Source organism: Tamandua tetradactyla, chromosome 14 (genome assembly GCF_023851605.1).
Source record: "Tamandua tetradactyla isolate mTamTet1 chromosome 14, mTamTet1.pri, whole genome shotgun sequence".
Taxonomy (NCBI): Eukaryota; Metazoa; Chordata; class Mammalia; order Pilosa; family Myrmecophagidae; genus Tamandua; species Tamandua tetradactyla.
This window is the reverse complement of record NC_135340.1, coordinates 66,165,439-66,419,148: the sequence shown is the minus strand read 5'-3', so window position 1 is coordinate 66,419,148 and position 253,710 is coordinate 66,165,439. Positions and strand designations below refer to the sequence as shown.

Here is a 253,710-nt window from a genome sequence, read left to right as displayed (position 1 = left end):
TTGTTTAGCCAACTGTCTGTTGATGGACATTTTGGCTGTTTCCATCTCTTGGTAATTGTTAATAATGCTGCTACAAACAATGTTGTGTAAATGTCCATTTGTGTCCTTGGCCTCATGTCCTTTGAATAGAGACAGCATATAGATGGGTCCTGTTTTTTAATCCATTCTGCCAGACTATGTCTTTTGATTGGAGAGTTTAATCCATTAACATTCAGTGTTATTACTGCATGGGTAGTACTTTCTTCTACTGTTTTGCCTTCTGGATTTTATATGTCATATCTAATTTTCCTTCTTTTTACCTTTACTCAATAGTCTTCCTTTCTACACTCTTCTCCACACCTCTCTCTTCTGTCTTCGTATCTGTCTCTAGTGTTCCCTTTAGTATTTCTTTTTCTTACAGAGCTGGTCTCTTGGTCACAAATTCTCTCAGTGATTTTTTTGTCTGAAAATGTTTTAATTTCTCCTTCATTTTTGAAGGACAATTTTTGCTGGATATAGAATTCTTGGTTGGCAGTTTTTCTCTTTTAATAATTTAAATATATTATCCCACTGTCTTCTCGCCTCCATGGTTTCTGCTGAGAGATCTGTGCATAGTCTTATTGGGCTTCCCTTGTATGTGATGGATTGCTTTTCTCTTGCTGCTTTCAAGATCCTCTCTTTCTCTTTACCTCTGACATTCTGATTATTAAATGTCTTGGAGTATGTCTATTTGGATCTATTCTCTTTGGGGTACGCTGCACTTCTTGGATTTGTAATTTTAAGTCTTTCATAAGAGTTGGGAAATTTTCAGTGATAATTTCCTCCATTAGTTTTTCTCCTCCTTTTCCCTTCTCTTCTCCTTTTGGGACACCCACAACACATATATTCATGCACTTCATATTGTCTTTCAATTCCCTGAGTCCCTGCTCATATTTTTCCATTTTTTTCCCTATAGTTTCTGTTTCTTGTTGGATTTCAGATGTTCCATCCTCCAGTTCAGAAATCCTATGTCTGTCTCTCGAAATCTACCATTGTAGGTTTCCATTGTTTTTTTTTTCATCTCTTCTACTGTATCTTTCATTCCCATAAGTTCTGTGATTTGTTTTTTCAGACTTTCAGTTTCTTCTTTTTGTTCTTTCCTTGCCTTCTTTATATCCTCCCTCAATTCATTGATTTGGTTTTTGGTGAGGTTTTCCATGTTTGTTTGTACATTCTGAATTAATTGTTTCAGCTCCCGTATGTCATTTGAATTGTTGGTTTGTTCCTTTGACTGGGCCATATCTTTAATTTTCCTAGTGTGATTTGTTATTTTTTGCTGGCGTCTAGGCATTTAATTACCTTAATTAGTTTATTCTGGAGATTGCTTTCACTTCTTTTATCTAGGGTTTTCTTGCTGGATGAATTTGTTGTCTATCTGTTCTTTGACATTCCGTTCAGCTTTATCTGGACCTTTAGCTTAAGTTTTGTTTACCAGAGGAGAATTTTTCAGTTCTTGTTTTCTTGTTTCTTGCCCTGCTTGTGTGGTGCCTTTCCCCCACACACACTTAGGAGGGTCTACTTAGATATTATAGACCCCAGCCAGATTTTCCCAGACCAAACTGGCCTCCTATCAGGAGGAAAGAGTCACCTGCGTTGGTTTTCCCTGAGGGTGAGACCCAGCAGGTTGAAAGACTTTTCCTGTGAAGTCTCTGGACTCTATTTTTCTTATCCTGCCCAGTATGTGGCACTTGTCTGACTGCAGGTCCCACCAGCATAAGATGATGCAGCACCTTTAACTTTGGCAGCCTCTCCCTGCTGGGGGCGTGGTGGAGACAGAGGAGAGGTTGTAGGCTGGTTTTAATGGCTTCGAATTGCTAAACCCTGGTGTCTGAATTCCTTGATGGAGGGATTCCACCTGGGTGAGGCTTCACCCCTCCCCTGAGGAAGGTACTAGCTCCAGATAAGCCCCCAAAAGAGCTCACTTCTGCCTATGCCTGGGGCAGTTGCAGCCTGAAAATCCGGCCGCTGTATCCAGAGGCAGTCAAGCCTTTGTAGATACACAGCCACAAAAACCTCTGTCTCCTTCCTTTTTTCTCCCCCCTTTTTCTGTCAGTCTTGTCCCCTTGGTACCGGGGCAAAAATGAGCAACCTCCGCTTTGATCAGGTTCACCTAAGCTGGGGGCCTATTTTTAGTAGTCAGAATTTGTTAATTAGTTCCACAATTGGCATTTGATTGTGCCCAGTCCCTGCTGCTGGTAAAGTCCTTTCTTTTCCCCTCTGGGAAGCGGCCTGTGGGGGAGGGGCACTGGTCGCCACAGCTTTTGGAACTCACGGTTCTGGGGGGTGCTCGCAGCCAGTCCAGCTGGTCCAGACTGGGGTACTCTGTGTGTCCAGTCACTATTGTGGCTCCAGGAGCTGTTCTGTACTGTTTCTAGTTATTTAGTAGTTGTTCTGGAGGACGAACTAAAATGTGCACGTTGTTAAGCCGCCATCTTGACCTGTAAGTCTGTATTAATTTTTTAATCAGAAAAAAGTAAAAAAGAAATGTAGTCTATAGAAAGCAAAATAATCTATATAAAAAATCTTATATGCAACAGTGTTTCAGACAATAATGCCAAAAACTTAACTGCAGTTATTGGATGCAATATTCCATATATGTCCATTAGATTAAGTTTATTAATTCCATTGTTCAAATCTTTTATTTTCTTTCTGAAATTTTTTAGCCTGTATGAGCTAACAATTTCAAAAGAAATTTTGTTAAACAGTTAAAATAGCCTACTGTGGAGGTGAATTTATTTATTTTGTTTTGTAATTCCTTCAATTTTTGCTGTATATTATCTTTAGACTCCATCATGATGTGACCATGGCCATAAAAGTGGAATCATACAGTATCTCTCCTTTTATGTCTGGCTTATTTCACTCAGCATTATGTCCTCAAGGCTCATCCATCTTGTCATGTGCTTTAGGACATCATTCCATCTTACTGCTGCATAATATTCCATCATATGTATATATATATATATATATATATATATATATATATATATATATATATATATGCACATATACATACACACACACACACACACACACACCATACTTTGTTAATCCACTTGTCCATTGATGGGCATTTGGTTTGTTTCCATCTGTTGGTGATTGTGAATAATGCTGCTATGAATGCAGGTATCCAAGTATTTTCAAACAAGTAGTTATAGAACAGATTTTAAAGTCTGGTATGGGTTACCGTTCCATGATTTTTCATTTTTTCTTCTCATCGCTCCAAGACAGTGGAGACCAACAGAAATATCAATATCATGATTCAGTAGTCATATTCATTTGTTAAATCCTATCTTCTCTGTTATTCTTCTCCTTCTTTTTATATGCACAAAAGCAGGAGATTTCAAAGAACATCTCAAGAATTAGTTGTAAAACAGATTTCAGAGTTTGGTATGGGTTATAATTCCACAATTTTAGGTTTTTATTTCTGCCTAGATTGCTTTGAAGAGACTATTAGTAAAAATATGGATGCTAAAGGTACTTCTGATGAGGCGTTAGGCAGAATGTGTCATTGGAAACTGGAAGAAAGGTGATCCCTGTTTTAAAGTGGCAGAGAACTTGTCAGAACTGAGTTCTAATGTCAGATGGAGGGCAGAATTTGAGAGTAATGAGCTTGAATATATGGTTGAGGAGATTTCCAAGCTAAATGTGGAAAGTGCAGCCCTGGTTTCTCCTTGCAGCTTATAGTAAAATGTGAGAGAAAAGGGATAATTTGAGAACTGAACCAGGCACAAAGAAACCAGAAACTGATGGCTTGGAAAAGTCTGAACTTCTAGAAAGCAAATCCCAAGAAAATAGTTCTTCATAAGAGGATTTAACTGACCATGGAACCAGTTAGCCATTTCAATGCAGCTCAGAATTGGAGGTGCAGTTATCCAGGAAGAATCTGTGGAAAATTCTTTTGTCTGATTTGGATCCCTGTGTATTACATGCAAAATTGACAAGGTTTTCTGCAAGATATGTATGAGTAGAACCACAGCCAGCCTTGACTGAAAGAGACAAATGGAACAGATGAAAAGAAAAATCACTTCAAGGGCAGAATCATGGATGCTGAGGCCTGAACCAAAGACATCTTCTAGGGGCTTAGAAAGCAGGTCCACCCATTGAGTTGGCCCTGGAGCCTAGAGTAGGTGGGCCTTCCACCCTGTTGTTTAGGAAGAATGCTACCACCCAGTGTTCTCAGAGGGTGAAGCCTCATCCCGTTGTTCAGGGGGAGCAAGGCTGCTTCGGCAAGCACTTGGAATGGTTGGGCTGCCACCCCATCAAGGCCAGAGGACAAAATTCCTTCTATAGATGACTCTCAGACCTTGAAATCTAACGGAGTATGCCCTACAGGGTTTTGGAATTGTTTGGAACCTATGACCCCTGTTTTCCTTCCAATTTTTCCCTTCTGGAATGGGACTGTTTATCCTATGCCTGTCCTTGCTTTGCATATTGGAAGCAGACAACTTAGTCTCTAGGTTTCATAGGTTCACAGACTGAGGTAAATTGTGCCCCTGGACAGACCACACCCATAACCAATTTTGATGGACTTTGCACTAAACTTTAATTCTGAAATGACTTAAGGCTTCTAGAATGTTGTGATGGAATGAATGTATTTTGTATGTGGAAAGAAAATGTCTTTTGGGGGTTGAGAGGGTAGAGTGTGGTGGTTTGAAGCTGTATGTACCCCAGAAAAACATGTTCTTAAATCTAAACCATTTCTTTGGATGTAAATATATTGTAAATAAATTTTTTTATGAGACTACTAAGGTGTCACCCACCTCATTCAAGATGGGTCTTAAGCCTATTACCAGAGTTCTTTATAAACAGAATGGAGAGAGAGAGAGAAAGAGAGAGAGAGAGAGAGAAGCAAGAAGCTGAAAGCAACGCAACTTGGAAGAGAAAGGAAAGACAAGCAGACACTGCCATGTGACAGAGGAGCCAAGGATTACCAGCAGCCAGTCTTTGGGAAGAAAGCACCACTTTGATGATGACGTGATTCTTGATTTGGACATTTTCTTGGACTCCCCATTGTTTACACTAAACCATTTCATGGTCTTTTTTGGAGCAGCCTAGGGAACTAAAACAGTGCCCTACTCCAACTCTTCATCTTTCATTACTCTCCTTTATCTTTTATTACTCTTCTTCCTCTCCCTAATCTAGCCACCCTAGCTTCTTTAATGTTTCTCAAACACAGCCGGCTTGCTTCAACCTCAGGGCCTTTGCACTTGCTGCTCTCTCTTCCTGGAACACTCTCTCCCCCAGATTCAAGCCCTTATATCCATTACATCTTTGCTAAAAGGTCATGTTCTTCAGAAGGCCGACTCTCTCAGGTTGGGTTCCCTGGGAAAAAGACACTGAAATGGACATTAGCATGTAAGAATTTATTAGGGAGTATAGAAGGGAAGGAATGGAAAGGAAGTAGGATTCAGCAGAAGGAGAAGTTGAAGTACAATGCAGTCTCAATGGAAGATTTATCTAACCCTATGAAGAGTTCTAATGATGGGATGACCCCTCAGAGCTGTCCTGAGTTGAGGTAAGTGGGTATAATGTTTTGGAGCTGTATGTATCCCAGAAAAACATGTTTTAAAACTTAATCCATCCCTGTGGGTATGATCCCATTGTAGGGAAGACCTTCTGATGAGGTTATGTCAGTTACAGTGTGCCCCAACTCAATCCTATCACTGGAGTCACTTATAAGCAGAATGAAATTCAGATAGCTGGAAAGTCACAGAGGGAGGAGGAAGAAGCTGAAAGTCAGCAGAACCTGGAAGAGAAGGGAGAAGCTAGGACAGGCTGTCATGTGCATTGCCACGCGACAGAGGAGCCAAGGACCAAGGGTTGCCAGCAGTCCCAGCCCCAGAACACCAGTGTTCAGGAAAAATGCATTGCCTTGATGACGTCTTGATTTGGACTTCTCCTGGCCTCAAAACTATAAGCCAATAAATTCCCATTGTTGAAGCCAATATATTGCATGATATTTGCTTTAGCAACACCAAAACCAAAACAGAGGGTAAGAACATTATACTCCTTCAAGTTCAGTCATTGGATGTGGGCCTCCCTGGATGGAGTCATGGCCTTGGGTGAGGTGGTTCTTTTCAGTCTGCAGCACTACCAGTAATAGGGAAAATAAGTCCTTCCAGCCTGAAGGCTGATCTGAGCAATACAGCTCAACACATATACCATGACCCCCTTATTTAAAGTTGTAACGCCTTGTTTTAGTTTGTAAGCTGCTGGAATGCAGTATACAGAAACAGAATGGCTATTAAAAAGGGGAATTTATTTATTAAGTTGCAAGTTTACAGTCCTAAGTCTGTGAAAATGTCCTAATTAAAGCAGACAGAGAAAGATACCTTAATTCCCAAGAAAGGGCCAATGATGTTCAGGGTTTCTCTCTCAGCTAGGAGGGCACATGGCAAACTGCTATCTTTCTCTTCTCATTTCATGAGGCTTCCCCAGGGGCATTTTCCTTCATTTTCAAAGTTCTGTGTGTGTGGGGGGCTCTGTTGGTTCTAAAGCTTTTTCCAAAATGATTTCTTCTTAAAGGGCGCCAGTAGGCAACCCCCCTTGAATGGTTGAATTCAACCCCACTTGAATTTTTCATAATAAAGACTTTTAAAAAAAGGATTATTTTGAGTTTACTGGTCACAGTGGAGAGAGTAGTAAGAAATATTATTTTTCTTTTCTCTTGTTTCTCCCAAAGGTATTCTGAAAATACAATTAAACATCTTCCTCAGTGGAACAGGAAATCAATAGCTTTACTCTGGTGCTCCAAAGTCCATCCTCCAGCCTTTCCTGTGGGTGGGCTGCTGCCATGGACCCAAAATGAATTAACTGCTACTTCCCTGACGGGTTAGTGTGCAATTTCAATTTTCTCCTCACAGAATGCCAACATTTTCCAAATATTGGAGAATTAGACCAGCATTTCTTGCCAGACACTGCATAGATATAATTAGACAGGACTAATACATTTTGAGAAACTAAGAGTTTTCCCTCTTCCCTAAGTCATGTAACATACAGAATATATGAGAATGCTCCCCTTTTTTCCATAGTGGTGGATGGATTGACCCACAGGGGGAAGCATTTCCTTCTTCACTGCTGCCCACCCTACGAATCCCCAAGAAAGCCCCACATGATATGGCTCCTCTGACTTCATTTCCTACTGTTCCCCAATTCCTAAACTCCAGCCACACTGGCCTCTGCTGGTACTTAAATGGCCTGGCATTCCCTCATCTTGGAGCTTTTACAGTGCCCACCTCCTCTGCCTTGAATAGTCATTCCCTCACCTCCTCCAAGTTTTAGCTCAAATATCACTTTCTCAGTGATGGATTATTTAAAATTGGCCCTGCTTCTCCCATCCCTGTACTCCCAACTGCTTTACCATGCTTTACTTCTTTATTATTCATTGCCACTTGTCTATTTCAAACATACTGTACAATTTATTTATCTGTCTATCTAAAGTGCCTATAGTACCTGGCATATAGAAGATTCTCAGTAAATAGTTATTGGAAAAATTGAATGTATGAAGGGAGCTCTGAGACCTGTGTTTCTCAGACAGTGTCTGTACATTCAAGATTTTTTAAGTCAATCCCAATTTTAATTATCTGGCTGTCAATGTTTCTCTGTTTCCCTTTCTCTTGTGCCATGCCTTCATTCCATCAGCTCATACCTTAAAGCAACCAGAGATAAGGATAAAGCTCAGGTAACGCAACATGAGAAGGTATGGTACCCTGAGTCGAGTCCATCTGTGAGCCACTACCGCCACAGACCTGACCTGGCATGAGTGCTGTACAAGAGGGCCAGCTGACAGGGACTATGGCCTTTAGTAGAGGATGCAGCCAACAGGAGACAACCCAACAAGAAGGGAACCAGGGAAATAAATCTTCTCCCTTCCTCTCATTTCCCATAGTGCCCCATTGCTGAACTGAATCAGAAACCAGAGATCAAGGGAACCATTGACGTAGTCCTTAGAGTTCAGCTTTGCTGAGCACAGAGTAAGGTAGAGAGTGGATTAGGAGGGAAGGACCGTATAGAAGGCATTCATTCTTTCTCTTTTCTCCAGCCATTCCACTCCCATGGCCTTTCAGATCATTCCCAGAACATGACAAGCTTTTCACCAACTCAGGACTTTTGCAATTGCTCTTTCTTCTGCCTGGAAGGCTCCTTCACAAAACCAGTTTCTTCTCATCTGGGTGAATAAATTTGTTTCATTGTCCATCTCCTCCTCTAGACGATGCAAGCTCTCCATCTAATTTCTAGATTTGATATCATTCCATTATCTGGAATTCCTGCATTTTAAACCATGAACTCATAGTGGTCCTACAAACAGAATATGTCTGTGTGTGAAATATAAAATTGTATGTTCAAGTATTCCAACAATTAACAATAAAAAACAAATTTCAATCAACATGCTCGAGGAAATACCAATTATCTTTCTATTCTCTCTAAGGAATTGATACTGTAAAATCAATGTCATGTAAAAAAGTTTCCAAGCCTAAAAAAAAAAAAAAATAGCAAAGAAAAATAGTATAGAGTGTGTTAAGCAGTTAATTAATGAAAATGTTAGCTTATTGTTTTTGATATTGTGATATTTTTGGTACTTGTCAGCTTTTCAAAATCTTCATTTCTTTCTAAATAAATATCCGCTTTTGTATCTAATTTGGTATGATTATTCTCTTTTCTTAGAGAATTTTATAAGTTTCAGAATCTCTCAAATCAAGTTCCATCCCTGTTCATATGCCCACAGATGAAGTGTAAATAATAAATAAAACATCATATCATTTGAAACATGGAATTAAATGGCTTTCACAGTTTAATAGGCCATATCACTTTGAACACTGAGGTCAGTACAGTTTTTCTGAGAAGATGCTGAGGCTCCGACCTATCTCCTCTGAGAAAGATTTATTATACTGTTGGCTACTTATCAAATCTGATGAGCGAAAGCAGTGAACAGTTAACAATAATGTTGCAACATTCTTCCAGTGTTTTCATTCTAAGAATACCTACAGAAATTGAGTAGATTCAAGTAACCTTTCTCTCACTTGCCCAAAGTACCTCCATATTTTAAGTTTAATTAAAGCGTAACAATCTTGGAAGTCAGAAAACCTATCATTAAAGCACAGAACCTCTTCCTTTTTAAAAATGAAATTAACAAGGCAGACTGGCAGTAGGGATTAGGTGAGTGGACAGAACTGACACAACTCTGTCCCCTGAATTTCAGATTTCCCTGGTGATCTCTTAGTTTGAGAAACACTACTTTCTCCTCCTGAGAGCTCCAACCTAAGTGAACAGAAACCCCTGGGTATCTTGGTTAAGAGTTAGGAGCGCGGGCGCTGAAGTGAAATACAATTCCACCACTTGCTAACTGGGAGACCACAGGCAAATCCCTCTAAGTCCCTATGCCCTCATTCATTCAGTAGTCTAACAAAGATTATTTATATTTTCATTCATATTAATATTATATTTATGCATTTATACATTAAAATATCAAAATGTCCAGGTTTCAACAAAAGATCACAAAACAAAAGAAGCAAGAAGTTATGACCCAGGCACAGGAGAAGATCAAAGCCTTTGAAATCATCAATGAGAAGGAACAGACTGGGACAAAAACTAAAAAAAAAAAAAAATGGTCCTAATTATACTCAAGGAGCTAAAGGAAAACATGGACAAAGAGCTAAAGGAAATCAGGAAAATGACAGATGAACACAAGGAAAATATCAATAAAGAGATAGAAATAATGAAAAGAAACCAAATAAAGCTGAAAATATCAGTAACAGAAAAAATTCCCTAGAGGGATTCAACAGCAGATTGGAGCTGGCAGAAGAAAGAATCAGTGAACTTGAAGATAAGACAATTGAAAAGATTCAGGCTGTGGAGCAGAAAGAAAAAAGAATGAAGAAAAGTGAACAGAACCAAAGAGATTTGTGGGACACCATTAAGTATACCAAAACATGCATTGTGAGAGTGCTAGGAGAATGATAACAAAGGCAGAAATAATATTCAAAGAAATAATGGCTTAAAGCATCCAAAGTTTAGTTAAAGACATGTATACATATATCCAAGAAACTCAATAAATTCTCTACAGAAAAAAGCCAAATAAATTCACACTGAGGCATGCAACAAACTGTCAAATGTCCACAAGAAAGAATTCTGAAAGCCACAAGAGAGAAGCAATGTGTCATGTACAAGGTAGCTTCAGTAAGACTAAGTTCTGCTTTTTCACAGGAAATTATGGAGGCAAGATAATATATTTAAAGTGCTGAAAGCAAAAAAAAATTGCCAACCAAGATTTCTATAGCCAGTGACACTATCTTTCAAAAATGAAGGAGAGATTAAGACCTTCCCAGATAAACAAAAACTGAGGGAGTTTGTTACTACTTGATTGGCCCTAGAAAAATGCCAAGTAACTTCTTTAGGTTGAAAGGAAAGGACAAGACAACAGACTGAAGTTATGTGAAAAAATAAACTTCTCTGGGAAAGATAATAACATGGGTAAATATAAATGTCTATAATATTTACTTTTGGTTTGTAGCCCCATGTTTCACTTCCTAAAGGATCTAAAATTCAAATGCATAAAAAGTAATGATAAATCAATGGTTTTGATGTCATGTATAAATACATAATTTACAACTATATAAAGGTCTGGGGCTGAAGGGGCCATAGGAATGTAGTGTGTGTACATTATTGAAGTTAAGTTGGTTTAAAGCCAAATGAGATTGTTATAGATTTAAAATGTTAAATTTATATTCCACGGTAACCACAAAGAAAATATTGGAGAAATACACACAGATAGAAATGGGAAGAGTTCTTAAAGGGCTCACTACAAAAATGGACAATAGATTTGAATAGACATTTTTCCAAAGAGAATTACAGTGGGCCAATGAGCACAAGAAGATGTTCAATATCATTGGCGGTTGGGGAAATGTGGATCAAGTCATAATGAGATGTCATCCTGTACCCACTAGAATGGCATTTATTTTTAAAAAAGAGAAAGTATGGGTAATGTTGAAGATGCAGAGAAACAGGAACCTTAGGGCATTGCTGGTGAGAGAGTAAAACGGTGTAGCCACTGTGGAAGACGGTTTGGTGGGTTTTAGGATATTGGACACGGAGTTGTTATGTGACTCTGCGGTCCCACTTGTAATTGTATATCCCAAAGAATTGAAAGCAGGGACTTGGACAGATATTTGCACACTGATGTTCACAGTGGGACTGTTCATGGTGGCCAGATGGTGAAGGCAACCTAAGGGTCCGTTGGCAGATAAATAGATAAACAGAATGTGTTGTGTATGTTTCATGAAATACCGTTCTTTCCTAGAGAGGAATGGGGTTCTGATGTATGCAGCTACATGGATGCACCTTGAAGACATCATGTAGAGTGAAATAGATAAGATACTAAGTGACAGATGTGGTATGATTCCCATTTGTGTGAAGTATCTAGAGCGCGCCACTTCATAGAGACAACAAGTAGAGTACAGGTTGCCAGGGTGGGGGAGGAGGGGAAGTCAATTCCATGTGGATGGTATTTGAAGCCATGCGACTGAACGCAATCACCATAGGTGTGAGGGTAGATTGATAACAGAAGAAGCAATGACTGAGCATTGGGGTCCTCTAACATTTAGAAGTGAAATAAGGAAGAATCAGAAAAAGAGATTCAGAAGGAGCAGGTACAAAGACAAGAAGAAAACCAAGTAAGTGTGGTGTCCTGGAAACCAAGTGAAGACAGTATTCCAAAGAAGAGAGAGTGATCAATTAAGAGAAATATTGTGGATAGGCCAAATAAAACGAGGTCAGAGAAACTAACTTAGGATTTAACACATAGAGATCATTGGAGACTTTGAGAAGAACAGTTTCAGATTTTGAGAAGAACAGTTTCAGATTGAGTCTTGGGTGAAAACCTGCCCGCGTGGGTTCAAGAGAGAATGAGAGGAGAGAAATTAGAAACAGCAAGTAGAGACATATCTTTCAGTGTTTTGCTGTAAAGGGAAGGTGTAAAAAAAGCAATAGCTGGAGAGAGTTAGCATCTAGGGAACAAGGATCAAAAGGTTTCGTAAGATGAGAGAAATGTAGCATATTTATTTGTATATTTGATGGGAATAATCCAGTGGAAAGGAAAACAATTTTGATGTAGGACAGAGAAGAATTGCTGAAGCAGTGTTTTTGAATGGGCAAAGGAGTTAGGATCTAGGACACAAGCGGAAATGTTGGCCGTAACACGAACACTTCATCTGTGGTAAGAGGAGGAAGGTAAAATATTTGAGCGCAGGTGCTGGTAGAAGGGATGTCATCAAAGCACATTTGTATGTCTTTCTGTTGGGGATAAACCTATGAATGGAAATGTTGGGGTTTATAGGATATAAATGGAACTAGATAGAATTTTTAGGATTAATTTTTTTCTGATTTTTAAAAATAGAAATACAAAAATGCTTAAAGAAGAAAATAAGTATCAACTATAACAGCCTCGCCTAGAAATAAATGCTATTAACATTTTAGTGTTTTATTCCAATATATTAATTTTAAAATGATCAATGCAAGGAGGAAAGTAGAAGTCAGTTTTATGCTCAGTTTGATTACAACTATAAAAACATGCTCAGGGACAAAAAGACCAGAAGGCAATATGCTAAAATGGGAACAAGTTATATTAATTTAAATATATACGTGATTACTTTCCTTTATTTTTTAAAAGTTTATGCAACCTTATTTTATTTTTAATGAGAAAAATTAGCATTATAAGCTTAAAAGGCTTTAAAAAAAGAAGCTACTTGTTGAAGCAACCGTCAAAGAAAACCTCTAGAATTAACATTTAATTATATTGACCTAGAAAGTATCTGCCCAAACACTCCTACCTCTTTCCATTCATGTGACATTGGACGTCAGTTTACAGGATTGGGTTTCCATGGAAAGTACTCTTGAAATAATTGAAAGTACTTATTTTCTCCTGGATATTCTGTCAACAACGAGGAAATACTGCCACCTGGTGGACGGTAGGAATTTCGTTTTGGTCCTTGATTTGAATGTAGCATTCCTGGTGTCTCGTTTCTACACAGAAAGTCTGAAGAGACCAGACACAGGGTGTGTGTGTGCTTGTCCAGAGAGACTTTGGTGGCTCCAGAATTTTAGCTGAGACGTTGCCCATACATGTGGGAGCCAAGGAGAAAGATGAAATCCCCAGCTGGAAGGAGGCTGAATGGAAATCTTGCAGACACTGGATTGTGCATCCAGCATATAGAGTAGTAAGTGGATAACTAGCAAGCCAAAAAGAATATAAATTAATACATCTCTCAGGAACAAATCTCAAAGTCATGATTCCAATTTTAGATTCTGCCCTAAAGGATTAGTCAAGTATGTGCATAGATTTCACACTGATGTAAAGATTTGACATTGAGTCCTTTATATATTCAGGTATTAAACCCTTTAAGATATGTGGCTTGCAAACATTTCTCTCCCATTCTGTACGTTGTCTTTTGCATTTATGATGAAGTCCGTGGATGCACAACAATTTTAAATTTTGGTGAAATCCCACTTATTAATTTTTTCTTTTGTTGCTAGTGTTTTTAGAGTAAAATCTAAGAAACCATTGACTAATATAAGGTGCTGAGATGCTTCTCTATGTTTTCTTTCTAGGAAATTTTTAGTTTTGGTTCTTTTATTTAGGACTTTGATCCATTTTGAGTTAATTTTTGTATACAGTGTGAGCAGCAGTTCAACTTCATTTTTTGCAGATTGTTCTAGTTTGCTAGCTGCCAGAATGCCAGAAACGGAATGGCTTTTAAAAAGGGGAATTTAATGAATTGCTAGTTTACAGTTCTAAGGCTGAGAAAATGTCCCAACTGCAAGTCTATAGAAATGTCCAATCAAAGGCATCCAGGGAAAGATACCTTGGTTCAAGAAGGCCGATGAAGTTCAGGGTTTCTTTCTCATCTGGAAAGGCACGTGGTGAACACGGTCAGGGTTCCTCTCTCATCTGGAAGGGCACATGGCAAATACAGCATCATCTGCTAGTTTCTTCTCCTGGCTTCCTATTTCATGAAGCTCCCCGGGAGATGTTTTCCTTCTTCATTTCCAGAGGTCACTGGCTGGTGAACTCTGCTTCTCGTGGCTATGACATTCTCCTCTGCTCTCTCTGAATCTCTCATTCTCCAAAATATTTCCTCTTTTATAGGACTCCAATAAACCAATCAAGACCCACCCAAATGGGTGGAGACATGTCGTCCCCTAATCCAGTTTAACAACCATTCTTGACTAAATCACATCATCCAGGGAGATGATCTCATTACAGTTTCAAACATACAGTATTGAATAGAGATTATTCTACCTTTATGAAATGGGATTTATATTAAAACATGGCTTTTCTTTGGGGGTATGCTTCCTTTCAAACCAGCACACAGATGGATATCCAGTTTCCCCAGCACCATTTGTGGAAGAGATTATTCTTTTCCAATTAAGTGGACTCGGCACCCTGGTCAAAAATCAATTGGCCATAAATGTGAGGTTTTATTTATGAATTCTCAATTAAATTCCATTGGTCTACATGTTTGTCCTTTTGCCAGCAACATACTGTTTTTGTTACTGCACCTGTGTAATAAGTTTTAAAATAGGGAAGTTTACATTCTCCAACTTTGCTCTTTTTTTTTCAAGATGTTTTGGCCCTTCAGGACCCCTTACCCTTCCATATAAATTTGATTATTTGTCTTTTTTTCATTTCTGGAAAGACCATTGGAGTTTTGATTGGGGTTGGTTGAATTTGTAAATTTCTTTGAGTAGTTGACATCTTAACAATATTTAGTTTTCCAATCCATGAACACAGAATGTTTTTCCATTTATTTAGGGTTTTTTATTTCTTTCAGCAATATTTTGTAGTTTTCAATATACAATTCCACGTATTTCTTTTTAGTCCCTGTGTTAGTCAGGGTTCTTTAGAGAAACAGAACCAACAGGAGAGATCTGCAAATATGAGATTTATAAAGGTTTCTCATGCAACTCTGGGAATGGAAGACTCCAAAATCCATAGGGCAGGCAGCTCTGATGAAGGGTCTGGATGAACTCCATAGGAGAGGCTTGCTGGAACCAGTGAAAGAATCTCTCTCCTTCTTTACAAGCCTTCAACTGATTGAATTATCTCATTGTGAGAGACACACCTTAGTGAATTGCAGAGGTAATCAGCCACAGATGCAATCAACTGACTGATGATTTAATACACTAGCCTTCTGGTTTATCAACCAGCCATGAAATATCCTTGCAGCAATGCTCAGGCCAGTGCTTGCCGGACCAGACAACTGGGCATAATTACTTGGCCTACCTACATAATCACCAGGACCTAACCATCACAGTTCCTTCTGCAAGGAACAGTGACTTTGTGAAGCCCCGCAATGCTTATTTTGATTGCATCCCTGAAATCCAGGAGCCTTCAGGTGTTTTACAGATCCCTCATTTTCTGAAATCCAAAATGATAATAGAAGTCTCAAAACACAATGAGGGGGTTCAAGGCTAGCTTCTGCTGTAAGAATCCCTGATGTACAGTTGCTGCAACCACTGAGCCACAGAGAGGTAACACCTTATTATCTTCTGTGAATCTGGCATTGGGTTAGGTTCTCTACATAGGTGTGACATTTGTGTATAGCTTAGAAAATTGATGTCAATAAACTTACACCTTTAGTTGCTGTTGTAAATGGATTTTTTCTTGATTTCTCCTTCAGATTGTTAATTTCTAGTGCATACAGAAACACTACTGATTTTTTATCTTCTACCCCACCACTTTGTTGAATTTGTTTATTAACTCCAGTAGTTTTGTGGTGGATTTTTTAAGATTTTATATTTATAGGATCATGTCATCTGCAAATAGGGGAACATTTACTTCTTCCTTACCAACATGGATGTTTTTTATTCTTTTTCTTACCTAATTGCTTTGACTAGAACTTCCAGTACAATGTTTAATAACAGTGGTGATGGTGGGAATTATCCTTGTTCTTGACACTTCAGTCTTGTACCATTGAGCATAATGTTTGCTGTAGTTTTTTCATATTTGCCCTCTGTCATATTGAAAAAGATTCCTTCTATTCCTGGTTTTCTATGCATTTTCATCAAGAAGAAGTGCTAAGACTTCCGGAGAAGATGGCGGCTTAGTAAGACGCGCGGGTCTTAGTTCCTCCTCCAGAAAAGCAACTAAAGAAACAGAAACAATACGAAACAGCTCCCGGAGTCACGACAGAGACCAAAAAAGACAGCGTACCCCATTCTGGAACGGCTGAACGGGTAGGGAGAATCCACTGCTGTGAGATACCCGAGGGGTGCACGTTTTCCCGGCTGGGGTGGCTGGCGTCTGGGGTCCCCTCCACGCACGTGGCTCCCCGGTCTGACTGGGAACATTGGATAGCGGGGCCCTCCCGTCACGCTTGCCAGCTGGGCAATTTGGACCGGCACTCCCCCAAGCCACGGCCAGCGACCCCCGCCTCCACGCGCGGTTTCCCGGGCCGACTGCCCCGCAGACAAACGACCGCCACGAGCGCCACCTACTGGGCAGGAAAAGAAAAACAGAGCCCAGAGATTCCACAGAAAAACCTTTCAACCAGCTGGGCCCCACACCCAGGGAGATCTGATCAAATGCCCAGACACCAGCAGAAAATAATGGATGACGCTCGGAAAATTGAAGATATGGCCCAATCAAAGGAACAAACCAATAGTTCAAATGAGATACAGGAGCTGAGACAACTAATGCTGAATATACGAACAGAAATGGAAAAACTCTTCAAAAACCAAATCAATAAATTGAGGGAGGACATGAAGAAGATATGGGCTGAACAAAAAGAAGAAATAGAAAATCTGAAAAAACAAATCACAGAACTTGTGGGAGTGAAGGACAAAGAAGAAAAAATGGAAAAAACAATGGATACCTACAATGGTAGATCTAAAGAGACAGAAGCTACAATTAGTGAACTGGAGGATGGAACAACTGAATTCCAAAAAGAAACAGAAACTATCGGGAAAAGAATGGAAAAACTTGAGCAGGGAATCAGGGAACTGAATGACAATATGAAGCGCACAAATATACGTGTTGTGGGTGTCCCAGAAGGAGAAGAGAAGGGAAAAGGAGGAGAAAAACTAATGGAAGAAATTATCACTGAAAATTTCCCAACTCTTATGAAAGACCTAAATATACAGATCCAAGAAGTGCAGCGCACCCCAAAGAGAATAGACCCAAATAGGCGTTCTCCAAGACATTTACTAGTTAGAATGTCAGAGGTCAAAGAGAAAGAGAGGATCTTGAAAGCAGCAAGAGAAAAACAATCTGTCACATACAAGGGAAACCCAATAAGACTATGTGTAGATTTCTCAGCAGAAACCATGGAAGCTAGAAGACAGTGGGATGATATATTTAAATCACTAAAAGAGAAAAACTGCCAACCAAGACTCCTATATCCAGCAAAATTGTCCTTCAAAAATGAAGGAGAAATTAAAACATTTATAGACAAAAAGTCACTGAGAGAATTTGTGACCAAGAGACCAGCTCTGCAAGAAATACTAAAGGGAGCACTAGAGTCAGATACGAAAAGACAGAAGAGAGAGGTATGGAGTAAAGTGTAGAAAGAAGGAAAATCAGATATGATATATATAATACAAAAGCCAAAATGGTAGAGGAAAATATTATCCAAACAGTAATAACACTAAAAGTTAATGGACTGAATTTCCCAATCAAAAGACATAGAATGGCAGAATGGATTATGACCCAGCAATACCACTGCTAGGTATCTACTCAAAGGACTTAAGGGCAAAGACACAGACGGACATTTGCACACCAGTGTTTATAGCAGCATTTTCTACAATTTCAAAGAGATGGAAACAGCCAAAATGCCCATCAACAGACGAGTGGCTAAACAAACTGTGGCGTATACCTACGATGGAATATTATGCAGCTTTAAGACAGACTAAACTTATGAAGCATGTAATAACATAGATGGACCTAGAGAACATTATGCTGAGTGAGTCTAGCCAAAAACTAAAGGACAAATACTGTATGGTCCCACTGATGTGAACCGACACTCGAGAATCAGCTTGGACTATATCATTGGTAACAGAGACCAGCAGGAGTTAGAAACAGGGTAAGATAATGGGTAATTGGAGCTGAAGGGATACAGACTGTGCAACAGGACTAGATACAAAAACTCAAAAATGGACAGCACAATAATACCTAAGTGTAATGTAACTATGTTGGAACACTGACTGAAGCTGCACCTGAAATATGGTTTTTTGTTTGTTTGTTTGTGTGTTTGTATCTTTTGTTTTTGTTTTTTTCTTTTTCCTTTTTATATATATATATTATTAGTATTATTATTTTAATTCTCTTCTCTATATTAACATTCTATATCTTTTTCTGCTGTTTTGCTAGTTCTTTTCCTAAATCGATGCAAATGTACTAAGAAATGATGATCATACATCTATGTGATGATACTAAGAATTACTGAGTGCATGTGTAGAATGGAATGATTTCTAAATGTTGTGTTAATTTCTTTTCTTTTTTTTGATTAATAAAAAAATTTAAAAAAAAAAAAAAAAAAAGAAGAAGTGCTAAGTTTTGTCAAAGTCTTTTCTGCATCCATTGAGATGATCATATGTTTTTTCCCCTTCATTCTATTAATGTGGTATATGACATTAATTGACTTTCTTACATTGAATCACCCTTGCATACCTGGGATAAATCTAACTTGATCACAGTGTATAATTCTTTTAATATCTGTGGGATTTGGTTTGCTAGTATTTTGATGAGTATTTTTGCATCTACATTCATAAAGGGATATTGGTCTGTAATTTTTTTTCTTGTTGTATTTGTACCTAGTTTTAGTATTAGGGTGATGCTGGTCTCATAAAATGAATTAGGGTATATTGCCTCCCCTTTAGTTTTTTTTTGGAAGAGTTTTATCAGGACTTGTGTTACTTCTTCTTGGAACATTTGGTAAAATTCAACAGTGAAGGCATTTGGTCTTGGGATTTTCTTTCTTGAGAGGCTGTGATTACTAATTGAATATTTTTACTTGTTATTGGTATGCTGAGATCTTCTATTTCTTCTTTTATGTTTTTTTAGGTTGGTATTATAACATTTATTAGGTAATGCTATTGGTTAATAGAAACATCAAAGAATCATTCTATTTCTTCTTGAAACTGTGAAGATATTTGTGTGTTTCTAGGAATTTATTCACTTATTCTAGCTTATCAAACTTGTTGAAGTACAGTTATCATAATATCATTCTATAATCCTGGGGCTGGTAATAATGCCCCCCCCTTTCATTTCTGATTTTAGTTATTTGCATCTTCTCTCTTTTTTTTCTGTTGCCAATCTAGCTAAAGGTTTTTAATTGTGTTGATCTTTTCAAAGAACCAACAATAGAGAAAACTGATTTTCTTTATTGTTCTTTAATTCTCTGTTTCAGCTATCTGTGCTCTAATCTTTGTTTTTCCTTCTTCTGTTAACTTTGGGTTTAGGTTTCTTTTCTTTTTCTAGTTGTGAGGTTTCTGAGGTCTCTGGTTTGAGATCTTTCTTCTTTTTTAATGTAAGCATTTAGAGCTATAAATTTCCCTATCAGCATTATCTTTGTTGTGTCCCATAAGTTTTGGTTTGTTGTGTTTTTCTTTTCATTTGCCTCAAGATATTTCCTAATTCCCCTTGCGATTTCTTCTTCGACCCATTAGTTGTTTAACAGTGCGTTGTTTAATTTTCATATGTTCGTGAATTTCCAAGTTCTCCTTCTGTTAGTGATTTCTAGCTTCATCTCCATTGTAGTCAGAGAAGTACATTGTATGATTTCAATAGTTTTTAATTTATTGAGACTTGTGTTGTGACCTAACACATGTTCTGTACTGGAGAATGATCCACGTGTAATAGAAATGAATGCGTATTCCACTTCTATTGGGTGAAGTGCTCTAGATATTTCAGTTAGGTTTAGTAGGTTTATGGTATCATTCAAGTCTTCTGTTTCCTTACTGATATTCTATCTAGATGTTCTCCCCATTGTTGAAAGTGTTATATTGACATTTCCTACTATTAATGCAGAGCCATCTATTTCTCCCTCCTATCAATATTTATTTCATATATTTTGGGGCATTTCCATTAGGTGCACATATATTTGTAATTGCTATATCTTATGATTGGATTGACCCCTTTATTTGTATATAGAAGCCTTCTTTGTCCCTTGTAACAAATTTTGACTTAATGCATATTTTATCTAATATTAGTGTATCTACCCTAGTTTCTTTTTAAAAAATATTTTAAATGAGATATCATCACACACCATACAGTCCATCTAAAGTATATAATTGATGGCTTACAATATCATCACATAGTTGTATATTCATCATCATAATCATTTTTAGAATATTTACATCAATCCAGAAAAAGAAATAAGAAGACAAAAGAAAAAAACATATATCCCATACCTCTTACCCCTTCCTCTCGTTGACCACTAGTATTGCAATCTACCCAAATTTGTTTTTACCCCTTAACCCCCCCATTAGTATCTATTTTTTGTCCTTATTTTTTACTCATCTGTACATACTCTGCATAAAGGGAGCATCAGACACAGGGTTTTCATAATCACACCATCACATTGCAAAAGCTATATAGTTAAATAATTGTCTTCAAAAATCAAGGCTACTAGAAAACAGTTCAACAGTTCCAGATACTTCCTTCTAGACATTTCAACACACCATAAACTAAAATGGGATATCTGTATAATGCGTAAAAATAACCTCCAGGATAACCTTGACTCTGTTTGAAATCTCTCAGCCACTGAGACTTTATTTTGCCTCATTTCTCTCTTCCCCATTTTGGTAAAGAAGGCTTTCTCAATCCAGTGATGCTGGGTCCCAGCTCATCTCTGGGAGTCCTGTCCTATGGTGCCAGAGAAATTTACACCCCTGGGGGTCATATCCCATGTAGGGGAGAGGGCAGTGTGTTTACCTGCCAAGTTGACTTAGAGAGAGAGAGAGGCCACAGCTCAACAACAAAAGAGGGTCTCTGGAAGAGTCTTAGGCATAATCATAAGTAGGCTTAGCTTCTTCTTTGCAGGAATAAGTTTCACAGGGCAAGCCACAAGTTCAGCATACTGAGGGTTCAACATATTGAATTGGTTATCCCCACTGCTTGTGAAAATATCAGGAATTCCCCAGAGGGGGAAATTTAATATTTCCTCCTTATTCTCAGTCACCCAAATGGACTTTGCGAATACTTTTTTATTCTCTGCCCAAATTACCCTGGGATATATTGGGGCATCACACTGACCTGTACAAACCAACAAGAACTCACTTCCTATTCAAGATTTCATGTAATTATGGTGTTCAAATAAACTGACCATACATGTTAAATTAGATAATGTACAACCAAAAATTTTTTTTCAAAAAGTTTTTTTTGCACTAAGTATACATCCCTTTATTTTGTCTCACACAGAAATTGAAGTTTTTAAATAATTAATACCATACTTTACCCTGTATTCTGATTTACTTTAGTCCTACCCAGACCAGGTTCATTCATATTTCTAGTCAAAGTCTGATCACCTTTTCAACTTTTTTAGTAGTTGCTGTATGGGATAATGCTGACACTCATAGCTTCAGAGCTCTAACTCTGAGTCTCAGGTGTCACACAAATACCCAAAGTTCCAGGGAATGGCCATGTTATGCACAAATATCTCAGCATCTCAGAATTTAAAAATAACAGTTACAACTTCAGAACAGATTGACTGCTGTAAGAGCTTATAGTTTAGGAACCTTTATAATCCATGCTCTCGACTTCCATGCTCCCAGTTTGTATATTATAGTTAGTCTATATGAGTGAGGCATGACTCATTGTTTCTGACATTTCATTCAACGTACTATCATCAAGTTTCATTCACTTTGTTGCATGCCACACATACCCCAGGTTCTTTTGATGACTATTTGCAAGGTATTTTTCCATCCTTTCACTTTCAACCTCTGTGTATGGATGGGTGTCTTTGAATTTAAGGTTAGTCTCTTTAAACAGTTGGGTCATGCTTTTTATCCATTTTGCCAGTCTCTGCCTTTTGACTGGAGAGTTTAATCCATTTACCTTTAAAATAACTATTGATAATGTAGGACTTTCTTCTGCCATTTTGCTGTTTGGTTTTCGTAATTCTTATGCATTTTTTTGTCCCTCAATTCTCCCATTTATGCCTACTTTCTTATTTATTTGAGTTTCTCAAATAAACATACCATTTTGTGTCCCTTCCCATTTCTTCCGTGTGCATTTTTCAGACATTTTCTTTTTGGTTACCATGAGATTTAAATTCAGTATCCTAAATCTATAATAATCAAAATAATCATTTTCTACCAATTCAACTTCATTAGCATACACAAACACTGCTCCTAGACCCTCTGTCCTTTCACTTTTTTTGTTGTATATGTTACAACCATGTCTTTATACATATCTTTAAACATTGTATGTCCTAAAACATCGATTTATCATTATTCATTGTGCATTTGCATTTAGGACATGTAAGAAGTAAAAAGTGGAGTAACATACCCAAAAATACAATGCAGGGTGGGCCAAGGTGCCTCAGCAGGCAGAGTTTTTGCCTGCCATGCTGGAGCCTGGTTTTGTTCCCGGTGCCTGCCCATGTGAAAAAAAAAAAAAGAAAGAAAGAAAGAAAGGAAAGAAAGAAAGAGAGAAAGAGAGAAAGAGAGAGAGAGAGAGAGAGAGAAAGAAAGAAAGAAAGAAAGAAAGAAAGAAAGAAAGAAAGAAAGAAAGAAAGAAAGAAAGAAAGAAAGAAAGAAAAACAATGCAAAAGCACTGTCATTTATACTTAGCCATATGGTTAGCTTTACTGGAGATCTTTATTTCTCTGTGCTGCTTCCATCCGTTATCTTTCATTCTCAAGATCTCCCTTTAGCATTCCTTGTAGGTAAATCTAGTGGTGATAAACTCCCTCAGCTTTTGTTAATGTGGGAATGTCTTAATCTCTTTCTTATTTTTGAAAGACATATTTGCTGGATATGAAATTCTTGGTTGGCAATTGTTTTCTTTCAGCACTTTAAATAATTCCTCATACTACCTGTCCTGGTTTGAAACTGTTCTATACCCGAGAAAAGCCATGTCCCTTTTTCTAATCCAATCTTGTGGGTGACAGACCTATTGTGAGGGTGGAAACTTTGATTGGATTGTTTCCATGGAGACATGACACGCCCAATTGTGGGTGAGACCTTTGATGTGAAGATGTGACTCTGCCTATTTAAGGTGTGTCTTGATTAGTTTACTAAAGTCCTTTAAAAGGGGAAACATTTTGGAGGAAGCACAGAAGTGACAAAGACACAGACATTTGGAGATGCTAAGAATGCTGGAGGAGATGCTTGGAGTGCTAACAAAGAGAGCAGATGCCTAATCACAGATGTTTGGAAATGCAGAGCCCAGCAGGCATTGCCATGTGCTTTCCCATGAGATGCTAAGCAAGCCAGTAGGATCCACAGGGGCTGAGAGAGCCATTTGAAATCAGAAACCAGGAGAAGATGTAGATGTCCCATGTGGTAGACACTGGCCTTTCAATGGAGTCAAGGTATCTTTCTATGGATGCCTTACTTTGGCCTTAGAACTGTAAACTTGTAACTTAATAAGTCCTCTTATAAAAGCCATTCCATTTCTGGTATATTGCATTCTGGCAGCATTAGCAATCTAAAACACTGCCTTTTTACTGCCTTCTTCCCTCCCTTGTTTCTGTTGAGAAATTTGCACGTACTCTGATTGGGGCTCCCTTGGGAATAGTTCATTGCTTTTCTCTTGCAATTTTTAGAACTTTCTCCTTGTCCATGGCATCATTGATTACCATGTGTCTGGGCATAGTTCTCTTCAAGTTTATCCTGTTTTGGGTTCACTGGGCTTCTTGAATGTGTATAGTCACATCATTTATTAAACTGGGAAAGTACTCTGCCATTATTTCTTTTAATATTCCTTCTGCTGTTTTCTCTCCTTCTGGGACTCCCATAACACTTATAGTGAAACAATTAATGGTGTCCCACAGGTTTCTTAGACCCTGTTCACTCTTTTTTTGTTATTTTTTCTTTCTGCTCCTCAGCCTGGAATAATTTATTTGTCTTGTTTTGAGTTCTTTGATTCTTTCTTCTGCCAGCTCCAATATGCTATTGAAACTTTTTAAGGGATTTTTTTTTTTGGCATGGGCAGGCACCTGGAATTGAACTTGCGTCTCCGGCATCATGACAGGTGAGAACTCTGCCCGCTGAGCCACGGTTGCATAACCCTAAGGGAATTTTCATTTTGGTTTCAACTCCAGTAATTCCTGTTGCTTCCTTTTAAGAAGTTTTCTTTATTGAGAGTCTCATACTATCCATTTATTGTTTTTCTGATATCCTTTAGTGTTGTTGTTGTTTTTTTTTTTGGTTTGTTTTCCAAAAAACAAACTTTTGAGCATCTTTGAGCATCTAATTGAGGATCTAATTGAGGATCATTTTTCAGAAGTTTTTGATCTGAAGCCTGGTCTTCTTTCTTGATGGTTTCTGACTTTTTATCTTGTTTTTTTTTTTTTTTAGATTTGCCATCATTCCATCATTTCCTCTTTCTTTCTTTGTCTTGGACTCCTTTCTTTTGTTATGCACTGTATATTTTAATATATTAATGTGTTAACACTGGTATTTAGTCCTCAGATGTCTGTTCCTTACGTTTGTATACAGCTATTGGTATAACATAGATAGCCTTCATTTCCAGGAGCTAACAGAATCAAACAAACCAATGTAAAAACACCTTCCATAATATTTGTAAATTGGCTTTGCATTCACTGTAGCTGTTCTTCAGATTTTAGCCCTCCTAACAAGAAGATTAGCCTGAGGTGAAAGTGAACTTCAGGGTCTTCTCCATCTCTTTGGAGCCCACATCTCATCCTAGGCTTGTGCTCTCTCATGACCTTAGGAATTTATCTGTTTACAGGAATCCATATGTCCCTCTATTTCCTACGAAATAGACTTCTACCCCCTCCTGGGAGATCTATTGTATGTCTTAAAGCTGATAATCCTTTGTCCCAGGCCTCTTTAACTTAATTGTTTCTTATACTGCTTTAGCTGTTGGCAAGCTGCTTCTGCCTACAGGACAATCTCTAGAATGGCAAACCATGAGTGAGTCTCCTGGTTCAGTCTTTCAGGCTGCGATCTGACAGACTGGTGCTTATATCTAACACATGGGAGCATAGGTTGGCTTCACATCATGTCTGGGAGGTGGTGGGAGAGGATATAGCAAGAGCAGCACCAGCTTCTCCTACCCCTCCCCTACTTTTTTTCTTGCAATAAAACCTTCTCTTTTACTAAGTATCAGGAAAAACACAGGCAGATGATTTGGTGTAGCTTTTCTTAAGGGATCATAAAGAGGAGATCCTACCTTTTTTAATTTTTATTTATTAATTTTTTTACATGGGCAGGCACCAAGAATTGAACCCAGGTGTCTGGCTTGGCAGGCAAGAACTCTGCCACTGAACCACCATTGCCTGTCCCAATCCTACCTTTTTTAAAGCTGTATTTTCTTGATTTGACATTCACACAGTTACTGCAACCTTTTAACTGTTTTCAGAATTTTGACAAAGATTGCTCTGCCAGTTTTTTTGCTAGCTGTTCAAAGATTCTGTGGGGGAACAACAATTTGGAATGTCTTATGCTGCCAAATGACTGGTTATTCATTTCCTAGTTTTTAAATTAAACCTCTTCATGGTCTTAAAGGCTGTCCTTATTTATTTATTTTAATCATTAAAACAATTTTTTATTAATTATTGAATTTTTTAAAAAAGACAACAAAGAAACACAAATATTCTTAACATATGATCATTCCATTCTACATATATAATCAGTAATTCACAATATCATCACATAGTTGCATATTCATCATTGTGATCATTTTTTAGAACATTTGCATCAATTCAGAAAAAGAAATAAAAAGACAACAGAAAAAATTCATACATACTATACTCCTTACCCCTCCCTTTCCTTTTTAAATTTATTTATTTTTTATTTATGATACATAACCACATACAAACCCAAACATTCTTATCATATGATCATTCCGTTCTTGTTATATAATCAATAACTCACACTAACATCACATAGTTGTATATTCATCATCATGATCATTTCCTAGAACATCTGCATCAATTCAGAAAAAGCAATAAAAAGAAGGGCTGTCCTTTTTTAAAAAATTAAAAATCATTATATATTTTCTCAATATAAAATTAGTATATATTCATTATAGCAAATTGAAAATAAATGCACAAAAATATTTAAATTCGAATTCAAATCGTACATAATTCCACCAACTAGACATGAGAACTGTTCATATACCTTCCAGGTCTTTTTCTTTTGAAATACACACAAAATTTTTTATTCCACAAAAACTGCCTGATCCTTTCTTTATAACCTGTTTAAAAAAACTCAAAAACCTTACCGTGTTCTGGACACTTGTCCATGAACAATTTTTGTAATCTTGTCTCGTATACAAAAATGTTACTGGAAACAGGAATAAGCCTATACAGCTATGCTTGCAATATTTAGAATTAGATTATAAGGAGAGTCAAATGAGAATTTCAGTTTTCTTGTTAACACCTAATACATGTAGGCACACCCCCATACAGGCACATACACACCAGCACTTCCACCACCATCACTATCATCATCACAACCTACAACCAAATGCTGAGGCCAAACCCTCCTGAGCTTTCTTGTTTCTTCCCCAGAAATGAATTCTTTCATACATGAAGGGACGCTATTTATTTACTATGAGTAAGTGCTGATTCCCTTCCTTTCTCACTTCCCTTTATGGGCGTTGTGTTAGGAAAGGCAGTTCTCTGACCATCTTGGCCCATGCCTAAAAGTATTGTACAGAAAGAGAATGGTGACAGAGCCACGAGTCACCAGAGCCCACACAGCCAGAGACCTTTGGACATGAAGAAGGAAAAGGCACTCTGGGGTGCTTCATGAAACAAGAAGCCTGGAGAGAAAGCTAGCAGATGCCAGTATCTTTGTCATATGCCTTTACAGTTGGGAGAGAAACCCTGAATATCATCAGCCTTTCTTGACTGACAGTCCAGAGCCAGAGAAGAAATTTGCCTTAGAAAAGACCATGCCTATGACTGACTTTGGTAGCTTTGTACTCGTTTTTACCTTGTATTGTATATATATTGTTACTGAAATGGTTTAAGGCTTTCTGATGTTGTTATGGAATGAATGTATTTTGTATATAGGAAAAGCATCTTTTTTAGGGTCCAGAGGGTGGACTGTGCTGGTTTGAAAGGATTATGTACCCTAGAAAAGCCATGATTTAATCCTGATCCCATCATGTAGATGCAGCAGTCTCGTTTAATCCCTACTTAGCACTTTCAGTTGGAGGCTTTATTAGATTATCTCCATGGAAACGTGACATGCCCAATTATGGTTATTAACTTTTGATTAGATGGAAATGTGACTCCACCCATTCCAGGTGGGTCTTGATTAGTTTACTGGAATCCTTTAAAAGAGGAAGCATTTTGGAAAAAGCTTCAGAGAATGATGACAGAGCCATGAGTCACCAGAACCCATGTAGTTAGAGACCTTTGGAGATGAAGAAGGAAAACACATCCTGGGGAGCTTCATGAAATAAGAAGGTTGGAGAGAAAGCTAGCAGACATCGCCATGTTTGCCATAGGCCTTTCCAGTTGAGAGAGAAACCCTGAACTTCATCTGCCTTTCCTGAGCGGAGGTAACCTTTTTTTGGTGCCTTAATTTGGACATTTCTATAAATTTGCCTTAATTTGGACATTTTCACAGCCTAGAACATAAACTTGTAACTTTTAAAATTCTCCTTTCTAAAAGCCAAAAAAAAGAGTATTGTACAGAATGTGGAGTTATCATACCATGATGTCTGACTATTAACATGATTAACTTTCCTATCAGCAACCAGAAGAAAGTTCATTTTACTCTTTAAGTCCAGGACCAGATCCACTTGTTTCTCCCTCTCTGAAATTTTACTTGGCTTAAGCACTATACCCCTCCCCCCCGCCAAATTAATTTGTTTCTCCAGAGGTACACAATGGCTTGGTTACTACTCAGCAAGTCATGCCTGACTTTGGTAACCCAAACAGAGTAATTTTAACTACTGTTCCGTCCTTATCCTGAATTTCAGTGCTACTAGCCTTCCATTACTACCACCGTCATTTCCCCTTCAAGATGTTTTGTCAGCCTGTGGGCAGGTGTGTGAATTCTAAAATATTTGTGACATTTTTACTAAATCATTTTACATAAGGTACCCTCCAATACAGTTAACTTCAGGGCTTAGTCAACATTTTTTGAGCTCCTACTGTGTTCCAGGCACTGTGCCAGGCTGTGGCTAATTCTGTGATTCAGAATTAGGAATCAACTGTAACAGAGACACACACAAAAAAACCAGACACTTAAGAGAGAAGTTTATTTCTCTCATGTAAAAATGCAGATGTAGTAGTCAGGGGTGGAAATGGGGGATTCACAGTTATCAAGGACTCAGGCTGCTTCCAACTTTCCACTCTGTCATTCCTCACCTTCGTGGTTCAAGATGAATCTCTCGCCATCACATCTATGTCCTAGGGAAAAAGGATGGAAGAAGGAAGGATGAAGACATCTTTAAAGTGTATGATAGCTGTCTTTTTTTTTGGAGTGGGGGGGGGGAGCGGTGCATGGTCCAGGAATGATAAAAAATTTGGACATTTTTTTAAAGGAAAATTTCTAGGAGGCGCTGAACGACTTCCGCTTCAGTTAACATCCATCTTGTTGGTCGCAACATGGTCACATGACTAAACAGCAGCAAGGGAGGCTGGGAAACGTGGTCTTTGTTCCAGGCATCTATGTTGCCCACTGAATACTGGGTATTCTAATGGGGAGATAACAGATAATGGAGACTGCAACTGGTGATCATTATCATCAAGACGCCTGCCCTATAGACAGATAAATGAAGGACAAGTTAGGGGAGTACATAGTGAGGCCATCTAATTCATACTGGGCAAAGCTTTCAACAGATGTTGGCTTCTGAACTGAATTTTTAAGGAAGCATTGAAGGCAAAGGGTGTGGTGGTAGTTGGTAATGGTGGTGAGGGAGTATTTAGAATGAGGAAGCAGTGCGTCCAGAGGCTTGAAAGATCAGGGGAATTATTAGTACTTTAGTATGGTTGGGACATGTATTTCGTGATCAGTAATGTCAAAAGATGAGGTTGGAAAGTTAAGCAGTGTCAGTTTGTGTAAAGTCTGAACTAATCTACATAATAATTATTCAAATGACAAAAAAATTTTAAAAATTAATCTCCATTTAAGCTCTCATTTAAATGAGTTTATAAAATTACAAAATAGTGATCTTTAAGGAGATTAGTTATATGTGTAGAGCACCTTGCTTTTAATAATATATTAAAGAGGTGAAAGATGTGAACCATTCCTTTCTACCATTCCTCTAAGATGATAAGTCTTCTCAAATCGTAGCAACAGAAAAACTTAACTAGGTTAAAACTTACATATTGGCTTACTTATAATATCCATAGACTCATCCCTTTCCCAGAAAAGGGGGTTTAAAAATTACCCTGTGGTGGGGTGCAAGGGTAGTTCAGTGGTGGAACTGTCACCTGCCATGTGGAAGACCTGGGTTCGATTTCCAGTCTATGCACTTCCACCCAAACCAAACAAACAAACAAAACAAACAAAAATTCAACTAATGGTGCTGCAATAACAGAAAAATAATGAAATGTGATCCCGCCATACAGCATACAAAAAAAAAAATTACCTTGTGTCCAATGCATCCATATTAGAGATAAAAAGTGAAAGGTAAAGGCTTACATTAAATAGCTAAAAGTCTGAGGTGTCACCAAGAAGATGCTGCCTCTCGCAGGGAAAGACATCATAGTAATACCATTCTATCCGGGATATTCTTAACTAAATAAAACAATAGCAAGCTATAGAGCATAGAGCTGATGAGAGATCTGTGATAAAGATTGCTTACAAACACAGCTACAATAATTCCTCTTACACCCCCTTGCAGTGTGTCTTTACTGTTCCTCCCGTCAAAAGATCCAATTTATTTCTTTTGTCCTTGAGTCTATACTGGCTTTGCGACTTGCTTTAACCAGGGATTGTAGTCCACGTTATTTTATGTGAATCTCAAAACTAGACCTGAAACTGCCATGTAAAGGAGAGTAAGAGGCCACATCGAGGGGAACAGAGGTACCCCAGCCAATGGCTAGCACCAACTGCCAGACGTGAGTCTGTCTTAGACCTTCCAGTTCAGTGGACTTTCAGTTGCATGAGTAGCCCAGGTGAAGCTAGCAGAGGAACTTCCCAGCTAACTCCACAGAGCATGAAAATAATAAATCATTGTTTTAAGTCACTAAATTTCAGAGTGGCTTGTTATACAGCAATATAGATAACTTAAATAAGGTCATTCCCTTTATTTTTTTATTAAAATGCATTATGACTATAGTTTATGATGCAAAAACAATTAAGGGATTGCTTTAACAAAAATTTCAGGTTGAATTCAATAGACTTTGCCAAATGAACTGGTCATGGGGAGTCAGGGCTTCCACTGCTACCAAGTGAAGAAAATAGCTTAAAATGTTAGACATCTGTAAGAAAAATATAAATTCCCCATTAGTAGAAGAAATATTAAGAAACATGGGCAGTAGGCCCCCCAACAAACAAACAAACTTGGGAAATTCAGTATTAAAAAATTTATATTTTTACCAATACAGAATTAGTAGCAGATATATCAAAATCAACATCATTATGGCATTTTAGATTTATGAGTAGAAATTTCAGTTACCTGTGTAGGTAAAAATAAGAATGGTAGAAATGATACTCCTTGATTCTTGAAGATAAAAAGATCTTTGCATTCCATGGTGTGGTGGTCAGCCTCCAAGATGGCCCCAGTGATTCTCATCTCCTGGTACTCATTCCTTTGGGGAGTACTCTCCCACACTGAATCATGGCTCTCCTATGTATCTGATAAAATATGGTGGATGTGATGGTGTGTGCCTTCTGAGGCTAGGGTTATAAGACATTGCATTTTCTACTTTGGTCTCTCTCTTGGATCAGTTGCTCTTGGAAAAGCCAGCTGCTGTGTCTTTATAACACTCATGAAGCCCTATGGAGATGACCGCAGAGTGAGGAACTGAGGCCTCCTGTCAACCACCAGGATAAATTTGCCATCCATGAGAGTGTACCATCTTGGAAAGATTCTTTAGTCCCAGTCAAGCCTTCAAATGACTCTAGTCTTAGTTGAGAATTTTTAAAACAGCTTTATTGTGGTAATTTTACTTACTATAAAATTCACTCATTTTGAGTGTCCATTCAATGATCTCTAGTAAATTTACAGTTATTCAACCACGACCATAATTTAATTTTTGAATTCATCCATCATGACCAAAAGAAATCCTCTGCCATTTGCAGTCACTCCCGTCTCACCTCTGGACCCAGGCAACCACACTCTACTTTCTGTCTTTATAGATTAGCCCTTTCTGGAAATTTTACATAAATTAAATCACACGATAAATGGTCTTTCATGTCTAGCTTATTTTATTGAGATTCTAGCTGAGATTTTTGACTGCAACTTCATAAGAGGCTCCAAACCAGAACCTCTCAGCTAAGCCACTATGGAATTCTTTATCCACTGAAACTGCAATGTAATAAATGTTGTTGTTTTCAATCACTAAGTTTTAGGATATTTGTTACACAGTAAATAACTAATACACATGGGTATGTGATTATTGCTAGGAAACAAAGTCCCTCTGACATTCAATGTTCCATTAAATCCAACACCAACAGTATAATATTAATTATTAAAACTTGTGGACGTGAGAAATTATACTTTACAGTTGTTAACATGTTTAGCATGTTTTGTTAATGACATGAAATGGTCACTTTTTCTAATTTTTAAAGAAAGCTATTTCTAGATCAGAAGAAAGAGTCCTCCATTTATGTTTAGGTTCATGAAGAAATTGGATGAATAGGTAAGGAATGAAATTGTGCACAGCTAAAACATGGTCCATGTGTCTTCCTGGCGGATTACTAAAGAAACGTGCCATATTAGTCTGGGATGAGTTTTGTTATATAAAATTGGACAACAAAAGTTTTGGCTGTAATTTGAGGGGACTTAGCCAATCAGTTGCAACCTTGAGTTGTTGCTATCAAAAAGCCATTTAAAGGGGCAGTGCAATGGTGGCTCAGTGGCGCAATTCTCGCCTGCCATGCTGGAGACACGGGTTCGATTCTTGGAGCCTGCCCATGTCAAAAACAACAGCAACAACAAAAATCCATTTAAAGGAGTTACGAAGGAAGACAGGAACAGGTGGATGCAATCTTCAGATTTTGAGTTGAAACTGAAAGAAGGAACAGTTTTCATAATTTCACAAGTATGCAAATTTCATGGAATGTTGTAAAACCAGAGCTAATTATGAAATGGTTTAAATAATGTGGGATTAGTAATGCTCTCAGCAATTTGAGTCAGTTGCTAATGCAATGAAGGCTAAAGATTAAGAGATTCATCTAGAATCCGTAGTAGCAACAGATTTCAGGCTTTGAGAATGATATTTCTTTAAGTTTTGAGGGTGAAGGTGAAAATCTTGATGACACTTAAAAACAGTGTTTGCTTCCAGTTATGTGCTTAGTATTTGATGAGACACTAGCTTCTATAATAACATATTCAATTCTTTTCCTGTTATTTGATATATAATAGTATTTAATAAAATATTTGTCTTTATGTTCCGGGACATTGGAATTTCTTCAGATTTATTATTTTGCTGTATGTTTTGTTCTTGTTTTTACTGAAATGTTTGCACATATTAAAGCTTCTTATAAAGGAATTTATTTCAATGTATTATAATTAACTCTTTCCTTTATATAATTTTTTACTTATATTTGTTGTGTCTACATGAACTATCTAGGAATTATCTCAAATTTATTTGCGTGCTTTTTAGCTGCCAGTACCAAGATACAGTGCCACTATCTGCCTTCATGGTACCTTCATGCATAGAGTGGCTCTTCATTTATTGATCATTATTTTGTGCTTTGTTGGCTACTATATTTCAATGTTATCAAAATATTTCTTTTTAGTTATGTGGTTTAGCACTTTTATTCACAGTTAGTAGTATATAATTAAATATACAGAACCTGTGATTTCCTAGAACCCATTTATACCATATATGGTATACTGTACTTTCATGAGCATGTAATATGTCCCTCCACAGAACCTTTATAAAATTATTTGAACATTTTTACAATACAAAAAAATGAAAAGAACTTTCAAAATGTATATAATGAAAAGGACTTTTACCCCGATAAAAATTTTTTTTTGAAAAATGGGTGCTTTTATTCACATTCAAATTTTACATGTCAACACATAAGGTACTATGATTCAGGCACTGAGAAAACAGAAAAAATTGACACTAATCCTATTTCAAAATATCTAAGGCTCTAGTGGAAGAAACAGACATATAAACCATACTTACGTTGTGATGTGCTGTGCTTTAATGCAGTATGTTTTTCACAGAGGAGGAAGCCTCAAGGTATTTGGTGTACCAAGGAAGATTTCACTGAATAGGTAACTTTTAGACAATAGTGTTTGTCAGGTCAAGAAGGGGAGGAAGGGCATTCCAGACAGAGCAAAGAGCAAGAGCAAAGGCAAGGAAGCATAAAAGAACACAGAATGTGCCGGAAACAGCAAATAGCTCAGTGGGACTGGTGCCTAGTGGGTGTGAGGGAACAGCCTGAGATAAGAAGATCAGGCAGAAGACAGATTCAACGGGTTTGTCAGCCAAGCCAAGAAGTTTGGACTTTAACCAAACTTGGTTAGTGGGGAGCTATTTCAGGATTTTAAGCAAAGGAATTTTTCCATTAAAAAGGTCTCTGTGACTGTAGCACGGTGGATGGATTGAAGAGCAAAGGAGACCAAAGGCGATCAAACCACTTAGGAGGTTATTAAGGTATTAAATGAGAAATGATAAAGTTTAGAATGAAGGTAAATAGTGGCACTGAGGAGGGGTATGAATTAGGAATCTCAAAAAGGGACCTAAGAGAAAGAGAGAGAAAGGAGCCAAAAGTGTCTCTGAAGTTCCTAGGTGACTGTGATTTGGGGAACAGTTATGCCACTAAATGAAAAGAAAAATACTGTAGGTTTTGAGGAATTATCTTTGACTCCTCTTTTTCCCACTGAATAGTTTACCAACTTCTGCCAAATCCTTGCCTCCACCCTTCTAATTATCCTTCACAGTGTTACCAAAGTCATCTTCCTAAAGCAGCTTTCATTAAATACATTTTTTGCTCAGAAACATTTGATGATCCTCCACTGCATGCAGAATGAAATCTAAACTTTTTAGTAGGGCATTCTTGACTCTCCAAGTTCAGGTAGACCACAAGCTACCTCTTGCATATCTTTATCTGTTGGTAAGGTATTATTTCCTTTCCCCACCCTATATATCATCTGCCGCAAACATCAAGCTAATCGCTGTTTTTCTAACACATCCTGTCATTGCACACCTCTTTAAGACTTAGCACATGCTATTTTTCTATTTGAATACAGTAATTTCCTGTCAATCTCAGCCTGCCAATATTCTACTGAGCATTTATATGAGGGTCTCCATAACGCTTTACCTACCCTGTCAGTCAAAATTATACTTCCTTATCTGTGATTCGAAGACTTTAGTATCTCAATTTAACACTTTTGGCGTTCTGACTGATTTTATAGATACTTGTGTCCTGGTATCCCTTCTACTTCCTTTCCCTACGGGCTTAAACAAAGGATGGACTCAAAAATTGTGATGAATTGACCTGGAGCAGGGATCTGATCTCTGTATCAACCATTCAAAGTTTAGCAGTCTGGAAAAGCAGGCGATTCTGCGAATCCATGACATCGCCACAAAAAAAGGGAGTCTGGAGGAGTCGCCCGTCTCTAGGGGGCCCTTTCACTGTTCAGAACAATCATGACAAAAGGTGGGAGTAAAATAATTTATTGTCAGGGGAATACGGCTTCTCTATACGGTTGCAAGGTACCTTTACTGACTATGTCAAGTAAAATACCTTATGCATTGTACTTTCAAAAGATCTAAGGGATATAAGATTTCCCTTGACGGGAAGTCCTTCTCCTGAGGTCAACTGCACTGGCCATCACATAGTGTACTCTATTCGTTAATGAATTAAACACACAGCAGAACAGGTTGGCGTTGACAGCCCGACGTCGGGACTGCGGCGCGACCCGCCCCGCCCCGCCCGGCCCCGCCCCCTAGGGGCCTCAGCCCCCGAGGCTTCAAGTGATCCCGCAGGTCTGCGCGCGCAGTCCTGGGACACAGGGACCGCGCGGCGCGCACAATTGCCTTGGAAACCACTGCGCGCGCAGACACGGGGAGAGGGAGAACTGAGCTAAGAGTTGAGCAGGAGGAGTGGTTTTACCCTCCCACTCGGCCGTCGCTCTCCGGTGGGTGGGCGAGCGCGCGAGCGCCGACAGTCTCCCTCCGGCCGAGCGTCCCTTCCAGCACGCGCCCGGCTCGCGCGCTCCTCCGGCCGCCCTCCCCGCCTCACACGCACTCTTACTCTCCTCCCGCATTTGTGCGCCGGTGCAGCAGGCCGTCGGAGCATCCGGGCATTTCCTCAGCCAAGCGGCCATCCGGGCGGCGGCGGCGGTGGTCGAGGAGCTCCAATGGCAGGGACGAGGCGGGGGCGAGGCGACAGGAGGATGAGGCGTTAAACCCGAGCTGCCGAGGGAGGCTGAGGGGGAAGCGGCTCTCGCGACCGGAGGAGGACCGGACGCGGGGCTCGTGGTCCCTCTCGCGCATTCCCTTGGCCAAACCAGGCTCCAGAGATGCATCTGCATCAGGTCCTCACCGGGGCTGTCAACCCTGGAGACAACTGCTACTCCGTGGGCAGCGTTGGGGATGTCCCCTTCACGGTGAGCAGCGGCCGGGAGCCTCATGGGGAGAGACCGGGGTCCGGGCGTGGAGGCCGAGACCCATCCGCCCCCCAGGCCCACGCTTTCCTCCGAGGCTGCGAGGGCTTGGTGGGCCTGAACCGCGCCCCCTTTGCAGCCTCGGGTTGTAGTTTCCTCTTGGTGCGGCGGAACCGAGTGTCCTGCGGCTGGCGTGGGGAATAACTTGTCAGGTGGAAAGGCTTAGGGATCCACCGCGCTGCCCGTTCTTAGCAAACAGGTCCCGGGAGTAACTGGACTGGAAGGTTCCTCTTCTAGGGTAGCCCCCTGGTCTGTGGTGGTGGAAGGTGGTTACAGCCGCTGAAAACCCAAGAGTGTCGGTTTCGCACCTGCTCTTGGCATGGAGAAGATGAGACTTGGTCTAGGGCTCAGAGCGTGGAGGCGGTGCTGCGCCTGGCCGCACCTGCCGGTCGTGCCGGGGCAACGAGGAGCAGCTGGAGCCTGTGGCTTTAAACCTGACCCTTTGTATCTCCTGACGTGCGGGATCTTAATTCCAACAAAAAAACAGAAAAAAAATCGTTTTTTGCTTCCGAAATGTTTGGAATGGAAGGCTTAGAGTAACTGCGGCCTGGAGAGGTAACCTGTTTATAATGAGGTCGCAGTTTATTTGTTCTAGGTAGTATTTTAATCTGCTTGCAAGGTAGGCTCCCCCCCCCCCCCGTTTTTAAAGCCAAGACAGTGTGAACATTTTAAGAGTTTTTCTTGTCTGTGTGAATGAAGGGTATGTAAATAATGTTTTGAAACCTCTATAAAATGTAGATAAAGTAGATGTTTTTTTAATCATGTTGTTATCAGTGCTTTTTGAAATTAGGATGTTGTAAGTATGGGTAATTCAAGTCAAGGCCTAGAGCTCCTTTTACTCATAGATAGACACCTATGGGTTAAGACAAGTTCCGTTTTTGTATTAAATTTATCCAAGGTCTTCCTTGTAGACAATGAGACCTTGACTAAATATACTTTATTATTGGTAACCATTCAGCTTGATAAATTGGAAATAGCATAGTGATATGCTTTTTTGACAGGGGAAACTTTGATCTGAGGTCTGTTTTCCAACAGCATGTTTTTAAAACTGCAGCAATTTAAAAGTCCAGAAAAACTGCAGAATCATGTAGCACAATGCATTCTGGAACAGAATTTATCATCTTTAGTGTTTTGTGTTACATTAAAAATACTCCCACAAGGTTGCTTTATGGACATTTTAATCTTTGAAATGTAATCAATTTGGCTTTGTTCCAGCTTAGAATGAACCCTTTAGAAATATGATTTGTGACTTACATTGTTAAACCTATCACTATCAATAATGTCATCTGTGTTTTGTGTACATGTCACTTCACAGATCCATACAGAATTAAGCTTGGATGCCAAGAATGTGGGGAATGTTTGGGAGATAGGGAGGATAACTTTCCCTCTCCCCTGATTGTGTATGTGGGGAGGAAATTCCCTAGATTTAGAAGAACGGGCTTCCTCCATCAAGAAACAAATTGTAACCAACCTTGGATTATGGGGCATTTTCCCACAGTCATGGTGGTGGTAGTTTACTGCTTCCATTTAAAGTGGAGCAGTTTCTCACTACGGGTCTGGTACAGAGTCCTCACAGATTGAGGTGCAGTTGGGAAAAGAATGTGCAAGAACCGTTTGATCCTTGGACTCATTTTCAGATCTTTTTCCGCTTCCTTAATACAACTTGTCACCAAGTCTAGTCAGTTCTCTGCAGTGTCTGTCAGATTTGCCCCTTTTCATGTCCTTAGTCACCACCTTATTGCTGAACTTTATTCATATTAAATATAAAAGTTTCCAAACTGGTTTGCCTGGTACTCATCTTTGATCACTTCAGTTCATCCTCCACACGGTTGCTATGATAATTTTATTCAAATGCCATTTTCACCATATCATGCCTAGTTTATGAATATGTAGTTGTTTCTAATAATTGTTTTATGAAATTTAAACTTGTCAAAAGTTCTCCTGCCATCTTTGCATGTATATTTGATTATATGTACTCCTCACCCTGATCCCTCTGCTGTAGACAAATAGCTCTTCTTACAATAGCCTACATTTTTACTTCGCAGTAAGAGAATCCTTGCTTTTCATCTTGCCATATATGACTCAAAATTTACCTGGTTTAGGATGCTTCCCCCTGACACTGATTGTTATTTTGGCCCTTTGGCATTTATAAACCCATTTGCATGTTATCTCATTTTAATATCTTAGTGCTGAATGCACTGTTCCACAGTTATAATTTTTCCATGAAATAGAAGTTATCTTTGGGCTATATGAAAAACAGATTAGCTTTAAAAAATGAGAACAAGCTGTTTCAGGCCTTCTAGAATCAACTAACAAGTATTGAATCCCTATATTTGTATAGGGCTTTACAGTAAGGAAAGCTCCATAGAGCATGCCATTTTAGCAGTCAGATGAAAGCACTGAACTTCTGGGTCAGATGACTAGAAAAGAGACCAGCCAGGATTGGAATTAGGTCTTGTGACTTTTCTGGTGGACTTTTCTCTTCAGTGTGTTTACTTTCCTGTCAGAGTATGTCTGGATGACCTAGACTTGGCCATTGTAGAAGGAGAGACTGTCTTGTAACTAGACAGTGCTTCTTAGCTGATGGTATGTTTTATAAGAGTCTGAGGACCTTTTCAAAATAAGATTAATCACATATTTTAGGGTATAGCAAACAAAAAATCTTAAAGTGAAATTGGTCTAAAATAGTTTTGACGTGTTTGTGATCATGACATAATTATTGAGAAACTGTGTGCTATATATTGCTAGGTGTGTCATGTGATCAGCTGTATTATGAATGGTGATGTTACAGTGGCCTAATTGTGTGATATTGACACGGTGGTGCAGTTTGTAGTGGATAATTGCAATGATGTTGTATAGTTCTAGTGGTGACAAATGAGCTGGGATGCTTTTCACTTGCTTGTGCTTTGGCAGCTAACACTCAATTGTGATTTTGCAAATATGATTGTGTATCACAATTTCAAAACATCCTTTTAATTTTAATTAGGGAAGCTGTAGGTTTACAGAACAATCATGCAGGAAGTACAGAGTTCCCATATTACCCGCCACTCCCACCCCCCACAGTTTTCCCTACTGTTAACACTTTGAATTAGGGTGGAAACATCACTTTTTGTCATTCTGTTTTTCGATATAAAATCAGAACTCATTTTTTGAGTGTTTTTAAATAGTTATGATTTTGTAAACATAGTTGAGTATATCACATTTTAAAGCATCACTTTCTCATCATTCTGTTCTTTTTTATATAAGATGGAAGCTCTGGAAATATTGTTACTCTCCAACAACTCAGACTCTAGCCAGTCCAAGGAGATTATCTTCTACTATATACATGCTTTGTTGTACTTTATTTTGCCTTGATAACATTTCCATCTGTGCTCTTAGAGATATGTTATTATTTTGAGGCTTTATGCAACAGACATGGTAAATTTCTCATTATTTATGTTACTTATTAATTTCCTGAGAAATGGTCTTTAGTTTTTTTTTTTGTATTTCCGGTAAACATTAAAATATTAATTAAAATAGTGAAGGTACATGATTGCTAATGTAATTTAATTTTTTCACCATTTGGCCTTAAGGGGTACAGACTTTATTTTTAGGTGTATAGGGGCAGTTGCTCCTGTTCCAGTCTGACATATATTCAATACATTGATCAAAGTTTACAAAAATTACTAAGTCATGTCCACTCTTAGGGAGCTTATAATATACTCGCAGAGGTTTAAAAGGCATATAAATAATTATAACATAAAGCACCTGGAAGAAATCACTTGTGATTGGTAAGATGTGAAAAGGTTTCATGGAAGGTTGGCATTTGGAAAGATACCACTGTGTGGTATTGTAAATGAGGCACTAATAAATTCCTGTGGGGAATTTATGAGGAGTAAGAGATCACTTTTGGCCAGGGGAAATCAGGGAGTTGGACAGAAAAGTGCTTGTGCACTGGCCAGTTATCAGTAGGTATAACTGCTTATACATCTGTTAATAACCTTTGCTGAAAGTAAAGAGAAAGAAAAGTCAAGGATTTAGAGAAGAATAGTTGTCCAAGAAAACTTCAAAATAAATGATAATAATGGGTTATATATCCTATATATCCTGTACATGTATATATCCTTTGGTGGTGGTAGTGGTTGTGGTGATTTTGCCAAGTGGTATATTTAAAAGACTTCATTTTTCAATTGTTCATGGCTAATATGTAGAAATATTATTGATTTTTGCATGTTGATTTTATATCCTGTGACCTTATCAGTTCTAGTAGTTTTGGTTTTTTTCTGGTAGATGCCTTAGGATTTTCCATGCAAAAAATCAAGTTATCTGTGAATTAAACAGTTTAATTTCTTCTTTTCCAATCTGAATAGAATCTGTTTCCTTTCTTTGGGTTATTACACTGGCTAGGACTTCTGGTGGTTGAGGACTTTCCCTTCTGTTCCATTTAGTTTGCTGGGAATTTTAATCCGAAAGGATCTTGAGTATCTTTGAATGATGTGTGTTTTTTCTTTTTTAGAGTATTGATATGGTGGATTGCATTGATTGATTTTTTGAGTGTTGAACCAGCCTTATATTACTAGTAAAACCTCACCTGGATTCTGTTTGCTAATATTTTATTGAGCTTTTTTGCATCTGTGTTCATTGGGAATATTGGTGTATAGTTTTATCCTTTTTGTCTTGTTTGGGTATCACTGTAATGCTTATTTAATAAAAGGAAGCATCCCTTTTTGTATTTTCTGTCAGGGATCATATGGAATTGGTATTATTTCTTCTTTAATTGTTGATAGAATTTGCCAGTGAAAGCATCTGGGTCTGGAGTTTCCTTTTTTGGAAGTTTATTAAGCTATATATTCAACCTCTTTATTAGTTATAGGGCTATTCAGATTATATATTTCATGCTGTGTGTTTTTATGGTTTCTGGTTTTAGAAGGATTAGTCTGTTTCATCCATTTCATTGTCACATTTATGTGTGTATAGGTATTTTGTAGTATTTCATTATTATTCTTTTAATGCTTGAAGAGCTCATGATATTCCCTTTTCTATTCTTATTATTTTTTTATTATTTTTTTATTTTACATGGGCAGGCACGGGGAATCAAACCCGGGTCCTCGGGCATGGCAGGCAAGCATTCTTACCTGCTGAGCCACCGTGGCCCGCCCCCCTTTTCTATTCTTGATTTTGGTAATTTATGTTTTCTTTCTTTTTCTTTGTCTTATTAGAGGTGTTTACATTTTATTTATATTTTCAAAGAATCGGATTTTTGTATATCATTGATTTTCTCTGCTGTTTTTCTGTTTTCAAAGTTTCATTGATTTCTTCTCATATTTTTATTTTTTCCTAACTTTTGCCTGCTTTGGGGTTATTTTGCTTTTCTTTTTCTAATTGATTAAGATGAAAGCTTAGATTTGAGAATGTTTGCCTATACTTTTTAGAGCATTTTTTCTACCAGTCATTTTTATCTCATAATTTCAATAACTGTCTGTTGATTGTCTTTTCCCATGCATTGAGATTTTCTTAGTTCTTTCTATTCTGAGTCTTTTTGAATTAAACCTTGGCCGTTTTTTTTTTTTAATGTTTTTATTGACAAAACAACATACAAACAGAAACATTCTTAACATGCAAACATTCCATACATGGTGTACAATCAGTGGCTCACGATATCATCACATAGTTGTATATTCATCACCATGATTATTTTTTAGAACATTTGCCTCACTCCAGAAAAAGAAATAAAAAGAAAAAATTCTTATATAACATACGCCTTACCCCTCCCTCTTATTGACCACTAGTATTTCCATCTTCCCAATTTACTTGAACATTTATTCCCCCTATTATTTATTTTTTTAATCCATATTTTTTACTCATCTGCCCATATGCGCGATGAACATCAGACACAGGGTTTGCACAGTCACATTGTAAATGTTCTATCTTTATATAATCATCTTCAAGAACAAGGCTACTGGAGCACAATTCTACAGTTTCAGGTACTTCCCTTTAGCCACTCAAATACACCATAAACTGAAAAGGGATATCTTTATAATACATGAGAATAACCTCCAGCTCTGTTTGAAATCTCTGAGCTACTGACATTTTATTTTTTATCATTTCTCTCTTCCCCCTTTTGGTCAAGAAGATTTTCTCAAATCCTTGACGCCGGGCCCCAGTTCATCCTGGGAGTTCTGTCCCACGTTGTTAGGGAGATCACACCCCTTAGAGTCATGCCCCATATAGACGGGGAGGGCAGAGGGCTCCCCTGCCGTGTTGGCTTAGAGAGAGAGACCACATCTGAACAACAAAAGAGGTTGTCTGGAGGTGACTCTTAGGCCTGGTTTTAAGTAGGCTTAGCCTATCCTTTGCAGGAATGTTTCATAGGGGCAAATCCCAAGATCAGGGGCTCAGCCTTTTGATTTGGTTGTCCCCACTGCTTGTAAGATTCTCAGAAATTCTCTAAATGGGCAAGTTGAGTATTTCTTCCTTTCTCACCATTCCTCTAAGGGGACCCTGCAAATATTTCTTTTACTGTCCAAATCACTCTGGGATTTATTGGGACATTGCACTAACCTGGGTAAACCAATAATATTTCAGGACTTATATATATATATATATATATATATATATATATATATATATATATGTATATTATATTATGAGACTCTGGAGCATGTGTAAATTCTGTAGGGCATTTTGATATTTTTGTTTTAGCAGGTAATTGACCTGGTTGGATTCAGGCCGCACATTCTGACTAGCCTGTGGGATGTAGTTTCCATTATTAGTTCCATTTTGAAAGCCTTTGCAAGTGCTATTTGGATGTGTCCTTTGTGTTTGCCACCTGATGGCCAATATGGGACCGGGACCGTGTTCTGTACTGTAGTTCAGTTCTCAGGGTCTTTGCTATACTATTTTGGGTGTGATCCATGCATATGAAGCCTGAGGATGAGCCAGGAGTTAATAAACAAGTTTATCAGGTCGAATTTTGAGCTCTTTCCTTTCTATGATTCCCTTGCTGATTACCTGGGGCTCCCCCCCCCCACCCGCCCTGCCCTTTTGGTTCTGTGGCCAAAATGCTGAGACTTTAGTACCCTGTTCTTTTTACTTCCTATGACTGTACCTTTGTTCGGTGCCAAGTGATATTATGAGCATAGAGAAAGAAAAAGAAGCATCAGGTATTTACCCTATTTTTTTGGGTCAGAACTTTTCAGATTGGAGTTGTGGGATTGCTTGGGGACTGGGACATGAAAGAATGGAGAAAGGAAAAGTAAAAAAGAAAGAAAACAGGATTTTTTCCCCCTCTCTCTCTTTGAACATTAGGAGTCTCTTTTCCCACTCTTTAAGTAAAAACAGAGGTCTTCTCCTGGAGCTTTTTGGTCCTAATATGGGTCCATGTTGGTAGAGAGAGGAGGAAAATGGGAAACTCTCCACTGGTACAGTGGAATGTGAATTTTGTTATTTTCTAGTCTGTCTGCCACCATTTGCTTTTCAGAGTCTTCAAATACTTTTCTATGCATTCTGTCCAGGTTTTATGGCTGCATTCAGTGGGATGGACATCTTTGATTGGGCTTATAACATCTTACTCATAAAGCAATTCATCATACCGTCATAAAATATCAAGGTCCTAGGAAAAAATCTGATAATGCATGTGCAAGACCTATATGGGGAAAATTAATAAAACTTATTGAAAGACTTGAATAAAAGAAAATAAATACTATGTTTATGATTTACTACTGTAAAGATACCAGTTCTTCCCAAACTGGTTTGTAGATTTGATGCATTTCAATCTAAATCTTAAGAGGATTTTGACAAAGTGATGCTAAAGTTCACATGAAAATAGAGCTCAGAATAAATATGTGATCTTAAAGAACAATAAAGTGAGAGAACTTTTTCTACTAAATAAAGAGGTATAGAGTTTTAACTATTAAGATGGCATGATGTTGACCGAAGGACAAATAGACAAATAATAGAGCACCACACACAGTCCCATCATTTAGTATACTTGATTTATATAACAGATGACATGGTAGAGTAGTGCAGAGTATTTGTTCTGTGTAATCAAAAGTTCCGAGACATCTTGTTATCCATAGAGGGAAAGAAAGAAAACTTGATCCCTGTCTCACATGATACACAAAAATTAACTATAGGTAAATTATAGATCAAGATACGGAAAACAAAAAAATTAAGGTTTTAGAAGACCATATAGAAAAGTTTATTCATGATCTTGAGGTTGCAAAAGACTTTTTTAAGCAAAACACCAAATATACAACAATTGCAGATAAATAATATATTTTGGATAGTGTGAGCCAGGTTTCTCACTGTTGAAGAAAGAAGTTACAAATATTGAAAATGGGGAGGTTTCCGTGATATCACTTCTGTGATATTCCTACCAAAACCACATAACTTGAATCTAATCATGAGGAAACATCAGGCAAACCCACATTTGAGACATTCTACAAAATAATTGGCCTGTACTCTTCAAAAATTTTTATGTCATGAAAGACAAAGGAAGAATGAGGAACTGTTCCAGATTAAAGGAGTCTAAAGAGACTTAACTAAACATATGATCTGGGATTTTCTTTTTCTGTAAGGAACACTATTGCGACAGAGAAATTTGAAAAAGGCCTGTAGATTAGATAATAGTATTGTATGTTAATTTCCTGATTTTGGTATTTGTACTGTAGTTATATAAAGGAATGTTTCTGCTTTTAGAAATGCCTACTAAAGTACTAAGGGATAAAAGGGAATCATGCCTGCAACTAACTCTCACATATTTCAGAAAAATTATGTGTGTATTATGTATGTGTAGAGAAAGTGATAAGAAAAATGTAAGATATTAATATTTAGGGAGTTTGGATAAAGGATTGTTCTAGTTTGCTAGCTGATGAAATGCAGTAAACCAGAAATGGAATGGCTTTTAAAAAGGGGAATTTAATAAGTTGCTAGTTTACAGTTCTAAGGCCAAGAAAATGTTCCAGTTAAAACAAGTCCATAGAAATGTTCACTCTAAGGCATCCAGGGAAAGATACCTTGATTTAAGAAGGCTGATGAGGTTCAGGGTTTCCTTCTCAAGTGAGAAGGCACTTGGTGAACATGTTCAGGGTTTCTCTCTAATCTGGAAAGGCATGTGGTGGACACGGCATCATCTGCTAGCTTTCTCTCCTGACTTCCTGTTTCCTGAAGCTCCCTGGGAAATGTTTTCCTTCTTCATCTCCAAAGGTCGCTGGCTGGTAGACTGCTTCTCATGGCTATGCCATTCTGCAGCACTCTGTCATCCTTCTCTGCACTCTCCAAATCTCTCACTTTCTCCAAAATGTTTCCACTTTTATAGGATCCCAGTAAAGTAATCAAGACCCACGTATTGATCAGGTTTAACAGCCATACTGATTGAGTCACATCTCCACGGAGATAAGATAATAAAAGTTTCCAACATACAGTACTGAATAGGGATTAGAAGAAACGGCTGTCTTTACAAAACAGGGTTACAATTAAAACATGGCTTTTCTTGGGTACATACATCCTTTCAAACTGGCAGAAGGATATACGGGAAATCTTTGTAGTTGTTTTTGCAATTTGTAGCCCTGAAATTATGTCAAAGTAAAAAATTAAAGTACCTCACCATAAAAGAAAAAATCGATAAATTGAACCTACTTAGAAATTAGGAACTTCTGTTCATTAAGTATGGTATTACAAGTAAGAATGCAAGTGTATGGAGTTAGAAGCGATATTTGCAACACATAAATATGACCAGAGTCCAATATCCAGAATATAAAAATGTCTACAAATCAATAAGAAAATGACTGATAACTTAGTAAAACAATGTATGAAAGATTTGAACAGGCACTTCACATAAAAGAGAAAATCCAAGTGACCAATCAAGTGGAAACGTGTTCTGTCTTGTTAGTAGTCAATGGAATGCAAATTGAAATCAGGAGATACCATTATATAAAACTACCAAAGTTTCAAAAAAATTAATGTTTAGCTATGCCAATGATGGTAGGTATATACAGTAATGGGAGTTCTTATACACTGCTAGTGAAAGTATACGTTGGTACAAGTACTTTAGAAAACAAGTTAGTATTATACACCCAAAATATGCATACCTCAATGGTTTATCGCTCCTCTTGTAGGTACATACTATAGAGAAATGCATACACATATGCAGTTACCTCTCTGTATAGTTAATAATTACTTTTTTTGGTATGCTGTATAGTGAGGGTCACAGTTCACTTTTTCCACGTGAGTCTCACCTTTTTGTAGTACCATTTGTTGAATTTTTGTTTGTTTGGGCTTTTGTTTGTTTGTTTGCTTGTTTGTTTGGAAAGTGCATGGGCTGGAATCGAACCCGGGTCTCTCACAAGGCGAGAATTCTACCACTTAACTACCCTTGCACCCTCCAGTAATTTTTTTTTTCTTCAAGGCATTTACACCAGAAAGCTTAGTCTATCCTGCTTAATATTCTTTGGTATAGGTTTGAATCATTAGAACCTTGGCAAGACCTTAATATTTCAAAAGTATTAACAAATGCCTCTAGGGGCAAATTCATATTATTGAATTATGAGAAATTTACTGTCATGAAGGAAAACAATTGTAGCCTACTGTGCTGGTTTGAAAGGGTCTGTGGACCCTAGAAAAGCCATGTTTTAATCAAAATCCCATTTCGTAAAGGCAGAATAATCCCTATTCAATACTGTATGTTTGAAGCTGTAATCAGATCATCTCCCTGGAGATGTGATTTACTCAAGAGTGGTTGGTAAGCTGAATTAGGTGACGATATGTCTTCACCCATTTGAGTGGGTCTTGACAAGTTTCTGGAGTCCTATAAAAAAGGAAACATTTTGGAGAATGAAGAAGATTCAGAGAAAACAGAGAATAATGATGTAGCCACAGGAAGCAGAGAGCCCACGGGCCAATGGCCTTTGGAGATGAAGGAAAACACCTCCCGGGGAGCTTCATGAGGCAGAAGACCAGGGGAGGAAACTAGCAGATGACGCTTTGCTCACCATATGCCCTTCCAGCTGAGAGAGAAACTGTGCCTGTGTCTGCCATGTGCGTTCTCACTTGAGAGACAGGCCCTGAGCTTCATAGGCCTTCTTGAGCCGAGGTATCTCTCCCTGGATGCCTTTGGTTGGACATTTCTATAGACTTGTGATTAGAACATTTTCTTGGACTTAGAACTGTAAACTGGGAATTTATTAGATTTCCCTTTTTGGAAGCCACTCCGTTTCTGGTATATGCATTCCAGCAGCTAGCAAATTAGAACACCAACCATCTTAAAAAATGCCCTACCCACTGCTTTTTAATATAGAAAAGACTAAAACTACTTATTGTTCATCATAAGCAAATCCCATCTCTGTTCCCTGAAATTCCCCTAATTTCGTTCATGGGAAGGGGATTAAAAAAAAAAGACTTAAAGAGCACTTTACAGCAGTATTCAGCTTTCCTATGAAATACACAGCATCTTAAATATTATATACACTTCTCTTTTTCTTTTAGTAAGCTAGATACTGGCTTCAGATTTTCTTAGGCTGGGGGGAAAAATAACCCATTCAAAACCATTCTAGAAATTATATCCAAGTTAAAAATAGGAGGGTCACTTTCTTGTCTTATATATATATATATATATTATTGTTTTCCTTCTATATAAATCCCAGTCACCACTCCTGAGTGGAGGCTCTGGCCTCTACTTCTTCCATTTCTCAGCAGCTATTTTCTTATTGCTGCAGCAAGGCTTGAATAGGTGTGTGTCAGTGAGGACTTCCCCAAAACGGACTTTACAGATAATCCCACAACGTATTTTCTGTCTTTTCCAGTATGTGACGTCTAAAAAGGAAAAAACTGGTGTTCTGTTAGAGCCAGAAGCCATCTCGGTATCTAAGCCATCATCTGACTGGTTGAGTCTGGGCTGGGAAGGCACTTGGGGTGGTACTGTGAACCTCAGAATTGTGACATTTTAATTCTTTCTGCAGTTTACTGATTGGGTTGCTTTTTATAGAGTTTTCATTTTCTTTGGTTTCAGTGTCCTTAGGCCGGGTCCTGCCCTTGCATCTACCACATGATTTCAGGTTTTTTTTGATCCTGCTGGCAGCTTCTTCCATCTTTTCACAAGCAGGACACAGGCATTGCAGATACCTCCTGAATGAGTCTCATGCAACTCAGAAAAGCTCTGGAAGTCCTGTTCGTAGCATTTATAGGCAGTGAATCAAGAACTAGAGGATTTAGCCCTGCAAGTACAGCAACCCTCTGTACTTCGGTTTATCTTTGGCTTGTGAAAACCAAACATCTTTTCTTCTGGGCAGTTGCTTCCAAAAGCAGCGTTCCATGTGCAGTAACATTCCCGAGTTGTGGAGTGCACGCCAGACTGGCCCCCGCTCTGGTCTCTCTCTCCTCCTCAACTACCTGGAAACAAGCCTTTCTTGATTCATCATCTTGCTATGCATTATGCTCATCTTTAACTGAAATAGAATAATATAAGTCTAGAAAGAACTGCAAATTTTTTGGGGGGTGGCACATTATTTTCCAGTGATAGGCTTCTAAACAAGATATTTACACCAAAAATTCTGAACGATTTTAACTGTTCTTGGTGTTTGAGTTTTTTTTTATGATACTGTGACTTCCCTGATCAGCATTTATACTGTTTTTCAAATACCTGATCAAATACCATCGTCTCGTATGGGATAATTCTCAATTGGCAAATGTTTTCATTTTTTCTGATATATCGTTTAATTTGCTTTTTTTTTTTTGAAAAATAGCATATACAAAAAAGCAATAAATTTCAGAGCACACTGCAACAATTAGTTATAGAACAGATTTCAGAATTTGGTGTGGGTTGCACTTCCACAATTTAGCTACTCCAAGATACTAGAGACTAAAACAAATATCAATATAATGATTCAGGAGTCATATTCATTTGTTAAATCCTATCTTCTCTTTATAACTCCACCTTCTCCTTTGATCTTTAGGAGTTTTTGAACTATGCCCATTCTAACTTTTTCATATTGGAAAGGTCTGTCAATAATATGGTGTCCGCGACTTCTCGCTCAGCGTCAAGCCCCCGGCCGGCGAAGGGGACAGAGGAGAGAGAGACAGACGCAGACAAATCCGCGCTGGTGAGAAACACAGATCCAAGACACGTAGCAGTTGTGAGCACAGACCTTTACTGGAGTTAAGCTTGCATTCTCTGTTACAGGTTCCGCGCGGGACAGGATACCCCGCGGGGGAGCAACCTCTATGCGGCCGTCAGGCACGGCTCCCTGTGGGTCGTCTCCACCCACCCCGTCCGGGTAACCTCTTATATACTGTGCCCAAACCCAATAGGTTAATGCCACGTATACAGAGGTGATTAGAAGATAGGGTTGGTGGGCGTGTGCGTCATTTGCGGAAGCAGGATGTGAGCGCCATCTTGGCTCACTCGATGGGCGGGGGGAACTCTAGAGCAGGCTGCAGCGTGTCCACTAGGCCAAACCCGGAAAGCGGCTCTCTACATCTCCCCCTTTTTGTTTTTATAAGAGGCATGGTCCGTAGACCGTATTCTTGTACCCAGTGTCTCTATTGATGATGGTGCTCCCGTGGGCCTGAGTGGCTCACAACATAGTTTGGTGCTTTGGGGAGTCTGGACTAGGCTCGCGTCATCACACGACGGAGCCTCTGGCACCGACCAGAATGCTCACCTCATATAGAGACCGGAGAGTCCGTGAACTGGATACCACGTGACTCCTCCCTGCAGTGCTTCGCCTCGCAACTGGGTCAAGCGGGGATTATGAGAGCGACAGCCAGGGCATAGGAAACGCTGCGGAGGCCTCGGTGCAATGGCTAGAGCCAAGCCCAGTCTGGCCAGGACTGCGGCCGCAGCTCCACCGTCGAGGCGGCTAGGCGCGCAAAATTAACAGCCTCTGGTGCCTAGCTAAACACGGGTAGTGGCCAGGGAGCCTGCAACAAACCTTGCTGACAAGAGCTTTGCCCCAGGTGATTCAGACGGGCTATCTATCGAGGAGGGACGCACACCCACATTTGACTGGGAAGACATAGCTAACATGGTAGAAACACATAGTTGCTGCTGTGTCTGGAACAAGCGTTCTAACAAACATTTAACAGTGACTAAGCCCACTAATAGTCCCACTGCCACGAGAATCCAAGTAGTCAAATTGGGCCAAGAGAACCATGAGGTGACTCGGTTCCACAGACTTTGTACAGTCTCGCCCAGTTTGGAAAGGTCGAAGGCAACGGGGGTTATTAAAACTGGTCCCCCTTCTAAACAATCGAAGGGTGACCGGCGCTTTCGTTGCTATCTCGTCAGTCGCCGCCATCATCAGCAGAGTTGGAGGCCTGATCTGATGGTTCAGGTTGAAAGCTTGCTGACTTGTCGGGCAGCAGTTTCTCGGCGCCCCCGGGCGGTGTCACGGTTCTCACCAGTCTCTCCGGAACCCACACTGGTTGACGTCCTGGTTCCTGGGGAAAAACACAAACAGAGCCTCTGGCCCAGCTGAGCACTGGGTCAGGGCCTTGCCATTGTCCTGACAGGACATCCTTCCAACGGACTAGACCTCTATGTGGAGGACTTGGAGTAGTGTGCTGAAGGGCAAGTGTCATTCCCTGTGCATTTTCATTCAAAAAATTATACGTAAACAAGGCTATGGACAGTTGAGCCTTTTGGGACAGGCCGTGGCCTATCCCCCTTTTTTGTTTTCTAAGCAAATCTTTGAGTGACCTGTGTGCTCTCTCAATGATCCCTTGCCCCTGAGGGTTATAAGGGATGCCATGCTTTAATTGGACTTCCATATTATCACAAAATTTTTGGAAGGTTCTACTGGTGTAAGCAGGTCCATTATCTGTCTTTAATATTTTTGGCTTACCCCACGCTGCCCAAGCGGCAAGGCAGTGTGCAATGACTTGGTGGACTTTTTCTCCTGTCTCAGCAGAGGCAAATAATATCTGAGACCATGTGTCTACTGACACATGCAGGTATTTAATTTTACCATAGACTCCATGCAATTATTAATGGCTCTTAAATCATGTAACAATCTCCATCTGCCTGATTTTTTCTTTATGACAAAAATAGGGGTGTTCCAAGGTGATGTAGAGGGAATGATGTGGCCCTTTTTTAACTGATCTGACACTAGAGTGTGTAATGCTGAGAGTTTTTCCTGTGATAATGGCCACTGAGGCACCCACACCGGGGTACTGGTCTTCCATTTTAGTTTTATAGGTGTGGGTGGGAATCTCTCCTCAGTGGCCCCTAGGAAAAACCCAGGCCTCGTCTGTCAGAATTGGAGACAGCTTGTATAGGCCTTGCGCGCCCGTGCAATGAGGCTCCTAAGCCTTTGCCGGGGACATATCCCATTCCTTTTAACAAGCGCTTAGAAGTTGGAGAGCAGCCACTGTAATTACCTGATTCGGCCACCAGAGGGAGCCCGTGGTGAGGGTTTTTGGCGAGATCACCCAAACCATTCACCGGAAGCCGCCGCGTCCCTGCAGCAGGCGCTGGCGGGGCGGAAGGCTGTGTGGGTGAGACAGGGGGCCTCCCCCAATCGATCAGCGGAGGCGCGTCTGCACCCTCGGTCTCATCACCATCTGACTCTGAGTTAGAGGTGTCTGAACTAGCGCCAGACTCTGGCAGCTTGCCTTTACGGGAGCCGTCCGCAGACGAAACTGACTGAGTTTCTTGGAGCGCGTGCCGTGCCTGCAGCAGGGCGGAAGACGGACTTAGGCCTGCAGCATTCTCCGCCTCAGGGCAAGCACGGACGGTTTCCCAGATAGGGACCAGGATCGGGTCCATACAAAGGCCCGTCCAGCGCGCCCGTTCTATGTCATTACCAAGTTTTAACCAAGAAGGCAGACTAAGGCTCCCGGAGTGGGCGAACCAAGGTGCAAAAGCAGCAACATCGTCTAAGAACCGCAGGAGGGAACTCTTCCTAACCGAGATACCCCACTGCTTCAAAAGGGTTTTTAAAGGAGCTAACAAAGGTGAACTTCCTGACTGCCCCATGCTTGCAGTCGGCACTGTACTTTAATCAATCGGGGAGCTCTCCCGATTCACTGGGGCTACCTGAACGCCCACAGCCCTTAACTCTCACGTAATAAGAAGTACTCACCTTCTCGCGGTGATCAAGCGCGGGAAGTCCGCTGCGAACTCAGGATGCGCGTCCTCACCAGCTCGGGGAAAGGCAGCAGAAGGGTTCCCCGTACGGGCCACCACTTGTCCGCGACTTCTCGCTCAGCGTCAAGCCCCCGGCCGGCGAAGGGGACAGAGGAGAGAGAGACAGACGCAGACAAATCCGCGCTGGTGAGAAACACAGATCCAAGACACGTAGCAGTTGTGAGCACAGACCTTTACTGGAGTTAAGCTTGCATTCTCTGTTACAGGTTCCGCGCGGGACAGGATACCCCGCGGGGGAGCAACCTCTATGCGGCCGTCAGGCACGGCTCCCTGTGGGTCGTCTCCACCCACCCCGTCCGGGTAACCTCTTATATACTGTGCCCAAACCCAATAGGTTAATGCCACGTATACAGAGGTGATTAGAAGATAGGGTTGGTGGGCGTGTGCGTCATTTGCGGAAGCAGGATGTGAGCGCCATCTTGGCTCACTCGATGGGCGGGGGGAACTCTAGAGCAGGCTGCAGCGTGTCCACTAGGCCAAACCCGGAAAGCGGCTCTCTACAATATGGGATGGGGTTTGGAACTAGTTGGTGTTCTGGAGAGGCTGGCCCCTCTGGGTTTCAGGAGTTATCTGGTCTAGGAGCCATCTGGAGGTTGTAGGTTTCTGGGAAGTAATCATAGTGCATGGAACCTTTGTGGATCTCAGAGTTCTAGGTGTTCTTTAGGGTTGGCAGGAATGTTTTGGTTGGGGTTTGGCAGACCATGATAAATAGTAATATCTAGCTGAAACTTGCCTAAGAGTAGCCTCCAGAAGAGCCTCTTGACTCTATTTGAACTCGCTCAGCCACTGATACATTATTTGTTACAGTTCTTTTCCCCCTTTTGGTCAGGAAGGCATTGTCGATCCCAAGGTGCCAGGGTCAGGCTCCGGCTCATCCCTGGGAGTCATAGCCCACGTTGCCAGGGAGACTTTCACCCTGGATGTCATGTCTCATGAAGAGAGGAGGGTAATGATTTTATTTACAGAAGTTGGGGCCCAGCTTACTTTTCAGAGACTGGCTGCCTCAAAGGTTGCTGGCCAGCGTATAGCTTTTGGTATTAAATTCTTGGTCTTTGGAATCAAGTACTAATCTCTGATCTAAGCAGTTGTGTGCAGTAGGTAATAGTCATGTAGTTTGCCAGGGTCGCCCTTTCAGAAGAATTGTGGGTGGGGCCAGTTTTGCATAGATGAGCCTGTGGGTAAGATGGGTAATGCACTTGACATGATAAAGCATAATTTTCCCATTATAGGATGTTTAAGCTGTTTTCATTTTTATTTTTGTTACTTTAAATAATGCTGCAGTAGACATCTTAGTACTGATTGTAATGTTTGTTTGCATGTCTGGATGTTTTCTTACAATACAGTAGAAATAGATTGAATGAATCAAAGTACAAAAATATCTTTTTGTAGTTTCTTAAGTTGTAAGAAAAGTTGTAAGATATTATGTTCAACAGTGTATGAGAATGACAGGTGAACCATACTCTTGCTCATTTGTTTTTGCTCTACTATTTAAATCTGAAAAAAGTACTTTGGCTATCCAGTCCTCCAGAGCCTTGCTCTCTCTGGGCACATATTATGGACCCCAAGGAATCACAGATGATTGTTTTAGTATCTGTATTACCATTAAACATCCTGTTTTGCTAGCTTTCCATCCTAGCATTCTCCTTCCCCTCCTACTCTGTTTGTGGCCAATTGCACATTTTCTTTGAAGGCCTGTTCTTTATAACCCCAATCCTTGTACCAGTTTTAGTTCTAGGCAGGGCAAGAGACAGATGTGTTGTATTAAAACCAGGGTTTATTTTATAATGCACTGTGAATCATCAAGGAAAGGCAGTTGGAACAGAGGAGTATTAGAACTGGAAAGCCTCTAGAATCAAGGAATTGTATATACTTGTTTCTCATGTTATTTTTCCTTGTCTTTGGGGCTCTAATTAATTTACTTCTCAAATTAGTGGTTTCAAGTTCAGATTGCACATGGTTCATAATGGCTGCCTTAGCCCTCAATATATGTGACTTCAGTTAAAATCTTCCTGCTAACAATAGGTCTTTTGGCTTACTTTTATTTTTCGCATGTACAGGCACCAGGAATTGAACTTGGGTCTCCCTCATGGCAGGCGAGAACTCTGCCTACTGAGCCACCATGGCCCACCCGGTCTTTTGGTTTAAATTCTCCAAAGTGGAGTTTGATTGATTCAGCTCATCTCTTCCAGCTAGCTGTTAGCCAGGGGTCATTATTCTGGACCATCCTTGTATCCAGTCAGCTGTGAGTAGGGGAAAGAGTCACAAGATAACAAAATTGTACCCACTTGGTTGGAGCTGTATGTAAGATAGTGCACACCAGATTATTTAATCTTTTTATTAATATTTTTTAAAAATTTGAAATAATTTCAAATTTACAGGGCAGTTGCAAAATTAATAAAACTCCATACAGAGAACTCCGTCATACCCAGATCCACCAGTATTAACATTTTTCTACCTTTGCCATATCATACTTCTTGTCTGTCTGTCTATCTGTCCGTCTGTCTTCTGAACATTTGAGAGCTGGTCGCACCCATCATACTCCTTGAACACATAATGCTTCCATATACTTTTACCAAGAACAAGGATCTTCACTTAAGTAATCACCTTAAGTTAGTTAACAAGTTCAAGAAATTTAATATTCATGTAATGCTTACATTCTATTTTCTACTTTTTCTTATAGCCCGAGCCTTTCCTCCTCCATTCTTAGAGCCATCCAGGTATAATATATTACATTTAAATGTCATCTCTTTAGTTCCTCTTTATTTATTTTTTTAATTGTGGAGACATACACACATTAATCTTCCATCCTAGAAGACCTCTCCCAGGCATACATTTCGGTGGGATTAATCATTCACAGATTTTCAGAACCTTCACCATCATCCATTCCTAGAACTTTTTCTTCACCCAAGAACCCTACATTCATTTTGATTTAATTCTTCTTTGCCCCTGTCCCCAACCCCTTGCAACCTGTACTCTACTTTCTGACTCTTTGAGCTTTCATATTCTCTGATATATTCCTTGTGGTTACCATGGGCCTAAATTTTATATCCTAAATCTATTGCTTTATACCAACTTAACTTCAATAGCATTTATAAACTATGTTTTTTCCATACCCATCTGTTCCCCCACCTTTATACAGTTCTTGTCACAAATCACGTATATATACCATATGAGTCCAGACCTACTGATTTATCATTACATTTTATGCATTTGTGTTTTAAATCCAGTAGGAAGTAAAAAATGGAATTACAAACCAAAAATACAATAGTACTGCTAATCGTATTTACTCGTCATCATCTCTATCAGAAATCTTTATGTGGCTTCAGTTGTCTGGTGTCTTTTCCTTTGAACCTGCAGAACTCGCTTTAGCGTCTTTTTTAGTGCTGTTCTAGTAGTGACAAATTCCCTCAGCTTTTTTCTGGGACTGTTTTAATCCTTCCCTTATTTTTGAAAGGCAGATTTGCTTATGTAGAATTCGTGGTTGTCAGTTTTTGCTTTCAGCAGTTTAAATATCTCATTCCACTGCCTTCTTGCCTCAGAGGTTTCTGATAAGAAATCAGCACTTAATCTTATTGAGGCTCCCTTATATATGACATGTTACTTCTCTCCTGTGGATTTCAGAATTCTCTCTTTCGACAGTTTGATTATAATATGGTGTGGTTTGAGACTGGGTATATTCACTTTGGAGTTCATTAAGCATCTTGGATGTATATATTCATGTCTTTTGTTAAATTTGGAAAACTTATAGCCATTATTTCTCTGAATATTTTCTCTGCCCCTTTTTCCTCTTTCTGGGACTCCTACAATGTGTATATTGGTATGCTTTGATGGTATCCCACCACCAGGTTCCTCAGGCTCTGTTCATTTTTCTTCATTCTTCTTTCTGTTCCTCAGACTGGATGATTTCAGTGGTCTTATTTTGAAGTTGTATGATTCTTTCTTTGGCTAGCTCCAATCTACTGTTGAATCCTTCTAGGGAATTTTTCATTTCTGATACTGTGGAAATTTTCAAAATTTCGATCTCTCTAATGATATTCTCTTTGTGCTCATCTTTCATTTCCTTGATAGCCTTTAATTTTTTGTCCATATTTTCCCTTGGCTCTTTGGGCATATTTAGGACCAGCTTTTTAAAAAGTCATTGTCTGGTATGAGCCCAGGTTTGTTCCTTGTTATTGATGATTTATAGTGCTTTAATCTTTTCCTTTACCTGTGCTATCATTTTCTGTTTCTTTGTTTGTTTTGTAATCTTTTGTTGAAACTTGGGCATTTTGATATTTTGATGTATTTTCTTTGGAATTTAGACTCTGAGATGTCTGTTTCTTAAGGTTGTATCCAGTTAGTTTATGGGTTTGGCTTGAATGTCAGGAGTAACAAAGAAGGAAAAGAAAAAAAAAAAGAAACCATCTTTTCCTTTTGTTACAGATTGACATGTGAGTGCACCCCTTTGGAGTTTATCCATACAGTGAATTTAGGGGCCTCCCTGGTCCATTCTGTGCATGGTATTTTTTCACACATGGCACTTTTTCACATGCATGTTACCTTGGTCATGTGTATTTAGCCTGGGAATTCACCTATTTATACAGAAATGAATGTCCTGGGACCTCTTCCCTTGGAAACAGTTTCGTCAGGGTCTCAGGCACTGCGTGGTATGTCCTACAACTAGTAATCCCTTGCCCCAGGCAACCACTTGACTGCTCTCCCAAAGCATTCTCTAGCAGATCTTTGTTCACTGCCTTCTACATATGAGGTGAGTCTCTGAGGCTACTATCAGACAGACTGGGCCAGACATAACATCCTCCCAGAATGTGCAGGAGAGTTACTCACCTCTCTGGAACTGGACCAGAGAACTGCACTGAGTTTTGGGCCAGCTCTATGCTGAGCCTGTGAGGGCATTGGGAAGGGGCCAGCAAGGGCATCTAGGAGAGCCTACTGCTTTAGGTGGCCTTTTTCTTGATTCAGCACTCACCCTGTTGCTGTAATCCTTTAAGGTTTTTGGGAGCTTTTTAAAAGATGTTTCTCAGTTCCGGAAAAGATGGCGGCTTAGTAAGACACACGGGTCTTAGTTCCTCCTCCAGAACAGCTACTAAAGAAATAGAAACGGTACAGAACAGCTCCCGGAGCCACGACAGAGACCAAAAAGACAGCGTACCCCATTCTGGAACGGCTGAACCGGCAGTGAGAATCCACTGTGGTGAGGTCACCAAGGGGCGTGCGCTTCCCCGGGCTGGGGTGGCTGGCGGCCGGAGTCCCTCCCTCCCTCCTTCCTGGGCCGGCTGGGAGAATTGGACAGGCGGTCTCCTCAAACCGTGGCGGCTGGTGCTGGCCCCCCGGACTGACTGGGAGAATTTGATCGAAGGTCCCCTAAGCCGCGGAGACCGGCGACCGGGGTCCCTTCCACACACGTGGCTTCCCGGTCCGGCTGGGAACGTTGGATAGGCACTCCCCCAAGCCGCGGTGGCCGGTGCCCCCCTGCCTTGCTTGGCGTCCCGGGCTGGCTGGGAGATTTGGACTGGCACTCCCCCAAGCCGCGGAGGCCGGTGACCCTCCCCACGCGCGGATTCCCGGGCTGGCTGGGAGATTCGGATCGGCACTCCCCCAAGCCGCTTCGGCTGGCGACCCTCCCCCACAGCGAGAGTTTTCCAAAGTTAAAGGAGCCACAGCATCTTTTACTGGTGGGACCTGCAGACAGATGAGTGCCACAAGCGCCGCCTACTGGGCAGGATAAGAAAAACAGAGCCCAGATATTTCACAGAAAAATATTTCAACCGGCTGGGTCCCACACCCAGGGTAATCTGATTAAATGCCCAGACGCCAGCAGAAAATAACGGATCACGCTCGGAAAATTGAAGATATGGCCCAGTCAAAGGAACAAACCAATAGTTCAAATGAGATACAGGAGCTGAGACAACTAATGCTGAATATACAAACAAAAATGGAAAACCTCTTCAAAAACCAAATCAATAAATTGAGGGAGGACATGAAGAAGACATGGGCTGAACAAAAAGAAGAAATAGAAAATCTGAAAAAACAAATCACAGAATTTATGGGAGTGAAGGGCAAAGTAGAAAAGATGGAAAAAGCAATGGATACCTACAATGGTAGATTTAAAGAGACAGAAGCTAGAATTAGTGAACTGGAGGGTGGAACATCTGAATTCCAAAAAGAAACAGAAACTATAGGGAAAAGAATGGAAAAACTTGAGCAGGGGATCAGGGAACTGAATGACAATATGAAGCGCACAAATATACGTGTTGTGGGTGTCCCAGAAGGAGAAGAGAAGGGAAAAGGAGGAGAAAAACTAATGGAAGAAATTATCACTGAAAATTTCCCAACTCTTATGAAAGACCTAAAATTACAGATCCAAGAAGTGCAGTGCACCCCAAAGAGAATAGACCCAAATAGGCGTTCTCCAAGACACTTACTAGTTAGAATGTCATAGGTCAAAGAGAAAGAGAGGATCTTGAAAGCAGCAAGAGAAAAACAATCCATCACATACAAGGGAAACCCAATAAGACTATGTGTAGATTTCTCAGCAGAAACCATGGAAGCTAGAAGATAGTGGGATGTTATATTTAAATTACTAAAAGAGAAAAACTGCCAACCAAGACTTCTATATCCAGCAAAATTGTCCTTCAAAAATGAGGGAGAAATAAAAACATTTTCAGACAAAAAGTCACTGAGAGAATTTGTGACCAAGAGACCAGCTCTGCAAGAAATACTGAAGGGAGCACTAGAGTCAGATACGAAAAGACAGAAGAGAGAGGTATGGAGAAGAGTGTAGAAAGAGGGAAATCAGATATGATATATATAATTCAAAAGGCAAAATGGTAGAGGAAAATATTATCCAAACAGTAATAACACTAAATGTTAATGGACTGAATTCCCCAATCAAAAGACATAGATTGGCAGAGTGGATTAAAAAACAGGATCCTTCTATATGCTCTCTACAGGAAACACATCTTAGACCCAAAGATAAACATAGGTTGAAAGTGAAAGGTTGGGAAAAGATATTTCATGCAAATAACAACCAGAAAAGAGCAGGAGTAGCTATACTAATATCCAACAAATTAGACTTCAAATGTAAAACAGTTAAAAGAGACAAAGAAGGACACTATCTACTAATAAAAGGAACAATTAAACAAGAATGCATAACAATCATAAATATTTATGCACTGTACCAGAATGCCCCAAAATACGTGAGGAATACACTGCAAACACTGAAAAGGGAAATAGACACATTTACCATAATAGTTGGAGACTTCAATTCGCCACTCTCATCAGTGGACAGAACATCTAGACAGAGGATCAATAAAGAAGCAGAGAATTTGAATATTACAATAAATGAGCTAGACTTAACAGACATTTATAGGGCATTACATCCCACAACAGGAGGATACACCTTTTTCTCAAGTGCTCATGGATCATTCTCAAAGATAGACCATATGCTGGGTCACAAAGCAAGTCTCAACAAATTTAAAAAGATTGAAATGATACACAACACTTTCTTGGATCATAAAGGAATGAAGTTGGAAATCAATAGTAGGCGGAGTGCCAGAAAATTCACAAATACGTGGAGGCTCAACAACACACTCTTAAACAACGAGTGGGTCAAGGAAGAAATTGCAAGAGAAATTAGTAAATATCTCGAGGCGAATGAAAATGAAAACACAACATATCAAAACCTATGGGACGCAGCAAAGGCAATGCTAAGAGGGAAATTTATTGCCCTAAATGCCTATATCAGAAAAGAAGAAAAGACAAAAATTTAGGAATTAACTGTCCACTTGGAAGAACTGGAGAAAGAACAGCAAACTAATCCCAAAGCAAGCAAAAGGAAAGAAATAACAAAGATTAGAGCAGAAATAAATGAAATTGAAAACATGAAAACAATAGAGAAAATCAATAAGACCAGAAGTTGGTTCTGTGAGAAAATCAATAAGATTGATGGGCCCTTAGCAAGATTGACAAAAAGAAGAAGAGAGAGGATGCAAATAAATAAGATCAGAAATGGAAGAGGAGACATAACCACTGACCTCACAGAAATAAAGGAGGTAATAACAGGATACTATGAACAACTTTACGCTAATAAATACAACAATTTAGATGAAATGGATGGGTTCCTGGAAAGGCATGAACAACCAACTTTGACTCAAGAAGAAATAGACGACCTCAACAAACCAATCACAAGTAAAGAAATTGAATCAGTCATTCAAAAGCTTCCTAAAAAGAAAAGTCCAGGACCCGGCTTCACATGTGAATTCTACCAAACATTCCAGAAAGAATTAGTAGCAACTCTCCTCAAACTCTTCAAAAAAATCAAAGTGGAGGGAAAGCTACCTAATTCATTCTATGAAGCCAACATCACCCTCATACCAAAACCAGGCAAAGATATTACAAAAAAAGAAAACTACAGACCAATCTCTCTAATGAATATAGATGCAAAAATCCTCAACAAAATTCTAGCAAATCGAATCCAACAACACATTAAAAGAATTATACATCATGACCAAGTAGGGTTCATCCCAGGTATGCAAGGATGGTTCAACATAAGAAAATCAATTAATGTAATACACCATATCAACAAATCAAAGCAGAAAAATCACATGATCATCTCAATTGATGCAGAGAAGGCATTTGACAAGATTCAACATCCTTTCCTGTTGAAAACACTTCAAAAGATAGGAATACAAGGGAACTTCCTTAAAATGATAGAGGGAATATATGAAAAACCCACAGCTAATATCATCCTCAATGGGGAAAAATTGAAAACTTTCCCCCTAAGATCAGGAACAAGACAAGGATGTCCATTATCACCACTATTATTCAACATCATGTTGGAGGTTCTAGCCAGAGCAATTAGACAAGAAAAAGAAATACAAGGCATCAGAATTGGAAAGGAAGAAGTAAAAACATCACTGTTTGCAGACGATACGATACTATACGTCGAAAACTTGGAAAAATCCACAACAAAACTACTAGAGCTAATAAATGAGTCCAGCAAAGTAGCAGGTTACAAGATCAACATTCAAAAATCTGTAACATTTCTATACACTAGCAATGAACAAGCTGAGGGGGAAATCAAGAAACGAATTCCATTTACAATTGCAACTAAAAGAATAAAATACCTAGGAATAAATTTAACTAAAGAGACAAAAGAGCTATATAAAGAAAACTACAAAAACTGTTAAAAGAAATCACAGAAGACCTAAATAGATGGAAGGGCATACCATGTTCATGGATTGGAAGACTAAATATAGTTAAGATGTCAATCCTACCTAAATTGATTTACAGATTCAATGCAATACCAATCAAAATCCCAACAACTTGTTTTTCAGAAATAGAAAAACCAATAAGCAAATTTATCTGGAAGGGCAGGGTGCCCCGAATTGCTAAAAGTATCTTGAGAAAAAAAAACAAAGCTGGAGGTCTCACACTGCCGGACTTTAAGGCATATTATGAAGCCACAGTGGTCAAAACAGCATGGTATTGGCATAAAGATAGATATATCGACCAATGGAATCGAATAGAGTGCTCAGATATAGACCGTCTCATCTATGGTCATTTGATCTTTGATAAGGCAGTCAAGCCAACTCACCTGGGACAGAACAGTCTCTTCAATAAATGGTGCCTAGAGAACTGGATATCCATATGCAAAAGAATGAAAGAGGACCCATATCTCACACCCTATACAAAAGTTAACTCAAAATGGATCAAAGATCTAAACATTAGGTCTAAAACCATAAAACAGTTAAAGGAAAATGTAGGGAGATATCTTATAAAACTTACAATTGGAGGCGGTTTTATGGACCTTAAACCTACAGCAAGAGCACTGAAGAAAGAAATAAATAAATGGGAGCTCCTCAAAATTAAACACTTTTGTGCATCAAAGAACTTCATCAAGAAAGTAGAAAGACAGCCTATACAATGGGAGACAATATTTGGAAACGACATATCAGATAAAGGTCTAGTATCCAGAATTTATAAAGAGATTGTTCAACTCAACAACAAAAAGACAGCCAACCCAATTACAAAATGGGAAAAAGACTTGAACAGACACCTACCAGAAGAGGAAATACAAATGGCCAAAAGGCACATGAAGAGATGTTCAATGTCCCTGGCCATTAGAGAAATGCAAATCAAAACCACAATGAGATATCATCTCACACCCACCAGAATGGCCATTATCAACAAAACAGAAAATGACAAGTGCTGGAGAGGATGCGGAGAAAGAGGCACACTTATCCACTGTTGGTGGGAATGTCAAATGGTGCAGCCACTGTGGAAGGCAGTTTGGCGGTTCCTCAAAAAACTGAATATAGAATTGCCATACAACCCAGCAATACCATTGCTAGGTATCTACTCAAAGGACTTAAGGGCAAAGACACAAACGGACATTTGCGCACCAATGTTTATAGCAGCATTATTTACAACTGCAAAGAGATGGAAACAGCCAAAATGTCCATCAACAGACGAGTGGCTAAACAAACTGTGGTATATACATACGATGGAATATTATGCAGCTTTAAGACAGAATAAACTTATGAAGCATGTAATAACATGGATGGACCTAGAGAACATTATGCTGAATGAGTCTAGCCAAAAACTAAAGGACAAATACTGTATGGTCCCACTGATGTGAACCGACATTAGAGAATAAACTTGGAATATGTCATTGGTAACAGAGACCAGCAGGAGTTAGAAATAGGGTAAGAAAATGGGTAATTGGAGCTGAAGGGATACAGACTGTGCAACAGGACTAGATACAAAAACTCAAAAATGGACAGCACAATAATACCTAATTGTAATGTAATTATGTTAAAACACTGAATCAAGCTCTGTCTGAGCTATATATTTTTTTTGTTTCTTTGTGTCTTTTGTTTTTTTTTCTTTTTCCTTTTTATATATATATATTTTTTATTTTTTACTATTATTTTTATTTTTTTCTGTATATTAACATTCTATATCTCTTTCTGTTGTTTTGCTAGTTCTTTTCCTAAATTGATGCAAATGTACTAAGAAATGATGATCATACATCTATGTGATGATATTAAGAATTACTAATGCATATGTAGAATGGAATGATTTCTAAATGTTGTGTTAATTTCTGCCAGTTCTTCCTGGTTGTTCAAAGTTTGTTTTAGGGGTCTGCTTTACTTTTTACCATTTTAATTGGGTGACTACATCTGTTTATTATTTTTATTTGGGTTTATTGAAGAAAATTTGTGCACACATAAAATTATTACTTGGAAGTTGAAAAGAGTTTAAGTGATATAGTCAAAATCTTTCATTTAATTGATGAAGGTAATAGAGAGGTTGTCATTTACCCATTATTAGTCAGCGTTAGCACCTTTAGATTCTTAGGAAAAGTATTCTTTCTATCATATTGAAGTTATTGGAAATTTAACTAATTACAATTCAGTAGTTTTAATCATATTATCTGAGAAATAGTTTTCGAACACTGTATTAGTTTACAAATCGCTGGAATGCGATGTACCAGAACTGGAACAGCGTTTTTTTTTTTTTTTTTTTTTTTTTAGGTACCAATAAACACCAAACAAACGCAAACATTCCCAACCCTTGATCGTTCTGTTCTACATATACAATCAGCAACCCACAACATCATCACACAGCTGCACATTCATCATCATGATCACTCCTCGGAACACCTGCATCCATTCAGAAAATGAAACAAAAAGACAACAGAAAAAAATTCATACATACCATACTCCTTACCCCTCCCCTTCATTGACCACTAGCACTCTGATCTAAATTTATTGTAACGTTTGTTCCCCCCATTATTTATCCTTATTCCATATGTTCTACTCGTCCACTGATAAGGCAGATAAGAGGAGCATCAGACACAAGGCCTTTGCAATCACACAGTCACATTGTGAAAGCTATATCATTATATAGTCATCTTCGAGAAACATGGCTACTGGCACACAGCTAGAACTGGAACAGTTTTTAAAAAGGGGAATTTAATAACTTACAAGTTTATAGCTCTAAGGAAGTGAAAGTATACAAATTAAGGCACCAATAAGAGCTTACCTTCACTCAAGAAAGGCCAATGAGTCAGGAACACCTCTGTCAGCTGGGTAGTCACGTGGCTGGCATTTGCTGTTCTCTTGCTCTTGGGCTCCATTACTTTCAGCCTCTGTTCCTGTGGGGGTTCCTTACTTTGCTTCTCCATAGCTAGCTTTCATCTCTTGGCTTCCCTTGGCTCTCTCCAGGTTCTGGCCTGCTTAACATCTCTTGGTGACATCTCCTGGGCTCCAGGCATCTCCGAACACCTGTGTCTCTGTACTCCAAGTTTCAGCATCTGTGTTAGCTCTGCTCTGAAGTCTCTGTCTGCTCTGTTGCTTCTGCCTCTCTCCAAAATGTTTTTTCTTTTAAAGGATTACAATAAACTAATTAAGACCCACCTGGAATGGGTGGAGTCACATCTCCATCTAATCAAAGGATCACACCCACAATTGGGTGTGTCACATCTCCATGGAGATAATCTAATCGCAAGTTTCCAACCTACAGTATTGAATCAGGATTAAAAGAAATGGCTGCTCCCACATGATTGGATCAGGATTAAAACATGGCTTTTCTAGGGTACATAATATTTTCAAACTGGCACAAACACTGTTAGAACCATCTCCCTCAAAATATCACCATTTAGTTAAAATGGTTTTCTGAAAATTTCCAGTAGTTACAAAGTAAAGTTGTTAGAAACATTACCTATTAATATTGCTAGGTATGATGTAATATACTACGAACTTTAAAACTCTTTCAGATGTAAAATGTGTTAAGAAGAAATTAAGAAAAAAATATTGGATCACTTAAAGTAGTTTCTCTATTTATGATAATTTCCAAAGAATGTTTGTTTTATTTTCTTAAAAGTAGTCATTTTAAAAAGTAGTATTTTAGTTCATTATACCTTATGAGGCAAATTGTTACATAACCAAGCTTTATAGAACAAATCTGAGGCAGAATGGTGACTCTTGGTCTTCATAACTGTTGACCAGTCCATGGGGCTGATTTTTACCAGTATTACTGTGATTTCCTTATTAAACTTTTGATAACTAACACTTTGAATAGTCTCTTCTTAGCACTAATGTTAAATAGTTATTCATGAGATGATTCTAAAGAGAGTGTAGGCAAACTGGAGATAGATTTGATTTTGTAATGATTAATTAGAACAAATTAATTATTGCTTGTTTTTCTTCACAAGGTCTCCTTTCAGATGTTATTAGCATCAGTAATGAAAAAACATGTTTTTGTACTTTGTTCAGAGGAATATAAATAGGCTTTAGTTTAGACTGCTGGTATCTGTTCTCTTTAGCTTAGTATTTAGAAGTTTGTTATAGTTCCATATATTTTGTTTATAAATTATCAAAACTGGCTAGCTTTTGACTAATATTAAAAATAGTACGTATCATAATGCTGTTGACTTGTTGGTAAACTAATTTTCTTCTGCTTTCCCTCAGATCAGCTACTTCTTTGGGGTTGTTAGGAAGAAATTAAAATAAAGTAATTTGTCTCATACACCTAATCACAAACTCCCATAGAATATTTTGCATTTTTTTCTGGCTATGGATTTTTGGTTTTACCTATTTGTATTTAAGTTTTGTCTTATGTTTCACTCAGCATATAATTTGCAGCTTTGCTTTATTTTACTGCCACCTATAAATATTCTTTTAATTTTGCATTTCCTGATGTGACTTGTTTCTGAAAGAACAGACTCTTAGGGTTACCACACACATAGTCGTTATTAGATTATTTCTGACATTCTTAGGTTAATTTTTTTACCCTAAAATTTGGCATACTATTTACTATCTGTCTCATTTATTTATTTTAATTATGCAGCACTCTTGAGTGGTCTTTTATCTTGTTAGAATGACTGAATCATATCAGTCTGTTCTCAGTCATCTGGAAAGATGAATTTCTTATTCAAATGCAACCCTTTCCCCCTTACTCTAAATAGTCTACTCTGAATTTATCTGAGTGTCTTAACAACAGGAGTGTTTTGTTTGTGTGTTTGTTTGTTTTGGTAATAGTTGATAAAGGTAAGGGTTTGACTTTAGGTCTACAAAGTTTTAGAAATACAGATAAGGCTAATTAAGTTGGTTAACTCATTTCCATTTATTGCTGGCAAATAGCACCCTTATTTTGTAGACTTAAGTTTCATTTTGAGAATCTCATTAAGTCAAATATGTATAATTAGTATAAATCTACAAAGAGTTTGTGATCATCCATAAATTGGGCCTGTAAAGTATTCCATGGCCCATTGTGATCTATTTAAAAAAGTACTGTCTCAACTCTGTAAAATAATGATATGTTCTTTCCCTAATGTATTTGGGCCTTTAATATATCTTCAGACATTTTGCTGAAAAAAAAAAAAGAACTCATTAAATATACACATGACAAAAGAGGAGTTTCTTTAATGTATAAATCATTTAGACAAGCAAGAGTAAAGACCGCCTGTGCTCAATATTCTCTTTCAGTTTAGTCCCCCTGCATACATATAAGAATGATTCCACCTATGAGAGATTTTCTCCATATATCCCTAGCTTCAAATGCTGTCTTTGCTTTTCTTTTAGTGGACTTTTTGGTATTTGCAAATACATGAGTTGACGATGATTTATAGTAGTTACAACAGGATTTTGATAACATTGGAGGTTTTAGTAAGTGATAGAAATAATGTTTTTTCTTCCTGTCTGGTCTTTATCTTTGATTCCCACTTTTATTAGTAGTTATTTATGGACCTGTCCAGAGCATAGCTCGCCTTCTTAGATGTCATCACATCAGTTTGGTTGTTGAATTTCTGTATTTTGTAGTACATGGTCACATTGCTCATGGATGTGGAAATAGTGGGGAAAAAAAATACCACCTTATAAATTTTATATTAATATTATTTTTAATGGGGTTTTTTAGATAAAAAATTAGGTGTTAGATTGTTTTGAACATTTAATTATAAGAAGAGTTTGGAAAAGAAAGAAAATGTCCCCACCCTGTACTCCTCATGTTGTCATAAAATCCACAAAGTTACAAAACAGGAATAGACATACACAAGAAATGTGGCAATGGGAAGAAATATGTGGTTTTCTCATTTCAGTTATGTTGAGCAAGGGAATTTTCCAGGAATTTAATTGCTTTATAGTTTGTTTACCAGACCACATAGTTATTATATTTGTCCAATATTTAGATAATTTTTATATAAATAAGTTTTTTATTTTATTTTATATTACCTTTTTTTGAAATCTCATCCTTCACTTTGGGTTGTTTCCTTTCTCCTTCCTGCCTGGAGGTGTTGAGGGGTGAGTAGTTGTACCAAGAATTCACTCAGGCAGTTGATGAGTTTAAGTTTAGTACCTTGCCTTAGTGCATGTAATTGTGACTTGGGTGTTCATGTCTATTTAATTACCTCTTTAAGCATTGCGGGAGTGTGTTGGAAAATGCATGTCTGATTTTTTCGTAGTTTTTCCCAAGTTTGGCTTGAACCCTGGGAACACAGTTGCAACTTTCAATGCCTTATTAATTTTGGATGAAGGTTTTATTCTTTATGGTTTACTGAGATGAGCTTTGGAGAGAAACTTGAGACAGAATGATTTATGACCTATGAGGACAGAAACTGCAGTGTTTAAGAATTGGGGAAACCCTTTTCCTGTTAGTAGCAGTTGTTGAATGAAATATATAGTGGGGGAGGGGTCATCAGTTTATTTTTTCATGTAACTTTTAATGTTCTTATTTGGAAATTGATGTACTCATTAACTATTGTGTAAAATGTGTCTAAGTGTATTTACGATGGAAACAAAATTAAATGTATTATATAATAATGGTAATTTAAAATTGCAAATCATATATTGTAAAACTTTTATTTTAGGCATATGGATCAGGCTGTGATATTGTTATTCTGGCAACTGACTTTGAATGTGTGCAGATCATCCCTGGTGCTAAGCATGGAAACATCCAAGTCAGCTGTGTGGAGTGTTCTCACCAACATGGAAGAGTAAGGGGTTTAATTACTTTATTAAATGTCATCTTTTAATGTGTTTTAATAATCTCAGAATATTCTTATCCTTTAATAAAAGGCTTGTGTACGATTTCTTATTATTGTACTTTGCTTAGATGGTTATTGTTAGGAGCTGTAAAGTGATCGGTTATATACAAATTGTACAGTGTCATTAAGCTGATAATGTGATAATTAATTGTTTTTCAGCTATATACTATCTTGAAAGATCTGTAGACCCCACAATCCCTGCGTGTACTGAAGTTCTGCCATTTGATAATTCTGTCAGCCATTAAACTAGGTTCAAGGAAGTAAAATTTTGTCTTCTCCCTACCTAGTATTCCTTATCTTCTCCAAATTATAATAGTATAATATTTTTATCAAGAAATTTTAAGAAGTTGTTAGTGTCTTATGATATAGTGCTTATCATATGGTAGATGTTTTGTAAAGCCTCTGTTAATTTAATGAAAGTTTAACTGTTGAATGAAGACACTTAGTTCATTCATTGAGACTTTAAAACAAGGTTTATTTTGAAGTAGTTAAAATGTCATGTACCTTTCTCCCAAGTTTTCAGACATAATATACATAAAATTTTGTTTACATGTACAGTATAGCATGCTATATATATGCTGTATACTCTAGCAATTCAGTAAGACCGATATTGTGTAGCAGAGTTCAATGTCTTTATAAGCATATAAAAGTGAGATTTTTACCAGTAATAATTATAATAATTTAAAGAATCTTAGTGTTCTAGAAATTATTCTTTTCTGGGTAACAAATTTTATCAAGGATGTGTTAATTCAGAATATCGTGGTGGTAAATAGTAATCACATAAATTTATGCTGAATAATAAATTATGATTACTTCTTATACCACTTCTACTACCCCACTCTGCTACTTAGTATTTATGTAAATATACCACTATTCAACAAAGTTCAGTGATTTAGCTAAACTAGTATTGAAATGGTGAATTTTCTGATACACGTTTTTTTGCTTTTCACGTGTTTTGCTTTTCTGTTTTTTACCCCTAAACATAGCTTATGCTTATTTTGGAAAAACCTAGTGTCAGATTTCTCTCATTATTTTTCATTGCTCTTTTCCCAAGACCAATTTAGACAAATTGTATGTATTATAGTTGTCAGAGATGAATTTTAATTAATTAGTTATGTACTGGTGATCTCGATGAATAAATTCTCTAGGAGTAAAATTTTTAACATGATTATAGAGCTTATAACTATCAAAAATAGACTAACCTTTGTTTCTCCTTTTCCTTACCACACCATAGTTGAGGCAAAGATGTTAATTTGTGAAATCTTTGGTTTATTGTCTTTATTATCATCTCCTCTTAGTCCCTCTATCCCCAATCCTTTGATGATAACTTTCACATTTGTGACTGTGTTAGTCAGTTATAAGCATTCATTCATTTAACATCATATTGATTTTTTTTTTAACCAAAGTGTTGCTCAGCCAGGCATTTTAAATAACTTCCTCCATACCATTGTGGATTAAAAAGTGTTTTCTTGGAAAAATTATTAGATATTAAGCAACAGTTAAAAATCACTTTTTGGCATGAGCATGCCCTAAAATCACAGCAGACTTTTTTGGCAGGTTTTAAAAGAATGCATGCCTAATTTAGATTTATAGGTTAACTTGTACAGAGATGTCAGAAGGAATGGTTCTTGATCCGTTCCCTTCAGTTGATTTCTTCTTGTTAAGAGCAGAATGAACTGGAAACTAGCCTTCAAGAAATTGGTGGAAAACAGGTTCTCATAGCTACTAGGAACAAAAGGATTTATGTCTCTTCTTATCAGGTATGCAACTTGGAACAAAATCCTCCTGGCCCCCAAAGCCTTATCTTAAGTCCCATGGACACATGTATATCAACTTTTTCTCCAAAGGAGTCTTGGATTTCTCCCTAGTTTTTCCTTATCCCGTTTTCTCTGATCTTTCTTCTAGGTGGTTTTCACAATGGGTATTTTCTCTCCTCTGGTGTAATTATGCCAGAATAGAGAATTTGATGCATATTTTAAGACCTGCCACTTTTTGATATCCTTCTCTAGTTTTTTATGGCTTTCATATTTTTTCACTGGGTTTTACAATTTCTGTCAAAAAGACGTACCACTGAAATGTATCTTTGTAATAAAGTTACGTCTATATTAAAAAATAAAAGGCAAATATTTCTTATGGGAAGTGATGGTTTCTTTGAATTGACCAACCTTTATATTTGATATGATTCAGCTGAATTTTTGGTAACAGAGAAGAGATTCTTAAATCTCATATTCTTCATGTGTGTGTGTATATATATATATATATATATATATATATATGGAAGGAAATAAGCCATTTAGCCACAACTTCATTAAAATGAAATTCTATTGGGTTGTATTATATATAATTTGTTTATATATATTATTGTGTAAATGAGATTATCTTTATTGTATCTTTTCCTAAATATTAATGTTTATTCTTTTTTAGATTGCAGCATCATATGGTAATGCTGTTTGCATTTTTGAGCCCTTGGGCATAAATTCTCATAAGAGAAATTGTGTAAGTATTAAATGATAGTAGAAATTTTTAGAATGTAATTCATTTTAGAATCCAGTTGATGGTAAGAGTTTCTTAGCAGCTGGTGCTGAAGGTAGTCTGCAATGTCAGTGTGAAATTGGTTTGTGCTGTGTGATAAAATCCTTGACGTTCACTGGGAATATATCCCTAGAACTCTTAGAATCTCAAGTTTCTAGAATATTGTTAACTGAGATTTATCCTAATCTGAATTGCTGTTATTTCTTGCCTAGATTACAGTATTTGTCTTTTATCTACTATCTTCACTCTCAACCCCCATAGCTCCTCCCTGCCTCAATTTCTACTCTTAACAGAGCAGATCATGACATTCTCTGCTTGAAACCCTGTAATGATTCTATAGTTCTCTCAGATTAAAAGCTCTAAATCCTACAAATAGCCTTCAGCCCCTCCTTACTCCCACACCTACCCTCAACATCACTCTTAGTATCTCTTAGAGTTCATCTCTTGCTATTCTTATCCTTTGGATTCCACTCCAGCCACACTGGAATTTTTTCTATTCCTTAAACATGCCAGTTACTCTCCCATGTTAGGGCCTCTGCCTTGGTTGTTCCTTTTGTATGGAATGTGCTCACTCTAGATAGTGCCAGGGCTTGGCTTCCGTAGGTCCTTTAAGTCTTTGTTCACTAATACCTCTCAATGAGATCTACCCTGCTCATACTTAAAAGCTGCAACTCACTTCTACCACCTTACCCAATTCCCTTTATCCTTTTATTGATTTATCTATTATTATTTACTTTTAAAATTTTAATCTTTTTTTTGGAAATACTTTCAAATCTTTAGAACAGTTACAAAAATAATAAAATTGCCTACAGAGGATTCTAGTGTACCCCTGCCCCTTTCCCAGATAACCCAAATCCACCAATTTTAATGCTTTGCTACATTTGCCATATCATTCTGTCTCTCAGTCCATTTTCCAAATACATGAGTGTAGGTTGTATATATCATCTTCTTCAATACTTAATACCACTAATAACATTTTCTGAAAGGATATTCAATTATACATCCACCTTAAGTGCAGTTATCAAGATAGTTCAAGAAATTTAACATTGATATACAGCTTACAATCTATATTCCAATTTTTTTCACATGTCCCAGTATGTCCCTTTGAACCTTGTATTGTTCCTTGCTGTATACCTTCTAAGATCATGTGTTGCCTTTAACTGCCATTCTCTTGTTAGTTGCTCTTTCTTCTATTTTTTTCTAATTATGAATACGTATATACAACATAAAGTTTCCCATCTCAACCGTTCTCAAGCATCATATTCACAATATTGTGGTACCCTCACCACCTATCACTGCTGAAACTTTCCCATTTCCCCAAAGAGAAACCCTTTACCCATTATGCATTAATTCCCCATTTTCCCTTACTCTACCCCTGGTAACCTGTACTCTAATTTCTGTCCCTGTGAGTTTGCATATTGTCTGATATTTTCCTTGTGATTACCACAAAGCTTAAATTTAACATCCTAAATCTATAGGACGTTAAATCTTGTTGGCTTTGATACCAATTTAACTTCAGTAATATACACAAACTATGTTCCTGCAACCCTTCATCCCCCCCACCTTTATGTAGTTCTTGTCATATATTACATATTTGTTCATTACTACCCTCACACCCCCCACCCTTTTATTTTTAGCTTTTTTTCCATGACACTTACCTTTCCTAACACATTATCTAATTTATTTACTATTTAGAAAGTAAACTCAGTAATGGTAGTGAGTTGTGATCCTTTTGAACACTGGTGGATCCTAAGTATATGGATCCTAAGTACTTCCAGCCTAAGTATATGGAACATTGGAGGTACTCCTAAATACTTGTTGATTGAAGGAGTTAGGAGCTTAGCTAAGGTCCAAGGTCACTTAACAGCTAAGTGGCCTAGCAGTACCATATAGGAAACCGTTCCAATTTATATTGGGTGCTGTATTATATGTTATCTCACTTATTCAGAAAAATCTTATATTGTTAGTATTATTAACCCCTTTAAAAATTACTATATGCATTAGAAAGCCAACATCACTAAAAAATAATCAAAACTGTAAATGTTGGGCCACGGTGGATCAGTGGCAGAGTTCTCACCTGCCATGTTGGAGACCTGGGTTCGATTCCCAGTGCCTGCCCATGTAAAAAACAAATAAACGAAAACTGTAAATATTAAACTGAATGCCAAGGGTATTTATTTACTACATAATTTTTGAAAACGTGTATTCTTGAATGAAATGCATTAAAACAAGTGGTTTTGATATTTTTTATTAAATGTTTGCATTTGAATATTTCTTTTTACATCTTTAACAAAATAATATAAATTAAAATATTGGTCTTTTCCCTATGATAGTGTTATGAAATGGTCTCACATTTTTAAGTAATTTTAAAGTACTCCATCCCCCAAATTTCTGTTATGCAGTTGGTCCTCAAGTTATACTCTGTTAAACACTGCAGAAAGAATATTAGGGATGTGTATAATTTTTGTAATGATTTAATTCTTACTATGAAATATATTTAGTGAGCAATATGTAAAATATTGTTCTGGCTGTTCTTTGATCAACAGTGATATTGTTTTAAAAATAACATTTTTTCACTGATTATATGATATAGGATTATCTTTAGATAATGAAATACAGATTTTGCAATTTTGTTTCTAAACTCTGCCTCTATGTAGTCATGAAACCAAGAGTAAATTATTTAATTGTTAAATATTTGAAATATAGTCTAACAAGGAAGGGAATTACCATTTATTAAATTAACATTATTTGCTGAGCAATTAATGTTTAACTTGCCTAAGGTTTTACAGCTTTCTATTGCACTAGATTTTCACAGAAAGTATCTAAACTTTTGTTTACTTAGATACTGAATTTAATGACAAAAGCCTTTGACTTTTTAAGTTTTAGATCCTTTTATCAATTTTTAGTAGGAAAATTTTGAGAAAAAAACATGGAAATCTTTCAAATAAAAATAATATATTTAGGTTTGTGGATTATTATTCCATTGCCTTTTTGGGAGATTTATCTGGTTTTGTTTTAGATATTGAATCTGCAGGATTCTGCTAATTTGCATTTCTCTCTAAAAATGCATTTATTTTGCTTTTATAAACATTTATTGCACATTCTCTATACTAGTCATTACAGAAGCTAAAGAGCAAAGATTATTATGACATAGTTACCCTTCAAGAATTGTATTTTAAGAAGAGAGGCAGACATGTCAACAAATAATAAATCACTGTGTTCGGTGTTAAAATGTTAGGATGTCAAGTGGTGCTGTCAGATGTGGGCGTTGTCAGGATGCCAAAGAAGACTCCACAAAGGACTGTCACAGTTCAGCTAGCTCTTGTTAGAAGTATAAGAGTTTGTAGATGGAGGAGAAAGGGAAAGACCATACTAAGTATAAGAATATAATTATAAGTAGTAGGAAAAAAGCTTTTTTATTCTACTATATTAAGCTTTTATATTCTACTGTATTAAGCTGATCGCTATACCCCAAAAAAGAGCATGCTTTTTTGGGGTATAGCGAGCAGCTTAATATAGTAGAAAAAATAGTAAGTGAAACCATTGGAAGTTATTTAAAAAACAATATCTTGAAAATAATAGTGAAATAGTTGTATCTTTGTTTCACCTTATAATGTCTGAAGTTGAAGAAAATGATAGAATAATAGTGATCATGGATATTATTTAGAAAACCTATCTTTTTATTTTTTCTTTTTCTCTACATGTTTCAGCAACTAAAGTGTCAGTGGCTTAAAACTGGACAGTTTTTTTTGAGTTCTGTGACATACAACTTAGCATGGGACCCTCAAGGTATTTGGCAATTATATTTAGACTTTATGAAAATTAGATATTTGCTTTAAATGTATGCTTACAATGTGATAGACTTCCATAATAAGAAAATGATCAGTAGTCCTTTTCTTTTTGGTAATGAATGAGTAATTTCTTTCTTGGTATATACTTTGTACAGTTCTTAATTTACGATTTTTAGTCCTGTCTTATTTGTTCTCTAGAATGTTTTATTCCAGGAAAACAGTGATGATTTGCTTCCTTAGTTAGCATGTGTACACTTTAGTCTTATTGTATTTACTAAGCAACAAAATCAGAAATAAGGCTAGATGAAAAACATCCACCTCATTTTGTAATCATTTATATTTCAGGAAATTACTTTTTTTATTTCAAAGATTAGAAGCCTATATTGATATTGGCTGTTGTCAGTTCACAATTAATAAGGCTAACTTTTATACTCCATGCAGAAATGCAAATTTTATTAATCTGTCAGTATGTTGTATCCTGAGGACATTCTGTATTTCATGTATCTGATTTTGAGGGTGTTTGTTATTCTGCTTTTACAATTATTTTTTTAAGATTTACGTGATACACAGCAACTCTTTGCAAGTAAGCTTTTCTCTTTTAGTCTCAATTCTCCCCCAAGAATTACTCTTTCTCATCTAGAGAATTCTTAGAACTTTAAAATAAATGTATGGCAGGTGGTTTTCATAGATAGTATTGCTTATTTTTCACAGAACAGTTAACAGACTTAAGTAAAAACTCACTCATTTCTTTCCTAGATGATCCTTTTTATTCATCAAAGCATTCTTTAATTTTCAGATAACAGATTGTTGACAGCAACTGATTCTATACAGTTATGGGCTCCTCCAGGAGGTGACATTCTTGAAGAGGACGAAGAAATTGATAATAAAATTCCTCCCATTTTAAATGATTGGAAGTGCATCTGGCAGTGCAAGTTAGTGTCTAACTCCATTGTTACATTCATGAATTAAAACGAAAATTACTAAAATAGGTTCCCTTTCACTATCATTTTTATTTTGTGATGGTATGATTGCATTTAGAAGCTTAGAAGGTAGACTTTTCCTAACTGAAAGTCATTATTAGGTCATCATTAAATCTGTGCTACAATTGATTGTTTAAAAAAGGACAAACACATGTTGTTAGTAATAGCCCCAGGATTTGGGTTGACAGGGTTGATACGTAGGAATTATTTAGTAATGGGTGAGATGTGGGTCGGTTTGGGGAAGAGGAAAATGTGGTGAAGCTTAATAGCCACTCTTTCAAGTTGAAGAATGACTTTACCATTAACAGTATGAGCTATGTAAAGGGGACCAGTTGGCTAGGAAAGGTGATGAGCTCAGCTTTTAACATGTTCTATTTAGGATCTTAGTGGGAGGACATACAGGTGAGAATATCCTGTATGCACGTTCCTTGTATTCTTCTTTAGACTCCCAGAGTGAATTTTGAATTACTGATTTAATTAATTTAAATTTATATTCAGGGAGGTGAAAATACTCTTGTTCTGAAGACTATTACTTTGATGTTATAAAAATCTTATTTTGACCGTTTATATGTACAATGTCCCAGAGTTTAAAAATAGTAACTGTTTAACTGATTTTACTTTTTCTTAGAACCTCAGTATCTGTACATTTGATGGAATGGTCCCCTGATGGTGAATATTTTGCTTCTGCTGGAAAGGTAAAGCACCAAACAACTAACAAACAAAAGAAACAAATGAAACAATTAGAAATGTTTTTTATGCATTCTGATTTTCAGTTTTCTCATCTGTGAAGTTAGGATATGCCTACTCTGCAAAGCTGGCCTGAGAAATAGTGATAGTGTCTGTAAAAGACCTGGTATGTCCCTCACAGGTTGAGGTAAACTGAATGTGAGCCTTGCATGTCTGAAATTCTTTTTTTTTCTGTTCTTATAATTGATTCAAATTTGACTGGGTGTACGTAGAATTGAGTTGAAAATAATTTTCCCTCAGAACTTTAAATCATGATTCTATTGTTTCTAGCTTCCTATGTTATTATTGAGAAGTGCAGTGTCAGTGTGACCCCCAGTTTCCCCTGATTCCGTGATGTAGGCACTCAGGAAATAATGGCTATTATTAACCATATATCTCTTTTATAATTGATTTTTATGTTTAAAAATAGCATGTGTATATAATTTAAAAAGTTAAATAGTATTACCGCATTAACAGTGAAAAGAAACATTCCCCGCCGCATCCTTCCCCACTCCGTTCCAGTATGCTGGAGGCAGTTATTTGTCAAGTTGTGTAATTTGTTATGTACCTCCGTTTTTAAAATAACTTGCTTATACTTCTATTGCATGATTTCGTTTCTATTTTACATGTCTTCATTGCCCTCCTGCTGTGGAAGCTGAGACTTTAGCACTCTAACTGACATCCTCAGCATATCTCCATTTCTTTTATACATGTATTCACTTTCATTCCTTCTGTCTTTCTGATATCTGTACATTGGTTAAATTAGTTTTCATGGTCACATTGAGATTGTGTAAATATTTTTCACAGTTAATAGTTACTTCAGTGTTACAAGTTACCTTTTTTTTTTTTTTTTTTTTTTTACTGTTTCCTTAGTTTTCTATATAACTAATTCATCCCCCAAAACCTCTGACAGAGCCTGAATCCTGTCAGTACAGCCCCACATGGCAACATATGTTCTCTTTGCTCCAATCTGGCTTTGTTGCTCTGAGTTTGAAATAGCAGAGTTATCATCTTGGAATTTTATTTTACCAACTTTTGGAAATTCTTCTTGCATTTCTTATCTATTAAATTCTCTTTCCTAACGTCATTTATCTTCCTCTTTCTTTGTTTTGATGGAGTTCATCATTTAGTTTCTTGAGAAAAGCTGAATGTGAGCCTTGCATGTCTGAAATTCTTTTTGTTTCTGTTCTTATAATTGATTGAAATTTGGCTAGGTGTACATAGAATTGAGTTGAAAATAATTTTCCCTCAGAACTTTAAATCATGATTCTATTGTTTCTAGCTTCCTATGTTATTATTGAGAAGTGAAGTGTCAGTGTGACCCCCAGTTTCCCCTGATTCCGTGATGTAGAGGTTTTATGGATTTTCTCCTTATCCTTCCCTATTGTTCTGAAATTTCAAGATGATGGCTATGGTATGGATTAGTTGTCTGCAAATAGTTTAGTCTGTGTCTCTAAAGGATAAAATAATTTTTTGTGCAGACTGTTTGGTGGATCTGTTCAATCTGGAAACTCGTGTTTTGTTAGATTATTTTGTATTATTTCTTTTGTGTCATTTCTTTCCCTTTTCTATTATCTTTTCTCTCTTTCTGGATCTCCTGTTACTTGGATGTGGGTTTTTCTATTTTTGTCCTCTAATTTGCTTTCCCCTCCCACTTTCTGTTTCTTCCTCATTTTGTGCAATTTTTGAGGAACTTTTAAATTATTTTTTCCTGCTATTATATATATATTTTTTTATTAATTAAAAAAATTAACTAACAAAACATTTAGAAATCATTCCATTCTACATATACAATCAGTAATTCTTAATATCATCACATAGTTGCATATTCATCATTTTTTCCTGCTATTATATTTTTGATTTCCAAGCATTTTTCATTACTTTCTGGATGTTCATTTTTAAATTATGAAATGTTACGTAAGTGTAAAAGAATATATATAATGTATAATAAAAATTAAACAAGTACGCATGTACCTCCTACCCAATTTAAGATAAGGGACATAAAACCAAAATGTCTCATCATTCTGCTTGTTTTTTTCACCTTCCCCTCATACGCTTAGACATTAAGAATTTTTAAATTTTATGTTTGTTATTTCATTGTTTTTTAAAAAATATTTTCACATGTATAAATTCCCAAATAACATGGTGTTTAGTCTTGCAGAATTTTGAACATAGAAAAATGATATCATATATAGCTTGTGTTCTTTTGTGAATTACTTTTTATAAAATTCATTGATGTTAATTCTGTGCCTCCCTCATTCTCACTGGTGTATAATATTCTACCATATGAATATACCTCAATTTATTTATCCATTTTATTGATGATGGACATTTTTTTAAAAAGGATTTTTCCTGCAGTGAACATTTGTGTATCTTTGTGCACCTACTCACAGTTGGTCTGGGTATATGTATATTTTTAAGTGCAGTTTTATTGAGATATATACAGATACCATATAATTATCCAAAGTATGCAATCAGTGGCTCACAGTATCATCATATAGTTGTGCAGTCATCAACCACAGTAAATTTTAGAACATTTTCATTACTCAAAAAAAAAGTAAAAAGGAAGATCAAAATATCCCATACCCCTTATCCTGCCTATTATTTATTTATTTTTGTATTTATTTTCTTATCTGCCCATACATTCAATAAAGGGAGTGTCAGTCACAAGGTTTTCACAATCACACGGTCATACCATAAATGCTATGTAGTTACGCAATCATCTTCAAGAGTCAAGACTACTGGAATTCAGTTCAACAGTTATTTCCTTCTAGTTATTCTAATACACTAGAAACTAAAAAGAAATATTTATATAATGCATAAAAATAAACACCAGAATAACTTCTTGACTCTCTTTGAAATCTCTTAGCCACTGAAACTTAGTCTTTCTCAGTCCCAAGATGCCAGGGTCAGGCTCATCCCTGGGAGTCATATCCCATGTTGCCAGAGAGATTTACACCCCTGAGAGTCATGTCCCACACGGGGTAGTGTAGTGTGTTTATTTTCAGAGTTGGCTTAGAGAGAGAGGCCAACTTTTGTTGTTCACATCTGAACAACAAAAGTGGTTCTCTGGGGGTGACTCTTAGGCATAATTGTAAGTAGGCTTAGCTTCTCCTTTGCAGAAATAAGTTTCATAAAGGCAAGCCCTGGGCTTATTAAATTAGTGGTCCCTAATACTTGCACAAATATCAGGAACTCTCCAGGTGGGGAAGTTCAATATTTCTATATTTTCCCCCAGTTCCTCAAGGGGACTTTGTAAATACCTTTTTATATTCTGCTGAAATTACTCTGGGATTTATCATGGTATTACATTAATCTGTATGAAATAATGAGATCTCATTCCCTATTCAGGGTTCCATGTAATTATGTTGTTTGAATAAACTTACCATGCAGGTTAAAGTAGATAGTGTGCTGCAGAAAATATAAATTTTGTACCAAATAAACATCTCTTGCTTTGGTCTTATACAGAAGTTGAAATTTTAAAATGCAGTCAGCATCATTTTTTACCCTGTATTATGATTTACCTTACTCCTAACCAGATTATCTTCATTCATATCTCTAATTGAAGTCTGATCTCTTTTTTAGCTTCTTGAACTGTTGCTGTATGGGATAATGCTGACTTTCAGAGTTTCAGAACTCTAAGTCTCAGGTGTCACACCTGAGAGTTACAGAAAGCCAGGTTATACACAAAAAGCTTAGCATCACTTTAACTGTTAGAAATAACAGGTGAAACACAGGAATAGATGCAACTGCTGTAGGAGTTTACAATCTAGGAATCTTTACAATAAGCCTTATTGAACCTTCTGTACTCCTTAATCATCAGTTGCCCAATCTCTGCCCATGTTCTATCCCCTGATAACCTATTATGTTGAATTCAATTCTCAGAGTTTGCACATTATAGTTAGTCCATATTAGTGAGGCATTATAATGTTTGTCTTTTAGTTTCTGGCTTATTTCACTGAACATAATGTCCTCAGGGTTCATTCACCTATTTGCATACCTCATAACTTCATTCCTTCTTGCAGCTGCTCAGTGTTCCATTGTATGTATATACCACAGTTCACCTTCTATTCATCAGTCAGTTTATCCCTAGGTGACCTCCATCAGTTGCAAATCGTGGATACTGCCGCCCTAAGTACCAGTGTGCAAATGTCTATTCGAGTCCCTGCTTTCAGTTCTTCCAAGTATGTACCTAATAATGGGGCTGCAGGACCATATGGCAACGCTGTTCTTAGCCTGCTGTGGAACCACCACACTGCCCTCCAGAGGGACTGCACCATCCTACTTTCCTACCAACAATGAATAGATACATCACTCTCTCTCCACATTTTCTCCAGCACTTGTATCTTTCTATTTATCTTTTAAACAGTTCTATTCACACACCATACAGTCTATCCTAAGTAAACAATGAGTGGTTCCCGGTATAATCAGTTATGCATTTACCACCACAATCTATATGAGGAAATTTCCATTTGTTCCTTAAAGAAAGAAGAAGAGGGGAAAAATGAATAAAAAAAAAAACCAAGAACAACATCAAGAATCCCATACTCCTCCATTGTATTCCTTTCTTATTGACATTTAGCTTTCATATATTGCTTTTGTTACAATTAGTGGAAGCATATTACAATATTAGTGTTAACTATAGACCCTAATTTGCACTGATTGTTTTTTCCATATACCATACCATTTACAACACCTAGCAATGTTGACATTAATTTGTTCTCTCTCATTTGAAAATGTTATTGTATTTGTATATTTAATCACTGTCATTGTCCACTCTAGATATCACTAAGTTATACAGTCCCAGTTTTTGTCCTTTATCATTCTTTCTGGTGTCAAACATGCCCCTAGTCTTCATCTTTCAGCCATATTCATATTCATCTTTGTTCATTATACTTACAGTATTGTGCTACCATCAAATAGTATTGTGCTGTCCGTTTCTGGATCTTTCCAATTAGTCTTTTGAACATTCTGTTCTTCAGCATCAAATGCCCAATGTCTACTCTCTTTATATCTCCTGATAACCTGTGTTCTCAGCTTTAACTCTCAAAGTTTGCTCGTTATTGTTAGTTAATATTAGTGAGACAATACAGAATTTGTCTTTTTGTTTTTGGCTAATTTTACTCCACATAATGTCCTTAAGGTTCATCCATGTTGTTGCATGTGTCATGACTTTATTCTGTCTTACCGCAGCAAATATTCCATCATATGTATATACCACAGTTTGTTAATCCATTCATCTGTTGATGGACATTTGGGCTGTTTCTATTTCCTGGCAATTGTGAATAATGCTGCTATAAACATTGGTGTGCAAGTGTCCATTCATATTGCTGCCTTCAGTTCCTCCAAATATACATATATTGCTGGATCATATAGCAGGTATTAGGGTGATGTTGGCTTCATAGAATGAGTTAAGTAGCTTTCTCTCCTAAGTGTTTTTGAAGAGTTTTAGTAGGATTGGTAATAATTCTTTCTTGAATGCTTGGTAAAATTCACATGTGAAGCAATCTGATCATGGGCTTTTCTTTTTGAGGAGGTTTTAATGATGGATTCAGTCTCTTCTGATTTTTTTTATGTTCTCTGTTGCATTAATTTCCTTCTGTTTGTTTGCTGTTCTTTCTTTACTTCCTCCAGGTAAACAGTTAATTCCTTGATTTTTGCTCTTTCTTCTTTTTTAATAAAGGCATTTAGGGCAGTAAATTTCCCTCTTAGAATTGCCACTGCTGCATCCCATAAGTTGTATTATGTAAATGATATGTTGTATTATCATTTTCATTTGCCTCAAGACATTTACCAATTTCACTTGTAAATTCTTCCTTGACCCACTGGTTGTTTAATAGTGTGTAGTTTAGCCTCCATATATTTGAATTTTTCTGCCTTCTGTCTGTTATTGATTTTCAGCTTTATTCCATTATTATCCAAGAAAGTGTTTTTGTATAATTTTAGTCTTTTAAAATTTATTGAGATTTTTTTGTGACCCAACATGTGGTCTACCGTGGAGAATGATCCATAAGCACTTGAGAAAAATTTGTATCCTGCTGTTGTGGGGTGTATTTTGTCAATGTCAAATCTACTTTACATATCGTACTATTGAAAAATTTGTTTCCTTATTCATCCTCTGTCTGGATGTTTTATCCATTGATGAGAGCAGTGTATTAAAGTCTCAAACTGTTATTGTAGAGGTATGTACTTTTCCCTTCCGTGTTGTCAGTGTGTGCCTTATGCATTTTGGGGCACTCAGACTCAGTGTATAAATATTTATGATTTTTATGTCTTCTTGATGAATTGTCCCTTTTATTAGTACATAGTGTCCTTCTTTGTCTTTTTTAATTGTTTTACATTTGAAATTAATTTGTCTGATATTAGTATAGCTACCCTTGCTCTTTTCTGGTAGTTGTTTGTGTGTCCCCACTCTTTTCTGTTTGTTGTTTATGTGAAATATCTTTTTCCAGTTTTTCACTTTCAACCTATTTTTGTCCTTGGGTCTAAAGTGAGTCTCTTGTAGACAGTTTATAGATAGGTCCTGTTTTTCAATCCATTCTGCCAATCTGTGTCTTTTGATTGGGGAGTTTAATCCATTAACATTTAATGTTATTACTGCGAAGGGAGTGCTTCTTCTACCATTTTGTCTTTTTGATTTTATATGTCATATCTTATTTTTTCCTGTATTTTTTACCCTTACTGATCATCTCCATTACTCTACTCTTTTTTCACACCTCTCTCTTGTCTTTTCCTATCTACCTGTAGTGCTTCCTTTAATATATCTTGTAGAGTATGTCTCTTGTTCACAGACTCACACAGTGTCTGCTTGTCTGAAAATATTTTGAACTCTCTCTCATTTTGAAGCACAGTTTTCCCAGATATAAAATTCTTGATTGGCAATTTTTCTCTTTCAATATCTTAAATATATCATATCACTGCCTTCTCCCCTCCATGTTTTCTGCTGAGAAATCGACATATAATCTTATTGAACTTCCATTGTATCTGATGGGCTGTTTTTCTCTTGCGACTTGCAGAATTCTGTCTTTGACATTTGTCATTAGTAAGTATCTCAGAAAGGGTCTGTTCAGATCTGTTCTTTTTCGGGTATGCGGTACTTCTTGGACCTATAATTTTATGTCTTTCTTAAGAAATTTTCAGTGATTGTTTTCTCCATTTTTCTTTCTACCCCTTTTCCCTTCTTTTCTCCTTTTGGGACACCCATAATATGTATATTCATGTGCTTCATGTTGTCATTCAATTTCCTGCTCATATTTTTCCATTCTTTTCCCTATTTGTTCTTTTCTTTGTAGGATTTCAGATGTTCTGCCCTCAGGTCCACTAATTCTTTCTTCTGCCTCTTCAGATTTGCTGTTGTAAGTCTCCATTGTGTGTGTGGTTTTTTTTTTTTTTTTTGCATGCTGTATGGTGGGGTTCACATTTCATTCTTTTTCCGTGTGAGTATCCTGTTATTGCAGCACTATGTGTTGAATTTTTGTTTATTTTCTTTCTTTTGTTTGCTTGTTTGTTTTTGTGAAGTACAGGGGCAGAGAATTGAACCTGGGTCTCCTGCATGCAGGCAAGAATTCTACCACTGAATTACCCTTGCACTCCCTTCATTTTGTTTTTCATCTCTTCTCTTGTTCCTTTCAGTCACACAAGTTCTGCCATTTGTTTTTTCACGCTTTCAAGTTCTTCTTTATGGTTGTCCAATGTCTTATTTATATCCATCATCTCTTTTGCTCTTCTTTCAACTCGTTGATTTGATTTAGAAGGGTTTGAAATCTTTAGTTGTTTCACCTCCTGTATCTTGTTTGAACTGGGCTATATCTTTGTGCTTCCTAATATGACTTGTGATTTTTTTGCTGATCTTGACATCTGATTTCCTTGATTAGTTTATTCTGGAGGTACTTTTCCCCTCTTACATAGGGTTTTCTTGTTGGTCGTCTTTGTTTTTTGTGTATTCTTTGATGTTTACTTCAACTTATTCTAGACTTCTAGCATACCTTTTTTTTTTTTACATTAACTTAGTGTATGCTATGTTTAGAATTGGTTTAATATGAAAAACTTATGTCTGTTTAAAATTGGTTTGATGTGAAAGATTTACGCATGTGGACAAAGACTGACAAGAAAAATGGGGAAAAAATGAGAACTGAGTGGTAGGCATACAGCTGAATTTTCCCTATATTTTCATAACATTGTTTAGCATATAAAATGTTTACTGTGGACACAGAAAATGGCAAAGCCACTGCAAAGGTGGAGCGAGAACAGTGGCAGTTACAACTTGGCTCTCACCAAAAATCCTGAGCTCAGATGTGAAGGCATCATGGGTGGGGCCACATGATTCTGGGTGGGCTCAGTGCCACCTCCTTCTTTAGAAACCAGAACCCTCCAGAGTTGTTTCAATGTTTTCCAGTAGGCTGCAAAAGCTCAGATACCTGCCCTCTGGAAGTTGTTGCACAGTCATTTCCGGGGTGGTCTGAGTATGATGAGGATTCTGAATGGGCCACAGCATAGCTGCTCCCCATGGAGGATACATCCAAAAAGCAATTTGGAGGGCCTGGGGCTGGGTTGGAGGTGTGTTCCTTTTTTTTTTTTTTTGTCTAACAGGGCAGCGGAGAGGCAGGCCCTTTTCTCTTGAGGAGGAAAAAAGTGGTGGGTGAATGGCAGAATGCAGACTTGGCTCCTAGACTTTCCAGCCTGGGTCTCTGGTTTGAGGGTGGTTTATTTTTTTCCCTCTGACATGGGATTTCATCGACTTTTTGCCAGCTTCATGCAATAAGTTTTATTATAGTGGTGGCCGGGAGATTTAGAATCAAACCATATGTCCTTCATTTAATTTCTGGGTTTCCATAGACAAGGCATCCAGTCTTAGAGTCTGAATTCCTATTATTAGACATTGGGGTGAAATATTAACTACCTTAAAAAATTGATGTGAGAATTAATGTAACATTCCATGGCCCTCTTTATGTGATATTTCCTGGCTCTTTAGATGCTCAATAAATGTAGTTTCATTCGCATATTGGAAGGAAAACCTATATTTAGACTTTCTAGCATAGTTTATGTTTAATGGATTGGGATTTTTCAGCTCTTGTTTTTCTGGTTCTTGCCCTGCCTATATGGAATGTTTTTTTTTGAGGAGGGTCTCTCCAGATGTGGTAGACCCCACTCAGATTTTCCAGACAAGACAGGCCCAGTTCTGAGGAGGAGTGGGTAATCAGTATCAAGTTACCCCAAGCGTGCTACCCAGCAGGTTGTCTGACTTTCCTTTGGAGCCTCTAGACTTTGCAGCCTGCAGCTCTCCACCAGCATACAGTGGTGTGGTGCCTTTAATTTTCAGCAGACCCTTTCCTTGCCAGGAGTAGTTGAGACCTAGGCTGAGGCTGAATATGGGTTTAAACTGTTTCTGTTTTCCAGCCCCTTGTGTCTGAATTCTCTGAGTGAGTGCCTTCACTTGTGGGCCTTGTGTGTGTGTGCGCGCGTGCGCGTGCGTGGTGGGGGGGGGTCCAGTCCCACCCCACCCCACCCGCAGCTCTTTAGGGAATTATCTCCTTCACCTGAGTAGTCACTTTGTCTCTTAGACATACGTTTAACTCCATACTCCCCTGGGTCAGTGCTGGCAGTTGAAAATGCCTGAGGCTTTCTTAAATGTGCTGCTATGAATACTTAAAAAAAAAAAAGTATCTTTTCAGAGCCAGTCCCCAGCCCTCTGGGTTTGCCAGACAAGAACTGTAGTTGTTACCTGGCATTATGTACCTCTTTTTTGGGGACACAGACTTTTTCCAGTATTCTGAGCCTAGCTGACTCCAAAAGCCTCTTTTTTTTTTTTTTTTTCCTATTGTGGTGCCATCTCTGCTGGAGTAGATCTCAGGATTCCTTTTGTGTTTGCTCTTTGTTTATCTGTGCTTGGAGCTTGTATTAAGGAGTCTGAATTTGATAATTAAAACCACAATTGAAGCTTGGTTGAGCTACCTTCCCTTGCTCCTAGTAGTCTGCTACTTTTTCCCATGGGGAAGTGTCTCCGAAACTTGACTTATAGTTCTGTGCTATGAACTTGGCCTTTCCACCCATTCCAGACTGGTGCATGATGTGTGTCTGGTCACAGATGTCCCCCAAACGTTTGTTCCAGATGGTTCTGGCTATTTACTAGCTGCCCTAGAGGACGAACTAAACTGTATACCTCCCTTTGCTGCTATCTTGCTCCCTGGTTATATGTTGAAAATGAGTTTTGCATATTCAGCTTTTCTAAATAATTCAAAATTGATTTCCATAGTGTTTATACTTTTATCAGCAGTATATGAGTATATGAGTATCATGAGTGAGATGATTGCATTGTATTCTTGCAACACTGTATTCTCACATTGGTGTAGCCAAACAATTTTTTTCTGATTTGGTGGGTATAAAATGATATATCAGTATGGTTTTAATTGCATTTTCCTCATTACTAAGTGCTATTGTAAAAAGGGAATTTTATAAAGCTTAACAGTAGCTAATTTTTCCTGCTTAGGCAAAAACTCTCAAATTCTTACACTATGAGTGTCTTTTCCTTTATTTATGGACCCTTCCTGTCTTCTTTTAGTTTCTTTTTTCATTTGGGACAGTTCTTTTTATGTTATTACTTTTTTTTTTTTTTTTTTTTTGTCATGGGCAGGCACTGGGAATCGAACCTGGGTCTCTGGCATGGCAGGTAAGAACTCTGCCTGCTAAGCCTCCATGGCCTGCCCTATATGTTATTACTTTTGAATTAATCATTCATTAACAAGAAATTGTATTTAAATTTTTTATATGGAATTAACATTTCTATATTTTGCTTTGTAAAGCAAGGATAGGCTTTTCCCAAGAACACCAGAATTTACCAAGGCTTTTCAGGTTAATCCCTAGGTGAAAGAACACTCAACTTCACAGTTTGGTAGTTAAAGAATTCCTTGATGCAGCGTTAGTTGCTCAACAATTCCATGAATTTTATAGATAGGAAGACTGGAATCATGTGCACTTTAGGTAGTGGGTCTAATAATTATTATAATTTTAAAGTAGTAATGAGAACAAAAAATGAGGTATGTACCACAACTGTCATATAATATGAAGACATCTGTGATTTCTACTGGAGACATAGTCATAGGTATTAAAATATTACTGTATTGTGTTCCTTATTTTCATAATTGGAATTTATCATTTCCTTGACATAGCGGTCATGAAAATAGAGATTTAATTGTTTTTCTTTGTTCAATTATCTGTGGGTCTCAGTTTGTGTTTCTCTAGAAGCAGACCCTGAGACAAGGATTTGAGTAGTTTACATGAGGATGATCACAAGACATAGACTAAATTTGCAGAGGAAAGTGAAGGCACTTAATAAAGGTTTATTGTCATGCAGTTAATTAAAACATTAAATCTCTGGGTGACTGTGGGAGCCAGTGTAGAACATGTTCCTCACACATATCAGTTATTGGTTAAAGGGTGGTGAGGAGAAGGCATCAATTCTTGGCATTGCCAACCAACCCCCAGAAAACCTCAGGTAGAGAGGCAGATGATGCATTTGGAACTAGTGCACTAAAATGATAAGGCATGAGAAATACAGATGGGGTATCAAAAGCATCTGCTGTACCCTGAATTCTCTCTATAGGCTGTTGGGCAGTGATCAGAGGCTCTCAGGTTAAGTACCCCTGGTCTAGAGTATGGACATTTTATTTTTTTTCTTTCACATTTAGGTCTAAAATCCATATGGAATAATTTTTAGGTAAGGTTTAAGGAAGAGATCCTGTTTCATTTTTTCCACTTGGATATCTGGTTATCCAGATCAGTTTATTGAAAAACTGCTTTTTGTCCACTGCTCTGCATTACTATTTTTGTCATAAAATCAAATGTCCGTATTTGTGTTGGTCTCTTTCTGGGCTCATTTCTCAAATCCATTGGTCTTTCCTTTATCAGTGCCAACTGTCTTAATTACTCTAGCTTTATAATGTAATTTTGAGGTCTGCTTGAACAGCTCTTCCCATCTTGTTTTTCTTTTAAGGTAATCTTAATCTTTTAAGGTAATTCTTGGTCCTTTGCATTTCTATATGAATTTCAGAATGAGCTTGATAAGTTTTTCAAAACAAACAAAGAAACCTCTTGTGATTTTGATATATGTTTAGGGAGAATTTATATCATTATGATACTGAGTCTTCCCTTCTATGGAAATGGTATAGACCTTCATTTATTTTAGACCTTTTCTTTCTCTCATTAACATTTTGTGATTTTCTGAGTAGAGGTTGTATTAGATTCACTCCTAAGAATATAATATTTTTCATGCAGTTATAATGACATCATATAAATTTCATTTTCTAATTGAAATGCAATTAGTTTTTGTATGTAAGCTTTATATCTACAACCTTACTAAACTCATTAATTTAAAAAATTCCTCTGTAGCTCCTTTTGGGTTTTCTTTGGATCATCTGTGAGTAATGAGAATTTTATTTTATCTTTTCTACCTCTCGTGTATTTTATTTCCTTTTCTTATTTTTAAGAAGCACTGGGATGAAGACTCCAACATCTCCAAGCATTGGTGTGATGACCATGTTCACCAGTCTACCCTCATCAAGCATTGGGGTGGCAGATAGACTCTAGGCCCCATCCTCCTCAAACATTGGGGTGACAGCTGGACTCTCTGCCATGTCTGGGTCACAGGTTCAATCCTGTCAGAACAGTGGGGCTGTGGCCAGACTCTCCCCTGGGGATTGTGCTCTACCATGTCTGAAGACTGGCATGACAGCACTCTTCTGAACAGTAGGCTGGAAGGTCTTCCTTGGGGCAAGCTCCTGTACCTCTGGGGGTCCACTCTCCTGGCCTGTGATATTTTGGTTCCAGACCTCAGTTTCCATGGATCTGCCTTTGAAGTCATTTTCCCTTCAGTCTGTCCCTTTTGTCCCTTTTAGTCTGGGCTGGCAGTGATTCAGTTCATACAAATCTTGCAAAAAAACCGAGTGCTTTTGCATGCAGTACCCAGAAGCCCCAATGTCACACAATAAGACTTTCCAGAAATCCTTCCTGCATAACTACATTTCTGATCATGACTTACACTGAAATGGCTTAGTGGATTCATGCTCAGTTAAATCCCCATATGGAGCACTATTCTCTGGCAACTTGCTTTCCAAAGTTCACAGTTTTCCGCTCCATCAATTTTTGGTTTCTTTAACCTCGGAGTTCACTTCTCCGTGTATCCCTTTCCTCTTGCATTTTGCTATAAGCTGTGAGGAGAAGTAGGTTACACTTTCCACAATTTAATTAGGAAATCTCTTCAGCTAAGTATCCAAACTTGACACTTTCAAATTCTGCCTTCTATCCTACATCAGGACTCAATTTTGCCAAATTCTCTGCCACTTTAAAACAAGGATTGCCTTTTTTTCCAGTTTGCAATGACATATTCATCATTTCTTTCTAAGGTCTCATTTAGCATACATATTTCTACCAAGAGTCTCTTCAAAGCAATCTAGGCCTTTCCTATTAAGCATCTTACAGTTCTTGCTTTTGTCCATTTATAAAATGATTCCAGCATTTTCTGTATTTGCAAATCACAGCACCCCACTCTGAGTACCAAAATCTTTTGGTTTGCTTAAAAATGATGAAATGCAATATTCCAGAAATGAACTGGCTTTTAACAATGAAGATTTGTTAGATTTATTACAAATTTACAGTTCTAAGGCTGTGAAAATGCCCCAGTTAAGGCATCAACATGATGATACCTTCTTTGAAGACCAGGTACTGGTGAGCTTAGCCTCCTCTCTGAGATAGCAAGGCACATGGCAGGTCTGCTGGTCCTTTTCTCCTGGGTTTGGTTGCTTTCAGCTTCTGACTTCAGTGGCTTCCTCTCAGCTTTTCTGGGGCTTTTTTGTGAGTGTCTCAATTTCTTCTGTTACTTTCTGTTTGTGTTTTATCCTATTAAAGACTCTAGTAAGAGGATTAAGATATCCTGGGGCCAGCCTCAACTGAAATAACCTGTAATAGGTCTGCACCCACAGGAATGGATTAAAAGAACATGATCTTTTCTGGGGTACATAGAACCTCCATACCTCCGCAGTGTCCTTTGTCTCTTCTAACAGTCTTACACTTAAAGACTTTTTTCCTGGTATTATAGCTGCCACAGCTCTATTTTGGTTACTGTTTGTCTAGAATATTTTTTCCCAGCCTTTCATTTTCAACCTATCTATGTCTTGAGGTCTAAGGTGAGCCCCTTGTAGACAGCATATAGTTGGATTATACTTTTTTTTCAATCCATTCTGCCAATCTATTTCTTTTGACAGGGAGAGTAATCCATTAACATTCAATGTTATTACTGTAAAGGCAGTTTTTACTTCAACCATTTTATCCTTTGGTTTTTACGTACCATTTCTTATTTTTGTCTTTGTTTTTTACTTTTTTCATTATCCTTACTGATAACCTTCATTTCTACACTGTACTCCAAGCCTCTGTCTCTTGTGTTTTTCTTTTAGTTTGCAGAACTCCCTTTAGTATTTCATGTAGGGCAGATCTCTTGTTGATGAACTCTCAATTTCTGTTTATTTGTGAATATTTTAAACTCACCCTTATTTTTTTTAATTTATTAAAAATTTTTTTTTTAATTTTTAAATTTTTGGCATGGACAGACTCTGGGAATTGAACCTGGGTCTCTGGCATGGCAGTTGAGAATTCTGCCATTGAACCACTGTTGCACCGCCCACTCACTCTCATTTCTGAAGCACAGTTTTTCATTTTGGCATATAGTTTTTCTCTTTTACTACTTTACGTATTTCATACCACTGCCTTTTTGCCCCTATGGTTTCTAATGAGAAATCATATCTTAGTCTTATTGTGGTTCCCTTGCATGTGACAAATCACTTTTCTCTTGCTGCTTTCAGGCTTCACTTTTTGTCTTTGGCATTTGACTTGATTAGTATGTGACTTGGAAAAGGTCTATAAGAATTTATTCTGTTTGTGGTAAGTTGTACTTCTTGGACATGTATTTTTATGTCTTTCATAAGAGCTTGGAAATTTTGGCCATTATTTCCTCAGATATTCCTTCTTTCCCTTTCCCTTCTCTTCTTTTTGGATACCCATGATTTGTATGTTTGTGTGTTTCATGCTGTCATTCAAGTTCCTGGGACCAAAACTTTTTTATTTATTTATTTTTATGGTTGGTATTATAACATTTATTAAAATAATGCTATGGGTTAATAGAAACAGCAAAGAACAAAGAATTAAAATGCAAGCTATGTAAAATCCCCCCAACTAAAACCTGAAGTGTCTAATGCATTTACTCATTAGTTAACTTAAAGGTCCAAGAGAGACAAGACACCCAATATAATAAAATACTGCAGATCAATTGTCAATTTTCAGTTATCAAAAGTGTGGATTTTGCATTTTGTATCCTTTCCTCAATCAAGAAAAAAATTATTCTTGAATGTTATACAACATATATATAAAACAAGATAGAAAAATGCATTATAAATTTGTAACAGTGGCTGTAAACACATTATCTTACAGGTTTCTCATAGGCAGTAGGTTGGTTATGGTACATATATAGCATGGGACTACTAAGATAATAAAGAATAGACAAAAATACATGTCAGCTGTATGGTAATACATAAGCCACTTTTCCATCTGCATTCTTTAAAGAAAGCTACATAAAACTGTCAGAAAAATATTCTTAAAAGCTACATATTTTGATAAAAAATAAATTCAGTAAAAATGATGATACTGAGAACTAAGGCATTCAGAGATTTCAAAATTCATGCTTTTTTTTCAGTCGATCCAAAATTTCATCAGCTAAGTTTTCAGAAGTTTGTTCAGAGCCAACATTACCCATAAATGTCATGTGTTTATTTCATATATTTACTTTCTTCTCAGCAGAAGACCTTTGATAAATACCTAAAATGGGCTGGTATAACATAGGTGAGATGAAACTAGGTCAAATACCGTTACTGTTTTCAATTAGCCATCTAATTATCTTGATGAGTTTACTCTTAAGGTCAGTTTCTCCTTGCCTAGGGCTTTTTTTTTTTTTTTTACACTTTTTAAAAATTGTGAAATATAAAATATATACAAAAATAATTTCACCTCACATGTTTGAAGGTTGAATTTATTCAACCAACCAACCAAAATCAAAATCAAAATTGCACGGTGTGTATTGTAAATAAATCAGAACAACTCTGTGTGTAACAAAAAGACAAAGCAGTGGCACATTAAACCAAAGCTAGCGGAATACAAAACAATGAATGTCTATTATATAGTAAATAAACTACGGTCTTGTTTTTTTCCATTCTTTTTTCTGTCTATTCTTTTGTCTGTAAGATTTTGATTGTCCTGTCATCCAGTTCACTGATACTTTCTTCCACCTGTTCTAATTGGCTACTGTATGCCTCTAGTGTACTTTTTTTTGCATGGGTAGGCACTGGGAATCTAATCCGGGTCACTGGCATGGCAGACGAGAATTCTGCCACTGAGCCGCTGTTGCACCACCCTCTAGTGTACTTTTAATCTCTCCTATTGTCTTTCATTTCCATAATTTATGTTTCTTTTTCATATTTTCAAATTATTCTCTATACTCACTCAGTGTCTTCTTAATATCGTTTACCTCTTTATCCGTATTTTCCTTCATCTCCTTGAATTGATTTAGGCAATTTGAACATTCTTGATTTGTTGTTCCAAATTCTCTGTCTCATCTGAAGTTTTAATTTGTTCTTTGACTGAACTGTATCTTCCTGTTTCTTAGTATGGCTTGTAAATTTTTGTTGTTGCCTAGCCATCTAATTATCTTGATGAGTTTACTCTTAAGGTCAGTTTCTCCTTGCCTAGGGCTTTTTTTTTTTTTTTACACTTTTTAAAAATTGTGAAATATAAAATATATACAAAAAAGCAATAAATTTCCAAGTACATTTTAACAAGTTGTTATAGAACAGATTTTAAATATGGTTTGGGTTACAGTTCCATGATTTTTCATTTTTTTCTTCTAGCTGATCCAAGGCACTGGAGGCCAACAGAAGTATCAATGTAGTGATTCAACACTCATACTCATTTGTTAAATCTTGTCTTCTCTGTTATACTCTTCCTTCTCTTTAAATAACATTTATACATAAAAGGAATACATTTCAAAGTACATTGCCACAATTAGTTGTAGAACAGATTTCAGGGTTTGGTATGGGTTACAATTCCACAATTTTAGGTTTTTATTTCTAGTTGCTCTAAGGTACTGGAGACCAAAAGAAATACCAGTATAATGATTCTGCACTCATACTCATTTGTTAAAGCCTATATCATCACCTTTGATCTTTCTCCCACTCTTTAGGGGTATTTGAGCTATGCCTATTCTAACTTTTTCATGTTGAAAGGGGCTGTCCATAATATGGGATGGGGGTGGTGGAACTAGTTGATGTTCTGGAGAGGCTGGCCCTTCTCCATTTCAGAACTTGTCTAGTCCAAGGATCCATCTGGAGGTTGTAGGTTTCTGGAAAGTTACCCTAATGCATGGAACCTTTGTAGATCGAGTCTTATATAATGTCCTAGGTGTTCTTTAAGATTGGCAGGAATGGTTTTGGTTGGGATTTGGCAAGTTATGATAGGTAGCAATGTCTAACTGAAGCATGCCTGTTGCCTAGGGTTCTATTGTTGACTGGCTTTGTAGGAAGGTTCTTCTGTGATGCTTGTTCAACTTATTCTAGACCTGTAGAATTACCTGTTCTTAACTGTTCGGATTTTTTTCAGCTCTTCTTCATCTGATTCTTGCTCTGGATGTGTGGTAAATTTTTGGGATAGCACTGTTTGTTCAATTGTTTTACCCCTGGTAGAAAGCTTCCTTTCCTCTATTCCTTCTCTAGGAATCTTGATATCTTGTTTGTTTTTGTTTTGCCTCTATAGTATTTTTTTTTTTTACGTTCCTTTCATTATTTCTAGCTACTTTTGCCTATAGGGCAAATTCTGGGAAAACGTTCACCCTGGAGAATATGTTCCCAAGGGGTATTTCCCCGTGAGAATAGGGCCAGGGACCAATGGAGGGGGCCCAGGTCAGCTCCAAAGAGCCCCGGAGAGAGGGTCAGGAAAGATGCTAGATAAGCCTTTTTTTATGGCTCTCTGAAGCTGTGTTTTCCTGGCCTGTCCAACAAATGACATCCTTCAGCAAACATTTCCCATAGCCATAAGGAGGCATTAGTCTTTAAACCTTCACCTCCTCTGCCCCTGTTGGGGACAAGGTTGAAATAATTGCTGTATCTGCCTTTTTCTGGTGCAGGTTGAAACAGTAGCTTAGAGATGGGACCCAGAAATCTAAATTCGGTACTCAAAAGCCATGATCAGTGGTCAGCTGTCCCTCCTCCAGTCCCACCCCATTCTTGGGGAAGAGGATCTTTATGTCCCTTTCTGTCTACAGCAGTTAGCCAGGGGCTAGACCTCAGGGCTGCTTGCCATGAGAGTTGGGGTTGGGTTGCTTGGAATGAGCTACTCACAGTTCTTTATTGCAGTTTTTCAGTGTCTTCCTGCCACTCTTCCCTGCATGCTGTTCAGTGTTTTGGTGTCCAGAGCCCCAGGATAGTTGTTTCAAACAATTACTGTCTTTACTAGCTGCTTTGCTGAAAGGACTGAGTCCTGGAATTCCTTTCTCCTCCATCTTCCTTGGAAGTCATTCTTCCATCTTCCCTGGATGTCATCCCCCATAAGTTTTTATTTATTTATTTTGTTTTTTTCCCCCCATAAGTTTTTAAAATTATTATTCTAAACATAATTTTTAAAAAATTTTCATTGTCATTCATTGTTTGACCCATGAGTTATCCAGAGAATGTATTAGAGTCGAGTTAAATTATTTTGGGGTATGTGTGTGGATGGGGCTAGAATACTTTTTTGGTTACCACCAATACATTTTTATTTTTTATTATTAAGTAAAACTTTGTAAGTAATTTTCCATTAAAATAATAACTTTGATACAGTTTTAACAACAATTACTAATTTTTAAAAGCTTTATACCAGGCATTATCCTTTCACAAAGCCTATGAGATAGGCATTATTCTCCCTGCTTTACCATAAAGGAAACTGCAGCTCTCAAGAACTTTCCCAAGAATACAGAGCTAACAAAAAGATAGAGCTGGGATTTTAACCTAAAAGTATTAGATATCAAAGCACCATTATCAGCAAGTCTTGTATTTCAGTAAGGTAATCTTTAAGTATATTTGCAGTGATTCTTTGAGGTCTAGATTGAGGTTGCATTCTTCCAGAAAAGGTTTCTGTAGTTTCAGGCACCCAGGGGCACGTACGCCTCACTCAGATTAAAAGCTTAGAGGTTGTGTTACCTAGATAGTGTGAATTTGTGCCTCATGAGAGGTGTTTTTCCTTATAAATTCTCAGGAACTGGGGTAAGGATGGACACTTTTCCTTGCCATCTCCCACTTCAATATGGTTTTTTGCCCCAGGCTCACCCTTTTATTTAGGGAAAGGGGACAATCCTTATGAAATTTCTTGGCTTTATGTAGTTGCCTCATATCTAATATCTACTTTCTTACCTTGTACTCCCTTAAGCTTTTCTCCTATGTGGCTATTTAAAGCTGACTCTCTTTGCCACTGGGTATTGTTAGATTGCCTTATATCTGTCCAGTTTCCAGCTTCAGCTTTTGTTTTCTATGGATTCTTGCCTAAGAGAATAGATACAATCAATATTCCCTTAAGCTTTTCTCCTGTGTGGCTGTTTAAGGCTGAATCTCTTTGCCAATGGGTATTGTTAGATTGCCTTATGGCTGTCCAGTCTCCACCTTCAGCTTTTTTTTTTTTTTTTTTTTTTACATGGGCAGGCACCGGGAAACCCGGGTCCTCGGGCATGGCAGGCAAGCACTCTTACCTGCTGAGCCACCGTGGCCCGCCCACCACCTTCAGCTTTTGTTTTCTATGGATTCTTGCCTAAGAACATAGAAACAGTCAAAAGAGAGCTTTGGTAAGTTTCACCCGTTACCTAAGTCAATTCACTTTCCTGTATTGGTCCTTAACATTTTTCTGCCTTCCTTCATCTGCCTTTTTATGAAAGGCCACTTCCTTGCGTATTAGATCCCATTCATCGTACTTAGTCAGAAGGTACCATTCCAGTTGTCTCTTCTCGCTCCTCAGTTTTCCCTTCTTCACTGGGTCATTCCATTAGCATCCAAATATGCTATAGTCTTACCCACTGTAAAACAAACACAGTGCAATTGCAGAAACCCTCTCTTGGCTTTTCCTCTCAGCTTCTGCCTGTTTCCATTATAGCACCTTGAATGGATCACCTTTAGTTGCTGTCTCCCACATTCTCTCCTCATTTTCTATTAAGTCCACTTACCACCACTCCTCTGAAACTTATCAGTGATTTCCTGTTAACAAATCTTGTGGTTAGTTCTTACTTAACCTGTCCACATGCTTTAACACAATTGGGTACTTCCTTATCTGAAAACCTTAATTTGCTTGGCTTCCAGGACCTAGCACATGCTCTTGATTCTGTTAACTCTCAAGTTACCTTTTTAAGTTTACTGCTATCACCTTATCTCTCCTACATTTTTTAAAACGTTTATTATTGTGAAATATACCATTTACAAAAAAGCAATAAATATCGAAATACATTGTAACAAGTAGTTATAGAACAGATTTCAAAGTTAGGTATGGGCTATAGTCCCACAGTTTCAGAATTTTCCTTCTAGCTATTCCAAGACAGTGGAGACTAAAAGACATATCACTGTAATGATTCGGCAATCATACTCATTTTTAAAATCTTATTTTCTCTGTTATAATTCATTCTTCTTGATCCTTCTCCAAATCTTTAGGGGTATTTGGGCTCTGCTCATTCTAGCTTTTTCATGTTGGAGAGGGGTGTGGACAGCATAGGATGGGATGGAACTAGCTGATGTTCTTGAAGAGGCTGGCCCCCTCTCAAATTCAGGACTAATATGGCCTCAGAACCGTCTGGAGGTTGTAGGTTTCTGGAAAGTAATCTTAGTGTGTGAGACTTTTGTAGAATCTCAGATAGAACCCTAGGTGTTCTTTGTAATTAACAAGAATGGTATTGGTTGGGGTTTGGCAAACTGTGGGGTGATTAGCAATATCTAACCGAAACTCGTATAAGTGTAACCTCCAAAATAGCCTCTTGACTCTATATGAACCCTCTTAACCACTGGTACCTTATTTTTGTTAGGCACGGAGTCAGTAAGAAATCCATGCAGGACTGCAAGTTAAAGTTTAACAGGTTTATTGAAGCGAAAGAAAGCAGAGAGAAAGCAGGGAAAGTGAGGAGGAGAACAAAGGCAGGAGCCAGCAAAACCTCCTAGCTAAAGGAAAGGAAAAATGGCTCCTGCTCTTTGTTCTGGGAGCTGTGTTTTAAAGGGAAAGTGACACTGGGAGGGAAGGGTGCCTTTCTGCTTCCTTCTTCACTGTGTCTGTTCTGACCTGTTTGCTCCTTATTTTTTGCCTTGAGGAATGTTTGGCAAGGGGAGTCACGAGTTGGCTGCAAGGGAGAAGGGGGAGGGGGAAAGGGTCACTAGTTTTGGCCGTTGCAGTAAGGGGAGGAGGGGGAGGGGGTGGGTTACAAGTTTCATCCCTGTGACTTGTCAATTTTGTTGTAATTCTTTTCCCCTTTTCGTCAGGAAGATATTGTTGATCCCATGGTGCCAGAGCAAGGCACATCCCTGGAAGTTATGTCCCATGTTGCCAGGAAGACTTTCACCCCTGGATGTCATGTCCCACATAGGGGTGAGGATAATGGTTTTCTTTGCAGAATTAAGCTTAGAGAGAGGCCACATCCGAACAACAGAAGAGTTTTTCTCGAGATAATTTTTAGGCAGAACTATAGGTAGGCTATAATGAGGTTATATTATGAGAAGTAAGTTTCAGGCCAGGAAGTCTCAGGATCAGGGGCTTGACCTATTGGCTTGGGAGTCCCTAGAGTTTGAGATAGGATCAGGGGTTTTCCTGGTTGGAAAGTTTAATATTTCCGTGTTTTTTTCCAGCCCCTTGAGGGACATTGCCAGTACTTTTCAATTATGTGCCCAGCATACTCTGGAATGTATCCAGCTTTTACATTAAGCTATACAGAATTACAAGCTCATTTCCATTCTGGGCTCCTTGTGTTTGAGTTGTTTAAATGAGCTATCTAGACACACTGAGTTAGATTATATGCTAAAGAAAATTTAAGTTTGTGAATAAATAAATCTCTCTTCCTTTGGTCTCATATGGTAGGTGAAGTTCTAAAATACAGACAGTATTATCCTTTACTCTGTATTTTGGTTACCTAAGTCCCGGCCAGATCAGCTTTGTTCCTTTCTCTAATTGAAGCCTGGTCTCTTTTTCAATTTCTTTAACTGTTGTTGTATTTAGCAATGCTGACTTTCAGAGCTGCAGAACTCCAGCTCTTGAGTTGTAGGTGTCACACAGGTACCCAAAGTTCCAGGGAAATACCAGGTTATACATATATAGCATAGCATCTCTAAATCTAGAAATAACATTTACAGCCCCGGACTAAATGTGACTGCTATAACAGCTAACAATCTAGGCCCCAATTTTCTTATAAGTGTTTTCTAAAAGAAACCGTACAATATTTGTTCTTTTTTTTTCTGGCTTATTTTGCACCACATAATGTCCCCAAGGTTCATTTGTCTCGTATGCTTCACGACTTCATTACTCTCTGTAGTTGCACAATATTCCATCACATGTATATACCACAGTTCACCATTCTGCTTCTCAGTCAGTGTATCCTTCAGTTGCCTCCTTACATTGGACATTATCTATGATAATGTCCAGTGTAAACAACCCATGTCTCACATTATCCTTACTTAGTTGTGCAATCATCAACCACTCTCAATTTTTGACAATTTTTATTGCCCCAAAGAGAAAAATAACAGATACACACATCCTCACCAAATAGAAAATTCCAAGCCTACCCTTAACTCTTGTCCCTCCCTCCAATTATTTATTCCTGGTCTTGCTGTGGTACTGTTGATGTCTTCCTGTTAAATATAGGCCATAGATGCAATAGTCGCTTCCCCCCTATACCCTTCTATTATTGGCTTTGTGCACAAGATTCATACCTTTGAAGTAGTTCATGTAAGAAACTTATTTATAATTGTAGTGTTAATTGGTGGGATACATGGCTCTATACAACCCCTTTCAATCATATTCACCTTCAATCCGGCAATATTATGTATAAACCCACTAATGCACTGCCTTCACTTCTATCCATTCCCTTACATTTAAGTTCAACCTCATTAGCTAACCATTCACCCATTTCTAGCTTCCGTGTATCTTTGCATCCCCTATATTCTACATCCTAAGTCTCTGCTTTTACCTTTACCAAGGTCAAATAGTGAAATCATTTTTGTCTGACTTATTTCATTCAGCATTATGTCCTCAAGTTTCATCCATGTTGTTATATGCTTTGTGACTTCATTTCATCTTATTGCTGTATTATATCCCATTGCATGTATATACCACATTTTGTTTATCCATTCATCTCTTGATGGGCACTTGGATTGTTTTCATCTTTTGGCAATTGTGAACAGTACCTCTGTGAACATTGATGTGTAAATGTCTGTTTGTGTCACTGCTTTCATCTCTTCTGGTTATATATTGAGTACTGGAATTGCAAGGTTGTAGGGCAACTTGATATTTAGTTTTCAGAGGAATGACACGCTGTCTTCCACAGTGGCTATACCATTATAAATTCTCACCAACACAGAATAAGTGTTCCAATTTCTCCATATCCTCTCCAACATTTATAGTTTTCTGTTTGTTTAGTAGCAGCCATTCTATAGGTGTGAGGTGATTTCTCATTGTAGTCTTGATTTGCATTTCCGTTATAGGTAATGAAGATGAGCATCTCTTCATGTGCTTTCTAGCCATCTGTCTTTGCTCTTTGGAAAAGTGTCTATTCACATATTTAGCCCATTTTATAATTGGGCTGTAGGTTTATCAGATGTGTGGTTTCCAAATATTTTCTCCCATTGAGTTGGCTGCCTTTACCTTTTTGGCAAAGTCCTTTGAGGCACAGAAGCATTTGATTTTGAGGAGTTCCCATTTATTTATTCTTTGTTTTGTTGCTTGTGCTTTAGGTATAAAGTTCAGGAAGCTGCCTCCTGTTACTAGGAGTTTTATGGTACTGGCTCTTACATTTAAGTTTTTGATCCACTTTGAGTAAATTTTTATATAGGGTGTAAGGTGAGGGTCCTCTTTCATTCTTTTGGCTATTGATACCCAATTCTCCCATGCCCATTTATTGAAAAAACTATTCTATCCCAGTTCAGTGTATTTGGGAGTCTTGTTGAAGATCAATTGACCATAGATCTGGTGTTCTCTCTCCATATTCTTAATTGGATTCCATTGGTCAGTATTTCTATCTTTATGCCAGTTTTGACCACTGTGGCTTTGTAATAAGCTTTAAAACCAAGAAGCGTTAATCTTCCCACTTCATTCTTTTTTAGGATATTTTTAGCTATTCGAGGTCTCTTTCCCTTCCAGATAAATTTGATAAATAAACTTTTCTAAGTCTTCAAAGTAGGTTATTGGAATTTTAATTGTTACTGTGTTGATCTGTAGATCAGTTTGGGTAGAATTGACATCTTAACTAATTTAACCTTCCTATCCATGAGCAGGTACTGTCTTTTCTATTTAGAGCTTCGATTTCTTTTAGCAGTGTTTTATAGTTTTCTGTGTACGGGTCCTTTGCATCCCTATTAAGTTTATTCCTAGATATTTGATTATTTTAATTGCTATTTTGAATGAAGTTTTTTCCTTAATTGTCTCCTCAGGCCATTGTTTGTGTATTGTGATATTACTATTTTTTGCCATTAATCTTATATCCTGCTCCTTTGCTGAATTTGTTTGCTCAAGAAGCTTTGTTGTAGATTTTTCAATATTTTCCAAGTATAGTATTGTGTCATCTACAAATAATAAACGTTTTACTTCCTTTTAGATTTGGGTGCCTTTTATTTCTTTTTTTACCTGATTACTCTAGTTTGATCTTCTAGTACATTGTTGGATAATAATGGTGACAGAAGGTATACTTGTCCAGCTCTAGCTAAAACTTCTAGTACAATGTTGAATAATAGTGGTGACGGAGGACATCCTTGTCTCATTCCTTCCCCTTTAGGGGAAAGGCTTTCAGTCTTTCACTGTTGAATACAATGCTGGCTGTGTTTTTTTTCAAATATGCCCCTCATCATACTGAGGAAGCCTAACTTCTGAATTTTTTTTATCAGAAAAGAATGATGAATTTTGTTGAATGCTTTTTCAGCATTGAGATGATCATGTTATTTTTCTCTTTTGACTTATTAATGTGTCCTGTATTGATAATTTTTTAATGTGTAATTAATAATTCTTTTATTGGATTCAGTTTGCTAATATTTTGTTGAGAACTTGTACATTTATATTCATTAGGGAGATTGGCCTGTAGTTTTCCTTTCTTGTAGCATCTTTATCCTGTTTTGGTATTAGATTGATTTTAGCATCATAAAATGAATTAGGTAGTATTCCTTTTTCCTCAGTATTTTGGAAGAGTTTGAGTAGGATTGGTGTTGGTTCTTTTTGGGATGTTTGGTAAAATTCCCTTGTAAAGCCATTTGGCCCTGGGCTTTTTTTTTTTAGGAAAATTTTTGATGACTGATTGAATCTCTGTACTTGTGATTGGTTTGTTGAGATCTTCTATTTCTTCTCGAGTTAGAGTAATTTGTTTATGTGTTTCTAGAAATTTGTCCCTTTCATCTAAATTGTTTAGTTTGTTGGTTTATAGTTGTTCATAGTATCCTCTTAAGGTTTTTTTAAAAATTTCTTCAGGGTCTGTGGTATTTGCCCTTGTATGTGGAATCAGTTGGAGTTCTTTTTTAAAAATATAAGTTTGATCATGTCACTCTTTTGTTCACAATTTTCAAAAAGTTTCCCATTTTATTCAATAATAGCTGAAGTCTTTATGATGCGTTACCAGGCCCCATACAGTAGGGTCCCCTATTATTTCTTTAGCCTCTCCTGCTATTGTTCCCCTTGCACAGTTGTCTCATTCTTGTTCCAAAGCATGTTTCCACCTCAGAGCTCTCCTACTCATTGTTCCCTCTGTCAGGAACACTCTTCCCCCAGAGACTTGCATGGGTTTTTCCATTAACTTCTCAAATGTCACATTCTCAGAATGACCCTCCCTAAGCATTCCTTTAAAAATTATGCCCCACCTGCAAGTATACTCTGTATTACCTTTTTTTTACCTTAATTTTATTCATAATACTTGTCACTGGGAGACTGTATTAATTTTTTGTTGTTGCATAACAAATTAACACACATTTAGAAACTTAAAATGACACAATTTATTTTTTCTCACAGTTTCTGTTGGTCAGAAGTCTTGGTGTAGTTTAGTACGGTCCTCTGCTTAGGGACTCTAAAGGCTGCATTAGAGGTGTCATCTGAGATGAATTTTCTTATGGAGACTTGTATATGGAAGAATCTACTTCCATACTCATTTATGTTTCGGCAGAATTTATTTATTTACAGCAGAATGACAGAGCTTGGCTTTTTGCTGTCTTTTGGAGGCCTTCCTCAGGTACTGCAGGTGAGCTTTAGGTCCTTGCCATGTGGGCTCCTTTTAAATGACTACTTACTCTTTGAGCCAGCAAGGACAATCTCTTTCTGTTTCTCTAGTGCTGTCCTAACAAGATAGAGCCTTATATATTTAATATAACCTAATCACGGTGACATCCCATCACGTTTGCCATAGTCTGTTGGTTAGAAGTATACTTAAGGGAGGCAGATATCATAGGGACCATTTAGAATGCTGAAGGGTCAGAATATGTATGTGTTTATTTATTTGATTATTTTCTGTTTTTTTTTTCCACTGGAGTTAAAGTATCTTGAGGGCAGAGACTTTTTCCTGTTTCATTCACTTCTGTGAATTCTGCCTGACACATATAAAGTACTCAGTAAATATTGAGTTAATGAATGATTGAATGAACTCTGTGGAAATGGAAAAAAACAATATCTAGGGCTGGATGAAGTCTAGATCATAGAAACAGTATAGATAAATATTTAAAAAAAAATGGAACAAAACATATCAGAAATTTAAAATGCTGTGAGAACAATAAACTGAGGAAAATGTTTTATTTAACTGGGCTGTGTCAATAAAAAAAGAAATGTCACAAATAATAGAATTGCTGAAACAATTTGGCAAGGTAGAAAGTAGGGAACCAAAAGAAAGTGGGAGAAAATAAATAACAAAGCTAAAATAAATAAATTGTAAAGAAAATAAAAACTTATTTATTTGTTTATTCCTAGTTTAAATAAAAATAAACTAGATTTTTAAAATAACATACTGTAAATTTTAATGTCAGTTTAGTCACCTATAAATAAATAAAATTCAATCTGTTCCCTATAAGAGATCCACCATTTTATCTTATTAATTTTATTTGTCAGATCTATATATTCTTTTCCCTCTTTTTCTTTTTATCCTTTAAGTTACCCTTATTGGTACTCTTCAGTTCTGGGCCCTCCTCCATACCTCCCTCTCTTGTCTTTTTTTTTTTCAACTGACAGAACTCCCTTTAGTATTTCTTGTAGGGCTGGTGTCTTGTTGACATATTCTTCCAGAATTTGTTTGTCTGTGAAAATTTTAATCTCTCCCTCAGTTTTGAAGGACAATTTGGCTGGGTACGTAATTCTTGGCTGGAAGTGTTTCTCTTTCAGGATGTTAAATGTATCCTACCACTGCCTTTTTGCCTCCAGGGTGCTAGTTGAGTAGTCTGAACTCGTTTGTGGTTTCCCTTGTATGTAGTAGATTGTTTTTCTCTTGCTGCTTTCAGAACTTTCTGCTTCATTTCAACATTTGACTGACTGATTAGTATGCGTCTTGGAGAAGACTTACTTAGATTTATTCTATTTGGAATTTGTTGGGCTTCTTTGATTGGTATATTTGTATCCTTTATAAGGGTTGGAAAATTTTCCCCCATTATATTCTCAACTACTCTTCCTAGCCCTTTACTCCTGTCTTCTCCTTCTGGGACACCAATAAGTCTTATATTTGCGCACTTTGTTTTGTCTATCATTTCCCTGAGATCCAATTCACATTTTTACATCTTACTTGCCATTTGCTGTTTTGAGTGTTTGAAATCCGTTGTCCTATCCTCTGTATCACCTATTCTTTCTTCTGTCTCTTCAAATCTGCTGTTGTATGTCTCTAGTATGTTTTTATTTGGTCAACAGCGTCTTTAATCTCTGTGATATCTGCTATTTTTCTGTTTATTCTTTCAGATTTCTCTTTATGCTCTTCTACTGTCTGCTTGATTTCCCTCATGTCATTATCCATCCCACTTATTTTATTAAGTAGAGTTATATGAACATCTTTGATTAGTTGTTCCAACATTATGATTAGGCTGAGCTATAACTGTCTGCATTGTGATATGCTTAGTGATCTTCTGTTGTTTTCGTCACATGTAAATGTCTTGATTGATGTACTTTGGGAGTTGGTTTCCTTCAGTAGGATGCAAGGTATGGGGTAGCACACAACAGTACAGTGATGCATTGCCATGCAGGTATCTGCACAGGTTGGGGATGTTACACTGGTGCTTGTGAACGAGGGAACCCAGCGGCCAGGGAGGATATAGCTGTGGGGGTGCACAGGTCTAGAGGGCACACTCTGGTGTGCACTGGTCTAGGGCGTGGGGCTCTTTGTGCGCGTGCACAGAGCTATGACAGTGGGTCAGCATTATGTCTTCATGGGCTGGGGGTGGGGATGCATGCTGGGGTTGGTGGGGCAGGGGCACTTGGAGCGTGGGCAGTAGGGGACTGGTGATGGGGTTCAGGTGTATGGGGTGTGGGGTGAGTTGTGGGTCATGGGGCTGGTGAGAGTAGCACCTTCAAGGAAAGCGGCTTGGCTTACTTCCTAATCCCTGTCTCCCTGTCTGTGCAGTCCTGTGGGCTCTGCACTTCCACATTAGGCTCCAGTCTTCAGTTTCTCAGTTCCTCAGCTTCTAGAACCAGGACCACCCTATGTAGTGCAGAGGGCTCTCTCAGATCAGTTGCACTCTTGAATTGCTATCTCAGTTGCCCTTCCATCCCTTCTCTAACTTTTCCTTGGAGCCGGACTGAAGTCGATCTACCCTATTTGCCATCTTCCCAGAACTCCCTTTATTCTTAAAAGTTGACCATAAAAACACCTGTCATACCTACAGATATATTCTTTTTGTTACTCATATTTCTTAAGATTACCATATATTTATGAATGATTAGTAAAGTTAGTCACTCTTCTGACTTAATGAGTCCACAGTAGATGAAATCATGCATAATTAAATATAAGACCAATTCACTGTGATAAAAAGCTACTCTAGTTTCATACTAGAATGCAGCTTTATGATATTCCCAGTTAGTCATTGCTCTGGTATCAGACTGGATGTTGTTTTTCTACTACCCTCCCTGAAATTTTCATTAATGGCACTGTTATTATGGGCATGTGTTGTATATACTTAAGTTTTCCTTAAAACATGTATGTTGACATATGTTCTTGTCTAATGTGCTTTTTATCAAAGAATTGTCACAAAATTAATTTGAAATTGTAGCAATCTATACTTGTAATCCATGTGAAACTCTATCATAGTCATATTTACATCATGATAGGTCTTTAGGGTTGAAGTTCACTTCTCTGCATTTCTACTGCCACTAGCCAGGTTAATATTTTCTTGGCTCTGGACCTCTGTTGCAGTCCTTTAACTGGGCTTAGTACAATCATTTTATAATTCAGCATTCTCACAGCAGCCAGAGTCATCTGAACATACCTTTTTCCTGCTCATAATCCCTTAATAGTTCCCACTGTTCATAAGATGAAGACTATAATCCTTAACATTGTCATTTGAGGTTCTGCTATATGATCTAGCCCCTGCATACCTCTCCAGCTTCATTCACACCTTAACTTCTTAGTACACTGATGGCCTTTCAGGGTTTTGAATATTCCAGGCTCTTATCTGCTTTCAGGCCTTTTTATGTGCTGTTGTCTCTGTCTAGGGAATGCTCATCCTTCCCTCTTCTTTGCCTGGCTATCTTGTTTGTATCTTTCAATTTTCAGTTCTTAAATATCAGTCCTCAGAGAAACCTATGAACTTCAGACAAGGTCAAGTCTTACAATTACATACTTTCCTAATACTCATTTTTAGTATTTAACACAATTATAATTAATTCAATAATTTGTATTTTTATTTATTTAATGTCTTTCCTTATAGAGTATAAGCTATGTGAAATCAGGAAATATATTTTATTGTCTCTGGCTCTTCCTCACCTATATTATACCCCTGTACTTCACAGTGCCTGCATTCAATAAATATTTGTCGTTGAACAAATCATCTACTTAATATTCCATGGTTGCACAGGTAGTTAATAGTTAATAGTACATCATTATCTATTTGTATGTTGTAGACTGATATTGTTTTTTTATGTTATGACTATTTTTTAAATTTGTTTATTAATTTAAAAAATTAAGAACTAACAAAAACATTAACATATAATTCTGTTCTACATATATATTCAGTAATTCTCCATATCATTGATATTGGTTTTAAGTCTGAAATGTTCTGAAAGCCATTGAATTTACTCATAGTGGATTTTGGTTCTTTAATAAATCTGTATCTGGAAATATAAAAATATAATATAATGATTGGTTATTTTGAAAATTATGGAATGACATGTAATTGTATTGAATTAAGAATGCACATGGGGCACTGTGCTGAAGATGGCGGCTTAGCAAGGTGTGGGATTTAGTTCGTCCTCCAGAGCAGCTAATAAATAGCCAGGAACAGTACAGAACAACTGCTAGGGCCACATCAGTGCTCGGACACACAGCGTACCCCATTCTCTACCAGCTGGATCGGCTGCAAGCCCACCCAGAACTGTGAGTTCCCCAAGCCATGGTGGCTGGCGCCCCTTCCCCATAGGCTGCTTCCCAGAGGGGAAAGGAAAGAGACTTTACCAGCAACAGGGTGGTAAACAGGGGCTGAGCACAACCAAACTCCAATTGTGGAATTAATTAATAAATTCTGACTGCTAAAAATAGGCCCCCAGAACAAATGTTAAAAATAAATTTAGTTTGAAGGGCTAGTGGTAAATGAAAGCGAGGGGTAAAGGGTATGGCATGTATAATGTTTTTTTTTCCTGTTATCATTTTATTTCTTTCTCTGTTGTCTTTTTTATTTTTTTCTAAATCGATGCAAATGTTCTAGAAATGATGAATATGCAACTATGTGATGATATAAAGAATTACTGATTGTATATGTAGAATGGAATGATATCTTAATGTTTTGTTTGTTAATTTTTTTTAATTAATAAAAAAATTAAAAAAAAAAATAGGCCCCCAGCTCAGCTGAACCTTGAGTAAAAGCACAGGTCACTGGTTTTTGCCCTGGCACAGAGGGGCAGGGCTGACGGAAAAAGAAAAAAGAAAGAAAAAAACCACAGAGGATTTTTTGGATCTGAAAATGTCTGGGCCCTGAAGAAAAGGAGGGGTCACATAGGACCTGGAGATACACAGAGCAATCTACCAAGTTAAGCTCTTGATTGGCAAACCCAAGGAATGAGGGTCCTGCTCTGAAAAGGATTTTTCTTTTTTGTTTTGATGGCTATGTTTCTATGGCTTGACTGCTCTTTGGATACAGCTGCAGGGCTTCTTGGGCTCCACTGCCCTGGGCATAGGCAGAATTAAGCTTGTTTAAGTGTTTGTCTGGAGCCTGTGCCTTCCCCAGAAGAGGGGTGGGGCCCAGCTCAGTGGAATCCCTCCCTCAAGGAGTTCAGACCCCAGGGTCTGGAAAAGTGAGGCAATTAAAACCAGACTACAACCTCTGTTTCCACCACGCCCCCTGTAGGGAGAGTCGGCTGAAGTTAAAGGTACCATATCACCTTATGCTGGTGGGACCTGAGGGCAGACAAGCACCACATACTGGGCAGGATAGGAAGAACGGAGAGCCCAGAGGCTTCATAGGAAAGCCTTTCAACCTTCTGGGTCTCACCTTCAGGGAAAACTGACACAAGTGACTCTTTCCTCCTTATAGGAGGCTACTTTGGACTGGGAAAATCTGGCTGGGGTCTATAATACCTACGTAGACCCTCCTAAGGGGGCAAAAAAAAAAAAAAAAGGCACCATATAGGCAGGGCAAGAAACAAGAACTGAAAAATTCTGATCTGTTAAAGAAAACCTAAGCTAGAGGTCCAGAAAAAGCTGAACTGAATGTCAGAGAACAGACAGACAACAAAGTCATCCAGCCAGAAAATCCTAGGTAAAAAAAGTGAAATGATCTCCAGAATAAACTAATTAAGGTATTTAAATGCCTAGCTGCCAGCAAAAAAACAAATCATACTAGGAAAATTGAAAATATGGCCCAGTCAAAGGAACAAACCAACAATTCAAATGAGATACAGGAGTTGAAACAATTAATTCAGAATGTTCAAAAAGACATGGAAAACCTCATAAAAAAATCAAATCAGTGAATTGAGGGAGGATATAAAGAACACAAGGAATGAACAAAAAGAAGAAATCGAAAGTCTGAAAAAACAAATCACAGAACTTATGGGAATGAAAGGCACAGTAGAAGAGATGAAAAAAAACAATGAAAACCTACGATGTCAGATTTCAAGAGGCAGAAGATAGGATTAATGAACTGGAGAAGGGGACATCTGAAATCTGATAAACAAAAGAAAATATGGGGAAAAGAATGGAAAAATATGAGCAGGGACTCAGGGAATTGAATGACAACATGAAACACATGAATATACGTGTTGTGGGTGTCCCAGAAGGAGAAGAGACAGGAAAATGAGGAGAAAAACTAATGGAGGATTGAAAATTTCCCAACTCTTATAAAAGACTTAAAATTGCAGATCCAAGAAGTGCAGCATACCTCAAACAGAATTGATCCAAATAGATGTACTCCAAGACACTTACTAATCAGAATGTCAGATGTCAAAGAGAAAGAGAGAATCTTGAAAGCAGCAAGAGAAAAGCAACCCATCACATACAAGGGAAGCCCAATAAGACTATGTGTAGATTTCTCAGCAAAAACCATGGAAGCGAGAAGACAGTGGGATGATATTTAAATTACTAAAAGAGAAAAACTGCCAACCAAGAATTCTATATCCAGCAAAATTGTCCTCAAAAATGAGGGAGAAATTAAAAGATATTCAGACAAAAAAATCACTGAGAGAATTTGTGACCAAGAGACTGGCTCTGGAAGAAATACTAAAGGGAGTGCTAGAGACAGATACAAAAAGAACAGGAGAGAGAGGTGTGGAGAAGAGTGTAGAAATGAAGCCTATCAGTAAAGGTAAAAAGAAGAAAAATTAGATATGACATATAAAATCCAAAAGGCAAAACGGTAGGAGAAGCTGCTGCCCATACAGTAATAATACCAAGTGTTAATGGATTAAACTCCCCAATCAAAATACATAGACTGGCAGAATAGATTAAAAAACAGGACCTATCTATATGCTGTCTATAGGAAAGAATGGCACATGAATACAAATGCCAGACCCTCCTTAAGAAACAAATTAACTGTTAAAAACCCATGAGAAGTATTGTTTATTTTCTAGATTTTTCCCTTTCTGTAGTTGATTCCCGTCATACAGTCTTTGTGTTGCTCTTTATCTCCCTTTGCCTACCCAGTGTGTGATGTTTGCCTCAGCTGTGCTACAATTGCCTAAGCTCTAGGAATATTTTAGGGTGTGTGGTGTTTTGACAGAGTCAGTTATGTACTTAAAAAGCTATTAATGACCCATGTAAAGTGATCAGTATTCACTGTCTGAACATTTTCTGAATTTTAAAACTCTTAGGCCTAGAGAATCTGAAAGATGCCTTTATACTTCAAACAAATTAGTAATACTGAATGTGCACATTCCTCTTAAATGGGGCCAGCTAAATTTTAAGCTCCTCAAAAGCAGTGGTCTTCTGTTTGTGTACTCCATAATACCTAATATTTTCTTTCTTTGAATTTTTATATTGCACACAGCTTTAGTAGTTGATTATGTACTATATTTTGTGTTTTTTTTATTAGTCGTTCTTAAGCTTTTCGTCCTCAATTCTTGTAAAAGCTAAGTGTTTCATAATTCTTAAGGAAATATAAGAGTGCTTTACTGGTAAGGATCCTTTAAGGGTTAAGCAAATGTGTCATAGATTTAGACGGCTTATTCCCTCATGTTTTTGAGAAGATGCCACAGCTAATTAAGAGCCCCTTGATAAAAAGAAAAGAAACTAACTTTGGAATGTTGGGCAGAATTTTTCCTCCACAATCTGTTCTGCTTCTGTTAATAAAGCCAAGTTGGTCTGATTTGATAAGACAGATGGTAGCTGTGTGATCTATCACTAGAAAATATTTTCCACCGCCTCTGCTACACATGACAGGATTCTAGTTCAGGTGATGTGGGACTTGAATTCAGTGATCTTTAGGATTTTGAATGTTACAGTTTATTGAGCACACTTGCTGGTAGAATCTTTTTTTTTTTTTTATATGGGGAGTAAAGTAGATTTTTCTTGGGTTAAGAGTATTTTAATTTTTTTATCTGGGCTCACAGTCAAATCTTACTTATTATGGATACCTTTCTTCCCCTTCCCCCAACCCACACATATGTACAGAAGACATGCTTTAGTTTCTTGATTTGCCTACTAGGCATTTATTTAAATTCTATTTGTTCATGTTCATAAAGTTTATATCTAGTCACTTTTTATAGCTGCTGGTTCTTTTGTGAAATTTTCAAGTGATTCAGATATTCTATCTTCAAAAACATTTTTTAATAGAGGAATTATCCCTTTGAGTAACAGACAGGGCTTACCAAGGGTAGAAGATTTCTTGAGGAGGTTGATTTTGACAGGAAGGGAAGGGAAGGGCTACAGAATGTTCCCAGAAGCTTTTCTTCCTTATGAGAGTTCTTCTTTCTTCCTAGATTCAATGTTTGAGTTATTTGAGGATTGATTTATCAACCTTCTCTCCACCCCAACCCCCAAAATGGAAATATCTTTACTGTTTCTAACACATCATTTATTTATTATAAAATCATGCAGAGAATATGAACCCTCCCTACGCAAATAAGACCTCTATTTCCTATTTAATTTATATCCTTTCAGATTTTTTATGCTTTTGTAAACCACACAGATGTGTGCATGTACATACACACACGCTTGAATGGAATCACACTTTTTAAACCTGATTTCTTCTTTTAATGTATCATGGATAGATTGCCATGTCAATAAACCTGTATCTGTATTCTTTTTTAAAGGCTACAGATTTTACATTATATGGATAAATTACCAAATTTATTTAACTAGGCAACTATATTAATGGATCTTAGGTAGTGTTCTAGTTTGCTAGTTGCCAGAATGCAATATACGGAATGGCTTTTAAAAAGGGGGAATTTAATAAGTTGCTAATTTACAATTCTAAGGCTGTGAAATTGTCCAAATTAAAACAGGTCTATAGAAATGTTCAATCTAAGGCACCCAGGGAAAGATACCTAGGTTCAAGAAGGCCGATGGTGTTCAGGGTTACTCTTTCAGCTGGAAGGGCCATGGAGAAGTCTGCTAGCTTTCTCTTCCAGCTTCTTGTTTCATGAAGCTCCCCAGGAGGTGTTTTCCTTCTTCATCTCCAAAAGTCACTGGCTGGTGGACTGTCTGCCTCATGGTTCTGTCATCCTTCTCTGCTCTCCGAGAATCTCCAAATGTTGCTGGCTGGTGAACTCTGGTTCTCTCAGTTTCGTAGCTCTGCTCGGCTCTGCTGTGGCTTTGTCATCGTTCTCAAAAGGCATTCTCACCAAAAAATGTCTCCTTTTATAGAATCCCAGTAAACAAATCAAGAACCACCTGGAATGGGTGGAGATACCTAATCAAGTTTAATACCCACACTTGATTGAGTCACATCTCCATGGACATAATATAATTAAAGTTTCCAACATACAGTACTGAATAAGGATTAGAAGAAATGGCTGTTTTTACAAAATGAGATTAGGATTAAAACATGGCTTTTCTAGGGCACATAAATCCTTTCAAACCAACATAGGTGGTGTCATATTTTTTCTGCATAAATATTTATATATATATTTTTGTATTCTTTTTAAACGCTATATAATTTAACATTATGTGAATAAATGCACCATAATTTAACTTAGACAACTATGAAGATTAAGCAGTTCTAATTTTTATACTATTCCTATTAAAAATGAACACCCTTGTACATAAATCTTGTTCTGTTTTTCTTTAAAAATTAACTTGGTTAAGGTATAATTTACATAAAATGCTTCTATAGTGTATAGTTTAATGACTTTTAACAAATGTGTAGGCCCATGTAATCAGCATCACCATAAATTATAGGATATTTCCTTCATCTCTGAAGTTTCCCTCCTACTACTTCCCAGTTAACTCTCATTCCCACCTCTGGTCCCAAGTAATAGCTATGCTTTCTATCATTATTGATTAGATTTATCTTTCTTAAGTAGTATGCTAGTATGTTTATTCATTCACCTGTTGATGGACATTTGGCTTGTTTGTAGTTTTGGGCTAATAAAGATATCATGACCTTTCATTTGCTAGTCTTTGTGTAGACATTTGCTTTCATTTCTCTTGGATAAAAAATACCTAGGAAAGAAATTGGTGGATCGTATGTTACTTTACAAAAATGTACCAAATTTTTTCAAAGTTGTGCCATCTTGCATGCTGAAGGCCACGTACTTTCAGTTGTTCTGCTGTCTCCCTAACCTATAGTGTTGTTAGGAATTGTTACCCTATTTTTTTTGTCTGCTGTATGGCGGGTATCACATTTCATTCTTTTTCCATGTGACTTGTTATTGCAGCATCATTTGTTGAATTTTTTTGGTGGTTGTGGGGGGAATCGAACCCCAGTCTCCTGCATGGCCGGCAAGAATTCTGCCACTGAATTACCATTGCACCCCATTAACCTTTGTAATATTAGCTATTCCAATAATTGTATAGTGGTGTCTTATTGTGATTTTAATTTGCATTTCCCTGACTTCTAATAGTGTTGAGCATGTGCTTACTGGCCATTCATGTATTTTCTTTTGTAAAATGTTCATTAAAATCTTTTGCAAATTGAATAAAAAATTGGGTTGTTGTTCTTATTATTGAGTTGTAAGAGTAATTTGTATATTCTAGATACAATTGGAACGTAAATGCATTGCAGGTATTTTCTTTTACAATTAGGTCTCTGAAATATTTTGAGGTTTTTTTTTTTTTTGTAGTTGACTTGAGGTTAATATTTCTTCAAATGGATGTCAAGATATCCCAGCATAATTTTTAAAAATAACATGCTATCTTGATTATTGTAGCTTTATAGTAAGTCTTGAAGGAAATCAGGTAGTATAAATTTTCCAACTTCGTTCTTTTCTTTCAAAATTTTTGATGATTGTGGGTCCCCGAATTTCAATGTAAATTTTAGAATAAGCTTGTCACTTTGTACAAAAAAGCTTGCTGATATTTTTGTTGCATTTGCATTGAATCTCTGTAGATCAGTTTGTAAAGATTGATATCTTCATAATATTGGGTCTTTGGTTCCATTAATGTGGTCTCTCTATATAATTTCTTTTAGCAGTGTTTTGTAGTTTTCATTGTACATGTCTTGCATGTAATTTGTTTCCCTAATGTAAATGATATTTTAAAAATTTACATTTCCAATGGCTGCTAATAAGAAATATTATTGATTTTTGTATTTTGATCTTATGTCTTGTGATCTTTCTTGTTCGTTCAACTAGCAGCTTTTTTGTAGATGCCTTAAGATTTTTTACATGCAATTATGTGAATAAAGACAAGTGTACTTTTTTCTTTCAAATCTGTATGTCTTTTATGATTTTTTCCCTTTCTTACTGCAAGTACTAGTCCCTCAACTACTGTGTTGAGCTGAATTGAATAAAGCAGACATCCTTGTAATGCTCCCAATTTTATGAGGAAAATTGGGTCTTCAATTCTCACCAGTCTTCTTTCACCATTAAATATGATGTCAGTTGTAGGTTTATTGTGGATATACTTGATCAGGCTGAGGACACTTCCTCTTTTCCTGGTTTGCTGGGAATTAAAGAATGTTTTTAAGTTTATTTTTAAAGAAATGCTTTCTCTGCATATATTAAGATGATCAAATGGATTTTCTCTTTTATTATGTTAATATGATGTGTTACATTGGTTCGTTTTCCAAATGTCAAGCCCACATGACGCTGCTGGGATAAACTCCATTTGATCATGATTTGTTTTTCCAATATATTGTTGGACTAGGTTTGTTAATAATTTATTAAGGACTTTCAAATTTATGTTCATGAAAGATATTCATGTGTGATTTTCTAATAATGTCTTTAGTTTTGGTATTTGGGTAATAATGCTGGTCTTAAAAGATGAGTTGGTAAGTGCTTCCTTTTCCTCAATTTTCTGAAAAAATTTGTGAAGAATTGATGATGTTTCTCCCTTAAGTGTTTGGTAAAATGTACCAGTGAAGCTACCTAGGCTTTGCGTTTTAGTTTTTGTTGTGAGAAGATTTCAAATTATGAATTCAGCATCTTTAATAGATGTGTGTATCTTCAGGTTTTCTTTTTCTTTTTTTTTTGTCAGTTTTGAAAATTGTGTCTTTCAAGGATTTTATTCATTTTGTCTAAATCGCAGAATTTACTAGCATAAAATTGTTCATAATATTTCTTCATTTTTCTTTTAATTTCTATAAGATTTGTAATAATGTCCCTTCTTTCATTCTTGAGATTAGTAATTTGTGTTTTCTCTTTAAATAATTTTGATCACTCTAGCTAGAGGATTATCAATTTTAATAATAAAATAGCTTTTGAATTAATTAATTTCTCTATATTGTTTGTCTGTTGTTTCATTGATTTCTACTCTTCCGTATATCTGCTTACTTTGGGTTCACAAAAGTAGTTCTTTTGTCAATGCCTAAGGTGGACACTTAGGTCGTTGATTTGAGACTTTTCTTCTTTTCTCATATAAGCATTTAAAGCTATAAAATTTCCTTCTAAGCAATGCTGTAGCTGCATCCACAAATTTTGATATGTTGTGCTTTCATTTTCATTCAGTTAAAAATATTTTAAAATTCCCCTTGTAATTTACATGTGTGTTGTTAGTTTCCAGATAGTTGGGGATTTTCTAGATATCTTTCTGTTACTGATTTGTAATTTAATTCTGTGTAGTTTTAGATTTTTAGGCAGTAACAGATGGAAGTGGAGCTGCTTCATTTGAGGGCATGGGGAGAAGGGATCAGAGTGCTACCTGCTTGAGGGAGTTCTCTGCTTTCATGATTCTTGAAGAAGTCTGAGGTACCTCTACAGTTTTTGTGGTGCAGAGTCTTTAAACCACTACTATAGATTTTGTTATGAATTTGATTAGGTGAAAATAATAGTAAGATGAAGAAAGTATTTGGAGGAAAACAACTAATGAAGTGTTAATTGTTTATCTCAGACTAAGCACTTTTTAAAAAGATTTTCTGTAATTAAATTACCCAAACAAGTGAGATATTAATGGAAACATGCATTTCATTATATATGTAAAGTATACTTTTATTTGCAGTATAAATTGAGAGTGAATACCAAAATGAAAAAATAAAGAGGTGTTTTGTCTAGGCCAGATGAAAATATTTGTACCCATACACACTTTTCAGGAATGCATAATTTCATTGTTTCTTACATTTGAGATTTTTGCATAAATGATAGCATTTCATTATTTTCTTTTATATGCTTTTCACCATTGAGGATAAAGGACAATAAAGTACATAGTCTCTAAGATATAATTATTTAGGACTTTAATAAAATTGGCAGAACTAAAAGTAAAATGATAATGTCAGTGACTATTGCTATACCTGTAAATGTTTTAAGTGGGCTCAGAGGTGGTACCTGATAGCTGCCTAATGGCTTTCTTATTACTTAGGGCAGGGTTCAGAAAACCATGGCCCGAAAGCTGAGTGGTCTTTACATTTTTAAAGGGTATAAGAAAAAAAACAAAGAATGTGTGTTAGAGACTTGTGTGGCCCACAAAGAAAAAGTTTGCTGAGTTCCTGACTAAGAAACAAGAAATAATTCATATTTAAAAAGGGTTTCACCTTTTAGTCCCCTTCAGAATGAAATGGTTGGTAATAGTGACTGATAATGTGGCACCTTTCTCATCCTTATCACTGGCACAAGGCATCTATCTGGTTTCAAAATCTTTTCTCTACAGTGATGAACATATATTTAAATGGGGAAACTTGACACCAGTCTCTGTTTGAAAAATATCTGTTAAATAGAGAAGATTGATAGTAAACTCTCCATTTGTTTTTCAAGAGTAGTATTTTTTAGAGTAGTAAATATTTTAGATTTGATTTTGTACTGTATGTAGATCATGTTAGTTTTTAGATATAGCTTAATTTTTAAAACTTCTTCAAACTACTTGGATTTTGAATTGTTTATACACATATTAATTTGATATTGACTTATATATTTTTGCAGGATGATTGTCTTTTGAAAGTATGGTATCCTATGACTGGTTGGAAGTCTTCAATTATACCCCAGGATCATCACGAAGTGAAAAGGAGGCAGGCGTGTACTCAATTTTCCTTTGTTTATTTGGCACATCCCCGAGCTGTGACAGGTTTTTCATGGCGTAAAACTAGCAAGTATATGCCCAGGTTAGACAAATGTATCATATAACTTTAGCTTGTCTGCTTGTATATTTATAAAAGTAATGAAAACAAATGCCCTTTTACTGTATTGACATGGTGGTGATTAAGACTATAGGCTCAAGAGTCAAAACTGCTTGAATTTAAAGCTTGATGTCACTAAGTGTGTCAGCTTTTAACTAGTTTTCTTAAGCTTTCTGTGCTTAAAGAAAGCACAGAGTTTTTCTCTCTGTAGGATGAAGGTGGTATAGTATTTACCTCTGAGAGTTGTGCAGCTAAAATGTGCTAATGTGTTTGTAGTGCTTTGTACCTAGTATGCACCCAGGTTATTCCTAGAAGTAGCTGTAGCAGTCAAAGATTCTCGGAAGGAAATGTTTGCAAGTCACAGGAAAGCATGCATTGAGGAAGAACAAAGCATGGTAATAAACTGCCAATATGTGGTGGTTAATCATTTTATGTACCGTGAATAAAGTGGCCACACTCTGCTTTTCTTACTTAGGAGTGTTGGCAGAACCTTCTCAGGATTTATTATTGTAAAGTTTATTTCCCTTGTAATAAAATATAGCTCATTCAGATGACTCTTATATTATATATGTAGCTGTAAGAAAGCTGTTGGGCATTCAGAAGGTTGCTTAGAAATCTACTTTATTTACTGAATATATTTGGAATCTGTTTACACCTGACAGGAATACAATACACATTATAGAGGTGTTCAATAAATGAGAACATGGGAATTGTAAAAATTTTTGGAATCTAAATAAAATGTTTATTCTGCTTAAGTTATTTGTATCTGTTGAAAACATTTGCAAAGTACTTTGAGTCAGATTCAATGCTTTTTCTAAAGGGAGAATGATGATTTTGTTCTTCATAACAAGCTGATGCATCGCTTCAGTTGTTTGGTGCTGTGATGGTTTTCCTTATTTTAATTTATTGAAAATTAACTCACAGTTTGAATTGATATTCTTCTTAGAGTTTTATTATGAAAATGCTAATTTGTTTACCTATTTGTAACTATTGCCATTGTAAAAATGATGTAGAATGTTGTAACTGCTGCTGTAAGACAGAGTTTAATTATGCTTAATGATCTCTTATTATCGTCATTCTGTAATTTGTAATGATTAGGTTTTCTTTTGCTGTTTAATTTATTCATTTTGTTTAGAAGATAGTAACATCTCTGCAGATCCTACTTCTCAAGCAGCACATGTGTAATCTGGCATTCATTTCTATTTCCTTTGTCAAGACCATTTCTTGTTCTAAATGATATTCACAGTGATACCAAATATGATTTCAAGGTCTTTGACTACTTTTTCTCCATGCAGTATAATTCCTAAAGCAGTTGGAAGCGTTCTGCATTGTTAAATGACTTTAGCTGTTCAAAGCATAGTTTTAGTGAAGTAAGATGAGTGTTAGGGACAGTGGGGTTGCTTCTCCTTTATAGCAACTGATTGCAGCTCTCTATCCAACCTGCCTTGCAGGTGTGAGCAGGTAGTAAATGGGGTTTTGGTGAGTGTATGAAATAATTAGTGAAAATTCATTATCATTATTGGAAAAATACACAAAGATCATATTGCTAGCTTTGAACTGATGTCACCTTTTTACATGAAGAGCCAAATATTAATAGCCTTTAAAAGATTAATTGATGTTATTGAAATTTATAACTCCTGTTGATTTTCTTTGTCTTTAGGGGTTCTGTCTGTAATGTCTTATTAACTTCCTGCCATGATGGTGTCTGCCGACTCTGGGCAGAAACCTTATTACCAGAAGACTGTCTTCTGGGTGAGCAAATTTGTGAGACTACCACTTCCACTATTGCCAGCAACCTTTCTCATACTGGGAGACACAAAGACAGAATACAACATGCTCTTGAGGTACTATATTATTTAAGATGGTAAATGAATTTTGAAGATATGTGAGTCTGTTGGAAATTCATAAGCTAAAAAGGTGCAGTTGGTGCATCGTGGTACATATAGTGATGAAATTAATAACAATATACTTTCACTTATTTTGTGACTTGTAAGGCATTTTTATCTAGTAAGAAGCCAGATACAGATAGTAATGATCTCAGACATATAGTATACATAAATAATAATTTTAATTCTTTCATTTTGCATGTCAGGAAGAAAAAACCTAGAAGAATAACAAAATGTAAATATTCTTGAAATCAGTTGTAATTAAAAATATTTTGCTTTTGTTTCATGAGGAATAAATTTTATTTTTATTGTTCTAATTTAACTATTTTGATCCTTAAGCATAGATGTTTATTAAGATATGAGATGCAAGTGAACTCATAATTACTTTATAATTTCCATGGTTAATGTTTTGAAAGTGAAGTCCTTTTTTAGTTTTATTATATGGTATATATGAAATAAAAGAACTTTTTAAGAAAGTAGATTGATTGTAGCGTAGTATAAAGTTATTGTGTCCATTATGATTAGGAAATAAAATGAGATAGACATTATTCAAAAAATTACCAGAAATGTATTATAGTAAACATAGATTACTAGTTTTCTTAATTTTTCTTGTGATTATTTTTATTACACAAGGAATATATGTTTATTCTAAATTTAGATTAAAGAAAGAAAAAATGTGGAATTTGTAATTGATAAATCCATATTCCAGTCATGCGTATATGTGTATTTTTCTATTTTTTAAAGATTGGGATCATATTATACATAATGTTTTATAACTTGCTTTTTATACTTAGTATGGTATAAACATTGCTCTGTATTACTAATTATGCTTTTACATTGTACCTTTACATCAATAATTTAATGGTTGCATAGCCAAAGCAGATTTGCTATTTTTATGAAGCAGAAATATTTTATGAGTATGATCAGCTAAGGATGTGGTCTTTAAAAGTTTTATGTAAAGTTGGCCTGCTCTGAGTCTGTCTGTGGTTGGGCACTGTTAATATATTTTTTCAGCATTCAAAGTATAAATGAAATGAAAAGCAAAAGTAAAAGCAAAGTTGTTATATGCATTTTTTATATTGATTAAAATTTCATGGGAGAAAGTACTCATTTTTAAACTAGATGTTTATAATCATTTATATATATTTATATAAAGTATTTTATCTTCATATTACGGAGATGGAGGGCTTTTTGACCTCTTTGTATCCTCCATGGTACCTAATATATTGCTTTTCAAGTGTTTATTAAATTGAGTTACCAATTGCTACATAAAATACAAGAAAAAATGTTAAGTAAATACGTGTAATGTAATCAGTGGTTTGGCAAATTTGTTTTCTACTTTTCTAATACTGTTGCTAATTATTAATTTTAAAATAGTTTTAATAGAAAAAGCCTATTTATCTGACTTATGGGCTATTTTGCTTTCTGACATCCTTTTCTAGGAAACTCCTAACTGTTAAGTCCATGTAATTGTATATATACTTAAATTGTAAATTTTGTTTCTAGGAAAAAATAAACAGCTAGTGCTAGACCAGCCTTGCCAATCTAATTATTAATAATAATAAATGTGGAAATATCTAGCACAAACAGATCAGATAAAACATTTGGGGCCAGAAAGTCTCTTGATATCCTTCTTAGTCCTGTTATCAGAGAAATAAGCAACTCTATAGCAGGAAGATCAAATGCAAGGGACACACCATAGAATTGATACTTTTATGTCCAAAAAAAGATTAGAGCTCCGGAAATTGAAAGGAAGGACGAGGTATGTAACTTTAGAAGAAAGATTTGATAGGATTGAATCTTGATAGTGGATTGAATCTATTTATTTCTCATAGTGCTTAGCATAATGCCAGGCACTATGTTATTTTTTAATTGAATGTGGGGAACAAGGAAAAGAATGAAACATTATTACAAAGATGGGAATAGAGGTGGGCTAGAATACACAATAAGGAAATACTGTGAGGCAGGGTTATGATGTGTAGAAAGGATCATGGCAAGGATAACATGGTCCGTGTCCAGAATAGTCTAGGTGATTGCATTTACTAGTGGAGAGTCTTCATCATCCAGACATGTCTCAATTTAAACAAATCCTATAGGACAACACTTTTCTGAGGCCTTTCCTTTCTACTGTTATCTAAGTAGGTCCCCCTTGTTATTCTGTATTTTTATACTGTTTTTTTCTTTATTATAGAAATCATATCTTTGACTATTAGCTGATTGTTAAGTTCCAAGTGAGAATTTTGGGAAATTTTCTTCCTGGTAGGAAGATACAGGACTTTTTTTTTTACTCTTAGGCCAGTAAATCAGATGTCCTGAGAAAAAAAAACTAAGACTTTGGACTGCCTAATCTTAACAGGGCTTTTTGTCGATAACATTAATAAGTATTTTTTAGTAACTACTTTTTGCCTTCAAATTTTACAATTATACAAGAATTTACAAGAATTATATAGAATACATGAAGCATTGTTCTACCATAAAGAAAGTTTCCTTTCAACTAGTCAGGATTTGCAAAGAAAGAAATATTAAAATCTTAATAATCAAAAGTACTTGGTTGGGGACAGTGTGATGGTGGCTCAGTGGCAGAGTTCTTGCCTGCCATGTCAGAGACTGGGGTTCGATTCCCAGTGCTTGCCCAAGCAAAAACAAAACAAAACAAAAGACATTAAAAAAAAAAAAAAAAAAAAACGGACTTTGGTTGGAATTTAATAGACCTTCCAGAGTTGATTCAGGAGTTATTTTTCTATTTTAGACAATACACCATTTGAAAAATTTAAGAAAAGGACAAAGAAGATCTTCTGTTCTTGTAACTCACACTGAATTAATGTCTGACCAGATGGGAACACATGAAGTTCAAAGACACATTTCTCACCATGCTAATGCACTGTGTCATTTTCACATTGCAGCAAGCATCAACCCTGCTACAGGTAAAGGATAGTGAAGTTTTTTTTAATAAATAAACTGACATTAGGTAAATAGAAAAGTAAGGTGTACATTACAACTGTTTTTAAGTTTTTTGTATTATTGCATGTTGCCTTTTAAATGATTCCTAGTTGGAATAGGACCTTAAATCAGGATCATGTGATTCTCAGGGAATAACTTAAGTATTTTTGAGCACCTTTTTGGTCTAGAATATACCAAATGTTCCAAGTGAATTAGAATTGGTTTAGCTTGGAAATGTATGTGGTGGCCTACACCGGTTTAGTTGATACAATTTCCCTCCCTTTGTGTTTGTACTATTCTTTTTTCTTCTCAAATCTTCTTTATAGCTTTATCTAAATGTATTCTTGCACAGTTTTCCTTCTATCTCACGATATTTTGTTCTCCACCCCTGGAGACTTTCTTGACCTAGACTAAGGAAAATATATTTGAGAGCTTCAATTTAAGGGCATAATGTTTTCTTTCTGCATGAAAAACAAATGGGAAGAACTACAGATCCTTTCATGGTAGGACGATATATAAAGTTATAGTTGTAATTTATTGATATGAGGTTTTTTGCTTGATGTACAGGAAATTTTATTTCTAAATGTTTGTTTATATAAAGGTGATATTCAGTAAATATGATTATAAAGGGGAGATCTTGCTTTTCCTGCTTCCACTACTGTAGCAGTGGCTCTAGGAATGTGCTGTCTAGTGTGGTACTCATTAGCCACTACACACTGGGTTTCTAAGACTTAGTTTAATAAAATAATATAAAATCTCATTAATAATCTTATTTTATATTGATTAAATTTTAAAAAGTCTAAAATTACCTATGTGACTTGTATTTATGGTTCATTTTATATTTCTGTTGATAGTGCTGTGCTAGCTGAATAAATGTTATTTTGCTTATATTATTTTTTCTGATATAACAGCCTGTTTTCTAAGATTGTCTTTATAATATTATTTTTTCCAAATGTTGGTGGCTTTAGATTTTTGTAACTTTTGAACCATTTTTAAATTAATCTTTTTTTGAGTTAGTGGCTATGGAAAATATATGATTTAAAAACCAAATGCAGTTAGTAATGGTATGCAGTAAATTTGACCCATATTAGAAGGCATGGCTTTTTAAATGCATACACTAACCTAATCAGGCAGAATAGATTGTTCTCTTGGATAGATGTCTCATCAGTTGAAACTAAGGACTGGCTATGGCACTGTAGTCATTGGGCCTTGTCTTTCTGCATTTTATTAACCTTCACCTTTTAACCAGTTTTATCCATACATATCCCAGCTTACCTACATATTGCTTTTTAAATTTTGTCCTTTTGTTAAAAGTGTTTAACATCATGCATTAATGGGTACAACATATAAATACATGGCAAAATTTTTGAATTGTAGCACTCTTCTTTGTCTTCCCTTTTTTTCCCCCCTCTTTTTAAAAATTTTTTGAACCCACATTAAGCTAAAAGAATAGTAAAGAAAACTAAAATGCCCTTTTTCTAGATTCACTCCTCAAGTATACCCTACCCCCTGCCTGTCTTCGCTCCCTCCTCATTTATTATTGAGCCATTTGAAAGTAAAGTTGTTGATATTATAAATATTTGAGTGTATCTCCTAAGAAAAGGGGGATTTGCTTACATAACCATGTACCATTATCATATGCAGTGGACTTAACATGGATGCAGTCGTATCATCTAGCATATCATTCATATTCAGATACAGATTTTTTTTTTTTATCCAGTTAAGGATCAGCCATTGCATTTGCTTGTCATTTCTTTTTCAGTCTCCTCTGATCTAGATCAGGCCCTCTGGCTTTTTTCTTGGTCAGTTATCTTTTAGAATGTCTTGCAGTCTGAATATTTGTGTACAATTCGGGTTAAACATTTTTAGCAAGAATACTACCTGGTGATGTAATGTTGGACTGTTAATTTATAAATCTTATTTTATACTATTTGTTTCATTTTTGTCTCAAAATCTGGACTGTCATCCAGAATTTGGAAAGAAACAGTTGAGAGCTTTATTTAATATTGATATAAGTTAAATAGCACTACTAGAATATCATGTGCATTTTATTTTCAGGCTGCCACTTCTTTTTACAGAGAGCAATATTTTTTTCTTTCTTTACTTGGAATGAATTATTTATGAAACGGGATATAATGAGGTGACTTTTTTGAATTACACTCTTTTACATGAACTAATCTACATCATCAATTTCAGTTACTCCAAATGGAAAAATTCAGCTATATTTATAAGTATACTACCAGCCTGCCTGCTTTCATTCTTGGTATTATTTTCCCCCAATCTTTTTATTTAAGAAAGTTTCGAATACTTCGAAAAGTTGGAAGAATACTACGGTTTATACTCTTATAGATTCCACTTAGATTCAACAGTCTATCTATATACATATATATTTTCTTAATCTTTTCAAAGTCAGTGGCAGATATATATACTTCATACTTCCATAACTATTTGTAAGAATAAGGAAATTCTCTGCCATAATCACAATATCATCATCATATCTTAGACAACTAGAAGTGATTCCATAATATATAATAGTCAGTCTATATTTAAATTTCTCCAATTATCTCAAAAATGCCTTCTGTAATTGTTTTTCTTCTTTATTTTTCTGTCTTTCCATCTTCTTCTCCCCCCAAATTAGGCTTCAGTAAAGAATTATGCACCACATAAGTGTATGTTGTTTTTGAATTAGTAATTTAATTTCATCTAAGTCTTAACTTATTGTTTAATATATTTACCATTAAGTTCAATTAAAGTTTTTACAGATCTTGCTAGAATTATGTTGACTTGTATAGCACTTTTTCTATGTCAGTATAAAATTAGTCATTATAAGTAAATAAAATATTTTTAAGGAAATTAAGATTCATATTCACTCCTCTTTTTTGTTTCCACAGATATTCCAAATGTGTTAGCTGGCACTGCATTTAATGTTGATGATGGAAATGGAGGTTTTGTAGTTCATTGGTTAAACAACAAGGAATTTCATTTTACATCATCTACTGAAATATTTATGCATCAATTACGAAAACTTTCTGAAAAGCAGGTAGATCATGAAGGTGATGATGCAGACAAGGAGGATGAGGAACATTCACAGGAGGAAAGAGAGAGGGGTTTACATATGAAACTAGATCATGGTTAGCATCCCATGTTCAGATTTTTCTTTCTTTAAAGTTAACGTTTTAAAAAAGTTTTTATTGTGTAATATAATATATATACAAAGCAAAGAAAAAAACGATAATTTTCAAAGATAATTTTCAAAATATATACACACACACTGTTTCTGGCCCATTCTGCACAGCCCATTGTCTCCAAGGTTTATTCAGTTCGTCGTGTGCCCTTTGACATCCAAAAGTTAACTTTTTAAAAAAAATTTATTAATTAATTAAAAAATTAAGAACAAATAAAAACATTAAACATTAACATATAATTCTGTTCTACATATATATTCAGTAATTCTCAATATCATCACATAGTTGCATATTTCTCATTTCTTAGGACATTTGTATCAGTTCAGAAAAAGAAATAAAAAGACAACAGAAAAAGAAATAAAACAATAACAGAAAAAAAAAAGATTATACATACCATATCCCTTACCCCTCACTTTCATTTATCACTAGCATTTCAAACTAAATTTATTTTAACATTTGTTCCCCCTATTATTTATTTTTATTCCATATGTTTACTCGTTTCTTGACAAGGTAGATAAAAGGAGCATCAGAGACAAGGTTTTCACGTTCACACAGTCACATTGTAACAGCTATATCATTATTCAGTCATCCTCCAGAAACATGGCTACTGAAACACAGCTCTACATTTCAGAAGTTAACTTTTTGTGGTACCAGTTTTAGTGTGGAATCCTTCCTTCCCACTCTCCCTCCTTTTTACTCTTTAGTTCATTCCATAAATATTTATTGACCATTTGCTATGGACCAGGCCCTGAGGTAGGTCCTGGAAATATCATCTAACTTGCTTTGTTATAACTTAGTGCTTTTGGATAAAGTACCCCATTGGAAATCATATCCTTTCTAGAAGAGCAGGTTTTGCTAATGGTAATAACAATAATAGTGTGAATGAAATTTTCATTTACCTATAAGTAAAAAATATAATAAATTTCAACTCAGAAAACAGTTTCCTCCCTTGTTTTTTCCCTGACCATAAATTGGAAAAAACATTTATTATTTCTAGTAATATGCTGTGTATTTATAGTTTAGTATGTAAATTAATTTTGTAGTACTATTTTTAATGTTTATACTGATAAATTTACTTTCTGGTTCAGAATTATCCCTGGATAGAGAATCTGAGGCAGGCACAGGATCATCTGAACATGAAGATGGAGAAAGAGAGGGAAGTCCTAGAATCTACTCTGGCCCTAGTATACCAATGCCACTGCCTACAGTCCTGCTTGATCGGAAGATTGAAATGCTTCTAACTGAATGGAATAAGAATCCTGACATGCTTTTTACAATACACCCTGTAGATGGTACCTTTCTAGTGTGGCACATTAAGTATTTGGATGAATATAATCCTGGAATATTTAGACAAGTGCAGGTATATTTTACTGATGAAGCAATTATTATATTTCTTTTTTTTTTTTTTTAAAAAGAAAGAGATGTTAATATGTAGATTTGGTAGGTTTACAGAATTACTGAAATAATTTGTTTTTTATAAACAACTGATGAAAAATACTTATTCTCACTGACAAAGGAGGTCATTGACTATATTTTACTAATGGTTAATTCAAAGTAAATGAATTTGACAATTTTGAGTATTTGGATTTGTGGATGTGGATTTTTTTGTGAGAATTCATTTTTTTTAATTAAGAAGCTACCCTAAAAATTGTGGCTCAAGATGACCTCCACCTTCCCTTGATATTATCACCTAGCTTAAGCTGCCTTCATCTGTTATCCTTCTCAATTTTTATTTCTGTCTGAGTTCATGGTTGTGGTCATTTTGATATCCAAAAAGGTACTTAAAACCTTTTTTTCTCTAGTCTACTATTAGTCCATGATTAGAGATATGATATTACATAAAGGAAAGGAATAGAAAATCATTTTTTCTAGGAGGCTTAAATTTGGCATTTTAAAATAGAAAAGTTTTAAAAGAGTTTTTGAGAGGAGGCAAGCAATTTATACTGAATCATATGATTATCTGTTTTTCAGGTTTCTTTTTCATCTCGGATTCCTGTTGCATTTCCCTCTGGTGATGCAAGCTCTCTTAGTAAAAATATCATGATGTATGCCTGTATAAATGCTACGAAAGATTGTCACCACTCTCCATTACACCAAGAGATGATGGCTGTAGGCAGTCCTTATGGATCACAGCCATACTCTGGATTACATAGTACCAATATGAACATTTTAGCTCCTACAGTAATGATGGTCTCTAAACATGTAGACGGTTCTTTAAATCAGTGGGCGGTAACTTTTGCTGATAAATCTGCCTTTACCACTGTTCTAACTGTATCTCACAAGTTTAGATATTGTGGTCATCGATTTCACCTCAATGATTTGGCATGTCATTCAGTTTTACCTCTGTTATTGACATCATCTCATCATAATGCTCTGTTGACTCCTGAATCAGATTGTCAGTGGGACTCAGACAATAAATTAAGTAGATTAATGGATCCTGTAAAGTATATAAAAGGTTCCTCAAAACAGTCTCTTAGAAATGCAGCAACTCGTACCTTTCATGACCCAAATGCAATCTACAGTGAACTTATTCTGTGGCGTGTAGATCCAATAGGACCTTTGTCATACACTGGAGGAGTATCAGAATTGGCTCGAATTAACTCTTTACATACCTCAGCTTTCTCTAATGTGGCTTGGCTTCCAACTCTTATTCCCAGCTATTGTCTTGGTAAGTGTTCACTTTAATTGTGAAATTAATGGAAAATTTAAAACTAATATGTATTATATGTAAAATGGTTAATATTTGTCAGTAAGAGCATTTTTAATAAGTATTCAGAATGTAGAAATGACTTATTTTTAGAAGCTTGTTTTTAATTATTTCCCTCTTGTAATAAGGCTGAATTTTTTGTTAATAATTTTATATACGTTAATCATATGTTTTAATTATGATTCTGAACCATGGTTATGCCTAAAAAGAAAAGTGTGAATATTTGTTTCTCATACTTCACCCAATAATAAAAATAAGCTACAGATTATAATGCAAACCTTTATTTTATTTTCTCAGGCACCTATTGCAATTCTGCAAGTGCTTGCTTTGTTGCTGCTGATGGCAAAAATCTGAGACTCTATCAAGCTGTGGTAGATGCAAGAAAATTATTGGATGAACTGTCAGATCCAGAATCTTCAGTAAGTATTTATTAATCTTTATTAACATATCCAAACTTTTAGAATTTTCCTTTACATTGCCTAGGACTTTTATTTATCAGTTGATGTTTAGGGAATGATCATGCGTTCTGGCCTCTGTACGACACACACATGACAAATTTACTTTTTCTTTATCTGCCTTCCAAGGTATGCAAATAAAAAATGCAGTCTATGTACACATCACACGTTAATACCTTTTACATATAAAGGAATTAATATTTTGTTTTTTCCCAAAATATCATGATTCTTGAAATTTTTCACTTTCTTGTTTGCTTCTCTTGATCTTTGTTCAAAATGATGTTAAGGCAGCTTTACCATGCAATGTTTAGGTTGGAAAATTTGAACTATTCAGAGCTTGATTCACTATTTTAAAAAGAGCTGTAATTAGAATATGCCGTTAGTGAGTAACAGCATCTCATTCTGGCAGTTTTCTATGTGAACTGAAAGTCTGTAAATTAGTTAGTATCCAGGTTTGAACAGTGAATTTTCCATTTGCCTATTAAAAATATTAGTCTCTATAAAACAACTGTTTGTATAAAAAAATTTCCAACATGGAAAACCAAAGAATATTTTTGAGTGCCTACTATGTGTCCTTAGATAATGAAATAGGGGATACAAAGTATAAGTTTCAATTTCTGCCTTTAAGGAGCTTTAAACATAGTTGAGGAGAAAAATTGTTAATAAAATACTAAATAACAGTTTAAGATAGAAGAGCTGTCTGAGGAAGGTATGTAATTAATTGCCAAAAAAAAAAAATGGCACAAGAAGTGTGTAATATTTCAGAGGAGAGAATGAGATTAGATTAAGGTAGGCATAGACATATTTATTTAAGAGGGTATTTGCATTGGTTCTTGTTGGATGAATATGATTGAGAAAGACACAAAGGTCAGCTTTGCCTGAGTGAGAGAATGGCCTGAAAGAAAGTGGAAATACAGGAAAGGACATGTATAAGACTTGTTCCAGAGACAGTGATACAACCAGTTGGAACAGAGAAAGTCAGGAAAAGCAGCATCATAGAATTATAGAATTGGAAGTTACTTTAAAGGTCACCTCATCTAACCAGCCATCTGATGCTTTATTCCCTTCTACTGCATTCCTGCCATTTTGCCATCTGGCCTCTAGTGAGGAAACTCAACTCTAAATGTTCTCATTCTGTCTTTGAATTACCTTGACTATTATTTTCAAATTATATTTGTATTCTGTAAATTCTACTTGTTAGTCGTAGTTCTCTTTAGAACTAGTCTAGTATTTCTTGCTTATGAGAATACCTCATATATTCAAAGATAGCTGACTTGTAAACCCCAAACAATTCTTCCTCGGGCCAAATCTGCTCCCTCTCCCCCTTTACTGTGGGTCTGGAAAGACCTCCAGTCTCCCCATGTGGTTTCCACTGACAATGTTACTGGCCAGTGAGCAGGAAACTACCAGCATTCTTGACCTTCTTTCACACCACCCCAGTTAGAATGTCAGTGTAACTCCTGACAGCCTCATGAGAGAGGTCTAGGCTTCTCAACTTGGCCTTTCTTTTGGGAAGTGATGTTGCAGTTTTTTTCTGTGCTCTTTAGCTGTACTAAAATGGTTTCTGTCTAAGGTTGTCTGCATTGCTACATTGCTCCTCTCCTGGGCTTTTGCCTAGTGAGAGCATAGTAAGACCACTGTGTTGTTCTTTGAGTTTCAAGGTCTCTAGCTGGTCTGTCCTCTCTCTACCTTTCATATTTTTCCAAAATGTCCAGGATTTTTAGTTGTACTTAGTGGGAGGAATAGGGAGAAGTACATCTACTCCATCTTCTTGGAAATGGAAGTCTCAGTCATTTTTTTTTTTTTTTTTTTATTAACGGAAAGAAAAAAAAGAAATTAACACAACATTTAGAAATCATACCATTCTACATATGCACTCAGTAATTCTTAACATCATCACATAGATGCATGATCATTGTTTCTTAGTACATTTGCATCAGTTTAGAGGAACTAGCAACACAACAGAAAAAGATATAAAATGTCAATATAAAGAAAAGAAATAAAAGTAGTAGTAATAGTAAAAAACAACAACAACAAACAAACCAACAAGCAAACAAAAACAAAAAAAAACCCTATAGCTCAGATGCAGCTTCATTCAGTATTTTAACATGATTACTTTACAATTAGGTATTATTGTGCTGTCCATTTTTGAGTTTTTGTATCTAGTCCTATTGCACAATCTGTATCCCTTCAGCTTCAATTACCCATTGTCTTACCCTGTTTCTAACTCCTGCTGAACTCTGTTACCAATGACATATTTCAAGTTTATTCTCGAATGTCCGTTCACAACAGTGGGACCATACAGTATTTGTCCTTTAGTTTTTGGCTGGATTCACTCAGCATAATATTCTCTAGGTCCATCCATGTTATTACATGGTTCACAAGTTTATCTTGTCTTAAAGCTGCATAATATTCCATCGTATGTATATACCACAGTTTGTTTAGCCACTCTTCTGTTGATGGAGATTTTGGCTGTTTCCATCTCTTTGCAATTGTAAATAACGCTGCTATAAACATTGGTGTGCAAATGTCCGTTTGTGTCTTTGCCCTTAAGTCCTTTGAGTAGATACCTAGCAATGGTATTGCTGGGTCGTATGGCAATTCTATATTCAGCTTTTTGAGGAACCGCCAAACTGCCTTCCACAGTGGTTGCACCCTTTGACATTCCCACCAACAGTGAATAAGTGTGCCTCTTTCTCCGCATCCTCTCCAGCACTTGTCATTTTCTGTTTTGTTGATAATGGCCATTCTGGTGGGTGTGAGATGATATCTCATTGTGGTTTTGATTCGCATTTCTCTAATGGCCAGGGACATTGAGCATCTCTTCATGTGCCTCTTGGCCATCCGTATTTCTTCTTCTGGTAGGTGTCTGTTTAAGTCTTTTTCCCATTTTGTAATTGGGTTGGCTGTCTTTTTGTTGTTGAGTTGAATAATCTCTTTATAAATTCTGGATACTAGACCCTTATCTGATATGTCATTTCCAAATATTGTCTCCCATTGTGTAGGCTGTCTTTCTACTTTCTTGATGAAGTTCTCTGATGCACAAAAGTGTTTAATTTTGAGAAGCTCCCATTTATTTATTTCCTTCTTCAGTGTTCTTGCTTTAGGTTTAAGGTCCATAAAACCACCTCCAGTTGTAAGATCCATAAGATATCTCCCAACATTTTCCTCTAACTGTTTTATGGTCTTAGACCTAATGTTTAGATCTTTGATCCATTTTGAGTTAACTTTTGTATAGGGTGTGAGAGATGGGTCTTCTTTCATTCTTTTGCATATGGATATCCAGTTCTCTAGGCACCATTTATTGAAGAGACTGTTCTGTCCCAGGTGAGTTGGCTTGACTGCCTTATCAAAGATCAAATGTCCATAGATGAGAGGGTCTATATCTGAGCACTCTATTCGATTCCATTGGTCGATATATCTATCTTTATGCCAATACCATGCTGTTTTGACCACTGTGGCTTCATAATATGCCTTAAAGTCAGGCATCGCGAGACCTCCAGCTTCGTTTTTTTTCCTCAAGATGTTTTTAGCAATTCGGGGTACCCTGCCCTTCCAGATAAATTTGCTTATTGGTTTTTCTATTTCTGAAAAATATGTTGTTGGGATTTTGATTGGTATTGCATTGAATCTGTAAATCAATTTAGGTAGGATTGACATCTTAACTATATTTAGTCTTCCAATCCATGAACACGGTACGCCCTTCCATCTATTTAGGTCTTCTGTGATTTCTTTTAACAGTTTTTTGTAGTTTTCTTTATATAGGTTTTTTGTCTCTTTGGTTAAATTTATTCCTAGGTATTTTATTCTTTTAGTTGCGATTGTAAATGGGATTCGTTTCTTGATTTCTACCTCAGCTTGTTCATTACTAGTGTATAGAAAAGCTACAGATTTTTGAATGTTGATCTTGTAGCCTGCTACTTTGCTGTACTCATTTATTAGCTCTAGTAATTTTGTTGTGGATTTTTCTGGGTTTTCTACATATAGTATCATATCGTCTGCAAACAGTGATAGTTTTACTTTTTCCTTTCCAATTTTGATGCCTTGTATTTCTTTTTCTTGACTAATTGCTCTGGCTAGAACTTCCAACACAATGTTGAATAATAGTGGTGATAGTGGACATCCTTGTCTTGTTCCTGATCTTAGGGGGAAAGTTTTCAATTTTTCCCCATTGAGGATGATATTAGCTGTGGGTTTTTCATATATTCCCTCTATCATTTTAAGGAAGTTCCCTTGTATTCCTATCTTTTGAAGTGTTTTCAGCAGGAAAGGATGTTGAATCTTGTCAAATGCCTTCTCTGCATCAATTGAGATGATCATGTGATTTTTCTGCTTTGATTTGTTGATATGGTGTATTACATTAATTGATTTTCTTATGTTGAACCATCCTTGCATACCTGGGATGAATCCTACTTGGTCATGATGTATAATTCTTTTAATGTGTTGCTGGATACGATTTGCTAGAATTTTATTGAGGATTTTTGCATCTGTATTCATTAGAGAGATTGGTCTGTAGTTTTCTTTTTTTGTAATATCTTTGCCTGGTTTTGGTATGAGGGTGATGTTGGCTTCATAGAATGAATTAGGTAGTTTTCCCTCCACTTCGATTATGTTGAAGAGTTTGAGGAGAGTAGGTACTAATTCTTTCTGGAATGTTTGATAGAATTCACATGTGAAGCCGTCTGGTCCTGGACTTTTCTTTTTAGGGAGGTTTTGAATAACTAATTCAATCTCTTTACTTGTGATTGGTTTGTTGAGGTCGTCTATTTCTTCTTGAGTCAAAGTTGGTTGTTCATGTCTTTCCAGGAACCTGTCCATTTCTTCTAAATTGTTGTATTTATTAGCGTAAAGTTGTTCATAGTATCCTGTTATTACCTCCTTTATTTCTGTGAGGTCAGTAGTTATGTCTCCTCTTTCATTTCTAATCTTATTTATTTGCATCCTCTCTCTTCTTCTTTTTGTCAATCTTGCTAAGGGCCCATCAATCTTGTTGATTTTCTCATAGAACCAACTTCTGGTCTTATTGATTTTCTCTATTGTTTTCATGTTTTCAATTTCATTTATTTCTGCTCTAATCTTTGTTATTTCTTTCCTTTTGCTTGCTTTGGGATTAGTTTGCTGTTCTTTCTCCAGTTCTTCCAAGTGGACAGTTAATTCCTGCATTTTTGCCTTTTCTTCTTTTCTGATAAAGGCATTTAGGGCAATAAATTTCCCTCTTAGCACTGCCTTTGCTGCATCCCATAAGTTTTGATATGTTGTGTCTTCATTTTCATTTGCCTCTAGGTATTTACTAATTTCTCTTGCAATTTCTTCTTTGACCCACTTGTTGTTTAAGAGTGTGTTGTTGAGCCTCCATGTATTTATGAATTTTCTGGCACTCCGCCTATTATTGATTTCCAACTTCATTCCTTTATGATCCGAGAAAGTGTTGTGTATGATTTCAATCTTTTTAAATTTGTTAAGACTTGCTTTGTGACCCAGCATATGGTCTATCTTTGAGAATGATCCATGAGCACTTGAAAAAAAGGTGTATCCTGCTGTTGTGGGATGTAATGTCCTATAAATGTCTGTTAAGTCAAGTTCATTTATAGTAATATTCAGGTTCTCTATTTCTTTATTGATCCTCTGTGTAGATGTTCTGTCCATTGATGAGAGTGGTGAATTGAAGTCTCCAACTATTATGGTATATGTGTCTATTTCCCTTTTCAGTGTTTGTAGTGTATTCCTCACGTATTTTGGGGCATTCTGGTTCGGTGCGTAAATATTTATGATTGTTATGTCTTCTTGTTTAATTGTTCCTTTTATTAGTATATAGTGTCCTTCTTTGTCTCTTTTAACTGTTTTACATTTGAAGTCTAATTTGTTGGATATTAGTATAGCCACTCCTGCTCTTTTCTGGTTGTTGTTTGCATGAAATATCTTTTCCCAACCTTTCACTTTCAACCTATATTTATCTTTGGGTCTAAGATGTGTTTCCTGTAGACAGCATATAGAAGGATCCTGTTTTTTAATCCATTCTGCCAGTCTATGTCTTTTAATTGGGGAATTCAGTCCATTGACATTTAGAGTTATTACTGTTTGGATAATATTTTCCTCTACCATTTTGCCTTTTGTATTATATATATCATATCTGTCTTTCCTTCTTTCTACACTTTTCTCCATGTCTCTCTCTTCTGTCTTTTTGTATCTGACTCTAGTGCTTCCTTTAGTATTTCTTGCAAAGCTGGTCTCTTGGTCACAAATTCTCTCAGTGACTTTTTGTCTGAGAATGTTTTAAATTCTCCCTCATTTTTGAAGGACAATTTTGCTGGATATAGGAGTCTTGGCTGGCAGTTTTTCTCTTTTAGTAACTTAAATATATCATCCCACTGTCTTCTAGCTTCCATGGTTTCTGCTGAGAAATCTACACATAGTCTTATTGGGTTTCCCTTGTATGTGACGGATTGTTTTTCTCTTGCTGCCTTCAAGATCCTCTCTTTCTCTTTGACCTCTGACATTCTAACTAGTAAGTGTCTTGGGGAACGCCTATTTGTGTCTAATCTCTTTGGGGTGCGCTGCACTTCTTGGATCTGTAATTTTAGGTCTTTCATAAGAGTTGGGAAATTTTCAGTGATAATTTCTTCCATTAGTTTTTCTCCTCCTTTTCCCTTCTCTTCTCCTTCTGGGATACCCACTACACGTATATTTGTACGGTTCACATTGTCCTTGAGTTCCCTGATACCTTGTTCAAATTTTTCCATTCTTTTCCGGATAGTTTCTGTTTCTTTTTGGAGTTCAGATGTTTCATCCTCCAAATCACTAATTCTATCTTCTGTTTCTTTAAATCTGTCATTGTAGGTATCCATTGTTTTTTCCATCTTTTCTACTTTATCTTTCACTTCCATAAGTTCTGTGATTTGTTTTTTCAGTTTTTCTATTTCTTCTTTATGTTCAGCCCATGTCTTTTTCATGTCCTCCCTCAATTTATCGATTTCGTTTTTGAAGAGGTTTTCCATTTCTGTTCGTATATTCAGCATTAGTTGTTTCAGCTCCTGTATCTCATTTGAACTATTGGTTTCTTCGTTTGACTGGGCCATATGTTCAATTTTCTGAGCGTGATCCGTTATCTTCTGCTGGCGTCTGGGCATTTAGTCAGATTTCCCCGGGTGTTCGACCCCACAGGTTGAAAGATTTTTCTGCGCAGTCTCTGGGTTCTGTTCTTCCTATCCTGCCCAGTAGGTGGCACACGTGGCACACGCCTGTCTGTGGGTTCCACCAGCGAAAGTTGCTGTGGGTCCCTCAACTCTGGAAAACTCTCGCCGTAGGGGAGGCCCGGCAACCGAAGCGTCCCGGAAGAATGCCAGCCGGCCCGGGGTTCCAAACGCGGGGAGGGTCGCCGGCTGTTGCAGCACAGGAGAGCGTCCGGCCAAACTAGCTAGTCGGCCCGGGGCACCAAGCGTGGCGGGAGGGCGCCAGCTGTCGCAGCCCGGGAGAGTGCACTGCTCCCAGCCGACGGGGGAGTCACGTGTTTGGAAGGGATCCCCCGGTCACTGTTCTCCGCAGTCTGGGGATTTCCGACCCAACTATCTCAGTTGTTCCGGGGGGCCTCGTGTGGTGGGGGCACCAGCCACCGCGGCCTAAGGGGACCGCCTGTCCAATTCTACCAGCTGGCCTGGGAAGGTGGAAGGGAGGGACTCTGGTCGCTTGCTGTCCCACCCAGGAAAGCCCGTGCCCCTTGGTGATCTCACCGGAGCTGGTTCTCCCAGATAGTCAGCCGTTCCAGGATGGGGTACGCTGTCCCTTTGATTTCCCTCGTGGCTCCGGGAGCTGCTCTGTATTATCTCCACTCCCCCAGTAGTTGTTCTGGAGGAGGAAAGGTGAGGGCGGCAAGGCTGTCGAGGCTGGTGGCGGAGGAGCACGGTGAAGGCGGGGGAAGAGGGCACCGTGTTGGTTGGAGAGCAGCCGGAGCAGGAGGGGGAGGAGGGGGGGTAGGGAGGTCGGGCGGCTCGGCTGCTGCGGGGCGCGTGCGCCGCGCGGCGGTCCGGCGGGGAGAGAGAGGGGGTAGGGAGGTCGGGCGGCTCGGCTGCTGCGGGGCGCGTGCGCCGCGCGGCGGTCCGGCGGGGAGAGAGAGGGGGTAGGGAGGTCGGGCGGCTCGGCTGCTGCGGGGCGCGTGCGCCGCGCGGCCTCAGTCATTTTTAAGAAGTTAAAAGAAAGAACACATTCTTTTATATTTACCCATATTCTTATCATTTTTCATAGTTCATCATTGCACTGTGTAGAATTTAAGTTTCCCTAAAGAACATTTCGTAACACTTCTTCAGTGCAGATATGGTAGTGATTAATTCTCCCAACTTACTTCTCTGAAAAAGTATTTTGTATGCAAATTTTGAACGATTTTTATTGGATATAGAATTCTAGGTGGACAAGTTTTGTTTTGTTTTGTTTTCATTATTTTAAAGAGGTTATTTCATTGTGTCCTGGCTGATAATTGTTGCTGAGGAGAAATCTGGATCATTTTCATGATTGTTCCCCCTTTTTCCTTAGGATATTTAAAATTTTTATGGTATTACTAATTTTCAGGAATTTGGTTGTCATGATAATGCTTTGGCGTGATTTTGTTTGTGTTCATCCTTCTTGGAGTTCATGGATATGTGGACTTACAGTATTCATCAAATTTGGGAAACATTGGCTATTATTTTATAGATACTTTTATACCCTTACCCCTTCCAGGATGCCAATTACACATATATTATACAATTTGATATTGTCTTCAAGTTTGCTGATATTTTCTTTGGCATTTTGTAACCCACTGTCAAGTACATTCAGTGAGTTTTCCATTTCACATATATTGTCTTTAATATCTAGAAGTTCTATTTGATCCTTTTTGATTTCTTACATTTTTCATTATTTTTTTTATTTTCAAATGTTTAAGATATTTAAAGTTGTTTTAAAGTCCTTATCTGTGTATTCCGTCATTTCTGTCATTACTGAATCTGTTTCAGTTAAAATATTTATCATTTTATAGCTCACATTTTCTTTCCTTTTTTTTTTTGCATATCAGGTGAACTTTTTATTGGCTGTCCAAAATCATGAATTTTATTCTGTGGAGTGTGTTGTTTTGTCTTCCTAAAATAATGTGGAGGTTTCTTTTATCAGTCAGTTAAATTGCTTTACAGATCAGTGTGATCCTTTTTTTTTTATGAGCATTTTTTTTATTAATTAAAGAAAAAAAGAAATTAACACATTTAGAAATCATTCCATTCTACATATGCAATCAGTAATTCTTAACATCATCACATAGATGTATGATCATCATTTCTTAGTACATTTGCATCGATTTAGGAAAAGAACTAGCAAAACAACAGAAAAAGATATAGAATGTTAATATAGAGAAAAAAGTAAAAATAATAATAATAGTAAAAAAAAAAAAGACACAGACAAACAAAAAAAAAACCTATAGGTCAGATGCAGCTTCATTCAGTGTTTTAACATGATTACTTTACAATTAGGTATTATTGTGCTGTCCATTTTTGAGTTTTTGTATCTAGTCCTGTTGCACAGTCTGTATCCCTTCAGCTCCAATTACCCATTATCTTACCCTGTTTCTAATTCCTGCTGGTCTCTGTTACCAATGACATATTCCAAGTTTATTCTCGAATGTCGGTTCACATCAGTGGGACCATACAGTATTTGTCCTTTAGTTTTTGGCTAGACTCACTCAGCATAATGTTCTCTAGGTCCATCCATGTTATTACATGCTTCATAAGTTTATTCTGTCTTAAAGCTGCATAATATTCCATCGTATGTATATACCACAGTTTGTTTAGCCACTCGTCTGTTGATGGACATTTTGGCTGTTTCCATCTCTTTGCAATTGAAAATAACGCTGCTGTAAACATTGGTGTGCAAATGTCCGTTTGTGTCTTTGCCCTTAAGTCCTTTGAGTAGATACCCAGCAATGGTTTTACTCATCTGTTGATAAGGTAGATAAAAGGAGGATCAGACTCAAGGTTTTCACAATCACACAGTCACATTGCGAAAGCCATATCGTTACACAAATATCTTCAAGAAACGTGGCTACTGGAACACAGCTGTATTAGTTAGGGTTCTCTACAGAAACAGAATCAACAGGAAATATTTGTAAATATAAAATTTATAAAAGTATCTCACATAACCATGGGAACGTAGAGTCCAAAATCTGTAGGGCAGACTGTGAAGCTGACGATTCCGATGGAGGGTCTGGATGAAATCCCCGGGAGAGGCTTGCCGACCAAAGCAGAAAGAGAACCTTTCTCTTCTGAATCCTCCTTAAAAGGCTTCCAGTGATTAGATTAAGTATCACTCATTAAAGAAGACACTCCCTGTTCTAGTTTGCTAGCTGCTGGAATGCAATATATGAGAAATGGAATGACTTTTAATAAGGGGAATTTAATGAGTTGCTGGTTTACAGTTCTAAGGCTGAGAAAATGTCCCAATTATAACAAGTCCATAGAAATGTCCAGTCACAGGCATCCAGGGAAAGATACCTTGATTCAAGAAGGCTGTTGAAGTTCAGGGTCTCTCTCTCAAGTGAGAAGGCATGTGGTGAACGCAGTCAGGGCTTCTCTCCCAGCTGGAAGGGCACATGGGGAACATGGCATCGTCATCTGCTAGTTTTCTCTCCTGGGTTCTGGTTTCATGAAGCTCCCCGGAGGGCATTTTCCTTTCATCTCCAAAGGTCACTGGCTGGTGGACTCTGCTTCATGGTGCTGCTGTCTCTGAATCTCTCATTCTCCAAAATACTTCCTCTTTTATAGGACTTCAGAAACTAATCAAGACCCACCCAAATGGGTGGAGACATGTCATCCCTTAATCCAGTTTAACAACCTTTCTTGACTAAATCACATCAACCAGGGAGATGATCCAATCACAGTTTCAAACATACAGTATTGAATAGAGATTATTCTAACTGTATGAAATGGGATTTATATTAAAACATGGCTTTTCTTAGGGGGCATACTTCCTTTCAAACCAGCAGACTCCCCTTGGCTGATTATAAATGAAATCAGCTGTGGATGTAGCCAACGTGATCATGACTTAATTCTATGAAATGTCCTCATAGCAAAAGACAGGCTAGCACTTGCCCAATCAAACAGGTTCCACCACTTGGCCAAGTTGACACATGAACCTGACCATGACAGTCCACCCCTTGTCAACTTGGCAGCTATACTCATCACCTTAAACCATACCTAATTTCTAAATAGAAAACAATAAGACATTTTTTTTTCTCCCAACAATACTCAGCTGTCCTGCATATAACCAGAAACACATTCAATCTCTCCAGAACAGGGTACAAGTCCTTGGGTAATATTCATTCTTAAACTTGATATCTTACAACTTAAATAGTATAACATGAGCAAAACAGCATTGCAGTCCTCGTTTCTGTAACTGATCACGTGGTCATAGTTCATGTTTATCACTACCTTCTTCCACTACCCGTTCCATGTTCCCTTTACCCTCAGCAAGCACTTTAGCTGGCCGTGGTTCTTTGCCTGGTGGGTTGATCCAGACCTTCATTCCTGAAATTTCAGAGCCATCGGTAGTCCTTTCTGGATTGGGTTGTTTCAGTTTTCCATTGATTTTAATCATAGGACATGGTAGTATTAAAAGATGCCCTAGGGGAGCCCCTATATTCCAAGAAAACTCCTCTTTACCTCCATTGTGTAGTTGCAGTCCTATTTCCCCCTGACAGTCAGGATTAATCACCCCAACCAGTAAGGGAATCCCCTTCTTGACTTGTTCATCCAGAGGTATGAGCAGCCCAAAGTGACCAGGTGGCAGTTTTAGATTCCAGTTCAGTGGAATCATTGTTGTTTCTCCTGGTAGAAGCACTTCCCCTTTTGGAATTAAAATCTGTAGACCAGCAGAGCTCAGGGTCGCAGGAACAGGAAGCAAAAATTTTCCCAGTGGATCACTCGGAGTAATAGTGAGTGGTGCCACTCCCATTTCCACCCCTTGGTTCCTGGACCCATGGATCCTGGCTATGGGAGAAACAGCACCATACAGTGGACACTGAGTCAGAGTTTACACAGCTTCCTGGAGAGCATTACCCCAGCCCTTCAAGTTATTGCCACCTAGTTGGCACCATAATTGAGTTTTCAAAAGGCCATTCCACCATCTGTCAATCCAGCTGCTTCTGGATGATGGGGAACATGGTAAGACCAGAGAATTCCATGAGCATGTGCCCATTCCCACACTTCATTTGCTGTGAAGTGTGTTCCCTGATCAGAAGCAATGCTGTGTGGAATACCATGACAATGGATAAGGCATTCTGTAAGCCCACGGATGGTAGTTTTGGCAGAAGCATTGCATGCAGGGAAAGCAAACCCATATCCAGAGTATGTGTCTATTCCAGTTAGAACAAATTGCTGCTCCTTCCGTGAAGGGAGTGGTCCAATGTAATCAGTCTGCCACCATGCCACCAGCTGGTCACCTCAGGGAATGGTACCATATCTGGGACTGAGTGTGGGTCTCTGCTGCTGGTAGATTGGGCACTCAGCAGTGGCTGTAGGCAGGTCAGCCTTGGTGAGTGGAAGTCCATATTGCTGAGCCCATGCATAACTTCCATTCCTACCACCATGACTACTTTCTTCATGACTCCATTGGGCAATGACAGAAGTTGCTGGGGAAAGAGGCTGACTGGTATCCACAGAACGGATCATCTTATCCACTTGATTATTGAAACCTTCCTCTGCTGAAGTCACCCTCTGGTGCTCATTCACATGGAACACAAATACGTTCATGTTTTTATCCACTCAGAAAGGTCTATCCACATACCTCTTCCCCAGACCTCTTTGTCACCAATTTTCCAATTGTGGTCCTCCCAAGTACCTGACCATCCAGCCAAACCATTAGCAACAACCCTTGAGTCTGTATACACATGCACCTCTGGCCAATTCTCCTTCCAAGCAAAATGAACAACCAGCTACACTGCTTGAAGTTCCTCTCAGTGGGAGGATTTCCCCTCACCACTGTCCTTCAAGGACACCCCAGAAGGGGTTTTAGTGCTACAGCTGTCCACTTTCAGGTGGTACCTGCTATTGTGCTGAACCATCTGTAAACCAGGCCCGAGTTTTTTATTCCTCAGTCAGTTCACTGTAAAGAACGCCTCAAGAGGCCATAGCTCTGGTCTGGGAAAGAGAAGGTAATGTGGCAGGAGTGGAGACCATGGGTATTTGGACCACTTCCTTATATAACTTACTTGTGCCTTCAGGACCTGCTCTGGCCCTATCTCATATGTACCATTTCCATTTTATGATGGAATGCTGCTGTGCATGCCCAACTTTATGGCTTGGTGGGTCAGACAACACCCAGCTCATGTTAGGCAACTCATGTCTCATGGTAACTTGGTGGCCCATCATTAAGTGTTCAGTCTCTACTAAGGCCCAGTAGCGGGCCAAAAGCTGCTTCTTAAAAGGAGAGTAGTTATCTACAGCAGATGGTAAGGCTTTGCTCCAAAATCCTAAGGGTCTGAATTGTGGTTCTCCTATAGGGGCCTGTCAGAGGCTCCAAACAGCATCTCTATTTGCCACTGACACTTCCAGCACCATTGTATCTGCTGGATTATATGGCCCAAGTGGAATAGCAGCAGCCTGGACCTGTCATAGAGCCTCCTCTTGTTTAGGTCCCCACTCAAAATTAGCAGCTTTTCTGGTCACTCAATAAATGGGCTGGAGTAGCACACCCAAGTGAGGAACTCGTTGTTGCCAAAATCCAAAGATACCAATTAGGCTTGTGCCTCTTTTTTGGTTATAGGAGGGGCCAGATGTAGTAACTTATCCTTCACCTTAGAAGGGATATCTCAATATGCCCTATACCACTGGACACCTGGAAATTTCACTGAGGTGGTAGGCCCCTGTATTTTTGTTAGATTTATCTCCTATCCTCTGACATGCAAATGCCTTACCAGTAAGTCTAGAGTAGTTGCTACTTCTTGCTCACTAGGTCCAATCAACATGATATCATCAATATAATGGACCAGTGTGATGTCTTTTGGGAGGGAGAAATGATCAAGGTCCCTGCAGACAAGATTATGACATAGGGCTGGAGAGTTTATATACTCCTGAGGTAGGACAGTGAAAGTATATTGCTGACCTTGCCAGCTGAAAGAAAACTGTTTCTGGTGGTCCTTACTAACAGCTATTGAGAAAAAAGCATTTGCCAGATCAATAGCTATATACCAGGTACCAGGGGATGTATTCATTTGCTCAAGCAATGATACCACATCTGGAACAGTGTGGTATCACACTACAAGTGTGCAGTAGCTACAATTGGAGTTACCACCTGGTTGAGCTTACAGTAATCCACTGTCATCCTCTAAGACCCATCTGTTTTCTGCACAGGTCAATTAGGAGAGTTGAATGGCGATGTGGTGGGACTCACCCACCCCCCCCCTCGCATCCTTCAAGTCCTTAAGAGTGGCAGTAATCTCTGCAATCCCTCCAGCAATCTGGTATTGCTTCTGCTTTACTATTTTGCTAGGTAGGGGCAGTTCTAGTGGCTTCTACTTGGCTTTTTCCCACCATAATAGCCCTCACTGCGTGAGTTAAAGAGCCAATGTGCAGATTCTGCCAGTTGCTCAGTATGTTTATTCCAATTATGCATTCTGGAACTGGGGAAATAACTATAGAACAGGCCCGGGGCCTCACTGGACCCACTGTGAGATTGATCTGAGCTAAAACTCTGTCGATCACCTGACCTCCATAACCCCCACTCTGACTGGTGGACCAGAGTGATGTTTTGGGTCCCCTGGAATTAAAGTCACTTCCGAGCCAGTGTCTAACAATCCCCGAAATATCTGATCATTTCCTTTTCCCCAGTGCACAGTGACCCTGTTAAAAGGCCTTAGGTCTCCTTGGGGAAGACTTGGAGGAAAATTAACAATATAGATTTGTGGCAGTTTAACAGGGTTCTCCCCCAAAGGGACAGGACCTCCCCTTCATTCAAGGGGCTCTGGGTTTGTAAACTGTCTCAAGTCTGGAAATTGATTAAGGGGCCGTGACTCTTGTCTTTTTGTAATTCAAGTTAGACTTCTGTTCACTTTACCTAAAACTCTTTTGTTTATACATCTCAAGCAAGAATTTAGTAGACTTCCCATCTATTGTATTTCTAGGTACCCCATGATTTACTAGCCAGTGCCACAAATCTCTACAAGTCAGATTATTTTGACTCCTGCTTTGAGTTTGCTGTCTAATATAATAGCCACATCCATCCTGTCTTTGGCAGTTAAGTACTGCCACCTGACTTCTGCCAACTTGAGATCTGGTCATACGCATTGTGTTTAAGGATCCCAGCTCAGTGACAGCAATTCCCACAGTAATATCTGACCTACAGAGAAATGCAGCTACAGAGCTCTTCGGGGATGATGACGCTAGTCTCACAAATTTATTACTCGCTGTTCTGGTAAAAGGTGCATCCTCCGGACATTCCTAGAGTGTAAGAGCAGGCTTTGCACGATAAATCCACTCTAGCATTCCAATCTCTCTAAGCCTCTGGATCCCCTCATCTATGTTATACCAGGACAGTTCTGGCATTTCAACCTCAGGTAATGTCAGCCACCTTTTGATCCATGTTTCAACCAACCATCCAAACAAACTTTAATGCCTTTTCTAACCCCTCAAGCTATTACATTGAATGCAGAATCTCTGCTTAGTGGGCCCATATCAATAAATTCAGCCTGATCCAGCCTTATATTCCTCCCACCATTATCCCACACCCTTAAAATCCATTGCTACACATATTCCCCTGATTTCTGTCTATATAAATTGGAAAACTCACACAGTTCTTTTGAAGTATAATGTACCTCCTCATGTGTAATACTTTGTACCTCACCTTTAGGGGCCTGTTGGGACTTTAGTTATAGGTCTGAAAGAAATGAGGGGTGGTAAAGGTGGGTCATGAAAAGAATTAAAAGTCTCTTCCAAGCCGTTTGCTTCAGGGCCTTCATTTGAAGCTTCATCTGGTGAAACAGGATTAATCACTCTAGGGCTAATCCCTTCAGGTGGAGTTGGCATGGCCAACTCCTCAAGGCAGGCTGGAGGTGGAGCAGCTATGTCCTCAGGGCAGACTATTACATGGTTAGCTAGAGAAGACTCACCATGACCTAGGGCTTCAACTTCGCCACCGACATCATTTTCCATCCATATGCTGCTGTCCCATTTTTCAGGGTCCCATTCCTTTCCAATCAGTGCCCTCACTTTAATGGGAGACACCATTGCAAGATTGAGATTTCAATTTACGTTGTAAAGTTGCTACTATAATAATAACATTCTGAGTCAGATTTTCATAGATCGCAAGTCTACATCTACAGGAGATAAGATTTTTCTTCAGGACACTCGCAGAAATGTCTACATCTGTCAGATGGTGCTTAAGGTTCTCATTTGAAGACTTAAGGGCTTCCTTTTCACTCATTAATGTATACAGTGTATCTAACAAGAACAAGCCAACATCTCTATACTTCTTATTTCCACAAAACTGCATAAAGGTGTCAAAAACATTATCCCCTAGAGTCTGGCTTCGTACAAATGAAGCATTCTAAGAATCAAATCGTGGTATTTTGACTATCTCTTTTTCCAACTCACTACATGGATTGGCAATGGCATCCTGATTATGGGAATCAGAGTCCTTAGTACCTTTGAGTCCAGTCAAAGTAGAAAATCATTCATAATCATTCTGCGAGTTACGGTTTATGAAAGAATAACCTCTGGGTGATGTGGTCCAGAGGTCAGCTTCTTGGGGCACAGGCAAGACAGAAGAGGGTTCAGAACGGATCAAGTGTTAGGATACGATAAAGAATAACTAGAAAATTCTATTCTTTTTGCCCTTTTGTGTCTATTCCTTTTCTTTATTTAAGAAAAGAAAAGAAAAAAACTTTTCTCTCCACCGCAGGGAAACACAGATTCCATTATCATTGCATTATTATCATTGTATGGTGATATCAATTCAATCACAGTTCCACTTGAAACCTAAAGTGTAGTTGTTGCTCCTATCAGTTCTCAACAGAGCAGGGAATGTAGGAAAAAGGAAACAGTTTACATAAAGGAAAGCTGTTACAGCACCTGCTTCTATAGCTGGTCACAAAGTACAAGTTGGATAATCATGATTTCCTTCTTTTACCACCAGATTCTGTTCTCTTATACTTTTTTCTTTCCTCTTTTTAAATTTATTTTATTTATTTCTTCTTATATTGTTTTTTAAATTTGTTTTTTATTGTGATACTATAAAATTTGGAATTTTAACCATTTTTTAACAGTACAATACAGGGCATTAATTATATTTACAATTTTGTGCTATCATCACTACAATCCATTGCCAAAACTTTTTTAGTCATCAGAAACAGAAGCTGTACTCATTAAGCAATAACTCCCATTCCCACATCCCCAGGTGCTGGTAACTTCAGGTCTACTTTCTGTCTCTATGAATTTTGTTTTTTCTAGATATTCATAGAAGTGGAATCATATAATATTTGTCCTTTGGTGTCTGGCTAATTTCACTCAGCATAATGTTTTCAAGGTTGTCCATGTTGTTGCAAGTATCAGAACTTCATCTCCTTTTTATGGCTGAATAACATTCAATTGTATGTGTGTACCACATTTTGTTTATCCATTCGTCTGGACACTTGGGTTGTTTCTACCTTTTGGCTATTGTGAATAATGCTACTATGAACATTACAAGAATCTGTTTGAATCCCTGCTTTCACTTTGGGGTGTATACCTAGGAGAGGAATTGTCAGGTCATATGATAATTCTGTTTAACTTTTCGAGGAACTGCCAAACCTTTTTCATGGCCCCTTACACTTTTGCCAGCACCTTGGTTGTTAGATTTTTTTTTCACCTGATTGAATGGCCCAAACATTCATTCCCACAGGATCCAAGTCCTCTGAGATACTGACATAACCTTCCTGGTCCTCCTTATGCAGTAATAAACCAGAATCAACCACACCCTGACCAATTGTTCTCACCTGCATATTGGTTAAATATCCAGGAGTTCAAAATGGTCAAATGCCTGTCTCAGCTTCTAGTTTAATGGAACCTTGACTGTGTTACCTGATGGAAGTATTTCTTTCTTGAGCACTATACCCTACAAACATATGGGGTCTTAGATTTTGGGGATAGAAATGAAAAATTTAAGAAGGTGGGTTATTAGGTGTAAAGTGAGAGAGCTTACTCCTACCTCCACCCTTTAATTCACAGAGCTGTGTTTTTTGGCTATGGAGAAACGGCATTTTATACTGGCTATTAGTTTAACATGTATACTGGTGTTGTAACTTCAGAAAGCATTCTACTGTTTTATTAAGCCAGCTGCTTCCCAGTGAAGAGCCGCTTGGTAAGTCCAGTAAATTTTTTGAGAGAAGACCCATTACCATACTTCTTCTGCATGGGCAGAAGAGTGAGGCACTCAACCTGGGTGCAAATTTTAAGGGAGCACCAAAAAACCTGGTAATGAAGGTAAATAGTATTTTAATGCAATATTTTAAACAATAAAAATTAATGCAAAAAATCCGATGTGAAAGAAACTGCCAAAATTTTAAATAAAGACAAGATCCAACAGTGCCGTACTGAACCATGCTGGAGTCTGAGGCAAAATGAATAAAGGGCATTCATATATACTTATGGTTACGTATATTTTAATGGTTAATTTTATCTAGAACCTGAAAGTAGTTAAAAAATTGAAAAATTAGAACATATTAAAATGCAACATTATTTTGGGTTTAAATATTTTAAAATATTTTAAAATATTTATTGGCTTTATAGGAAGTAAACCCATCAATAGTATCAAAATCTGTTTCTTTGCTTATCTTATTTTCATTTGAGAGTTGAGAGTTACAGTAAATGAGAGAAAGTAATTTTGAAAGTATGTTTGATTTAATATAAAACTTTTATAAGAGATATGAATATACTTCCAAAATATGAAAATAAGTGAAGAGAAAAGAAAAGGAATTGGAAATGTATAACTCACCAGGTAAGGTACCAATTATTATGGAAAAAGTGCATCTCAAATATAAAAAATTAAGGAGATTGTAGTTGTGGTGTTTTGAAACTATCTGTACCCCTGGAAAACATATTCTTAAAATTAATCCATTCCTGTGGGTGTGAACTCAATTTAAGTAGGACGTTTCAATGAGGTTACTTTAGTTAAGGTCTACCCACCTCAATCAGATGGGTCTTAATCTATTATTAAAGTCCTTTATAAGATAATAAGATTCAGACAAAGAGAGAGAAAACCACAGGAAGCAAGATGCTGAAACAGAACCAGAAGAGATTAGGAGATGCTGCCATGTGCCTTGCATGTGACAGAAGAATCCAGGATTGCTGGCAGCTGGTCTTCAGGAAGAAAGCATCCTCTAGGTAAAGCCTTGATTTGGACATTTTCACAGTTTTGAAGCTTTAAGCTTTTAAGCTAGTAAATTACCATTGTCAAAAGTCAGCCTGTTTCATGGTATATTGCTTTCAGCACCTGGCAAATTAAAACAGCCATCGAAACTCTTTTTTGTTTTATTATTTTTTTAACACTAGGAAACTAAAACAATTGGCATCTGTATGAGTTTCCTACTGTTGCTGTATCAATGTACCACAAACAAAAACTGACAAATTTCCACATCAGAAATGTATTACCTTACAATTCTGTAGGTCAGAGTCCTAAAACAAAGATATTGGTAGAGCTGCATTTCTTCTGGACAGTCTAGGGGACCATCTGTTTCCTTGACTTTTCCATCTTTTAGAGGCTGCCTGCATTCCTAAACTTATGGCCCTTTCTTCCAACTTCAAAGCCAACAACATAGCATTTTCAAATCTCTCTCTTCCTCCCTCTCTGATATCTGCTTCTGTTGTCACATCTCTTTTTCTGAATCAGATCCTCCTGCTTCTCTTCTAAAAACATCTATTTGATTATATTGGGCCCACCTGCATAATCCCAGATAATTTTCCCCTCTCAGTATCCTTAATTTAATCACATCTACAAAATCCTTTTTGCCATGTAAAGGGACATTCACAGATTCTTGGAATTAAGATGTGGACACCTTGGCGGGGGGCAGTCTGTCTGTTATAGTGAAATAATTTCACGTTTGAAATGAAGATATGAAAAATTAACTGGGGTCTTTAGATTTTAAATTTTTAGTTGGAGAAAAGTTATGTTTTAGTGGAGAAATCTGCTTTACAGAAAGCAGCCACTGACTTTAATCTTAAATATTCTGACATTTTAAGTCCAGTAGAAATGTCATCTGAAAGAGTTTTAAACATTGTGCACAGTCAGTAATTTGTAATATGAAATCAACATTATGTTTAGATCTTTTAAAACTGATTCACGAATTTTACTTTGTATAATCATAGCCAAATTGAGGATTTTTAAAAAACAATACCAGTTACAGGGTCATTCTACAGAAGAAATTTCAGTAAGCTGAAATTAATTAAAAATTATTTGTCATTGTCAAAAGAAATCGTCAAATAAGGTGTTTTCCCTGCATGGTAAACAAGATATTGAAAAAGTAGATTTTGAAAATATAATTGCTGAATTTACTTCCATTATAGCCAGGAAAGTAAAACTATAATTCGTTCTGTATGGGATAGAAATAAAATATTTAAACTTAGTGTTATGTTTTAATATGCTTAATTTTTAATTTTTCAATACTTATTCAAGTATTTAGTGTTCTAAAAAAATTGATCATTAAAAATACATAAAGACGCATGTGTACATTTTTTCTTTTACCTTAGCCTCTATTATGACTCATCAATGCACTATCTGCTCTGTCTTTATTTAATATATTGATATTTTATTCATTATGGGTTTCATTGCATTAATTTTGATTTTCTTAAATATTGCATGAAAATACTATTTATCTTGATTATTGAATTTTTTCGGTGTTCCCTTAAATTTTTTTTTACCAAAGTGAGAGCTTCGCTGTTCTTCCCTTAATTCTGGCCATGTGTTCCAATGTAAAATGAGCTTAATTGGAGACAAAGTTGAGTGGATGACTATAGTGTTGAATCAGGCATTTCATAAATCCCAGTTGTTTTAGTTTGTTAAAGCTGCCGGAATGTAATATACCAGGTATGGAGTGGCTTTTTAAGAGGGAATGTATTAAATTGCAAGTTTTCAATTCTCAGGCTATGAAAATGTCCAAATTAAAGCATCCAGAGAAAGATACCTTAACCCCAAAGAAAGGGCCGATGAAGTTAGGGGTTTCTCTCTCAAATGGAAGGGCACATGGCAAAATTTACTAGTTTTCCCTTCTTATTTCATAAGGCTTCCCCTTCTGCATCTCCAGAGGTCTCAGACTTGGTGGGCTCTGTTGGTTGGCTCTGAGCTTTTTCCAAAATGGTTCCCTCTTAAACGGCTCCAGTAAGCAGCCCCACTGTGAATGGGTAGAGACATCTCCTTGGGAACCGTCTAAAGTTACCACCCACAATTAGGTGGGTCGCATCTTCATGAAAACAACTGGAAAGATCCTTCCAAGCAATAATAAAAAACATGACTTTTCTGGGATACAGGACCATTTCAAATTGGTATACCAGTTTTAGTTCTAAGAGTTGTGGACAAGGATCCCTAGCTGGAATATGTGTCTATCATTGCCAGGGGATCTCAATTTTGGCTGCATTTTGAAAGCATCTGAGGAGTTTGTAAAACTCCTGATGAACAGATTGCATCCCAGAGCAATCAATCTCTAGGAATTACATCCATGCATCAGTGATTTGTTTAAAGTTCTACAGGAGATTCAGTGTGCAGCCGTAGTTGAGAACCATTGAGTAGAGTAGTACTTCTTAAACTTGAATATGCACACAAGTCATCTGGGGATTTTGTTAAAATGCAGGTGCATTAGCTTCAGTCAGAGCCTGATACCCCTAGTCCCTTGACCACACTTTAAGTAACAAAGCTTTTAGATATGCTATGGAAATTCCTGTAGTTTGACCTCACCAACTGGATGTAGACCACATTTTTTTTTGAATTTCAAACCAACAAACCTGGCAGACTATTAACACCATTTAGAAGTGCCTGAGGTAACACTTTAAATCCTGAATTTTGGGTGCATGTCCCCATAATAAACTCATCCCTACTATTTATTTTGTCCCCCTTGATCTAATAACCCTAGAATCCACTTTTATGCATGCTTTTAGGAATCCTGCTGATAATAGATTAGAAAGATCCTACACCTCCAGTGTATATGCTCTTTTTCCCAGAGCTGACTTTATAATTCTACCTCTAGGCTAAGGTGGAATTTAACCCCTCTTATTGGTCTGGAGGCAGTGGAGGTGGGTGCAGTGAATAGGCATCTCTTGTGAGGCAGTTTTTCTAGGTAAAGTTACTGAAACGTTTTTATGCAAGAGAAGGCTGGTTGGAGGACAGAAGAAAGAAGATTGCTTTTTCCAGTAGAAAGGTTTTGGGGGGTTAGGGGATTCAGAATTAGGCTTCACCTGTTAACTCAGATATCCTCATCCCAAAACACCCAGTCCCATTTCTTCTCAGCCGTTCCTCTTACCTTAGTATAAGAAATCTGTAGGGATTATATTTATAAATCTATAAAAAAACACAATCTTTGTAATCATTGATATTGCGATAATGACTAATGCCATAAGTACTTGCCCTCTCAAGGCCTTGCCATTTACCATCATGTTATTAGTATAATTAAGTATTCATGTTGGTATTCCATAAAATGGTCTATCAGTGTCTTATTTCCTCCGCTCAAGAAGGGTATTTTTCTACTCTCTCTCTCTATATATAAGCAACCTAATCCCAGAATCCCATTTTTAATGGATTTTTTGAACAATACTGTTTCTTAATACCATAGCTGGTACCAATTTCTTATAGGTAGTTAGATTCTAGCAGAAATCGATGGCATCAAAAGGGTTTATTTAGCTGAAGAATTGAATGAAGAATCTGCTTTAGAAGTATGAACAGGAGTAAGGAAAACAACCTTCTCTAGCAATAACAGTAAGTCATTATTACCCATAGGCCTGAAGGGTCAAGGGAAACCATGTTAACAGAGCTACGGAAGAGGGACTGTCTGAGTGAGATTGTGTCTACAGAGGAACACAATGATACTTAGAACTGTGGTGAGAAGGGTAGGGATCAGGGGGATTAAATAACCTGACTCCTCTCTTTCCTCCTGCTTGTGCTCGCCATTCCCTGTATCCAGCCATAATCCAGAGGACAGTCGGGTCTGCATTGTATCATTCATGGGAATTTAGCTTCCTGAGGCTTAAAGCAGGACAGAGAAAGGGCGAAGAGATCTGTAGATAGATGGTAGTAGCAAATGAATAATAGGACATTTCTATATAGCAGTGATTTTCAAACATTCTGGACCATAACTTACAGTGAGGAATATGTTTTACAGTTATGCATGAGTATGTATATACAAGTGAAACAAAAATTTTATGAAATATTTTCTAATATTAGAATATATATAGAACATTTTATAAATATGTCATAATTCCTTCTCTCTTACATTTCATTCCATTGAAAACGGTGATTGTGATCCATAAAACTGACTTAATGGTTTGTAACCTACAATTTGAAAAATACTGCCACGGTTATTCTCCTCCTTTTTGAACAAAAAGCCCTTACCTAGACTCATACTTTGATTTACTAATGCCTTGCTGGGCAAAATGAATGAGACAATCCGTTGAATCATTTACTATCTAATAAGTTTGAAAGAAGGGCTATGATTGTGATCACAAAGAAAGGAACAGTACACTGTGTATGGAAATCAAGGATGTTTAAAGAATTAGTGATTGAATGGGGGTGTATAAGAGGGAAGGTGCTTATTCAAAGTTTATGGTTCTTTTTCTGGGTTGCTATTTCTTGTCACTGATGAGGAGCAAGTAAGGAAGCAAATATTAATAAACACTACCATGCCAGGTACTTTCTCATAAGTTATTTCATTCCATCTTTTTGGTGATAGTATTATCCCTATTTCCAGCTGAGGAAATAAATTCAGGAAGTCAGGTAATATACTCAGAGTTTTGTAGCAAGTATATGACAATTTTCAAAGCCCGTGGAAAGACCTTAAAGGTTTGCTTACTGGAAAAAGTAGAAATGTAGCAATTTCATTGTTTGCTTCAATGCTGCAATGGTTGTTTATCATTCTTATTATGAAATCTGTGAAAATAAAGAAAACACATAAAAAGAACTAGACACTTTGATGTTATATGCTATTTATACTCACTAAAGATTGTTTTCTAACTGCTTAGTTAATTTTAAAAAATGAGACTGAGAATGAGTATGGAAAGTTGAAATATTTCTTGGAATATCTTAATTACCATTTTCAATCAGTGAATATTTAAATGTTCAATATGTGCTGTATCATATTGAGAGTAGATTCAGAAATTGTTGCTCATTACCCTTTTGTATGTTTTTTTTTTTACAGAAACTTATTGGAGAGGTGTTTAATATTGTGAGTCAACAGTCTACTGCTCGACCTGGCTGCATTATTGAACTGGATGCAATAACCGACCAAGTAAAAATTCATGCTTGTGAATTGGTGATATTAATATGCTTTGTCCCAGAGTGTTTTATATGTATATGATATATTTCATTCTCAGAATAATTCTCTTGTCTGAGAATTATATACAGCCAACTTCTGTTGATTCCCATAGTGAAAATCGAATGATTTAGGAATTATTCTTCTCCATTTGAATTGTATCTATAGCCTTATTTCCTGTTTAAGGGAAATTTGATACCGTCAGGGACGACAATGACCCTGATGTTGAAATGCTGAGGAAAAATACAATACAGCTGCGTACAGCTCTGGTTGTACTCATCTCGACTCTCAGCTTTAGAGTGTTTGCTTCCTTATGCCATGCTAGGTATTTTTATGAGGTCTGTTACAGTGCAGATGAAATTAGGATCAAAGTTTACATTAACTTACTAATCACAGATCTTTTGTTTAGTCAGTTTCCCTCCTTAGCTACTTATACCTAAGAAAGGAGAAACTTACTCTCTACAGGGAGCTTATAAAACCCATCCTGGACCTCAGGATTTATGTTTCTTCAGGATCATGTTTATGGAATACAAGATTGAACTAACACATTCACTCAAACATAAAAAATGTTAGTTTGGGACTTCCGGAGAAGATGGCAGCTTAGTAAGGTGCCCGCGTCTTAGTTCCTCCTCCAGAACAACTACTAAAGAACTAGAAACAATACAGAACAGCTCCTGGAGCCACAATAGAGACCAGACACACAGTGTACCCCATTCTGGACCGGCTGGACCGGCTAAGAGACTCCGCTGCAGTGAGGTCCCCGAGAGGCACACGCGTCCCTGGGCCGCGGTGGCTGCCGGCCGGAGCCCCTCCCTCCCTCCTTCCCGGGCCGGCTGGGAGCTTCAGATCGGCAGTTCCCCAAGCCGCGGCGTCCGGCGCCCCTCCCCCACGCGCGGCTTCCCGGGTCAGCTGGGGGCCTCGGATCGGCAGTTCCCCAAGCTGCGGCGGCCGGCAACCGGAGCCCCTCCCACACACGCAGCTTCCAGGGCCGGCCAGGAGCCTCGGATCAGCGATTTCCCAAGCCGCGGTGGCCGGTGACCAGAGCCCCTTCCACACACGCGGCTTCCTGGGCTGGCTGGGAGCCTTGGATCGGCGGTTCCCCAAGCCGTGGCGGCCCTCCCACACACGGCTTCCCGGGCCGGCTGGAAGCCTCGGATTGGCAGTTCTTCAAGCTGCGGCGGCCGGCGACCAGAGGAGCCCCTTCCACACACGCAGCTTCCCAGGCCAGCTGGGAGCCTCGGATTGGCAGTTCGCCAAGCCGCGGCGGCCGGCTACCGCAGCCCCTCCCACACACGTGGCTTCCTGGGCCAGCTGGGAGCCTCGGAACAGCAGTTCGCCAAGCCGCAGCATCTGGCGACCACAGCCCCTTCCACACACGCGGCTTCCCAGGCCGGCTGGGAGCCTCGGATCAGCGGTCCCCCAAGCTGTGGTGGCCGGCACCCCTCACCCACAGGCGACTTCCCGGAGGGAAAGGAAAGAATCTCCAACAGTAGTAGAGACTGAGCCCAACCTAACATCAATAGTGGCATTAATGAACAACTTCTGACTACTAAAAATAGGCCCTCAGCTCAGGTGAAATTGATCAAAGTGGAAGTTGCCAATTGGACTAACTGAAAAAGAGGAAAGGGGGCGAAACAGAGCCTTCTGCGGCTGTTTCTACGGAGGCTTCGTTGCCTCTGGGCTCAGCACTGGGATTACACAGGTTGCAACTGCCCCGAATGCAGAAACAGGCTGCTTTCAGGGCTCTCTACCACCTGAACCTTCCCCGCGGGAGGGATGAAATGCAACTCAGGTGGAATCCCTCTCTCAAGGAATTCAGATCCCAGGACTTTACAATTTGAAGCCATTAAAACCAACCTACAACCTTTCCTCTGTCTCCACCACACACCCAGCAGTGAGAGTCTTCCAAAGTTAAAGGAGCCACAACATCTTTTGCTGATTGGACCCGCAGACAAACAAGCTCCACATACTGGGCAGGATAAGAAAAACAGAGCCCAGAGACTTCACAGGAAAGTCTTTCAACCTGCTGGATCCCACACTCAGGGAAATCTGATTAAATGCCCAGACGCCAGCAAAAAATAACAAATCACACCAAAAAAATTGAAGATATGGCCCAGTCAAAGAAACAAACCAATAGCTCAAATGAGATACAGGAGCTGAGAAAACTAATTCTGAATATACGAACAGAAATGGAAAACCTCTTCAAAAACCAAATCAATAAATTGAGGGAGGACATGAAGAAGGCATGGGATGAACAAAAAGAAGAAATGGAAAGTCTGAAAAAACAAATCACAGAACTTATGGGAATGAAAGATACAGTAGAAGAGATAAAAAAAAACAGTGGAAACGTACAATGGTAGATTTCAAGAGACAGAAGCTAGAATTAGTGAACTGGAGGATGGAACATCTGAAATCCAAAAAGAAACAGAAACTATAGGGAAAAGAATGGAAAAATTTGAGCAGGGGCTCAGGGAATTGAATGATAATATGAAGCGCACAAATATACGTGTTGTGGGTGTCCCAGAAGGAGAAGAGAAGGGAAAAGGAGGAGAAAAACTAATGGAAGAAATTATCACTGAAAATTTCCCAACTCTTATGAAAGACCTAAAATTACAGATCCAAGAACTGCAGCGCACCCCAAAGAGAATAGACCCAAATAGGCATTCTTCAAGACACTTGCTAGTTAGAATGTCAGAGGTCAAAGAAAAAGAGAGGATCTTGAAAGCAGCAAGAGGAAAAACAATCCATCACATACAAGGGAAACCCAATAAGACTATGTGTAGATTTCTCAGCAGAAACCAGGGAAGCTAGAAGACAGTGGGATGATATATTTAAATTACTAAAAGAGAAAAACTGCCAACCAAGACTTCTATATCCAGCAAAATTGTCCTTCAAAAATGAGGGAGAAATTAAAACATTTTCAGACAAAAAGTCACTGAGAGAATTTGTGACCAAGGGACCAACTCTGCAAGAAATACTAAAGGGAGCACTAGAGTCAGATACGAAAAGACAGAAGAGAGAGGTATGGAGAACAGTGTAGAAAGAAGGAAAATCAGATATGATATATATAATACAAAAGGCAAAATGGTAGAGGAAAATATTATCCAAACAGTAATAACACTAAAAGTTAATGGACTGAATTCCCCAATCAAAAGACATAGACTGGCAGAATGGATTAAAAAACAGGATCCTTCTATATGCTGTCTACAGGAAACACATCTTAGACCCAAAGATAAACACAGGTTGAAAGTGAAAGCTTGAGAAAAGATATTTCATGCAAATAACAACCAGAAAAGAGCAGGAGTAGCTATACTAATATCCAACAAATTAGACTTCAAATGTAAAACAGTTAAAAGAGACAAAGAAGGACACTATCTACTAATAAAAGGAACAATTAAACAAGAAGATATAACAATCATAAATATTTGCGCACTGAATCAGAATGCCCCAAAATACGTGAGGAATACACTGCAATCACTGAAAAGGGAAATAGACACATATACCATAATAGTTGGAGACTTCAATTCGCCACTCTCATCAATGGACAGAACATCTAGACAGAGGATCAATAAAGAAATACAGAATTTGAATATTACTATAAATCAGCTAGACTTAACAGACATTTGTAGGACATTACACCCCAGAACAGCAGGATACACCTTTTTCTCAAGTGCTCATGGATCATTCTCAAAGATAGACCATATGCTGGGTCACAAAGCAAGTCTCAACAAATTTAAAAAGGTTGAAATCATACACAACACTTTCTCGGATCATAAAGGAATGAAGTTGGAAATCAATAATAGGCGGAGTGCCAGAAAATTCACAAATACGTGGAGGCTCAACAACACACTCTTAAACAACGAGTGGGTCAAGGAAGAAATTACAAGAGAAATTAGTAAATATCTCGAGGCGAATGAAAACGAAAACACAACATATCAAAACCTATGGGACGCAGCAAAGGCAGTACTAAGAGGGAAATTTATTGCCCTAAATGCCTATATCAGAAAAGAAGAAAAGGCAAAAATTCAGGAAATAACTGTCCACTTGGAAGAACTGGAGAAAGAACAGCAAACTAACCCCAAAGCAAGCAAAAGGAAAGAAATAACAAAGATTAGAGCAGAAATAAATGAAATTGAAAACATGAAAACAGTAGAGAAAATCAATAAGACCAGAAGTTGGTTCTGTGAGAAAATCAATAAGATTGATGGGCCCTTAGCAAGATTGACAAAAAGAAGAAGAGAGAGGATGCAAATAAATAAGATCAGAAATGGAAGAGGAGACATAACCACTGACCTCACAGAAATAAAGGAGGTAATAACAGGATACTATGAACAACTTTATGCTAATAAATACAACAATGTAGATGACATGGACAAGTTCCTAGAAAGGCATGAACAACCAACTTTGACTCAAGAAGAAATAGATGACCTCAACAAACCAATCACAAGTAAAGAAATTGAATCAGTCATTCAAAAGCTTCCAAGTATAAGTTTCATAAGATATCTCCCTACATTTTCCTCTACCTGTTTTATGGTCTTAGACCTAATGTTTAGATCATTGATCCATTTTGAGTTAACTTTTGTATAGGGTGTGAGATATGGGTCCTCTTTCATTCTTTTGCATATGGATATCCAGTTCTCTAGGCACCATTTATTGAAGAGACTGTTCTGTCCCAGGTGGGTTGGCTTGACTGCCTTATCAAAGATCAAATGACCATAGATGAGATGGTCTATATCTGAGCACTCTATTCGATTCCATTGGTCGATATATCTATCTTTATGCCAATACCATGCTGTTTTGACCACTGTGGCTTCATAATATGCCTTAAAGTCTGGCAGCGTGAGACCTCCAGCTTCGTTTTTTTCCCTCAAGATACTTTTAGCAATTCGGGGCACCCTACCCTTCCAGATAAATTTGCTTATTGTTTTTTCTATTTCTGAAAAATAAGTTGTTGGGATTTTGATTGGTATTGCATTGAATCTGTAAATCAATTTAGGTAGGATTGACATCTTAACTATATTTAGTCTTCCAATCCATGAACACGGTATGCCTTTCCATCTATTTAGATCTTCTGTGATTTCTTTTAACAGTTTTTTGTAGTTTTCTTCGTATAGGTTTTTTGTCTCTTTAGTTAAATTTATTCCTAGCTATTTTATTCTTTTAGTTGCAATTGTAAATGGAATTCGTTTCTTGATTTCCCCCTCAGCTTGTTCATTGCTAGTGTATAGAAATGCTACAGATTTTTGAATGTTAATCTTGTAACCTGCTACTTTGCTGTACTCATTTATTAGCTCTAGTAGTTTTCTTGTGGATTTTTCTGGGTTTTCGACGTATAATATCATATTGTCTGCAAACAGTGATGGTTTTACTTCTTCCTTTCCAATTTTGATGCCTTGTATTTCTTTTTCTTGTCTAATTGCTCTGGCTAGAACCTCCAACATGATGTTGAATAATAGTGGTGATAATGGACATCCTTGTCTTGTTCCTGATCTTAGGGGGGAAAGTTTTCAATTTTTCCCCATTGAGGATGATATTAGCTGTGGGTTTTTCATATATTCCCTCTATCATTTTAAGGAAGTTCCCTTGTATTCCTATCTTTTGAAGTGTTTTCAACAGGAAAGGATGTTGAATCTTGTCAAATACCTTCTCTGCATCAATTGAGATGATCATGTGATTTTTCTGCTTTGATTTGTTGATATGGTGTATTACATTAATTGATTTTCTTATGTTGAACCATCCTTGCATACCTGGGATGAATCCTACTTGGTCATGATGTATAATTCTTTTAATGTGTTGTTGGATTCGATTTGCTAGAATTTTGTTGAGGATTTTTGCATCTACATTTATTAGAGAGATTGGTCTGTAGTTTTCTTTTTTTGTAATATCTTTGCCTGGTTTTGGTATGAGGGTGATGTTGGCTTCATAGAATGAATTAGGTAGCTTTCCCTCCAGTTCGATTTTTTTGAAGAGTTTGAGGAGAGTTGGTACTAATTCTTTCTGGAATGTTTGATAGAATTCACATGTGAAGCCGTCTGGTCCTGGACTTTTCTTTTCAGGAAGCTTTTGAATGACTGATTCAATTTCTTTACTTGTGATTGGTTTGTTGAGGTCATCTATTTCTTCTTGAGTCAAAGTTGGTTGTTCATGTCTTTCCAGCAACCCGTCCATTTCATCTAAATTGTTGTATTTATTAGCGTAAGTTGTTCATAGTATCCAGTTATTACCTCCTTTATTTCTGTGAGGTCAGTGGTTATGTCTCCTCTTCCATTTCTGATCTTATTTATTTGCATCCTCTCTCTTCTTCTTTTTGTCAATCTTGCTAAGGGCCCATCAATCTTATTGATTTTCTCACAGAACCGACTTCTGGTCTTATTGATTTTCTCTACTGTTTTCAATTTCATTTATTTCTGCTCTGATCTTTGTTATTTCTTTCCTTTTGCTTGCTTTGGGGTTAGTTTGCTGTTCTTTCTCCAGTTCTTCCAAGTGGACAGTTATTTCCTGAATTTTTGCCTTTTCTTCTTTTCTGATATAGACATTAGGGCAATAAATTTCCCTCTTAGCACTGCCTTTGCTGCGTCCCATAGGTTTTGATATGTTGTGTTTTCGTTTTCATTCGCCTTGAGATAATTACTCACTTCTCTTGCAATTTCTTCCTTGACCCACTCGTTGTTTAAGAGTGTGTTGTTGAGCCTCCACGTATTTGTGAATTTTCTGGCACTCCGCCTATTATTGATTTCCAACTTCATTCCTTTATGATCCGAGAAAGTGTTGTGTATGATTTCAATCTTTTTAAATTTGTTGAGATTTGCTTTGTGACCCAGCATATGGTCTATCTTTGAGAATGATCCATGAGCACTTGAAAAAAAGGTGTATCCTGCTGTTGTGGGATGTAATGTCCTATAAATGTCTGTTAAGTCTAGCTCATTTATAGTAATATTCAAATTCTGTATTTCTTTATTGATCCTCTGTGTAGATGTTCTGTCCATTGATGAGAGTGGTGAATTGAAGTCTCCAACTATTATGGTATATGAGTCTATTTCCCTTTTCAGTGTTTGCAGTGTATTCCTCACGTATTTTGGGGCATTCTGGTTCGGTGCATAAATATTTATGATTGTTATGTCTTCTTGTTTAATTGTTCCCTTTATTAGTAGATAGTGTCCTTCTTTGTCTCTTTTAACTGTTTTGCATTTGAAGTCTAATTTGTTGGACATTAGAATAGCTACTCCTGCTCTTTTTTGGTTGTTATTTGCATGAAATATCTTTTCTCAAGCTTTCACTTTCAACCTGTGTTTATCTTTGGGTCTAAGATGTGTTTCCTGTAGACAGCATATAGAAGGATCCTGTTTTTTAATCCATTCTGCCAGTCTATGCGTTTTGATTGGGGAATTCAGTCCATTAACATTTAGTGTTATTACTGTTTGGATAATATTTTCCTCTACCATTTTGCCTTTTGTATTATATATATCATATCTGATTTTCCTTCTTTCTACACTGTTCTCCATACCTCTCTCTTCTGTCTTTTCGTATCTGACTCTAGTGCTCCCTTTAGTATTTCTTGCAGAGTTGGTCCCTTGGTCACAAATTCTCTTAGTGACTTTTTGTCTGAAAATGTTTTAATTTCTCCCTCATTTTTGAAGGACAATTTTGCTGGATATAGAAGTCTTGGTTGGCAGTTTTTCTCTTTTAGTAATTTAAATATATTATCCCACTGTCTTCTAGCTTCCATGGTTTTTGCTGAGAAATCTACACATAGTCTTATTGGGTTTCCCTTGTATATGATGGATTGTTTTTCTCTTGCTGCTTTCAAGATCCTCTCTTTTTCTTTGACCTCTGACATTGTACCTAGTAAGTGTCTTGGAGAACGCCTATGGGTCTATTCTCTTTCAGGTGCGCTGCAGTTCTTGGATCTGTAATTTTAGGTCTTTCATAAGAGTTGGGAAATTTTCAGTGATAATTTCTTCCATTAGTTTTTCTCCTCCTTTTCCCTTCTCTTCTCCTTCTGGGACACCCACAACATGTATATTTGTGAGCTTCATATTGTCATTCAGTTCCCTGATCCCCTGCTCAAATTTTTCCATTCTTTTCCCTATGGTTTCTATTTCTTTTTGGAATTCAGATGTTCCATCCCCCAATTCACTAATTCTAGCTTCTGTCTCTTTAAGTCTACCATTGTAGGTATCCTTTGTTTTTTCCAGCTTTTCTACTTTGTCCTTCACTCCCATAAATTCTGTGATTTGTTTTTTCTGTTTTTCCATTTCTTCTTTTTGTTCAGCCCATATCTTCTTCATGTCCTCCCTCAATTTATCGATTTGGTTTTTGAAGAGGTTTTCCATTTCTGTTCGTATATTCATATTAGTTGTCTCAGCTCCTGTATCTCATTTGAACTATTGGTTTGTTCCTTTGACTGGGCCATATCTTCAATTTTCCGAGCATGATCCGTTATTTTCTGTTGGCGTCTGGGCATTTAATCAGATTTCCCTGGGTGTAGGACCCAGCAGGTTGAAAGATTTTTCTGTGAAATCTCTGGGCTCTGTTTTTCTTATCCTGGCCAGTAGGTGGCGCTCGTGGCGCTCGTCTTTCTGCGGGTCCCACCAGTAAAAGATGCTGTGGCTCCTTTAACTTTGGAAAACTCTCGCTGTGGGGGATGGTTGTCAGCCGAAGCGGCTTGGGGGAGTGCCAATCCGAATCTCCCAGCCGGCCTGGGAATCCGCACGTGGGTAGGGTCGCCGGCCTCCGTGGCTTGGGGGAGCGCCTCTCCTAATTTCCCAGCTGGCCCGGGGTGCCAAGCGTGGTGGTGGGGCGCCGGCCTCCGCGGCTTGGGGGAGCGCCTGTCTAAATTTCCCAGCCGGCCCGGGGCACCAAGTGTGGCGGGGGAGCGCCGGTTGCCGCGGCTTGGGGGAGTGCGTATCCACCGTTCCCAGCCGGACCGGGAAGCCACATGTTTGTAAGGGACCCTGGTTGCCGGTCTCCGCGGCTTGGGGGATCTCCGATCCAATTCTCCCAGCTGGTCTGGGGGGCCGCACGTGGGGGCGGCACCAGTCGCTGCTGCTTGAGGGGATCGCCTGTCCAATTCTCCCAGCCAGCCTGGGAAGGAGGGAGGGAGGGACTCCGGCCGCCTGCCGCCCCGGCCCAGTGAAGCGTGCACCCCTCAGTGATCTCACCGCAGCGGGTTCTCCCAGCCAGTCAGTCTTTCCAGAATGCAGTACGCTGTCTTGTTGGTCTCTGTCGTGGCTCCGGGAGCTGTTCTGTACCGTTTCTACTTCCCTAGTAGGTGTTCTGGGGAAGGAACTAAGACCCGCGCATCTTACTAAGCCGCCATCCTCTCCGGAAGTCCCCCAGTCAGAGGTCCTGGGGCTTGGATCTGGAAATGGTTTCTCTCTTTGAGGCTTCCTTAAAGAGCCAAAAGTCTCTAGAATGCTGGCTGAGCAGAGAAATTCCAATGTCCACAAAAGGGGCAGTTATCTTGGTCACCTGCTTTGCTGGGGTTCCAGATATTCAGGTGTTCATTCCATCTGTGTCACCAAATTTTTACCAGACAAAGGCTGTCAGTTTTTCTGCCCAACATACACAATTACCAATTCCTGAGACACCGGGGTTTCCAAGAGAGTAAGAGTTTATTACTACATGTGTTGCAGGAGAATAGACTGCCTCTGTTTATTTTTTTTCCCTTGGGAAGATAACTTGCTACAGTATAAATGTATAGAGATATTTTATATTTCTGCCTTGAGAGATTTAAAAATATCGTATTTTCAAAAAGATTTCTTGAGACAAGGTAACATTACAGTTCTTTTATTTCCATTGTAATTTCCCTTTATTCCGTATATTATAGCTGACTTATTTGTGGTGTCTAGATAATCTAGCTGCTTCTCTTTCTAAAATCTCTGGGGTAGCCATCTAATTGTTTTTATATACTTCCATAGTAAGCTTTTGTTTGGATCTAACTTTTCTTTGAATTTCATTTCAACCCATGGTTCTAAGTAGCCATTTGTAGTTGTGTTTACTCTTCTTTATGTGGTCCAAAAGTGTGATCATAGTAGATATATGATCTTCTTGTTTTTTGTTCTCCTTTCTTCTCTCCCTCCATTCCTTCCTTGCTTTTGGAATTGGAAAAACTGAAGGGGTCCTGCACAAGTGTGCTTTACGTAGTTAACTCTTTTGGCATAGCTCTCCTGAGCCACAGTGCTTGCTGCTTTTGGGCTCACAGTGGTACAGGTCTCTTAACTATGTTTTTTTGTTACTTTGTTTTGTAGGCATTTTGTTTTGAGAAATAATACTGTTGGTTTGTTTTTACTAGATCTCCTCAATGTTGCTATTGGCTATTGGATCTTTGAGAGTAATTTTTCTTTCCCCTGGATAATTTTAGCTTTTTTTTTAAATTCCTTTTTCCTCTTGAATTAGTCAAAGATAACTAATAGAAATTGCTAGAGAAAGATTTATTTCTCCTACATTAGTGTTCTGGAGAAGTGGTTGGCAGAAATCGGGAATTTCAAAAGTAAAAATTCTTTTTTTTTTTTTTTTAATATTTGTAGTGTGGCTCAAGTACACAGTTGCTTCATGTGTTTCAAGAAGATTTCATTATAGGATATAAACCACATAAGAAAGATATGGAGAAACAGGAAAAAGAAGTATTTTTTCAGCCATCACAAGGTACTTTTAAACAATAGTGTGAGTTTGCTTGCCCTAGTCCTTAAAAAGATAGTTAAACTTTCATTGAATATGAATCTTTTTATCATGTCATCACTTTAATAATTTATAGCAAATACACTAATTATTTCTGTCAAAATTGCTTGTTTGTAGAAAAAGAAGGCATTTGGGTGAAAATTTCATCTGAAAGATAGTTTCACTGGTAACATAGCAGCATATACTTTTGGCAAGAAATGTTATACATGAAACCTAGTTTAATTGTTTTAAAAAGTAAGTTTAATTATTCATCTCTTATAACTAAATTGTTTTGGTAGTAAATTTCCTGTGGTATCTCAAGGGAGCCAAGTGATTTTAGCATAGGTTTTAAAAAGTTTCCAGTAAATTGCTATAGACTGTTGATGAATAGAGGGCCTAAGATATGTTCTTCTGTTGTGTGGTACACTAGCAACCTCAGATATGCTGTAAATTAGAGGTCATGTTACACTGTTTTCCCCTCTGAAGTGTAATCTTTCTTTTTCCTTTCTGTGAAAGAAAGCAATTATTTTCATAAGACTTCAAACTAAATCATATGATATTTAAGCTATACATTTAAAAGGTATAACTTGGTAATTTAAAAACCTATCATGGACAGTACAAGGGTAGTTCAGTGGTAGAATTCTTGCCTACTATCCAGGAGACCCAGGTTTGATTCTCGGACCATTCACCTCCCCATACAAACAAACAGAATCTATCATTTTCTATTTAAATGAAAAATTATGTCCTATCTTGAGAATTAATTTTGTTTGCTAACCACTTTTTAGTATACAAAGGGTTGCCAGATACTGCTTCTCATTTGTTTGTAGGTTGTGTGTATCTAGATGGACATAGGCTAATACATGTAGCTTTCTTATTATGGTTATTTATAATAGACATAGGTAAAGACATTTAGTGAAACAATTTCTACTGAATTAGTACAAATAATTCCTCTTGCTTTAGTGGAAAATCAGAATGAGGTCCCATTTTTTATGAGGCTAGCAACTTTTTTTTTTTTTTTTTTTTTTGCATGGGCAGGCACTGGGAATTGAACCTAGGTCTCTGGCATGGCAGGCAAGAATTCTGCCTGCTGAGACTCCGTGGCCCACCCACAAGCATCTTTTCATTCCTCAGAGTAGTTATTTTTTCCTTTTTTATATTTTTCTTGAAGCATCAGAACTTTTCTTCTTTACAAGTCTAGTTGTCATATTCAGTTTTGTGGCACTATCACTAAGGCATAATAATATTGCTTTATAGATTTAAATTTTACTTATCCATGACATTTCACCCTTATCTGGGTTAAACTTTTAAAAATACTTTCTCACAAGGCTACCATTTATTTACACTATTTCTAACGGAAATACATGCCAATCTACTAGAAAACAATGCTTTTATACACTATTTCTAATGGAAATACATGCCAATCTACTAGAAAACAATGCTTTTACAAAGTTGATATTTTCTTTATAATATTTTAAATTAAAATATTAATTTTATAATTTTATATTATTAATATTAAAACATTTAAATTGATTTAAAAATAATTTATTTCCCTCCTTTAATATTTCTGTGTATCACTGCTAAATCTGGCCAAAAGCTTTTTTAAATGTCTTTCTTGGTTTTCCTTTAGTTTTTGTGTGAAATTTCTATGTGATACTCTTCCTATTTTTATACTTATTTTCTTAAAGGGCCTAATAGGTATGTTTATTTTCTTACCTGTCCCTGCCTTATTTTGTACTTTCTATTTTAAATAAAACTTAATATTTTATTAAGAAAAATGTCAAATATAAATATGAGTGAATAATTAGATGTATCCCCATATGCCTATAACTTAGATTAAAGATTTAGTCACCACTGTTTTACCTACCCTATTTTCTTTTTTCTTTTCTTTATTAGAGATGTTGTAGGTTTACAAAATAATCATGCATTAAACACAGGATTCCTATATACCATATCACCATATTAGTAGCACCCTGCATTGGTATGTGGAATATTTGTTACAGTTGATGACAGTACATTTTTATAATTGTGATATTAACCCAGTTCTGTGACTTAACTTAGGGTTTACTGCTTGTGTAAAGTACTTCCTTAGATTTCTAAACAAGTGTTTATTCTGTTACCATATATGCAATCTAACCTTTCCCTCTCTAATCACATTCAGATACATATTTTGTTGTTGTTAATCAGGTTCAAAGAGCTGTGCCACCATTGCCACCATACATCCTCAAAGCACTTCCATCATTCTGAATAGGAACCCTGTACTTTTCAAGCCTCAACTTCTCTTTCCCTATCCCCACCCCCATCCCCTGGTAACCCATATTCTAAATTCTGACTCTATGAGTTTGCTTATTCTAATTATTTCATATCAGTGAGAACATAAAATATTTGTCCTTTTGTGTCTGGCACATTTCACTCAACAAAGTGTGTTCAAGATTCATCCATGTTGTCACCTGTGTCAGAACTTCATTCCTTTATTGTATGTATGTATTGTATGTATATACCACATTTTATTGATCCATTCTTCAATTGTGGACACTTGGGTTGCTTCCATCTTTTTGCAATTGTGAATGATTCTGCTATGAATGTTAGTGTCCATTTTCTTTTCTTTTTTTCCTGAAATATGTTAAGGCATATCCAGCCATCGTATTTCATTGCTGAATACATCTATTCACATGAGTAAAAATGATATTTTCTTGCATGAATGCTTATTATCATATTGATAAAATAACAAAAATTCTTCAGACTCATGAAGTTATTGGTCCCTATTTATTTTACTCAGTTTTCTCAAAAAATGTCTGTTATTTTGTTTGTTTTTCTTTGTTTGAATCCATATCCAAAGAAAGTCTACACGTTTTCTTTTCTATTAAGAGTCTTTTAATCTGAAGAGGTCTCCCTATACACCCTCACTGTCCCCCTGACTTGTTTTATTCCATAGGAATTTCTCTGACTACTTAATTGTGATGTTATTTAAACTTTTTCTTGTCCACCATTTTTCTATTAAATGGAAGGTAACTCTAAAGACTTGATTATATTTACGTTCAACTTCCTAGGTGATGCTATATGCTTCATATGTACCCTGGAAAAAAACATACGTTAGGGCGTTTCAGAAGTAGAATGCTCGCCTTCCATGCAGGAGACCTGGGTTTGATTCCTGGACCATGCACTTAGGAAAAAAAAAAAAAGGAAAGGGAAAAAACCCATAATATTAGGATGTAAATGTTCTCATTTACTTATTAGCTGGAATACATCTGTAAAACAGAAGTTTACCATTATCACCTAGGGCTATCTGGTTACTCTGAAATGCAGTTATTTTAGGAAAGGCAGGATAAGTGCTTAATTCTTTCCTTTTAATTGTCAAATTCAGAGCAAGGAATTTGTGCCCTTAATTGCATTTAGTAGTTACCTGATGAATTTGTTGTTGTGCTTGGCATTCGCTTTCTTTTCTTCTTTTTTTTTTTTTTGGCATGGGCAGGCACTGGGAAATGAACCTTGCTTTCTTTTAAATATCATTTATGATTTTGTTTGTTTTAAAAACCCTTTATTAAAGAATAATACACATACATGCTCATATAATATGGATTTTTATGCGCTTGGTATGTTGCGATTATTATTCCTTTTTATGCTCACATTATCCTATATTAGTAAAGACCTTTACAAATTGGTCTTGAGTCCTTTTAACATAACTGCATTATTCTTTACTTGCTTTCAGACACATCAAGATATTCCAGGCTCTTGTATATTTCATTGCAAAAATGGAGCCACCTCTCCGAGCCATTTAAGCTATGAGTTTTCATTATAGATTTCATTTTTGGGGAGGTTTTTAATGTCCTCTGTTGATCTTATTCTGTATATGAAAAATATAATTGTCAACAGGAAAAATTATGCCCACAAATAATATAATTTCATTTAAAAAGTATGAAATTTAGGGGAGTACAAGGGTAGTTCAGTGGTAGAATTCTCACCTGCCATGTTGGAGACCTGGGTTTGATTCCTGGCCTGTGCACTTCCCCCTCCCCCCTAAAAATTGAACAAAGGGTACTGCAATAATAGGATAGTCACATAGAAAAAGAATGAAATGTAACCCCCACTGTACAGCATACAAAAAAAGTATGAAATTTATAAAAGAGTCTCTTTTGTACCACCACCATTGTCAGTTTCCCCCCAAAGTTGCATTTTTAAAAAAGGCCATTTTCATTCAAGAAAAGCTGGATAAATATTTATTTCATGCTTTCCTTTTTTAAAAAAATTTCAAATTGCCAATTTTAAAATGAGGAATTAGTGCGCCAGTTACTTCTAGGACCATTGAGACTGTCTCTCTTTTTTGTCTTTTCTCCTCTCCTTTCATTCCTTCCTTCTGTTCCTTTCTTTCCTTTCTTTCTTGTGTGCCCTTTCTTTCTCTTTTGTATTTTATGAACTCAGGATGCTTTAAATGTCAATGTGCTAATAAGTTGTATACACCTTTATTCTTTGATGTTCATATTGTCCAATCTTTCACCAATAGGTATCCCTTCATGTTGACTTTTGAGTCTTTTTGACATAGCCTCATAGTCTTTGATATTTACCTAACAAAAATTCTAGAAAACTGCTCCTAAAGGTTTATTCTTCCCTTCTTATTCCAAACTTATATGCATATTAATTAGTATTTATAACTTTTAAAGAGTGTTTTTTTCCTTTGAACAATAGGATATCGCCCACCACCTTTTTCAGAAAAGTTCTTCCTAGTAGTAATTGAAAAGAACAGTGATAATTACTCTATTCTCCATATGTGGCACCTTCATCTTAAATCTGTACAAGCGTGTTTAGGTAAGTAATTTTATTTCCATTTCTTACATATATGATGTCAAATTCATTTTATTGAATATACTTTAGGTTGAATAATTCTTTAAAATAAAGACCCAGTGAACTATAAATTGAGTTGCTGAATTGAAATTCATATGCCACATTTTTAATTAGAAGTTCAGAAAGTCATTAATGAAACAGGCTAATCCTAAAAACAAACCAGTCTATAGGCATATTAAACATTTTGAAAAAAAATTTTAGTAATTTTTTTCTATTAATATTTATTGAATTCATTTTATGGCTCTGTTTTAGGTGCTGGATTTATAAATCAGTTTTGTCCATGGAATTAATAATGTAATGTTATGTTAATTAATATATACTGCCATTTGATACACTATACATTGGCTTTAGCATCACCAAGAAAAACTAAATTTTCTATTTAGTGGATTTTGATTGAACATCTGACACTTATAAATGCACTGTTTTTTAACAGAACCTTAAAAAATGCAAAGTAATAAAGATCTCAATCATGCTTTTGCTATACATATTCACATTCATCTCTTAGTAAATTAGATAATCTGTGGTATGAAGAAAGAAATTGATAATGGATATTTTTAAAAACAAACTTTTACTTTCTGGGAGATAGTTGTAAAAATGAACTGCATAGGGTGGGCAACGGTGGCTCAGTGGTAGAGCTCTCACCTGCCATGCTGGAGACCTGGGTTCGATTCCCGGTGCCTGTCCGTGTTAAAAAAAAAAAAAAAAGAAAAAAGAACTGCATAGATAGCCAGATCAAACTAAATCTACTTTAAACTAGTTAGTTCATAAAATATTTAGGAGACTTGTAAAAAGAGTTTATTATTTCTGATAATTGCACAATTTAACCATCTTTAATATTGTGAACTAGTTATATGTATTTTTACTGTTCCCTTTGTATTTTCACATCTCACATAACTGATTAGGTAGCAGAAGTTTTAACTGGTCTGTGAAATGGCATTGGAAAAGCTAAATGATATGGTATTTGTCTTGCTGAGTGGAGCCTGATCTTGAGGCAGCGGGAGTCCAAAAATTCTTTTAAAGCCTTTAGAATTAATTCTTGGCGTCATACTGTTTAACAGAGGTGTAAGAGCAAAAGGATCTAAAAGCAACTTTTCAGGAAAAGAATTATTACCCCATCAGAGATTAGTGATTTCTAGAGTTAGACAAGAGCCATTCATAGAGGCACTACAGTTTTTTGTGGGAGGACAGATTAAGAGTCATGTGATACCTCTGTCCCTACTGATTATGAGAATTGTGACCCATTGCTGTTCTCCGAAACCCAGAGCTAGTCTAGAACTGTTTGCTTACCCTGTTTGCAATAGTAGTAGATTACAAACAGTAAGATGACAGTAGGGGTAGATAAATAATAGGTTCTCTTCAACTATGACAGGAACATCTGTCTTTGGTTCTGACAGTTACAGCAGATTTAACATAGTGTATATTGCCAGAGAGAGCTAAGAACACTTGAATTTATTAGTGGCAGAGGATGAAGTGATAGGCTTAACTTGAGATGGAGAAGGAAACTTAATATGTGTTAAGTACATTTTAGGTGCCAGACACTGAAATTGGTGCTCTATATATGTAAGATAGATATTATCCTTGGTTTACTAGGAAAATAAGGCTAAGTGACCTAACCAAATCCTACATTTAGTTTGTCGCAGAACCAAGGTTCAAAATCAGGGTTTTTAAAAATTTTTTTTATCAGGGTTTTCTGGCTTGAAAATCTTTGTTTTTCTGCTCTTATTTTCTTCCTTAGGATGAGCTATATACTAGAAAATTTCCTGGTTTACAGAAAGAGAAATTATATAGTTCAATTTTATTTTGTAGATGAGAAATAGTCAGAGATGGTAAAGAACTTAGCTTAAACAAATGCGTATAGTTAGTGATAGAGCTGGATTTTTTAGGAATTCTGTCTTATGATTACTGTTTCAAGTTTGTAGTGTGATTTCATAGTACAGAAAATGTTTTCACATTTATTATTTGGTGGCTTGCTATTATAAGATACATTGACATGTTTAGCATTTACCAGAAGGAAAAAAGGATTAATTACTATCTCTAAGCATTCTGATGCTCGTCGAGATGTATAAAATAATAAGGCATCATTCCTGCCCTTGATGAATTCATAATATAATGAATAAATATACTGCAGTATATCTCTCAGGTGTAATGGGAGCAGAGATAACTGAGTCTGCTCAGAGATTTATATTCTACCCTAATGTGAAAGCTGTTAACTCTTTTTAAGAAGATCAGGGTCAGTATACCCTACAAAGCCAGTCAACTAATAGTCTCTTAAATTTATTTGGAACTTTTACTTTTTGTATCTGTTCGTAAAATCATTGTCTCGTTTGAGCATTTGATAGTGAAGAGGCTGGTGTTCTAGGGTCTTCTTTGCCACTGATTAATTTATATGACCTCAGGAAAATCATTAAATTCTCCAATTTTATATATCTTTGTCTGTTAAGTGAGGCAGTAAATGGTAATTTTTCAAAGTTTGATTCATGAGCCATCTGTTTCAGAATCACCTGGGCTACTTATTAAGAATACAGACTTCTCCCAGAGTGATTTGAACAGCTAATAAAAAAAGTATTTGCAAAGTCTCCTTCAGGGAATGGTGAGAAAGGGGGAAAATTCAGCTTCCCCAAGTTGAATTCTTGATATTCTCACAGGCAGTGCAGACAACCAAAGCTATAGACTGAGCCCCCAATCTGGGGTTTGTTCATATGAAACTTAACCCTACAAAGAATAGGTCAAGCTTACTTAAAATTAGGCCTAAAAGTCACCCCCATGAGAGCCTCTTTTGTTGCTCAGATGTGGCCTCTCTCTTCAGCCAACACAACAAGCATACTCACCACCCTCCCTCTGTCTACGTGGGACATGACTTCCAGGGGTGTGGACCTTCCTGGTAGTGTGGGATGGAAATCCTGGAATGAGCTGAGACTCAGCATCAAGGGATTGAGAAAAACCCTAGAATGAGCTGAGACTCAGCATCAAGGGATTGAGAAAACCTTCTCGACCAAAAGGGGGAAGAGTGAAATGAGACAAAATAATGTGTCAATGGCTGAGAGATTCCAAAAAGAGTCGAGAGGTTATCCTGGAGGTTATTCTTACGCATTAAATAGATATCACCTTGTTAGTCAAGATGCAATGGAGAGGCTGGAGGGAACTGCCTGAAAATGTAGAGCTGTGTTCCAGCAGTCATGTTTCTTGAAGATGATTGTATAATGATACAGCTTTCACAATGTGACTGTGTGATTGTGAAAACCTTGTGTCCGATGCTCCTTTTATCTATCTTATCAACAGATGAGTAAAACATGTGGAATAAAAATGAATAATGGGGGGACAAATTTTAAAATAAATTTAGATTGAAATGCTAGTGATCAATGAAAGAGAGGGGTAAGGGGTATGGTATGTATGAATTTTTTTCTGTTTTCTTTTTATTTCTTTTTCTGTATAGATGCAAATGTTCCAAGAAATGATCATGATGATGAATATGCAACTATGTGATGATATTGTGAATTACTGATTATATATGTAGAATGGAATGATCAAAAGTTAAGAATGTTTGCTTTTGTTTGGTGTTTTTTGGTATTAAAAAAATGTTTAATTAATTAATTAAAAAAAAAGATTTCTGGAATCTCCTTCAAATGTACTGAATCTCTGTGGTTAAGCTCAGGAAACTGCATGTTAACAAGTACCCCAAGATTTGGATATTCTTTAAAGGTTTAGAACACTGGACTAGATAATCTTAAGTTTTTTTCCTAGATCTTACATGTTGTGGCTCTCCCCTGACTGTATTCCTGTGATGGAGAGGATGATGCTAAAATAAAGTAAAACAGTAAAAATAAAAATAAAAGTGTATCAGTATGTGCCAGTTTGAATCTGTTGTGTGCCCCAGGAAAGCCTTGTTCAGTGTTACTAGGTGGCATCTTTTTGACTGTTTCCCTTGAGATGTGATCCATCCAATTCTGGGTGGTAACTTTTGATTAGATGGTTTCCATGGAGATGTCTCTGCCCGGTCAAAGTGGGATTGCTTACTGGAGCCCTTTAAGAGGGAACCATTTTAGAAAAAGCTCAGAGCCAACAGAGCCCACCCAGCCTGAGACCTTTGGAAATGGAAAAGGAAAACACTCCGGGGAAAGTCGTATGAGGAGAGAAAGCTAGCAGACGTTACCATGTGCCCTCCCATTAGAAAGAGAGAGACCCCAAACTTCAATCGGCCCTTTCTTTGGAGTTAAGGTATCTTTCTCTGGATACCTTAATTTGAACATTTTCACAACTTTAGAACTGTAAACTTGCAACTTATTAATTCTCTTTTTAAAAGCCATCCCATTTCTAGTATATTGCATTCCGGCAGCTTACAGACTAAAACACAGGGTAACTAAGCAAGTCTCAAAGTTGACCTTGTCTCCAAAATATTTCAAATATTTTGAACAAAGTAATATATCTAGGTCTTGTATATAATGATGATAGTAATACATTTCATAATTTATTTTCAAAGCTAAGGCTACAGATGGTGTTTCATCAGAGAGTCTGCTTTCAGTCCTTGGACAGAAGAATGTAGACTCTTCTCCAGAAACCTCTCCTAGTGTGAGCCCCATGCCACACTCTTTATCAATTGCCAACCTTCAAACTGCTAGTAAACTTATTCTGAGTTCTAGACTGGTATATAGTCAAACCCTCGATCTTCCAGAAGGAGTTGAAGTAATAAGAGCAACACCTTCAGCAGGTAAAGTAGCTGAATTGTAGCTGAGTGATCTTTAGTGGATTGAATTGATGAGTTCTTTTGAACTATCTACTATGTTGACATTGAAATAAAGATTTATTTTCTAGTAATAGTACATCTGTTTAGAAACATGTTTTTGTAGAAATAATTGCTTGTGATAAATGTAATCAACTTGACTACACTGATGTAAATATTTATGTAAATATTTTGATGTGACATTTCTTGCCTTTGATTTTCTGTAAATAAGAATACCATGATAGTGAACTTGTAAAGAATAAATATGTTTGTGAATTAGTGAAGCTTTTTTTTTAAAGTTAGGGCTTTTTGTCCACATTGTGTTAATCTTCTTTCACTGTAAGTATGTTTGCCCAGGGATTGGCAGATGCTTTGGGGAAAAGATGTAGGTAAAAAGATTATAATTTGGCCTGGAATGATCACTGACTAATAAGATGAATAAGTTTGTTTAAGGGCAGAACTGGCAGCTATATTTAAAATGATCTGTCACTTATTGCGTTCTTATTGGGGCTTCCCAGAATAGTGTTTTTGGGGAACCAAAATTGGAATTTTAAGACAGGTTTGAATTCAGAGTTGGAAAGGTTATACTGAGAAGAGTTTACTCTGGGCTTTTGTGGCACATGCAAATCTAGACCAGTTTTCGAATCTTTGAAAATTTGGACGGTATGGGATAAACTCAAGTTTAGGATCTGATAATGATAAATTACATTTTGTATTAGATTTTATAAAATGGTTTCAAATGTCTGGTTTGACAATTATAATCCAAGGAAAGTGTCATGATCCCTATATTTAGATGGAACAGGTTTAGCTGTTTAAGTGACCTTCCCACTACTATGAGGTTATTAATGGACTGGAACTTGAATCCAGGTCTTTCTGACCCCAAATCTTATTTTCTCTTACTTCTCATTTTATAGTTTGACAGTAAATGGTTGGTGTTAAGTCTTTGGCAGGTAGGAAAAAATATGAGAGTTCTGGTTCAGTGCTAAGGGAGAATGAATTAAATCTGGTAAAATGGGCAAGATCTAAGGGTCTGTTCAGCTGTCTGAAAACATTTTCATGGTAGAGGTAGATCTAAGGTTTGGATTTTTTGAGGACAGGATAGGTGCATTTGAGTAGTAAATTGAAAGAACTAAGGATCTATGACAAAAAATGATAAAAGGTAAAGATTGAAAATCCAGTGAGGCAGATTATGATGAAGGCATATATAAATTATGACAAATAATGGATTTAGTGATTGAGGGCTGATTTTTCTTTGCTTTTGAGTTTTATTTTAATTAAATGTCTCAAGTACTAAAAATAAATTGTGATTATTATTATTACATATTTTTATTTCACCGATGGGCTATTCCAGACTTCTGTAGGTAGCCTGGCAAAGACCATTTAGTGCAGGAAAGTTTAGCAGTATACTAGGCGGGGATGGGGTGAGGTGGGGGGACTATAGGGTAATCCTGAAGCTCATAGTGGCTTTGAATTATCACATTGTAGAATTTGATTATTAGTATATTATATTGTGGTTACATAATTATTACTGTCTGCTTTATCTTTTTAAAGGCCATCTGAGTTCCTCTTCAATTTATCCAGTGTGCCTTGCTCCGTATTTAGTGGTTACAACTTGTTCTGACAATAAAGTACGCTTTTGGAAATGTAGTATGGAAACCAACCCACAATGTAAAAGTGATGGGGAAGAAACCTATCATTGGAGGAAATGGCCCTTGATGAATGATGAAGGAGAAGATAATAGCAGTACAGTGAGCATTGTGGGAAGACCAGTTGCTGTTAGCTGTTCATACACAGGTCGCCTTGCTGTGGCGTACAAGCAACCTATCCATCACAATGGTTTTGTTTCTAAAGAATTTTCCATGCATGTTTGTATATTTGAATGTGAATCTACAGGAGGGTCAGAATGGGTTTTAGAACAAACCATCCATCTTGATGATTTGGTTAAGGTTGGGAGTGTACTTGATTCAAGGGTCAGTGTTGACAGTAACCTGTTTGTATACAGCAAATCGGATGCACTTTTGAGCAAGGATAGATACCTTATTCCGAATATCAAGCATTTAGTACATTTGGACTGGGTGTCAAAAGAAGATGGCTCCCACATTCTCACGGTGGGAGTTGGTGCTAATATCTTCATGTATGGGCGGCTTTCAGGAATTGTGACTGAGCAAACGAATAGTAAGGATGGAATAGCTGTCATTACTTTACCACTAGGTGGTAGTATCAAGCAAGGAGTGAGGTCAAGATGGGTTCTTCTTAGAGCTATAGACTTGGTGTCTTCTGTTGATGGAACACCTTCACTGCCCGTTTCCCTCTCTTGGGTAAGAGATGGAATACTGGTGGTGGGAATGGACTGTGAAATGCATGTATATGCACAGTGGAAACATGCTGTCAAATTTGGAGACATTGAGGCTGATAGTTCTGATGCAGAAGAGACAGCAATACAAGATCATTCTGCCTTTAAATCTAGTATGCTGGCAAGAAAAAGTATTGTTGAAGGAACAGCTGTTGCTGATGATATTTTTTGTTCACCAACTGTAGTTCAAGATGGTGGCTTGTTTGAGGCTGCACATGTGCTTTCCCCCACTCTCCCACAATATCATCCAACTCAACTGTTAGAATTAATGGATTTAGGGAAAGTTAGACGGGCTAAAGCCATTCTCTCTCATTTAGTAAAATGCATTGCAGGTGAAGTTGCGATAGTTAGAGATGCTGATGCTGGAGAAGGAACTAAGCGACATCTTTCTCGAACCATTAGTGTAAGTGGCAGTACAGCAAAGGATACGGTCACCATAGGAAAAGATGGTACTCGAGATTATACTGAGATAGATTCTATTCCTCCACTACCACTATATGCCTTGCTTGCTGCAGATCAAGATACAACCTACAGAACTTCAGAAGAAAGTACAAAAATACCACAGAGCTATGGCGATCCTACTAAAAGTCAATCAGAAGATCAGTATTCAGAGCTGTTCCAAATTCAGGATATAACAACAGATGATATTGATTTAGAACCAGAAAAGAGAGAAAGCAAATCAAAAGTAATAAATCTTTCTCAATATGGACCAGCTTATTTTGGTCAAGAACATGCTAGGGTACTCTCAAGTCATCTTATGCACTCAAGTCTACCAGGCCTTACCCGTTTGGAGCAGATGTTCCTTGTAGCTTTGGCTGATACAGTGGCTACCACCAGTACCGAACTTGATGAAAACAGAGAGAAGTGTTACTCAGGTAAATAGTCTCACTAAAAATTTATAAAATTATCATTAATAGAAATATTTGTATTATCCATATAAAGATGTAAGTAATGAATTGAAGTTTTTCTCTCAAACCTTAGGGGGAAAGATCTTCCTAATAGACAGCGACTATTGTATAATATTTTTCATTGCAAAAGAAAAGACCTTTGGGGTAGCTATGATGTGTGATTTGATTTCATGGGATTTGTGATATCCACGTGCATTTTCACTTGAGTTTTTATGCTGAAACCTTAGTGTGATTTTGGACGCATGGTCTCATGGTTTTTCAAACAAATTGATTCCTATGTGTTTGGTATTTTTTACTTCTAGTAATAATGATGGCTGGTTTGTTAATTTTAGTATAGAAACATATATAGCTTATAGGGACCTCATAGACTCAATTTTTATATCTCCCCATTTCCAGGTATAAATAATTTTTCACCAATGCCTAATTATCTCCAAAAAGTCTCTTGAGAAAGATGTTTTCACACATTCTGTATCTTGCCTAATTCATTCTGCCTCCTGTAACTAAATTCCATTCTCTTTTATGTATATAGTTGAAGGTTATGATGTCAATTTTAAAGAATGGAATTAGGAAAGGAAACCAAAAATTATTGCTCATTCATTCATTCAGTTAATGTTGTGTAAGAATGAATAATTGCTCTGTGCCAAGAACTTTATGCACTTTATCATGTTTAATTATCACAGTAATCTTATAGTAGGTAGGTATTATTATATCTAATTTTCTAGATAAAGACACTGAATGTTAGGGAGATTAAGTGGCTCATGTAAAATCACATATTTATAAAGTGGAGAACTGGTATTCATTTGTGTAAAAATCTCTTGCCTCCAAATCTGTACTCTTTTACTTTTACATAGGCTTTCCAGATTTGGGGGAAAAAGATTGTTCCTCAGAGCCACATAGAATATATATATCTGCATATAGGTATATTCCCTTTTAATATATTTCCAAAACTTTTTCTTCTGTACCTTAAAATAATTAGAGATATTAGAGGGTTTTGCTTATGACCTATTTTCTAACCATGTTAATTTAAAAAACTACTTAATCTTTTTGAGGTTATTTGCATTAGAGCAGTATTCTCCCCCAGGATAGCCTTAAACCTATATTGTATACTTTATCAAAGTCTGTCAATCTCAGACCATCTGTCTGTCTATAGACTATCTATAGACAGTCTGTCTATTTATATGTTAGGTAGGTATTCCAAAATCCATGAAAAATAGTTAGATTTTCTGATACAAAATCATATAATTGACATGGCATTATAAAAATAGCTTATCCTGGTCACAGTGGACATTCATAAAGTAGATTCATTCCTGCCTTATCTACTTTAAGAATGTCTGCTGTGACCAGGATAAGCTATTTTTAGCAGGAATGAATGTCTCCATTTCACAGGTGGGAAATTTAAGCTCAGAGATTAAATGAGTTGCACATCACAGTACATGAATTCTCAGTAAATGGTTTCTTCACACATTCAGGTAAGACAACTTGGAGGCGTTCTTGACTTTGCCTTCTCTTGTATTCCATATCCAGGCCATTGGCACATCCTATCAGTTCTGCTATATCCAGACTCCAGTCATTTTTCATCACCTCTACTGTTACTGCTCATCCAAGTCACTGTTACCTCCCACCTAGTGTATTACCACAGTCCCCAAACTGCTTCTATTCTTGTTACCTCAGTCTGTTCTTCTCATAGTAGCCAATGATTCTTTTGGAACAAAATCACATCATCTCTCTGCTGCTCAGCATACACTGGTGACTTCCCATCTCATTATAATAAAAGCCAAAATCCTTAGAAGGCCCTACATGATCTGCATTCGCTTCCACACTACTACACTAGCCTCCATATATTGCCCCACAAATGCCTAATCACGCTTCTATGTCTCAGGGTCTTCCATTAGCTCCATTTTGTGAGTTTTTCTCATCCAGCTCAGTGTTTCTCAGACTTTACTTTGTGCTTACTGTTTACTCTGTACAGAATGCTTTGCTTCTAGATTTATGCATGGCTCATTACCTTCCCACCTCAGATTTCTGCTGAAATGTAACCTTATCAGGGAATTCTTCCCTGGCCACCCTATATAAAATATAAAATAGAACCTTCTAACACCAGGACTCTCCATCTCCCAATGCTGCTTTATTTCTCTCCATAGTCTATTTCTCTCCATAGCCAAAAGGACTTTTGTATTCCATTTTCTTTAAACATACATTAATTAATTTCCACTAGACATGTTATATGTTTATTCTTGTTTATTGTTTGTCTCCACCTCCTAAAACATAAGCTCTAGAAGAATAGGGACTTTGCCTTTTTTACTGCCATATCCCCAGTACCTAAAGCATGCCTCACATGTAGTAGGTGCTTAATTGGTTGAATGGATGAACAGATATAGCTGACAAAAAGCAGATTAGAACTTGAACTTTGCAATTAAAAACTTATTATTTTCTTTTAGAAAATATTATTCGATTCAACACTCTGAGTACTTCCTATGTGGCAGTTACTGAGCTAGGTGCCATTAATGATTTTGCATTGTTTTTATCTAGCAGTACCTATAGTTTTTATTATACTTACCGTGCTTTCATACCTCTGTTCAGCCTTTGACTAAAGGTAAATTTGTAGAGTTAAATTTAAAATTCAGCCTTAATCTACAAGGCGGGGGAAATCAAATATCAAATTTTTATTTCATTTGAGCTAACCAGCCTAGAAAATGTTACCTATTCAATTGTTTAACAAATAATTTAACTTTATTTACATAATTCCTGTCTTTCAATCTCATGTGAATTCATATAGAAAGCATTTTTTTTAATGTACCTAACTTACTTTCATTTATTTTTTATTAGCACTTAAGCTTGCTTTTCTTTTCATTTATTCTGAGTGAATAAATAAGTGTTATTGCTATCTATAATGACAATTCATTATATTTTGCCCAATCATTTTTCATTTAGGAGTTTGGTAATTCACATTTTTTTTTTTTTTTTTTTTTTTAAAGGAAAGACAGAGAGAAGGAAGGAAGGAAGGAAGAAAGGGAAACATCTTTTAAACATTTTCTTGTTTTATTGTATTCTGTTTCTCCGTTTTTGTTACATGGGCTGGGGCCGGGAATCGAACCGAGGTCCTCCGGCATAGCAGGCAAGCACTTTGCCCGCTGAGCCACCGCGGCCCGCCCGTAATTCACATTTTTTGTAAAGATATTAAAGTGCTCATGAAGGAATATACTAAAACATATTTTATATATTTTATGATAAAGTACTATTACTAAATTTAATATTTATTTTCTAACTTTGTGTTGGTTTGTGGCCTTTTGTATTCCTTTTTCCTTAAATATACATTCTGCTTTAAATCACAGGAAGGGACACATTAGATGAATGTGGTTTGAGATATTTGTTAGCTATGCGCTTGCACACCTGCCTTTTGACATCACTACCTCCTTTATACCGAGTACAGTTGCTTCATCAAGGTATTGCACTCCTTGTTTGAACCTTTGCATGACTTTTATTTGGTTTGGAAGTGGTGGGTGTATTCATATTTGTGTCTAAGCACTGTATAAATCATTACATGCATACCTCTTACTGGCCTAAGATCTTCCTTCCTAGGCACATAGTACCCTCTTCCCATTTTTCTGTGAGTCCTTTAACTCTATTTTGTGAATTTTGCTCATCTACCTCAGGGTTTCTCAGATTTTACCCCCTGAAGGTAGTATATAGTAAGCCTAGGGAGTAAATGTGATATGTCTGTAGTGAGAAAAGAGGCTCACTTTATTTTTTTGATAACATGTCTTTAAAACTTATATAAATTTTGTACTGATTGTTATTGTGTCTTTTAACATATAAGCATTTTGTCCTAAATTATTTGCCAGCAAGTAAAACATATATTTTGGAAAGACCTGTTGTATTAATCCGGTGGATTTGCATACTTCCAGCACACTGCTGTATACCTTGATTTGAGACAAAAGGATTTATAGCAATTTTCTTATTTGTAGGTTAAAAAAAAAAGAAATTGTAACTTTAAAGTGAACTGTACAGAATATAGGGCTATTTATTAGTATGGTTGGAATTAGAATCCCAATCCAATCCTATTTTCATTAGACTTACGTTTCTTTTGAATCCAGCATCCTTGACTCAGCCCCATAAAATATGCATGAACATGATAGGATCAGGCTTGATGGACTGTCATTATTGTCCTGGCACTTACTCTTCCCCTTACTAAATATTCTTTAAAAACGTAATTTAAACAGTTCCCCTAATATTCTGTCATGTGCCTAAACTCTGTTTCATCTACCCAGTCCTTTATTCCTGAAACATTTTTAGGATTTGCTGTTGTTTTCTTATTTGAATTATCCCTGTAATGAATTACCCTGTAACCTGCCTGTATAAATATTTGTCTATAAATCTGGTTATTTCCTCCTGTTAATTATATAGCAGTGGAATTACTAAGTCAAAGGACATGAAGATCCTTAGTTCTTAGTAAATATTGCTAAAGTACTGTTCAGAAAGGCTGTACTCATTTACGTTCCTAGATGCAATGTTTGATGATGCCAAACTAAACACATTGTTGAAATTTGATATTACCATTTTAAACAATATATGCCATTTAGATAGGTTTAAGAAATGGTAACTAAATGTTTTTTTACATTTTAGTTATAAATTATAGTAAAATGATGCCCAGTCATTTAATGACAACCCTTTCCATTGCCTGGAGAGATCTAAACCACCTCAATTTTCTAAAGCTTTGTTAAATCCCCTTTTCCCTTTGACTATTAGTTAGACATTGGAGATGAAGAATGACTGGTGTTGTAGGTAATGGTTCTAGAAGCGGTTTTCAGGGGAAAAGTTAAGTAGGCAGTATATAGATAGAAAGCTAAGAAGAGTAGAGATATACTACAAAGAATAGCCTGCCATTGACAGGCAAATAAAAATAAATGCTTATTGGTGCACCTATTTTTTTCTTCCCAGTATCTTTTTTTCATCTCTTATAGTAAAGTCTCCACATACATTCACTGCTCTCTTAATCTTACTTTCTGAACTTAGTTCCTCTGACATGTCTCTGTACGTTTTGGTTTTCCTCTTACTCATAATCACCAAAACTTCTAATTAAATTTCATTTAAAGTTATTGACTGTCGAATATTTTATCTTATTATTTCTTATGATAAATTTTCTATCAGTGAAAGTATGTATTTTGCCTTGACATATAACAGCAACTTCTAAAGCACAGTGTCTGTTATTTGATGCAGTAATTATTTCTTAAGTCAGACCAAAATTTAACCTGTGAGAAAATTGTTTTTTTAATTTCTGAAAAAATCACAAATTGACATTATTAATTTTTTTCTATCTTTTCCTAAATTTGTATTGGAAATCAAGGCTCATTGCGTTTTAATTTTGTGTATGATATCAAACACTGTTATATTCCAATGGGAAATTTAACAAATTTAAGATTATTATTGAAAATGGTCATAATCATTTTTTCCTTTTATACTTTCTAAAGGAATTGTGAAGCAGTAACTATTAGAAAAGCTTAAGCTCATGTGAAATCTCTGTAGTACTTGTTAATGTAAAAAACTTAGGTGTAGGATTATGGATGGTCTTGTAGCTTTGAGAGGCCTGAATCGTAATATGACTAAAATTGACCTCAGGCATTTCTTTCTTTCTAAGATGGGTTCTTACAGATTGCTACTTGATTTAGTCTGGTTTCTTTTATGGCTTCTCTAGGTTCTTCCCAGCATTCTCATTATGTATCACCACTCTGTGCAGGCCACTTCCTTCATGTTTTCTCTTTACCTACTTTAAGTGGAGTAGAATGTTACCAACAGTTAAATGATTAATAAACACACTTGTATTCTCATGTCTGGTGGTGTCACTAAGCCCATTTTGTTAGTCATCTATCAATAGCAATATATATATATACACACACACACACACAAATTGTATTGGATAGTTTTCAGTATTCAGTAGTAAAGGACTTGGTCCTCAAGTAAGCGGTACTATGAAACAGCACCCAGACATGCTAGCCAAGTGCTTTGGACTTGACCACGACTCTCACTTTTGATAAGGTGAGCTTGTCCACACGTGAAGGTATTAACAGTGGTTCAGTATTCAAATATCTTCCTTTTCAGTAATTACATTTTAGTGTCTATATTTTTGTATGAAAAAATTCAAATGTATTTGGTCAAAAGATAGAATTTTTAGTATTATGTATTTTGTCACTGATCTTGTATTCACAAGCTTATGGTATAAAATCCTGAATGATGACAGAATTCCTTTCATTCTTCCTTTCTACTTGAAAATATTTCTAGAATGAATAAATACCTGACTACATACAAAACTGCTTTTGTTCCTTTTAAAATATATTCTGAAGGATGTTATTTTATATTTCCAATCTAGGTGTGTCTACGTGCCATTTTGCCTGGGCTTTTCATTCTGAGGCTGAAGAAGAACTGATTAATATGATTCCGGCAATTCAGAGAGGGGACCCTCAGTGGTCTGAGTTAAGAGCTATGGGAATAGGTTGGTGGGTTAGGAATATTAACACTCTTCGAAGATGCATTGAAAAGGTAACTTGACTTCATGGGATTCTAAAGGTAAAAAGAAAAAAAATTATCTTCCAGAAAAGCAGAAGACTTGTAGCAAGGAATTAATTTGTGCATTTTGAGGTCTTGAGAATTTTTTAGATAAGATTTTTTTGGGAAAGTCCAAAAACTTGACCTTTACAAAATATGTATGCTTTTTGATATCAGTTGTGATTTCACTATTATGTAGTGAGTTTATAATACGTTTGTGAATGGCAGTATTTTCTGCTATCAGTTTAGTTGTATCTAGTATAAAAGAAAAAAAAATCTCAATTTACAAAAAAACATAAGTTCTTGTCATTTATTTACATTACATAAAAAATTTCTTTTTATATAAAAGATTCTCTGCATAGCTAGTTTAATAAATTACAAACTTGCTCTGCAAGTTCAAAATACCATTCAGTAAAAACAGTTTTGATTTATGTGTACTTCAAGAACATCTGTAGCAGCAAGTGAAACATGCTATACATTTTTCTAAGATAGTTTTTCAGAATCATTTTCTAGTGGTTTTTATTTGATGATACTCCTTTTAGAAAAAAATTTCAGTTTTATTTGTTAGTGGAAGCTGAACAATCAGTGTTGTGGAAATGAACATTTATATTTAGAGCTGGTTGCTTTCCATAAATTATTTCATATAATCTCATAAACACCATGCTACCATCTCCATTTTACAGATGATGGACATAAGACTCAAAAACAAGTTAAATAACCAACCCAAGCTCCCACTGTTTATAAGTGTTAGTTTTAGTCTAAGCCCCATCCAGTCTGCCAGGCTTAGGAAAGTGAAATTTCTCATTCATATTTTACTTTTAAGAGTCCACTGCAATTGAAGTATAATCAGTGGTATGTATTTGTAAACTAGAATTTATTTCTCCCAGAGAAGCAGAGACCCTCCCTATTTCCTTCCTCTAGAATAGTAGTTCTCAAATATTATTGACAGAAGAACCACCTGGAAAACTTACTTAAAATGCATATTCCCCAGGACCCTTCCCGCATGATAGGTCTGGGATAGGGTTATGGCTTCTTCATATTAAATTAGCATCCTTCAGTGCGTGGTACAGAGTCCTCAGATCACAGTTGGAAGTGTGAATATAATTTTCATTCTGTTCTACATGCCAGGTGGCCAACTAAGTATTAACATTTCTGTTCTTAAAATAAGCACAGTTATAAGAAGGAATTTGTTCTCATGCCAACCAAGAAATGTAAATTCTGGTATGCATGGAAAGTTTTTTTTTTTTTTGAAAGTTGATTTTTATAGCATATAAATACTGTATAGAATAATACAGTATTCTACGTTAAAATATTTTTTGTGCTCTAAAACAGTGGGAAAAAGAACACCATATTTTATCTGAAATGTTTTGATGTTTCCTATAGAGATCTTCTAAATTTCTAGTCAAAGATGTGTTGTGCTGTTATAATTGAGTATTTCTTGTATGTAAATATCATTTGTTTAAACAGGTAGTTTATTTATTAAAAAGTAAACTAAAGGGATGTCTGAATTTTGCCTTGAAAGATCTTTATAAATCTTTAGCTGAATATGAATAAAACTTCTTTTAAAAATGATTGAATAAATTGAAGCACTAATCTAGGTGATGGAGCTCAGAGAAAATACTAAATGAAGGGGAAGGAAAATTAAAAAGTATCGAAAACAACTAGTCAAAAAAGGGCAAATTTTGTTTTTATCATGCAATTTTAGATGGCCTGCCCCACTCTCTCATGCCTCTGTAGCTTCCTGCTTTACCATTAGTCAACATAGGCTAATAAAACATCTATTGACTTTATTAGTATGCTTCTCAACTTAGTGATTTGCATAGGCTATCTTAACATCTTTGAGACATAAGATATGGTCCATATGGTATTATGTCCAAAACAATACAATTCTAAACATTAATGTTACTGGCTTAATAATGTTTAAACTTTCACTGTTGAATTGGTTCTGTGTAAATTCAGCAACTTTGGTTATATGGGTCAAAGGATGTTACCTATTATAATACATGGAGAATAATGTGCTAATTAAAATTTTTTCTAGTGGAATTGCTAAGAATTGAAATTTGTAAGTCTTTTAAAATAAAGGAGATTCAGCCCTCTGTATTTCAATTATGTGCTAGGAAGAATGTCATTCCTTCAGAATTGTCAAAATTTGATTGAAAGTGCCAGAAAAGTTCTGGTTTTTTTTAAAGTCTTTTAAAATATATATATATATATATAGGCATGAGTGTGTATGTGTGTATAATTGAAATTTATTTTCTGATATCTTATCTGTCAATATTAGTTGAATAGCCTTAAATTGTGAAATCACATATATCATAGTAGTTAATGCTTAACTTTTAAAAAATAAAAAGTATTAAATTTTCATGGAAATGGTCACATCTACTGAATTGACTGTCTTCTTTATGTAAAACAGTCTTAATACTACCTGAGTTCTAATCCCTTTTCCACCCTGTACTGGATGACCTTATGTAGTTCACTCAACTTCTCTGTTCGTCAGTATCCTTTCCTGTAAAATGGGGATGACAGTAGTACCTCATGGGTTGCAGTAATTCAGTAAAATATATGAAAGGTGTACTTAGACTGGTGCCTGGTACATGTAAGTACTCAATAAAGTTTTAGATGCTGTTATTTTTAAATTACAATTAATAGGATACAGATAGCCCTTCCTGAGAGAATATATCATAAAGTACTGGAGATTGTGGAATAGAGCCAATTTCTTCCAACCTGAATACTTTCTTTTAGCCTTGGAAGTGGCAGGAAAGCATTGATTATTGATTGATCCTAATTTTTTATCAAATAGTTAATATAATATTTTATTTACTACTTAGGTTGCCAAAGCTTCTTTTCAAAGGAACAATGATGCATTGGATGCTGCATTGTTCTACCTTTCAATGAAGAAGAAAGCAGTCGTGTGGGGTTTGTTTAGGTAAGTTGCATTAACACTATAAGTAATTTAATGGAATGAAGATTATCCTGAGAATCGGAAACCTAATGCTTTTGAAAATAACTTGCTGTATGAGTTTGGTCACCTTTATGCCTGGATTCTTTTATGCCAAAATTGAGTAATTTATCTTTCTAACTTAGTCTAAAGAGTAGGATTTTATAAAAAGAAAGAAAGAAAGAAAAGAAAAGATAGATGAAACCACTCTGGAAAGTAGAAATGTATTTGTTTCCTATTTGGTATATGTAAGGCATTGTCATATCACATATCTATCATTGTAATATTGTTCTCCTTTTAGATGGCTGTTTGAGTTCTTTTATTATTTTCACGCTTATTTAAAAGAGTCACAATACTTTAAATTTGGTTTAACCACTGGTATTTGTGCTCTGGTTCCCAGATCGCAGCATGATGAAAAAATGACGACATTTTTCAGCCACAATTTTAATGAAGATAGGTGGCGTAAAGCAGCTCTGAAAAATGCTTTTTCTTTACTTGGAAAACAACGTTTTGAACAATCTGCTGCTTTTTTCTTGTTAGCTGGTTCATTGAAAGATGCCATAGAGGTATAAATAAGAAAGCATGCTATGAAATACTTGTAAGAGATTGAAAACCTGAAAAAATCATAGAGGAGATTTTCATTTTTTTGGTCATAAGTTTGTAATAACTGAAAAAAATTGTAGAGGTTGCTGAATTTAAGAAATGACATTGTAGTGAATGAACTTATACATAAATTAAAGAAAGGTATAGAAATAAAAAATTTTGTTTAAATCATGATGCATTTCAAGATAATCTGTAAAATGTATGAAATAATGGCAGAAAATGGTTTATGACTATCTTCTTGGCTGTCTGATGATCCTGAACTTTTTGCCCAGAGGTTACAACCTCCTAATCCTCCACAGAAAGGAAAATGCTTTAAATACTTTTTCTTCTAAATGATGAAAAATCTTAGATAAAGAACTGAAATAGCAGTTTTATTGTTTTTACATCTGTATTTTGTGTAATAAATATTGAGAAATGATGTGAGGAGGCAAAACATTGCATTTTTTGATGTATAATCCTGGCAGCTAATTATCATAGTAACTGAAAATGTTTTGGTTTGTTTGTGATGTTTTTCTTTTAGTATACATATATTTATTATGAACAGTCTGTACAGGGGAAGGAAAAACAGAATTAGCAGTAATACATGTTTGAAAGAAATGGGAAATGTCCAACAAAGTGAAAGTGCTTTCAATTTAGAATTAGTCAAGTTTTTAAAATTATCTCAGATATATGATTTTTTAAAACAACAAATCTTTTTAATTTTGTAATGGAAAGTAGTCTAGAAAATACCCAAGTGAAGAAGAGAAATGCCGATTGACTGAGAGTCCTTCATATTGCCTGAATTACCTCACATTCTCAAGATCACTAGTTATATTAGAAAATAAACTCCCAGAGAGTAGAGACTAGAATAGGTAGCTTTATTTCATAAGACATATATCTATTTGCTATGTAAGTGGAAATTCATTTTAAAATAGTTATATGGATTTGGAAATTAGGGGGAACTGATTTATAAATTCAAACGTCATTAAGTGGTATTTAATGTAAAAACTTATTACTGGGCAGGCCGTGGTGGCTCAGCAGGCAGACTTCTTGCCTGCCATGCCGGAGACCTGGTTCATTTCCCAAAACATTACTTTAAAGTGACCTAAATCTTATGTTTATTTTTAAAGTGGTCTTCCTGACTGGAAGCTACTCAGAATCTCTTATTCTGAGACTTGCTGTTCCTTAATCTCTGTTCAATTATTTAACTATTCTTTATTGTCTCAAACCAGGTCCCCTCCCCCAACGATCAGGCTAGAAAATGGTAGATAATTGCAGGATATCTGTGTGATATTTTCTCTCTCTAAATAATTATCGTTAAATAAGTATTTCTTAATATTTAAATTTATAGGTTTGTCTTGAAAAAATGGAAGATATTCAGCTAGCCATGGTTATTGCCCGTTTATATGAATCTGAATTTGAGACCTCATCCACTTACATATCCATCCTAAATCAGAAGATTTTGGGTTGCCGAAAGGATGGTTCAGGATTCAATTGCAAAAGATTACATCCTGATCCTTTCCTGCGTAGTCTTGCTTATTGGGTGATGAAAGATTACACCCGGGCTTTGGACACATTACTGGAACAAACGCCAAAAGAGGAAGATGAACTTCAAGGTAGGAAATTTTGTTAGGTTTCTCTTTTTTTTTTAATTGGTGTGGGCAGGCTCTGGGAATCGAACCCAGGTCTTAGGCGTGGCAGGTAAGAATTCTGCCACTGAGCCACCGTTGCACCGCCTGCTCTGTTTCTTTTTTTAAGAAAAACAGTTTCAAACTGATGTTAATTTAGATAAAAAACATAAATTGGTTAATAACAGATTTAATTTTCAACGTAGAGAAATTTTAATAAAAATTTCTTGTGTGGCTAAAGGATTAGTCATTCACTTAACAACTTGTAATTAAACCTACCATTTTGTTGTCATAATTTAAGTAGAATTAAGAGGTCTTTGCAAACATTTTTACTCTCACAGTTGTATACCAAGATATATAGGATAAGATTATCATTGTTTTAATTTCATATAAAGCTGAAGCATACAGATTATTGGCCATGTTATACATCTCTTCTCACAGGATCACATAGCCAGTTCTTAAAAGTAGGAATTTTGACTGTTGCACATACTGGGTTGTACAACAACTGGAGAAACTATCCTTTTCTGCTAAATGTTCTTACTCTTAGGTATCCCAGATAATCGGTACTTTTTAAAACATTTGAAGGATACTTATCAACATAGTTTACAATAACAAAGTGGACCATTCTAAGTATTCGTCAAGAGAACAGTTAAATTATAATATATCCATATTATAGAAACAGTGTGCCGTTTAAAAATGAGGTTGATTGTGTGATGATATGTGTTGTGTACTAAGTAAAGGAAAGGAGGATGCAGAACGCATGTTTTTTGTTGGTTTTTACATATGTAAAACACATACACACTCAACTGCACACACTTTCTCTCTCTTCACTATTGTTTACTGAAAGGAATCACAAGAAACCTTGTTACTTTTGGGAACAAGAGTGAAGAAATATAAACTTTTACCTTTCATTTTGTACTTTCTGAGTTATAGTTTTCTAACCTGTATTATCCTTCTTAGAATTACCTTATTATTTTTTTAAAAGTATTTTTATTGAAAAATGTCCATACATGTACAATCTAACCAAATTATACAATTAGTGGCTTACAATATCATCACATAGTTGTATATTCTTCATCATGATCATTTTTAGAACATTCACATCTCTCCAGAAAAATAAATTAAAAGAAAAAGAACTCATACATCCCATACCTCTTACCCCTCCCTCTCATTGATCCACAGTATTTCAGTCTACCCAATTTTTTACCTATCCTCCCCCATTGTTATTAACTTTTTATCCTTATCTCTTATTATTTTTGAATCTGCAGATTTTACTGAGATATATTCACATACCTTACATTCATTCCAAAGTTTACCATCAGTGTCTCATAGTATCCTCACTTAGTTGTGCAATCATCACACTCAATTTTAGACAATTTTCATTGTTCCAAAGAGTAAAAAAACAGACACATATAAAAAGAAAACCCCAAACACCCCACATCCCTTATCCTCCCCAATTATTTACCCCTAGTATTGGTGTGGAAGACATACTAAGGTTGATATAGTCCATAGCATGCAATGGTAATTTTTTCTCATACACACTCCATTATTTACTGTTTGTACGAGTGTCATACATTTGTAGTGGTTTATTCGAGAACTTGTTGACTGCCTCTTTTTTTTGACAAAGTCCTTTGAAACACAGAAGTGTTCAGCATTGAGGAGTTCCCAATTTTCTGTTTTTCTTTCATTGCTTGTGCTTTGGGTATAAGGTCTGAGTAGCTAGCTTTGTATCACTAGGTCTTAAAGATGTTTTCCTATATTTTCTTCTAGGAGTTTTATGGTACCAACTCTTATATTTAGTCCTTTGATCCATTTTGAGTGAATTTTTATAGAGACTGTGAGGTAGGGTTCCTCTTTCATTCCTTAGGATATGGATATCAAGTTCTCCCAGCCCCGTTTATTGAAAAAACTATTCTGTCCCAGTTCAGTGGATTGGGGGGCCTTGTAAAAAATGAATTGTCTATAGTTCTGAGGGTATGTTTCCTAACTCTCGGTTTAATTCCATTGATCAGTATGTCTATTTTTGTTCCAATGCCATGCTGTTTGACCACTGCTGCTTTTAACATTTTAAAATAAATGTTAAAGGAGTTATGTGGATAAGGATATTAGGGCCCAATTTTTACTTTCTTCTTTACAAAAAAGAAATATAGTACTTTAATACACATTATTAAAATTTTTAAAGGAAAGGAAGTTTTAAAAAGTCTTTAGAAGAAAAAGAATTAAGATCTTAGTTACTCAGGTAATTTTAATAAGATATACCTAATTTTTAAAATACTTTTATTTATGAAAACAAATAATATATTTAGAACCACCAAAAATGGATAAGATGTGCCTATTTTTATAAAAGGAAGGTTCTATTTTATTTTCTAATACTTTTCAGTATTAATTTTTTTTAAGTTCTTATTATGGAAAACCTCGAACATACACAAAAGAGAGAATAATATAGTGAAAGTTTGTGAATCCATCACCCAGCTTCTAGTTACCAACTCATAAATAAATCTTGTTTCATGTGAACTCCCATTCTTTCCATTCCCTTCTCATTTTCAATATAGATTTATTTTGAAGGAAATTCTAGGCATATCATTTCATCTGTAATTATTTCATTGTATGTCTCTAAATTATAATGACTCTTTAAAAAAACATTATAGTACCATATCACACCTAAAAATTAAAAAAAAAAATTTAGCAATCATCAAATATATTGTAAGTGTTCACATTTCCTGGTTGTCTTAGAAGGTTTTTTTTTTACAATGATTTGACTCGTGATCCAAATTAAGGTCTATATTTCGTGATTGGTTGAGGAGTCTCTTGTATCTACTTTAATCCATAGGCTCTTCCCCCTCGTTTCCTCCTTGCAATTTATTTGTTGAAGAAATCAGGTTGTTTATACTGTAGTTTCCTGTGTTTTAGATTTTGAGTCTAAAATCTAATTGAGTCCCTGTGGTGTCATTTAGCAGATTCCTCTTTCTTGTGTTCTCTGTATTTCCTATAAATTAGTAATTAAGATTCTAGAGGCTTTTATCTGACTTTTGGCAAAAATACTTCATAGGTGGTATGGCGTATTTCTATCAGGGACTTGTAATGTTGGATTGTTTCACTTTTTTATGATACTAACAGCCATTGATGATCATTACCTAGATCCTTTATTTCATTAGTTACGTGTAAAATGATGGTATTCTAATTATGTCATTCTATCCTTCCTTTATATGCTAGAATACTTCTCTGGAGCAAAATATCCTTTGGCAACTGTTTGATAACCCTGAGGGATAGCAGTATGTATAGTAAAGGGTACATAAATGCTTGATTCTTTCTCTTTGTTTACCATTTTTCAAAATAATGAGTTTCCTAGCATCCTGCAAAGATGACCAAATAGTGTTGTGGGTTTTTTTCTTTTTGTAAAGTTAATATTGAACTCACAGACTCAGATATATTTGTATTTTAACCCATTACAGTTTATTTTTATGTATGCTCTGATTGTCCCATCTTTAGCCTCTTCAAATTAGTTCCAGAGTCCTTTTGATAGTTTCCTTGCTTTCTGGCTTGGTAACATACTTCAGGCTCACCCTGTGCATGTCCTGCTCCAGATCTGGAATTGACTATTTCTCCAAAGAATCTTAGTTCCTTTTAATAGGAAAATAATATTTAGGGGCCTCTGTCTAGACATAGGGATCCTCATTGCTACTAGGCTAGTCATAGTAGGCCTTTTCAGTGAATGTGAACTTGGAAATGTTTGTTTTTTTGAGAGAATATATTTTATGAATTTGTACTGAAATTTCTAATTCAAATATGAATTAGAGAGTTCTTACTTCTTAGACTTCAAATTTACATTTTATAATAAAAAGCTCAAATTCTCAAGGCATTAGCATAATTAGTTGTTTTATATGCATATAATAGTCTCAGAATAATATAACTATTATTCATAACAACATGATTCTACAAATGGTTTAAGCATTTTTTGCAATTCTTTTTGTTTTTATAATATAACCACTAAGGATGTGCAGTCAAATTGTTTTAGTTATTTTCCATAGTTTATCTCTGTGTGGTTAAAATAGCAGCTTACACAATTCTGTAATACGCAATTGATACCCAATTAGGTTCATTTGTTTTATTTTGCTTTTGGGAATTACTTTTTAAAATTTGATCTTATTTTATAATTACATAAAATGTTGACATGGTTTTGAAATTAAGTTTATACAGCCAAAATATCTTTGAGATAAATCTGGTTTCCTTCCGTGACCCCCCTTAACTCAGTTCACCTACTCCCTTTTTAGGGAACCAGCTGAAAAAATTTAGTTTCTTTCCAATTAAAAAATATAAGTGTGTTTGTTTATGTGTATATATAGATTGGTATCCCTTCTTCCCTTTCCTAGAGAAACGATAGGATACTATATATACTTTACTGCATCTTCTTTTACTTAACAGTATGTTCTGGACATCACTACAGAGCAGTATATAGGGAGATTCTTTTTTTTTTTTTTTTTACAGCTACATTGCTCTACACTTTGTGGATTTGCCATGGTTTATCTTTCCCAGGTTACTATTTAAGTATCTTTTATTTTTGAGGAAATGCTGACATGTTCTATTCTGTTGAAACATAAGTACAAGTTACTCCAATGCCTTGTGATCATTTCTGTTTGATTCCTATAGTTATCATCAAATCTTGTAACCCAGTGGTGTTTAGTTTTTACAACTATCTTCGAACTCATCCTTTGGTTATTCGAAGAAACCTTGCCTCCCCTGAAGGAACTTTGGCAACATTAGGTCTCAAAACTGAGAAAAACTTTGTTGATAAAATTAACCTCATAGAAAGAAAGTTATTCTTTACTACTGCAAATGCTCATTTTAAAGTTGGATGCCCTGTTTTAGCCTTGGAGGTACTCTCCAAAATTCCAAAAGTAACCAAAATATCTGCCTTACATATAAAAAAAGATCAGCCTGATTTTATTCCTGAAAAGAAAGGTGATGCACCTTTAGAACCAAAATCTCAGACTGATGGCAGTGAAATTTCCAGTATTGATTGGTCAAATGTAACTTCATCACAGTTTGATTGGAGTCAGCCAATATTAAAAGTTGATGAGGAACCTCTTAATCTTGATTGGGGTGAAGAGCATGGTAGTGCCTTAAAAGAAGAGGAGGAAGATGATGTTGGTTTAGTAGTGAAAAGTCCAGATGTCAGGGAAAAGGATAGACAAGAAGATCTGAAAGCCCCAGACCCTAATACGTTATTGACTCCTCAGGAAGAGGACTGTGTTGAAGGTGATACTGAAGTTGATGTGATTGCTGAACAACTAAAATTCAGAGCCTGTTTAAAGATCCTCATGACTGAACTAAGAACATTAGCTACAGGTTATGAAGTAGATGGAGGAAAACTTAGATTTCAGCTCTATAACTGGCTTGAAAAGGAAATTGCTGCCTTGCATGAAATCTGTAATCATGAATCAGTTATTAAAGAGTACTGCAGTAAAACATATTCTGAAGTAGAGAGTGATCTTCTGGATCGGGAAGAAATGTTGGACAAGCCAGATATTGGATCCTATGAGCGCCACCAAATAGAAAGAAGAAGATTGCAGGCTAAACGAGAACATGCTGAAAGAAGAAAGTTATGGTTGCAGAAAAACCAAGATCTCCTAAGGGTGTTTCTTAGTTACTGTAGTCTTCATGGGGCCCAAGGTGGTGGGCTGGCCTCAGTAAGGATGGAACTCAAATTTTTACTACAAGAATCACAGCAGGTATGAATGTCACTTCTGTTTTCATCTTCATTATTTTACTAATTTCAGTAGCTCTTTCAGTTATAGCTATCAATTTCTTTTTACTAGTTAATCTAAATATATTCAGCACCTTTATTCATAGGAGGCAATAATTTGCATTCTCTGGGTCTTTTTAGACTAGTTTTGGAAATTAACAGTAGGCATGAAAGCTTGAGAGCACAGCTGTGTCATATTCATCTTTCTATCATCTGTATCTGGCATAGAACCTGGTACATAGTTGGTGCTCAATAGATTTTTGTGGAATTAATGAGTAAGTGAGCGTATTGCTTTTTATTCAAATGCTTATCGCCAGTATTTTATCACATAACTATTCATTGCTTTTTTTTCCTTCTTTTTAACTACTTTGAAAAAAAATTCCCTATCATCCACAGGAAACTACAGTAAAGCAGCTCCAGTCTCCTCTACCATTGCCTACCACCCTACCTCTGCTTTCAGCAAGTATTGCTTCAACAAAAACAGTCATAGCTAATCCTGTATTGTACTTAAATAATCACATCCATGATATACTTTATACTATTGTTCAGATGAAAACTCCACCTCATCCCAGTATTGAAGATGTTAAGGTAATGTAGTTTATGATCATTTGCTACTGTACACACTGAGAAGGTAAATATGTTATATTTGTCTTCCAGTTTGAACTTTGAAATATTTTAAAGTGCTTTTATTGGTTTTATAATTGATTAATTCAAGATTATTTGTCCAATAATTGTAACTTAACAGTAACCATCTTACTTTTGAAAAGTTGTTGTCTTCCTTTAAGTCAGGCAGATATTTTCTTGGTAATAATCTTCTACGCATTAGCCTTGCCAAAACACTGTGAAAATATAGGTTGGGCAGAACATGAAAGAGAACTGTGAATGATCAGAAATTGTCCCAGAGAAAGTGTCTTTGTTATTATTTCCCTGGGGATAGAGAATAACACATTATCTGATAGTTAGGGCAGTCAGAGTTTTGTCAGAGTTACTACCCAAAACTAAACCTTATACCCTGCACTAAAAACTTAAAAGCTAATGCATTACTGCTTGGCAGGATCTGGAAAATAATCAGATCACCACTGTGCTAGCCAGAGCTCCAGCCAGTGCTTACCACTAGCTAATGTCATCTCAGTCCTCCAACATTTTTATTTTTGTTTGATGAAAGGTACGTTCAGCCTCTGGTTATAATTCTTCTGAAGGTCCCAAGATTCATTAGTCACATTAATCTTTTAATGACTCAAATCCATAGCATCAATTAACTAATGTCGGTATTTTAGCAGAGATTACTTAAATTATTTGTTGGATGAATATGACATATAGAAAGGTATATATATATTCTAAGTATATCTCTCCAGTTCCTAGAAATTTGGCTTTTAAAGAGTAATTTGGATAAGGCTTTCGAAGAGTAAGAAACTATTTCTAAGGTCTCTTCAAATTTTTAATTTTTCTGATTCTGAAAATATTGATTCAATATGGTGTTTTAGGATGTAGTTTTATATCACAGTGACAATTCTTAAACTTTCTAAATTTAAAATTCTAAGATTGTGTCCTACTCATGACTATTAAGTAAATTACTTGCTTTCTGGAAAATCAGCCATTTCACACAGTGATTGATATATTTTACTAAACCGATTCAGTTAATTCTTACTTGTGATCAAGTATTTTCATCAAGAGGTATTTCCTAAAGTAGGTAGTCTCGTATAGGATCCAGTTTTATTTATGATATTTCTAGTTTCCTGGATATTTTCTAAGTTTAAGCTGTTATTCCTGTATAAAAATGTTAGTAATAATTGTAATTCTGGCTCTTTTGGTTTTAGGTACATACACTTCATTCACTAGCAGCATCTCTTTCTGCATCAATTTACCAAGCCTTATGTGACAGTCATAGCTACAGGTAAATAAAATAAAATAAACCTCCCCAATTAGTTTTTTTGTTTGTTTGTTTGTTTTTTTTATGGACAGGCACCAGGAATCGAATCCAGGTCTCCAGCATGGTGGGCGAGAACTCTGCCACTGAGCCACTGTGGCCTGCCCACCCCAAATAGTTTTAATCCAGCAAAAACGTCAAACTATTCTGGAGTTATGTTAAGGTTCTGTTTCTTAGGGACTAAAAAATCCCCAAATATGACAAATTGTACGCTTTAACAGAGAAGAGACAATCAGAAAGAAAATAATTATTTGTTTAGTTTAATTGTTTTATGGGGACTCACAGAAAACGACAAATAGACGGAAATTAACATCATCCCTATCTTTTTTTTTTCCTCAAGAAAGGAGGTATTCATTGTCCAAAATCATTTATGATAATGACATTTTCTAACATTTTTTTCTCAGGAATTATTTCTTTCAGCATTGGATTACTTCTTTGTGTTTAACTAGTTTCCAATTGAAAAAGGAAATACTTTTGAAAACTGAGAAAGTACATATCTAAAATCAAATTATTTTTTAAGATGTCTTCAGGAATGACATCAAGTAGATGTCACTAATTGATTTGCACTTTTATAAATGTCACATTGCTTTCATCAGTGTATACTTTGCCTTTTAATGACTAGGAAAATGTAAGTACTAATAGTCATTTGGAAAGATGACCCAGGTTTAAGTGTATTATATTAATAAATAAGAAGTTTATAATATATGTAGATTCACATTAAATCTATATTAAACATAGATGTTTTCTTATAAATTTAACAGCCTACTATGGGACTATTTCTTATTGCATAATTATTCCTCAAATGCCCTGTACTCTGATTTTAACCTATTTAGGCCATGCCAAAAAAACTCCAAAGATTTTGGAAATGTAAATAAAGAAAAAAGAAAGCTGATTCCATTAATGATCAAAGACAGCTTGCTGTTTGATATCAATCACTGGTTAAAATGGTGCAAATTGAGAATTCAAATAATTTTTTTCTAATGAGTGTTTTTCTTAGGCCATCGATTCTCAGAAAGTCATCTTTTCTTTTAGCTTTTGTTTTTGTCCCAACTCCAAAAAAGTAGCCATTATTGAGAGGGAAATTAATAGAGACATTACATTTCAGAATTAGACATTTCTAAAATATGATTTGCTGAAGGACTTATCAGATTTACTTCAGACTATGTTTGTGCAACTTTGCGGAGCTAAGAAATGCAAAAAAATAAATACCCTGTCTGTCTAGTATGTGTCTGACAACAATAGTCTCATCTCAGACTTCTTAAAAATAATAAGGGGTACATGTACAAAACTGAAAAGATTTTAAAGTATTAAGCAGTATATGGAAAAGATTTTAAAAGACTAAACATTTGCCAAACTTAGTAAAAATTATATCATCTTGGCATTTTGTTTAAAAAAACTCTCAAACATTTGTAACTAATTTCAGGAATTTTCTAAAATAAATTCTTACTAGAACAATACATTCAGTTTTAAGAACCTTATTATTATTATTATTACCGTGTAAAATAAAGGATATATAGAAAGTGTAGTTGTTTACTACTTCTGTTAGGACAATAAATAATTAAACCTATTTGTTTTAGTAGTCAAATAGAAGGAAATCAGTTTACAGGAATGGCTTATCAAGGACTTCTTTTAAGTGATCGTCGAAGACTAAGGACAGAAAGCATTGAAGAACATGCAACACCAAATTCATCTCCTGCTCAATGGCCTGGTGAGAATTTAAGTGTTTGTTTGTTTATTTGTTTCATATTTTTAAAAGAATTTCCACCTTCTATTTGGCAATTCCTTTTTTAAAAAAATTACTGATGTCCTGAAAGTTGCTCTTTACGGACCTGGCAAATGGCTTTTTGTTTGTTTTTAATGATATCCTCTCTATGGATTAGGAATTCTTACAAACTCTAATCTTGTTTGAAGACTTAGAAAGGTAACTCTTCAAATACCAGCGGTGTGGACCAGAATATAAAAGCAAGGTCTTAACATCCTTTTTATGGATGGTCCTTAGAAATTCTGAATTAGAGTCTTAGAGATATCACAGACATAGATAAAACACAATTATTCCAAGAGTGTAAATTTATATTTTAGGATGTGACTATTCTGTGGCACATATGCCATGCTTGTCTGCCAACCCTTCTTTGCTGTCTTTTTCATTTTCCACATCAGGTACTTCAAGTCTTTTCCACTTTCCTCAATACCTTTTCCTGCTCTACTACATTGGTTCTTTTTTCTTGTAACTGCTTTATAACTCTGAACTGAAAGTTTAAACATTAATGAAGATTGTCAAGAGTGGCAGTGGAAAGGAATGACAACTTCAAATGTGTGGTTAAAATCGATTATGTATAGGTATCTAGAAAATATCAGTTTTTGTTTTAACTTATTTTGAAATAATTTAAACTTACAAAAAAGTTGCAAAAATAGTACAAAGAAATTTTTTATGCCTTTCACTCGCATTTCCTGAAGGTTAACATTTTACCATACTTACTTTATCATTCATTCATTCATTCATTCCCTCTTTCTCATTCACTCACTATTGTCCATGTGTATAATTGTATGTATATAACTTTTTTCGGAAAAAGTTTGAGAGTAAGTTGTGGCACGATGTCCCCTTACATCTAAATATTTCAGTGTGTACTTCCTAAAAATAAACATTCTCTTATGTAACCACAGCCCAGTTATCAAATTTAACATTTTAATATTAATAAAATACTACTGTCTAATCCATAGACATTCAGTTCCATCAGTTGTCCCAGTAATGTCCTTTTTTTGGTCCATGTAATATTTAGTTTTATTGCTTCTTTTTAGTCTTCTCTAATATGGAGTAATTCCTCATTCTTTCTTTATCTTTTATGATCTTGACATTTTTGAAGAATACTAGCCAGCTATTTTTAGAATACCCCTCAATTTGGGTTTTTCTGATATTTTCTTAATATTAGATTCAGTTGTGCTTTTGGCAGGAATACAACAAAAAAGATGTTGGGCCCTTAGTGCAAAATATCAAGAGGCACTGAGTGTCATTTGGCCCCATTACTGTCACTGTTAACTTTGATTATTTGGTAAGGTGGTATCTGCTAGGTTTCTCCTTGGTAAAGTTATTCGTTTTTCCTTTGTAATTTAATAAATATCTTTTCAGGAGATAATTTGAGACTCTGTGAAATACCATGCTTTCATCCACTGATTTTAACATCCAGTGATTTCTGCCTGAAATCAAATAGTATTGTGAGGTTTACTAGGTGGTACTAATTATATAATTCCTTCTACTTATAAGTTGGAATTTTACTATAAAGAAGTGCTTTCCCTTTACTCCTTTTCATTTATTAACTTGTTTATTATATCATTATAGACCAAAGATTATTTTATTCTGTAGACTATGATTTATTTCTGCCATTATTTTGTTGCTCAAATGATGGAAATAAATGTTTTATAGAACATAGTTATCTTTATTTTGGTAAAATTGCAAATTTGGATTTTTTATTTGTGTTTTATACTGATATTCTTGTGATATTATATATCCTTTCAGGTGTGAGCTCACTTGTTAATCTCTTGAGCTCAGCTCAAGATGAAGACCAGCCAAAATTGAACATTTTGTTGTGTGAAGCTGTTGTTGCTGTTTACTTAAGTTTATTGATACATGCTCTTGCCACAAATTCCTCCAATGAATTGTTTCGACTTGCAGCCCACCCATTAAATAATCGAATGTGGGCTGCTGTTTTTGGAGGGGGTGTGAAACTTGTTGTGAAACCTCGAAGACAATCAGAAAATGTATCAGGTGAGATGTTTGATATCAGCAATAAATTATTATGCAAATACAGATGATTTCCAGTGTAAAGTTAATTTTTTAAATGTTTTTAGAATTTTTATTTTGAAAATAAGTGGTGTTTATAGTTGTTATTGGAAGGATAGTAAATAACTAAATCCATGGTAGAATAAAAAATACAGTGATAATCAATTGGAATATGTTCAAGGAAGAATAAGATAGAAATAAAGGAAAAACAAAGGGAAGTGAGGAGACAGTGTTATGGAATGAGGTCATAAGGAAAAGAGTTCTTTATTAAAGAAAGAAGATGTGAATAAATCTTCAGAATTTTTACAGAGCATACCACCAGTTTACTTCAGATGAAGTTTATGGTCTTGTACAAGATAGCTTTCTTTCTTTCTCTCTTCCTCTCTTCCCCTCTTTCCCTCTTTCCCTCCTTCCATCCTTCGATTGTCTGAACATTTGAGAATGGGTTGCACACCTCATATTCCTTGAGCAAATAATAGTTCCATATACATTTTTTACAAACAAGGAAAGTCACTTATGTAATCACCTTAAATGCAGTATCAAGTTGAAGAAATTTAACGTTCATGTAAAACTTACATTCTATATTTCAGTTTTTTCTTTTGTCCCATTATAGTCCTTTTGAGATTTTCTCCTTCGTTCTTAGACGTCATCTGGTATTATGTTTTGCATTTAATTGTAATGATCTCTTTAGTTTCTCTTTCTTTTCTTTTTTAAATTGTGGAAATACATATTCAACATAAATCTTTCCATTTATCACAACCCCTCTCAAGCATACCATTCAATAGGATCAGTCACATCCACAGTGTTGCAGTACCCTCAACTCCATACATTACTGGAGCTTTCCCTTCACACAGAACAGAAACCCTACATTCATTTTGCATTAACTTCCATTCCCCTGCCCCTTCCTCTTGTAACCTGTAGTCTAATTTCTGTCTCTGTGAGTTTGCACATTTTCTGATATTTTCTTTGTGATTACCATGGGGCATAAGTTTAACATCCTACCTCTATGAAGATCTTGTTTGTTTTGATACCAGTTAAACTTCAATACCATACATAAACTACGCTCCTATAACCTTCCCCACCTCTCATCTTTATATAGTTCTTGTCACAAATTACATATTTATTCATTATGAGTCTAAAACCCTTGATTTATCATTACATCTTAAGTATTTACCTTTTAGAACTCGTAGGAAGTTAAAAGTGAAGTTACAAATAAAAAATGTAGTGGTTCTGGTATTTATATTTGCCCATGTCATTATCTTTACTGGAGATCTTTATTTCTTGATGTGACTTCAGTCAATTGTCTAGTGTCCTTTCCTTTCAACTTGCAAGACTCCCTTTAGCACTTCTTAGAGAACTGTTTCCTAGTGAAGTTCCCTAGAACACAAGCTTTTGTTTATCTGCAAATTTCTTAGTTCTTCCCTCATTTTTGAGAGATAGTTTTGCTGGATATAGAATTATTTGTTGGCAGTTTTTTCACTCTCAGTGCTTTAAATATGTCATCCCACTGCCTTCCTGCCACCCTAGTTTCTGATGAGAAATCAGTTTTATTGAGTTTCTCTTGTAGGTGACATGTTGCTTCTCTCTCACAGCTTTCAGAATTCCCTCCTAATCTTTGGCATTTGAAAGTTTGTTATAATATGTTGCAGTGTATATCTATTTAGGTTTGTTCTGTTTAGAGTTTGTTGAGCATCTTGGATGTGTATATTCGTGAATTTTGTTCAGTTTGGGAAGTTTTCATCCATTATTTCTTTGAATATTCTCTCTGCTTCTTTCTCTCTTTCTTTTTCTGGGTCTCACACAGTGCATATTTTGGTATGCCTTATGGTGTCCCACAGGTTCCTCAGGTTCTGTTTACTTTTTTTCATTCTGTTCTCTAGGCTGGATGATTTTTATTGTCTTATCTTCAAATTCACTGGTTCCTTCTTCTGCCAACTTCAATCTGCTGTTGAACCTTTCTAGGGAATTTTCAGTTTCTGTTGCTGTGGTCTTCAGCTATGTTTGATTCCTTTTCATAATTTGCATCTCTCTATTGATATTCTCTTTGCTGTTCATATGTTGTTTTCCTGATTTCCTTAAGCTCTTTGTCCATGTCTTTCTTTAGCTCTCTGAGCATATTTAGGACCATTTTTAAAAAGTCTTTTCCTGAAGTGTCCCAAGTTCGATCCTCCTCATTGATGGTTTCTAATGCTTTAATCTTCTCCTTTGCCTGGGCTATCAATTCCTCTTTCTTTTTATATTTTTTAATCTTTTGTTGAAACCTGGACATTTCAATATTCTATTGTGTTATTGCTGGATTTTAGACTCCGAAGTATCTATTCGTTAAGCTTTTTTCCACCTAGTATTTGATGGAGCTTTCCTTTAATGTCAGGAGCTAACAAAAAAGGAAATACTTTTCCCAATCTTTGCTAATTGACCTATGATGATACTCTCCTTCAGGGCTTATTTATGTAATTAATTTGGAGAATTGAACCAAGCCAAAGAATAGGGGCCTGCCTGATGCTTTCTGTGCATGTCTCTTGTTTTTGGCATGCCCATGGGGCTGTAGGAATTCTCCCATTTTCACAGATGCGAATGTCCTGTCTTCCCTAGGAAACTGTTCTCATGGTTCAGGCATTGCATAGTATTCCCTGTAACCAGCAATCCCTTGCCCCAAGCAGCCACTTGACTGTTCTCCCATTGTTCGGTAGGAGTGCTCAGCGACCCCCGCTCCTGCACATAGTGCAAGTTCTGGGACAGTGAGTTCCTCTGGCCACCACCAGACAGATTGGGTCAGATTTACATTCTTCTAGTATATGCAAGAGGGTTATTCTGCTCCCTCTGGAATGGAGACCAGGAATCCAAACTGAAATTGCAGGCTGGCTGTACCATGCTGGGGTGGGGGTGGGGCAGGGAGGGGCCGGCCAGAATACCAGATAATCTTACCACTTTTTCTTGACTTGGCGCTTGCCCTATTACTGTAATCCTTTAACCATTTTCTGGAGCTTTGAGAAAGACGTTTCTTCCAGTTCTTACTAGTTGTTAAAAGCTTCTTTGGATGGAGCTACCTTTGTTGGGGCCTCACATGGTTTCTTGGCTACATTTTCTGTTTTGTTTTTTTTCCTCCCCTTATGGACCAGAATATATTTTTCATCCTATTTTTTAATATCGTAGGATATGGGGAGAGTTCCGAGAAGATGGCCGAATAAGATAGGTTGAGTTCACCCCTGCTCCAAGGAACAGAGAAGGGAGGGAAAGGCGACTGAGATGGCAATTCCAGGGTGTAAGTGACCTGGGAGGGTCTTCTATACCACATAGGGAGGCCCTGATTGCAAAAGCTGAAGAACTGAGACACAGAGAACCAGAGACCGTCTGGATGGTACAAACAGCCTAACATGTCCCTTTCCAAACAGAGACCCGGAGCCCTCAGGTGTGCACAGACAGGGAGATGGGGACTAAGAAGCATTAGCATAGCATCCCAAGATTGTCCTATACCTGTGCTGTAGTGCATCACTGCACTGTTGTGCCCCACCCCACATCCTTCTCCACATCCATCCCACAAATACAAAGCTTTAGACTAATGAAGGAAATCAACTTCTAAAGTAACCCTATCAAGATATTTACATGTCTTGAAGACAACAGAAGATCACTCAGCATATCATGATGCAGACAGATATAGCCCAGTGTAATGACCAAATTAAAACACTGGAGGATACACAGACTTTGAAACAACTAATCAAAGGTGTTCATATAACTCTACTAAATAAAGTAAATGGGATGGTTGATGTAGTAGGATATGGTGAATTGTAAACTGATGTCACAGGAAAGATTTCCAGCTTGATGCTGAAACATTAATAATAATCTTAATTCATCCTTGGAAATTATCACATTATACATGAAGAATCAGGGACAGAAAGAATTTAAAACATGAGGAATCAGGGACAGAAAGAATTTAAATGATAACATTTCTAACTTGTGTCCTTACTGCCCAAGGTTGAATTAAATGAATAAATTCCTCTGTAAGTCAGAATAAGAGAAGTGATTTTACCAACTCCCATTGTTTCCACTCTCATTATATGTGAATGACTTTATCTTCCAACTTGGCTGTAGTCTACTTTAAACTTAAAAGTTTCTCCTTAAGCATTTTTTTCTATTCCTGATTTTTATATTTTATATTTGTGCTAATTCTATTCATCAAGTCATTCATGCTTAAAACCTTCTTGTTTACATTCATTCATTTACCACCTCCTATATGTCAGGCAGTGTTCTAAGCTTTGGGGATATGAAAGTGAACACAACAAATCCCTTATCCTCATGAAGTTTATATCTAGTGGAGGTAGACACACAATAAATATAATAACAAAATATTTCAACTGATAAGGACTATGATATAAATTGAGCAGGGTTATTGAAAAGGAAGTGAAGGGGGGATGGAACCATTTTACTTATGGTAGACAAGGCTTTATCTGATGAGATAGCATTTGAGCTGAGCCCTAGGGAAATCAGGAATGATGCCATGCACATATCTGGCCCAGAGCATTCTAGAAAGATGAAGGAATGAGTACAAAGACCCTGGGCTGAGACTTGAGTTTGGCATTACCAGGAACCACAAGGAGGTCAAAATGGCCATCATGAGCAGGAGAGTGTGGTAAAAGATGAGGTTAGAGAAGTAGCTAGGGTCAAATTCATTTAGTGTCTCATGGGTCTTGGTAAAGACTTCAGATGTTCTAAAGAAAGATAGGAAACTACTGGAAGGTTTTAAGCATAGGAGTGACATAATCTGATTTATCTTTTCAAAAACCTCTCTAGTTGCTGTATGGAGAATAGATTGTGTAAAGAGACTAAAAATATGGAGACCAGGTGAGAGCCTATTACAGTAATCCACTTAAAAGATAATAATAGTTTACCATCAATAGATAAATGGATAAAACAAAATGTGTTATCCATACAGTGGAATATTACTCAGCCATAAAAAATAATGAAGTACTGATATATGCTGCAGTGTGAATGAACCTCAGAAGCATTATGCTGAGTGAAAGAATCCAGACACCAAAGGTCACTTCTTGTATGATTCATTTATATAAAATTTCTGGGATAGATTAATCCATAAAAACAGAAAACAAATTGGTGGTTGCCAGGCCTGAGGTAAGGGGAAAATGGGGAATGACTGCTTAATGAATACAGGGTTTCATTTAGGGTAATGAAAATGTTTTGAAACTGGATAGTGGTAGTGGTTACACAACATTGTGAATGCACTGAACGCTACTTAATTGTACACTTAAAAATAGTAATTTTATGTTATATAAATTTTACCTCAATAAAAAAAAATGATGGTTTAGGCTGGGGTGGTATTCATGGACGGAATGAAAAGTGACCATATTGTACATATAATTTGAGGGTACAACTGATGGGATTTGCTGATGAGTTGTGTATAGGGTATGAGAAAAGGAGAACAATCAAAATAGAATCATCATTGTCTGTGATGGAGAAATTTAGGAGAGGAGCAGATTGACTTCTACTTTCTGGTCTTCCCATTAGTTCCTGAATCTTTTAAATATTTCCTTTGTTAATCTGTTTTAGTTTCCTAGACTGCTCCAAGCAGATAAAATGGGTCAGCTTAAACAATGTGAATTTATTAGCTTACCATTTGAAGCCAGGAAAATGTCTAAATCAAGGAATCAAGGCAATTCTTTCTTCCCAAAGACTGGCTGCTGGGCCTTGGCTCTTCTGCTACATGGCAAGGCACATGGTGGCATCTGCTGGTCTCTCCCTTCTCTTCTGGGTTCTGTTTCAGCTTCTTGCTTCCTGTGGCTTCTCTTTATCTCTTTATTCATTCTGTTTATAAAGGACTCCAGTAAATGGCTTAAGACCCATCCTAAATGAGGTGTATTAAACCTTAACAGAAGTAGCCTCATCAAAAGGTCCTACTTAACATGGGTTTACACCCTCAGGAATGGATTAGATTTAAGAACATGTTTTGGGGGTACATGCAGCTCCAGACCACCACAGCATCCTTCATATCTAAGCCCTTCTCTCAGTTTTTATCACCACCATCTAGTTTAGGCCCTTTTCTAATTCATCAAGCCATATTTCATCATCTGACTAGCCCAGGAAGGTTTAATGAGAAGTGCTCATTGGATAAACTCCTACCTTCTTATCATCTGCCTGACATTAGACTGTGTCATCATTGTTATTACCCTCCCTGATTCCTGTCTAGTCAAAGTAGTTTATGCTACACTTAAACACAACATCCTTTTGTCACTTGTTTCTGTTTTCCCTTCCCCTTTACCTGTGGAGCATCTGCACTTCCTTTAAGGCATTCTTTACATCTTCCATATTCCATGAATCTTTCTTGAATAACATAAATAAATAATCATGCCCTTTAATACTTATTGAATATACCATTTATTTAATACATTGAATGTAGAATGACTAATTTTTTTTTTTTCTGAATAGCACATAGGCTGCTTCAAGGCAGTATATCCTTTTCTGCTCTATCCCATCTGCATCTCTGCCACAGCTGCTGGTAAACTGATAACGTAATTAGATAAGTTTAGAAACACAGATGTAAGTAATTTGGTCTAGACTGAAAATGGCAAGAGTAGGATGATAAGAAAGTTAACTGTTTGTATTAGTAATGGAAAATAAATGATGATTTTTTTTTCCCTGTCTTTGTTCAGCACCTCCTGTTCCTTCTGAAGATATAGATAAACACCGTAGACGATTTAACATGCGAATGCTGGTTCCCGGAAGGCCTGTAAAAGATGCTACTCCTCCACCAGTGCCTGCAGAAAGACCATCATACAAAGAAAAATTTATTCCTCCCGAACTTAGTATGTGGGATTATTTTGTTGCAAAGGTAAGGGGTTAGAGGAATACAAGCTTTAATTTAAGTGTGTCTGTTTTATAACTCGTGTATTTGGGGCAGTTTCTGGATTGAATCACCATAGTTAAGACATTTAATCTCTCAAATTAAAAAACTGAATAATCTCTTAGTAAATGCAGGATCATAAGATTCTGGATAATGGGTGAGACAAATTAAAGTCATATGGGACATAAATAAACCAGAGGTCAGTTTATTCACCTATAATCAGAGTCATCCTTTTCTAGTGACTGGAATACTTCTACCTACCACCTAGGCACCTCTCTTCTGATTGTTAGAGGATTGCTTGATCTACTTGGAATTTGAAGAAAAAGGGATGGATGGTCATTTTGGGGTTTTGTCAGACCACAGTGAGACCTCATGACAAATCTCTCTTTCCTCAAAGCAGAGAGATGTAACCTGAATACTCATGGTGACTAGATACATTATAGTCTTATTTTGTACCATGTTGGGTACCTGCTAATATCTGCTTTTCTGTAATTTACTTTTTTGAGCCCATCAACCTCCTTCTCTTGATAGGTTTCCCTCTTTTGTATGTATGAACACTATTGTCACATTCCTGTGCATATGAGTAAAGGAATACATCTCCCATCATGCCTGGTCCCCATTTCGTAATTTTCATTCAATCTCACAGTTCTTGAGGCACTGATCCCACTGTATTTTTTCTTTTTCTTTTTTTCTTTTTTTATGATCTCACTGTATTTTGACAGCCTAAGGTGATTCTTAAAAAAAGTCTTTCAAAGTAAGTTTTGAAAATTTGTTTTCATTATCTGAAAACTTTGCTTATGTTAGTGGGTCTCAGAGTGTGGTCCTGAACCTAAAAGCATCAGTATCACCTGGAAACTAGTGAGTAATGCAAATTCTTGTGTCCCACCTCAGATCTACTGAATCTGGGAGTGGGGACCAACAATTGGTGTTTTAACAAGACCTCCAAGTGATTCTAATATATGCTCAAGTTTGAGAACAGCTGCCTTAGGCATATTTTGAGTGCACATTTCCAGGTATACTCTATCAGGATTCCAGTTTATTCTTCCAGGATAACTCTGGCTTTTCTTGAGACACTTGATAGAGTGCATTTAATTTTATTTAGATATGTTCCTTGAGGGGTCATGGAAGATACTTTGGAGGTTTCTCTTTGTATTTAGCCATTTAACCAGGGAGTAAATGAAGTACTCTGAAAAATATATGGGCATTTATTTCCTCCTACCTTATGTTTCTAATTTGAAAAGTTTCTTTGACATTAATGAAATCCCATTGCATTATTAATGTGAATACAGCAACACTAAGATTTATAAATGGTAATGTGCCAACTTAATTTTCTTTTGTTTTTAAAAATGTTTCCCCTGATTAATATAGTTTAGAAAATCTGGAAAATGCAAAAAAGTATGAAGAAGGATAACAGTATATAATTGGGATCTTACATAGTTTAATATCTTGCCTTCTTCAGTTAACATTAAAGATAAGCAGTTCCCCATACCATTAAAACATACAGAGAGTCTTCCAGGGAAGATGGCAGAGTTGGGAGTTCTAGTCCTTCCATAAAAATAACTATTAAACAGACAGGAACTGTCCAAAACAACTATTTTGAAATTCTAGAGGTCAGGAATATACTGTACAGCATCCAGGGAATTGTAGGAGGAAGAAACTGATAAATTATGGTAAGAAACTATAAATTGCTTTCTCTACACTGTGGCTGTCAGTTCTCATCCCCCACCCATGTGGCAGGCTCCATGGGGTCCAGTCCCTGCCTAGCTTGTGGTGTCAGAAAAAGAACATAAAAATCCTCTTCCCCCAAAACAGGAATGAACATGGCTGATTGCTGATCTAGGCTTTTGATTGGCAAATTCAGATTACTGGGTTCCACCTCTGAGGGCAGCTGTTGTTTCAACCTGCCAACAAAGATGGGTGGCAGCCACTGTTTGAACTCCACCGCAACAAGGGCAGAGATAGCCATTATTTCAATGCTCCCAAGACAGGGTAAGGTTGTGGAGATACAGAAATGCAGTGCTTCCCCAGGGCTGAAGGGGACAATTAGCAGAAGGGCTGCATTTGCTGGGCAGGCCAGGAAAGCTCAGCTTTAGAGAGCCATCAGAGATTTGGGCACCCTTCCTGATCCCCTCATCAGGTACTTTGGAGCTGGACTGTGCCACCTTCATGGTTCCCTGGCCCTGTTTTGGTTGGGAAAAACCAATTAGGAAACCCTGTCTGAGGGGGTACCGTCCTACCAGAATTTGCCTTCCAGGAAAAAGCAGTATGAGACAACAAAAGGAGTATAACAAACTATAGAGGCAGGCAGTCTGGGGGACAAAGGCCTGCCAACTTCATGTACCTGGGAAAGGGAGCTCTGTCTACTGTGAAGCAGAGGAGACAACCGAACTCCTGCAAATAGGGGAATTTCAAAACGGCTAACAAGCAAAAGCCCGGACAAGGCAGAGGCCCAGAAAGACAGGGAAAGCCCTGCACAGTGCATTCGCCTTGGGCAGACCTTCCTGATAGAAGAGATGAAGCGCTAGTAAAATCTCTGTCTTATTACCAGCTAATTACAAAACCATGAAACAGACATGCCAGGAGGAAAATGCCAGAGTGAACATTTTAAAATATTTAAATGAGCAGTTTGCTTTCAACTTCTGTGTGAGATTAAAGCAAGAAATGTTTATTTGGTACAAAACATATTATAACTAGTGCCATTTCCTAATTTAACTTAGATGGACAGTTTAATTGAACACCATTAGTACATGGAACCTTGAATAGGACATGAGATTTTGTTGCTTTGTCCAGGTTAATATGATGCCCCAATAAATCCCAGAGTGATTTGAACAGTGAATAAAGAGATATTTGCAGGTTCCCCTTGGGGGAATGGGGACAAAGGGGGAAATTTTCCACTTCCCCATTTGGAGAATTCCTGATATTCTTGCAAGCAGTGGGAACAACCAAATCAGTAGGCCAAGCCCTCAGTCTTGGGGTTTGCCCCTATGAAACTTATCCCAGCAAAGGATAGGGTAAGTCTACTTAAAATTAGGATGAGTCACCCCCAAAGAACCTCTTTTGTTGCTCAAATGTGGCCTCTCTCTCTCTCAGCTGACACAGTAAGTGAACTCACTGTCCTTCCCACCTCTATGTGGGACATGATTCCCAGGGGTGTTAACCTCCCTGGCAATGTGGGACAGAATCCTAGAATGAACTGGGATTCAGCATCAAGGGATTGAGAAAATCTTCTCAACTTTCAAAAAGGGAAAGAGAGAAATGAGACAAAATAAAGTGTCAGTGGCTGAGAGATTTCAGAGCTGAAAGGTTATCCTGGATGCTATTCTTATTCATTATATAAATACCCCTTTTTAGTTTATGGTGTATTAGAATGGCTAGAGAGAAGTACCTGAAACTGTAGAGCTGTGTTCCAGTAGCCATGTTTCTTGGAAATGATTGTATAATGATAAAGCTTTCACACTGTGACTGTGTGATTGTGAAAACCTTGTATCTGATGCTCCTTTTATCTAGGGTATGGACAGATGAGTAAAACATATGGATAAGAAATAAACAATAGGGGGAACAAAGATTATGATAAATTGAATAGATTGAAATATTAGTGGTCACTAAGAGGGAGGGGTAAGGGATATGCCATGTATGATTTTTTTCTTTTTTCTTTCCTTTGCTGGAGAGGTGCAAATGTTCTAAAAATGATCGTGGTGATGAATACACAACTATGTGATGATATTGTGAGCCACTGATTGTAACCATGTCAAGAATGTATGTCAAGAATGTCTATATATTGTTTGTTGATAAAAAAAAAAAAGATAAAGGCATCAGCACCAGCAAAAAAAAAAGAGCAGTTTGCAACAAAAGAGTACAAGTCAAAGAAACAGGAAATGACGGCCCACCCAAAGGAAGAAGACAAAAATACAGAAAACACCAATGAAAAAAATGAGACAGTGAACATACCAAACAAAGCCTTTAAAGTAAAATGATCTTAAAAATGCTCAAGGAGATGAAGGAAAATACAGAGAAAAGTTAAAAGATATCAGGAAAATAATGAACGAGAAACTTAGGAAAGAAAAATTTTAAAAAGGAACCAACTACAGAACTACAGGAGTTGAGGACCACAATAACTGGAATTAAAAATACCCGGGAGGACCAATCTTGCTTAAACTTTTCCAAAAAATTGAGGAAAAAAGAACACTACCTAACTCATTTTATGAAGCTAACATCAATTTAATACCAAAACTGGGTAAAGATGCTATTAGAAAGGAAAACTACAAACCAAGCTCCCTAACGAACATAGATGCAAAAATTCTCAACAAAATACTAGCAAATCGAATCCAACATTAAAAGAATTATACACCATGACCAAGTGAGGTTTCTACTAGGAATACAGGGATGGTTCAACACAAGAAAATCAATTAATAAAATACAGATGTTAATAAAATGAAAGGGAGAAATAACATGATCATTTTGCTTAATGCTGAAAAGCATCTGAGAAAATTCAGCATCCTTTTCTTGTAAAAACACTCCAAAAGATAGGAATCAAAGGTAACTTTCTCAATATGATAAGGGAAATATATGAAAAGCTGATAGATAGTATTGGACTCAATGGAAAGAGACTGAAAGCCTTCCCCCTAAGATCAGGTACAAGACAAAGATGGACACTGTCACCATTATTATTCAACATTGTGCTGGAAGTTCTAGCTAGAACAGTCAGGCAGGACAAAGAAATAAAAAGCATCCAAATTGGAAACAAAGTAAAACTCTCATTATTTGCGGATGATATGATTCTATACTTGGAAGATCCTGAGAAATCTACAGCAAAGCTACTTGAGCTAATAAACAGCAAGGTGGTGGGATATAAAATTAATGTGCAGAAATCAGTAACATTTCTATACACAAGCAATGACCTAGCAGAGGAGTCAGTTAAGGAAAAAATTCCATTCAAAATAGCAACTAAAAGAATCAAATACTTAGGAATGAACTTCGCTAGGGATGTAAAGGACTTGTACACAGAAAACTACTTAACATTGCTAAAAGAAATCAAAGGAGATTTAAATAGATGGAGAGATATTCCCTGCTCATGTATAGGAAGGCTAAATATAGTTAAGATGTCAATTCTCCCCAAATTGATCAGATTCAACACAGTTCCAGTCAAAATTCCAACAACCTACTTGGAAGATTTGGAAAAGCTAACTACCAAATTCATCTAGAAGGAAAAGAGACCCTGAAATACTAAAAACATCCTAAAAAAGGAGAATGAACTAGGAGGATTAACATTCACTGACTTTAAAACCTATTATAAAGCCACAGTGGTCAAAACAGCATGGTACTGGCACAAAGACAGAAGCATTGACCAGTGGAATCAAATTGAGAGTGCAGAAATTGACCACCAAATCTATGGTCAACTGATTTTTGACAAGGCTCCCAAATCCTCTGAACTGGGACAAAATAGTCTTTGCAATAATTGGGTGTGGAAGAATTGGATATCAATAGAGAAGAGAATCAAAGAAGACCCCTATCTTACACCCTACACAAAAATTAACTCGAAGTGGATCAAACACCTACGTATAAGAACTAGCACAATAAAGCTTCTGGAAGAAAATGTAGAGAAACATCTTCAAGACCTAGTAATAGGAGGTAACTTCCTAAACTTTACACCCAAAGCACAAGCAACAAAAGAAAAAAATAGATAAATGGGAACTCATCAAAATCAAATGCTCCTGCACCTCAAAAGACTTTGTCAGAAAATAGATGGTAATTACTATTTTTAAATTTCAACTTATGTGTGAGATGAAAGCAAAAAATGTTTATTTGGTACAAAATTTATATTTTGACTAGTGCATTTCCTAATATGACTTATATAGACAGCTTAATTGAACACCATAAGTACATGAAACCTTGAATAGGACATGAGATTTTGTGGGTTTGTCCAGAGTGATGCCCTGATAAATCCCAGAGTGATTTGAACAGTGAATAAAAAAGTATTTGCAAATGGTGAGAAAGGGGGAAAATTCAACTTCCCCAAGTTGAATTCTTGATATTCTCAGGGCAGTGTGGACAACCAAAGCTATAGGTTGAGCCCCCAGTCTTCGGATTTGTTCATATGAAACTTTAACCAAAGGATAGGTCAAGCCTACTTAAAATTAGGCCTAAGAGTCACCCCCAAGAGAACCTTTTTTGTTGCTCAGATGTGGCCTCTCTCTCCAGCCAACACAACAAGCAAACTTACTACCCTCCCCCTATCTACGTGGAACATGACTCCCAGGGTGTGGACCTTCCTGGCAACGTCGGACAGAAATCCTAGAATGAGCTGAGACTCAGCATCAAGGGATTGAGAAAACCCCTAGAATGAGCAGAGAATCAGCATCAAGGGATTGAGAAAACCTTCTTGACCAAAAGGGGGAAGAGTGAAATGAGACAAAATAATGTATCAGTGGCTGAGAGATTCCAATAAGAGTCAAGAGGTTATCCTGGAGGTTATTCTTACTCATTAAGTAGATATCACCTTGTTAGTCAAGATGTAATGGAGAGGCTGGAGGGAACTTCCTGAAAATGTAGAGCTGTGTTCCAGTAGCCATATTTCTTGAAGATGATTATATAATGATATAGCTTTTACAATGTAACTGTGTGATTGTGAAAACCTTGTGTCTGATACTCCTTTTATCTACCTTATCAACAGACGAGTAAAACATGTGGAATAAAAATGAATAATAGGGGGAACAAATGTTAAAACAGATTTAGATTGAAATGCTAGTGATCAATGAAAGGGAGGGGTAAGAGATATGGTATGTATGAATTTTTTTCTGTTTTCTTTTTATTTTTCTGTATAGATGCAAATGTTCCAAGAAATGATCATGATGATGAATATGCAACTATGTGATGATATTGTGAATTACTGATTATATATGTAGAATGGAATGATCAAAAGTTAAGAATGTTTGCGTTTGTTTGGTGTTTTTTAGTATTTAAAAAAAATTAAAAAAAAATACTTTGTCAGAAAGGTGAAGAAGCAGCCAACTCAATGAGAGAAAATATTTGGACATCACATATCAGACAAAGGTTTGATTTCCTGTATATACAAAGAAATCATACAACTCAACAACAAAAGAACAAACAAACCACTTATAAAATGGCCTAACGATATGAATGGCATTTTTCTGAAGAGCAAATACAAATGGCTCAAAAGCACGTGAAGAGATGCTCATTTTCACTGGCTATAAGGGAAATGCAGATCAAGACTACAGTGATACCACCTCACACCTATAAGAACGGCTGCTATTAAACAATAGGAAACTATAAATGTTGGAGAAGATGTGGAGAAACTGGGACACTTATGCACTGCTGGTGGGAATGTACAATGGTTCAGCCACTATGAAAGAGTGTTTGGTGGTTCCTTAGGAAACTAAATATCAAGCTGCCCTATGACCCAGCAATAGCATTGCTTGGTATATACCTAGAAGAGCTGAAAGCAACGATACAGACAGATATGTGCACACCGATTTTCATAGCAGCATTATTCACAATTGCCAAAAGGTGGAAACAAACCAAATGCCCATCAACAGACCAAATGCCCATCAACAGACGAGTAGATCAACAAAATGTGGTATATACATACTATGGAATATTATGCAGCAGTAAGGCAAAATGATGTCCTGAAGCACATGACAAGTTGGATGAGCCTTGAGGATAGCAGGCTGAGCAAAAATAGCCAGACACAAAAAGACAGATACTGTATGATTCCACTTTTATGACTAGCATAGAGGTATAATCAGAGGCTTATAATACAGAATACAGGGGACTTAGAGATACATAGAAACTAGAGATGGGTGAACCACTAGCTAATGATGTTGAATAGATAGGAGCGAGGGTGATTTTCTAGTGGGTCTAGAAATAATATTACCATATTGAAGATGAACAAGATTGAAAAGGGTTGTACAGACCTACGTGTCCCACTGACTCATACTAGAAATATAAATCAGTTCTTGTAAGAATTACTTCAAAGATATGATTCTTGTATAGAGTGTTTAAGTCCAGAGTACAGAGGGAAAACTGCTATTGCATGCTATGAGCTATATTCAAAAGGAAACCATCAGCACTACCACAGCAACAGCAGAGGTAAATAATGGGGTGAGGGACAAGAGTTAAAAGGAGGTCTAGATTTTCTATTTGGTGAAGGTGTGTTTATTGGTTTTGCTGTCTCTTGGAAACAATAAAATTATCTAAAATTGAGACTGTTGATGGACTGTGGATTTTGGGCCCTCTACCTGATACCCAGTGAAAACAGGTGGCTGAAGGATGCACTGATGGAGAAGTAGAATGGTGAACACTTATGAACAAAGGCTGTGCTGCTACAAAAAGGTACAATGTCGTGAGGCATACAACAATGTGAATGAGTATGTGGGACATTTGGTGAGACAAAATAAGCCAGAAACAAAAGAACTACAATGGTATGGTCACCTTTACAAAATGCTTATAAGAAAACAGGGACCTAGATTGTAAGCTTTTAGAGCAGACACATTAAGTCCGGAGTGGTAATTATTATTTCTGGATTTTGAGAGGCTGTTATATATATATAACCTGATATTTAGAGATAAGAATGAAGCTGAACAGGTTGGGGTTAAAGTAATTCAAAACATAGGGGAAAGGAAGACAGTGTCTATTTTAGAACCACACATACTCTTTGAGACCAATGGAAGAAAGATTTATTTGATCTAGAACTGAAATTTTCTGTAGTGCATGATCTAATTCAGCCTATATGTTTAGCTCATTTTAACAACCAAAACACAGAAAGCACAGAGAGAAAGAGGTCCTTTAATCCTGTATAGATTATTGTAATGTCTGGAAACATCCTAGAGTGTATTAACCAGATAATCAAAAAGTTTTGGCTGAGTCCCCTGAGGGAAGGGAGAAAGATGGTGAAACTATTTAACCTTACAATCAGGGAATCCCCTGATACTGTGTTAAACTTTAGGGACACCCAAATCAATAGGCCATGCCCTCGATCATGAGGCTTACTCTTGTGAAGCTTATGTTGGTAGCATAGAAGCTTAAACCACCTATAGACATGCCTAAGGGTTACTCTGGAGGACCTCTGTTGTTGCTCAGATGTGGCCGCGGTCTCTCCAAGCCCAACTCTGCAAGTGAAATTATTGCCCTCCCCCCTATGTGGGACATGATATCCAGTGGTGAAAGTCTCCCTGGCAATGTGGGAGAGGATTCCCAGGGATGAATCCAGACCTGGCACTGTGGGATCAACAATTCCATCCTGACCAAATGGGGGAAAATAAGTATAAGTAATAAAGTATCAGTGGCAGAGAGAGTTCAAATAGAGTCGAGAGGCTACTCTGGAAACCTCTACTCTTACACAAGCTACAGGTAGACCTTGCTACCTATCATAACCTGCCAACCAACCAGGGCCATTCCAGCCAATCCTAAAGAACACCTAGGGCAATTTATAAAATTCCACAAGGTTTCAGGCACTAGAGTAACTTGCCAGAAACCTACAACTTCCAGATGGGTCCCTGGTCCCGATAAATCCTGAAACCTAGCCCATCCTGTTCCAGAACATCGGCTAGTTCCATCTCCCTACCCCGCATTAGTGACAAATCCTTCCAATATCAAAAATTTAGAATTGTCATAGCCCAGACAACCCCATTGAGAGGTATGGTAAGATCAAAGTTGATGGTGGAATTATACATATAATATATATATATATATATATATACATATATACATATACATGTAGAATTTAATGAGTGAATATGAATGCTGAATTATTAAATTGATATCTCTTTTTGTCTCCAGTATTTTAGAGCTGCTAGAAGTAAAAACCTAAAATTGTGAAACTATAACCCATGTCAAAGTCTGAAATATGTTCTGTAACTAATTATGGTGCTGTACTTGAAAATTTATAGCTTTTTTTGTATATATGTTATTATTCACAAAAAAAGAAGGAAAAAATTGATTGTGATGATAAAAAAGTATTTAAGTCCTCTAGCCTCCAATATTCTGGAGCAGCTATAAGGAAAAATATGAGAGGATCATATGGTAGCCCATGACAAACTCTGGGATCTGTCCTGTAACCGCTTTTTGAAGAATGCTTTGAAAACTATTGCTTTTCTATTTCTTTGCTTTGTATATATGTCATACTATAAATAAAAAAGTTTAAAAATTATATTCAATATGCTGAAGGAAATAAAGGGAAAAATAAAACAGAACAAACTAAAGGATATCAGGAAAATAATGAAAGAACAATATAGACTCACAATAAAGACAGAATTTTTTAAAAAGAACCAAACAGAAATACTTGCGTTGAAACAATAATAGAAATGGAGTTCCCTAGAGGTTAACAACAGCAGACGGAAGCTGCAGAAGAGAGGTCTAGTGATCTTGAAGACAAGACAATTGAAATGATTAAAACTGAGAAGCATAAAGAACACAGAATGAAAAACAGTAAACAGAATCTAAGAGACTTGTGGATACCATCAAGCATATTGATATACTAGATTTGGGAGTCCCAGAAGGAGAAGAGAGAAAGGGGCAGAAGAAATATTGAAAGGAAAATGCAGCAAGTTTCCCAGATTTAATACATTAATATGCACATTCAAGAAGTTCAACAGCTCCCAAACAGGATAAACTCAAGGAAAATCATGGCCAGACACAGAGTAATCAAATTGTTGAATGCTAAGGAAAAGGACAGGGTTCTGAAAGCTGCAAGAAAATACTGTGTTACATAGAAGGGAGTCCCCAGTAAGATAAAGTACAGTTTCTCATCAGAAACCATGGAGGCAAGGAGGTAGTGGGATGATAAAGTATTGAGAGAAAACAATTTCCAACCAAGAATTTTATATCCAGTGTGCTGTTTCTCAGAAATGATTGAGAGAGGAAGATGTTCACAGATAAATAAAAGCTGAGGGAGCTCTTCACCACTAGACCTACCCTTGAACAGTGCTAAAGAGAGTTCTTCAGGCTGAAAAGAAAAGGATACTGTACAGTAGATCAAAAGTGCACTAGGAAATAAAGACCTCTGGTAAATTTTTAACCATATGGATAATTATAAGTGACAAAACTGCTTGTGATGGTTTGAAGCTATTATGCACACCAGAAAAGCCATATCCTTTAATTGTCATCCAGTATTGCTAGGTAGGATCTTTTTGATTGTTTCTGTGGAGATGTGACCCACCCAATTGTGGGTGGTAACCTCTGATTAGATGATTTCCATGGAGATGTGTCTCCACCCATTCAAAGTAGAGTTGCTTACTGGAGCCCTTTAAAAGGGAGCCATTTTGGAAAAAGCTTTAGAGCCATGGGAACCACCAGAACCGACAGAGCCAATGGAATGGACAGAGCCCCCAGGAAGCTGTTGAAGAGAAAGCTAGCAGATCTCACCATGTGCCTTTTCAGCTGAGGGAGAAACCCTGAATGTCATTGGCCTTCTTGAACCAAGATATCTTTCCCTGGATGGCTTAGACTGGACATTTTTATAGACTTGCTTTTAATTTGGACATTTTCACAGCCTTAGAATTGTCAACTTGGATCTTAATAAATTCCCCTTTTTAAAGGCTGTTATATTTCTGGTATATCGCATTCCAGCAGCTTACCAACTAAAACACTTATATTGTTTTTTTGTTTTTTTTTGCATTTAACTCTACTTTTTACTTATTACAGGTTCTGAAATATGAATATATGAAAGTAATAATAAATCTATGTTTTTTAGTATATCATGCATAAAGATAAATTTTTAATTAAAAATTTTTCTGTAACAAGTATCAAAAAAGGTATGGGAGTTAATGAGTATTGGAAAAGTATATGTGGATGCTAATTGAAATTAAGCTGGTATCAAATCAAATATGATTGTTATAGATTTAGGGTATTAAATTTTAACCCCATGGTAACCACAAAGAAAATATATTTTTTTAAATGCAGGAAAAAAAATGAGAAGGGACTCAAAATGGCGAAATACAAAAAAATCAAATAAATATGAAAGTAGAAATCAATAAAATAATTGAGAGACAAAAAAGTATGACTTACAAAAGACTAACCAATAGCAAAATGGCAGAAGAAAATCCTGCATTGTAACTATGTACTTTAAATGTAAATGGATTAAACTATCCCATCAGAAAGGATGACTAAAAAAGACATGACCAGTTTTATGCTGTATATAAGATACTCTTCTTAAATTCAAAGACACTAGAAGATTGAATCTGAAAGGATGAAAAAATTAAACCATGCAAGTAGTGACCAAAGGAGAGCTGGAGCAGCTATACTGATATCAGATGAAATAGCCTATAAGTAAAAAACTACAAGGGACAAAGAAGGTCACTATATAACCGATAAAGGGGTCAATTCAACAAGAAAAAATAGTAATCAAACATATATATATATAATTCAGCATATGGCAGATCATTAAAAATATAAAGCAAATATCGACAGATTTGATAGGTGAAATAAACAGTTCTACTTTAACAGTAGAAGACTTCAGTGCATAACTTTCAATAATGCACAGAACATCTAGACAGGTGATCAATAATAAAGGTTTGGATGACTACATCAACTAGCCCAAACAGACATAAATAGAACACTTCACTCAATCGCAGCTGAATACACATTCTTCTCTAGTATATGACTCATTCTCCAAGATAGACCATATCTTGGGTCAAACAAGCCTCAATAAATTTGAAGATATTGAAATCATATATCTTCTAAGTACAATGTAATGAAAAACAGCATTCACAGAGGGAGGATAGAGGATAAAATATCAATAACAGAGGGATAACTTGGAAATTCACAGTATTTGCCTTATTAAATAATGAGCTCCCAAACAGTCAGCAGGGCAAAGAAGAAATCACAAGGGAAATTTGGTAATATCTTAGGTGAATGAAAATGAAAACACAACATTCCAAAACTTATGGGTTGCAGCAAAGGCGGATCTGGGGGGGAAAATCTTACATTTCATAAAGAAGAAAATTCTCAAGTCACATCCTCCTTACAATTGGAGGATTTAGAAAAAGAAGAGCAAACTAAACTCTGTGTGAACAGAATGAAGGTACTAACAAATGGAGACTGGTGATAAATGAAATAGAGAATAAAAAAGCAATAGAATCAATGAAACCAAAAGTTCTTTAAAAAGATAAACAAAATTAAGAAACTTTTAGCTAAATTGACAAATTTAAAAATGGAGAGGGTACAAATAACTAAAATCTGAACTGAAAAGGGCAACATTGATACTGACCCCATAGAAATAAAGAAGGATTATGAGGATACATAAGCAGGCCCTTGATCTTGAGACTTGCCCTTAGTTCTGTAAGAACTAACAGAAACTTAGTTCTGTAATGATAAGCTAAGCCTCCTTATAAATTTGCCTAAGAGTCACCCCCAGAGAACCTCTTTTGTTGCTTAGATGTGGCCTCTCTGTAAGCCAAATTCTGCAAATAAACTCATTACTCTCCCCACTATGTGGGCATGATTTTCAGGGATGTAAGTCTCCCTGACAACATGAGACATGACTCCTAGGGATGAGCCTGGCCTTGGCATTGTGGGATTGAGAATGCCTGCTTGACCACAAGAGGTCAAGAAATGTAATAAAATGAGTTTTCAGTGGCTAAGAGATTTCAAATAGAGTTGAGAGGTCATTCTGGAGGTTACTTTTATTTAAGCCTCAGCCAGATATTACAAATCACAATGGTATGCCCAGCTCAAATCAATAGTATTCCTGAAAACCCTAAAAAAAACCCAGGGCTTTTTCTAAGGCTCTAAAAAGCCGTACTTACTAAGTTTATTTTCCAGAAACTTAAAGCTTCCATATTGTTCCTATGCCAGTTAAGCCCTGAAATTTAGAGGTACCAGTCTCTGTGAGAACATCAATCAGTTGGATTCCCCTTCCCCATAGTGTTGACACCCCTTTTCAACATGAAGAAGTTAGACTGGGAAGCCTAAATATTCCTGAAAATTGAGAGAATGATCAAAGAAGAAGTAGAAGTTATAACAAAGAAGTTAGGATTTAACAAAGGATTATGACTACTGGATCATTATAAAGATATTTCTTTTTAGTTTCTGTAGTAGTAGAACAGCCAGAAAGAAATATCTGAAATTATGGAACTGTGACCCATACCATACTTTGAAAATTGCCCTATAACTACTTGTTAAGCTGTAGTTTGAAATTTATCACTTTTCTGTATATGTTATATTTTGCAATAAAAGATGTTTAACAAAATGATCATGAAGATACTATGAACTACTGTATGCCAACAAATTAGGTGAAATGGATAAATTCCTAGAAACTGACAAATTCCCTACATTGACTCAGAAAGAAATAGGTAAAATGTGACTTTGTGATTGTGAAAACCTTGTGTCTAATGCTCCTTTTATGGGCAGGTGAGTAAAAAATATGAATAAATAAATAATATGGGGGACAAAAGGTAAAATAAATTGGGTAGATGGGAATATGAGATGAAAGGATAAGGAGTATAGTATATATGACTTGTCTTTTTTCTTTTTATTTCTTTTTCTTGAGTGATGCAGATGTTCTAAAAAAGGATCATAGTGATGAATGTACAAATATGTGATGATATTGTGAGTCCTCGATTATACACCATGTATGGAATGTATATGTGTGAAGATTTCTCAATTAAAATTTTTTTTTTTTTAAAAAGAAGAAATAGAATCTCTCAACAGAACAATGACAAGTAAAGAGACTGAATTAGTTTTTCAAAACCTCCCAAAAAGGAAAAGCCCAGAACATGATAGCTTCACTGGTGAATTTTACAAAACATTCCTAGAAGACTAAACACCAACCTGTGTAAACTGTTCCAAAAAATTGAAGAGGAGGGAAGACAACCCAGTTCATTCTATGAGGGCAGCATCAACGTGATACTGAAGCCAGGTAAAAATACAAGAAAAGAAATTACAGAAATATCTCTTATGAATATAGATGCATAAATCTTCAACAAAATATAGCAGACTGACTCCAATAGCACATTAAAAGAATTAGACAACATGATCAAATTACGCCCAGGAATGCCATGGGCAGGTTAGTATAAGAAGATCAATAAATAATACACCACATTAACTGAACAAAGGAAGAAAAAAAACAAAGGGTCATCTCAATTGATGAAGAAAAGGTGTTTGACAAAATTCCCCGTCTTGATAAAGACACTTAGACAGCTAGGAATAGAAGGAAACTTCCTTAAGATGATTAAGGGCATATATGAAAAACCCACAGCTAAAGTTGTACTTAATGGGGAAAGACTGACAGCTCTCCCTCTAAAATGAGGAACATGACAAGGATGCCCACTGTCCCCACTGTTACTTAACATTGTACTGGAAATTCTAGCCAAGAGAAAGAAATAAAAAGCATCCAACGGGGAAGGAAAAAATAAAACTCTACCTGTTTGCAGGCAACGTGATCCTATATGTAGGAAATCCTGAAAAATCCACAACAAAGCTCCCAGAACTAATAAATGAACTCACTAGAGTTGCAGTATACATGATCAACATGAAAAAAACTATTAACAGTTTTATATATTAATATGAACAATCTGAAGATGAAATAAGAATAAAATTCCATTTATAGTAACAACTAGAAGAATCAAACATTTGGAAATAAATTTAACCTAGGGTATTATTCCAGTTTGCTAAAGCTGCCAGAATGCAGTATACCAGAAGCGGGTTGGCTTTTATAATGAGGATATATTAACTAACAATTTACAGTTCTTAGGCCATGAAAATGTCCAAATTAAGGCATCAGCAGGAAGATACCTCCTCTGAAGAAAGGCTGCTAGCATCTCGGATACCTCTGTCACATGAGAAGGCACATGGCCAGTATCTGCTGGTCCTTTGCTCCTGGTTTTCCTTGCTTTCAGCTTCTGATTCCAGTGGCTTCCTGTGTCCTGCGGGTCCTCTCTTAGCTTCTCTGTGGCTTTTCTCTCTAAGCTCTCTGAACCTTTTCTGTCTTTTATTCTCATAGAGGACTCCAGAGAAAGGATTAAGAACCACCTTGAATGGGGTGGGTCACATCTCAATTGAAATAACCTAATCAAGAGGTCCCACCCACAACAGGTCTATACTTACAGGAATGGATTAAAATAACATGGCTTTTTTCTGTGGTACATAACAACTTCAAACCAGCACAGATGTAAAGGATTTCTACACAGAAAACTATAAAACATTGCTAAAAGAAATCAAAGAAGACCTCAATAAATGGAAGAACAATTCTGTATTCATGGATTTGAGGACCAGTGTTCATAGTGATATTATTCAAAAGATGGCAGCAACCCCAGTGTCCTTCAACAGATGAATGGATGTACACATATGGTATATACATATAATGGAGTATTCAGCCATAAAAAGGAATGAAGTTCTGATACATGTAACAATGTGGATGAAACTTGAGGACTTCATGTTCAGTAAAGTAAGCCAGACCCGAAACGACAAATACTGTATGATCTCACTAATATGAACTAGAGTAAGCATGTTCATAGAGCCAAAAACTATAATGTAGGCTATCAAGGGCTCGGTTGAGGTAGGGATTGGGGAGTTAATGCTTAGTTGGTACAGAATTTCTGTTTGGATAACTGTCATTTTTGGTGAAGGGTGATGGTGATGGCAGCACAACATTGTGAACATAATTAACATCACTGAATTATATACATTTGAATGTGGTTAAAAGGGGAAATTTTAAGTTGTATATATGTTACTAAAATAAAAACATTTTAAGCCCACAGGACCTGTAAAAACATAAACAGTGAACCCTACTGTAAACTATGGACTATTGTTGGTGGTACAATTATATTAATATTGTTAAATCAATTCTAACAGTTACTAGAGTAATACAAAGAGTTGACAATAGGGGAGTGAAGGTATAAGGGAACTCTATATTTTCTGCAGGATTTTTCTGTAAACTTACAACTTCTCTAATAAAAAATTTATTAAAAATATCACATCATAACTGTTTTAAGAAAGCAAAGTCTTTATTATGGAAAACTTGTAACATACATTAAAGGAAAAATAACTGCCTATAAATTCTATCTACCATCATCCAATTTCAAAAATTATCAGCTCATGTACAATATTGTTTCATTTATACCCCTGACCAATCCCCAGATTGTTTAAAAACATATCCCAAATGTCATGAAATTTCATTTGCAAATATTTCTGTATTTCTTTTTTTAAAACAAGGTTTTTAAGTAGAACCACAGTAACATCATCTCACACACACAATTCCATAGTATCAAGTGTCCAGACAATGTTCACAGTGTTCACATTTTCCACTTGTCTCTTAAGTGTTTTTGTACAATTAGTTTGTTAAATTGGGAGATTAGTATATTACAACTGGTTGAAATGTCTTAAGTCTCTTTGATCTACATGCTCCACTTCTCCCTCTCTCTCTTTTTTTAACTTGCCCTTTTTCTGGTGATGGCAGGGGACAGTTTAAGAATTTGTTCTGTAGAATTTCTGAATGGATTTTGCTGATGACATTTTCATATTTTTGTTCCTCTGAACCCGACTTTTTGAAACCTGTATTTCTTGTAAAATGGAAGTTAAATCTAGAGGCTTCATCATATTCTATTCTGATTGGGTGGGGGGCAGAGTGCAGGAGTACTTCATATGTAGTTTAGTCTGTTTCCATCAAGAAGTACATAATTTCTGGTTGTTTCTTGTGATGTTAGTTGATGCTCTTTGCCTAAATCCTTTATTTCAATGGGAGTTTAAAACTTACATGAAATAATCCTATGATTTATTCATTTGCTAAAATACTCCCCTTCAATAACTTTTTAGTTGCCCTGAAGTACATTTTAAATGGGAAAGAGAGTATAAATACTTGATTCTTTGTTTTTGTGTACCAGTTTTCAAAATGATGAATAGGTTTTCCAGCATCCTACAGAGAGGGCCATTTTTTTTTTTTAATTTTTAGTTTTGTTATGATCTTATGATTTAAACAACTTGTAGCAATTGCAATTATTCTTGCTGTGGATCTTTGGCCAGTGAAAGCCTCTTCAAGTTGGCTTCCGAATCTTTTTGAGACTATTCCAGTAGTCTTTGGTAATTTACTTGCATTCTAGTATGACAGGTTACTCTAGAATAACCTTGTACATTTTCTGTCCCCGACTGGAAACAACCATTCTCCAAAGAACCTCGTTCTTTTGTAAGAAATTATATTTAAAAACCACAGTTGACTGCTGGCAGTGGTGGTGGTTACTGGGTTGGTCATTGTTGCCAGATAAGCATCATTTCTAATGATTGAATAAGTTCATTTGGATAAATAGACTATAGTTTAATCATTTTCCCCCCAGAGATTTCCTGTATTTATTTTTTATTGTAACTAAAGCTTTGATTAATATATTTTTAGATAAATCCTTGTTCCTGTCCTGATTATTTCATTAAAGGAGGTAATCTAAACAAGTTTTTTGATACATATTACCAGATTAGTTTCCAGATTACTGATTTATACCTTCTTTAGACTTGTGAAAGATCACATCTGACTTTAGCCTCATTAGCACCGTTTTCCTTTTTAATTTTTGTTCATTTGATAGGTTAAATAATTTTTATTTCCTATTAGTGATGTTGAAATGTTTAATTAGCTTATTGCCATTTGATTTTCCACTTTGAGGAAATGACTATGTTCTCAACTTTTTTTTTAATCTATTGGGATTATAGTGTTTTTCCTTACTTTATTGACTTTTTGTTTATCAAGGAAAGGAAATCTTCAATTTATCTTATTTGTGACACTTTTTCCAGTTCATTATTTTCTTTTTAGTTTTGTTTATGAAGTTTTTTACCTATGAAAACTTTTACTCAATCATATCTATCCATATTTCCTTGTGATTTATTACATTGTTTTTAAGCAAAGAAAGTACCTTTCACTGAAATGTAGGTTTATTTTTATTATTTAGTTCTCCTCTGTTTTCTCTTCTTGCTTCTCCTCCTTCCTTTTAACTTTTAACTCTCTCATTTATGTGGAATAAATTGAAGATCAGTCTTTATCTCGCTTTATCTTCTGTCCCCACAAATTACTAATTAGTGGTTCTAGCATCATTTATTAAATAATCTTTCCTTTCCCCCCATTGACTTATGATATCTTTGTCATAGAGTGAATTCTCATACATATACTCTTCTTGAATTAAACTTTTCCATTGATCAAATGTTAGATCATACTTCTCTTAATTAGTTATTTTAACATCCACTAAGAATTGCTATCTTTCATTTTAAAAATATTTTTCAGCCAATCTCATCTAATGTTTCTTCCCTGTGAACTTTAGAATCATTATCAAGTTCCCAAAAGAAAAAAAAGAAAAATCCCAATGGAGATTTTTATGGAAGTTACTGAAAACCTATCAATTGACTTGTAAAGAATAATAGTTTCTACATGTTTTGGTCTACTTACATAGTTTTTTAGAAGGGTTTGCGATTTCCTTCATTATTGCGCTCTTACAGTCCTCTGTAAAGTTTTTCTTTTGGTATTTTGTTTTTCATTGTATCTTTTTCTTTAGACTTTTCTAGTTAGTTATTTCTGATAATATAAGTAGAAAACTATTTAAAAATATATATATTTAGCTGCTAGATTTGTTATCGAATCAAAGTTTTAGCTGGTTTTCTTGACTTTTCTAGGTCTATCATGTCTTGTGCAAAATAAAAATTTTACTTAGATTGATATTTAAAACATTCAGCTTTAAATTAGGACAAAAATAAATCAATTATATATTTAAAAAATGACTTTACCTTTTATTGCAGCCATTTCTCCCCTTGTCTGATAGTGCTGTAATATATGATTCAGATGAAAGCATACATAGTGATGAAGACGACGATGATGCTTTTTTTTCAGATACACAAATCCAGGAGCACCAAGATCCAAATTCCTATAGGTAAATAAGACTTTTTTTTTTTTGGCATTTTCTTCGTAGAAAATCCTCACTTTATTAATTTTAAGTAACATTATGCAAGAAATGACTTATATTTTCAGATTAGGAATTCTTTACATTTGAATTCTTTACATTTCCAGAGGATAGAATATTTCCTTCACATCCAGTTTCAACGAATACCTTTTCATACAGAGTGAAAACATAATTTTTTGCATAAAACATATAATATATTGATATGTTATTAGACTTTAACTGGATTACATGTGACTGTATAAATGTTTTTCTACTATGTAATTTTCAGATATTGCAAGTATTATTGTTGCATATCTTTTCTTTTCAAAAACTATAAAAGTATGATATTTGGATATAAAAAATCAATGACAGCTTTTTTTTATGTGTTAGAAGTGGAACTAAATAGTAACAAGGAATATTATTATGCTTCTCTGCTCCAAATTTTCTCCCTCACAGATTCCTCAATAAAAATTCATTGGAGGGCGGGCCGCGGTGGCTCAGCGGGCAAAGTGCTTGCCTGCTATGCCGGAGGACCTCGGTTCGATTCCCGGCCCCAGCCCATGTAACAAAAACGGAGAAACAGAATACAATAAAACAAGAAAATGTTTGGAAATGTTTCCCTTTCTTCCTTCCTTCCTTCCCTCTATCCTTCCTTCCTTCTCTCTGTCTTTCCTTTAAAAAAAAAAAAAAAATTCATTGGAAAACAAATGCAGTTAACCTCCCTTTCCTCCAGATTGGGCCTTTCCCCTGTTCCAAACTCCTTTAGCTAATCTGCCAGTAATTGTAGGTAGAATTAGTGTTTTGATGCTCTACAAGATCCATCCCTCTTTCCTTAGTTTTGGTATATCTCTGGAGAGAGTTGGGTTTACATAGTGCAAATAGCCTACGGAGTAGAATGTAATATATGTTTGTAGCATATCTGGGTTTTGTTTAGCTCTGTAGTAATTCTAATTACTATTGTAATTACTGATGTTCTCAGTTCATTTAATATTTCCATCTTGCAGTTTCTCTAAAGAGTAAAGAAAGAACATGATTTTATTTTTCAATTAAGGAGAATATTTTTTTTGTCCCCCTGAACAGCTGGGCTCTCCTTCATTTGACAATGGTTAAACTAGTACTTCACAATGTCAAGAATTTCTTTCCCATTGCTGGATTAGAATTCTCTGGTGAGTTTGGAATTTGAAAATTAATGATATTTAAATGCATTGCCATCAAGGTTCCCTTTTACAAAATTTGTGTATAAAAGGGCAGTTGGTACTAAAAAAAATATCCTACATTGGAGATTTTATGAGGTCTTATTTATTTTAGGCTCCAGTCTATCACTTTAAGTAATAGTAAGAATCACTGTCTACCTGGACTGTTGAAAGAAAAGGAAAGCTAGACATTTTCTAAGTTCGTTTTAAAGAGCTGGCTCTTTGTTTTGTTCAAAGCATTAAGAAACCAAATGGTATTAGAGTAAATTTTTCATTTTCAGATTTATTTGTGTTTTCAGAAGTCTTGGCCTAAGAATTCAGAATTTTTAAAATGTGCATGATCAATATTTTTTATCAAAATAACTTATATATTCTGTCAACTTTTAGAGCTGCCTGTAACATCACCATTAGGTATTGCTATAATTAAAAACTTGGAGAACTGGGAACAGATCTTGCAAGAAAAAATGGATCAATTTGAAGGTCCACCCCCTAACTACATCAGCACATATCCCACTGACCTATCAGTAGGAGCTGGACCAGCTATTCTTCGAAATAAAGCGATGCTAGAACCTGAAAATACTCCATTCAAGTAAGAAAGCAATTTATAATGCCGATGAGAGTGTAGCTTGGTTTAACTTTATGGAGGGAAATTTGACAAAATATGTTTGTAGCCTTCAAAATGTTCATTACTTTTGAACTTGTGAAACTATTTCTAGCATATACTCTAAGGACAACATCAGAAATCTGAATAGAAAATTATTTTCCACTATTACCTCTAATTCATTAGACATACTTTATTGTTATCAATATCTGTATTTTGTTATCTTAAGAACTCTTACAGAAATTTTGAAGGGATAATAATCTGTATATGTAAACCAAGTGTGACTTACATTTTTTCAGTAATTTGACAGAATACACACTGAGCTTTTTTATTGGTGTTTGATCTTCTGCCTGCCCTTTTGATAACAGCATGTCTTTTTTGAAACAACAAGCCATGGTTAAGAGTATTGCTCACAAGCTTTAATGAGCCAGGCTTTTTACTCTGTTTATAAATTAAATCTGTATTATAAAGTATTAAATCTATACTTTATAATCTAAAGTATAAATCAGAAATAGAATAATAAGAGATTCACTTGACTGTCAGCTCAACCTGTTCATTCCTAGAGAGAGCTAGAAGGGATGATATTTAAGAGAACTACAAAAAAGGTGAAATAAATTGTAAAATTCTGTTGCGCTTATTAATGCTGTCTTTTCTGCAATAGATTATGGAATGTTTAAGAAAAAAATTACCTAAAAAAATGAAACATTTTCTATAGACTAAAATAGTGTGATATGTTAATTTTTTTAATAGATCTCGGGATTCCTCTGCACTTCCAGTCAAACGACTTTGGCATTTCCTTGTTAAACAAGAAGTTCTTCAAGAGACATTTATTAGATATATTTTCACTAAGAAAAGAAAACAGAGTGAGGTATCTAGAGAAATATATATTTTAGATTTCTAATGAAGCAACTGTTCGATTTATTTTGAAATTTTCTTTTTGGTTGGAACTTACTTTACCTTTGATATGTCATGGGTAATAGTCAATGTTCATTGAGCTACAGTGAACTTTTGAGATAGAATCTTAAAATTTTCATTTCATAGCAATGAAACCACATAGGTCCCTTGCAAAATCATGTATAATTAAGTAGCCATTAGTACCTCCTTTGCAATATTTGCCATTGGGATTTTACATCTAAATAAACATTGTGATGAATGTTGTCTGAGGGGTTTAAAATATAAGTGAGTGTCCCCTACAATATAGATTTCTGAATACTATTTAATAAAAAATACAACAGAGCCCTTTAAAAGCATTTCATTTTTTATCACCTAGAAATGATCCAAATAAATTTAAAAAGCAACAAATTCAGGCTAAGTTCATGAAAGAGAATGAACTACAGAAATATCAAATACAAAATAAAGGGAGATTGTTTTTACAAAACAATGGAGAAGTTCTGCATGGCATAGTGATTTTTAATATAAATTAGTGTTATAATCATTCATGGTTGAAGAAGAATCAGGAATTTGGGAAGCTAGTATTTTCAGATACTTAAAGTGATCGCTTCTAAAGTAAGGGTTACACAGACCTTTTATATGAGCATTAAGTCCTTTTGAGGCCATTTAAATTGGATAATATGCAACTTAGAGAGTGTTCAGAATAGTGTGTCAAATATTATTAAAGATTTGGCCACCAAAATCTCTGGGAAAAGAAAAATGAGGTATATTTTACTCAGAGAAGTGAAAACCAGGAGGGACAGTACATGTGGTTCAATTTCCCAAGGTAAAATATAGAACCACTATTTTCCCCCCTAATCTAGAGTAGCAGAACCTGTCATATTCTTTTTTTTTTTTTCAGTAATCACTCACTTATTTGAATGGTAGTTGTACTCAATACTAGTGATTAGCCAGTTATCTTCTTTATGGATTTAAAAATTATAATTTAATTATAAATTAAATGAGGAAGTAGGGGAATAAGCTACAGAAATCCTTTTGAGTCTTATAAACTTCTTGGTAATAGAAGACCCCAGGGTATTGAAATTATTGATGTAGAGATTGTTAGGGACATCACAGGGCCAAATTCTATTCCTTTTTCATTCAAGCCACTGTTTACAGGATTTTCTATAGTGATTCTAAGTCCAAATTCTATAAAATAAGATATAGGGATGTAAAAACTGAATTTTAAGTGAAAGATACTTGCTCTATGTAGAGGACTCTATGTATTCACTGAAAGCCAGTTCATTGAAGGATAGATTTGCTGAGTATTTAGTTCTTTGAATTATTAAACTTATTGATTTATTAACTATTCATGACATTTGTAGTAGTTTGTTTTGGATAAATTGTCAGAATCTTAGAGTGCCATGGGAAGTCTGGTGTCTAAATTTACCAGACCCTCAAACTCGTATCTCGCCCTTTAGGATCTTCCCTCTCCCCTCTAGTTTTTCCTTCTCTTCCTTGGCTCAGTCTCCCCACCCCTTTCTGCCCCTTAGTCTCCCTCTTTTATATCTCTCAGTCTCTGTGCTGTTTGGATCAGCAGCCCAGGCTGAGTGGTCTCTTCTATTTTTTCTTCCAGTAGAGTCCCCATGAGCAGGGAGGTGGGCAGAGTTAAATTAAACATTTCCTAAAGTTCTATATAAGTGTTGGTTGGCTCCAGAGAAGAGAAGTACATGGCTGGGAATTGGGGTGGGAATTATTTTTTACATGTAATTTTGTATCACTAAATGAATTTACTGTCTTGTCCAGTGCCATCCAATAGAACTTCCTATGACAATGGAAATCTTTGTGAAAGCCTTTATCTGTCCAGTACAATAGTCACTAGTCACATGGACTGTTGAGCACTTGAAATGTGGCTAGTGAGATTGAGAAATTGATGTTAAATTTTTGTTTAATTTTAATTAATCTAAAGTTAAATAGGCACTTATGGTTATGGCTACTGTATTCAACAGTGCAGATCTTCTAAAAATTTTTTTTAAGAAAAAATTCAGTTATGAAAAAATTACAGCTATTAAAACAAATTTAAAACTGGTCATTAAGCTAGGAAATATGCAAGATTTACTGAAATTACCCTATTGAATGAGTACTTTATAATTCTTTAAGCAGTCATTTTCATAATTAATGAATTTGACAAATTCAATAAATTTATTAACTAGTGAAATTAGCAAACTAATCCTAAAAATGCTAACATGCTGGCTAATTTTTAAAAATTACCTAAAAAAGAAAACTCTGCTGGGAAATGCTAAAACTTTGGATATAGTCATAAGAATATTTTTACTCACTGAATATATTAAAGGAGGATATTTCACAAAACAAATTTTGGTAAATCAAATAAATTTGACAAATGCAGCTAATTGATTAAAGGCAAACAGATTCTTCGGCAACTTGACTTTTGTTGGACTAGCCATCCCACTCATTTATCAGTCCATCGCCGAATTCTCTTGGGTGCCACATTGTCAGCCACAGCAGTCATGTAAGAGTCATTAAAGGCATACTCAGAGAATTTGAGTGGCTCTTTTTGCTAAAGTGATGCAGTTACTTCAAGAGGTATTAGGAGGAGTTTATTGCTCTGATCAAACCTTCACAGGTTTCCACAGCAGAGCAGAAATATTGCTTCTGTCACCATCCCTTATGACCCTGTCATCATCCAAGAGCATATTATTTGTATAATTCCTTACCCTGCCTGATTTTATCAAACATTTATCTATTTATAAGGAGAAAAAAAATCATGTTATTATAGTAAAGGATTGATGTCTTTCTAATCCCTGACTCTCTCTCTTCATAAATTATATTCCTTTCAAGTAGAAGTAAAATAATTATCAGTAGTTTGAATCGGTGTTTAGAAATCAGGTTTTAATTTGTATTTGAAATAAATTCATATGGGTTAGGAATCTGCATAGCATAAAGTACATCTGTTCATAGTAATGGGTTTTTGTTTTGTTTTGTTTTTAGTATTTATAGTTAAAGTTAAAACTTCAAGTAATTTAAGTGTGCATTTACTTTGAAATAGCTTTTATGTTTTTGTTGTCATAGCCACAGTAATGTTAATTTTGCCCTTTTTTTGCATTTTTGTATTGTATTTATCTGATGACATCAGTTTGATCAATTTCATTTCTTTCTTGATTTTGTGCATTTTAAAGGAAAACTTGCAAATTCATTTTTACTGTCTTTGAGTGACGAAGTGGCCATTTCAGCTTGAAGTTTTCATTCTCTTTATAATTTCGTTTCATGCATGTGTATTGTGTTTGTGACTGTGTGGTGTTATTTAGTGTGTAGAAGAACATGTGGAGCAGGTCAAACAAAACTGCATAGCAGAAGATTCCCACGTCAAGGTAGTATTCTAAGCCCTTGTATGTAGCTCATTCCTTCAAGTTCAAGGAACTAACCCTCATTTTTAATACTAACCTGCCCAGCTGGCTAATGAGTTTGCATTGTTCTTGCACATCTGGGTGGTACAGGGTAGGAGATGCTGTATTATGTCTGGTTTGCTCTTCTTTGCCATTGTTCTCCTCTTTTTTGCTCCCTCTTCCCTCTTCATTTGTCACTTTTTCCCACACTGTTCTTAAACATGGTTGTTTTGTCTTGCCTCCTTCATTCTGCTTCTGACCCCAAACCATTGCTCCTTCCTCTCATCTATCTCCCTCATTCCTTTCTAATTATTCTTCTTTACAGTCTCTTTTTATTCATCTCTCATCATCTTTATTTAAATCTGTTTCATCTCTCATGTGGCTCCTTTATCTTTCCAACTATATCTTCTTCCTCCACTCTGTGCCTATCAACGCATACACATTCTTATTGTGGTACCTTTGCACACTTTCAGAAGAGATGAGAGATGTTACTGTTAATAAAAGTTACTAATGAAAACTGTATTATCTATCTTTTGTGGCAGTTAATCAAGATCCTATAATCACAATGTGAAATCTTTGTAATTGGGGTACTTATACGGATCAGAGAATTTAAGCAGATTTTCTGAAATTCATTTTCAACATGCTAAAGTTCCTGTCATCTTTTTTCTTGCTGCTGCTGCTTATCCTTCTTTTAAATTTTATGGGATGGGCATATCTCTATATAGAATTACACTGTATTAACTAATAAAACTGCTGATAAATGTTTTTTAGGTTGAAGCAGATCTGGGCTATCCAGGTGGAAAGGCAAAAGTCATTCATAAGGAATCAGATATGATCATGGCATTTTCGGTTAATAAGGTAAAAAGCTTTAGTCATTATAAAGGATGTACTTCTTTTTTGTGGAAATACTTACATCATTGGCTCTGCTTTTGCTTTACAGGCAAACTGTAATGAAATTGTCTTGGCTTCAACTCATGATGTACAAGAACTCGATGTTACTTCTCTGTTGGCCTGTCAGTCATATATTTGGATTGGAGAAGAATATGATAGAGAATCTAAAAGGTTCGTTTCAGTTATATAGTCAACTGTAAATGTAGTTTTCCTCAAAAAGAACCTGCTAAAAGCTTATGCACATGATTTGTATAATCTTAAGGGTATAATGTATCTCTTCCTTCATTTAGGTGGGAGATAAACATAACTGGTTTTGCTGCCAATAAAAGACTTTGCTTATATTGATGAACAAATCACTCGCACTTCTTCCATTAGAACCCTAAACTATTTATAGGGTTTGAATCAGAGCAATCCCTGATACCAGGGATTTTTAAATTTTTATTTTATTTTTAATAGAGAAGTGGTAGGTTTACAAAACAATCATGCACAAAATACAGAAAACCCATATACCACCCTCTTATTAACACCTTGCATTGGTGTGGTTCATTTGTTACAATTGATGGAAGCACTTTTTTGTAACTGTACTATTAATTATAGTCCATGATTTAACTTAGGGCTCACTGTGTAGTGCAGTTCATGGGTTTAAAAAAATTTTATCCTATTACCATATATACAACCTAACATTTCCTCTTTTAACCACATTTAGATAGATATTTTAGTGTGTTAATGACACTGAAAACTTTGTGCTACCATCAATCACCATCCCTTACCAAAACATTTCCATCATTCCAAACAGGAAATCTGTACATCTTAAACCTTAACTCCCTATTCTCTATTCCCACCCAGTCCCTTGGTAATCTATAGTCTAGATTCTGAATGTGTGAGTTTGCTTAGTCTAATTATTTCATATCAGTGAGATTATGTCCTTCTGTATCTGGCTTATTTCACTCAACATGATGTCTTCAAGGTTCGTCTGTGTTGTTGCATGTATCAGCACTTTATTCATTTTATGGCTGAGTAATATTCCATTGTATGGATATACTTTATCCATTTATCAGTTGTTCGATACTTGGGTTGCTTCCATCTTTTGGCAGTTGTGGAAGTGCTGCTGTGAACATCAGTGTGCAAATACATGTTCGAATCTCTGCTTTCAGTTCTTTTGGATATAAATATAGAAGTGGTATTTTGACATTTAATCCCAAAGAAATGTCATGAAATATGAAATATTCAGTAAATTCAGCTAATCTGTATAAATGAAAGTAATATACATAAAATAGGAATTGAACAGATTGATGGCTCATATTTACTGAGTAATTTTGCATAATTTCCTCTTGATTACCGCCTTTTAAGCATAACTTTTCTTACAAGTAAAAATGTAAATTACTTTTCAATAATGCTGTGGATACTACACTAAAAATGTTTTGCAGCACTTTCCTGTTAACACAATTCTCCTCCACATTCTTTCTTGCTTTTCTCCAGACTTTTGTGCTTGGAAATGGTGCTATGATAGCCTTTCTCCTTGTTTTGTTGACTTCTCTCCCTTGTTAGCATTTGATACAAGGCTTCCTTATCACATTTCAGAGTACATGTAACCATGTAATATGATATATTCCATTATAAAATTGTGGACATTTTTATGTGATGGTAAATTAATTAGTACCCTGCTCTAAGAAATCCTTGAACTTGAATATTTATAAAATGTATTACTCTGATGACATAGGGTTTTCCGTTGTTGAAGAAAACATATCTTTTACTATATATGATAAAAGAAACTCTGTAAAATACTTCAAAACAAACACTTGTTTAAACTTATGCAGCAATAAAGTTGCCTCCTAACAACATTTGGCTAAATGTATGCTTTGTCTAAAGGGAAAAGTTTATGGACTTAGAAACCAGTATTAAAATTTGCTATGATTAGGACCTGCGCCTGTGTTTTTTTCATGGATATTTATCCAGTTTTTTGAAATAAAGAATGGGAAGTCTAGTAAGAAGCTCCATAATTGGAATTTGTGTTGAGCAAAAATGGAACTTTCACAGTAACACACCAATGTTTTTCAACAGTTCAGATGATATTGATTATCGTGGTTCCACTACAACTCTTTATCAAGCCAGTGCAACAACTTCAGCAAGCCAGGTGCCTCCACCTTCTTCTCTGCCATGGCTGGGCAGTGGACAGACTAGCACTGGAGCTAGTGTGGTATGTTATTTTTTTATTAGGTGTAATTTCTGCCTATCAACTCCCTCAAAAATAAGTTGAAATCACTTTGACATAAGAATGACCCTAAACATCAGGGTCAAAGACAAGCAGACAACACCTTAATAATAATTGCTAACATTTATTGTAAGTTTCTTTGTGCCAGCTGCATGCTTTCATATCAACCCTAGTGGGTAGGTGCTATTATTGTTCGCCACTTTCATTTTATAGACAAGCAAATTGAGACATAAAATGGTAAAATAAGGTCTAAGTGGAATTCATGTCTATTACAAGTGTTAGAAAAGTAAATTATTGATATTCTTGTTAGTCATTCTAGTAAAGAGGCCCTGTTCTCATATTCTGCTCTGAAAAATCTGGAGCTACTCGTGATTATCCTCAGGGATGGGCACTTGGATGACAGGTTTTTTTACTTTTTTTTTTTTTTTTTTTTACTGTGAAATAGATATACAAAAAAGCAATACATTTCCATGTACATTTTAACAAGTAGTTATAAAACCGATTTTAAAGTTTGGTATGGGTTACAGTTCCACAATTTTTCATTTTTTCTTCTGGCTGCCCCAAGACATTATAGAACAAAAGAAATATCAATGAAGGGATTCAGCAGTCATGCTCATTTGTTAAATCCTATCTTCTGTTATACTCCTCTTCTTCTTTCTTCTTTTTTTTGTGAAAAATGGCATATATACAAAAAAGCAATAAATTTCAAAGTACATCACAACAATCAGTTGTAGAACAGATTTCAGAGTTTGGTATGGGTTACAATTCCACAATTTTAGGTTTTTACTTCTAGCGGCTGTAAGGTACTAGAGACTAAAAAGAAATATCAATATAAAGATTCAGCAACCATACTCATTTCTTAAACCCTACCTTATCTCCACCATCACCTTTGGTCTTTTTACTACTCTTTAGGAATATTTGGGCTATGGTCTTTCTAACTTTTTCATGTTGGAAGGGGCTGTTGATAATATGGGATGGGGGCTGGAACTAGTTGATATTCTGGAGAGGTTGGCCCCTCTGCATTTTAGGACTTACTTGGTCCAAGGACCATCTGGAGGTTGTAGTTTTCTGGAAAATCAGTACATGGAACTTTTGTAGAATCTTATATAATGCCCTACGTATTTAGGATTGGCAGGAATGGTTTTGGTTGGGGTTTGGCCAGTTATGATAGGTAGCAGTGTCTAATTGAAGCTTGCATAAGAGTGATCTCCAGAGTAACCTCTTGACTCCATTTGAACTTGGATGAAGAGTTCCTTTTACCAGTAACTGAAACTGCTTTGTAACCTCAAAGTCTACACAGACCAGGACTGTACCTGTAAGTGACTGCTTTCTCAAACTGTTCCAAGTGTTCTGTTAAGTGGTTCAGAAAATCTGTAGCAGAGTTTATTTTAGTAATAATTGAGTTGTAAGCATATAAAAGTATCAGAATTAGAGTTGGCATGAAACATTTATCTTTTCAGTGATGCACAAAATGAATTCATTTCTTTTCTATTTATTTTTAAAGCTTATGAAAAGGAATCTACACAATGTCAAGAGAATGACCTCACACCCAGTCCATCAGTACTGTAAGTATATATGACCCAATATATATGTAAGGGGGCTTTGTCATCTTAAGGCTTGTTTATAGAATGGAAAATATTAGAACTTTCTTTAGCTTTTTAATTTCTTATTTGTTCCTTTTCCTTTTGTTTCAGATCTTACAGGAGCTCAGGATGGCAGTGTACGAATGTTTGAATGGACACGACCTCAGCAACTTGTATGCTTCCGCCAAGCAGGCAATGCAAGAGTTACCAGATTATATTTCAATTCACAAGGAAACAAGGTTAGTTTGGTGGGTTACTGCTTATGTCATCTGGAAATAACTGGATATTTATGAGTAAATGATTAGTTAAAACTATATCTAAAAACAAATTCAGTGACTCTAGATGTAAGTTGAACAGGTAGTTTGTGGGTTTCTGTTTATACACTCCCTTTTCTCCCAGTAGTAGCATAAACCACACAGTTGTTATGAATTTAATTATCCACTTAAAGATATTAAAATACTCCGAGTGTTAAGATGTCTGTTTCTGTTGAGTAGGCTGGTGGTACCTATAAACACAGTCAAGCTCTTGAGAGAAAACTTCCATGCTTACTAAATTCTGTCACAGAAGGTTGGAGGAAAAAGGAATGGGTATGGAAGGGTGGTAGGGCATTTGTCATACTTGGACATTCTTAGCAACTACAGCATCAGAACCATAACAGTGTGGCAACATTTGTAAGTTGGGTCTGAGTGACTCTACTTTCCATAAATGTTTTTACCCTATTATGTGAGTACTAAGGAGCTGGGTTTAACATTGACTCCATTCTTACAGTGTGGTGTTGCAGATGGAGAAGGTTTTCTGAGTATCTGGCAAGTAAATCAAACTGCATCAAATCCTAAACCATACATGGTAAGTGTCACTCAGAGCACATACATGGCTACTTTATGAAGTATCTGAATCCGTGAACCTCAGTGGTGTTTCTTTTGGAAAAAGGACAATTCTCCCACAACCACAGCCAAGCAGAACCCATCTTTGCCCTGGTTTTAACCTTACATGACCAAAAAGCACAAAATTTGCTTTCACAGCTTGAAGTGACCATTATATTTGAAAATATCATGACTTTCCCTATGTGGTCCTAGTTAGGATACATTTTTATTATACTTTGATCTCTATTGAAAACTCTTTAACTCTTCCTTAATGGTGGAGTATTGTAGTGATTTTAGATACCTATATTACGAATCTATTACAATGTGCTCCAGAATTTTGCTTACTAGATTATAAAATAAGCAGTCTCAATAGATGCATTAATCCAAACCATACTAAAATATTTGGTGACGCAGACAGCATATTTTCACTGGGGGTGGAGAGTATAATCTTATGCAGAGCCTCTGGCTCCATATGTTCTGATTTCACAGAAAATCCTGAACCTCCAGGGTCCAGATTACCCACATACTTTTCTTTTCTAGAAAAAAAAAAATATATATATATACACACACACACACACATTCTTAGTTATGTATATGAGATGAGGTATTTCCCTGCAATTACAGCACTACAGACTGGATCATAAATTCTTTATAGAAGTGGAGAAAACTTTGAATTTATCCTTTTGCCTTCAATCAGATATGTCACGATAATTTCAGACAGATAAATGTCCATTTTATTTTGAAATACCCTAATATACTCATGCTAGGTCTTCACTTCCAAATTTCTGTCTATCCCTGTTCTAGTTTGCTAGCTGCCAGAATGCAATATACCAGAAACGAATGACTTTTTAAAAGGGGAATTTAATAAGCTGCTAGTGTACAGTTCTAAGGCCGAGAAAATGTCCCAATTAAACAAGTCTATAGTAATGTCCAATCACAGGCATCCAGGGAAAGATACTTTGATTCAAGAAGGCTGATGAAGTTCAGCGTTTCTCTCTCAAGTGAGAAAGCACACAGCAACACAGTCAGGGTTTCTCTCTTGGCTGGAAGGGCATGTGGTGAACACGGCATCATCTGCTAGTTTCCTGTTTCTTGAAGTTCCCCTGGAGGTGTTTTCCTTCTTCATCTCCAAAGGTCGCTGGTTTGTGGGCTCTCTGCTTCTCGTGGCTGTGTCATTCTTCTCTGCTCTCTCTGAATCTCCCATTCTCCAAAATGTTTCCTCTTTTATAGGACTTCAGAAACTAATCAAGACCCACCCAGATGGGCGGAGACACAGCTCCCCTAATGCAGCTTAACAACCACTCTTTATTTGGTTACGTCTCCAGGGAAATGATCTAATTCCATACAGTATTGAACAGGGATTATTCTGCCTTTACAAAATGAAATTTTGATTAAAACATGGCTATTCAAGGGTACATACATCCTTTCAAACCAGCACAACCCCCCATGTCCATCAAGAAAAGTTACTCTTGATTCAGTAAATGGGTTCCCACTTACTTACAACATCCTTAGGAGCCTTTTGGGGGCAGCCTTATACCTATGATTATTTGTAAGATGCTTTTGATCATTTCTTTATTACTGCCATAGTTCTTCACTTGGGGTGGAGGCAGGTTGCAGAGAAAGTAGGGAAGGTAGATGTCTGTATTTAGGTTACAAATTTAAGACAGGATAGGCATATAAGAATCCATCTTTGAGTTGTTATAGCTTATTAAATGTGTTTGAGGTCCTTAGCACTGAAATTCTTTGATTGGGCCCTTAATTAAATGGCTTAGGTGAGTTCATGTACTTCTTATGCATTCCTTTTCTACATGATCTAAAACATCTAGCCTTTAATTCTATGTTTATACCAACTCTTTCTATTTAAAAAAATTATTGGCATTAACCAAATATGTGAATGACATCTAATCTTTTACATCACTTATTCTTTATTCTAGACTGAGTTTTAAAAAACTTAGCTTGTGAATATATTAGCAGAATTCTCTGTTTATACAGAGCCAAAGTTTACTGGATTTTTAGATAACATGGGTTGTACTACTTTCTTTTCCTTAGAGTTGGCAGTGCCACAGTAAAGCCATGAGTGACTTTGCATTTATTACCTCTTCAAGTCTAGTTGCCACAACTGGACAATCCAATGACAATAGGTAAGTTGAAAGAAAAGCAAAATAAGAAATAGTAAAATTTAGGTATTCTTGCCATAAGTATGACTTCTAAGTGGTAAGGAGTCCCTCCCCCACCACCCTCCCAAATGCAAAAGCTTTCTTTAGTACATAATTCTTATTTCAGAATTGTCTCACTAAAAAAAAAATAAAGTAATACATCAATAAGCACATATACTTTTTATGTCAAAGCTATTCAGTCATTTTTCATTGTTGCTAGTACTGTCAGGTTCTTGAGAACTAACAAGCATTTGGCTCTCTATTACCAGCATTCACCCCCACGCTGTTTTTATCAGTAACACACGCCCATGGAAAATATCTTCATTTCCCTGCAGTGGTTACCACCTGGGGCAATAGAAGCATTCCCTTCTACTCAGAAAATCATACTGCAATTTCCTGGGAATGATGATGGTAAAGAGAAGGGATTGGGGAAAGAAGAAACCGGTGTGACTATGTAAGACACGTAGCTTGAAAAGGATCAACTCTTAGAAAAAGAAATACCCTCAGTCCCAGACCCTATTCCCATCAGAGTTGAGAATCACAGCTCTATAAATGAGTGAACAAAGAGCAAGATTCAAATAAGTAAGACTATTTGCCTTGAAGGCAAAATTTGCCCCAGTGATGACTTGAAACAATTGTTTATGTTGTTTTTTGCTATTATTTATTTCTTTAAGAAATGTATGCCTCTGGGACACATTGATATCACCTGGAAACAGCCTCATTCATGGTGAGTGAGTTAAGGTCTGTGATTTTTTAGTACACTGGTGCTTTGCTGGCTTTATTTAAATTAGTGAATCAAGTGAGTGTTTATTCATGGGTTAAGAATGGAGAAATGTTTAGATGGAATAACTAAACGTTCTGAAGGTTAATTAGAATGTCTTGCTGCTTTATAAATATGTATTGTCATAGAAATCCAACTAGCCTAGAATAATCTTTACCTTGTATTCTAACCAGAAAATGCAGAGTGCAAAGTGGTGTTACTAACAAGGCTGTTTTAGAAATTAGTTGCAAGATATTCATCAACCTCAATAGAAATGTTTTTTAAAAATGAAACATAACGATAAAATAAAGGTTAACCTAATGAAGGTCTCAGTTCCACAGAGTACCACCCAAAAAAAGTCCTCCCTGCTCAAATAAGTTTGGATTAAGCAAAATTAAATCTTTTTTTAATAGAAAGATTTTCTCAGTCTTAATATACTTTGTGCATTTTGAAGATTGTTATTATTTCTGCATTGTATTTGACCACAGAATTTTTTTCTGGGAGCCACTATTAATATCTCAAAAGATTTGCCACATGTTAGTGTAAGGCTTTAATCATTAAAATGCAAAGAATCTGAGAAGGATAGCCCATTAAATTGCAACAGGTCATTTTTACCTTAGTGCAGTTGGGTGTCCGGTACTTACCTGAGAAGGACTACAGATGCGGGCATGTGTGTAGGACAGCACCAGGTGAGGGCAAAGGGTTTGGCCGAGTGCATCATTGCCACGCTTGGTGTCTTCTCTGCTTTTGCTTTTTATACTTATAAGATAGCACAACTTTGGCCTTAAAGTCTAAACTTTCTTTTTCTCTGTGTGCTTTTTTTTTTCAGGTTAAGATTCTAGCTAAAAAAAAAAGATACTTTCAACAACTTTCTTTATCCTTTAGTCGTGACTACAAAAATTCAATGACTTAATCAAGTGTACCTTAGAAAATAGGTCACAGTAATTTCTATATTATTTAAAATGGGATGTAAACATTGTTAATCAGAATTATGAAAGTAGAAATTGTTGTGGGAAAGAGTCTTCATGGTTTTTTTCTTCAGGTTTCACATGCCATGATCATGGTGCCACAGTACTTCAGTATGCACCAAAACGGCAACTCCTAATCTCTGGAGGTAGGAAAGGATGTGTCTGCATTTTTGACATCAGACAGAGACAGCTGATTCACACATTCCAGGCACATGACTCAGCCATTAAGGCTCTGGCATTGGGTCCCTGTGAGGAATATTTTACTACAGGTTCAGCAGAAGGTAACATAAAGGTGAGTCCGTACAAGACATTGGAATGTGCTAAATATTATCTTACCTGCTGTCAAGACCGATTGAAAAATAGAAAACACCCACTCTAAGATGAGGGAATGAAGTAAAGCCTTGTGGAGATATTGAATGTCTCCAGACACCCTGCCTCCACTCAGTAACCCCCCCCCCAATTCTTTGTGGCTCTTTTTCAACTGTTATTGTCTGAAATACCAGATAAACTCATTAGACTTCAGATCATTAAAAAGTCTTAAGGAATGCTGCTCTGAGTAATGTGTCTGATTTAATTAATGCATGGGTTTTTTTGTGACATCAGTTTGACACCTCAGAAGCTTTTCCTTCCTCTCCCCACTCCACCCCCAGTACTTGACTGTTTTGGATAATTGAGGTGAGGTGTCCAGATAAGTGAAATGGTACTGGACTTCTTTTATGTTGCTACAGGGGCTAACTTAGCATTAGGAGCATATTTAATTGAGCTCATTTAAATATTTAATTGAATTAGAGAGGGGTACATATGGTTAATATGAAACTACAAGAGGAAGTGAAGAGAGAGAAATTTGAAAGGAGGGACAATAACATATAACGATAGTATCCTCTGGACAGTATTGTTATTTCCAGCTAGATACGCTGTTAGGAAAGAGGCAGGTGATGGGAAGCGTGGGCTTTAATGACAGCATTTGGGCTAAAGCCAATTAATCAGGGCCATGTTTTGCTTTTGATTTCTCTCTTTTTAATGACTTCACATGTTTATTTTCACTCTTTGTTTTTCTTTTAAATTAGGTTTGGAGATTGACAGGGCATGGCCTAATTCATTCATTTAAAAATGAACATGCAAAGCAGTCCATTTTCAGAAACCTGGGAGCTGGAGTTATGCAGATTGACATCACCCAGGGCAATAGGATCTTCTCCTGTGGTGCAGATGGCACACTGAAAACAAGGGTTTTACCCAATTCTTTTAACATCCCTAATAGAATCCTGGACATTCTATAGACTTAAAGATTGGGGCTTTATTTTTATATACATTTCAGTTTTAAAACAAAACATACTGCAGTAATTATCAGGCGTTAAGGAAGACCATCAATTCTGCTTTCCCTGCAGTTGTTAACCCTGCAAACAATGCAGAGAATCTCTGTAGCTCTGAGTTTGATCCAGGCAGTGGTGTTAGGTTGAGCACTGCCTATACGGGTTGATAGAATGACTGTGCATGTACCTTGTTATAATGCTGACATACTGAAAAATCAAACCTAGTATTTTATGAAAGTCAGCTTTTCTTTACAGCATTTAGCAAACCTGACTCAGAAAACATTTGAGGTTAGAGGTTAGCATATTAATTGAGGAGGACTTTTGTACCAAATTTAGGAAGAAAAATGTTGCTGATTCAGGTTTTTCTTCCTTTCTTATCACTGTTTGAAGCATGCCTGCTGTTTCCCTTCTTTCTTGAATGAGGGATCGTCATAAGGTATTAGAAGTTCTAGACCACCAGAAACTTTCTTAGCTATGGAGCAGTGTGCAGTGACAGATTCTCAGCTTTGAAAGGTCATTTACATTCTTTCCTGCTGAATATTTTTCCTGTTAATGTTTATACTGAGCTAGTACTGTAACTTGCAAATGAGTGCAAATTTAAATGCAATGTTCTCCTCATGAGTCACACATTCACATTTTTTGAACTGCTAGTTTTTCTATTTAACTACTTGCCTTCATGTTAGGAATGTAACACATGAACATGACATATTTGTAGTTAACCAAAACATACCTTCTTAGTCCAGCTTAGTACTTTTTCTTTTCATGTATTCAGGGTTAAACACCCACAACATTTTAAGGCTATGTTGACCAATAGAGCATTTCATATCATAATTAAAATGAATGTTAGGCTTTCTGTGGCCAATTAATAGTTGATGAGATTGGTGATATTATTTATTACCACAGCCTCTTGTATAAACTATGCAGAGTTAAACATTATTTGCTTGTAAAATATTAGCCAGTGTCATTTTAATGTATTTCCCTGGTTATCACCAAAAAATATGTTCTTGAAATATTGAAACCAATGTCTGTGTGTTTAAATGTTAACCAGCAAATTGTCTCATCATGTTTGATGTTTAATGCCTGTGCAGTAAATAGTAAAATATAATGGCATAAAAGCACCTTTCTCTAAAGATGATGTGATGTTTGGGCGTGAAATACATATGTAAAAGAAAAATAAATGTTATTTGTTAGAATTTTACCTTAGTTTGGTCTGTTTAAATACACTTGCCTGGCACTTGTTGGTACTGTTTTTAATGGTTGAGATCATTTTGAATTTGGTGAGAAGTTTAACTGAGTATTTTTAACCTATTAGACAATTTATTCATTCACAAATATTTATAGACTAGAAGCCATTTGTTCCTTTACTGCTCAAGCAAATACCATGAGATGACTTAAGCAATGGAAATTCATTAGCTTACGGTTTTGAGGCTAAGAGAAAGCCTAAGTCAAGGCGTCATCAAGGCGATGCTTTCTTCACAAAGACAGGTTCTGGGGCTGGCTGCTGGTGCTTCTGGGTTCTGGGTTCTCTTCACCTTCAGCTCTTGTTTTCTGTGGCTCTCTCTCTTATCTGTCTGAATTTCATTCCTCTTATAAAGAACTCCAGTAATAGGATTAAGACCCGTCCTGATTGCAGTGAGCCACATGTTAACTGAAGTAACCTCATCAAAAGGTCCTACTTCTAATGGGTTCACACCCACAAGAGTGGATTCAGTTTAAGAACATGTTTTTCTGGAGTACTTACAGCTTCAAACCCAGTGCTACCGTGGTGAGCAGGGCAGAGAAGGCACTAAGTGTAGAGATTCGGTTGGCTAAGAGTTAACCTCACTGTTCCTTCTTCTGACAGTTTTAAAGTTTATTGAATGAAGCGCTGTTTTTAGTGCTGACACTGGTAAAGGAGCTAAACCAGGAACAGTGCTTATGTGGAGTGGGGAGGGTGTCTGAAAAACAAATTTGACAAAAACTACAAACACGTATAACTTACCACAATTCAGTAGACTTTGTGCCACCTGTTTTGTATTCTGTCATTGTATATTTTCTACTAAAATAATATTAGCTGATTCACTAAGAACCTACAATGGAATTTTTTAATGGTTAAAGTGACAAATTTGATGTTACATATATTTTACAACAAAATTTTTAAATAAAAAACAAAAATTACAGAACATACTTCATAATTTTTGTAAAACAAAATATATATATGTGAAGGCACATGTTCATATATATAAGGAAAAATGCACACCTGTGTGAAGGACCATTTTCCAAATAATTATCCTGGGGATTCACGATGTTCTCCACAGTTACTCACTGTCTACGTCCATGAGCGCTGGGATCCCTATGAACAATAGCAACTCTTTCATTGTAAAAAATACTTTACAATTGCCTAGTTCCATGCTCTCAAAAGCTTCAAGTAGCTTTAAAAATTAGGATTCTCACCCCCCAAAATGAGGAAACTAGAAGCTTAGAGTATTACATGACTTGCCCACGCATTATAGGAATGAAGAGAACAGAATTCAATACTTCAATTTCCCATCCCGTGTGGTTCCACAGTTCCCCACTGTGTGGTGCTATATAGAGCAACATTCTCAAGTGAAAAAATTAATAAGGGTGGTTTCTTATAAACTGAATATAGTTTTAGGTACTAGACTTAGCTGAGACTATGCTTTTTTTTTAAGGCTGAGGGACAATATTCCTAAGGTCACAGGATTAGGGCAAGTGCCCAGTTCTTTTCTGACCACACTGGGAAAATATTGGAAAAGGTGTAGCTGTTTTGTCTCTGCAGGAATGCAAACTCTAGAGCCACAATATCCAGGGTTAAGTCCCAGTTCTATCAGTAGCTGTGTGACAAAATTTTAAACTTCGGTGCCTGTTTCTTCATCTGTAAAATGGGTGCAGTACTAATACCTTGTTGGGACTATTGTGAGCATTGGTGAGCTAACACAGGTAAAGAGTACTTGGAACATTACCTGGCCCAGTACTGAATATTGTCATAAGCTAGGAATTCCTCAGCTACAGGTTCTCAGGAGCCTGTGACCAAAGAGCCTAGAAATCAAAGAATCCTATAATATTAAGGCTGTTAACACTTGCTTTTCTGTTCCTGCCACTGAACCCATGACTCCATTTTTCCAGCAGAAAATCTGTTTTAAGTAAATTCGAAAGCTGTGTGTTTTTTAAGTCTTCCTAAGACAAATATACACACAAAACTGGTAGGTGAAGGAAAGCTGCATACACAAGAAGTTGCATCCTGAATTCCTAAGGGGAGCAGCTGTTGAAAACACAATAAACCCAACAACAGGTTTAACATTTTAAAAACTGATTCTGTAAATGCTGCCTGGCAATAAAAATAAAAATAATAATAATAAAAAAAATAAAGGGCAGTGCAATGGTGACTCAGTGGCAGAATTCTCACCTGCCATGCTGGAGACCCGGGTTTGATTCCCAGTGCCTACCTGTGCAAGAAAATAAAAAATAAAAAAATAGAGGCCTTCTGGGAAGATGGCCAAATAGAGTAGCTCAAGATTAGCCCTGCTCCACGGAAAAGATAGAGAAGGGACAGGAGGGTGACTGAGGTGGCTATTTGGGAGTGTGGTGACCTGGGAGAGCCTTCTGCACCACACAGGGCAGCCCTGGTTGCAGAGGCCAAGGAACTGAGGCAGAAAAGCTGGAGCCTGGTCTGGAGGCACTGAGTCACGGAGCCTGCAGGAGTGCACGGACGGGAGCCCAGGACTAGGAAGTAAGCCAGGCCGTGTTCCTTGGGCGCGCTACCCTCACCAGCACAGCCCCTTGACCAGCAGCTCACCCCACACCCCATGTATCTGAACCGCATCACCCGCTCCCATTCCCTGTGCTCCAGGTCTCCCATCCCCCAGTGTATGTACCTGCTCCATACCCCCACCCCAAGTGCAGCCCAGCCCACCTCTCCTGCACCCCTCCTGAGCACTACCTCCTCCTCCCTATTCCCTGCAAGCTGTTGCCAGTGCATAAAGGCTGCAGGTACTGACCTCCATACCTAGGCTACCCCTGTTCCCACCCCCTACCCCACTCCCACATAGTGTTGTACAGCCTTACTCCACCCTGCCTGAGCTCTGCACATCCTTTTATGTCACTCCCAATTCCACACATGTACACAGGCCCCCGGTTACGTCATTCAGCTCTGGGAATTGCACTTTACAGCAGTCCTATAACTGCACATGTGCACAGACCTCACCACATCAGCTCTGAGAAAGTACTGACCTACACAGCCGGGTCACATCTGCCCCTAATCCACAAAGGCATAACGCTGACCTGCTGCCACAGCTCTATGCATGTGCACAAAGGGCCTGGTGCCTTAGACCAGCATACACCAGGGTTATGCCCTTCAGACTGGTGCACCTGCACAGCTACATCCTCCCTGGCTGCTGGGCGTCCACGTTCACAAACATCTGCTTAACATCCCCAACCTGTGCCCATACCTGTCCTGAAACAAATCACCACACTGAGTGTCCCACCCTGTGCCTGCTCCCTGCTGTACAACCATCCTGCAAACACAAGGCCTTATACTACTGAAAGAAATCAATTCCCAAAGTAAATCAATCAAGATATTTACATGCCACAAAGACAGATCACTAAGCATATCACAATGCAGACAAATAAAGCCCTGCCTAATGACCAAATTAAAACACCAGAGGAGACACAGACATTGGAACTAATCGAAGATGTTCATACTACTCTACTTAATAAAATAAGTAGATATATAATATATAAATCTGACAAATAAAAAACAATTGACATAAAGGAGATTAAGAAGACAATAGAAGAACATAAAGAAGAATTTGAAAGAATAAATAGAAAAACAGCAGAAACCACAGAGATTAAAGACTTTGTTGACCAAATAAAAAACATACCAGAGGCAAACAACACCACATTTGAAGAGACAGAAGAAAGAATAAGTGATATAGAGGACAGGATAATTGACTTCAAAGACTCAAAACAGCAAATGGCAAAAAGGACGGAAAAAATTGAACTGGAACTCAGGGGAGATGATAGACAAAGCAAAGCACACAAATATAAGAATCATTGGTGTCCCAGAAAGAGAAGAGAGGAGTAAAGGGCTAGGAAGAATAGTTGAGGATATAATGGGGAAAACATCCCAACCTTCATAAAGGGCATAAATATAAAAGTCAAAGTAACCCAATGAACTCCAAACAGAGTAAATCCAAATAGGCCTTCCTGAAGGCACATACTAATCAATCTGTCAAATGTTGAACAGAAGCAGAAAATCCTGAAAGTGGCAAGAGAAAAACAGTCTACTACATACAAGGGGAATCAAATAAAACTGAGTTCAGACCACTCAACTAGCACCCTGGAGGCGAAAGACAGTGGTATAATATATTCAAGATCCTGAAAGAGAAAGATGCCCAGCCAAGAATTCTGTACCCAGCCAAATTGTCCTTCAAAATTGAGGAAGAGATTAAAGTTTTCACAGACAAAGAAGTCCTGAAAGAAAATGTCAACAAGAGACTAACTGTACAAGAAATACTAAAAGGAGTTATGCCGGCTGAAAAAAAAAAAAAAAGACAGGAGAGGAAGGTCTGGAGGAGGGCATAGAATTCAAGAGTATCACTAACGGTAATTTAAAGAATACAAAGAGAAAGAGGGAAAAGAACATGTAAATCTGACAAATAAGATAAGATGGTGGAATCAAAAAATGCATTTTCAGTAATAACTTTGAGTGTTAACGGACTAAACATACTAATGAAAAGATGCAGATATGATACTATACTTGGAAGATTGTGAGAAATCTACAGCAAACTTACTTGAGCTTATAAACAAATTCAGCAAAGTGGTGGTGGGATATAAAATTAATGTGCAAAAATCAGTAACGTTTCTATACAAAAGCAATGAGCTACCTGAGGAGTTAGTTAAGGAAAAGAATCTGTTCAAAATAGCAACTAAAAGAATCAAATACTTAGGAATGAACTTAACTAGGGACATAAAGGACTTGTACACAGAAAACTACATAACATTGTTAAAAGAAATCAAAGGAGATCTAAATAGGTGGAGAGACATTCCCTGCTCATGGATAGGAAAGCTAAATATAGTTAAGATGTCAATTCTCCCCAAATTGATCTACAGATTCAACACAGTACCAATCAAAATTCCAACAACCTACTTTGAAGATTTGGAAAAGCCAACTACCAATTTCACCTGGAAGAGAAAGAGACCCCAAACAGCTAAAAGCATCCTTAAAAAGGAGAATGAACTAGGAGAATTAACACTCACCGACTTTAAAACCTATTATAAAGCCACAGTGGTTAAAACAGCATGGTACTGGCACAAAGATAGAAGCACTGACCAATGGAATTGAATCAAGAGTACAAAAATAGACCACCAAATCTATGGTCAACTGATTTTTGACAGGACCCCCAAATCCTCTGAACTGGGACAAATTAGTCTTTTCAATAATTGGGCATGGAAGAACTGGATATCAACAGCCAAGAGAATGAAAGAGGACCCCTATCTTACACCCTACACAAAAATTAACTCAAAGTGGATCCAACACTTAAATAGAAGAACTAGCACGATAAAGCTTCTAGAAGAAAATGTAGGGAAACATCTTCAAGACTGGTAATAGGAGGTAGCATCCAAAACTTTTCACCCAAAGCACAAGCAACAAAAGAAAAAATAGATAAATGGGAACTCATCAAAATCAAATGCTTCTGCACCTCAAAAGATTTTGTCAAAAAGGTGACGAGGCAGGTAAGTCAATGGGACAAAATATTTGGAGCTCACATATCAGACAAAAGTTTGATATCCTGTATATACAAAGAAATCATACAACTCAACAACAAAAGAACAAACAACCCAATTATAAAATGGGTTAAAGAAGTGAATAGGCATTTTTCTGAAGAGCAAATACAGATGGCTCAAAAGCACATGAAGAGATGCTCATTTTCACTGGCTGTAAGGGAAATGCAGAATCAAGACTACGATGATACCACCTCACACCTATAAGAACGGCTGCTATTAAACAAACAGGAAACTATAAATGTTGGAGAGGATGTGGAGAAACTGGGACACTTATGCACTGCTGCTGGGAAATGGTTCAGCCACTATGGAAGAGTGTTTGATGGTTCCTTAGGAAACTAAATATCGAGTTGCCCTATGACTTAGCAATAGCACCACTTGGTGTACACCCAGAAGAGATGAAAGCAATGACCCAGACATTTGCACACCAATATTCACAGCAGCATTATTCACAATCGCCAAAAGATGGAAACAAACCAAATGCCCATCAACAGACAAATGGATCAACAAATGTGGTATATACATATGATGGAGTATTATACGACAGGAAGACAAAATGATGTCCAGACACCCATGACAAGATGGATGAGTCTTAAGGACATAATGCTGAGCAAAATTAGCAAGACACAAAAGGATAGATACTGTATCATTCCACTTTTATGATCAACATAAAGGTATAATCAGAGGCTTATAATACAGTATACAAGGGACTTAAAGATATAGAAGCAAGAGATAGGTGAACCGTTAGTAATGAGGTTGAATTCCCATGTAAGGGAATACATAGGAGCAAAAATGATTCTCTAGTGGGTCTAGAAGTAATATTACCATATTGAAGATGGACAAGATTGAAAGGGGAAGTATAGACCTATGTGTCCCACTGATTAACACTAGAAATATCAATAGCTCTTGCAAGAATCACGTCAAAGATATGATTCTTATAGAAAGAGTGTTTAAGCCCAGGGTACAGGGTAAAACTGCTATTGCATGCTATGAGCTATGTTCAAAAGGAAACCATCAGCACTACCACAGCAATAGTAGAGGTAGATAATGGGGTGAGGGACAAGAGTTAAGAGGAGGTTTAGAGTTCCTATTTGGCAAGGGTGTGTTTATTGGTTTTCCATCTCTCGGGAATAATGAAATTATCTAAAATTGAGATTGTTGATGGACTGTGGATTTTGGGCCCTCTACATGATGCCTGATGAATTCAGGTGGCTGAAGGATGCGCTGACAAAGTAGATTGGCGAGTGATGATGTGTACTTATGAACAAAGGTTGTGCTGTTACAAAAAGGAACAATGTCGTGAGGCATGCAACAGTGTGAATGAACATGTGGGGCATTTGGTGAGACAAAATAAGCCAGAAACAAAAGAACAAGAATGGTATGGTCTCCTTTAGAAAATGCTTATAAGAAAACAGGGGCCTACATTGTAAGCTTTTAGAGCAGACACATTAAGTCCGGAGTAGTGATTATTATTTCTTGATTTTGAGAGGCTGTTTTATATATGTAACCTGATATTTAGAGAAAAGAACAAAGCCAAACAGGTTGGGGTTAATATAATTCAGAACATGTGAGTAAGGAAGACAGTGTTCATATTTTAGAAACACATATGCTCTTTGAGACCAATGGAAGAAAGGTTTATTTGATCTGGAACTGAAATTTTCTATAGCACATAATCTAATTCACCCTATCTGTAGAGCTCATTTGAACAATTGAAATACAGGGAGCACAGAATAAGAAAGAGGTCCTTTAATCCTATATAGATTATTGTAATTATTGCAAAGTCCCCTGAGGGAGGGGAGAAAGAATATGGAACTATTAAACCTTACCATCAGGGAATCTCCTGATACTGTGTCAAACTTTAGGGACAGCTAAATCAATAGGCCATGCCCTCAAACATGAGCCTTACTCTTGTGAAGCTTATGTGTGTAGCTTCCAAATACCATCAGGCTCCATCCCTGTAGGATCTTTTTTATGGGTCACAAGAAACACATTCTTATAATGAGGTGTAAATGGTCATGACCCCCATATCACAAAACAGGATGTGACACAGAAAGCCAAAATGGGTTTGGAATCTGGAAAGAGCTGCCTATAATCCTAAATCAAAGCTACTGTGGCAAAACAAAACAAAAGAAAAACCCAGGAGATCAGACACATGATGTGGCAACCATCAATTACACCAAAATTCTCTACATATTTGTGCTTTTCCAGAAGAACCTTTTTGGCAGAACCAGCCAAAGAACTTGATTAGCATTACTCACAATCACCAAAAGATGGAAACAATCCAAGGGCCCATCAACAGACAAGTGGATTAACAAAATGTGGTATATACATATGATAGAATATTATCAGCAGTAAGACCAAATGATGTCCTGAAACACATGACAAGATGGGTGAGCCTTAAAGATGTAATGCTGAGTGAAATAAGCCAGAAAAATAGAATAGAAACTGTATGATTCCACTTTTATAACCATGGTAAGGGTAAAATCAGAGGCTTATAATACAAAATATAGAGGACCCAGGGATACACAGAAGCTTGAGATGGGTGAACAGTTAGCTAATGAGATTGAACTTAATTGTAAGGGAATAGATAGATGTGAATGGAGGTTCGCTAACAGGTCCACAAATAACATTACCATATTGAAGGTGAACATGATTGAAAGGGGTTCTATAGCCACATGTCCTATCAACTAACACTTAAATGTAAGGGAATAGATGAAAGTGATGGTGGTCCACTGATAGGTATATAAGTAATATTATCATTTTGAAGGTGGAAGGTGAACATGACTGAAAGGGGTTGTATAGACTTTTGTGTCCCACTGCTAAACACTACAGATATAACAAAGTTCTTGAATGAACTACTGCAAAGGTATGAATCTTGTACAAAGAGTGTATAATTTCAGGGTATGGGGGAAATGCTATTGCATGCTATGGGTTACAGGGAAACATCAACAGTACTGAAGCAATATGAGGGGTACATAATGGGGGAAGGACAAGAGTTAGGGGGAGGTTTGGATTTTCTATTTGGTGAGGGTGAGTTCATTGGCTATCTTTCTGTTGGAAACAGTGAGACGGTCTAAAATTAAGAGTGTTGATGGACTGTTGACTTCGGACATTATATATGAGCTCCAGGAGATGGAGATGACTGAAAGATGCACTGACTGAGAAGTAGACTGGTGTACGATGATGTATATGTATGATCGACATTATGCTGTGCCAAAAGGAACAAAGTTGTGAGGTATGCAAAAATGTGAATGAACCTATGGGACATTTGGTGAGGCAAAATAAGCCAGAAACAAAAGAGCAACTATTGTATGATCTCATTTAGAAAATACTTATAAGAAAACTGGGGCCTCAATTGTAAGCTTTTATAGCAGTCACATTTAGTCTGGAGCAGTAATTGCTATTTCTGGATTCTGAGGGTCTGTTTTATATCTGTATAACCGTATTCAGAGCTAAGAATGAGGCCAACCAGGTCAGGATTAAGGAAGAGTATTAGAAAAGGAATAAAGGAAGTAATTATAGAACAGATTTTAAAGTTTGGTATGGATTATAGTTCTACAATATTTTGTTTTTTCTTCTAGCTGCTCTAAGACACTGGAGACAAAAAGAAACATCAATATAATGATTCAGCAGTCATACTCATTTGTTAAACTCTACCTTCTCTGTATAACTCCACGATCACCTTTAATCTTTCTCTCACCCTTTAGGGCTATGCCCATTCTAACTTTTCCATGTTGGAAGGGATTGTCGATAATACAGGAATACAGGAGTAATGAGACATTGTATTTTAGAACTTCACCTACTCTGAGACCAAAGGAAGAAAGGCTTATTTTGTCCAGAACCTAAATTTTCTGTAGCACATAATCTAGCTCAACCCGTCTGGATAGATCATTTAAACAATCCAAACATAGGGAGCCCAGAAAAAGGATGAGGGCCTTTAATCTATACAGCTTAATGTAAGGCCTGATACAACCCAGAATATGTTAAGCAGAGAACAAAAAAATATTCACAAAATCCCTTGAAGGATGGGAGAAAATATATGGAACTATTAAAGTTTTCCACCAGGGAAACACCGGATACTGTGTCAAATATTAGGGACACCTAAATCAATAGGACAAGCCCTAGATCTTGAAGCTTGTGCTTGTGAAGCTTATGTATGTGGCAGAGAAGCTTAGCCTACCTATATGTATGCCTAAGAGTCACCTCTTTTATTGCTCAGATGTGGCTCCTCTCTTTCTCTAAGCCCAGCTCTTCAAGTGAAATCTTTGCCCTCCCCGCTACGTGGGACATGACATCCAGGGTGAAAGTCTCCCTGGTGGCATAGGAGATGACTCCCAGGGATGAGCCTGGACCTGGCACTCTGGGGTCAACAATGTCATCCTGACTGACCAAAAGG

The 253,710-nt window shown here is 36.6% G+C and overlaps 1 protein-coding gene and 1 pseudogene across 3 annotated transcripts; one reads left to right on the top strand and one right to left on the bottom strand.

Moving 5' to 3' along the window:
- The first annotated feature begins 35,289 nt into the window (after window positions 1-35,289).
- On the top strand, window positions 35,290-243,729 carry DMXL2 (Dmx like 2). Of its 3 annotated transcripts, none has more exons than XM_077127894.1 (44): window positions 35,291-35,902; window positions 67,954-68,079; window positions 70,555-70,626; window positions 74,373-74,451; window positions 75,250-75,385; window positions 76,062-76,128; window positions 116,549-116,727; window positions 118,403-118,586; window positions 121,378-121,552; window positions 124,460-124,699; window positions 125,842-126,113; window positions 126,725-127,421; window positions 127,758-127,879; window positions 152,292-152,381; window positions 162,935-163,052; window positions 167,745-167,864; window positions 172,378-172,605; window positions 174,169-175,845; window positions 179,211-179,321; window positions 182,243-182,412; window positions 185,247-185,344; window positions 185,757-185,922; window positions 187,290-187,554; window positions 192,214-193,295; window positions 193,706-193,897; window positions 195,127-195,203; window positions 196,817-196,944; window positions 198,748-198,996; window positions 205,671-205,849; window positions 225,581-225,711; window positions 226,801-226,886; window positions 227,301-227,502; window positions 228,265-228,382; window positions 231,711-231,773; window positions 232,560-232,646; window positions 232,729-232,850; window positions 234,741-234,876; window positions 236,396-236,456; window positions 236,586-236,713; window positions 237,243-237,320; window positions 239,387-239,478; window positions 240,168-240,220; window positions 241,296-241,513; window positions 242,289-243,729. In XM_077127894.1, the coding sequence occupies exons 1-44, from the start codon at window positions 35,816-35,818 to the stop codon at window positions 242,496-242,498; spliced, it is 9,171 nt and encodes a 3,056-aa protein (XP_076984009.1). In that variant the 5' UTR covers window positions 35,291-35,815; the 3' UTR covers window positions 242,499-243,729. The 3 variants fall into 3 exon arrangements, with proteins under 3 accessions (XP_076984010.1, XP_076984009.1, XP_076984008.1); XM_077127893.1 differs by having other exon boundaries at window positions 196,814-196,944; XM_077127895.1 differs by lacking the exons at window positions 227,301-227,502; window positions 231,711-231,773; window positions 232,560-232,646; ... (7 more) ...; window positions 241,296-241,513; window positions 242,289-243,729 and having other exon boundaries at window positions 35,290-35,902; window positions 196,814-196,944; window positions 228,265-231,685.
- LOC143656517 (SIN3-HDAC complex-associated factor pseudogene) lies at window positions 47,520-48,209 on the bottom strand (annotated as a pseudogene).
- Window positions 243,730-253,710: the final 9,981 nt, after the last annotated feature.

Excerpts from the sequence above, each read along its gene's own strand:
- DMXL2 (XM_077127893.1), top strand. The coding sequence starts at position 35,816 with ATGCATCTGCATCAGGTCCTCACCGGGGCTGTCAACCCTGGAGACAAC. Across the intron at positions 121,553-124,459 it reads AAGCATCAACCCTGCTACAG|ATATTCCAAATGTGTTAGCT; the intron begins GTAAAGGATAGT and ends TTGTTTCCACAG. Across the intron at positions 195,204-196,813 it reads TGTGACAGTCATAGCTACAG|TAGTCAAATAGAAGGAAATC; the intron begins GTAAATAAAATA and ends TATTTGTTTTAG.